The 202,528-nt window shown below is 54.1% G+C and overlaps 67 protein-coding genes and 2 non-coding genes across 69 annotated transcripts; 35 read left to right on the top strand and 34 right to left on the bottom strand.

The window, feature by feature from the left end:
• Window positions 1-3,869: 3,869 nt before the first annotated feature.
• BDP55DRAFT_757730 (uncharacterized protein) lies at window positions 3,870-5,783 on the top strand (the record flags this gene model as incomplete). The annotated part of the gene is made up of 2 exons (XM_060580789.1): window positions 3,870-4,031; window positions 4,117-5,783. 2 exons carry the CDS (start codon window positions 3,870-3,872, stop codon window positions 5,389-5,391), a joined length of 1,437 nt encoding a protein of 478 aa, XP_060433464.1. The 3' UTR covers window positions 5,392-5,783.
• Window positions 5,784-5,816: 33 nt separating this feature from the next.
• Window positions 5,817-8,503, bottom strand: BDP55DRAFT_651541 (anthranilate synthase component I). The gene is made up of 4 exons (XM_060574060.1): window positions 8,080-8,503; window positions 6,567-7,983; window positions 6,444-6,471; window positions 5,817-6,380 (listed from the first exon to the last, which is right to left on the bottom strand). Exons 1-4 carry the CDS (start codon window positions 8,089-8,091, stop codon window positions 6,269-6,271), a joined length of 1,569 nt encoding a protein of 522 aa, XP_060433465.1. The 5' UTR covers window positions 8,092-8,503; the 3' UTR covers window positions 5,817-6,268.
• BDP55DRAFT_651544 (uncharacterized protein) lies at window positions 8,504-9,912 on the bottom strand. The gene is made up of 2 exons (XM_060574061.1): window positions 9,054-9,912; window positions 8,504-8,951 (listed from the first exon to the last, which is right to left on the bottom strand). The coding sequence occupies exons 1-2, from the start codon at window positions 9,592-9,594 to the stop codon at window positions 8,695-8,697; spliced, it is 798 nt and encodes a 265-aa protein (XP_060433466.1). The 5' UTR covers window positions 9,595-9,912; the 3' UTR covers window positions 8,504-8,694.
• BDP55DRAFT_651546 (ribosomal protein L3) lies at window positions 9,836-11,527 on the bottom strand. The gene is made up of 5 exons (XM_060574062.1): window positions 11,379-11,527; window positions 11,273-11,328; window positions 11,024-11,180; window positions 10,297-10,970; window positions 9,836-10,241 (listed from the first exon to the last, which is right to left on the bottom strand). Exons 1-5 carry the CDS (start codon window positions 11,412-11,414, stop codon window positions 9,989-9,991), a joined length of 1,176 nt encoding a protein of 391 aa, XP_060433467.1. The 5' UTR covers window positions 11,415-11,527; the 3' UTR covers window positions 9,836-9,988.
• A 106-nt stretch (window positions 11,528-11,633) lies between these two features.
• Window positions 11,634-15,481, bottom strand: BDP55DRAFT_575638 (uncharacterized protein). The gene is made up of 6 exons (XM_060570775.1): window positions 14,842-15,481; window positions 14,585-14,788; window positions 14,443-14,525; window positions 14,119-14,391; window positions 13,664-14,065; window positions 11,634-13,601 (listed from the first exon to the last, which is right to left on the bottom strand). The coding sequence occupies exons 1-6, from the start codon at window positions 14,996-14,998 to the stop codon at window positions 12,033-12,035; spliced, it is 2,688 nt and encodes an 895-aa protein (XP_060433468.1). The 5' UTR covers window positions 14,999-15,481; the 3' UTR covers window positions 11,634-12,032.
• A 3,064-nt stretch (window positions 15,482-18,545) lies between these two features.
• Window positions 18,546-19,508, bottom strand: BDP55DRAFT_378316 (uncharacterized protein). Its single transcript, XM_060567141.1, has 2 exons — window positions 18,761-19,508; window positions 18,546-18,581 (listed from the first exon to the last, which is right to left on the bottom strand). Exon 1 carries the CDS (start codon window positions 19,456-19,458, stop codon window positions 18,811-18,813), a length of 648 nt encoding a protein of 215 aa, XP_060433469.1. The 5' UTR covers window positions 19,459-19,508; the 3' UTR covers window positions 18,546-18,581; window positions 18,761-18,810.
• A 6,383-nt stretch (window positions 19,509-25,891) lies between these two features.
• BDP55DRAFT_575641 (eukaryotic integral membrane protein) lies at window positions 25,892-27,574 on the bottom strand. Its single transcript, XM_060570776.1, has 2 exons — window positions 27,099-27,574; window positions 25,892-27,042 (listed from the first exon to the last, which is right to left on the bottom strand). Exons 1-2 carry the CDS (start codon window positions 27,473-27,475, stop codon window positions 26,319-26,321), a joined length of 1,101 nt encoding a protein of 366 aa, XP_060433470.1. The 5' UTR covers window positions 27,476-27,574; the 3' UTR covers window positions 25,892-26,318.
• An 801-nt stretch (window positions 27,575-28,375) lies between these two features.
• Window positions 28,376-29,572, bottom strand: BDP55DRAFT_378368 (uncharacterized protein). The gene has a single exon (XM_060567142.1). It carries the CDS (start codon window positions 29,374-29,376, stop codon window positions 28,774-28,776), a length of 603 nt encoding a protein of 200 aa, XP_060433471.1. The 5' UTR covers window positions 29,377-29,572; the 3' UTR covers window positions 28,376-28,773.
• Window positions 29,573-30,750: 1,178 nt separating this feature from the next.
• On the top strand, window positions 30,751-31,700 carry BDP55DRAFT_378381 (uncharacterized protein). The gene has a single exon (XM_060567143.1). The coding sequence runs from the start codon at window positions 31,040-31,042 to the stop codon at window positions 31,664-31,666; it is 627 nt and encodes a 208-aa protein (XP_060433472.1). The 5' UTR covers window positions 30,751-31,039; the 3' UTR covers window positions 31,667-31,700.
• Window positions 31,701-33,249: 1,549 nt separating this feature from the next.
• Window positions 33,250-35,507, top strand: BDP55DRAFT_378386 (WD40-repeat-containing domain protein). Its single transcript, XM_060567144.1, has 3 exons — window positions 33,250-34,812; window positions 34,867-35,310; window positions 35,363-35,507. The coding sequence occupies exons 1-3, from the start codon at window positions 33,676-33,678 to the stop codon at window positions 35,387-35,389; spliced, it is 1,608 nt and encodes a 535-aa protein (XP_060433473.1). The 5' UTR covers window positions 33,250-33,675; the 3' UTR covers window positions 35,390-35,507.
• Window positions 35,508-37,145: 1,638 nt separating this feature from the next.
• BDP55DRAFT_651570 (uncharacterized protein) lies at window positions 37,146-37,754 on the top strand. The gene is made up of 2 exons (XM_060574063.1): window positions 37,146-37,357; window positions 37,476-37,754. Exons 1-2 carry the CDS (start codon window positions 37,238-37,240, stop codon window positions 37,647-37,649), a joined length of 294 nt encoding a protein of 97 aa, XP_060433474.1. The 5' UTR covers window positions 37,146-37,237; the 3' UTR covers window positions 37,650-37,754.
• Window positions 37,755-38,489: 735 nt separating this feature from the next.
• Window positions 38,490-41,016, bottom strand: BDP55DRAFT_628330 (disintegrin; the record flags this gene model as incomplete). The annotated part of the gene is made up of 2 exons (XM_060571886.1): window positions 38,490-40,894; window positions 40,950-41,016. 2 exons carry the CDS (start codon window positions 41,014-41,016, stop codon window positions 38,490-38,492), a joined length of 2,472 nt encoding a protein of 823 aa, XP_060433475.1.
• A 266-nt stretch (window positions 41,017-41,282) lies between these two features.
• On the top strand, window positions 41,283-42,230 carry BDP55DRAFT_628331 (uncharacterized protein; the record flags this gene model as incomplete). The annotated part of the gene is made up of 5 exons (XM_060571887.1): window positions 41,283-41,414; window positions 41,446-41,729; window positions 41,795-41,821; window positions 41,917-42,012; window positions 42,053-42,230. The coding sequence occupies 5 exons, from the start codon at window positions 41,283-41,285 to the stop codon at window positions 42,228-42,230; spliced, it is 717 nt and encodes a 238-aa protein (XP_060433476.1).
• A 4,654-nt stretch (window positions 42,231-46,884) lies between these two features.
• Window positions 46,885-49,733, bottom strand: BDP55DRAFT_651600 (acetate-CoA ligase). Its single transcript, XM_060574064.1, has 6 exons — window positions 49,471-49,733; window positions 49,176-49,202; window positions 47,930-49,092; window positions 47,616-47,876; window positions 47,159-47,563; window positions 46,885-47,102 (listed from the first exon to the last, which is right to left on the bottom strand). Exons 1-6 carry the CDS (start codon window positions 49,478-49,480, stop codon window positions 47,037-47,039), a joined length of 1,932 nt encoding a protein of 643 aa, XP_060433477.1. The 5' UTR covers window positions 49,481-49,733; the 3' UTR covers window positions 46,885-47,036.
• Window positions 49,734-54,581: 4,848 nt separating this feature from the next.
• BDP55DRAFT_544928 (replication factor C subunit 5) lies at window positions 54,582-55,747 on the bottom strand (the record flags this gene model as incomplete). The annotated part of the gene is made up of 3 exons (XM_060568529.1): window positions 54,582-54,930; window positions 54,985-55,607; window positions 55,661-55,747. The coding sequence occupies 3 exons, from the start codon at window positions 55,745-55,747 to the stop codon at window positions 54,582-54,584; spliced, it is 1,059 nt and encodes a 352-aa protein (XP_060433478.1).
• Window positions 55,748-56,198: 451 nt separating this feature from the next.
• Window positions 56,199-57,068, bottom strand: BDP55DRAFT_691249 (ribosomal protein L16p/L10e; the record flags this gene model as incomplete). The annotated part of the gene is made up of 3 exons (XM_060576946.1): window positions 56,199-56,383; window positions 56,436-56,577; window positions 56,634-57,068. The coding sequence occupies 3 exons, from the start codon at window positions 57,066-57,068 to the stop codon at window positions 56,199-56,201; spliced, it is 762 nt and encodes a 253-aa protein (XP_060433479.1).
• Window positions 57,069-57,274: 206 nt separating this feature from the next.
• BDP55DRAFT_651614 (replication factor RFC1 C terminal domain-containing protein) lies at window positions 57,275-61,029 on the top strand. Its single transcript, XM_060574065.1, has 4 exons — window positions 57,275-57,586; window positions 57,638-57,676; window positions 57,728-60,328; window positions 60,380-61,029. The coding sequence occupies exons 1-4, from the start codon at window positions 57,441-57,443 to the stop codon at window positions 60,708-60,710; spliced, it is 3,117 nt and encodes a 1,038-aa protein (XP_060433480.1). The 5' UTR covers window positions 57,275-57,440; the 3' UTR covers window positions 60,711-61,029.
• Window positions 61,030-61,337: 308 nt separating this feature from the next.
• BDP55DRAFT_725210 (uncharacterized protein) lies at window positions 61,338-64,817 on the top strand (the record flags this gene model as incomplete). The annotated part of the gene is made up of 10 exons (XM_060578984.1): window positions 61,338-61,509; window positions 61,785-61,901; window positions 61,984-62,274; window positions 62,328-62,432; window positions 62,578-63,031; window positions 63,094-63,183; window positions 63,239-63,459; window positions 63,508-63,638; window positions 63,692-63,860; window positions 63,916-64,817. The coding sequence occupies 10 exons, from the start codon at window positions 61,338-61,340 to the stop codon at window positions 64,815-64,817; spliced, it is 2,652 nt and encodes an 883-aa protein (XP_060433481.1).
• A 1,149-nt stretch (window positions 64,818-65,966) lies between these two features.
• Window positions 65,967-66,750, bottom strand: BDP55DRAFT_545376 (GrpE protein; the record flags this gene model as incomplete). Its single annotated transcript, XM_060568565.1, has 2 exons — window positions 65,967-66,410; window positions 66,487-66,750. The coding sequence occupies 2 exons, from the start codon at window positions 66,748-66,750 to the stop codon at window positions 65,967-65,969; spliced, it is 708 nt and encodes a 235-aa protein (XP_060433482.1).
• Window positions 66,751-67,336: 586 nt separating this feature from the next.
• On the top strand, window positions 67,337-68,476 carry BDP55DRAFT_691253 (RNA polymerase Rpb3/RpoA insert domain-containing protein; the record flags this gene model as incomplete). Its single annotated transcript, XM_060576947.1, has 3 exons — window positions 67,337-67,399; window positions 67,462-68,027; window positions 68,086-68,476. The coding sequence occupies 3 exons, from the start codon at window positions 67,337-67,339 to the stop codon at window positions 68,474-68,476; spliced, it is 1,020 nt and encodes a 339-aa protein (XP_060433483.1).
• A 643-nt stretch (window positions 68,477-69,119) lies between these two features.
• BDP55DRAFT_544714 (mitochondrial carrier domain-containing protein) lies at window positions 69,120-70,530 on the bottom strand (the record flags this gene model as incomplete). The annotated part of the gene is made up of 4 exons (XM_060568509.1): window positions 69,120-69,219; window positions 69,286-69,992; window positions 70,160-70,169; window positions 70,478-70,530. 4 exons carry the CDS (start codon window positions 70,528-70,530, stop codon window positions 69,120-69,122), a joined length of 870 nt encoding a protein of 289 aa, XP_060433484.1.
• A 305-nt stretch (window positions 70,531-70,835) lies between these two features.
• Window positions 70,836-71,336, bottom strand: BDP55DRAFT_651635 (uncharacterized protein). Its single transcript, XM_060574066.1, has one exon. The coding sequence runs from the start codon at window positions 71,136-71,138 to the stop codon at window positions 70,971-70,973; it is 168 nt and encodes a 55-aa protein (XP_060433485.1). The 5' UTR covers window positions 71,139-71,336; the 3' UTR covers window positions 70,836-70,970.
• On the top strand, window positions 71,337-73,028 carry BDP55DRAFT_701722 (phenylalanyl-tRNA synthetase; the record flags this gene model as incomplete). The annotated part of the gene is made up of 2 exons (XM_060577929.1): window positions 71,337-71,581; window positions 71,698-73,028. The coding sequence occupies exons 1-2, from the start codon at window positions 71,470-71,472 to the stop codon at window positions 73,026-73,028; spliced, it is 1,443 nt and encodes a 480-aa protein (XP_060433486.1). The 5' UTR covers window positions 71,337-71,469.
• Window positions 73,029-77,939: 4,911 nt separating this feature from the next.
• Window positions 77,940-79,181, top strand: BDP55DRAFT_651640 (calcipressin). Its single transcript, XM_060574067.1, has one exon. It carries the CDS (start codon window positions 78,135-78,137, stop codon window positions 78,888-78,890), a length of 756 nt encoding a protein of 251 aa, XP_060433487.1. The 5' UTR covers window positions 77,940-78,134; the 3' UTR covers window positions 78,891-79,181.
• Window positions 79,182-79,650: 469 nt separating this feature from the next.
• On the bottom strand, window positions 79,651-81,356 carry BDP55DRAFT_691257 (tat pathway signal sequence; the record flags this gene model as incomplete). The annotated part of the gene is made up of 3 exons (XM_060576948.1): window positions 79,651-80,010; window positions 80,140-80,895; window positions 80,970-81,356. The coding sequence occupies 3 exons, from the start codon at window positions 81,354-81,356 to the stop codon at window positions 79,651-79,653; spliced, it is 1,503 nt and encodes a 500-aa protein (XP_060433488.1).
• A 1,509-nt stretch (window positions 81,357-82,865) lies between these two features.
• On the top strand, window positions 82,866-83,582 carry BDP55DRAFT_725217 (mitochondrion organization and biogenesis protein; the record flags this gene model as incomplete). The annotated part of the gene is made up of 1 exon (XM_060578985.1): window positions 82,866-83,582. One exon carries the CDS (start codon window positions 82,866-82,868, stop codon window positions 83,580-83,582), a length of 717 nt encoding a protein of 238 aa, XP_060433489.1.
• A 101-nt stretch (window positions 83,583-83,683) lies between these two features.
• Window positions 83,684-84,808, top strand: BDP55DRAFT_757784 (uncharacterized protein; the record flags this gene model as incomplete). Its single annotated transcript, XM_060580790.1, has 3 exons — window positions 83,684-84,257; window positions 84,300-84,724; window positions 84,778-84,808. Exons 1-3 carry the CDS (start codon window positions 83,937-83,939, stop codon window positions 84,806-84,808), a joined length of 777 nt encoding a protein of 258 aa, XP_060433490.1. The 5' UTR covers window positions 83,684-83,936.
• A 370-nt stretch (window positions 84,809-85,178) lies between these two features.
• BDP55DRAFT_379378 (uncharacterized protein) lies at window positions 85,179-86,736 on the top strand. Its single transcript, XM_060567145.1, has 3 exons — window positions 85,179-85,430; window positions 85,489-85,944; window positions 86,088-86,736. The coding sequence occupies exons 1-3, from the start codon at window positions 85,302-85,304 to the stop codon at window positions 86,526-86,528; spliced, it is 1,026 nt and encodes a 341-aa protein (XP_060433491.1). The 5' UTR covers window positions 85,179-85,301; the 3' UTR covers window positions 86,529-86,736.
• Window positions 86,737-87,049: 313 nt separating this feature from the next.
• BDP55DRAFT_t84 lies at window positions 87,050-87,137 on the bottom strand. Its single transcript has one exon. It is a non-coding gene; the product is annotated as a tRNA-Cys (tRNA).
• Window positions 87,138-87,613: 476 nt separating this feature from the next.
• On the bottom strand, window positions 87,614-89,154 carry BDP55DRAFT_628345 (succinate-CoA ligase; the record flags this gene model as incomplete). Its single annotated transcript, XM_060571888.1, has 3 exons — window positions 87,614-87,657; window positions 87,719-88,868; window positions 89,011-89,154. 3 exons carry the CDS (start codon window positions 89,152-89,154, stop codon window positions 87,614-87,616), a joined length of 1,338 nt encoding a protein of 445 aa, XP_060433492.1.
• A 1,239-nt stretch (window positions 89,155-90,393) lies between these two features.
• BDP55DRAFT_628346 (uncharacterized protein) lies at window positions 90,394-91,056 on the bottom strand (the record flags this gene model as incomplete). The annotated part of the gene is made up of 1 exon (XM_060571889.1): window positions 90,394-91,056. One exon carries the CDS (start codon window positions 91,054-91,056, stop codon window positions 90,394-90,396), a length of 663 nt encoding a protein of 220 aa, XP_060433493.1.
• A 2,289-nt stretch (window positions 91,057-93,345) lies between these two features.
• BDP55DRAFT_725220 (uncharacterized protein) lies at window positions 93,346-93,708 on the top strand (the record flags this gene model as incomplete). The annotated part of the gene is made up of 1 exon (XM_060578986.1): window positions 93,346-93,708. One exon carries the CDS (start codon window positions 93,346-93,348, stop codon window positions 93,706-93,708), a length of 363 nt encoding a protein of 120 aa, XP_060433494.1.
• Window positions 93,709-94,982: 1,274 nt separating this feature from the next.
• BDP55DRAFT_t83 lies at window positions 94,983-95,067 on the bottom strand. Its single transcript has one exon. It is a non-coding gene; the product is annotated as a tRNA-Cys (tRNA).
• Window positions 95,068-95,225: 158 nt separating this feature from the next.
• BDP55DRAFT_651652 (fructosamine kinase) lies at window positions 95,226-97,002 on the top strand. Its single transcript, XM_060574068.1, has 3 exons — window positions 95,226-95,547; window positions 95,655-96,342; window positions 96,423-97,002. Exons 1-3 carry the CDS (start codon window positions 95,361-95,363, stop codon window positions 96,514-96,516), a joined length of 969 nt encoding a protein of 322 aa, XP_060433495.1. The 5' UTR covers window positions 95,226-95,360; the 3' UTR covers window positions 96,517-97,002.
• Window positions 97,003-97,004: 2 nt separating this feature from the next.
• Window positions 97,005-100,370, top strand: BDP55DRAFT_651654 (RHD3/Sey1). The gene is made up of 4 exons (XM_060574069.1): window positions 97,005-97,370; window positions 97,448-97,879; window positions 97,934-99,669; window positions 99,720-100,370. The coding sequence occupies exons 1-4, from the start codon at window positions 97,279-97,281 to the stop codon at window positions 100,001-100,003; spliced, it is 2,544 nt and encodes an 847-aa protein (XP_060433496.1). The 5' UTR covers window positions 97,005-97,278; the 3' UTR covers window positions 100,004-100,370.
• Window positions 100,371-100,380: 10 nt separating this feature from the next.
• On the bottom strand, window positions 100,381-103,126 carry BDP55DRAFT_575693 (Mif2/CENP-C like-domain-containing protein). The gene is made up of 4 exons (XM_060570777.1): window positions 102,822-103,126; window positions 102,597-102,736; window positions 100,925-102,538; window positions 100,381-100,865 (listed from the first exon to the last, which is right to left on the bottom strand). Exons 1-4 carry the CDS (start codon window positions 102,899-102,901, stop codon window positions 100,753-100,755), a joined length of 1,947 nt encoding a protein of 648 aa, XP_060433497.1. The 5' UTR covers window positions 102,902-103,126; the 3' UTR covers window positions 100,381-100,752.
• Window positions 103,127-103,281: 155 nt separating this feature from the next.
• BDP55DRAFT_651656 (ribonuclease HII) lies at window positions 103,282-104,793 on the top strand. The gene has a single exon (XM_060574070.1). The coding sequence runs from the start codon at window positions 103,509-103,511 to the stop codon at window positions 104,559-104,561; it is 1,053 nt and encodes a 350-aa protein (XP_060433498.1). The 5' UTR covers window positions 103,282-103,508; the 3' UTR covers window positions 104,562-104,793.
• A 1,167-nt stretch (window positions 104,794-105,960) lies between these two features.
• On the top strand, window positions 105,961-106,776 carry BDP55DRAFT_651657 (uncharacterized protein). The gene has a single exon (XM_060574071.1). The coding sequence runs from the start codon at window positions 106,140-106,142 to the stop codon at window positions 106,638-106,640; it is 501 nt and encodes a 166-aa protein (XP_060433499.1). The 5' UTR covers window positions 105,961-106,139; the 3' UTR covers window positions 106,641-106,776.
• A 3,269-nt stretch (window positions 106,777-110,045) lies between these two features.
• BDP55DRAFT_725226 (hsp70-like protein) lies at window positions 110,046-112,253 on the top strand (the record flags this gene model as incomplete). Its single annotated transcript, XM_060578987.1, has 4 exons — window positions 110,046-110,095; window positions 110,205-110,285; window positions 110,377-110,675; window positions 110,725-112,253. The coding sequence occupies 4 exons, from the start codon at window positions 110,046-110,048 to the stop codon at window positions 112,251-112,253; spliced, it is 1,959 nt and encodes a 652-aa protein (XP_060433500.1).
• A 335-nt stretch (window positions 112,254-112,588) lies between these two features.
• On the bottom strand, window positions 112,589-113,320 carry BDP55DRAFT_628354 (uncharacterized protein; the record flags this gene model as incomplete). Its single annotated transcript, XM_060571890.1, has 1 exon — window positions 112,589-113,320. One exon carries the CDS (start codon window positions 113,318-113,320, stop codon window positions 112,589-112,591), a length of 732 nt encoding a protein of 243 aa, XP_060433501.1.
• Window positions 113,321-113,573: 253 nt separating this feature from the next.
• Window positions 113,574-117,043, top strand: BDP55DRAFT_379990 (RNA12 protein-domain-containing protein). The gene is made up of 3 exons (XM_060567147.1): window positions 113,574-114,265; window positions 114,319-114,567; window positions 114,666-117,043. Exons 1-3 carry the CDS (start codon window positions 113,827-113,829, stop codon window positions 116,774-116,776), a joined length of 2,799 nt encoding a protein of 932 aa, XP_060433502.1. The 5' UTR covers window positions 113,574-113,826; the 3' UTR covers window positions 116,777-117,043.
• Window positions 117,044-120,506: 3,463 nt separating this feature from the next.
• BDP55DRAFT_725229 (uncharacterized protein) lies at window positions 120,507-122,906 on the top strand (the record flags this gene model as incomplete). The annotated part of the gene is made up of 8 exons (XM_060578988.1): window positions 120,507-120,541; window positions 120,593-120,673; window positions 120,732-121,095; window positions 121,186-121,468; window positions 121,540-121,882; window positions 121,953-121,999; window positions 122,060-122,338; window positions 122,401-122,906. The coding sequence occupies 8 exons, from the start codon at window positions 120,507-120,509 to the stop codon at window positions 122,904-122,906; spliced, it is 1,938 nt and encodes a 645-aa protein (XP_060433503.1).
• Window positions 122,907-123,433: 527 nt separating this feature from the next.
• On the top strand, window positions 123,434-124,127 carry BDP55DRAFT_628357 (uncharacterized protein; the record flags this gene model as incomplete). The annotated part of the gene is made up of 3 exons (XM_060571891.1): window positions 123,434-123,471; window positions 123,561-123,990; window positions 124,041-124,127. 3 exons carry the CDS (start codon window positions 123,434-123,436, stop codon window positions 124,125-124,127), a joined length of 555 nt encoding a protein of 184 aa, XP_060433504.1.
• Window positions 124,128-128,179: 4,052 nt separating this feature from the next.
• Window positions 128,180-130,885, top strand: BDP55DRAFT_725230 (mechanosensitive ion channel; the record flags this gene model as incomplete). The annotated part of the gene is made up of 2 exons (XM_060578989.1): window positions 128,180-129,589; window positions 129,644-130,885. The coding sequence occupies 2 exons, from the start codon at window positions 128,180-128,182 to the stop codon at window positions 130,883-130,885; spliced, it is 2,652 nt and encodes an 883-aa protein (XP_060433505.1).
• A 242-nt stretch (window positions 130,886-131,127) lies between these two features.
• On the bottom strand, window positions 131,128-132,767 carry BDP55DRAFT_651676 (dienelactone hydrolase). The gene is made up of 6 exons (XM_060574072.1): window positions 132,621-132,767; window positions 132,524-132,566; window positions 132,422-132,462; window positions 131,988-132,139; window positions 131,755-131,880; window positions 131,128-131,649 (listed from the first exon to the last, which is right to left on the bottom strand). The coding sequence occupies exons 1-6, from the start codon at window positions 132,682-132,684 to the stop codon at window positions 131,221-131,223; spliced, it is 855 nt and encodes a 284-aa protein (XP_060433506.1). The 5' UTR covers window positions 132,685-132,767; the 3' UTR covers window positions 131,128-131,220.
• Window positions 132,768-133,217: 450 nt separating this feature from the next.
• On the bottom strand, window positions 133,218-135,411 carry BDP55DRAFT_725232 (ARS binding protein 2-domain-containing protein; the record flags this gene model as incomplete). Its single annotated transcript, XM_060578990.1, has 2 exons — window positions 133,218-134,882; window positions 134,935-135,411. 2 exons carry the CDS (start codon window positions 135,409-135,411, stop codon window positions 133,218-133,220), a joined length of 2,142 nt encoding a protein of 713 aa, XP_060433507.1.
• A 1,772-nt stretch (window positions 135,412-137,183) lies between these two features.
• BDP55DRAFT_545076 (methyltransferase) lies at window positions 137,184-138,029 on the top strand (the record flags this gene model as incomplete). Its single annotated transcript, XM_060568547.1, has 1 exon — window positions 137,184-138,029. One exon carries the CDS (start codon window positions 137,184-137,186, stop codon window positions 138,027-138,029), a length of 846 nt encoding a protein of 281 aa, XP_060433508.1.
• A 55-nt stretch (window positions 138,030-138,084) lies between these two features.
• BDP55DRAFT_712218 (Sds3-like-domain-containing protein) lies at window positions 138,085-140,513 on the bottom strand. The gene is made up of 2 exons (XM_060578200.1): window positions 139,687-140,513; window positions 138,085-139,625 (listed from the first exon to the last, which is right to left on the bottom strand). Exons 1-2 carry the CDS (start codon window positions 140,098-140,100, stop codon window positions 138,426-138,428), a joined length of 1,614 nt encoding a protein of 537 aa, XP_060433509.1. The 5' UTR covers window positions 140,101-140,513; the 3' UTR covers window positions 138,085-138,425.
• A 265-nt stretch (window positions 140,514-140,778) lies between these two features.
• BDP55DRAFT_651683 (uncharacterized protein) lies at window positions 140,779-142,290 on the bottom strand. Its single transcript, XM_060574073.1, has one exon. The coding sequence runs from the start codon at window positions 142,165-142,167 to the stop codon at window positions 141,019-141,021; it is 1,149 nt and encodes a 382-aa protein (XP_060433510.1). The 5' UTR covers window positions 142,168-142,290; the 3' UTR covers window positions 140,779-141,018.
• Window positions 142,274-143,966, bottom strand: BDP55DRAFT_651685 (voltage-dependent anion channel). The gene is made up of 6 exons (XM_060574074.1): window positions 143,809-143,966; window positions 143,582-143,759; window positions 143,384-143,533; window positions 143,068-143,329; window positions 142,973-143,015; window positions 142,274-142,924 (listed from the first exon to the last, which is right to left on the bottom strand). The coding sequence occupies exons 1-6, from the start codon at window positions 143,828-143,830 to the stop codon at window positions 142,530-142,532; spliced, it is 1,050 nt and encodes a 349-aa protein (XP_060433511.1). The 5' UTR covers window positions 143,831-143,966; the 3' UTR covers window positions 142,274-142,529.
• Window positions 143,887-144,282, bottom strand: BDP55DRAFT_628365 (uncharacterized protein; the record flags this gene model as incomplete). Its single annotated transcript, XM_060571892.1, has 1 exon — window positions 143,887-144,282. The coding sequence occupies one exon, from the start codon at window positions 144,280-144,282 to the stop codon at window positions 143,887-143,889; it is 396 nt and encodes a 131-aa protein (XP_060433512.1).
• Window positions 144,283-145,966: 1,684 nt separating this feature from the next.
• Window positions 145,967-147,988, top strand: BDP55DRAFT_628366 (uncharacterized protein; the record flags this gene model as incomplete). The annotated part of the gene is made up of 4 exons (XM_060571893.1): window positions 145,967-146,203; window positions 146,298-146,498; window positions 146,595-146,858; window positions 146,915-147,988. The coding sequence occupies 4 exons, from the start codon at window positions 145,967-145,969 to the stop codon at window positions 147,986-147,988; spliced, it is 1,776 nt and encodes a 591-aa protein (XP_060433513.1).
• A 113-nt stretch (window positions 147,989-148,101) lies between these two features.
• Window positions 148,102-148,582, top strand: BDP55DRAFT_380192 (uncharacterized protein). The gene has a single exon (XM_060567148.1). It carries the CDS (start codon window positions 148,215-148,217, stop codon window positions 148,497-148,499), a length of 285 nt encoding a protein of 94 aa, XP_060433514.1. The 5' UTR covers window positions 148,102-148,214; the 3' UTR covers window positions 148,500-148,582.
• A 1,130-nt stretch (window positions 148,583-149,712) lies between these two features.
• On the top strand, window positions 149,713-151,493 carry BDP55DRAFT_603724 (uncharacterized protein; the record flags this gene model as incomplete). The annotated part of the gene is made up of 2 exons (XM_060571076.1): window positions 149,713-151,201; window positions 151,273-151,493. Exons 1-2 carry the CDS (start codon window positions 149,953-149,955, stop codon window positions 151,491-151,493), a joined length of 1,470 nt encoding a protein of 489 aa, XP_060433515.1. The 5' UTR covers window positions 149,713-149,952.
• Window positions 151,494-151,794: 301 nt separating this feature from the next.
• On the bottom strand, window positions 151,795-152,197 carry BDP55DRAFT_725239 (DASH complex subunit Dad3; the record flags this gene model as incomplete). The annotated part of the gene is made up of 2 exons (XM_060578991.1): window positions 151,795-151,974; window positions 152,090-152,197. The coding sequence occupies 2 exons, from the start codon at window positions 152,195-152,197 to the stop codon at window positions 151,795-151,797; spliced, it is 288 nt and encodes a 95-aa protein (XP_060433516.1).
• Window positions 152,198-153,378: 1,181 nt separating this feature from the next.
• Window positions 153,379-155,200, top strand: BDP55DRAFT_545088 (cysteine protease; the record flags this gene model as incomplete). Its single annotated transcript, XM_060568548.1, has 2 exons — window positions 153,379-153,946; window positions 154,002-155,200. 2 exons carry the CDS (start codon window positions 153,379-153,381, stop codon window positions 155,198-155,200), a joined length of 1,767 nt encoding a protein of 588 aa, XP_060433517.1.
• Window positions 155,201-155,789: 589 nt separating this feature from the next.
• On the top strand, window positions 155,790-156,243 carry BDP55DRAFT_651701 (uncharacterized protein). Its single transcript, XM_060574075.1, has one exon. The coding sequence runs from the start codon at window positions 155,862-155,864 to the stop codon at window positions 156,138-156,140; it is 279 nt and encodes a 92-aa protein (XP_060433518.1). The 5' UTR covers window positions 155,790-155,861; the 3' UTR covers window positions 156,141-156,243.
• Window positions 156,244-156,300: 57 nt separating this feature from the next.
• On the top strand, window positions 156,301-160,378 carry BDP55DRAFT_380243 (polymerase). The gene is made up of 2 exons (XM_060567149.1): window positions 156,301-156,332; window positions 156,626-160,378. The coding sequence occupies exon 2, from the start codon at window positions 156,723-156,725 to the stop codon at window positions 160,326-160,328; it is 3,606 nt and encodes a 1,201-aa protein (XP_060433519.1). The 5' UTR covers window positions 156,301-156,332; window positions 156,626-156,722; the 3' UTR covers window positions 160,329-160,378.
• A 1,316-nt stretch (window positions 160,379-161,694) lies between these two features.
• On the top strand, window positions 161,695-163,605 carry BDP55DRAFT_545057 (protein phosphatase 2C; the record flags this gene model as incomplete). The annotated part of the gene is made up of 3 exons (XM_060568544.1): window positions 161,695-162,365; window positions 162,419-163,423; window positions 163,488-163,605. The coding sequence occupies 3 exons, from the start codon at window positions 161,695-161,697 to the stop codon at window positions 163,603-163,605; spliced, it is 1,794 nt and encodes a 597-aa protein (XP_060433520.1).
• A 1,037-nt stretch (window positions 163,606-164,642) lies between these two features.
• BDP55DRAFT_380265 (serine/threonine-protein kinase nrc-2) lies at window positions 164,643-167,192 on the bottom strand. The gene is made up of 4 exons (XM_060567150.1): window positions 166,085-167,192; window positions 165,725-166,024; window positions 165,288-165,666; window positions 164,643-165,235 (listed from the first exon to the last, which is right to left on the bottom strand). The coding sequence occupies exons 1-4, from the start codon at window positions 166,905-166,907 to the stop codon at window positions 164,851-164,853; spliced, it is 1,887 nt and encodes a 628-aa protein (XP_060433521.1). The 5' UTR covers window positions 166,908-167,192; the 3' UTR covers window positions 164,643-164,850.
• Window positions 167,193-170,314: 3,122 nt separating this feature from the next.
• BDP55DRAFT_628372 (uncharacterized protein) lies at window positions 170,315-171,430 on the bottom strand (the record flags this gene model as incomplete). Its single annotated transcript, XM_060571894.1, has 1 exon — window positions 170,315-171,430. One exon carries the CDS (start codon window positions 171,428-171,430, stop codon window positions 170,315-170,317), a length of 1,116 nt encoding a protein of 371 aa, XP_060433522.1.
• A 1,111-nt stretch (window positions 171,431-172,541) lies between these two features.
• On the top strand, window positions 172,542-173,501 carry BDP55DRAFT_725245 (short-chain dehydrogenase; the record flags this gene model as incomplete). The annotated part of the gene is made up of 5 exons (XM_060578992.1): window positions 172,542-172,593; window positions 172,649-172,943; window positions 173,002-173,114; window positions 173,167-173,360; window positions 173,412-173,501. 5 exons carry the CDS (start codon window positions 172,542-172,544, stop codon window positions 173,499-173,501), a joined length of 744 nt encoding a protein of 247 aa, XP_060433523.1.
• Window positions 173,502-173,852: 351 nt separating this feature from the next.
• BDP55DRAFT_628374 (uncharacterized protein) lies at window positions 173,853-174,963 on the bottom strand (the record flags this gene model as incomplete). The annotated part of the gene is made up of 2 exons (XM_060571895.1): window positions 173,853-174,294; window positions 174,344-174,963. 2 exons carry the CDS (start codon window positions 174,961-174,963, stop codon window positions 173,853-173,855), a joined length of 1,062 nt encoding a protein of 353 aa, XP_060433524.1.
• A 1,606-nt stretch (window positions 174,964-176,569) lies between these two features.
• Window positions 176,570-178,921, top strand: BDP55DRAFT_380417 (uncharacterized protein). The gene is made up of 5 exons (XM_060567151.1): window positions 176,570-177,305; window positions 177,359-177,388; window positions 178,226-178,390; window positions 178,440-178,516; window positions 178,567-178,921. The coding sequence occupies exons 1-5, from the start codon at window positions 177,069-177,071 to the stop codon at window positions 178,838-178,840; spliced, it is 783 nt and encodes a 260-aa protein (XP_060433525.1). The 5' UTR covers window positions 176,570-177,068; the 3' UTR covers window positions 178,841-178,921.
• A 600-nt stretch (window positions 178,922-179,521) lies between these two features.
• BDP55DRAFT_380504 (HSP20-like chaperone) lies at window positions 179,522-180,952 on the bottom strand. The gene is made up of 4 exons (XM_060567152.1): window positions 180,571-180,952; window positions 180,027-180,419; window positions 179,906-179,923; window positions 179,522-179,839 (listed from the first exon to the last, which is right to left on the bottom strand). The coding sequence occupies exons 1-4, from the start codon at window positions 180,596-180,598 to the stop codon at window positions 179,709-179,711; spliced, it is 570 nt and encodes a 189-aa protein (XP_060433526.1). The 5' UTR covers window positions 180,599-180,952; the 3' UTR covers window positions 179,522-179,708.
• Window positions 180,953-182,349: 1,397 nt separating this feature from the next.
• Window positions 182,350-183,100, top strand: BDP55DRAFT_691284 (Snf7 family protein; the record flags this gene model as incomplete). The annotated part of the gene is made up of 2 exons (XM_060576949.1): window positions 182,350-182,397; window positions 182,462-183,100. 2 exons carry the CDS (start codon window positions 182,350-182,352, stop codon window positions 183,098-183,100), a joined length of 687 nt encoding a protein of 228 aa, XP_060433527.1.
• A 765-nt stretch (window positions 183,101-183,865) lies between these two features.
• BDP55DRAFT_380549 (uncharacterized protein) lies at window positions 183,866-184,504 on the bottom strand. The gene is made up of 3 exons (XM_060567153.1): window positions 184,225-184,504; window positions 184,030-184,166; window positions 183,866-183,972 (listed from the first exon to the last, which is right to left on the bottom strand). Exons 1-3 carry the CDS (start codon window positions 184,397-184,399, stop codon window positions 183,961-183,963), a joined length of 324 nt encoding a protein of 107 aa, XP_060433528.1. The 5' UTR covers window positions 184,400-184,504; the 3' UTR covers window positions 183,866-183,960.
• Window positions 184,505-185,680: 1,176 nt separating this feature from the next.
• BDP55DRAFT_691285 (isochorismatase) lies at window positions 185,681-186,531 on the top strand (the record flags this gene model as incomplete). The annotated part of the gene is made up of 3 exons (XM_060576950.1): window positions 185,681-185,741; window positions 185,813-185,995; window positions 186,053-186,531. The coding sequence occupies 3 exons, from the start codon at window positions 185,681-185,683 to the stop codon at window positions 186,529-186,531; spliced, it is 723 nt and encodes a 240-aa protein (XP_060433529.1).
• Window positions 186,532-198,723: 12,192 nt separating this feature from the next.
• On the bottom strand, window positions 198,724-199,622 carry BDP55DRAFT_380646 (uncharacterized protein). Its single transcript, XM_060567154.1, has one exon. It carries the CDS (start codon window positions 199,329-199,331, stop codon window positions 198,870-198,872), a length of 462 nt encoding a protein of 153 aa, XP_060433530.1. The 5' UTR covers window positions 199,332-199,622; the 3' UTR covers window positions 198,724-198,869.
• Window positions 199,623-202,528: the final 2,906 nt, after the last annotated feature.

The raw sequence follows: 202,528 nt of genomic DNA on the forward strand, positions 1-202,528 counted from the left end.
GCTGGTTGGTTTTGGCAATGTAGTTGTTTTACTTAAAAAAGTAGTGTACGATGAAAGTGAAGTCTAGAGGAAATTTTCGAGCACTTACACCAACGACGGGTGACAAACCAGACTATTTTCGACAGGAGTCTATGATGACGTATGTACAAATTCAAAGTCCCAGCTTGACGGCCCCCTTCGTGTTCTTTGGTACAGATTCCATTTCTACTATTGAGACTTGGACGTGACGTTATTGGGCGATATGTGAGGTTCGGTATCGCGGGCTGGGTGGGATGGCCGGGGACGTTTCACGTTTGGGGATACTGGGGATCGTTGTCGGCGTTCGGTGGGAAGAAGCCTTGGTCGGGGCCAGAGGTTTCTGCCAAGAGAAGGAAAAAAGGGATGGAATGGAAAGCAAAAGGCCTCTGTGCCTTGTGTGCCGTGTGTGTGTGCGCCTTACATTGGCGTGTTACTGGAAGGGGAGGAGTAGGAGGAGAGAGTTTTGATGATGAGGCGACCCGGTTTTTTCGTCCCTGTTTTGGGACACCATTTCGACAAACCGGGGGCAGTCGAGGAGTCCACGACGAACTGGAGAAGCATTAGAAGCACCTGCATGAGGTTTTTCTTTTCCCTTGACTGACTTGCTGACTTGTGCTTGACTGAAGCTTGTTGTCCACTTTCATCCCCTCGTCGGGACGGTGACGTGACGAGAGTGTGGCTGTGGGTTTTGAAGGAAAACGAAAAGATCAGACTGAAGTTTTCACAAACTCTTGCCTTTCTAGGTAAGAGGATGCAAAGAATTGCAGAGTCTTTACACGTACCACGGTACGGAGTAAGGTACAGCTGAATAGCCGTGGATCCGAGCGGTTGATGGGAGTAGGTGAGTAGGTATGGGGCGTTGCTCAATGTCCGAGCACCCAAGAATGATCTGCAAATCTTTACTATTTCTCTTTCTTTTTCTCTCTCCAGATTTTCCTTCCACAATTGCTTGGATCACTGTAGGCCACGCATGCTGGGCGATCTGATCACCGGTTCTGCGACTGCAACCCACATAGTCATGGAACCTACCCATCTGCCTGCCTCCTTGGCCGGTTAAAATAGTGTATAGAGAAGACACAAAACAAAAACATACAACACCAGGTATTCGCTGATCGTCACCGACTCAACTACTGATCTGGCCCTCATCGGCTTGTCTATGGGAGAGCGGACGGGATCCCGAATTTTCCGATGGGTGTGGTCGTATGTGCTTGAGGGAGGAAGGAATGTCCGCTATGTCGGGTGAGGGTGAGGGCAACTTCTTGGTGATGGTGGTGGTGATGGTGACAGCAGCATCTGCCACTGTTTCTTCGACCTTTTTTTTTTTTTTTTTTTTTTCGGTTTCTTCCTCTCTTGGCTTTGTTGGATGATGCGGCACATGGACGTCTGGTTCGTCCTTCGTTGCTAAAAATACCCATAGTGGAAACTGGAGTGGGATATCCCGAGCCAGAGAGTCGCGGGAACATGACTTGTTGGACTTGGCATGATGATGGAAAAGAGCGTAACGAGGGAAGAGAACGAGAACGAGAGCGCCTTCTTCCTGGAAGCGATGTTCTGTCTTCCCTACTAAAGCTCTTGTTTTCGAGATTCCATGTGATTAATCTTGTTCTCTTGTCATATAGCGGCAGGTCGAGGTTTATGCCAGCATTGCGCGCATGTCAGTCGGTCGATCAATCCTGCACAACGGCATCATCTGCCATGCGCTTTTGTCGCGGGGATGCGTAACTTACGGAATTCACTCTGCACAGGAATAGTGGCATAAATCTGCAGATATCAGGCAACCCGTCTGCCGAGCATACTTACACATGTAATATGCCGTCCTTTTACGGCTGTTGTGATGATAACATCAGCCGCAACACCAGCAGACGATCTCACCGACCCGGGACCGGCCAACAAAAGTGTGCGGCTCATCCAATGAATGATCAGACTGGCCCAGCTTATTTCTCGGCAAGTGCCCGGCTCTGCCGTGGAGATGACGGGGGACCGGAGCTCTCAGGAACCTTCGTCTCACGCCCCGGGGAGTGGGGGAGAGAGGCAGACGGGACAGGATGAACATTCTGAAACATAGCTTGATGCCACGCCGTGGAGCCAATCGGGGCATCCTTTTTTGCCCTTGCTTGCACCCGTTATTCCTTACGTCCCGACTCCAAGTCTGCCGTCCGACTCCATCTCTTTCGTCTCCCAGTCCCGCCTCCTCCTCCGCCGTGCCAGTGATTCAACCTCACCATCTTTCCGCACGTTCCCTTGAAACAAGGCCAGCAGCCCCCTTCATGTCATGTGGACTGCGGCTCTCTTTTTTGACGAGGGACCGCGACGCTCTGGCCTCACCTTCTCGACGGTGCTATTGTTACCCACGTCGGGTTCTGCCGGTCTCTGTCCTCTTACACAGTACATCCTCACCGGTAGTCAGAATCAGCCAAAACAGATGGGCAGACGCAGGTGCCAGTTGGATACAACACACCACACGACAATCCGTGGAACCGCTGTCAGGGGTCTCTGACCAGGGACATCCCAAGCTGACGCAGTAAACGCAGGACATGCCACTTCAAGTGACAGTGCGGGAGGGAGGGCTGCCAATACCGTCGTTCCTTCCCATGCCTATTCAGGTTGGTTCGTTTCGTTCCTCCAACTGAGCTTACACGAGGGACGAATCGAACGCTACAGTACAGGAGCAAGTTGTCTACATCAAAATCAGATCGAGTCAGAGAGTACGCTGGCTGGTCGTTCACTTTGCAACTTTTTTACACTCCTCCGCTGGTTTGGTTGCTGTATCATTCGTTCCCTCCAACTTGCAAGTGGGAATCGTACCCTATATTTGCTATATCACGTTTCACTCGTTCCCTCTCCCCCGGCACGCAAACCTCCCGGGCTGAGCCTGGATCGCGCTCGCGACCTCTTACCCTCTTTCTTTCACCGTCCCGTCTCTTCTCATGTCAGTCTTGCGGACACGCGACCCCTCCCGAGTCCCCAGAGCCCCGATACGCGAGGAGGATCATGAGGGAGAAGCGAAAGCAAGCAGGACAGAGGCATGCCCCACCTTGCCGGCATCCGCCGAAGCTGATGCCTGTCCCCTCTGCCACCTTTCTCACTTCCGCGGCTCTTGTTATGGCTGCCAGCCGTATAAGCCGCGAAAAGATATCACAAGCCGTGATGCGGAAAACATGACCACCAAGAAACCCAGCCCGTCCACCTGCAGCACTTCCCGGCCGGGGAGCAAGACGGGTCACAGACATGTTCAACCCGGGCACCCCCCTCCCTTACCGCGCAAGATGTCTACGCCGCGTGGTTCTGTTGCATCGGTGGGCCGGTATTTAGGTCCCTCTGTCACACACACACGCATGCTCTTTCTCTGCATTCCATGTCATTATCTGGGGGCCGAGCCAAGTTCTCTCTCCCGTGTCGGACGAAGCTGAGGCAGAGCGCGGCTGGGAAGGAGAGGGGGGCAAAAGACGCGGGCTGCGGATGCGGCATGCAGGAACAGGCGGTCTGCTCTTTTCTTCGTCCCGCTGCAGGCCTTGCGCACGGCGCGCACCAAACGCAACATCTCGAAGCTAGTGTTTTGTTCTGTTGGATCCCTGGTTTCTCGTTTCCTTTCGTATTATACAAAGGTGTGGCCAGCCCACCCGCCCTTCCGCACCGCACATAGTCACACACACACCCCCATACCGGATCCCCGAGAGGTCTGAGTGTCAGACTGGACAGAGACTCTATTTGGCAGCCCTTTTTTTCTTTCTCGAATCTCGAGTCTGTGGCTCATCCACCTCGTATTTCCCACGTCTGCATGTTCCGTACTTACACACGAGCTGTAAGACCGCGAGCAACAGAGTAAAGCGGCGTTAGAAGGGTGGAACGACATGTCGCTCAGATTCTATCAGACTCCCGGCCCGGAGCGGCCATGGCGCCCGCCGGTGATGGACGAGGACTGCCGGCGCTACCGGCGCCGCGCGAAGCGAACAGACAAGTGGATTCCGCCCCAGCTTGCCTTTGAAGAAGTGATCAGGAACAACACGGAATCGGTGAGCGATATCCACTTGGCGCACTCGATCTCGAGGCGACGGGTAGTCAAGAGGAAAAGTTTACTAACAGCCGTATGATCTGCAGCCATGCTCACTAAACGACTTTGTGGACTATCTAGTCTACGTCGAGCAGGACGCGGAACCGCTGCAATTCTTCCTCTGGTACTGCGGCTACGTCCACTCGTGGACGACTCTTGCGCCTGAGCAGCGTGCTCTTGCGCCGCGCTGGGATCCGGACCGCGGCAGGAAGCTCACTTCCAAGGAGAGGAGGGCAAAGAACTCGAGTAAAGTGAGCAATATCCTCGAGATGCTCGACGAGGATAGCAGTTTCGTCCAGGCCAAGGCGGGAGGGAACCATACGCGCGACACATCTTCGGCAACGAATTTCTCTCATCCCAGGGCAACCGTTCTCAAAGATGGTGAAAAGCAAGAGGAGGAAGGGGCCACAGTTCCACAAGGTAAGATTGTCAGTCGGATACTCCATGGCCCATCATGCATGACCGGATCTTTAACAAAACTCACTAACACCCTATTTCCAGCACCAGCATCATCACAACCCTTCCGCGCAGACATCGACGCCATAACAAAACACTACATCCACGCTACCGCTCCACGCCGTCTAAACCTCACAAAAGATGACCGCACCGCCGTCCTCAAAGCAACATCCTCCACAACGCACCCCTCAGCCCTCCTGCCGGCCTTTGAAAAAGCAGAGGCCCTGCTCCGCGGCAAACTCCACCCAGACTTCATCCGCCACAGCATGGCCAACGCCAACCGCGCCGCGACGAACCTCCTCCGTCTCCTCGGGGTCGCACTGCTCTCCCTAGGTCTCGGCCTCGACGTCGCGCTGATCCTGTCCTCGTTTTCGCGGTACTACCGCCTCCTCTCCACGCCTTTCCTCTTCTCCGGTCTAGCGATCCTCGTCGCTGCGCTCGATGGCGTCTCGTTATCGCTTCACATTGCGCGCAGACGCCACGTTCGGCCGTGGGAGGTTCCGGATCTGGAGGCAGGCAGGTGGCACGGCAGCACCGGTGGTGTGAACCAGAAGAAGGAGAGGGTCCCCCACCGCCGCGCAGCGACGAGCGAGAGCGTCGCGGGCGCCGTCGATCCCCTCCGCAAACCCGCGCTCTCGACGCTCGGCGCGGAGAATTACCTCTCTTTCCGGGGTGAGGAGTGGGTTTCGGCGTACGAGCGCCGGTGGCTGTGGCGGCGCGTGTTTGAGCGGAGCCGGGCGAGCCGGAACAAGCACCTCCGGATTCTGCAGGACGGCGTCGTTGCCGGGGCGGTGTTGTGGGCTTCGTTGGCGACGATTGGGGTTGGTGTTGGATCGGTTTTTATACCCTCGTATCATTTGTTTTGAAAGGGTTGTGTGGTTGGGAATTAATCCCCGGGGGGCGGGTTTGAGGTTTACAGTTTCACTTACACTTATACCATGGGTCCATGACAGTCTTTTCTGGAGTTTGTGTAGAAACACAATGGTTGACTGGCGATCCAGGCATTGGATATGCGGATCTGCGGGCATCATATAATGAGTAAATATCAAGATTTTAATACCAGAATTCTATGGCATATACTCCCATGTATCACTATTACCTACCATGGTGTCTCATCCCTTGTATCTACCTGAAGCAGAAAAAGCAGGAGCAGAAGTGTTGTTGGATCCATATATATTGAGCTTCACCAGCCCACTTGAACCTACCCCTTTTCTGTCTACACTTTAATCACAGTATGACAGCTAAAGTGAAGAAAAGAGGGAGACAACAAAGCAAAACAGAAAGAGAGAGAGAGAGAGAGAGAGAGAGAGAGAGAGAGAGAGAGAGAGAGAGGCGAAAGCTCAGGTGCGTAGTCCGTGAATCGAACTGTGCCCCTACGAAATTCTCCATCCGACGACTTCTCGAGATTCCATACCAACTTCTATACTAACGGACCAGGGCGTTATACCGCTCGACCATGGGGATCGATTGGGCTTGGTTGACGAAGGAGCGACATCGATATGAATAAAGGCAAGAACACTCGGTCAGCCTGGGGCCTGGGTTGGGGTGGTCCTGTGTATATTCCACCTTGCGTTTTCCATCTACTTGTTTCGGTTCTGTATCTAGTACCGACCTAGGTAGGGCCTCACAAGTCTAGAAAGAGAGAGGGTAAGTGTGACCGAGTGATTCGGAAAAGGTATCGAATTTATTGTCAACATGGCTAAATGGGGGGAGGACTTTTTCTTGCTTTTTACAACCAACTACTTACGACTTGCCCGCCGCTTGTTGCTGCTGGTCGTAATAGAGTTCCTCTGCCGTCGTTACGCACTGCATATTCGCGCCGAGCTTGTTCATTGTCTCCAACCACTCGTCGTACCTAGAAAGTTGAGTCAGTATGGAAATCTTGGGATGTTGGGAGGAGACGGAAGAGATCACTTACTCGTCAGAGTCGAATACGATACCGCCACCTAAGACATCACAAGTCAGCATACTAAACATCTCACCGCCAAAGAAACCCCATGACAGCAAAAGGAGTCGAAAGGATCAGGGGGCAGCAACTCACCGGCTTGCAAATACGCCACACCATCCTTGACAAGCATCGTCCGCAGCGCAATACACGTATCCATAGCGCCCTCCACCTCCTCGCCCTTCTCATCAACACCCCCGTACCCGAAATACCCAACCGCACCAGCATAAATCCCCCTCTTCTCCTTCTCCAACTCGGCAATCAACTCCATAGCGCGCACCTTTGGAGCACCCGACACCGTGCCCGCAGGGAAAATGCTCCGAAAGGCATCGAAGCGCGTCTGCCCCTGCCTCAACACGCCCGAGACCTGCGAGACGAGGTGCTGAACGTGGCTAAACTTCTCGACGACCATGAGGTGGTCTACGCGCACGGTATAGGGATCGCCGACGCGGTTGACGTCGTTGCGCGCCAGGTCGACGAGCATGACGTGCTCGGCGCGGTCTTTCAGGGAACTGCGCAGCTCGTCGGCGAGGCGCTGGTCCTCCTCGGGCGTCTTGCCGCGCTTGACGGTGCCGGCGATGGGGTGCGTGATGACGCGCCCGGCTTCGGATTTGACGAGGAGTTCGGGGGAGGCGCCGACGATTTGGAAGTCTTTGCAGTTTACGTAGAAGAGGTAAGGGGACGGGTTCACCGTCCGGAGGTGGCGGTAGATGTTGAAGGGGTGGAGGGTCGTCGGGCGGGCGAAGCGCTGCGAGGGGACGGCCTGGATGATGTCGCCTTTGACAATGTGCTTCTTGAGTTCCGTGACGTGGGCCTCGTAGCCCTGTTGGCCGACGTTGGAGGTGTACTCCTGGCCGAGTTTGATGGGCTGCTGTTCCGGGATGGGGATGTCGGGGGAGTTGAGGACGGCGACGAGCTCGTCAATGGTCTGCGTCGCCTTTTGGTACTCTGCCTCGAGCTGGGCGGTGTCTTTGGGGACGTGGAGGTAGGTGATGACCTTGATGACGCCGTAGAAGCGGTCAAAGGCGACAATGGTGTCGAAGAGCATGAACAAGGACTCGGGGATCTGCAGGACGTCCTTCATGGGCCGTGCCGTCTTGGGCTCAAAGTAGCGCACGCAGTCGTAGCCCACGTAGCCGACGGCACCGCCGGCCATGGGCGGGAGCTGTAGCCCGGGAACGTGGGCGACTACGTGCTGGGCGAGCTCGGCCTCGAGGGCCGGCAGGGGGTCGCACTCGGGGCCATGGCCGGGACCTGTGGCGAGGACTTTGCGGGGCCCTGCGCCGACGAAGCTGTAGCGGCCGACTTGTTCTGTGGCGGCGCTCTCGAAGAGGAAGGAGAAGTCCGAGTCCTTGTGGTGTGCCGAGACCTTGAGGTAGGCGGCGGACGGGGTGATGAGGTCGGAGGAGATTTGGCGGTAGACGGGGACGAGGGTGGGCTTCTTTGCGGCGTTGGTCGTGGCCGGGGAGGTGAGGATGGACCTGACCGTCTCGAGGGACGGTACGACGGCGCGCTGTGAGAATGGCGGGCGGTATGTTAGCTTTTGCCGAGTCTTTTGCTTCGTGGAGCGGGCCGGCGGGAGGTCAATTGGAGAGAGAGCAAGACTTACCGGTCCCGACATTCTGATCCGGTCCTTTGACGAAGCTGGGAATTATCGGTGAGGCGCTGCGTGGAGAGGAAGTTGTGTATTTAGTTTGTTGATCTGAGTCACCCGTACCTAAAAGGTTGGACTTGTATTGAATTATTTAGCCTCCGATGCGTGGAGGGGTCACACATAGTCAGGTAGGGGTGGTAGGGTCCGATAAAGCGGAATTTGGCTGCCGTTGCGCTTCGATAAGGTGAAAGACAAGGCGTTGCCATTAGTGGCACCTCCGCTGCGTGTGCGTCAAGGATCAGTGACACAACGGGACCCCACCACCAGCCCATTGTTCCGCCAATCTGGTCTAGATCGATGACCTGAATGAGTAAGAGTCAAGACAGCTCACATCCTCGATGTTGCAAGTGAAATCGGCCAGAAAGAAGACGCCTTTTCAGAGGGGGAATTCTGCTATAATTGGTAATATTGCTGTACAAACATGAGCTGCGTTTGTGCTACGTATAAATCAGCCACTGCTCATAGAACCGTTAGAGGACCACGCTGACCGGCTGGCTGCCCCATGTCTCTCCGTCCCGCCTCACATTTACTCGGGTTTTCCATCCTTGCTGCGAGTCGGAGGAGGGACACTCAGCTCTCGACAGACAGCGCCTTCACGCCCACGAGCTTCGCCTCCTTTCCCTTCCCATCCGTCGTGACGAGCCAGTACTCCGTCCGGACACCGCCCTTTGGCACCTTGTAAACTCTAACGTCGTTGCCCTTGCCCGCCTTGCGGACCGCCTCGATGACGTCCTTGTAATCGCCGTTCGAGTCCCAGTCCACGGGGTCGAGGAGCTCCACGTCCGCGTTCTCGGCATCGGGGTGGCCAATCAGTTGCGCGAATTCAACTACACACAACATTCATTAGTCACCTTGTATTACATATACCGCATGCCTCTTTCCCCTGGCGTAGAAAAGGGCGGAGGCAGAGCATCAGGGGCACAACTCACCTTCGTCGGGCAGACCCTTGCCAGCCTCATCCCACTGCAACGCAACGCCGACAAACGGCTCGTCCGCGTCCGAGATGTACACCTTGTCTTGCTTCAACACATCCTGAATGGCCTTGGGCACCTCGACGCCCTTGTCCTTTGCCTTGAACTCCTTGCTCTTGCTGCTGGTCGTAGTGGCGTGTCCCTCGTTGGGGTCCTGGTTCGCCTTGTCCAAGAACGCCGCGTAGTCTGCGTCGGACATCTTCAAGTGTGTAAAAGTCGAGAACGTGCTGGCAGCGACCTGACGAGGGTGAAGGAGCTTGCTGGTGGTGGTTGTGATGGTGCTGCTGCTGCTTGGAGCGAGGATCGATCGTCGTAGTGTGAATGCGTTGCGCGAAACGGAAGATGTCGTAGATGAAGGGAGGGTCTGATGGCAGAGATTTCGGTACAGCGTTCGCGGGGTAGAGATCTTTACTCGCTTCTTATGGGTTGCAGGATAGCTGGCAAGCGTACAGAGGGGTGTTGCGGTCGCGAGCTTGGTTCGCGGGAAGCTGCACGCCATGGTTGGGTACAGATAGAATGACGCAACGGGGGGCCGGCTAGCTACGCCTCAAATCGTTCGCTCGCTGGCCAGACCTCGCCGCCCCACCATCTCGGCATTGGCTGGACGTCGATGCTAAGCACCCACAAATTCTGGACGAATTTTGCACTGGATTTGACGCCCATCTAAGCCTTTTTAACATCTTCTCTGAAGTCGTTTGCAATTGCATTCACATTTCACAAGCCACACGAGGGATTACAAGTGGGTTGGTCATCTAGGTATCATTGGTTTGACTTTTGAATTCTCGGCACTCATTTTAACCTCAAAGGTGTCCCAAACCATCCGAAAAGTAACGTGAACCCTCTACACCGATGCCATGACCATGATACAATGAAATTTGAGAAGAAGAAGCGATTTACTGAGCAGCAAGGTCCTTCTTGAGGGTACCCTGGTACTGCTTCTTCTCCGCCGGCGTCTGGAAGGCACCGTGTCCGAACTCGGACGAGGTATCGATCCACTTGAGGTCGATCTTCTCGAGGGCCTTTCTCGAGGTGTGGGTGAACATGGACTTGCGGAGAGTCATGACACGCTTCTTGGTACCGGGGATGGAGCCCTTGACCATGACGAAGTCGTTGTTGATCTCACCGTAGCGGACGAAGCCACCGAGGCTGCAAATGTGTCAGTAAATTGCTGGACCAGAAACACGGGAAAGCAGAAACATACGGAGTGATGGTCTTCTTGGTGACATCAATCTCAGTGGAGGCGCTGTTGTCGGAACCGGCCTTGCCAATACGGTAGACCTTGTGGTTGACAGAGGTACGGTGGTGGTATCCGTTCTGACCGGCACGGGCGACAGTCCACTGGACGTGGGAAGGATGCCAGGCACCGATACAGGCGACCTTACGCAGACCCTTGTGAGTCTTGCGGGGAAGCTTCTTGGTACCCCAACGGGCGGTGACACCCTCGTATCCGTGACCCTTGGTGACGGCGATGACATCGATCATCTCGTCCTGCTCGAAGATGGAGCTGACCTCGACGGGCTTCTCGAACAGACCGTAGCCGAAGTCGACCTTGTCGGTAACGGAGCCACCGTTGATCTGGATCTCCATGAGGTGGGCCTTCTTCTGCTTGATGGGGGTCTTGCGGGGCTGGGTGTGGGCGAGGACGCGGACGACGGTGCAGTACTTCTTGATGCGCTCGATCTCGCGGGTGATGGAGGCGCCGGAGTTCTCGGAGTGCTGCTTGGCGTACTTGGTGAAGGCCTTCTTCTTGGACTTGTACCAGTTCTTGTAGAAGCGGCGGCGGATCTCGTCGCTCAAGTGCTCAGCCCAGACGGTGGTGAGCGAGCGCAGGCCGCGGGGGGTCTCGATGTAGCCCACAAGACCAACAACGATCAACTATAGAGTTGTTAGCCATAGGCACAGAGCCAAGCGGGCTGCGTTGGTAGTACAGGTGGGGTATCAATGATGGAGACGGCCTCGACGACCTCCTTCTTGTTGGCCTTGGCGCCGGGACGGTCGAGGTCGCGAACGATCGTGGTCATACCGGCCTTGTAGCCCATGGTGGCCGTGAGGTGGACAGGCTTCTTGGCGTCATCCTTGGGGAAGCTGTGGAAGAGAGATTGCCATTGTCAGCCTCTGTCTTCCCTTGGCCGAAGCCTCGAAAAAAAATATTGCGAAATGTGGATGGTAGAACTTACGACTTGACCTTACCGCGGTGACGGGCAGCACGCTTGCGCGGCAGGTAGGCCAAAGACTGAGCAATGTTAGTCGTAATTACGATGATTGTCGAAAGGTATAACTGACGCCGTGTCTGGGTGCCTCGTACTTGCGGTGCGACATCTTGATGATTGACCTGGAGGTTAGTTGACTGGTTCAATCGAGAGGAGTGACGATTGGGAAATTTCTCAAAGTCGGGATAGCTGAGGCTGCAAAAATGTCGTGTGGGCGGATTTCCTCCTGCCGGGAGGCACCACCCTAATCACGTGAGCGCAATGGCGATGGAAAAAAAAAACACTTTCCACACTTTTTCTTCCCGCCTGGTCCAAGCGCTTTTCCCAAGGCCCATACTTAGCAAGGAACGGTACGTACTCGAGAACAGCTTCCCACCGGCGGGCATAGGTCAGGTACTTGAGGTTCCCCGGCATTTACAACCTAAGAAGCAGAACTTTTCTGAGAGTACTCGTTCATTCGCCTCCTTTGACAGTCAATTGGTTGCGACAGATGGAGCCAGATATGGTTTGATATTTATTGTTTAGTCATTCAAGCAGTCTAGATTCACCACTACTTTTTCTCTTCATAAGCTACCGTAGTGCCTCACGTAGACACACCAGTTTCCCGTCAAAAGAGGATTCTGGAGACAGAACGAGGACGAGGAAGGAAATGGTATACACGATAAGAGAACACAGCATCCCTCAGACAAATAAAAACAAAGCAAAGCACGCCAAAGCCGTTGATCCATTAAGTCGACTCAACCTTGGGAGTAGGCCCCATCAGGCCGTTGATGCTTGCGCTCGTAGGCGTCTTAGTCTCCCCCGATGCCGGAGCCGGACCCGAACCGTTGGTAGTGGCCACGGCGCCCTTCTTTTCATCCTCGCCGCTATCATCGTAATCCTCATCGACGTCCATTTTTCTCGCTGCGCGCTCGGGCTCGCTGGGCTGCGGAGGCCGGGGAGCGGGAGTGTGCTCAATAGGTGGGCGCTCCTCAGCGGGATACTCCTTAACGCCGGGAGCGGGTCCGGAAGCAGATCCGGGTCCGTTCTGCGGTCCATCGTGGAGGATGTTCTGCATCGGCGCAGCGGCAGACTGCATCGGCGGGAGATGGTTGGTGGGCATCGGGTGGTTGGGCTGGTGGTGCGCCGCCTCTGACGGGTGATACCCGTCATTGGCATGACGCTGCTCCTCGCCCCTACGAATGTCCTCTGCCCTTCTCTGATCGTCCGCTCTCCGCTGGTCTTCGGCGCGGCGTTGGTCTTCGAAACGGCGAGCCTCTGACGAGTTGCGGCGGTACTGGTCCCGGGTTCCCGGAGGAGTCGACGGGCGGCGAGGGCGGACGTCGTCGAGCCTGGCTCGGTTCTCATCGTTGGCTGGTCGCTTGTGAGAAGACTCCTCCTCCCACTCACGCATGCGCTTGGGTCCCACAGAAGGGGGGCGGTCATGCTCATTGCGCTGCGATGCAGGGTCTCCGGTGATCGAGCCCGGAGGAGGTGGAGGCGGGGCATTGGCTTCCATGGGTCCGGGAGTGGGGCCGTCAGGGTGATGGCTGTACGGCGGCGGCGGAGGGGGCTGGTGTTGAGGGTACGCCGACTTGGGCGAGGGCATGCGGTTGTCATGCATGGGCCTCTCACCAGGTCGGGGACTGTTAGTGCCACGGAAGTGAGGCGGCTGGCTGGGAGGGCCATTGGGACCGACGTTCATAGGGGGCATTTGAGCAGAAGACGGCTGAGTGTAGTTAGGGTTGATGGTGCGCGGCGCAGACGTAGGAGGACCCTGAGGCTGCTGAGGCGGCGGTCCTGCGTAGTGAGATGGAGGACTAGCCATCCGACGAAGCGGCTCGGGATACGGCGGGCGGCCACCGTGCTGTTGTTGTTGCTGCTGTTGTTGTTGCTGCTGCTGCTGCTGCTGTTGCTCCTGTCTCGGGCTAGGCTGTCGCGGCATGGGGGGAGCCGGGCCGCGGAACTCGCCACGCTGCTCATACGGGTTGGGTGGCTGAGGAGGGGGGTTGATGTCTGCAAGCCGGCCCCAGCCGTTGCTTCCAGGGCCACCGGGTCCGGGGGGCGGAGGAGGCTGCTGTCCTTGCTGCTGCGACTGAGGAGCAGAGCTTCCCCATTGGGGAGCTGGGGGGCCGACCTGGTAAGCCTGAGGATGAACATCGGCAGGCTGAGGAGCGCTGGGGGGCTGGCCTCCGTTGGCGCCGCCATTTCTCAGCAACTGCAGACGGGCCTTGATGTGAGGGTTCTGAGGGTCGAGCTCTGCAGCGCGTTGGTATGCGTCAAGCGCATCGCTGATCTGGTTGTTACAAGATTCGTACTAGGTCGGTTAGTAACGATGCTTTTTTCTGGCTGTTCGATCTTTGCGGGTCTTGCACTTACCAATGTGCCCAAGTCATACCAGACCTCGGAGATGAAGGGGTTGAGCCGGATGGCACGAGAGTAGGCGTCGAGAGCATCGCGGTACTGGTTTATCTGGTAGTACAGCACTCCGATAGAGCACCAGAAAGTCGGGTTCCTTCCATCGCGGTAGACGGCCTGTTGGTACGCTTCATAGGCCTTGGGATACTTTTGTTGCGACATGTAGCAGCGACCAAGGAGGTACCAACTTTGCGCGTCACCTTGATCGGCGGCAACGGACTTCTCCAAGAACTCGATAGCTCGCTCTTGGCTCTGGAAGCTGCTGCTTTGCTGGTGATGAAGCCAGCCCAGCTGCTGCAGGACCTTTGCGTGACTAGGATCGCGTTCCAAAACTCTCTGGTACGCAGCCTTGGCACTATCGTACTGTTGCGTGCGTTAGTTAGAATGTTGGGAATCGCCGAGAAGTGGTTACTTACATCCTTCTGCTGCTCGTGAACGTGACCGATTTGGAACCAAATATCCTCCTCGGTGAGCGGAGGGGGAGGGGAGTTGACGATGTACTTGAAGCACTCCAGACTCTGACCGTACTTCTGCTGCTGCTTGTATATTATTCCGAGACGGAAGTAAATTTCGTTGGCCTTTTCGAAGTCCGGCTGCATCTGCATGACCTGGGAGAAGGCCTCTTCGGCATGCTCAAGAGAGCCGTATCTGTCGTAAAGGATACCAATGCCATACCAAAGCTTGGGCTCCTGTGCTGTATTAGTATTTGAAGAACCCAGAGAGCCGGAGGCAGCACTAACCCTAGGGCTCCTCAAGTTGACCAAGGCAGACTGGTAGGCGGCGTAGGCTTGCTGCAGATCGTCCATCATAAGGTAGCAGTGGCCTGTGAGCAGTTAGCATGAGTCGCGTTGGTTGAACATAGAACGGGGACTTGTTACGCACCCAGGCTGCCCCAGGCCTCGCCATTGGTGTTGTCGATTTTGAGTATGGCTTGCAGGTAGTCAACTGCCTTGTGGAACTCTTCGCGCGTTCGCAGGATCAAGCTGATGGCATTCATCGCCGCGACCGACTGCGGGTTTGCTTGGAGGGCGCGATCGTAGGCCTTCATGGCCTCCTCGAGGTTTCCAAGGAGTTCAGCAAAGCTGCCTGTATCAATGGTTAGAATACGTAGCGCGTATGAATGACCGCGATGCACTTACCAATTTGCATCCAGACAGCTTCGTTCATCAAGAGGATTTGTCGCGAAGGTGCATAGTTCTGCCCTTGCTGCATACCCGGCGGCGGAGGGGGTCCAGGGGGGCCGCCGTGCTGCTGCCCCTGCATGGCCATGGTCGGCGAAGGGTGATGGTTGGCCATTGTGTTGGGAGTTGAAGCGTACTAGGTGTGCGCGTGCTCCGGTGAATGCGTCGACGGATTGTCTGAGGATCGCGCAAAGAGGCGCTGGATGCCAACAGCAACGACGTCGCAATTATAAAAGGTAAAGTTTACTTGTAGAGAAATGAAGACTTAGAGGCGCGAGGCCATAAAGTCTTTGATCTAGTCTGGCGTGGTTGGAATACAGGGCGTGGCTTCCAAGGGCGCGGGCGCTATTGTTGCGACGAATCGAACGGATTGAGGTTCGACGTGCAACCGGTCAACGGGAGGCTGGGCTCGAAAGTCTGAAGCGACGACAGGCCAAAAGCTGCAGAAAAGTCAAACAAGAAGACGAGATTGATGTGGTGATGCAGAAGGGCGCAGAAAGCCCCCGAGGCAACACAATGATGATGTTTTGAGTAAGGAAGGGATGCGAGACCCGACAGCAATGGATCGAAGCGCCCCCGTTGTAGCTCAGGGCGAAGTTGGGGAATTGGAAAAGAAGGTGAGAGGGAAGTTGGGAGGCTGCGAGAATAGGTTCCATCACTCTCCCCAAACTCACCTTACCCTCGAAAGGTACGTACTCTTTTACCCTTCCGTTCCTTTTCTTTTACTTTGGCGACGGCATGGGGTTGGCAGAGCAGATCCATAGCGAGCGAAACGAGACGATGGGGACCAGGGGGTGTGGCGGGGGGTGTCTTATTAGGGTGCATGCTGCTGCCGGGGTGAAAGACGGGGCACGGATGGAGAACAAGCCAGCCCATCTCATCTGAAAAAGCAACTTGGCTAGCGTCCCTTTAGCTGGAGCCGATACCCACGGTGCCACACCCACGCTTCTCACGCTTCATCCGTGGACGCTCACGCCCATCCGCCCAGCCCATGCCCATGTTCCCCCCCGTCGTCCACAACCACAACCACCACCACGGCCACGTCCACGTCCACATCCACATCCACGCCGTCTGCCAGGCCCAGGTACGGAGTACGAAGTACTTCGTACATTACATACAGATTTCATGGAGGCGGGCGGCGGGCACTCCCACTGAACGCCATGTCGCCCCTCCTCCCTGTCTCTCTCTCTCTCTCTCTCTCTATCCCCCTCCTCTATTCGTACGGATACCTAGGGGCCCATAGACTTGAGGCATCCATCGCCCTCTTGGTTGTTTAGTGCTTGGCTCCTGCAGCTCCGAAATGGGGAGCAAAGAGGTGGATAACGTACCTTGGCATATGGAGACGTCGACCTCACTGCGGAAATCTGTGGTAAAGATGTGGGTGCGGATGATAGTCTAGCGAAACACATCTTGCAGACAGACCCGACCCCTCTCCTTTTTTTTTCTCATTACTCCTGCAAAGTACGAGTCGGCAGCTCGGCGCGCTTTGCTTCGTTTGTCATTAGATGCACCAAGACGTGAGATGGCCCCAAGAGCCGCCAGAGCCAGAGCCATGTGCCATGAGGTCAGGTAGTCCAGCGGCCCAGCCCCAAGGAGCCTGACATCTCTGAGGTTAATTGCACCGGTGAACTGCCGCCAACAAGGCATCGATCGCGTCGTCAACTGTTATTCAGACTCTCTTGCAAACTTGGCAGTGCGGCGGCTTTCAGTGGAACCCTATTCGCGCGTCAACAAGAGTCCAGGCCTGTCGTGATGCCAAGGCATCGTCAAACCTTGCTTCTCAACGGTGCTGCAAGCTCATCGACAATCCTACAAAATCCGAGGTAAGCTTCCAACAAGCCTACCAAGCCCCCTCGAAATCGACCGTGACTGTCAACCATCAGATAAACGCACTCAGATGCGTGCATCGCATGCTGTTGCGTAACGTGATGCAGCTTCGGACAAAGCTTCGCGACGGTTGAAGCCTTTCCCACACTATCATGTTTCTGCACTCTGTGCCAGCAAAGAGACACGGTGCAATCCGGCGGCAGCGCATGTCATGGTAGGTCAGAGACCGAGGAAGCAACCGGAAGAAGTGTGCGAGTATCCCCCCGTTTGGACTGCAATGCTCTATGGCTCTGCATCGTAAGAGTCAACTACCTATTGTTGGCAGTATCTGCACACTGAGGCATGACACATCGAGGGATCTACGGACAAGGAATGTCAGCGACCGCCCAGTTGGACATGCCATTCGCAGCCAGTTTGAAACAAGAGACAGCCATGTCGCATCGCATCGCGGCGCCATCCTCTCTGATCTCTCCCAGTCAGTGTGGCGGAAGAACACCGAGGGTATGGGTCTTGATTGGGTTGCCTGAGGCAAATTTCTAAGCCAGCAAGCACCAAGGTCATGGACAACAGCTATCCAGTGCTCCTGTTCGGACCTTATAGAGTCGTGACCAACAAGCTTCTCGTAAATGCGATCAAGGTGTGTGAAGACTGAATTCGACGGGTGAGCAGGAGATCAACCGAAACGCCTGTCAGAGAAGGGAACGAATCATCAGAAACAAAACAATAAAAAAGAGGGAACACCAAAATAATAAAGATAATGGAATAACCCCCCAGAAAAGGGGGAAACGCTGCGATTGAGGGCCGCCGCCGCTAAACTGCATTACGGCACAACCCACGTGTCTGAAGTTCCAGGTGGCCACCTCATCGTTCACCTCAGGTCAGGCCCAGGGAGGTTAATATTCACCGAAGGGTACGGATAGGTAGGCAGCCCTTCCCAGCCCTTCCCCGGGGAAGCGCCCCTTGAGAAGACGGGAGGTACCATCCATCCACCCATCCATCAACTCCCAGTCTGAGTCCGGCTCTGTGGTGCCACTGGTGTGTCTGGCTGGCTGACTGAGCTGGGTTGGGCTAGGCTGTGCCCAGGGCAGGTGAGTGCATGGCTGGTGACCCCCTCCCTCCTCTCCAAGCTCCAAGATCCTGATCGGGGGAGTGGATCGCACCGTCGAAGAAATGCCAGAAGCCAAAACCAACGCAAGAAAAGACGAACTTTGAGTTTGGTTCATGTCATCGCTGCAACTGCTGCACCCATCCACTCAGGGCGCCGATGTGACTTCATCCGTGCCGCAACTGCTCGCTAGTCAGTTGTAAATTACCTTACCTTTCCCGAGAGTTTCCCACCCTTCTCTCGTGCGCGCTGGTGTTCCTGTCGCTGGCGTTCTGGCTGGCATGCTGTCCTCTCCCGTCACCTTTCAGGCACCACACTTGCATTCCTTATTCCTCGGCACCCTCCCCTACCCCCGGTTGAGATCTTCGGTTTCAGCGCCTGATGATCGGGATGGGATGGGCTTGGTGGTTCGTCGGCTTCACCGCATCGAACGGGCCTGTGAGCGAGCTATTTGGTCTGCTGTCTTTGGTTGTGTGTCGCACCAGGCTTTTCCGTCGTTGAACAAGCTCATACCCGCAATCTGCAAATATCGTGGTGGATCGGTGGTTGAGTCCAGCAGGAAAAGCTTCTCGATACGAAGCTATCGTCAGTTGGCTGCGCAGTGGCTGGGCCCCTCCCTTCTTCATTTGGACCGGTTTGAGTAGGTGGTGCACGCTGTTTTCTCCCCTGCGGCGCGGTACACGCTACGCTAGCCAGCGGACAAAAATGACGGGTTCTTCGTAGACGTATCCGTAGTCGTACACTATTGTGTAGTGCTCTCGTGCGCCTGTACAGTAGACTAAGCCGCAGATACAGGACACACATGACGCGGGTGCACCTGTGGGCTCTGCTTGGGACCTGCAAATAGCTCGATGGGATCCGGTCGCCGCCGCCGCCATCGCCGCCAGGCTGGAGGGGGATCATGGCTAGATTAGGCAGAGTGGGGAGGGAAGGCCGGAGGCTTACCTGAGGTGTCCTCGGAGAGGAGAGGAGAGGAGGGGGGGTTCCGTCAGGGGTCAAGGTGTGAGAGGAGAATTGCGACAGCAACCAAGTGAAGGGGGGGGGTCTGCGTCTGTCTCAATGCCTGTAGCAGGGGGGTGTGGATGGGGTTGTCTGCCGTTCCCCCAACCCTTGGCTTGGACCAGGCAGAGAGAGATTGTGTGCGTAGCCAGGCTGTACCGCAATATGTACGTGCAAGGTAGGCGGAGGAAGGATGCAGCCATCTCTCGCATATGCAGGCCGTTTGGAGCAGTGCGAGGGTACCCGACTGACGGCGGCGTCAAGCGAAAGGGATGGGGAAGAGAGATAGGTACTGTACTGCGTAATGTGTGGGCGTACATGCTGTGCCGGTGTGTGTGTGCGTGTGTGCGTCGGATGTGTGTGTCTGGATGTGTGTGTATGTGCGCTTGTGCGGGAGTGAGTGTGTGTTGTGTGGAAGAGACGGTGGCGGTATCACGGTGGTAGGCAGGAGGGTAAAGTGAGAATTGATTTGGGCGAGAGACGCGGTAATCTGGTATTGTGGTGGGCGAGAGAGAGAGAGGTAGGTAGGTATTAGACCCCTTGCGGCAAATAAGGCTGGGAAGGATACGGTATAGTATCCATGGACCGTACGTGATTATGAGGATGGATAAGGTATGGATAAGGTACCGGGGACGGGCTGCCATAGTCCGTCCCGAGCAGTTATATTGGTGCTTGCGGTTACCTTGTCGTCCATACAGTAAAACGTAGGAAGACAAAAGTCGGGGAGGGGAGGGAGATGCTGAGAAGATCGGAGAGACAGGGCACAGGTCTCTCAAGGTGTTCTGTCAATCGTGATCTATCTGCCTCGAAGGCTTTCATGGAAGGTACGAAGTACGGAGTACGGAGCACACATACGCAGTGGATCACAGATGGAAGGAGAGACAGGTATCCGTAGTGAGAGAGTCGTGAGGTAAGGTGCTCTAGCCTCTGTAGACTCAAGACTGTGCCTCTGCGGCGGCAGGAGGCAAGGTACGTATCGAGGCTACGTGCATATTTGGTACCTCCCGCCCAACCTGTCGAACTTGACGTGCCACCGCGGAGACTGATCTGACTCCTTGGCGTTAGCCATGGTGTGCTACGAATACGTACCGGCAAAGTCTGTGGGCCAAAGAGCCTTTTTCGGGGTCGAGTGGCACGGCACACGGCCGCTGGGCCCATCCATGTTCCTTCTGTCCTCCATTCTTCTCTCACTCTTCCCAATTCGTACAAGCGTCATGCCCCCGGTAGCCCGGGTGTTTTTCTGCCTTTCTCTTGGTCTCTGTGCTCGTCCCTCTGTATCCGTACGGATACCGTCCGCCCGTCTCGAACCCTTCGGCCCCCCTTTTTCAACTCTCTCGCTGGGCTGGAAATGAACAAGACCTTGAGCCTAGAGGCGCGGGAGACGGTTGAGCGGTACGTATCTTCTTACTGCGTACACACAAGCCAGCAAATTCCCTCTCCTTTTACGGGCACTGCTAACATCGCATCCCAAGCAACCACAGGCCTACACAGGTTGGTGCCATTTTGATCGAGTATCCGTACCTAGTCCGACGCTGCTACAATCCACCGGCCATCACGATCTCGATTACTACGGCATGTTACGATCAATGCTGGCAAGAAATACAGAACACTCTTGGGAGGCTGACAAGATTCGGGCTTTCGCGGTGAAATGGGTCCAGAGGTGCTTTGCGGGCCGCCGGCACAAGCTCATATTAAGCACGCAGAGCAGATATTGCTTGCTTCGCTGCTATGCTGATCTCTACGACAGATTGGTTTACATTTAGGCTTGGCTGACATCTCTCATACTTTCATGGCCCACCCAAGCAGTCGTTTTCGCTCGACCCAAGCGGATAATAAAATCGAGCAAATTCTCCAGCCTACCCTACCCTGGTCGCTGGCGCTGACGAGCTTGCATATTCAACCTTTACCCTAACTTCTAAGGTTACGCGCTGCGTCGCTCGGAAACGCCAGGACCTTGTCTCCTTTTCATTTTCCCCTCGGGCTTCTAGACGCAGTCAAGACTCAAAAGACGACAGGCGCAACCAATCCCACCGTTCAAGGAATGGCTTGGCTGGTGCCGCACCCCGACGACGAAGGCCCTCCCTGAGGCTCCCCCCATCATGTACGTAAGTCGCAACGCTCCTCAGGCCCCATCATGCGGTGAAGGTAAACGGCGGAGACTGGGTCGGGACTCGGTCCTGTCGGCAACCACTTCACGTGAGCTTGTCTCTAAGATGACGAGCCTATCCCCGACAGTCAGGGCCCCGCAAACCGTCCCATCTCTCGCCATGGTCAGACTGGCACACTGGCTTGGTCTTCCCAGTCACGGCGCACTACGAAAATACGTACACACTTACCTGTTTGACGCGATGACAAGACCTATTCTCCATCGCCCTTTTCAAAACCATTGTTGTCAACTCGCCTTGTTGAAATCGCAGCAGTTATTCTGCGCAGAGTATGGTCCGGCAAGGCTAACCGCGGGTCGAATCGCTGGCCGCGAAGCGCGGACATCTCAAACACCCGCATCCCGCATCCCACTACAGCATCAATCCACAACACGACACCGATGCCACGATACGCTTGTCTTGGCAACATAGGTACGGTCCACAAGTCCAAAGAGATGCGAGAGTCATCGTCAATGCAGGGCAATTTGCCAGATGCACTCGACACCGCCTCAGCAGCAGCAGCAGCAGCACTGCGGGAGGCTCAGTTGGTTGCCTCTAGTCGTGCTTCTACTTGCCGATGACTTTCAACGGGGGTGACCACCCACGGCTACGCGGGCGCACATTCCTGCGAGGGTTGTGGAACATGGGAATCAATTAAAAGCTGAGACAGATGATGCATCCCAGCCCAAGCCAGCCGGCGGCCCAGACAGACTTCTCCGAACGGGATGCCACACCTCCAGACTCCTAGGGAAACCCACTACATGAGCCACAGGCATCCAGGGCTGCACGCGCCACGGGGAAGCCGATTCAGCCAATGCCAAGTCATAGCCTCCCGCCGTGAAGAGTTTCCAGCGGGCCTCAGAAGCCAAGCCGTAGGCCGAGCCAAGCTGTCTGTGGTCGAACGGCGCGTTTCCTCGATTTACCCTTCTCAGACAAGGACGTGCCGACGTCTCTAACTGAGCTAGATCTTCATGGCCTCATTCCACGAATAAACTTGGGCTGAAATCGTCGTCGCTCCATATCACTTCCTTGGGCGGCTGCGGCTCAGCTCACCTCTACACTCCCGTACAGAGTATACGTACCCCTGCCTCAGGTCATTCACCAGCCTCGAGCCCACCAGCCTATCGCCGAATCATCGGCCCAGAACTCCAAGCACCGTAAGAAGCACCTGCTCAATAAGGCTTGCTAAAAGTGGGGGCCACGATACATAGGTACTCTCTTCGTCATCCCCCTCTCCGCCCCAAATGCGTGAGGGACCCCCAGCATCGTTACGTTTTCCGCCGTGATTGGCCCGGCCAGCTGACGCTACATCGGCAGAAACCTTTCTTCTAATTTTCCTTCTTTGCTGCCCCTTCACCCCTTCCACCTCGAGGCAAACAAAGCAAGCACCACGGCAAGTCTTCCCCACTCTCGCCTAAGGCATGCGCTAAATACGTACCCTTAGATCGGCGCATGCCGTTGTCGTCAATTACTAGCCGTTCCAGACTATTGGCCCGGGACTACAGGCGCCCAATGTCAAGGCGGCTTTGACGCGTCCGAATTCCTTTTCCCAACATCACCAAGCTCATCGAGTCCATCATAGAAGTGTCGCGTACTGAGATGATGTTCAAGTCATTGGATGGCGCTGTCGGGCAATTGAGTATTGCATCGAATACCAGAACCAGATGCCTGAGCTGGCTGGCGCTGGCTGGCCCTGCCAAGACGCATTTGTTGCATCGTTGTTCTCGCAGAGAACAATCTTCAGGCTCTTTTATTCCGTCCAGTCACCGCCAAGAGGCGGTGGTGACTCGCGGAGGACCGAACCCCAAACCTACGTAAGATGTAGCCTCTAGGTGTTGGTGGTGTTGGTGGTGGTGATGAAGCCTCTGCTCTGTGCATACCATCCATCTTTGCCATGCATTGATCAAACACACGCACACATCGGTTCGCTTTCTATTACAGAGAAGAGACGTAAGACGTTGGGATTGCAGGAACCATAAAAGAAGGGAGCGAGGGAAGAGACCGGACGATCAAGGATTCCCTGACCAGTCCCCGTCTCCCCCGTCCCTCCCGCGGTTGTGTCATGCACAACCGACCTGCTTCGAGGTTCATGTGTCATGTCCAGAGTTTCTTAACCTTTTTTTTCTCGCTCTCTGTTGTCTGTACGGAGCAGTGCTCACTGCTCACCGGACGTTGCGGCTCACTATCCATCCATGTCCGCCACACCCGACAAACCGTCCCCGTCAATCTTCACCCCCGATGCATTAACCGTCCGGCAAGCAATCCATTACGGTGCCGTGCTAAGGTGGTTGAGCAGACATATTTTTCTAGGCTTTGCTCGACTTGCTGCCCGTTCTACAGTGTACCATGTCACCAAAATGACAAGCTCCAAAAAAAGGTTTGGCGCCCAATCCATCAATCCCGTAGATGGAAGCTTCGATAAAAGACAAGATGAGACATGTCCGGCAAAGTGCGAGAGCGATTGGGATTAATTAGGAGGGACGACAAGTTTTTTTTTTGCCTGGCTCGGAGTAAGTGGGTGGCCACCTTGTTTCTTCGTTTTTGAAACATGACAACTCGTTATCCGTACTCAAAGATCTTATCGATGATGCGTTTTCCCTTATTGCTCCGTTTTTTCCTCCCCCGTGCTTCGCTCACTTTTTCTTCCTATCTCGGACTCGTCTCGTTTTGACCCTTTCGGACCGGGATACCCGTGCGCGCGTTCAATTCAAACGCGTTAAAAAGAACTAGAACGCCCAAGAACAACCCATTCCAAGCTACCCCCAAGGTTTCTAAAACTCACTATTGTTCTATTCTACTCGACATACGAGGTAAGCCAATGGCCGCGTCGATTTTTTCTAAGAGTGTCCAAGGTATCTATTTTCACCTACGCGTGGTATCCGTGCAGATACAGATATGCTGTGATTTGACGTGCATGGGGTTAGTGGGTGGTGGGTGTGCCGGAGATCGACGGTTCCAACATTCCTCGGTTCTTGTGTCCCGCAACTCTAAATCACCCGCTGGTAGGTACTAAAGGAAACCCGCGGGAACGCGTGTTTGACGGAAGTGCTGAAGGAAGAAGAGGAGGAATGTGGGTTAATCAAGGAACCGCGACAATTCCTCACGGGAAACCCAAAACCGCGTTCTCTTCCCGGGCTTTCCTTCATTTCTCTTCGAGCTGTATAGGTATTCGACAACATGCTTTTGAATAAGGGGGATTCTGGGCCTTTTCTTTTGCTTTGCTTGATCTCAACATCCTAAGGTCGAAGCATCGCAGCCGGCTTGGATCAAACCACGGAATGTGGAGTTATTACACTACGCAGGCTTGACAAGGCAAGGCAATTCAAGAAACCCCACTGGAGAAAGACGAGAAGACGTGCTCTCTGTTTATCAATTGTCAGCAGAGAGAAGGGGGGGGATAGCAGCTCGCCATGTCGCCTGTGCGATATCTCATGTTCGGAGTCGAACGCCGCAAAGACCTCTTCCCGCCCAAACACCAATCCCCTAAATGCCGCCGATGACTGGAGATGAGGAGAGACGGAAAGGTTTCAGGGTTGAGCGGTATAAACGCAACGCAATTTTTTGACAAGACCCATTATCCGAAAAGTGATTTTTCTGATCCAGATCGAAGTTCCCCCCGTCTCAAGATTCCCCCCAAGCCAAAAAGCCTGGGTGTTGATTCGACGGTGATGTCATGACGGAAAGGGTGAATTGAACCCCCCGCTATCAATTGATCGCAGGTGCATATTATTATTCCATATGCCTCAATTCTAGACTGACCGTTGTAGATGGGTGTTTCTGCCTCTTCGAAAATGATGCATGATCAAACTTCCGTCGGTCATGAAGTTGCAATGTTTCTATACAACAATCATCTACTGCGGATGTCACAACTACAATTGCATCAGCCCCTCAATGGCTGAAGTAGAAGAGCTGAAGAAAACTGCCACGACATCACGCGCACGAGTACATCAAACCAAACTCAAGAAAGACAGTCCGAGATCATCACACTCTGTACCAAAACACATGAACTCCCGTTCCGTCATCTGGTTATACAAAAGCCCCCTCCACCAACCGTGAGCATGTATCGTGCAAAGTAGGAGCCGGACGTGTCAAGCTTCCACGGTCCCCTATACGCCCTCACCCAAGATTGGCGTACGAATAAGTTTCCTCTTCCCGATATATCACCTACGATCCTGTCCTTGATACCTCATGATTATCACAGATGCTGCCTTGATCTATGCAAGTGTGTACGGAGTAGCACCGTACGGATACCTGGCAAGGCAAGGTACCTTGGCAGGGGTGGGGCCCGTGAGTAAGGTGGATAGGGTCCCGTCCGCGCCCCGGCACGAATGTTCCCCCCCTCCGCCCACGGACCGGCGATCGCGTGTGTCAGTCGCAAAGGGGGGAAAAAAAGAAGGGAAACGGGAAGGGAAAGAGATCCGAACGCGGGTACCTGAAGGCTCGATGGGAAGGAACGCTACGGACTGCCGGTCCGAGGATGAAAAGAATAGATGGGATTTGAGAAACAGAAGTAGATAGACGAGAAGTCCGTCAAAGAAACATTCCTCCAAAAGAAAGCCCCAGAGTTGGGACTAATATACACCAAAAAAGAAGCACAAAACGAACGCTGTCCGAGGGTGCATACGGAACGGGTACGGGTACCATGACTCCCAATTAGGTCCGAGGGTTAGATTTTCTCACACGAGGTCCAGGTCCCGTCTCACTCTGTGTCTTCTTCGGTCCTTCGGCGCCGAAGAATCGGATCCTAGTGGATGAGGGCCCCCTGCCCCCATCGGAGATCTTTGTTTCTCCTCTCGGTTGGTATCTGTCGGTGGAGTATATCGTCTTTCATACCTACGGATAGACCAGCCAGCATCATGACGCAGCACGTGGCAAGATCGAATGTCATGGATCTCGCGCGCGCGGACATACGTCCGAAGTAAGAACACTTTCTGATGATAGAAGGGAAAGAAGACTCTGCAGCAGTCTACACATACATCATTTCGAATTTACGCCCATTGGGTGTAGGTTAAAAGTCTACATACTACCTAGGGCCAGACCGTCGCTGTCATAATCCTGGATCGCCGCTCATACCGCTTTACACACGCACGCGCGCACTGAAGGTATCCGTCTTTAGACGCCGATGCCAAACAAAAGAAAAAACCCGAATTAGAAAGAGAAAAAAAATGTTCCCCCAAGGACCAACACGGATCGACACATAAGAGTACACTGTTGACCGCAGCCATAAACCGGCGCCGTTGCCGTCTTAGTCCAATCGCCCAAAATCGGCTCGTGACCCGGCCAGAAAGAAAGGAAAGTAAACCGATTTTCTAGTCGAAGCGAAGTGTGATGTATCTCTCTCCCCTTTCTCTCTACTTCTCTCACGATGCAGATTTATCGCTCGAGTCCTGCTCGGGGTGGTAGTTGGTCTCCCCCAGCATCGCAGTCGGCTGCGTAGTCATAGCCGTCTGCGTGTTGGGCTGCGGTTGCGTCTGTACCGTGGGACCCGTGGGCTGTTGCGCCGGAGGTTGCGACGAAGATCGTGCCGCTGTGCCCGCGGTGGCGGCGTGGAGCCTCTGGTCCAACGTCTTCAGTGCCAGCGCTCTTCTCCGCTCCGCCTCGGCTCTCGCGCCGCCGGGTGCGCCCCTCTGTATGAAGTTGTTGCCTCGTCCGGATGGGACGTTGTCCGCGGAGAAGGGACTACATATCCGCATCGCTACCAACACCTCAAAGATCTGGGTTGAAAGCGTGGCGACGAAGGGCTTCACCGGCGCCGGGAAGAACTCGGCAAATGCAAACGTCTCGCTAGCGTCTCCACGGAGAGAATTCGGCTGGGAAGAGTCGAGGTCGGGGAAGACGGTCTTGTAAAAGCGGAGGTATGTCCAGCTCGTGAGCAGGCCGCTCACAGCAAGGGAGAAAGAGGCCGCCGTCAGAAGCGGTGTCAGAGAGAGGACAAAGACGATGCCGAGATATAACAGAGGGAATCGCGGAACTCGAAGGGAGAGGATGCCGCGGAACAGAGTAACAGTGTGCGCCGGGACGAGCTGACTGAATGCGACGAGGAAAGAAATCTGCATCGGGATCGTGCCGCCAATGACGGTCAGTCTGTCAGAAGCTTGATTAGTGTTGCTGGCGGAAAAAATAGGGGGGAGGTCACTCACGTCCAGCGCTCGTTTCTTGTCAGGGTAAAGAAGATGATCATGAGCGCAAAAGTCAGGACGTTGGGGATCAGCGCCGTGACGGCGACGAACTTGGCCAGCTCCGCCGAAGACCAAGCTCTCTCGAGGTATCTACCGCCTTGATAAATAGTGACCCCGGCGATTCCGAGCGTAAAGATGTTATTCTCGACCAGTGTTGAGGTCAAGAAGGTCCACGGATAAATAAGGGAGAGCTGAGGGATGAGCGTCAGGTACGGTATCACGATCTCGGATGTCGCGCTCCATTGACGATAGCGGATCGCGGCGCTCAGGAACGACTGCACGACAAGCACGGCGAGCAGAACCCGGGTGACCGGCGGTATGTTGATTCGGGGCGGCATTTTGGACAGCTTCCGTTCGGGGAGGACGTCGTCAACAGCTCATCTAGGTTGGGATCGTGAGTTGGGCAAGCTCGCTTTTTTGCCCTTTAGATATCTGGTTCCTGGAGCCTCACACAAGGGGACACTTGGACGTGAGTGGTAAGGCGTCCCGGGGTCGTTTCAGTGGGTCCCAGAGACGGATTAATAGTTATACCGAGATCAGAGATGAGCTAGTCCCGGCAGGGGGAAGAGCTGGAAGCTTGGCGCACGGGCCTTACAGACGGGACTGATTGGATCCCGTGGTCCATTTTGGCGGGTTCCCAGCAAAATTGACACGGGCAGCTTCTCTCCCCGGTTGCGATACGTACCTGAGAACCACGTTTCCCCGAGACTCCCTCTCGTGCCTCAAGTTCTCTCAACGATGTGTCTCTAACTGCCAATAACAACGTTAGGGATTGTCCTACATTGATGGGAAATCCTACGATGAATGCCAACTTGCGGCGGATCAGCAGATGAAAGGCCATACGAAATACCTAGGCGTGCTGGGTACACGAGAGGCAAATAGCGGCGCACAAGCAATAGCACAACAGGCCCCCGAGTTTTTCATCTGCAAGGCGATGAACGGGCTGGGAGGGGGGCGTGGGAGTGTTCCACTGGTGGATACAACGAGTCGTCGATGCGGTCGAAACGGGGAGATCTCGTGGTTCCATCCCTGCAGGGCTCCCAAGTGCACTTGGTTCGGTTGAACGCCAGCCCAGCCCGGCCGTGCCAGTCAGAAGCCGTCGTCCGCCCTTTCCCACAGGTGCCACCGTCCCGTCCGGCCTCTCGGCAGGAGAAAGCCTTGTTGTTGTTTATTGTCCTAGGCATGGCCATGAGCAAAGGGCCATTTCAACGACTCGTTGGGGGAATGTTGCGACAGATGGCAGACATGCCTTTCCCCAGCGCAAGCTGTGGCTAGCTTTGGGGAGAGCGCCACAGTGCCCAGGCGGCCAAGACTGACTCGAGAAAAGGGCCCCCTGGACGCCTTCGGACGGTGCCGCAAACCTCGGACGGGCTGCCCTAAGACAACCAAGAAAAGTGCCAGATCGCTCGTTTGCTTGACTAGGCTTTCTCGGCTAGGAGAGAGACGCCGTTGCGTTCGCTATGGCATCACTGAATGTCAGAGAGGAAACGAACTGTCAATCTGCGGTAATCGTCGCCACCCAACTTCCAACGAATCGATCGCTTGTCATCGTTGCAACGAATGTCAGCTTCCCCGAAGCCCAGTCCGCGGCTGGCGGCTCAAGTCCGACATACCCCTTCTCTCGTCATCTCAATACCTACCCCAGACGCTGCGGCGGCATTGCGCTGGGACACATGTCGCCATTGAAGCATAAAATCCGAAAACCAAGCAAATGACAACGGGCGATAAACAGCACAAGCGCCAGTACGGATATACTACGAATAGGCATCGTTTGAGTCTGTGCCAGGGTGCCAGGGTGATCTCTGTGAGAGCGTGCTGCCATTCCCAGGGGTGTTTCCGAACAACAAAACGTCGGCCAACGTTGACGGGATGGGGTTTGACCACAAAATGAGGTCCCATTCGGCTTGGCCTGATGTGCCGGTGTGACTGGCCAGCAGTGAGTGGTCACAGACAGGCGGTGGCAGGGGGGCCTGAAGAAGTCCCCGGAGCTATTAAAGATCGAAGGCCATGCAGCCATCACATCCTTGTCCACACCCACCCATGGCGCCTCGCAACCAGCGGTTCCCGCCAGGGAAGGCCCCTTGATGGGCAATGCCACGTACACACAAGAGATGACCTTTGCGGACAGACAGACGAGAGCTTGGTACAAAGTAGAGGGGAGAAGGAGCAGGATGGGAGGAGTTCTGAGAAAGACGATGGACGCCCGAATCGTTGACGACAGTGGCATTTCGTCCACCATACGACATTGACACACCCAAGTGCGGTAACAAGCCTCAAGACAAGAGAGGCTTGTTCCGGCTGTCTCGTCCGACTTCGACCTTGAGCGCGCCCCCAGCTGCTGTCATGATTGGTATCCCCCACTCGGCACCGTACCTTGCCTTGCTCATTCAAGGTTTGGCGGTACGTACATGACGGGTAAGAATTGGAAACAGACGACAAACCGCTGCCCATCTGCGCGGGCTGCAGCCCCAAGAGGCGCGGCCCTCTCTCGGCATTAGCCTCTAGGGCGGTGGCCGCATGGGGCAAAAAGAGAGAAAGAAAGCCATGTACGTATCGATTTGTGCATACAAGCTAAGCTGTGCCGCAATCAAGACGACGTTGGGCGGAGACGTCAGAACACACACAAGCACCAGTGGTCCAGTGCGCCAGACAAGCATAGTCCGGCGCTGGGAACTGATCCCGTTGCTCGTCTCGTCTTCCCTTCTTAGCCTGGCAAGCCTGTTTCTAAGGCGTGCTTCCGCGCGTGTCTGGCCCTGCTTTACCTAGTTGTGCACCCTTTGGTCGTGGAACAATGCTGGGGGCCAGGAACAGAACCAGGTTCACAAGACTGGGAATGTTCCTGGGTCTGGGGTGTGCACCTGCCGCCTGCGTGTCTCTTCTGATCTCCGACCGGTGAGGTGGAGATGGGTATCCGTAGCGGGATCAAGACGAAAGGGGGGGATGGATGGGGGATGCCGGAGCACGGAGGCAAGACAGTGGTCACTACCAGTGGTGATACAAAAACTGCATTCGATTGGCGCAGATGCGCTAGAAGCGACGTGCGGCGGCGCCCGCAATGGGCAGACATGACGGACGGCAGAGTCAGAAGTTTGAGCGAGCAGATCTGGTCTGGCTTTGCCTGGCGTGCGGCGTGCCTTGATCGAAGACATTGGAGGTTTTCGGGTTTTCCCATTGCTCCTAGAAACTGGGGAGTAGTCGCCTTACGTAAGGTGGGTTTTGGAGGGGGGGCTCAGATGTACAATAACTCCAGCCAATCCCGTGCATCGCTCTCCCGTCTTTGTACCTTGAAATGTATCTTTGGACTCTACGGATACAGATACGTACTCCGCTCTCCCTACCTGTGTCGCTGTCGGTACGGATCTGAGGACACTACGGAGCACCTTGAAAGTTCAACGTCTCTAGCCCTCTGTCCGTCCACGATCCAGCTGCCTGTATCCTTGATTCCTTACGTCTGTCAGTCAGGAAGAGCCCAGCATCCACTGTGCCTTGCTTGTTCTGGACCCCTGGAACCATCGAGGTTTTTTTCTTCTTTTCTTCTGATGCGGTCACGGGTGAACACTCGTCGATACGTACACCAGAACCCTACCCATCTGTGTACACCTTGGAAGCCATTCGCTTGCCCCGTGGTCAGTCAGCCAAACGACCAGAGATCGACACACACTGAGCAAGAGATTGAGCGCAATCGCGCACTTTGGATACCGAGTGCTATTTCGGATGCAAGTGAGCTAGGCAGAGGGATCCTTCCCCGATGCTCACATTGCACGACAGCATGGAGAAGCCTAGTGAGAAGCGAGCGACGCATTACTCCCGTTACTCCGTATCTACCTCGAAGATCGAGAAAGGCACGCACAGCCGGGCCCAGGCAAAGCACGAGGCAAAGGAGGGCAAGAGAAGAGAGGTAAATGTACTGTTACGCATGCGCGAGTATGAGACGGTACTTGGGACAAAGCGCAAGGGGCGGCTTTGTGACTGGGTGTCAGGACCACCTTCAAAGTGCCCCAAAATGTGGCTCTCCCGGGAACCCTGTCTTGAGTAGCAGCCCCAAACACCACACCCCGAGTTCGACGGACCACAACAACAAATTGATGGACGGGGACCACGGGATTAGCAGAGAATTATCGTTTTCTCGAAGGCTGCCCGCCCCTTCTGCCTCCTCCCCTCCCCAGACAACAATTTTCTCTGGGTCCTCCCCTGACCTTTATGGTGAAAGACTTCCATCGCCTTCGAGTCGGTCGTTTCCTTCTGCCCGACACCCCAACAGCTTTGTTTTCTCTCTTGTCGAGACAGCCGCGGTTCGAAACATGGCAAAGTATTGGGAACAACGGGGCAAGTCAAAGGAAGTGCCTGCCGTCTCGTCATTGTCGTTACCGTCGCGGCTGGCTCAGATTTCCAATGGGATCGCTGACTGGCTAGTGATTTCGAGGAACGGTCCAAGAGGCACGCTGAAGGTTAAGTACCTTGGATCATGCACTTTGGGGCCTTGGAGCCGGCTCCACACCCGCCCGACATGTGCGGTACGTACCTCGTAGGTAGGTAAAGGTATGCTTGTTCCTCCAGCTCCCGTCCCAGTTGATGGGAGAAAGTGTGGGAGTCTCCCTAGATTTCGTGTCTTGGTTGATGCTGGCTTTGCGCTCGTTCGTTCATCAGTCTTTTGCCTGGGACTTGCAAAGCCTCGACCAGGGTCCAGGGCCTCAGGCTGGTCCCTTTCCCTTTCCTCCCCCCTACCCCCCGTCTGGCGAGTTCCCTGCTGCTCCTGATCCGACTGCGACAGGTGTGTGTGCGCATGTGTGCGTGTGTGCGCCGCCTGCAACTGCATCGTCGTGCCGCTGCACCGATGGGGACGGAGGCATTCATCGGGTCGTTGGCGGTCGCGGTAGTGTCGAGGGCACCACCGTACCGTCCGGCACCTTGAGCAGAGAAAAGAAAGCTGCTGGTGATCGACGGGACGGCGGTAGGCAGGTAAGTTTATGGGGTGAGTGCATCAGCTACTACCATCTTAGTAACCTAGGTAAGGTATTGGTAGTGTATCCGTACTGCGGTGTATTGCAAGGTACGGGCAGCAGTAGCGAAAATGCCACTGCCAGTTCCATGCGCACTTCGGCTTCCATCCGTCGTCAAATGCTGCGCGGGTGGCAGCTAAAAACAGTGAGTGCAAGCAATGCGGAGGCGACGCCGCGACGCCGCGACGCAGAGAGCGAGAAAAAGCGTATTGTGCTCATCCCGTCATGCCCCGGTCCCAAGTCCCAGTTGTACCTTAGTCGCAGTCGCAAGTGTCAGCCCAGCCAGGTCTCTGTCTCTTTCTCTCTCTTGAGTTCTGAATCTTGACCAGGTGTCTCTCCTCTTCCTCGTCCTCCATTCCATCCATCCATCCATCCATCCATCCATCCTCCTCCTCCTCTTGCTGCACTGCTAGCCCCCCCCCCCAGTCAGTCATAGGCAGTCCCCTACCTTAGTCGCTAGTCCAGTCAGTGCCCGCCATTGAATCCAACTGGGCTGCTGGCGCTAGCGCCACGCCTCACGCCTGGTCTCGCCTAAACAAGGTACGTAGGCTACGTACCGCCAGATTCAGATTCGCCCATCCTTCCATTTCATCCACTCTTGCGGGCTTCCTCAATCTTCAATCTTTCCTCATCTTGAATCGACGACTGCAAAAAACCGCTTCCCCCTCGACCAACGACGCCAGCAAAACGCGCCCACGAAGGCTCTCACCGAGTCCCCCATCGAAACGTCTTACAGAAATCTCCTTCAATCACGCCGCCCACAGCGGCGCCGAGCGGCATGGTCACCAAGGAGTACCTCGACTCGGACAGAGTCAACTTTCTCGTCTGGAGGTGAGTTCACCCTTTTTGCGTCTCACCCACTCCCGCCCGCCGCACCTCCACGCACAATCGCGCCTCACTCATCTCACGCCCTCTGGCTTCAACCTCTCATGAATTGGCTCTCGACCGACGGCCTCGCGCCCTCATGCTATCGCTGACATGCTGACTTTGACTCTCCTCTCAGGTATCTCTTGGAAGGCAGTACGTGACAACCGTCTGGGTACAGCCAGCGACAGCTGGTGGTGGTGGGCCACGGGCTTTTTTTTTCTGACGATTGCAGACTACCGAGAAACCGCAGCCAAATTCCAGAAAGAATGGCACATTCAGCAACCTCATCGCCATTTTGATTTCGCAAATCACGTCAAGAGTCACGCTTTGGTGTCCGTCATCAACAAAGGCCTCTGCTACCATGCCCTCGAGAGAGAGCATGCGAAGAAATTGGTAAGGCATTGTGCTCCACTCGGCCTTCCCTCCCCCCCTTCCCTTCCGCGTCATGAGCAACCGGTGCACCCCGAGTCGGCGGCGAGACGGACGGGTGGGTGTGTGGGAAATGTGCGAACTCTGGCAAACTAACATTTTCTCTGCGCGTGCAGGTGCCTCCAGATGCTGCGGCTGCGGCCGAAGCACTGCAGGTGGGGTTGTTTGGGCCATTGATCGTTCAACCGCCTCAAAAGATTGAGGAGGATGAGGACGCAGATGGAGAGGTGGACGACACAGAGATGGAGGTCGAAAACACTCGGAAACGCCAATTTGACAGCCGGCCACAACAGCAGCACATGGTGAATGGCGGCTCACCCAGCAAGCGGCCCAGGCTTAGCAATGGGTATGAGAGCACGAACGGGGCGGATGCAGCCACGGACCCCATGGAGCTAGACAGCCACGGCGACAACAACCACGCCTATCCGTCACCTCTGGAAGGCGAGCAAGCTCCGACGCCCACCCCGAGAACAGATGGCCCGGAGCAGGGCACGCAGGTCGACAAAGTCGAGGAGTTGGCTACGGAGACGACATTTCTTCGATTAATGCCCGATGACAGCAGCAACAGCGCCGGTGCCACCAATAACGCTCGCGACGGCGGCGCCCCAACGACTTTGACTACCACTGCTGCAAGCGCAGGCGGCCCCGGAGCTTCGCCCTCGCCAGCCAACGGTGAAAACGCACCCATCCTGTTGCGCTGCGAGTGGAACCCAAAGGACCCATCAATCTTGGCGGCTGCTGGAACCGATGCGCTAGCCCGTATTTGGACACTCTCACGTTCAAGCACAATGACGCCCACTCCAGCTCCCGAACCCGACGGTCACGTGCATGGTGTACATCGCCCGTTCCATAGTCTCATCGACGACGAGACTCCCAGGACAGCCACAGTAGGTCAACTTGCTTGGAATAGTGGGGGAACGGCCATTGCCATTGCCATCGAACATGGCGACAAGGCGTCTGTCCACATCTGGGCAAAGGACGGTTCTCACGTCGACAAGTTCGACGTCTCGGACCCTCCCGTGATCAAGCTCCGTTGGAGCCCGAGCGATGCAGCCCTTCTCGCCATTGCGCCCGATAACAGCAACGCAAACGGACCTGGCGGCGCTCTGGTCACTGTCTATCACTCCCTAACGTCCAACACATTGTCCTATTTCCTGCCAAATCACGACTTGCTCAGCTGGCCACTGGATGCTGCGTGGACTAGCGAAACAGAGTTCCTCCTCACTGGCGGAGACGTCATGTTGTCACTGAAGTGCACGGAGACGGCCATCGTGCCGAACAAGAAGTTGGAGAGCCGGGAGGACGACACATTTACTCAGGTTGTCTATGACCGGCGATCAAAACTTTCCGCTACGGCGAGCGACAAGGGCATCCTGGACGTAAGTGTCCCGAAACGCCTGTGCCATGAGAGTTCAGCTGACTCAACCTTTTAGCTTTGGGACGAAGATGGTCACCGCCGGTCAATAACGGCCCACTCTGGGGCGATCACGGCGGTACAGTGGCAGCCCCTTCCGGACGATGCCAACGTGCCGGAAGACGAGCGATTGATCGCATCTGGAGGCGATGATTGCGCCATCATTATTTCCAACGCCAAGGACTCTGAGCCAGGAAAACCAAGGTCCATTCTGACCATGGAATCGCCCATTGTCTCGATTGCATTCACACCAGATGGCGCCTTCATCGCCGGAGCCACGGCTGGTCGGATTCTGATCTGGAAGGTTGGTGAACAGCACACGATGCCAAGGGCGAGTTGGAGCAGATCGCCGCATCCCGGATGGCTCAGCCCCAAGGCGAGCTCGGAGCCAGAGGACGAGGATGAGCACTGTTTGTGCTGGGACGCTGACGGACAACGGCTCGCATATGGAGCCAACAGCAGAGTAAGTCATACCTTGAGGTCTCGTAGTGCGACCTGGTGCTAACTCTGCGCAGCTGGCTGTTATCAACTTCCGTCGGTAGACGAAAAACGAGATTCTGTGCCCTTTGGTACACGTGAAAAGTCGTTCAAAGCATTCCAACGGAGTGTTAGACGTTATAGAGACTCGGTACTCCAACCACCAAGCAGCCGAGACCCTCCGAGGGAGAGGAACCAATGCCCAACCTCCGAGGGTATCCTTACCAGACGATCCTGTATCGTGCATTTACCACTTTCGAATTTTGGCAGTAATCCGGCGTCGCGGCGGTGTTGTTGATCGATGATTTCAGACAGGCCCCCAACAAACGGCGGGGTTAGGGCGGGGAACTGGCTGCCTTCTTGCATACGCATACCTTATCTCACATTACAACTGAAGCTTCTGGAAAGGACGACTGGCGTCTGCGTTGGTTTAGATGTCACCGTGGTAGATGATTTCGGTCTCTTGTTCCTCTGGTTGACTGACTGTCACCCAAACGGACTCGTGTCCTTGCAGCGGAGGAGGAATACTTACTTGACACCTGAGGGGTCAGCACGTTGTACACTATGCCTGTATATACCAAACGATATGGAAAAGGGAAATTATGACTCTTTACTGGTTCATGCTGGTCTGATTTGTGTGTGATTTCACCTTGTCCTAGTGAAGGGCTCTGTGGAATGACTCTGCGGTGCAAATTTGGAGGTATCGTGAGATAATCAGGATTGACAGCCTCTGATAAGATGCAGTTGTCGTATAGGTCCATGCGTGAAGAACTCTCTATCGATGAGTTACTTATTTTCATCGCGGTTTTATGCACACAGACGGCATGCGGCTCCAAAAATTTTTGCTCTTCAGGGTAAGATACGTTGTCGAATCACCGGCAGCTTGGTTAGACGTGACACAAAAATGGCAACTCGCGGCTTTCCTTTGGCTCGACCGCCCGCCGCCCCCGCATCGGATCCGGACGGGGGAGAGGCGGAGGGGGAGGGGGAGGGGGAGGGGGAGGTGAATGGAAGGGAAAGGGGAGACCCAGCCACACCTGCTGGCTAGGTTGCGAGCCAGCCCGGCAGCGCCTCCTCATCCGTGCCCCGCACGTGTGAGTGAGTGCGTACTTTGTCCATTACCAACGACGTCCCGTCATATTTCATCCGTGCGCGTCCGTCGTTCCCCCTCTGATTGCAAAGAGGGTTATCTATCAATCCTATTGTGCCAATCTAAACCCGCCCTCGACTACGAAGAAGAACGCATTGTTTCTTTTTTTTCTTTTTCTTTTTCTTCCCTTACTCGTCGTGGACTCGAAGATTACAACTGATCGAGGTATTTGTGTCTCACTTAGATCCGGCATATTGATCTCGCGAGATCTCGACGGTGCTTGACGAATCTTTCTTTTTGACCAACAGGTTCAAGTGAGCGAGGCGACTGACTGAGTGCGAGTTGGGAGGAATTTGAGGTGAACTGCAAAGGCAGGAACGACCGACCTCACGACGCCTGACGTGCCTAATCGACCTCGAAATCCAAGAGCTCTCACCACCACTTTACAACTTTCTCTCATCTCTCACTCATCCCACATACAACACCCACCCAAACCACCCTCTCATACGAAAAAATGTCAGCACCATACTACACCCCCCAACGACCGTACTTCCCCCCTTCAAACCACCCCTCGGCATCCTCTTCCACCTCAACCTCTCGTCCCGGCGGTACCACATCAGGAGCAACGCCCTCCTTCACACCAGCCATGCGCGACCGCCAAGCCCGCGGAAAGGACCCGTACTCTCCGCACGACAGCCCATCAGACTCTGATCTCGAGTTTGATGGCCCCGGCGGGGGCTCGCCTTCGAGGAGCGGGGTGGGGAGGTTGGGACACCTTGGTCCGGGAGGCGGACATCACGGTGGTGGTGGTGGTGGTGGTGGGATGTTGACAGGAGGTGTTGGAGATGGCGATTCCCACGAGGTCAGGAGACGGAAGCTCTGGGCTGTTGCTGTGCTTGAGGATCCGGAGAAGTTGGCCATGTATGCGTGTAGTCGCGGAGACGTGAGTATTTTGATTATTCCCTTCCCTTCCTTTCTTTCTCATATGTCAACGCCCCAGCCTTCACGTACTCTTCATACTAAACGAATATCTCTGTGCTGATCCAACACCCCTTTCGCAGAGCATCCCAGGCACCCGCCTTCACTTCACCCGCATGCTCTGCGGTTTCGACGAGGAGCCGACGCTGCTGCAGCAGCATCAGCAGCAGTCGGACCACCGCAAGGCATCGTCGTCTTCGGCGCGGCGGGATCCGAGACGGCGGAGCGCTGGAGGGGACCGGATGGGTCGTCATTGATCGGGGAAGGACATTTCTACCTTTTTACTCTTTTAACGGCCTTTCTTCACTTGCGACTTGGGGAGTGTGTGTGTGTGTGGGCGATGGGCGGGGCATGGCGTCGGGACTTTTGAATTTTGAATTTTGGGGGGGGGGGGGGGGGGGGGTTCTTTTTTGAAGGATTGCTGTTCTTCACGACGGCCTGCTCTGCCTTGGGTGTCAACTCGTGGACGATCCTTGCCCATGGCTGAGAGGGTGTGGTAGAGAGACTCCCCTTCAAACACTTCTCTCAGAGAGCTTGCTTCGGGTTCTGGAAATGAGGAAATAGGGGAATGTCACGGAGTAATGGAGTTACTACGCCTCGCATCGTTAAACCCACATTCTCAATTCATACAAACTACAACGAACTCACGACAAGGCACAGATCCAGGTCGGATATCTCAACATGTGGAAAAAAAGGGATTGTATGTCGGTCTTCCCGCTGGTATCCGCACCGGATCAGCCAGCTGACCTAAAAGAAGCTATGTAATTCTTTCTCTCTCCCCTCCGACCATTCTCCAAGGTCCTTCTCAATAAGGATACAATCCGGAACCTTTTGGTTCATCATAATTACACGAATGGGCATTCCCGTATCGATACAGGTTTGCCGTGGTTCAATGTGCAATCGTTTTAGACCCCTGGTTTGAATCCAAAAAGGGGGGTGTGTGTGGGCAGTAGTAATAATAGTGAGAAGGAAAAAAAAGGGAAAAGCACCGCCAACTCCGAATAATGCAATGATCTAGAATATCCAATGAACCTCTCCTACTTGTTCACGTCCTGTATTTCCCTCCTCGAGCTGTTCCAGGTTACCTTTTTTTTTTTTTAAGCATACCTGGCGCTCTGAGTCCTGTTCATCTCCCACCCCCCGTTCTGATAGGGGTCACCGCCATGATAAGGCGGCGGCGCACCAGGACGCGTAGCAGCCGGCGGCGGCGGAGGGATGTTGGGATTACTCCACGCACCCCCTCCGTAGCCGTTCCCGTAGCCGTTCCCGTTCCACCCGCCATTGTGCGCCATCGCCGGCACAGGCACGGGCTTGAGGCGCTTCGCCCTCTGCCGGCTCCTGCTCCGCCGGCACGCGCCGCAGATGCAGCTAAACAAGACAATGAGGATCAAGAGGCCGACGACGACGACGACGGGGATGAAGATGCCCTTGTTGTTCTGGATCCAGTCCATGATCTCGGTGCCGGCGTTGGCGCCCTGGCAGGCGCCGTTGGAGCACTTGCCGCCGCCGGTGCACGACGTGCCGTCGAGGAAGTTTTGGTTCATCGTCACGCAGGCGCCGTTGCCGATGCTGGGGACGTTGCAGGAGATCATGCAGTCTGAGCTGCCGCTGTTGCACGAGGTCACTGAGGTGGAGTTGGTACGCGAGCCCCAGGCTGTCTTGCATTGTTGGTCGCGGGAGGTGCACTGTCCAGAGGCGCAGGTGAGGCCCTCGCCAGAGTTGCCGCAGGTATCGCCGTCAGCCTTGTGCTCGTCGCTGGGGCAGGTTGATGATGAGCCGCTGCAGGTCTCTTGGGGGTCGCAGGAACCGGTGCTCGTTCTGCATACGGTACCGTTGGAGGCAAACTGGCACTGGCCGTTGCAGCAGTCCTCGTTGGCGGGGTCGCAGACTGATCCGGTGGTGAACTTGCACGTCGTGGGGTTGCAGCATCTGTTGCTGCCGCAGCCGGATGTGCCACCGCAATCGCAGTCTTCGCCAGACTCAACAATGCCGTTTCCACACTGGCTTCCGGTGATGGTGTTGACGTTACGGTTGTTGGTCAGGCAAGACGACTTGACCTGGTTGCGGAGGAGACCGGAGCAAATGTTGCCGATACTGCAAGGGGAGAATGCCGTGATGCCGGTGCCGGTCGACGGGTTCATAATATAGGTGCCACCCGCAGGGCAGGTGCTGGAGCTCAGGGGGCAGCACCGCTGCATATCGGAATCGCCATTGCTGCAAGTGTCGGAAGTGCAGTCGTGTACGGCACCAAAGGTGTGGCCGACCTCGTGAGCGATAACCTGCCACTCACTGGGCGTCTGAATCACTACGTTGGCCGATGCAACCGTCTCGTTGTTACTGCCGCTGCCGGAGGTTTGGGCTCCATCGGTACAGGCCTGTCCCAACCACGCCAGACCGACAGCGGAATCAGTGCCGCAGGTGCTCAGAAGCGTCCAGAAGGCGTTGTCGTCGTTGGACTTACCACGCCACGCCGAGAAGAGGTTCAGACGATCGGTAATCGTGACGCTGCTGCTGCAGGCGACGTTCCATGGGGCGGTCGAGCTGGCCTGTCCAGGGCAGTTGGCATCGCTAATTGTGAGATTCTGGATTCCGAGTGAGATGTTGAATGTGCTCTCGTACACCTCGGAAGCGGCGTTGATCACGTCGATGATGTTCTGCCTGACGGCCTGCGTTGAGTTGAAAGCGGCGGTGTAAGTACAGTCGGTAGCGACGCCGAGGAGGGCGATCTTGCGCGTCGTCGGGCATCCGTTGGTTTGTCCAATGGTGGAGACGAGGTTGACACCTGCACCGTTGTTACCGGTGCTGCCGTCAATCTGTCTGCCGAAGATGTTGCGTCCGAAGAGAGAGTTTGATGGCACGGACTGCAGGGGTTCGGCATCCCGCGCGTCAAAGATCTTGTAGTCGGTGTTGAAGTCCAAGCTGTCCGAGTTGCATGAAGACCGGCCGAAAATTTCCCGCTTCTTTTTCAGATCCTCACGGTCGGTCCAGTATTCGATGATATCCGAGTCCCTCCAGACCACCATGTACTCGTCGGGGTTCCGGCCCTTGCCCGGAGCGTCGGGGTCCTCTCGGTGCTTGCGCGCATGGTAGTTGGTTCCGGTCTGAATTCGGTGGTGGTCGTCGTCGATCCGGAAAGCGCCCTCGAAAATGGGTTCTGCGCCGTCTCGGTGTACCGTGATTCGAGCCCATCCAGCGTGCCTCCAGTCGTCGGGGCTTCCCTCATGGCGAACGAATGCCTTTCCCCTGAATACCCGGTGCTCTAACCTGTCGACAGTTTCTGTGGTATGGATCTTGCCGTCGTGGCCCATGTAATTCACTTGCAGATTGTTGTGGAGAATGTCATCGTTCGGTTCCAGCGCAAGGCGTATTTTCTGCTGCTTGTCGTGTATGGAGAAGGTGAGATCGAAGTGCGAAAGGGCGTGGCAGTGTTGTGAAGGGGAGTGGAAGACGGCATCTTCAAGGATGGTGACATAACTCAGCGGATTGCGCTGTGTCGAGTGTGCTGTCCGCCGTCGTCAGTATGCATCGTCGTACAAACGTCACTTGCCCATACATACCAAAAACACTCTGTGGAAGAGCCGCGAGGCCGGCAAAGGCGGCAGCTATGGTTCTCAAGGAAACCATGGTATGTGGTGGTGTCCCCGCAAACGGGGTGAGGCTCAGAGAGGCCTCTCACTTGTGGTGTTGCGTAAGCCTCTCGAATAGGGGAGATTGAGCGTAAGAGAGAAAGAGGGTCTGGTCGGTTTGCGATCGTCCTTAAACCACTGTTGTGCCCGCGTCGCACCGCGTTGTTCCGGGTGTCTTCCAAAAGAGAACAAATACACACACGAAGACGAAGGGATGACGAACAAAAAAGGCAACTAGACAGACGGCAAAGTAATAAAACAAGAATGAACGAATGGAGAGTGGTGGACGGGGAAAAGAAGGTGGAAAGTCCGGGTGCTGGCGGCCGTTCGACGGGTGACGGAAGAGGAGAAGCGCCAGTGCTCAGGAACTTGCGGATGTGGGATTCCTCGGGGGGCGTGTGGTAGTGGCACACACGCCGTACTGCAGAGTGAGAGTCCACTGCAAAAGAGTGAGGTGTGCGAGTGTGAGATGAACGGTGGATTGCGCAACACGATCTCTTGGTACGGGGGCGTGGACCAACTGTATTGGAGCTCGAGAGGTGCTGTGGATTCCAGAGGCGGGCTGGGCGACGTCTTGGTAGCTCTTGGCTTAGTGCTACTCGGCGACGCGGCAGTGGCAACGCCAATGTCCAAGTATCCTCGTGGGGGCTGGGACAATGCACCCGGTAGCGTCCCTAGCAACCAACCCGGTTTTTGTGTCTGTATCTCTCGGTATGTCGTGTTGAGTACGGAGTACGGTGCAAGAGAGAGAGAAATAGTTACTGCGTAAACGACAGTCCCGAAAGGGGGTTGGGTTGGGTCGGGTGAGTGAATCAAGGTTGCGGGATGAGTTCTATTGTGGCTCTGCACACTCTTTTCTCTCCTCTCTAGACTCCTGACTGGCTGGTGATGTACGGAGTACAGAGTACTCTTATCCAGGACCAGGGGAGGAGAAAGAAGCCTGGGAGGATGTCAGGATGGGAGAATGGTTCGGATTCTGTGTCCCTGTTTCACTGTTAGTTGCTGACAACCTTTTGGCAACGGAAAGCCGCCAGATGCCAATTAATTCTGCGACCCGGTCGATCGCACCCCTCTCTCATCGACCCCGAGCCCATGGACGCCAACACGGGCGCTACGCTGAACGCTGCGCTTGCTTTGCTCGCTCGCTCTCGTGATCCCTCCCATCCACCCGGGCTGGCTGTCACTGACACCAACGTTCCCAAAAAGGAATAACGAGAAGGACTGGGGCCACCAAGAGAAGAAGAAAAAAGAAATGGCCGAAGAACCCGCCGTCCGTAAGCCTGATTCCGGTCCGACCAAGACCGCTGACGCAGAAGCCGGCATCGGGCTCTGTTTACTTTGCAATGTTTGCGCTATAGTTCGTCTAATGGCGCTGACCGACATATGCACGCAATGATTCAGGCTCATGCAAGAATAGGAAGACACACAGAGAGAGGGAGAGGAAAAACCTTCGTTCCAACATACCTCTTTGATGCCGGCACCAGCAAGTGGGATGCGGGTGCGTGCGTGCGTGCGTTCGTAGCGAGAGGGGGGGAATCCCGGCGTCGAAAGCCAAGATGCTCCTTTCCCAGGGATCTGACACTGTCCTCGTCTGAGCTGAGGCACGAGGAGAAGGAGGACCGTTGGAGTTCCAAGTCCCGCGAATACCTGCTCCAATTCCCGTGAATGTAGAGGGGGCACTGGCCTAGCAAGGCAATGGAGCCGATGAATGGAGGGGCGAGGGATGTGATGGGATGGGATGGCAGCCCTGGGAAAGATGTAGGTATCGGGCTGAGCAATTGGCAGCGTGTCAGCGTTTTCTCTGAGGATTCTCTGTCACACTGAGTGGTGGTGTCACTCGTCAGTGGTGTATGTATGTGTGTTGGGTTTCCCTTGACAGAGGGGGATCCCTACACCACCTAAGGTACCTAGTGTGTAATCGTGAGGTGTGAAGTGTGAGGTGAGGTGGGCTATTCTTAGCTTGTGCTGTTATAGACAGAATACGTACCTTTGTTCTGGAGGTGAGTTGAAATGGTCTTTTTTTTTTTCCCCTTTCCCCCAAGTCCAAACCCTTGGCTCCAAGTTGCGACCTTCTTCCCGTTGTGTGTTTCAGAGCCCCGATGGAATGGCACGCTGGACCAGGTAGTCTGCGAAATAGGGCGCTTTCTCGGCCAATGGCAACTACCTCACGCTTGGAAAGGGTTTCTGTCGAGAAATGATGCTGCGATAGCAAATCCGAGTGAGGGGTTCTCGTGCCTTGATCAATTTGGCGAGAGTAGGTATGGAGTAGTAGAAATGTCGAGATCTCTATTGCGTTTCTGTAAAGCCTCAAAAGACAAAAGTACAATCTGATCTGAATATTCGTCCTTCTGGTAATGCATGCACCCACGATAGTTTAAGTATTTTCCTCTCTTCCTTCCGGGAATCTTGGAATGTTGCCCGATTTTCTTTGACACCGTGGAACGAACGAAATTTGTGGATCATTCGATTGCGCCGATACTGCCATCTTCCTTGGCTTCCTTCTTCTCTGCCACCTTTTTCCCATGCCAAACACTCTCGTCTGCACTGTATCAACAGTATCTAGCCGGTCCTTTCCCTTTACCCCCCCGCCCGCGCGCGTCGGACGGGACGGCCTTGGTGCTTGGATAGTATCCAGTCTGCTCAGGTTGTTCTGCCACTCCCATGGGCCATTCATTCACCACCGAAAAAAATCAAGTAAGCTTATTGAAGCTTACGTCTCCCTCCCCCCTCTCTATACACTGGGTCCCTGACTTTTCGGGAGGCTGAGCAGGGCTTGGCTTAGAGTTCTCTGACGGAGCCAACTCTGTCTTGGAGATGGGTGGTTCGGGACCGCTAAACCTAATTTGGTTTCTTGTCTTTTCGATGTCACTCATCTTTGTTTTGCCAGGCTCGCTCAACTTGCATGGGTTTTCAATTCCGCTGTTTTTCATCCCATCTAGTTAAGTTTACCAGTAAGAGAAGACTGCTACACCTAGGCACGCACCCGAGACAGCTTGGTCCGGTACGAATTGCCTATACCTAGCTCTCAGGGTCTCAAGCGAAGTGGTATTCAAAGTTGCAACCAGAAGAACCCCCAGAGCATGATTAAACCTCCCGCGTACAGGGCATGGGAATGGATGACAGAGTCCCAAAACTCAATATCATCGCCCCCCCGCCACCGACCGAACCAATCATCCAACCTCACCTCACCCCTTGGCTTTTCACTAGAGCAAAAAAAAACATCAGACGGCCTAGATTTCTAGAGCAACCATTGGCATCAACACCGCTTTTCCCTGGGTACTGGTGTCAGTCTTGTCTACACAGCCCACGCTGGTCGGTATCAAGTCAGTCGAGAGGGTCGGATTTAAGACCGGTTCTCCCCCGATGCCGTGCAGTATGTACCATACACTATTACCTACCGCGGTGTGAAAAAACAAGCACATCCAACTAGCACAACTTACACCTCGGCGCCCCCCTCATGAGGATTGCGCGTCAGACCCCATCCCGCGGTGGCTTTGCTCGCCGCATGCACAAGAAAGACCAAACGAAACTAAACAAGTTCCCTTCAACCAATGATTTCGTTTGTGAACCCTTTGTCTGCTGAATAATCGATACACAGTACCCAAATCGATGGAGAGAATGGGACGCAACCGCTGCAGAGGTAGTCCAAAGTCCATAGTCGCCTTACAGTGTACCAACACAGGTATGACAGGTAATTACCTTACCTTATCCAAGGAGGCCTCCTCCTCCTCCTCCTCCTCCTCCTCCTCCTCCTACTCCATGGCCCTTGTCTTCCAAGAGATGCCAAACCCTTTTTTTCCCCCACACGCAATCAGGGTATCAAATTACCTCCGAACATTTCACGGCACCCTGAGGCTGCCGCATCTTTGGACGCCAAGTTTACGGGGGGGGCATCTCACCCTCTATTGTGTGTGAGAGTCTAGCCTTGGTTCTTGGCAAGAACAGGTCGATCGTGGTTATTGGGGTTTCCGTCTTCGTCTGATCGTCATCTGATGCTTCTCTTGGACAGTATGTAGAACCAGGACGATGGGAAGTGACGGAAGCTGCCTTCATCCGAAGGGCTCCACAACTGACTGCCGATGGTTTGTGATCTATGCGGCAGAGTTGATATCGGAGCCGGGGAGTATATGATTTCATCACTACTACCTACCCAGCTACTCATGTGCCTCTTGTTCAGGTGAGCTCCATTCGTCCTAATGAACCATGGTGAATGATACTTACTTGCAGTAACATACCAATTGTGTAAAGGCTGTGGTCGAGAGCACGTATACTCGGATCGGTCATCAGTAACACTAGTAACTGCTGTATATGGTCAAACAACCACGTCCTAACAAGATCCGATCCGTACAACACACCGGCATAGCCTCAGAAAGGGCCCCGTCAGTAGTCACATCCATCGCCTTCCCCAATGTCCTAGGGACTCCCTTGATGTAAAGTGTAAGCGTACAGATACACTGCCTTCTTCGAACACTTATCCCATCAACCACGTGTCCTGTCAAAACCAATGCCTAGTGGCAGAAGACTAATCGGAAAAAGATTCTCGTACAGAAGTACCGGCAGTGAACAGTCCTGTTCTCTACATCCTCGGATTTAAGAGACCTTTGATGACATGCCAAGTCCAACCATGGAGAACTCGCCAACTCGGCCAAGAAGCTACGGAATGGGGGGAGGATGGATCCAGCAAGGCGATGTTCGGTCCTTGAGAACTGTGATGACGACGACACATTGACTTTGCCCCCCCCCCCAAATACCTCCAAGATGATCCGTCTATACCAACCCCTCCGAATGGAAAGGAAGAAAAGGTAGGTAGTCATGCAACGCGGTGAGGCTATGCTTCCATGGCAGACTCCAGACATTCCGGGGAAGCGCCGGTAACAGTCCCACTAGGTAGACGGCCAGGCCTTCTCCTCCTCATCCTCCTTCATAGTCGTAGAAGGAAATAGTACTCCCTCTGCAAGATGTCTCTCGGTCCGGATCTGCACAGAACGGCACGACACAGAGGCGCACCCCACTCGAACCAAGAGCATACTCGCTCCCCAACCGCATACCTAACACAATTCCCAACGTACAGACAGCCGCATAGCAAAAGCTGTAGAACCACGTCATCCGTCCCGCGAAGCCGTGAATGGTGCCGTTCTAGCGTCACGCATCTCCCGCTGAAACCGTGCGCTCTCTCTCTCTCTCTCTCTCTCTCTTCCCTCCTCTACATATCTTTCGGCCTCGAAAAGCAACTGCATGCCGACTAGCGCACATACCGGGCCTTGAACATATAGAAGAAAAGAATAGACCTCACACTCTCGACCGACGGAGCAGTGCCTGCGCTAGCGGCCCCGTACACAGCCCGGGCTTTGCCCTCCGAAGGGGGCGCGGACGGAGCGCCGAGCATGAGAGTGGGGGTCGGGGGGACGGGGGGATCCGAGTGTCAGCAAGCTGCAGATATAACGGACGGACCTCTCTTCTCTTCTCTCCGATTTCCCGTCACTGCTCCACCGTCGATCGGCTGCCGTTCTGGCTGATGTTTCGGTATTCGAGATGGCAGCTGAGCCTTAGTGGCAAAGGTATGCGTAAATTCGTCTACTATGAGGAACCTATGAGTCGACACAGCCCTCCTCGACTTTGATAACGATGTCGAAGCCGACTTGTTGCTCGGTAGAAAACATGTCTCAAATTCTTGAATGAACTACCCACCCGTCATCAGGATATCGAGTAGGTCGGAGGGACAGGTACTAAATCCGATATCGAGCCGGGCGCGAAAGACATGGCACGTGGTAGACAGGCTGTGTAAGTTTCCATGTTTTTTTCATTGGCATTTGACGCAAAATATTTCAGTATACGGTTCGCTATTTGGCAAAAGCAAGAAGTAGTAACCCTAAAAATCCTTTCGTGGGGTTTCCAAGGCGGACGGTGCATCAACCGATCGGTTCGTACCTTGCTTGTCCTATCCTCCTCTGTTCCTGTGGTATCACTCACGTCTCTCTTGTCTCTCACTCTCACTTCACCAACATCGGCATCATGCATTTACTTCTTCCTCTTCTCCTCGTGGACAATGTTGATAATTTTTTCAACAATGGAGGGATCCGAAAGCTGTCTTTTGCGTTAGCAAACACGACTTCCTCATACAAAGGGTGGCTAAAACTTACAGTCGTAACATCACCAAGCTGATCCTCCTCGCCAGCCAAGATCTTGCGGAGAATTCTGCGCATAATCTTGCCGGAGCGGGTCTTGGGCAGATCAGGAACAATGTGAACGGCCTTTGGCGCGGCAAACGGCCCGATGCTCTTGCGCACCTGCATGATGAACTCCTTGCGCAGCGCGTCCGAGGCCTCGTTGCCGTCCTTGAGGGCGACAAAGGCGTTGACGGCCTGGCCGGTGAGCTCGTCCGCGACGCCGACGACGGCGGCCTCGGCGATGGAGTGGTGCTCGATGAGCGCGGCCTCGATCTCGGCCGTCGACAGGCGGTGGCCCGAGACGTTGACCACGTCGTCGACGCGGCCGCGGATCCAGTAGAAGCCTTCGTGGTCACGACCGGCTCCGTCACCGGTGAACTGTGTTTTGTGTCAGCAAATGTCTCGAAACGATGAGGAGACGACAACGTACGTAGTAGCCAGGGTAGACGTTCAGGTACGTGTCCATGTAGCGCTTGTGAGCGCCCCAAACGGTGCGGGCCATACTGGGCCATGCCTGCTTGAAGGCCAGCACGCCCTCGACATCGTTGCCGTGAATCTCCTCACCGGAAACGGGATCGATGATGGAGGGCTCGATGCCGAAGAAGGGCAACGAGGCACTACCCGGCTTGGTCGGTGTGACACCGGCCAGGGGAGTGATGACGTTGGAGCCGGTCTCGGTCTGCCAGTATGTCTGCAAGTCTGTTAGTCCGGTTGTGCCGTCACATCAACGCCAGCTTCACTTACGTCTACAATGTGGGCCTCCTCCTTGCCGACAACCTCAAAGTACCACTTCCAGACCTCGGCGGCGATGGGCTCACCGACGGAGCCGAGGACTCTGAGGTGCTTCATGTCACCCTTGACATGCTGGTCACCGGCTCTCTTCAGTAACCGCAGGGCGGTAGGAGCGACGTAGAACTGGGTGACTTTGTGGTTCGCGATGATGTCCCAGTATCTTGAGAAGTTGGGGTAGGCGGGCGTGCCCTCGAAGACGACGGTGCTCACACCGAGCAGCAGAGGGGCGTAAACGACGTAGGTGTGTCCAGTAATCCAGCCGACGTCACCACCACAGAAGTAACGGTCGCCATCGTGGATGTCAAAGACGTACTTGCCCGTGGCGGCGGCACCGACCAGGTAGCCACCGGTGGTGTGCATAACGCCCTTGGGCTTACCGGTGGAACCGGAGGTGTAGAGGAGGAAAAGGGGGTCCTCGGAGTTGACCCGCTCAGGGGGGAAGTAGGAGGGCCACTTCTCGACCTCTTCGTGCCACCACCAGTCGCGTCCCTTTGTCATGGGCACGTCGGCGCCGGTGCGCTTGTAGACGAGAACGTGGGACACATCGGGGCACTGCTTCAGAGCGTCGTCGACAATCTTCTTGGTGCCGATCAACTTGCCGCCGCGCTTACCCTCGTCGGTGGTGATGACGACCTTGGAGTTGCCGTCAATGACACGGTCACGGAGCGAATCGGCGGAGAAACCGGCAAAGACGACGGAGTGGACGGCGCCGATACGGACGCAAGCGAGGAGGGCAATGATGGCCTCGGGAATCATGGGCAGGTAAATAGCAACAGTATCTCCCTTGCGCACGCCCATCTGCTTCAGGACCCAGGCAGTGCGGGAAACCTCGCGGAGGAGCTCGCCGTAGGTGACATTGCGGCCTTCACCGGGCTCGTCGGCCTCGTAGATGATGGCAACGCGGTTGGGGTCCTTGAAAGCGTGACGGTCGACACAGTTGTAGCAGGCGTTGAGCTGGCCCTCAACAAACCAAGCACTATCGCCACCGGCCAGGGAACCGGAGTAGACGGTCTGGAAATCGCTGAACCAAGATAGGAGCTCGCGGGCTTTGGTGCCCCAGAAGGCCTTTGGGTCGGTGATGGATTCCTTGTACAGCTTCTGGTAATCCTCGAGACCTGCAGCAATGAGGAGGAAGGGGGAGCTCCGGTCAGCCAATGAAGAGAGGTGGAATTGGGGTAAAGAGGGGAAAATGGCTTACTGCTCAAGTGGGGCTTGCTGGGGTGCTCTGCGGGAAGAAGACAGGAATTGTTAGCCAAAATGTCCAATCAAATGAGCCCAATAGCTCCGAATTGCGCTGCCCCTCCTTCTTTCTCCCATACTCCGTAGACCACCAGTACAGTAACCACAACCCCTGCATAGCGACCATGGCAATCTCCAGTGCCCCTCACGCGACTTTCGGACGGCAACAGGCCATGGAACTGGGTCTGACTCTTTTGGGTGTCTGGGTCTGGGTGGTCTGGATTCTGGCTTCTGCAAATCGGCGGCGCACTTACTGTCAAGCATCTTTTGGGGGGGATCTGTTGGGATTCAAATTAGCCATGGTCGTTCTCCCAACAAGCAATGCATAAAAATGTCCATTTGGTTGAAGCAAGAGCATTCAGAATTGCGTTGCGCCCAGGGAACCGTGTAAATGCGGTTGAAAGGACGCGGACGCTCGCTCGGTGCTGTTTGGCGCGAAGGACCAAAAGTAGAGCAGAAATGGAGCTAGGGAATTGGGGTTCGTTCGGGCTTACGGAAGGTATCAACGAGGTGGGCCTCGGCGACCACGGGGGCCTTTTGTGGCTCTGCGGCTTCGCTCATTGTGGCGGGGTTGTTTAATGTGTGTGTGTGTGTGCTGCGTGCGTTTATGTGTAGGTATTGTGTCCGTTTATGAAGCGATGCGGGGTACTTTGTGCAAGCTTCTAGAGGTCGAGTTGAGATTCGCGAGAGAGAGAGGTTCCGCTGGCGCTGCAAAGATTGGGAGAAATCGTGCGACGGTGGTCTGTCTCTGCCGTCCTCGTCGTAAGAGAAGCGGTCCTGCTCGTGCAGTTATGATGACAGGTCGCGCGCAAGCTGGGATTGGAACTGGCGCAACTCTCCACAACTCAAGTGTCGAGTCGCGTGGTGTCCTTGATAAGCGTTGCTGCAAAGCGGGTAGCGGCAGCAGTGAATAAGAGTCGACGTCCCAATAGGTGGTCCCTTGAATCCGGTTCTCGTTTTGTTTGCTTTTAAGCGTCTGCAGCTGAGAGAGGAGATGCCCTAGAAGTACAGGAGCAGTCGGAGTTGGGTTGTGGAAGTGAAGTGAAGAGGAGAGGAGTGGGAGGAATTGGAAAAGATGAAGAGGATGTGAGTCGTAATTAAGAAGATCAGCTCCCCAGGTGGCCGAGCCGTGAGTTGGACGGGGGATGGGATTGCTTTTAATGGACGAATGGGGAACTTGGGACTTGTACTGGGAACGTCAGGTCAACGTGTACAGAGAGAGAGTACGGAGTATGGGACTCGACAACTTGAGCCGGAGCCGCTGTTCGGGACCTGGGACAGTGCACCGCGTCAAGCTGGGGAGCTAAAAGGAAGCTTCCTGGTAACGACACCAGCCACTACTCGGTACATACTCCGTACAGATACCTACATCCACAGCTTCAATCGACAGTCACTACTCAAGTTGAGTCTAACAGTACTTAGTCACTCTCAAACAGCCATCTCCGCCAGCACAGAGTCCCAGATTTGGGCATTGTTCGGCGTGCCAGTGAATTGAGCCACGTCTCCATTGCAAGGAGCACCATCCACGTTACGAGATCACGGTACAGCGCAGGCCGATGATGTTATGGAGAAAAGGGACAAGCCATGCGGAAAGGGAAACTCCTTCAACCCATCCCTTCACCTCCATTGGTCATCATTTGCCATGGCACCCCGCAATCCCATCCGCGTCCTCTACGAAGTATGTACGGATACGCAGTAGGCGGGCTGTGGCTGGTCCATCTCCGTAAGGTACTCCGTACTCCCTACCGCTGTACCGTTACCGCTTGGCCGGGGGTTGAGATGCGTCTTTCCTTTCCTTTGCCCCGAACCACCTGCGAACCCTGCCCTTCCCTGCAACCCCTCGCATCCAACCCAGCTCCCAACACCGCGCAGACCTGCATCGTCCAGTCAAAGACGAGACGAAGGTACCTTTTGGCCTTTCTCCCCCAAAGACGCCAAGCTACCCGTCTCCAACCTCGCCTAAGCAGTCCGCCTGCCGTCCGCGCCTGGATGCTCCTGGGCCCGTCGGTTGGTCTTGGTCTGGGGGAGGGGAAGAGTTTCTGCGCTAGGGAGAGACAGAAAGAAATAATTCGATTTAGCAGCTGTAACTTGTACTGTATCCATAGCTCGTCTGAATGCGACGAACTTTGTTCGCCCACCGATGGGGTTCTCCCGTCGACCGGTCGAGCAAACTGAACGACCAATGGCCCTTCTCGTGATCCACGATAGCCTGTTGTTTGGCTAGCGGTGACGACGTCCAAGAGCATTCTCAGAGGCTTGCGCGCATGTATATAGGTGATATTCCTACGCTTTCACACCATCGGCACCAGGGAGCCTGTCTTAAAACGGGGGCATCGCGTGTCAATCAGTGCCGAGACTGAGGTTGTCTCCTGCCTGTGCTCGTAAATAGCCTGTATGGATACACTGACCGCCTAAATTCGGCCCTATGATATATATTCATCGGTTGACCATCGACCATGTCATTTTAACAAAGCAGATGATAGTGTGAGCTACTGTCTTGGTGGAGCTTTCTTCTTGCACTGCGGCTGTGACTGTCGACATCTCTCCTGGTCTACTGTCTCGGGCTGTGGTCTGTCTTTTCACGTCCTGGCTTGAAATCGCCGAGAATGCGCCAGTGGTATAAGTGGCGCCCATCACCCGACTTCTTCGTCCATCATCACCATGGTTGCTCGAGTGGCCGAAATAGACCGAGGACAACCGGAAGCTCCAAGAATTTGTCAATGCGGCAGACTTGTTCCCCGACGCTTTGCTGTCAAATCATTTTGGCGTCGAGCGAGCGAGGTCACCAAAGCTTGCCCCTCACCTACCCAGAGTTCCCCGCACCCATCTTGCCCAGCGGCGTCGAGCTTGCGCCTCATGTGTCTCCTAGGCTGACCGCATTGCGCCGCTATTCAGGAAGCTATGCGGCTGTCGCCCAGTGAAGTGTACGCCAGCCGAGGACGATGGATGCTGATCACGGCGCGCGACCCTTGAGTGCCGTGGTGTTCCGGCCTCCGTGATTGGTCACGACCCCAACGATGACATATTGATGATTGTGAGCTTTGGCTTGGCTCCCGCGACTTCCTAACGACCTGGTAACGACCTTGTCAACATAGGTTTTCTCGACGACGATGATGTTGTGCTTCAGAAGGACGCATGTCCGGTCGTATCGGCGCATCCCACGAAACTTCAACAAAGTCGAGAATAGAGAGGTCCCAGGGCTCCGCAGGCCCCGCTGTTCGTCGTAGGCATTTCGGGGTCTGGCATTGGGTCGGGATTCAACAAAGTCTCGCAGATTCCGGGGTCGTAATCCACCACACCTGCAGTCGCAATTTGCAACTGTCTTCTGTCTCCTTGCAGATTGTGGGTATTTTCTCAGGCTGCGCACTCGCGCACTCGCGCTCGTTGCCGATTATCTTTCGGAAGAGAAAAAATGCCCCCGAACCCACTATGATGACTATCGATGACTGCAGTCCTAACATGCGGCATCTCCGACGTCGGCTGCCGGTCCACAGAATAACCTACGTGGGCTGTCGAAGTACATAGGTACGGAGTACGGAGTATGGTAGTAGCACCCACTTGGGTGGTCTGTCTTCCATGATACTAGAGTCGTATCGTATTTGTCGTGGCCGCTGTCGAGATCATCTCCAGTTTGGGAGCATCCATCAGTAGTTGCAGACAGCATAAGGTAGGGAGATTGGCTGTCGTATTGCTGATGCATGTCGTGGGCCTGTAGACAAATGGAGGGGCACATCTGTACGAAGTACCATCGTCATGCAGGCGGAAGAAAGCCATAGAAATTGCTGGTGTAGCGAGTGTTGGTGTGCATGTGTGGCTGGAGGGGCCGAACGGAAGTCCCGCTCGTCCTTGCACAGGTCAAAGAGAGGAAGAGAGGGATCCATGGATTGCTTGTAAGTGGATTCCATCCTCGGGTATGACTGATGTAACGCACTGCAGGCAGGTGCTGCGTTCTATTCGTACCTACCTACCTTACCTAAGGTGCCTGCCTCTTGTTTTCGTGTACCTGACGCCTGGCGTCGTCTTTGGGAAAGTGGCTTGCCTCATATCAAGAGCCCCTTCCTCCAACGATGACACAAAAGTGTCACTTTCTGTCGAACATGTGAACACGAACAGGTTGAACAGCTTCACAATCCAACCAGTGCAGGCTAGTTAACATCAATGTGGCATGACGGTCTCCCGCGATTAACCACTCGCCTCCGCGTTTTCCCCTCAGAACCCTTCACCCAACCCTGGACTCCCCAGACAGCTCCCGCATTTTACCCCGTGGGCACCCGGATTTTCCATGTCCGCCTGCGGAAGTAGGTAGTGAAGTACCTTTCGATACAGTAGGGCAAGCGTGCGCGCGCCCGTGCTTGTGATGCGCTGTTTTAGTCGTGCTGCTTGCTGCCATTCCAGAAGGCCGGGTCCCTTGCCCTTCCTCATACACCCCTGCGCTATTGTCCTTGCTACGTGTGTGTGAGACTGGTTCCAACCTAACCCTTTCCCTGCTGATCCGGGTCAGTCCACCTGCCGTCGTCTCATAGGATGGACGAATGGAAGTCGTCTTGGCATACCCGACACTCGCGGGGGAAGGCTTGGGAAAACGCCATCCCGCCGTCGCCGCCGCATCTGTAATTTGGGGACCGGGGTGGAGGGGTCGTCCTTCTTTACGGGAAACCCGGGCGAAGCATCCTCTTCTGTTTATGTGGAGAAAACAGCATATCCCAAAGGGCCACGATACACGAGCAAAAAAGTATTGTTTTCGGCCGGGGTTGTTCTGGAAATCGGAGTTTCTCTCAAACGGTCCATTTGGGATAAATCACCGTGAGTCCTCCGAGCCTCGTGCGGCAGGATGGATCTCTGAGCTCTGGCAACCCCATATAAGCATGTGGGAATTTACGCCCTTTCTGTTGGGGACTCCTAGCGACATATTGTTGAGCGCAGACGGAAAAAAAAAAAAGAAGAAGAGGAGCCGTCTTAGCCGCTTCTCTGTGACCTATCAGATCCGGATTCACTTGCATCCTGTGAGGCAGAATCGTCGCTTAGCAGACATGGGCCGCATGGGCGTAACTGACGTTCTGCATCCTCGGTGCCCTTGTCGGGTATCCTGACCGGAACTATGGGTCTCGCCGTAAGGCTTTGCCGATCGATCACAAGTCACCCATATGCTGCACTTCCGAGTGTCTTCGAGCCATTGGACGCTCGACTTACGAACGTGAACGTCCAATCGGACTGACGGCGAAATACACAAGAGATCCAGCTGGCTGGGAACCGCTAGGTGGACTTGTTTGCATTTTGGCACTGGCCTGGTAGTAGAAGAAGTATTTGCCCCCGACATATGCCGCCTGAAACCCCTAAACGCCTCCTTTTGTATTATCCATTTTACTCACAACTCCATGCTCATCAAGTACATCTCCATGATCCTCATGAACTTGGCCACGAACGCCTCCAGGTGGAATATGACCTTCGTGCCCATCCTGATTCGGTGCTCGTAGAACGCCGACCACTTGATCACCTCCGCCTTCAGAGCGTCGTCGATCAACACAATAAGCTTGAATGTGAGCGTCTTGAGAATCGTCGTGGGCGGGATGCAATGCGTGAGAAGATCGTACAGCTTCGCCCGCACCTGGAGAATCCGTGCGGGCGTGTGCTCGTCGACAATCTCCCTCGCTATCTGGCTGATGAGTGCCTCCCAGTCTGGCGGCGGGATTGGCGTGCTATCCGTGACTTTCTCGCTGTGGGCTTGTTAGCTTGCTAATCCTGCAAAAAGCTGTGCGAAGATGCCCTACTTTTGTGCGTGGACAGCCTCGTACATGAGCAGAGCTCGTCTCAGGTTCCTGCCACTCTCCTGCGCTATCCTCATATGTAGACCCTTCACCATAGGCCAATTTTCCTTCTTCGCTGACACTGCCAGGACCTCGCAAATTTGCTCGTGTGTTGGTGCAGCTACTCGGACTAGTAGTGTTCTCGATCGGATGGGGGCGATGATGTTTGCCGTCGAATTGGCTAGGAGGATCAATCGTAGATTGGGAGAGTACTTCTCCATCGTTCGGCGGAGCGCGGCCTGTGCATCTCTGGTGAGGTGGTCTGCCTCATTGATGACCACAACCTTAAATCTCTGCTTTGCCGACTGGTCAACCTGTTGTGTCTGTGCTACCTCCTTCAGCAGGTCCTGGACGACAACTCTGTCGTAGTTTCCAACGTCCGAAGGGGTGATTTCGAGGTGATAGTTCGACGCGACAATGTTGAACTCGAGCTTGCGGTTGCTCGATGTCTGGAAGACACGCGCATCAATCTTGATCTTCTCTACGCCGGGTCCGTACAGCTCCTTGAGTGTGGCGACGATGCGTGTCTTCTTTCCAGCGCCGGACGGTCCGTATACCAGCAAATGGGGGAAATCTCCGCTTTGGGCCTGTGGATTATGTGAGTAGCTGCCTGGGAGAGTGCATAATTATAGCTTCCTACCAGAGAGCCGAGTCGATCTGAAAGCTCTTGATGATATGTCAGAGCATCCAGTGACTTTGGTCTATGTTTGTCGACAATAAGCGCCATTTTGATTGCTATGGTGTGTGATGAAAGACGCCGTGTAAAAGATTTGAAGTTGGCTGGCGGAGCGGGCTGCAGAGCGTGGGACTTTCTGGTGATGCGCTCTCCAAGAAGACGCGTTCGCGTTAAGTGGGAAATATCTAGGTATGGCTGGCGAGCTTGGTCCGTGCCCTCAAGCCACATCATAGTAGCTTTGGGGTATACATCACTACTTGGCGCACGACAATGCCTCTCACTCACTTAAAACTACCCGTACAAAAGCAAGTTGACAACAATAATGCCACAGTAGGTTTGTGACGTATCTAAAAGGTACTTTTCCTTTTTTTGTACAGCTGCAATGACACCTCGCCATCTAGTATGGTCATTTATAGTACAGCCACTCCATGAACTCGAGATTGCGCCTAGTCCATCTCAAGGTGAAGAGCGGTAAATGTTACAATCAGTCTCGTCCAAAAATCTAGGGCTTTGCAGACGGCGGTGTGGTAGATGCCGCGCTGGTGGGCTTGCTCGTTGCCTCGGCAAGCAAGTCCTCAGGCGCGATCACCTTTCTTGGTCTTTTCAGATCCTCCAACGTAACACCGTTCTCAAGCTTCGTAATACCAACAACAGGAGCCGCTCCCTTGTGTACAAACTCCCATTGACCTTGCATTGTGTAAGTATTGGTTATGCTTCACGCACTTGGGGATGTACTCACCGGGCAACTTGTTACCCGCCAGACGGAATGCGTCCTTTGCAACAGCCTCGTGAAGCATTCCTCTGATTTCGAAAACGATCTGGTTGACAGCAACACGAGCCGCCCAATGATCGAAAGAACCCTTTCCCTTACCCATACGCATCTGGTCCGAGAATCAGCACCTCACTATCGCCTATAATTCCCGATCATCCGCCTTACCTCGTTACCCGACACATAGACACCGACGTTGCAGCACACTCTCTTGTACATCCGGTACTTTTGGCCACGTAGTCTCATCTTAATCGTATCTTCGGCGTTCTTGAGCTGCTTCGCGCTGATTCTTCGGTGATGGTCCTTCATCCTGAGGCCGTAGTCGCCCCAGATGACAGTTGTGCCCTTGGTCGATCCTCCCGTAGCCACACGAGGGCGTCCTTTCATCATCTTCTTTGTTCGGTCGATCGAGGGTTCGAGCCAATTGCCCTGCGCTGCAGGTGTTGTGGAAAATGGGCGAGCATCGCGGAGGATCTGGGATGCGACCAGCGGCTTCGTCAATTGAGGTCGGATCGCGGCCCTGAGGGGGCTAGCTGACGGCGTCGCAGATATTTTAAGGCCTTGAAAGGCGCTGAAAAGCGCCGTGGGAGCGGTGGGCCTCATTCTTGCGACTTGCCGATGAACGTCGTTGATGATGGGATCTCCAAGAAAATATCCCTAGCTTCACGAGAGCTTGGGTGTGGCTCATATGGCCTGAGATATTGGGCGATAATTTTGCTGAGGCTGCCTTGAGCTGCTGCGCCACAGGCACTCTAAAGTGCTGACCGGGGTCACAGACCTCGCGTCACTTTCGCGTAGCAACTGGAAATCCATTACGTGCACGCTTCTAGACGCCAGGCACGGCGACCTCGATTGGCTTCTTCGTCTGTCAACCTCCAACCTTCCCTCCAGGCAACAGCAGCCCAACTTTCGATTTAACCTTCCGTTGCTCTCTGCGACTGCTCAACGGAAGATAAATCACTGCACAAAAACACAATGCCTGATATTAGGTCATTCTTTGGGCCTAAGGGAGGCGGTCCCCCGAGGCCACCGCCGAAGAAGGTCGAGGAGCCCCCGAAGACCCGGAGGAACAGGAAGGTCATCGAGGACAGCGACGACGATGCCGAGCCTGCCCCTGCGCCGTTAGTCTATTTCACAGACTTGCAGTTGAAAAAATAGCTAACTTTTCCTAGAAAGCCGGCTGCGAAAGCTGCTGTCAAGCAGAAAGCCAAGTACGCGAATCGAATTCCCCTCTCCATCGATCGCTTCTAATTCCACAGCAGAGACGAAGCTCCGAAGGGAACTGAGACCACGGCCAGTGATTACTTCGCGTCATCCAAATCTTCGAAGGCGGCTAAGCCTACACCCGCCGCCAAGCCAGACCAAGCAACCAAAGTGAAGACCGAAGTAGAGATCAGGACCAGCCCACGCACCAAGAAGACTACTGCCAAACCTGTACAAGAATCGCCCAAGAGACGGGCCGCTAGGACATACACGAAAATCGAGTCCGACGACGATGCCGATGCATACAAGGACGAAGATGACAAGGATGACGATGATATTTTTGCTGCTGATGTAAAGGGTCGCAACAAGCGAAAGACTGACGACTATGCGGAGGACGATAGCGACGAGGACATCAAACCGAAAGCGAAGCGTGTAGCCTCTCGAAGTGCTCCTAATGGTACTCCAAACAAGACTACGAAGGCAGCAGCTGGTACAAAGAGGCGCAAAACTCCTGACGAAGACGAGGGGGAAGAGGAGGAAGAGCAGCCGCCAAAGAAGAAGGCCCCCGCTAAGCCACGCGCTCCCAGGGCTAAGAAGGCCGACGAACCCGAAGACTCGGCTTACCAGTCGATCCTTGACAATATTCCCACCGTCCGCCCTCCGACGCCTCCTGCCCAGGACCCGAATGCACCCAAGTTTGACTGGAGGAAGAATGCTGGTGGTGGAGGAAACAGCGCGGCTGTACCTGCCAATGCAGGTGCTGCGGAACTGCCTGAAGGCGAGGATGAATGTCTTTCTGGACTGACATTTGTCTTCACTGGTGTTCTTCAGACAATTGGCCGCGAGGAAGGCCAGGCGTTGGTCAAAAAGTACGGAGGAAAAATCACTGGAGCACCAAGCAGCAAGACGAGCTATGTTGTTCTGGGAGACGACGCGGGACCCAGCAAGCTGAAGAAAATCAGAGACATGAACATCAAAACCATCAACGAGGAGGGTCTCTTCGAACTCATCAGGAAACTGCCTGCTTATGGCGGCTCCGGCAAGGGTGCGGAGAAGGCGCGCGAAAAGAAGAAGAAGGACGAAGAGGCTATCAAGATCCAGGCATTGGAGATGGAGAGGGAGGAGAAGGCCCGGAAGGCTACAGCAGAAAAAGCAGCCAAGCAAGCAGCAACCGCTCGCGGGACCACAGCCGCCCCTACTCCGACAGCAGCCCCCGTGCAGCTGTGGACATCAAAGTATGCCCCGACGGCACTCAATCACATCTGCGGCAACAAGGCACAGGTCGAAAAGATCCAGGCTTGGTTGAGGAACTGGCAAAAGGCACGCAAGTACGACTTTCAGAGACGTGGTGCAGACGGTATGGGTGGCACGCGAGCTATCATTATCTCTGGCCCGCCAGGCATCGGCAAGACGACTGCGGCGCACTTGGCTGCCAAACTCGAGGGCTTCGATGTCATCGAGAGCAACGCTAGTGACACACGCAGCAAGAAATTGGTCGAGAATGGTGTCGCTGATATCATGAACAACACATCGCTACTCGGCTTCTTTGCCGGAGACGGCAAGAAGGTCGACGGAGAAAAGAAGAACATTGTCTTGATTATGGACGAAGTTGACGGAATGTCCGCAGGTGACCGCGGTGGTGTCGGAGCTCTGGCCAAGTTCTGCAAGAAGACTGAGATTCCCCTCATTCTCATTTGCAACGAGCGGAAACTACCAAAGATGAAGCCGTTCGACTTCGTCGCTATGGATGTTCCCTTCAGGCGCCCGACGGTTGAGCAGGTCCGGTCACGTATTATGACAATCTGCCATCGCGAAGGGCTCAAACTTCCTGTGCCTGTCGTCGATGCCCTCATCGAAGGCAGCAACAAGGATATTCGGCAAATCATCAACATGATCTCCACCGCCAAACTCGATCAAGCATCAATGAGCTACGACAAGGGCAAGGCAATGACCAAGGCATGGGAGAAACACGTCGTTCTCAAACCTTGGGATATTTGCCAGAAGATGCTCGCTGGTGGGCTGTTCGCTCCTGCCAGTAAAACCACTTTGAACGAAAAGATCGAGCTCTACTTCAATGACCACGAATTCAGCTACCTGATGATCCAGGAGAACTACCTGCGCTCAAAGCCCATGTCACTCAACAACAGAGGTTACAACAAGAGGGAGGAGAACCTGAAGTACCTCGAATTGGTGGACCAGGCGGCGGAAAGCATCAGCGATGGTGACTTGGTTGATCGAATGATTCACGGACCTCAACAGCAATGGAGTCTTATGCCTACTCATGCAGTGTTCAGCACAGTTAGGCCATCGAGCTTTGTTGCTGGCCAGCTCATGGGCTCCAACTTCACCTCTTGGCTTGGCAATAACAGCAAGACTGGCAAACTCGGTCGTTTTGTCCGCGAGCTGCACTCGCACATGCGGCTGAGGTCCTCTGGCGACGCTAATGAGGTTCGCCAGCAATATCTGCCTGTCTTGTGGGATCAGATGATCCGTCGTTTGTCCGTCGAAGGCAAGGAATCTGTCGACGAGATTATCGAGCTGATGGACAGCTACTACTTGACACGAGACGATTTTGATGCCATTCAGGAGCTCGGTGTTGGTCCACAAGCTGAAGGCCGGGTTGATATCGAATCCAAGACAAAGGCAGCATTCACGCGAACGTAAGTACTCATTCTTCTCGATGTCCATACTTAGTGCTAATAACATTCCAGCTACAACGCAATGTCTCATCCTATCCCCTTCTTGAAGGCCAGCAACATCATGGAGCCCAAGAAGGTTGCGAAGGAGGCTCCGGACCTTGAGGAAGCTATCGAAGAGGACGATGATGCCGATGTTGCGGAACCTGCTGATGCGGGTGAGGAGGACGAGGACAAAATTGACTTGAAGAAGGACAAGTTGATCAAAGCGCCCAAACGGAAGGCTAAGACAGCGACGAAGAAGGCTAAAGCAGCCGATGAGGATGACGACGAAGAGGCAAATGCCAAGCCGAAGGGTAGGCCCAAGGCCAAGGCAACGACTGCCAAGGGGAAGAGCAAGAAGTAATGGTTAAATGGTCAATAGACTATGCTAGGAGGGACGTCTTTCTTGGGGAGGGCACGCCAATGTTCACTGGGTTTGAGTGAAGCAATCCCGACTTCGGCATAGCATGGCTAGGATTATGAGATTTGAAACAGGAATTCCTGCTTTTCTTTGAACACCTCTTCTCGATGGTTAGAAATCGTATGAAGCTGTATAACAATCAAAACATGATTTGAGAGGTGTAAAATACTGCGAGCGACAATGCATGTGAAAGTTCATGTGTGAAGAAGCAAGTTTGAGAATGATAGCCATAGCTTGACTTCTCCCAGATAGGTAACTGCCAGTACTTTGATGGACGAAGTTTTTGTGCACGCCCATCATTGCCAGTGAATCCCGAAGGAAAGCTTCCTGCCAAAATAGGTTGTTCTTGGGCTTTTGCCAGAAATCTCAAACACAAACATCACCATCTGCACAAAGGGTAGTGTCAACTACACACAAGACTTGAAAGGCACCCAAACAAGCTCGAAAATCCTTCATTATTCAACCACCCGAGTTCAAAGTAAGTTAATCTTGGTGGCCCCGAGTTCTTACTTCGCCTTCCAATTGTACAAAGTTAATCCAAGTCGTTCGTCGCGCAGTCCACCATATCCAATGATCCCGATCACTTACAACGCTTACATTCCACCGACCGCCCATGAAGCCACACACTCGGAAACCCGCTTAGTCGTCAACACGGCTTCAATCTCCGTGATGATGGACGAGAAAGACCAAGGAGAGCTTCGCTCGAAGAAGACGTTTCAAGCTGCCGCAAAGGCTTGGAAGGGTGAGTATTTCCCATAGCCCTAGACGATTCCCCTTCTCGATCTCACGATCTCTCACCTAAATCACCTTTACCTCATCCATTTTCTGATCCTTCCTCTTCATTATTCCCATCGATTCCTACCGAGTTTCATCCATCTTTCAAGCTCGAGTTTGAGACGTGTGTTTCTTCGGAAATACTCGAAAACACTTGCTTACCCTTCCTTTCTACCCTCGATTCGGATCCTTGTTGCCATCAATCATTTCATCGCTTGACAGCTGCTCATTTTTTCATCACAGGTCTGGTGTTGAAGGCATCCTCTTCACTCAAAAGATCCAAGAGTCTCAGTACTCTCAAGCGTCTGTCGAGCATGTCTTCTCGACGTGACCGTGGCAAGCACTCGCGCTCCAAGTCTGGTAAGTCATCCAACTGTTCGTGATTTTTTTTGGGATACTTTCATCGTAAGCAAGAACGGTATTTCTGACGAAAAGTAAATAGCGAACAACATCGACACAGCGGGTGATCTCAACGACCACAATCCCCATCGCCTTTCGATCATCGAAGAGGCGTCTCGCGAGTCGTCCCGCGAAGTTCACCTTGCCAACATGTACGACGAGCAGGGCTTCCTCAGCGAGGACCACGAGGACGTCTACAATCTCAACGAGTTTGGGATGATGAACTCCAACGTCGGACCCCATGGCCAGGAGAATGTAGCCTTTACCCATGACACGCTCTTATACGGCAATTGGGAGCAAGACAATAACTTGCGCGAGTTCAACCGTTCTTCGAGTAAGTTGTCGAATCGCTGCCTTCTCATTTCTGCCTCTGATCTCTTGAAACAGGCCCGGATACCGTCGTTTTTGACCATGCCCGATATGCTGGTGTCAACCTCTGGGAGGTGAGCATCAGCACCGATTCGGAGTCGTACTCGCGTTCGGTCCATGAAGGTATCAAGTGCTCCGCGTCGTTTTGCTGCTTCCACTCGGTCCTTAGACAGCACATTCTGGTTTCAATGAATACCTTTCTGTTCCACTGACTCCACCTGCTCCCTGCCGGGGCTGCGTAGAGTCGTAGCTAACCGACTTATCTTAGTGCCGGATCCCAGCATCCAGATCGAGGGATTCCCCACGACCAAGGACTGGTCCATCTTCCAGAGCAACCTGGTCGATTACGGTTTCGATGGGCCTGGCCCTCAGATCCCTGGCTGCTCCGCCGGCCACCCTTACGCGAAAGAGTGGAAGATGACAGACTCCATGATGAAGGCCTACGATGCTGTCCGCGGCTCCATGAGGGATGCGAGCGACCCGCTGCGATCTTGGATGGAGGTGAAGGCTTTCGAGTCTGCTCTTAGAGCTAAGAGAGACGGTGCCAAAGTTGCGGTTGACGGCCCGTCTTGCCAGCATGATGAGAAGCCCGACGTCAAGGGAAAAGGAAAAGCTGTTGATGGTGGTGCTTTTACTCACAGCCAGCCTTGTGAGATGCCCGAGCGTAAGGGAAAGGAAAGGGCTGTCGACGGTGGCGGCTTTGCGCGCGGCGAGTCCCAGACGTGAGTCACTATCCGAGGAAGGACCTTCTTACTTGTCACCCTCCTAAACACAGTTCTTCTAGAGCTTCCAAGACGCAGTCATCTCTTGTCAAGGGAACCGAGACTCCAGGCTTGAACACTGAGCTGGAGCGAGAGACGGATGACTATGTCAAGTGAGTTTTCATGTGGCGGGTTGTTCAATTCGTGCGCATGACTGACTGTATCTAGGATGCTCGACGACACTCATTTGCTATCTCAAGAGTACGCCCCGGATACGGCGGACAGGAAGGCAGCCTACAATGTCCCTCGCCCCAACTATCTCCACGTCGTGCCCGATTTTGAGGGCTTCAGATTCGAGGATTACCTCCCTCCGATTGCCGAGGTCTCTGGGCCCTCTTTCAAGGGGCTGCTCCCCTACAAGCTGCCCTACGATCCGGCCCGCAACTTTGGTAAGTCAGGCCCAGGTCCTTCTTTGCGCCGATACTGACCCATAGTAGTCAAGGACTACGGTATCTCGGACGACGAGGGTGATCCCGCGTCTGGAAGAATTTCTCCTTGTACTTTCCGCCTTCTTGCCGAGGGCTGTGCCGAGCAGAACACTGACGGCAAAATATTCCCGGCGGAGGATGTAAGTTGTACAACATCGCCTTTCCGAGCAACCCCATGCTGAACAAATCCTAGGCTCGGCGTATGCGTCCCGCGACTGCCATGGACGATGGCCCTCCTAAAGTGAAAGTCCCTGACCGTCTCAGAATGGAGTTCGAGACCCAGAGAGACATCAACGACAATGGCTATCTCACGCCCTGCTACTCTCTTGATTCCGAGCCTTCCATCCTCTACCTGCCTGCTGGTAAGTACCACTACAAAGATCCCCTCAAAGTCCAAAACCATTAAATCTGGCATAGGTGTGACCTTGCAGCACAAGATGCGCAACTGGTGGTTCGGCCTCTTCGACCGCATGAACCCCGAAGTCGGACGTAACTTCCGCAAGATCGAGTATCACGAACAGGGCGACCCTCCAATTGCGCCCCCCGCGCCCGTCACTGATGATTCTACGACCAATACTGAGCCCGGCACCATCTATGCCGAGCACTACACCCACTCCGAGGTCGAAGAGATCCTCAAGACTCCCGGTGCCCGCAAGGTCGCCGGCGTCGAGGCGGCGAGCGCGGCTAACCTCATCACGCAGCGCCAGAAGACCATCCTCCGCTGGAAAACCCGGGACGAGGAAGTCACTCGCGAGAACGCCGTCCTGCGCGACGACGTCGGCCGGGCCCAGAAGGAGCTTCGCGAGATGCGCCTGTCTGTCGACCACGTGTTGGCGCAGAGGGCCGCCAAGGAGCGCGCCGACCGGGAGCGTGCCGCGCGGGAGCTCAGAGAAGCTTGGGAGCGCAAGGCCGCCTGGGAGAAGGCTGAAAAAGAGAGAAAAGCCGCGCGGGAGCTCGCCGAGAAGGAGCGCAAGGCTGCCGAAGAGCGTGCGGAGCGAGAGCGCAAAGCTGCCGAGGAGCGCGCAGAGCAGGAGAGAAAGGCTGCCGAGGAGCTCGCCAAGCGCCTGAAGCACGAGAAGCGTGTGCTGCGCCGTGTGTCTGCGCACTTGCACGACTTGCGGTACGAGGTTCAGGCCAAGTTCCACTCCCTCAAGGACGCCGAGGAGGAGAATGAGAAGATGAAGAGTGAGCTGGTTCGGGTCAAGACCCGTATCAAGGACGAGTGCTCGAGAGCCAACTTGGCGAATCCCGAGGAGGTTCGCCGGGCTGTCTCGCAGAACTTCCGGGACAAGATGGCGGCTTTGGACCTTACTGGTTGATCTTGAGGTAACCGTCTAGTGAGGAATGTTCTCCAGCACAGTCAGCTGTGCTCGTGGCATTCTCGCTTTTATCCTGCTGCGTTTGGTATGGTTCTTCGGTGAACTGTTGCTGATAGGTAAGTTCTGGGATTTGAATCATGATCAGTTCGTCTGGCTTACGACAACACTAGGACAAACCCCGAGAAGGGAAGACGATCGACAGGGCAGAACATCACGCATCTCATTTAGTCGACTTCGAATTGCTACGTTGCTGTTGGGGACTATCAAGGTCCAATGTGTGGTTGGCTCCTCTCCCTATACGGCTGTTGCAACCGGTGGTGAGCAGACTATTATCGACGACTATGATTGCTTTGAAATACTGGGGTCGACTTCTCGGCTCTCTCGTAAGTTTCCTGGATGAGCAAACAATTAGGTACTGCCAAGCTACTATTATCAGTGTCGAGTGGGACTATTGACTAACACTACGGTGCAGATCGGAGAAGCCAACAATCCTTGACGAGAGCTTCTCGATTTTGTTCTTTCTTTTCAGATTGCTTTCCACGAACGATGCTTTGGGTCATGACGTGGCCAATGTTTGAGTACGAGACTCTATGATGAGATAATTGGAAGATGTTGGATTTGCCGAAGAGCCGAGGGCGGCCTCACGACATTGTCAATGTAAAAAGGATGTGTCAAAGTATTACGTTCAATCTTGACCGAGTGTAAATGCAAAGACCGGGATGGGATTATGTGTGTGTGATTAAGACACAGGGAGATTGAAATCTCCTAGACGGTATGATTAAATTGTACCAGAGCTTTGAGAAGAATCATCAGACCCCGAAACCCCTATCCGGGGTCTATTGTATACACAAACGTATCCAGATTCTATCCGTTTCTTCTTTTCATCCAGCAAAAAGGCCTTCCCTTTTGCGGTCCCCTTACATTTTTTCCGCCATGCTATTGTCACATCATGAGAGGAGCATTATACACCGACCGGAACGCCCAATTCGCTGTTCCGGGAATCGAGAGAATATCGTAGAACATAATGGTACAAGGGGGGCTTGAAAGCCGCCGACACCTCCAGCGGTCAGCCGACTAGCCCCATGCTTTTAGAACAAGATCTCCGTAGAGATCGGAAATTGTGATGAAAGATGTCGAGGCATCAATCTTTTAAGCGTTCTTGACGACGCCGACCTTGGCAGCGCGCATCACGCGACCGTTGAGCTTGAAGCCCTTCTGCTGGACGTGGAAGACGGTGTTGTCCTCCTTGTCGGGCTGGGGTGCCATGAAGGTGGCGTCGTGCTCGTTGGGGTTGAACTTCTCGCCCTCGGGGTCGAATCGCTCGATGCCGTGCTTCTTCAGCGTCGACATGAGGATGTCGTCGGTCATCTTGAGACCCTCGTACAGGTTGGCGAGGTCCTTGAGGTCGCCAGACTTCTCCTCGACCTGGAGCTTCTCCTGGGGCACCATGGAGAGGGCGCGGTCGAGGTTGTCGATGCTGTCAATGAGGTCCTTTGAGAACTTCTGCAGGGCGAAGTCGCGCGCCTGCTTGACCTCGCGTTGTGTGCGGTCCTGGAGGTTACGGAAGTCGGCGATGGTGCGAAGGCACTTGTCCTGGAAGAGCTGCATGTTAGAATTGGGTCTCGAAACTCGGCCGCCGAGATCGGGGGGAGACAGAATGCGAACGAACCTTCCAGTCGGCAGCCTCCTTCTCCTTGGTCTCCAGCTGCTTCTTCAGGGCAGACTCGGCATCATCAGCGGGCTTCTCGCCCTCCTTGGTGGCCTCGGTGTTCTCCTTGGCGTCGCTGTACCATCTCGCAACGGCGGGTTGCGCGGCTCGTATCCTGAAGGCAGGGGAGCTCTGGAACTGATTTTGGAAGACAGACTTGGGGGTCTGGGTGCGCATGCGGGTGCGCACTGCGCGAGAAGAGGTAGCAATAGCTTGTCTGAACATTGTGGCGATTGTGGTGTTTGTGAGAAAGACTCGGGAGGGCGAAAGCGTGGTTGGATTCTAGGAGGCGATGTAGGGATTGGTCGCGTGTACGGAGAAGCTTTTAGAAGAAAATGAAATTTTATCGGAATGGCCCCAAGTGACGAATTGCCGTCCCTTGAACCCCCGGCCATGCGGGAAAGTTCGCGCCCAATCATAAGATTCCAGAGAGCTCCATCCGGGGGCGGATGAATCGAGGGACCGCTCAGAGCTTTATCGATAACACTAGCGCCAAGGCAAGGCCAACGCGATTCCAGCAGGCGCCAGGCACGGTCGCTGCACCTTCCAATTGGTAACTGAGTGGCACCTGAGGCGGCGGCTTGTGTTCACTTTGCCTCTGGTCGCAAAAATATCCTTTCAGCCTCCCCTCCACCGGAACGCGATCGCCAACTTCCACCCATTCAACCCAGCTGCGACCCACGATAATTACGATTGCCAAGGCGCTCTTGCTTCTCATACACATCGAATCGAAAACTTTTGCCGCAGAACAATCCGAATTGCTTCTCAGAAACTTCGACCGGGCTACTACTGAAAGGAGAAAGGCGGCGCGATGGATTACGAGCCGATGCTGCTGGATGGCGAGTCTGGAGGACCATCGATCAAGATCTCAGGGGTACTACTTCCTCAAAAGACTTTGCTTGTGGCTTTAAAACTGATCGCCCGGCGTCTCGTTAGGCTGATAATATCCACGTCAACTTTGATCTCTCGAACTGCGACCTCTCCTTCGCCAACTCGCTGCGTCGCGTCATCCAAGCCGAAGTCCCGGTGATCGCTATCGATCTGGTCGAAATCGAGGCCAACACATCTGTCCTTGCCGACGAGTTCATTGCCCATCGCCTGGGTCTGATTCCCCTCCAGTCCAAGGACGTCAACAGCTTGCTTTACACCCGAGACTGTGACTGCGAGCAGTACTGCGACAACTGCAGCGTAAAGCTCACGCTGCACGCGCGATGCTCTTCAGACGAGACTATGAAAGTTTACGCCAGCGACCTCATCGTCGACAGCTTTAGGCAAAACGGCACCGTGGGCAACCCTGTCATCCTCGACCCTGAAGGACAAGGCTCTTTGATTTGCAAGCTGCGCAAAGGGCAGGAACTCAAGATATCATGCATCGCGAAGAAGGGCATCGCAAAGGAGCACGCAAAATGGATGCCGACGTCTGCCGTTGGGTTTGAATACGACCCTCACAACAAGCTGCACCACTTGGATATGTGGTTTGAAGAAGATGCCAAGGCTGAATGGTGAGTAATGCGACTGACATGCTCCTTGAAGGTGAGAGGTGGCTAAACTGTAGTAAAGGCCCGAGAACAAGTACGCCAAGATGGAGGACCCCCCACAAGAAGGCGAAGCCTTCGACTACGACGCGCTGCCCGGCAAGTTCTACTTCGAGGTCGAAGGTGTAGGCAGTCTGGAGCCGGATCAGATTATCCAGGAGGGAATCAAGATTTTGCAAGAGAAGCTGGCCCTCACGCTCCACATCCTCACAGGCGAGGCAGACGATGATGGCATGGGCGACTTTGATGGACCTCGCAGCCCTAACCTGGACATGGACGGTGGCAACCCCTGGCAAGACCAGGGCTACACCACTCCTTTCAATGGCGGCAACCAGACCTCATGGGGAGGCAACGCAACGACACCCTATACCACCACTACCCCTTACGGCGCCTCCGGACAATCTGGATGGAACTGAGAGAGAACGACAAGCACAAAATCATAAAAAAGGCGTTTATGTATGAAAACCACACATGGGGGCGGTAATGGAGTTTGCGAGATTTTGCAACGAACCTAGCTTGGCCATCAGCTGGCTAAATCGGCCCAACTGAAGGGAGATGGAGGTTGCCTTGCGACGCGCGAAACGATCAAGCACGCACGATAAGATGCACTCCGCAGCGGCAAGAGGGGGTAGGCTTTTCAGCGTCCTGTCGTTGATTTAGACCTGGGCCCAGACTGGCTTGGCTTATAGACACCCGTGATAGGGGATGACGACGGTAGAGCAATCGCGAAAGCAGAAAAAAGGCCTGTCAAATACAAGGGCGAAGTGAGGTAGGCGGGATTCTGATTTCGGCCGAGAAGGTGCGCCTTTTCCCGGATATCTATAATACAACTCACACAGAAACCTCACATGAAGCGTGCATTGGATAGCTGCAAAGAAAACCAATCATTTCTTTCTTTCCTGTATGTGCCCTCCGTTACTCCTGTCAAATGCAGCAGAGTTGCCTCTTTTCCAACGCCTCCAAACATGCCAAGATGGTACTAGTGATGATGATGCAGCGCCAGTCTATGTATCTAAACGCTCATTCTATAACACAACACAAGCCTTTTTTGTGTATTTATTACCCCTTGATGGACGCATCTTCACCGTAGCCGGTGTCGGCGACCTTTCTATAGACATTGCGGTGCATTTCTAGGAAGACAAATGTACAGATGGTTTGTCTGGACGGGGGTTAGTAAAGCGTACAAGATATCCATCATACGAGCAAGCGGGGGACGAGAACGTACGGTCCGAGGCGGAGGAAACTGGGCACCCAGCCCTTGAACATCCACCCAAGGCCCTCGGCCTTGTAAATCTTGGCCAGGGTATGCACCAGCCCCTCCTGGGTGCTCGCCGACATAACCCGCGTCTTGATGACATCAATGGGGCTCGTCACCGTAGCGGCCACGGCACCAGCGAGGAACGAGGCCGTAAAGTGCGTCGTCAGGTTATCTCCCATGGGCGTGTGGCGGATGAGCATACCCTTGAAGGTATCATACGATGCGAGCTGCGAGGCCGTCATGGCCGCGGCGCGCATACTATTGGGCAGGACGCCCCTGAACCAACTCATGATGCCTTCCTCGCGCGCCATGCGGAGCATGCCCTCGAGGGCGTGGCTGTAGTTGCGACGCTCGGCGGCGGGGAGGGCGGCGTCCTGCTGCATGCGGACGTTGAGGACGTCGGCGGCGTTTCCCGAGATGCCGCCGACGAAGCCCGCGGCCGAGGCCATGGCGACGAGGACGGGGAAGGAAGGGGGTTTGCCGTCGTTTGCGCGGGTGGCGCGGATCTTCATCTCCTCGTAGGCGCCGAAGCGGACGGTGGAGTAGGTCATTTGGCGGAGGAGGGAGGCCGAGAGGCCGTTGTAGAGGCCTGTCATGCCGTGGTTGCGGATGATGTGGGTAAAGGTGCCGACCATGTTCTTTGGCGCATCGGGGCGGCGAACCTGGAGGCGGACCTAGAGGGGATGGTGGCATCGTGTAAGTAAGTCTTGCTATTGGAGCTACGTAGAACTGTTGATGTGTGCTACGACTCTTGGGAGAGCTTGGGCTTGCTATCATGGATCGAGGGGTTCGTTTCCCGGTGTATTCTTGAAGTGGGAGCGCATTACCTTTACTGTGAGACATTGTCAGCTCTTGGCTCGCTCAAACATGTGCGATATCGCTGGCTCTCACGCCCATATCGCGAGATCATTGTTGGCAGAACTTACCCAAATCCAGGGGATGGGTCACGCAAGCGGCCATACTACTGGCGCTGCCTCCGAACCAGAAGGGATACCGCAGCGACGGTTCCACCGTCTTCTTTTGCTTCTGAGGCGCCGGCGTCGTCGTTGTCGCCGTCGTCGTAGCCGTCGGTTGCGCTTGCGACTGCGGCTTCTCCTGAACCCCCTCGAGCTGCCCCATCTTCAGCGGCGACGGCTGCGACGACGGCGACGACCCTGACGGCTCGTTGGCCGGTTTACTGGCGACCACGTTGGCGGCGGCGGCGGACTGCATCGTTGCAGAGTGTTGCGCACTATCCTATAATAAGCTCATCCCGCTGCGGCGCAATTGAAGACTGCGTCGCGAAAATGGCAGAGAATCCGTAGTGAAGAAGCACAAACGGACGACCTTTCTCGGATGTAACGTGAGTTATGTCCAAGATTGCCAGTTCCCCCTCTCTCGCGTGTCGGCGATTATCAGCTGGGTAGGTAGCGTGTGTTGCTGGGACGTCACTTTTCGGTCGTTGCGGTTGAGTGACGTCTTTTTTTGTTATAAAGCCGACTTCGGGGGAGAGGGTGGTGTGGTCGTGTGCAGGAGGCTTTTTTTTTTTTTTTTTTTGGTCGCTATCGAGGTATGCAGGTGGTGGAAGGAAGAAGCCGAGGAATTGGAGATCGGCTCGGTTTATCGCGACCTTTTTTTTTTTCCTTTCTCCGTTATCTTTCTTTCTGGTCTAATTAACACCGATTTGGCTGGACGAGGGACGCGCTTCGAGTCGGCTCAAGGGAAGGGAAAAAAAACCGAGATTTGCTGATTGAGCAAGTCCTCCATCCCCTTTCAGAGGGAGCCACCGGCACCAACAAAAAACAACCGAACCTGCTGCTTCGATTTTTTTGGTGCGTCATTGGGCCTGCAACGAAGCAAGGGTGCCATGCGCTAAGGTATTGGAAGGCGTCTCCGGACCCTTGCTCCGGGGGAGTCGGCAGAGCCTGGCGCCGTGTGCCCGCTCCGGTCGCAAACCCCCAATTGGCCTGGCCCGTGCGTCCCGTAGACTTCTGGTGATCGACACTTTTTTGACCGAACTCCTGGACTTCTGAGCAAGCTCCCTTTTTTCTCCATCTTTCGCAACGGCTGCTTCAAACATTGTCGGAACAACCGACTTAGAAGCTCTACGCCTGTAATGAGCACATAGTACAACAGCCTTTGTATCTGGACAAAGGCGTATACGTCTTCGAGATGCTCGTCCCAAGATTAGCCGGGAGGCAATTGCATAGTTGCTTCCGTGGCGCCACCTGCGCCGCTAGAGCTCCTCGACAATGGCAAACTCTCGCTTCGTTGTCGATGAGCGGTAGCCGGCGCAGCTACTCCTCAGGTTAGGATCACAGTCAATTGAGTTCCTTGGGCCGAATACAGCTCTAACATCAAACAACATCACAGAACCCTCGACGATTTCAAAAACTCTAGACCAGGAAAAAACCGTCGAGGTCAACGGCCAAACGATACCAACAGACACCTGGTTCAACGTCCCTTCAAACGTCCTCGACGCCGCCTCGCGCAAGCTTCACCTCCAAAAAGACCACCCCGTCTACATCACCCGTCAAATCATCGAGTCGCAGTTCCCCGCGCCCACCTACAAGTACCACAACACCTTTGACCCCGTCGTCACGACGCACCAAAACTTTGACTCGCTCGGGTTCCCTCTAGACCACCCCGGCCGCGCGAAATCAGACACCTACTACTTCAACAAGGACACCCTCCTCCGCACACACACGAGCGCCCACCAGGCGCAGACCTTTCAAAAGAACCTGAGCGAGGGCTACCTCATCAGCGCCGACGTCTACCGTCGTGACGCCATCGACAGGAGCCACTACCCCGTCTTCCACCAGATGGAGGGCGCCCGCATGTGGGACAGGACAAAGGTGCCCAACGGCGACATCGCCGCCGCCGTGTGGGAGGACCTCAACAAGCTACCGAAGCACAACGTCAAGGTCGAGGACCCCCACCCGGCCTACGACGCGGAACGGAATCCCCTACAGGAAGGCCACCACTCCCCCGCCGAGGCCGAGGCCATCGGCGCCCACCTGAAGCGCTCGCTCGAGAACATGGTGGTCGAGATCTTCACAAGGGCAAAAGCCGCCGCCGCGAAAGCGGACCCGGACTACAAGGACGAACCCCTCCGCGTCCGCTGGGTCGAGGCCTACTTCCCCTTCACGAGCCCCTCGTGGGAACTCGAGGTCTACTACGCCGGCGACTGGCTCGAGGTGCTAGGCTGCGGCGTTGTGAAGCAAGACATCGCCATCAACGCGGGCGTGCCGCAGCAGGTCGGCTGGGCTTTCGGCATCGGCCTCGAGCGCATCGCCATGCTCCTCTTCCAGATCCCCGACATCCGCCTCTTCTGGTCCAAAGACGAGCGGTTCCTGAGCCAGTTCCGCGGCGTCTCGGATCAGCTCGACGCCATGCGGCGCTTCGTGCCCTTTTCAAAGCACCCGGCCTGCCCCAAGGACGTCTCCTTTTGGCTCAAGAGCACCTCCTCGGCGGGCGGCAACACGAAAGCCAACGCGCAGGACTTCCACGAAAACGACTTCATGGAGCTGGTGCGCGACATCGCCGGCGAGCGGGCCGAGGACGTCCGGCTGGTGGACGAGTTTACACACCCCAAGACGGGGAGGCGCAGCATGTGCTACCGCATCAACTACCGAAGTCTGGAGCGGACCCTGACCAACGAGGAGACCAATGAGATGCACAGCGAGGTGACCCGGAAATTGGTCGAAAAGCTAGGCGTCGAGATCCGGTAAAAAAGGGAAAGCGGAAAAAAAGGCAATACACTGTGTACGGATAGCCGATACGTTGCCAGCGTTTGTTTAACGTTGGCATTAGTTGAGGGGTAAGAAGGGGGCTGTGCTGCCAACACCTTTTTTATTTCCCTCATCTTCAGATGATGGGATGGGCTCCCGATGGCGGTGAGTAAGTCCACTCCTGCATGGCATCATTCTAGTGTGCTAGGACCCAGGTGTAAGTTATACGTCTTGCTTGGGGCGGTCGTCGCGAGAAGAGTGCTGCTAAGTTTTGGCTTGCCGCCCCCGGCTATGTACCGGTGGAGGGGAGGAGGGAAGACGAGATTTCTTGTCGTCGTGACGCCGTCACGCCCGTTGTATTATATCAACAACTTTGTACTATGAAGCAACCCCCAATACGGATGAACCGAGTTCGGGCTTAGTCTTGCAAAGGCTGAGCTATGAAGCAGAAACTAGAAGTTCAGGATGAGAAATTTACGGGGACTCGGGATTTCCTTTGATCCCGTTGTCTTGCAGATGTGCTATGCTGTGTTTCTCGGAAACCATTGTTCTGAAGCAGCCGTGTAATGTAGGTATACAAAACATCAGACCAAAGGAAAGCCGGTGGCAGAGCCCGTTGGAAACATTCCTTTCTCGTCGCCCTGTCAGCGTCCGAGCATCTCGGAAGAGGACAGGGGAAGATCTTGCTGCTTGCTGGCTGTATCGAGTCTATCCATCCCCTCTCCCGAGATATCCTCAGACGAATGTAATCATGCTGGGCCGTGAAAGCGGGAGTGCGGTTCCGCCAGGTACAACATAATAAGAAGCAATCTGAAGCAGTGACGCCGGGGTTGCAGATCGGTTGTATCATGCGCAAAACCTACACACCATGCTCGCGCGCAGCAAGTGCGCATTAGTCTTCGGGAAGATGGAGCAGAACTTCGACCCGTCGTCCCATCAAAAAGACTTGGGACGGTACGTGCAAAGTCCAGTTTCAAGGCTTTCTTCTTTCTCTTCACATAAGATTTCAGCCAATCCTGGTGCTCGCATTGTAACAAGAAAGATGAGACTTGAGCCTCTGCACACAGTATGATGGAGGGGAGAGGGTTTGCCGGATTGTTAGTCGGTCAAACTACACAGCCCACGCACCCTTGTCGAGCTTTCGTCGTTCATTGCATCAGACCAAGCTCTGATTGTTGCAAAAAATTTCTCAATGCTGAATATCCCACCCTCGCAAGCGAGTTCCTTGTAATGTTGTCCAAACGGATGAGATGAGCTTGCCATCGCTTCAGGTCCGACTCGGCAACAAAGTTTATCAGGCGATAATCTTTCTGGGCAGGCAGTGTCTTTGGTGCAAGGAAGCCCCCGTACTTGCGGGAGATAAGGTGCAAGGCGTATCAAGCTTTTGAGTTCTCTATACATCCTGATGTCACGGAATCGCAGCAAACGGGAGATTACGGTTGGAACCATGAACTCGAGATCCTGCAGTCAGCATTCACAAAAGTACTCTTTTGGAGACGAAGAAGCATGCTTCGGTGGTCGGTCGTTAATTGTCGCGCAAGCGAGTTGAGAGACGAAGGCTCTTTGCCATAGGCACAACTTGCCCAACTAGGCAATTGGTAGCCGGTAGTATTATCTGAATGGCGCCAGTGAAAAGAAAGAGCGTCGGAGGTGCAGCGAAATGCAGGAAAAAGAGCATGCATGTCTTGGCCTAGAACGGTGTCTGGGGAAGCCGATTGCAGCACGAAACATCAATCTGGCAGGTGGAAAGTCTTGGTATTTTGCACAGCCTCGTTTCCGGATCGCCAGAGGGGTATTTGCTGACCGTACAGCAAAACCGTAATCTTCCGTGGCAATCGGAGAGAGGGGAGCGTTTCTGCGGCGTATCGGGGCGATCGGGTTGAAACATTGGCGAACAGCGTCACAGAATGGTTGCTGGTGCTGCAACGATCAGCGGCTGGGCCGTGTTGATTGTTGAAGGCAAATTTCATCTTGTTCGTCTGCTGTCCTCTTGGGCTCTGCGGATACTCGATACTCATCGTGGCTGATTGTCCTTCTGCTCGAGATCAGACGAGCGTGTGCATTGGTGAATGTCTCTGACCGGCGGCGTAGGGAAGGGGCTGAGGCTCGGTGCAATTTGGCGCAGAGCTGGCTGAGCGAAGACAAAATTCGTAGGCCGACTCGTGTGCCGGCGCGGGCTGAGCCGGCATAGCGAATTTCAAACTTCAAAGGCGAGCCGCGACTGAGGCTTTTCGGGACCCCGTCCCGCGATAAATCTCGTACGGGGTGACGGAATGCCTTGCCCCTATTCACTCGGCCGGTATGTCATAGCATGAACTCCTAGATCAAGGCAGGTTTTCTGCTGAGTTGGCGCCGCCATCGCTGCGGTTCATTGAGAGGGGCGGCGGGCTCGCATCATGGGTGAGCTCCCCTCCAAAGCCAAGCCCCAGCCCCAGATGATATGACACCGGGGGCTGGAGGCGTTGCTCAGCCAAGACCAGGAACACAAGCCTCGGTCATTGAGATTATACTGCAACCTGCCGACATCATGGTCAGAAGAAATTTCGGATAGAAGAGCGAATCTTGGTTTGATAGTATCGCAAGTGGTCCCTGAGGCGCCGCCCCCAAACCTATTATCGAACCGTAAACTCCAAGTGTTGTAGATACAGTGAGTGAGTGGTCAAGACCAAACTTGTCTTGTGAACACAACAATTACTGCACAGCCCCCGTCACTCCATGGACCCTTGGCCAGGGACTGGAAGCTGTGGGGGGTTGACTCGGTATCCCTGGATGCTTTTTTAGCTTAACCGCGATAGCGCAAGAGCGGGGAGATTTGCTGTCGAGGTGTTGGTTGTCGAATCACTATTGTGACAGTCGACAGGTCTGGTATCTGCATCTTTAGGTAACGTTGACATTCGGAGTATGCCCGAGTCAAGACTGGGCATCTCGAAGATCCGAGATGCAGGTGTCTCTGAAAACGGGTGGCTGCATAGGTACTCGGAATGGACGCACCGGAGGCATCCCAAGACTCAAGAGGCGACGGGAGACCCAAGCCCTCGGTGGCTGTCTGCTGTGCCTGTTTCTCGCGTGTCCAGGGACGTACGGGAAGGGAAAATAAGAGAGACCCGAGTGTGAGGTCACAGGACAAGGTGGACGGATACGGTGGACAGGGTGGGAAGATGGCGATGCGCCGCTACCGAACGAAGTGCTGCCGTCGGCTGCCGTAGCTGCGGTCGAGTAGCGGGTCGAGGCACTGTTTCTCAGCACTTTGGAGGCCAGGTCTCGCTCCAGAGTGCGCCGTCATTGACATTCTTGACCACCTCACCGCAGGTCGGGCGGGGAGTGCGCTGGGCGTGTGGGGGAACAGCAGTGGAAGAGGCTCGTGGATTCGTTGCACGGGGGAGGCCTGCGGGAGGCGAAGAGGTTTGCAGCCGACAACGACAACGAGACTGGGTGACTGGCCCTGTCGCTGCTGTGACCTGAGGACGGCAAGCAGCCGTGGCACCGTGCCAGCCAGTTTGGGTTCAAACTTCAATGGAAGGCAAGCACCGCCCTCATGGCGCACCGTAAAAGTCGTCACTGAGGAAATTACCGATTGAGGCGGAGATAAAAACGGGGCCGCTACCGTAACGGTACGTACTGGGGTCTAGTGCAAGATGGGCTCTTTCAAGTGTCTTAGCTCATCCGTTAAGGAAGAGACCAGGAAGAGACTTGGGAGACCAGAACACGGAAACTGCGCGTAAAGAATGGCTGGGGTGGCGAATGGCATTCTCGACAATTCGATTTCCAGCGGGGCCGACGAACCAAGACCTGTTCGATTCGTCAGTAATTTGCCGTGTAAAGCGGTCCATCTCCACGTCTGCGAGGGACGATAGAGGTCTAGGTCTTTCGCGGATCATTTCCTATGAGCCACCAGGCGCAACCGCAGCACGGCGCGAAACAAGGGCAAGGTCAGTCATGTTGAGGTATGGCATAGCAGATATTGCAAAGCAGTCTGGCAGTGTTGCGGAAAGCATCCCGTGGACACTTCAGACTTGGAGAATGCCAAGCCTTCTGTAGTGGGAGAAGAAAACTTTTGCCGTATCATTTCTCTCTATCCGTATTGCCTCTTGCTCTTGCACAGCCCCAATTCATGTCAGCCGTGTTAGTCCTGACCCTGGGCTGCTGGATGCTCAATGCTCGCCTCTTACGCCTCTATTAGTCAATCTTTCTATAGAGTACCAAAGGTAGGTATAGAGAAAGTGTACGGTAAGATGGTGAGATGATGAACCGAATGAGCGACTTACCTTATAGTCTGTTTTTCTCTCTCATCCTGCGCATAATAGTATAAGCTGGTGCCTTGCCGCTGTTTTCCATGCGTCGTCTGATCCCGACGTGCTCCTTCTCGCGCCAATGCACCTTGGCAAACGCCCTGCCTTGCTGTGAACCTTTTCCCACCATGAAGCCTGGAGTAAGCTTGCCCTGTAGTGGTCTGCGCTCGCAGCAACTGGGCTGTAAGTGTCCGTGGGAACGGATAAGGAAGGGGACCGTAGGGAGAGTCCCCGTCTGCCCGTCTGCCGTCTCCACCACTGTGACGGCTCTCCAAAATGGAGGCGAAACTTCAAACGGGCCCGTGAGTCCGTGTGGCCTTCCCGTTTCATCCACACAGACACACCCAGTGCCCCACTCAACGTCCAGAGCCTACGGTCCACCGAGTACGTAGACTCAGAGGCACGCCGCACGCCGCACGGCACCCCTCCCCTCCCAACTCAGCCATCCACCAGGGCATCCACCTGGCACCGTCCACCACCCAACCATCCCACACTCCGCCCGACCCCAGTAAGGTAGTCTCCTCAGTAGCGCCAGGCCAAGCCACTCTCTCAATGGCACGCTCAAACATATAACCAAGACCGCCTTCCGCCAACCACCACCATCATTTCTCGTTCCAACTCCAGCAACAAAACAAAACACTACACAAACAACTACACTGCAAACCTCTCTTCCGCAGATGAATAAGATCACTACACAATCGTCGTAGAACAAACAGCACAAGAGCTAGAAACGACTTCCTCGCCACACACCGCAAAAACCATCGCATCCGCCTCCTCACACCTCAACCACATACACACACATACACAACCAGCCAAAATGGAATCACCTCAGTTGGATACCCGCCCCATCTTCTCAAGACGCTCAACCGGCTCCAACAAGTCGCTTTCCCTCGACCTCTCCTCCCTGCCGCCTCTGGTCCAGCCGACGCCGCCCACAAACACCCTCCTCTTCACAAACCTCAACGACACCTCCATCTTCCGTCCCGACAACCTCCAGACCATCCGCGACCTCATTCTCAAGACGGCATCAGTCCACTCATGGGCACCCCTCAAGTCCTTCCGCCGCATCGTCGTCTCCTTCTTCTCAGAGGACGACGCCATCGCCGTCCGCCGTGTTTGGGACGGTGAAGCCGTCATGGGAGAGCGCGTCCGCGTCTACTTTGGCCAGCCTACTCCTGTCGAGGTCACCGATCGCCACCTTGCCCTCCCCGATGCCGGAAAGCTCTTCTTCATCTCTCCCCCTCCCTCGCCACCCCACGGCTGGGAGATGAAGCTGGAGGACGCCCCCAACAAGATGGTGCACGCAGAGGACCTTGCCGATGCGCTGGCCAAGCTGCACCACCGCCCGACGGGCATCGAGACCCCCATCAGCCCTGTCGACGGCTCAAGACAAACGCGCAGCAGGAGCTCTACCCTACTTTACCAGCCTGACGTCAACGGCACCAGCCCCGATCTACCCGCCATCTGCCTGGAAGACATGACCGACGAGCCTATGGAGTTCAGTCCTATCGAGGCGAAGCCCATCATGGCGCATACCTCCCGCCCGCCCGTGGAGCTGATGAACCACGCATAATTCTTGATATCAACTATTTGTTTTTGAAAGAGCGATCTTGATCAGGCGTTGGATGGTACGATATTTGGGACTTTGGCGGTTCGGAAACCCTTGGGCACGCATCTAGCATCATCGACACGGGCTTGCGGCGGCGTTTTATGGAAAGACCACGGCTCGCACATTGCGGCGGTACATTATTGGGGAGGAATACTATTCGAAGGGATCGGCACTTATCACACTGTCGTTCCCGATGGCCAACGAGCCAGTTTTTTAGTTTTTTTTTTTTTGCAAAAAAAAGTTTCTACCGTGTTGCTCAGAAGCACACAAGGTCTTTTCCTGTACACTAGATTCCCCTTTCGCGCACTCAGTATTGAAAGGCAGCGAAACAAGCAAACTTGATTACCAACAAGAACAAAAGTGGTGTGGACCCCTATATTTGTCTCAGTACTGTGATAGTAGCTCTATCTTACCACTTGTGCTGTCCGAAACCTGTGGCAGAGACGTTTATGCCATGGCGCAGATTCGTGGACAGGTGTACGTAAACCCACAAAAAGACGCGCCAGACCAAACGGTTTGATCTTCAGATACAGTGATCTACACTACGACTTTGAACCCCAATCAAGGGCCAGAACCAACCACGGGCAGAAGAAATCCGGCTCTCACAGCCGATCGGGATCAGCTCGTCGGGTTTCGAGTCTCATCTACGATTGTTTCTGACTTATGACGCACACTTTTTGTTCCTTGCGGAACCACCTAAGAACGTTGACCGGCAACCATATACTCAAAGAACCCTCCCAACCAGCGCCGACGCCCCGCGTATCCCAAGCCAGGCGAGCAGACCGCCCACGGTGACGGCCACGCTTAGAGTCATGAGGCTCCGGCGTTCGTTGCTGCGCACGCGGCGGGCGCTTGCTCCTGCTCGTGCTCGTGGCCCCGCGCCTCCCGTCTTTGCATCTGCGGGGGTGGAGCCGTGTTCGTGGGCCAGTGAGCCCGGGTGTTGTTGCTGCTGGGTCCGGGCCACTGCCTCGGTGGACATGACGTCCAGGGTTGGAATGTACTTGAATTCAAAGGTTGTTTCTTTGCCTAGGGCGCCGAGCTCGGGTTTGTGGACCGTCAGGTTGAAGAGGGCTTTTTGGAGGTTCTGAAAGGACGTTAGAGGTTACTGTAGTTTCAGTTGCAACATAGGAGTCATATTCTCTCTTATGAACATGCTGCGGTCTGGGAACAAACGACAAAAAGGGGTCCCCCAAGAACTAGTTGATGAACTGACCTTATTCCTAGATTCTTCCCAGCCGGGAAATAAACGCCGAGAATAACACATAAACATGAAGAAGAGACACTGTCCCAGTATAAGCAACGAGTAATAAAATGGTGGCCTCTCGACCGCCAACGCGCGCGCGAGCTTGGCGCCGTTGAGCCAGTACGTCTCCGCGGCGAGGAATTCCCTTGACACGTGCGAGGGCGGCTGGTCCGCGAGGCCTGTGAGGACGTTGTTGGCGAGGGCGCGCGATGTATCGGAGGGCTGTATTTCGGAGGCGAGGAGGGATTCCATTGTCGCCTTGGCCTTTGTGAGGGTGGAGAAGGACGAGCTGGGTGTGCCCATGATGTAGGCTACGTAGCGCCATAAGGCGAGGTAATCCCTCTTTTCGCTATCCTTGAGATAGATCCCTTGCCGCGGGAGGCCGATCCAGAGGAGGGTGGAGGAGAAGGTTGAGATTGTGCCGATGGAGTCTAGGTCGTTTACAGGGACGCCGTATGCTGCTACGTCGTAGTAGGAGGGCTTCTGGCTTGCGAGGAGGAGGATGCGGCGGCGTACGGCGGCGTGGAGGAGGCGGACTTTGACGGAGGAAGCGTGGCCTTCGCCTCCCGGTTGGATGGAGGGGAGGTCGCGGGTGACTTGGAGGATGTGCTGGAAGGTCTCGAGGAGGCGGCGGCGGGTGACGTTGACGCCGAAGCCGCCTGTTCGGGAGAGGGTTTCTACAACGCGGCGGCCGCCCATTCCGCCTACGAGGGATTGGAATGTGAGCTGGGTATTGGTGTTAGTGAGGTTGAGATGAGGGTGTATTGAGAGGTGAGTGGACGTTATATCGTCGATCTTACAGCAAATATGGCTGGGCCGGCGTATCGAAGGAAGACTTGCTGTCCGCGTTCGATCTGGGCCCAGTCGACCCATGGCGGAACGGTATTGATTTCAGTCCATAACTTCCCCAAGACCTCGTCTGCGTCTGCGTTGTCTCTCAAGAGAGCATACAAGTCTCGATGTGGTTTCGCGTCCCGAGGAGTGTCAACCTTCTCACTGGGAGTGGTTGGAGGTTTCACCGGAGGTGATATCTCATCCAGTCTGTCCAGTGCTTTGGCGCCGAGCTCATCGTAGGTATATATCATCGGGCGAAGGTCGTCGGATGTGAGGTGTTCGTCGGTCCACTTGAACCAGTAGTCCCAGACTTCTCGCCACTCTTCACCTCGGTACCAGAGGAGACCTGCCATTGCTGGTGCTTGAGATGTGAATCTCTTGACACAAAATAATCTAGAACAAGGAAAGATGAGAGAAATGTATGAGGCCTCAGCTGTCTATATAAAGTTGAGGAGAGAAGAGTTGAAAAAGACCCGGAAGTCTTAATGTTTAGTTCGCCTCGGCGAAACAGGGGGGCAAAGCTCAAGCTCAAGCTGAGGGCGTAATGACTTCATAGAACTCAAAAGAACTATCTTATAAGAAAGTAGATGTTTATGAACATCAATTGGGCTACTTTTTCAATTTGAGCTCGATGAATCGTATGAAGATGAAACAAACAAGAGATTCAATACCAGGAAGTGAACGCAGAGCCAGAGAAAGGCATCTTCAACCTGGAAGCTGGAGACAACCGAATTGGTGGCCCTTTTCGGATGAGGGGGGTTTGACACCTGACTTGGCGAATCACCGGACCACACTGGTCGACCGGAAAGCCCAACTGGGAGAATGAGGGCAATGGGTAGATTGGACGGAGATGCAGGTATGTGCACTGAGAAGGTTGGCCCCGCGGCCTCAAAGACTGCCGAGAACATGGATGATGCCATGATGTTTGCACGTGCTTGGTCTTCTTCCTAGTTGACAGGGAGGGCGGTATCTGGAGTGGATCAAGAGTGGAGGCAGACTCGATTGGATGGAGGAGCAATGTTCAGAAACTCGACTCGACTGATCCCCAAAATGTTCAGCAAATAAGTTCGTGATCTGTAGTTGATTGATACGATGTGTAAGTGGAAGTCGCACTTCGCTTTGATCACTTCTACAAAGCAATCTTGGTGTGGATGCAAATGGCATTAGTGACACAGGCAAGCAACCCTTGAGGATCAACAAGTATGTATACCACTATGTAAGCATTATCAGATCCGAATAACGAAAAAAAAAAAATCACCTCGGTAGGCTACATCTCTTGGTGCTCACCTTGGATTCGAACTCAGGTACTCGCTAAGCCTGTCGTCGAGTAGGCTGGTTGGCGTATATATGATTGTTGACCTTTGACCACTCCACCACCCAGCCATTTTGACCCGACCCGTCGACCTAGACGGGCGCCTTCTGGCTGGTGACAGGACTGGGATTGAAGGGGGGTATATAGGCTTCCTGTGTATATTCGAGTTAAGGTATTCCGGTGATGGAAATGGATAGGTGGGATGAAGCTGAGGTTTGTTCAGGTAGGCACAGTCAGTGGGGAACCGCTCTCAACCGCTGACCTCCCACGGCCACTGCAAGCACTTCAGCACCCCCTGCAGTTAGCCAACGGTGGCACCCGGCGCAGCGGCGCTTTTCCGCCGGGCGCCCCTGCGGAGGGTTCTCCTGTCTGCGCGTCCCGTCCCGTCCAGTCGCGCAACCAAATTAATTAGACTTGAGATCGACTTTTTTTTTTTCCACACCCCAGCCAGCAAACGCCTCCTGTCTAACCTCACCACAACCTGTAATGCCATAATCCAGAGCTCAACGTCCTCCCACGTACACCGAATCAAAAACCTTACGATCACACGATGCTCTGCTCTTGTCGCCTGAGCCCCCTGCGGCTCTTCGTCCAAGGCATGTCGCAATTGCACATCTCTGAACCCGTCGCCGCAACGAGACTCCCGCAACACCTCAAGAACACCCATACCCTACAGATCAGTCAAACCTCGACGTTCGCAACTTCGGCCGTCCACAACAAAAAGCATGACTTTGTGCCATTCCAAAAAGGAGGGAAACAGGCCACATCAAAACGACTACTGGAAGAACAAGACCCAGACGCAGAGGAGGCGAAACCGAAGCGAGAAAACTGGCAGCTCCAAAAAGAGGCCCTCAAAAAGAAGTTCCCCGACGGCTGGAACCCGCGCAAGCGCTTGTCTCCGGACGCCATCGCCGGCATCAAGGCGCTGCACGCCCAATTCCCCGAGGAGTACGACCTTAAGACGCTCGCCGACAAGTTTCAAATGTCGCCCGAGGCGATCCGCCGCATCCTGAGGAGCAAGTGGCAGGCGACGCCCGAGGAGGAGGAGGACAGGCAGGAGAGATGGTTTCGGCGCGGCGTCAACGTGTGGTCGCGGTACGCGGAGCTGGGCCTGAAACCGCCTAGCAAATGGCGCCGTGAGGGCGTCACGCGAGACCCGTCGTACCATCACAACCGCAAGGAGGCGATACAGAGGAGGAAAGAGGAGGAGGCCAAGGAAAACGTCGGGGAAAGGCTGCAGCGGAAGCTGTCTGATACCATTATGTGAGTGCTGGAAAACGGCGCCTGCATTTCTTTTCGACGAGCAGCTCGAATACCATCTCAGCTCTTACATTATAACGGCCGGCACACGGTCTAACAGTATAATAATGAACATCATATCAAAACACATCTCAGGCGCAGCGATTACCAGGTGCAAGTGGTCGATTATGCCCATTGTAACGGAGCCAATCGCTCACCCCCAGCGGCTGCATGAACCCCATACTTCTCATTGGATGCGGTTGCCTGTTAGCCTTCTTTACAGCTGCAAAGCCTCAGTACGCGCGCAAGTCGGAGATCTTATCACCGGGAAACATATCAACTGGTTGTTGCAGAGGAATCCACGAGTCGCTAGGGACTAATCATGAGACTTCTATCGACGAAGACGACGAAACTCGAGGTTTTTGATCTCGAAAATGCCCCACCTTACGCCGCTTTATCCCACCTCTGGGAGCATGATGAGGTTCGATTCCAAGATATGGGAGACTTGGCCGCGGCGGCTCAGAGAAGTGGCTTTCGCAAGATAGAGTCCGCTTGTGTTGTTGCCGCAGAAGAAGGACTCGGGTATATCTGGATTGATACTTGTTGCGTGGACAAGGAAAATGAAGCCAAACGAAGCGAAGCTGTCGAGTCTAGCTTCCGCACTTTCATATCAGCAACAATATGTATAGCATACCTGTCTGACGTTTCCTTGGATAGAGTCTCCCACTACTCTAAATTCCCTTAGGACGACGAGCTAAAGCCCAAGTTCCGAAATTCTCTCAGGCGCAGTACATGGTTTACACGGTCATGGACACTGCCGGAACTTATTGCTCCACCCGAGCTTGTATTCTATTCCTGTGGATGGAAAGTCATGGGCACACGGTCGGAGCTCCAGAACGATCTGTTCAATATTACCGCGGTTGGCCCTTTCATTCTCCAGGGCGGTGATCTCGCAAAGGTATCTGTGGCCCGGAAGATGTTCTGGGCCACGAACCGCAACACGCATCGACATGAGGAAGTTGCATATACCCTGTCTGGCTTATTCGGGATCGAGATGATGCCAATATATGGAAAGGGCAACGCGAACGCATTCTTACGTCTGCAAGAACACATTGCGAAGACCGTCCCAGATCCAACCCTTTTCGCCTGGAGAGACGATTGGTCCCAGAAGTACACGACGTGGGATGACTGCCAAGATCTTATCGACTCAAGTCACCTCCGAGACTTTTTGGCAAACAGTCCAAGTGCTTTTAGTCACCGTGGAAGAATGTTTCCCGCCATGGGAACCGCTGATGACAGCGAGTCAAACTACAGAGACTTGGATAATGATAACGACTTGGCGTGGGAAACTAGCTCTGTTACGTCCTTTCAATCGTCAGCGACCACGTTGATTGAAGGGTCGGCTTCGACCCCCATTACATCAGGCTTGGGCAATGCTGTATCGTTTCTGTCTGAAAATAGCACGTTATGTCCACTCCTTGAGTCGGCTGTGCGAATATGAGTTTGACTTTGAGTCTATCCGGGCCTGCGTTCTCTCCAGCGGGGCATTCGAAAACATGACGAGAAGGCTGTCCGATTTCGCCAACCCTTCTTTCCTTACCCAGGCCCAGAAGCTCGTTGCAAAAGTCCTTGAAGGCAAGAACACTTTCGATGACCAGTATTGGATCGACATGAAGGAAAGGATGCAAGTCATCCTGACGGAGCTGGAAGAGTCATGTCCTGAAGGCGTTATGCTGGATATCAAACCATGCCCAAGAGACTCGATAACTTCCAAACTTGGGTGGAGACTTTGACAAAGGAGGATTGGGATTGGTGGCCCTTTCCGTCTCCCAAGCATGTTCTGAGCTCCACTGAGGCGCGACTTGGATGGCGCTGTGTGAGTTCGATGTGTCGGTCACTTACAGAGACTCATCTTGCTAACGTCACATATTCAGAGGTGCGACATATTAAGATGGCAAGCCGTACCAGCTTCATTTGCAGGTAAAATTGCAATGTTGCTGCGAAAATATCCTCTCGGAAGCCGGAATCATACAGCCTCAGCAAACAACCCGACATCAGACGCTCTACCAACCTCGGCGAAGGCAGATGAGACGTCGTCGTTGGGAACGAGATCAATCAAGACTCTCAGCGCCAACGAATCATCAAAGTTGCCCGACTCAACTTCATCGCCTGGCCAGGAGACTCAAACCGGCCAGAAGCGCGACTATCCCCGGCCGAGATACATCTTCTTGCTCTCAACGACGGGCCGGCATCGGCTCAGGCAACTACCTTCGCTTTATCTAGACACCACAGATTTTGGCCAAGAGTTGCGAAAGGCATATCGCGAGCTCAAAGGCTTCTGGAGGTGGTGGCTCTCGCCTTATAACTTCTCTCATTGCGATTTTGTGCGTGTAAGTGACCCCCCCCCCCCCCCCCCCCCTTTTTCAGTCCTCAAACGAGGCAAATGCCACGCACAATTCCTCCCATCCTCTTCCTTCAAGACGGGAAGCACATCATCCTGCGAGTCTGAAGAGCGATACTGAGCTCTCACCAGTTTGAAAAGTTCTGCCGCAACGGCTTCGCCCACCGCGGCCTTGAAGTCCCGAACACATCCCAAAAGGACTACTACTACAACCCGCGACCCGCCCTCCGCGAACCCCCCGTCTCCCCCGAAGAATTCAGCCACGTCTTCCACTACACGGCAAAGACCGAGGCCGTCATCTGGTCATCGCTTGGTCTGCCGTCCTACGATATCGTCGAGGCGCTGAGCGACGACACGGTTGGGTGTATACCGCAGCGGTACCACTACCTCGACGAGCGGAGTAATCGCAAAGAGGACCTTTGGGGCCTGTATGTCCGGGAGCGGAGGTCTGCGCTGATGACGTCGGTGTATATCCTGCTGTGTCTCTCGCCGTTTTTTGCGTTTTGCTTTTTGTATTTGGGGTTATTTCGGGGGATATTCAGAATGCGACTACGCCACTTGCGTTGGCGTTGACTGCTCTGGGCTTGTTTTTGGGGTCTATGATTAAGTCTTAGGAGGGAGGTGAGCAATGGTTTATGTTTGTTGACCTTGCCAGTGGTCTTTTACCGGAGTTCATGTAATTCTGAGTGAGTTCATATTTGACGTTGGAGTCTCATACCAAAAACTCGCATTGGTCATGTCATAGCCGTTGTGAGATTGGAGGGCAAACAGAACAGTCCTCTTTCACCATATGCATCCATTTTTACAGCGTTGCTTCAAGGTTCACTGTGAATGTGTAGCTAATGGATAAGACAATGAACCTCGAAACAAGCTCAAATTTTACAGTTCTGCGAGAGCATAATCATGTCAGAACCAGCTATAGATGAGTATAGAGTTGAGCAAAGGACCATTCTTTGAAATGTTCCTATGCTACTTACCACACTACACACATGCACTCACACTTGGCCAATATCGTCCAAACTGTTGGAATACTAATCAAACTATTACTAAAAAGTAAAAGGAATCGTTCCTGGATGAGGAATGATAATGGTTCAAGGACCGACCGCGATTCGAACGCGGGGCCTAGAGATAGGTTGCTGCGGGAAGCTGCAATCTCTCGCTCTACCACTGAGCTATCGATCCAAGATTAAGCGGATGATCGCTTAGTCATCTCGTTGCTGGGAGAATGGCGTTTCCATCATCTCATGGAGACTTGCAAATGCAGCAAGGGGACACATAAGCGAAAGGCAGAGAAGCGAAGTTGGGAAGTGGGAACGTTTGATGTGGATGATGTGGTTACATGACACGCTTCGCCTGCAGACGTGGGAGTGGGGGCTTTTTTTTTTCCTGCTTAGCAAATTGTGCATATGTAACCGTCTGGACATGCTCATTCCATGCAGGAGAGTGGGATAGATAGAACATGTGGGAAAACAGGTGAGGCTTGGGATATTTCACAATCACAACAGTGCGGCCATTGTGGTGACGGCGCTTGTGGGAAACTTGCAAGTGACATTTGAACACAAGTTTGATATTTCGGCTCCCAGTGCTAGCTCCTTCAACCTAGGGCTATGTTAATTAATGTACAGGGCGAGGCCAGTCTAAAACACAACGCTAGAGCTTTAGATACCCAAGGAGAACTCGACGCCGACATCAATGTCACGGGCTGTAAGTATTATAGTTAGCATAAGCTCAAAAGAATGAGAGTGTAGGATTTCATGACTTACCCATCTTGACAACCTTGGACAGTTGCACAGCCTTCTCGGCAGCGGTCTGGAGGTCGTCGATGGAGAAGATCTTCATGCCAGAGTTGTTGATGATGTCGTGGGCAGCCTCAACGTTGGTACCCTGGAGACGGGCAATGATGGGAATCTTGAGGTTAAGCTCCTTGGAGGCGTTGATGAGACCCTTGGCGATGAGATCGCAGCGGACGATACCACCAAAGATGTTGACAAAGATGGCAGAGACCTTGGGGTCGCTCGTGATGAGCTCAAAGGCCTCCTTGATGGCGGCGGGGGTGGCACCACCACCGACGTCGAGGAAGTTGGCGGGGGTACCCTTGTTGAGCTTGATGATGTCCATGGTGGCCATGGCCAGACCGGCACCGTTGACGAGGCAGCCAATGTCACCGTCAAGCTTGATGAAGTTGAGGCCGGACTCGGCGGCGCGGACCTCGTCGGCATCCTCCTGAGTGGTGTCGCGCAGGGCGAAGACCTCCTTCTGGCGGTAGTCGGCGTTGTCGTCGAAGCCGAACTTGGCGTCCATGCAGAGAACCTTGTGGTCAGAGGTCTCGGAGAGGGGGTTGATCTCGATCTGGGTGGCGTCCTTCTCAAGGAAGATCTTGTAGAGCTTCTGGATGGTATCCTTGGCGTCCTCGATGCACTGCTCGCTGAAGCCGAGCTTGACGGCGATGTCGCGGGCAATCTCGTCGGTAACACCCTTGTTGATGTCGATGTTGGTGGTGATGATGGCCTCGGGGTTCTCCTTGGCAACGGTCTCAATGTCCATGCCGCCCTGGGAGGAGGAGACGATGACGGGGGCCTGGGAGGCGCGGTCCATCAGGATGGCGAGGTAGAACTCGCGGCGGGCGAACTTGCGCTCGCAAATGTAGACGGAGCTGCAGAGCTTGCCGCCAGCGCCGGTCTGCTTGGTGATGAGCTTGTGGCCAATCATCTGCTCGGCGAACATCTCGGCCTCGGTGGGGGAGTAGATGACGCGAACACCGCCCTTGAGGCCGTTGTCGAAGGTGCCCTTTCCACGTCCACCGGCGAGGACCTGGGCCTTGATGACCATGTCCTCACCACCAATCTCCTTTGCGATGGCCTTGGCCTCGGCGGCGGTCTTCGCGTTGGATCCCTTGGGGACACCGACTCCATACTAAAACAAACAAGCGACCCGTACGTTAGCTATTGTCTGGTTCATTTATCGCGCTGAGCTGGCTGAGAAGTTCCTGAAAAACTGGCCCCCTCGAAAAGGAGTGGGGCTCCCATGTATCGTGGATTCTCTGGTGGGTGTTTACCTGGCGCAGAAGGTCGGCGGAGAGGTACTCGTGAATGCTGAGGTTTCTCCTTTGTTGCTGGGCAAGACCCGGGTATCTGGGAGCGGCGACCTTCGAGGAAGTTTGGATGGCAGAAGCCAACCGGCTGCGTCCGAGCTTGAACATGATTGTGAAGGGGGTTTATGTGTTCGTGTCGCGAAGGACGGGGGTGGATTTTCGAAGATCGGAGGAAGAGGGAAAAAACGTAAAGCGCGCCTGTCAATTAAATGACTGACTAGAAGATCCCGACGGGTGGGATGAAGAGGCGCGTAGTCGTGAGAAGGAAAAAGGAGGAGGACTGACGAGGAGTCCTTCGAGTGTGCTGTGATGCAATTGGTTTTGCAGGAAAGCGCTATCTCCAAGCAATCTCAAACGGGAAAACCAGAGGTTTCTGGGCCGCGGGAATTCCCGGTCCTCTGGTTGGTTTTCGCTCGGAACAAAGCTTCAGCCGAGCTACAGGGTTCCACCGCCGCTTTTAGCCTCTAACGGAGCTTGCTTCCTCCGCCAAAACCGCCCTTATGTCTTTTATTGTCCTACATATCTGACTCTTGACAAATTGCTCATCATGACCTGCTGTATATTGATGTGTCAGCTCATATTCTTATGTTCATCTGAATTATTCACAATACTCACTACCATTATTCCATCGTTAGCCGAAGCACGGGATAGCTCCGTCTCGAGGTCAAGGTCGGACTCGGGGACCATCCGGTAAAGCGGCTGAAAGTGGCCCGAGCTCCGAACCCGTGCACCTGTCAAGACACAACGCCAACCACGTGTTTGCACTGCTGCAGGAAGCTGCATCTGCAGGCTCATCATGTGGCGTCATTTCTTCACCTCAACTTCAGACATTGCTGGGATCCAGCTTTGTGCACGCTGCTATGCGACTCCAGAGACAGCATGTCCATTTGTACTAGTATTTCGTGAAAAACTCACAGATACACCAAACCAGATCTTGTCTCACTCAGCTCAACTCCAACCTGCCCTTTCTTGAGCTCCATTGCCCATAATCATTTTTACGGCATAGTAGCGACCGAGATGAACCGTACCTATTCAATCGCCGCGTCTCATTCGGTAACGACACTTTCTTGACGATATCATATGCATTTTCGAAATCAAGAGGTCGAATTGAGGATGTTGAGGCTCGCTCGATCGCAGTGTTCTCACCTGCCACGAAGTCAGCGATCATTGTTGAAGTTGTCACAGGCTGCAGCTTGCAAAGCTAGCCTCCGTATAGCTTTGCCAGGGCTCCAGAGCTCTTTTCGACGGCATTTCACCGCTTGTATTCCATTCACTCCACCATTTGCGTGACCGCTCATTCGGTGGACGTAGGACTATTATGCCATGCTGAAGGTCAAGCGGAGAGCCTTAGATATGGCCACTTTCGATGCGAGCTAACGGCTCTGATACAGAACTGGCCACGACTGACCAGGATTGGCATACGTGGACCAGCACGTAAACGGGCCGGTTTCGCCCCAAAACGTGAAAAGCCAGGAGTTTGCTCGTCGAGATAGTGACCAAGGCAATCATCAGTCGTCCCAACCACAGCCGAACTCTTCGGCTAGCCAACCACCATGTGCTGATATCTACACGAGCCTCGTCCAGGATCCTCGCGGTAGTCGTTGCCACAGTTCGAAGAGTCCCCTTAGCACTGGAAAGGAGGCTGCTGGCGGGCTGCAATGTTCTGCGCAGCCAAAGGTGTGAGGGCGATTTACCTTCCTGATGGGAAGCCGCGGTTGACGCACTCTTGTCGTCGTTATCCGGGGGTGTCATTGCCGAGGCCTGGACGTAGCAGGAGAGCTGATATGACTGGTATTCTCCGACACACTGCACGTCGGCCGCGTCGTTCTCGAAATTAATTAGCCGGCAGAAGGGATTCTGTGGTAGCGTTTCTGAAGAACCGTCGGTAGAGATTCGCGTACCGGCGTGGCTCCGATTCCTCCATACCGGGCAATGCGAAGGCCGCCGGTACACATCCATCTGAGTCGAGCTTCGTCCTTTCCAGCATGGGTTTTCGGTTGAATTGGCCATCGGGATTCAGGTTGTTCAGCCGGCTTAATGATCGGCTGTGATGTGGAGGTCAATCCATCTTAAGCTGAGACGGCTCAATAGCGTAGGACAAGGCAGAACTTTTAGGAACCCAGCTTCTGAGACGAAGAATTTCTGGGCAGCCAGGTATGACAGCAACTGTGACTGGTAGAAGCTTCAACAACTCTAGGCTGCTCTTGGTTCAGCATAGGTCCTCAGGCAGGTGCTAGCAAAGGCTCACTCTTCAAGGTGTAATCTTGTTGCTCCAACTAGAAGAGGCGAGAGCCTCAAGGAGCCAGAATCATACCCAACGACTTTGCTGCATGTTAGGGAATAGGATGAAAGAAGCGATGTAGGAGCTGTTCAAGCAAGCCTAGTTGCGGATTCGGGAAGACCCCTGTCTTTGATCTGATATGACCGTCATTTCGTCTCAGCAACACTTATTGCTTTGAAGCCACTGAGTAACTCCTTCACCTTTCATCTCTTCAAAGGAATGAGCAGAAAAGAAGAACAGAAGATGAAAGACATCATCAATCAAAAGGACCGGCGCGGAATAACCTATATCATCAAATTGGCTCCAATGCGACGCCGGACGTAGTGATCAGGCCATTTCACTCCGCAATCCCAGGACCCATCTCCGAGATCCCTCCAGCCACAGCATCTGTCGGCACAGAATGGATCCCCTTCGGCTATTGCGATTCTCGGATGAAGGGGCGTCCACACCAACCGTCAAACGGAAGGGAAGGATCCACCGTGAGGCTCAACAGGCATGTCGTTTCCCGGCCCGCGGTTAACTCTCTTAAATTCCTCTTTGAGATCCCAGTCGCCGTGACCGTTGTTGACCTTACATGACCCTTGCTACGGGAATAAGCGTTCCCATGGCATCTCTCCCGTTTCTTGAATTTTCTTAGCTTGCATGCTAGCGAAAAAGCTCCTCCCGGCGGACACTTCCCGAACCTTGCCCATATCTATTACCACTGACCAGGGTCGATGACGCGAAATTTTGCTTTTCTTCGGGATGATGTTTGGGTCTCTTTGACGGGGTCTGGACTTTGGTGTTGCGGTTAATGGAGATAACCGTCAATTCTTCTCGCCACTTATTCCCGGGTTTTCTCCTTCACGAAGACACCTTCAAAACCTTCCACGGGAGACTACAGATTCTTCTCTTACTTTCGGTTTCCGAGCAGAGACACCAGGCTGAATGTGTCCGCTAGCTTCCGTTTGTCGATCGCCCGGACGATCGGCGCCTTACACAAGTCGCAGTCGCAGTCGCGAAAAACGTCGACAACGTCGCAGCCGCTACCACAACCTCGCAACGACGAAGCCCGCGAAACAGTTTCATCTAGGACATCATTCAGGTCTTATCGCATGCCCGGTGATAGAAAGACAGAAAAAAAACTGTTGGTTCCATGATGGAAAAGGCTCCACATCGTATGTTGGCCGTAGGAACAACAAGGAAAAGCGGGCTCTAACATTGCGAAGACTCTCCGAACCAGTCCCGAGCCAACTTCAAGGTGAGGTGAGGAGGACGTGGGAGGCGATTGGCGAAGCCGCGAATGTGACTAACCCAACCAGTACGTACCCTCCTTCAAACCTCCAAATCTCGCGACTAACTTGTACCTAGACCATTTTTTCCTTCCTTTCCTCAAAGCTTTTCCTAACGCCATTTGCTTCGAGGTTTTGCTAGTCTTTCCTGGACTCGAGTGAGCCTTGGAGGCTACACCTGCAGTCTTTCTGAAGGTGTCACCAAGGAGGTGAGACGCACATGGCATCGCACTTTGGAGGTGCGCCGGCGGCGGCAGCCAGCCCGGGGCTAGCTACCTAGGCAAGCGCCCAGTCGAGATTGTTCTTCGTACACCTCAGCCGGGGCGTCGAGCTTTTGCAAGTGCGCAAGCCGTCCACTCAGCTTCACATGCAGGCAGGTCATGGGTAATACATCCAGGGGTCCCACAAGACCGTCTTTGACCTGGGCTCGGCCGGCCGTGGTCTCGGAGGTCATTCATCGTGGGTATATAATCTCACTGGGGCCACCCTTTCCCGAGAAGTCTCCCTTCCCCGTCCCGGTTTTCTTGTCTCCATCTCCAGTTCTCCTTTCCTCGCCTTCGTGTCCAGAGCCTTTCCGCTTTCTTATCAAGGGGTCACCGTTTGACCTTTTACCAAGTCCAGTCGATCTCTACCTATACCCCAATACACACAAGCATACACATAGACCCTCTGGACTTGGTTCCCTGGTCCTTTGATCCCTTCCTTCTACTTCATCTCACAAGAGCTGCAACAAACACAAACATCACAATGTCTACCGAACAAAAGCCTCTCAGCTGGTGGAAGCGCCACTGTACCCCGCCGCCAGCCATCAACCGAACTCCCCAGTGCCCATGCTCCGCCTGCTGGAACGGCAACGGCGAGCACTGGAAGACGACCGTCCCGCAGACCACGGCGCCGAGCTACACGTCCATCCCGAGCCAAGTAATGACAAAAGAGACACGAACGGCGGCCCTGCGACGAGAGACAGAATCAGACCTGACGCCGCTCCGCCGTGAAGAGACTTCCTCGACAACAAACCTCAGCGTCTATTCCCAAGATAGCAACGCCAGCTCAGACCGCGCCTCTGTCACCGACATTCACCGCCTCGCTCTGGGAAAAGAAATCGTCTAAGAGTCAGAGCAAGGAGGATGGAGAGGGAGGGGAGGGGGATAGGTGGGAAATGCGAATGACAACGACGTGGGCAAAGCTGACTACATCTGGGCCACATTTACCCCGGGAAGTGGCATCTTGGCGTTGGGGAAGTCTGGACCATTCTTTCCGACAGTCTCTCTCTACGAAGTACTTGTCGTTCAAGCAAAGGCCGGGGCCTCCCTTCATCCAGACAGGTTGGATTGGAAACCCCTCAATCCTGCCCCGGACGCCAAGAGGCTTACTATCGTCAAGAAAGGTCGTTTGTTCCCTGGGCGCATGCCTGCGCTGCTGCACAAAGCGTCAAGCGACGGTCCAGAGCACCAGATTTAGGGTTTGAGATGCCAGATAAGGGGTCCTTGGGTCGCAGTCGTTGGACGAACTGGGAGCATCGCCGGCGGGCGTCCACCCCCTAGCTTGTGTTAGCGGGGGTAGTGGACTGGTCCCGTTGGGCTGGTGAGATCTCAATCCTGGGGAAGTGATAGGATGGGGTAAAAAGAAACATGCTCTTGTGTGTCTTGGCCCTTTGGTGTGGTGCCGTGCCGCTGGTGGCTGGCGTGGTTGGCGTGCTAGTTATCTCGGTTTCTAGCTTGGGGGAGTTGGGGTAATGACAGGCCTGGCCAGGTATGGTATGCCGGGGGTTTTTTGGCTCCCGCTTGTCAGCCAGTCAGGCGGGACGGAAAATCGGCCAAACGAGGTTACCTTAGTTGGTCCGGTGGTCTCTCGGGAAGCGGTGACTTGGATGTTGTGTCAAGACGATAGAGACCACGAGATAGAGGAGGGTGCTTTGGTGTTGGTACATTGCGGAGGGCGTTACTTTTTGACACGAAGGCACTGGAGAAAACTGTTAATTTCATTTTGCAGGCTAATAAACAACATATCAGACACTGACTGACCCTGGATGCTCCAGCATAAAACATTATTCCTGTATTAAATCACCTAAACGTTTGGCAGTCTTCGTTTTACTTTACCACTCACCTCAAAGAATCACCTCAAACCTACCTTATGAACGGAGCATCAACGGCCCCATCACGGCCCCGTTATTCTTGTCGGTCGGGACCATGACCCCACCATTGCACCCGGGGCCGAATCAGGCAATTTTGGAGCACCAAACTTTGAAAAGAGCACGCAATAGCTCTAAACAGTGACAACAGCAGCCAAAGGGCCATTTCCAACAAAGGTAATCAACACAGCAAAAGTATACACTCTTTATGGGTGACGAGCACGACACCGATAGCGAAGTCGACAAAAGAACAAGGACCGACCGCGATTCGAACGCGGGGCCTAGAGATAAACTGCGTTTAACTGCAATCTCTCGCTCTACCACTGAGCTATCGATCCAAGTGGTTGTTGGTTGTGGCAAAGGGGTGAACAACAGCATACAAGTTGGGCAAGAAAACACGGTGGCTGTAAATGACAGACAGAGTGGGACGTTGTGGGGCTAAAACGCATGGTGAGATGCTGAGGCGGGTCAAGCAAGTCACAGAGTGGAGGCCGTTGCTTCTACGTCACTCAGAGCTCACCTGACGGTCTGAGCTGGTGGCATGTAATTGAGCTTGAGAGCTTACTTACGAATCGCACAAACCATCCTCCTGCCTACCTAGACTTTACCAGACCAATGTTCTATATCTAATATGACACCAAATGTAGATCCAGCCATCCTCGATGCCCTCCAACTTGATCCTGAACAAACCAAAATCGCGTCCCATGGCGGCTCCGGCTTTGCATCATCTTTCAAACTCGCGACCGTCATCGATGGTCAGCCCACCAACTTCTTCGTCAAGACAGGCTCTGGGAAAGATGCCGAAGTCATGTTCAGAGGTCAGTGAAGCCTGACTGGAATGAGAGAAGGTCTGATGAAGAAACACATCTGGACTTCGACTTAGCATCCAAGCTACCTTGAAGCATAAGCATTGACACTTCCACAGGCGAACATGAATCGCTAAACGCAATCCACAACGCCGTGCCGAATTTCTGCCCAAAGTCGCACGCCCACGGGCGGTACCAGTCGTCACCGGGCAAATACTTTCTAGTCACAGATTTCTTGGACCTGGGATCCTCGGCCTCTGGCGGCTCCGGCCTGTCACTAGCCGCGAAGCTCGCCAAGATGCACACAACCCCGGCGCCTGTCCCAGAGGGGTTTGATAGGCCCATGTACGGCTTTCCCGTGAGCACTTGCTGCGGCTCTACGCCGCAGGAGAACGCGTGGAAGGAGACGTGGGCCGAGTTTTATGCCGAGAATAGGCTGCGCGGCGTCTTGCGCGCGGGGATCAGGAATAACGGTGCGGATGGGGAGTTGTCTGAGGCTGTGGAGGCCGTTGCGAGCCGGGTCGTTCCGCGGTTGATTGGCGATGACCGCGTTAAGGGGATCAAGCCGGTGGTGATCCACGGGGATCTATGGAGCGGGAACCACGGCCGGGGCCAGATTGCCGGTCAGGGCGGCGCGGAGGAGGTTGTCTACGATTCATCGGCCGTGTATGGGCATGCTGAGTATGAGCTGGGCATCATGAAGATGTTTGGTGGCTTCGGAAGCGGTTTTTGGAACGAGTATAACAAGCTTGTGCCAAAGGCGGAACCGTTAGAGGAATGGGATGACCGAGTTGCACTCTACGAGTTGTAAGTCCATTTGCTCGCTTTCGCCCACTTGCTTGGGGGTTGCCATGGTGATTTGCCCCGCTGACATGGAGGTGCCGCAGATATCACCACCTCAACCACTATGCAATATTTGGTGGAGGGTACCGCGGAGGCGCAATGGGCATCATGAAGAAGTTGATTTCAAAGTATGGCTGAATCAATTGAACTTTACCGAGTAGTACCATGGCGTTGGGAAGATTGGTTTGAGCTGGGAGGAATTCCACATTTAAAGCCGGCCCGCGCCGGTGGGAACCATGAACTTTGTATTAGCGGCCAACCGAAATGACTGACAGCTCTTAGTTTCAGGGACGGGAGCGCTGGATGGATACGGCCGCCTCATTGTAATTCTAAAACCTCGTGACAGAGTTCCCAATTTGATTTCTAGTTATCATTCATCATAACTAGTCCGCTATTCAACGGAGATACCTCACATGGTCGTGGTCACGCCGTCTGATGTTTTTTTTTTCTTTTTTGACGGGATTCTGGAGAGGTGCCAGTGGAGGATTCACATGCCAGGGGTTGCCCTGAGACCGAGCCTGTTCTGGCCACACGTTGGGAAGTTGGGGGGGGAAGCAGCAGCACGGACCAACCATTCATCCGGCGCAATTGCACTCTGGGCACACAGCAAAGCCACGGGGGGCAGGTGGGAAAGGCAAGATTAACGGCCCATGACAGGGGAATTTGATCACAAGGGTCGATGTGGTCACTTCCTTTCCCAGCTGCCAACTCCCATTACCTTAGCACTCACTGCACTTTCGCCCCTGTTGCTACATTGCACTCCGAACTACCTACGTTTGGCTTGCTTTCCCATTCCTTTTCTTCCTCTCCTTCTTACCTTTCTCTGGAAAAACGACAATGACCAAATAAACATACGAGACTTGCCCCTCCACATTATTTGCTTCACCCGTCGCTGCAACCATGAACGGCCACTTTGCTGCTGTCGGCGAAGAGCCGGATGCCCAGAACTATGAGCATGGCATCCAGGTCATTGACGATCAGAAGGACTTCAAGTACGATATACCTTCCCCCGCCAACAGGAACCGACAATGGCCAAAGGCTAACTGACTAACCCCTCTCTCCTTTACAGCTCCCATGTCGCAACATACTTGCAAAAAGTGCGCGTCGCCGAGGCGGGGTTCAACTACCACCTCATCTCCGTCTTCGGCTCCCAATCCACCGGCAAGTCGACGCTGTTAAACAACCTCTTTGGTACCGACTTCTCCGTCATGTCCGAGACGATGCGCCAGCAGACCACCAAGGGAATATGGATGTCAAAGAACAAGAAGGAAGCCGGCATGGCCGAGAACATCATCGTTATGGATGTTGAGGGAACTGATGGTCGTGAGCGTGGCGAGGACCAGGATTTCGAGAGGAAGAGCGCCCTTTTCGCCCTGGCAACCAGTGAGGTCCTGATCGTCAACCTCTGGGAGACACAGGTCGGTCTGTACAATGGTGCCAACATGGGTCTGCTCAAGACCGTTTTCGAGGTCAACCTGCAGCTCTTCCTCAAGGACAAGCAGTAAGTCGCCTTCGCATTGGCAGACCCCCCGCCGCTGTTTAACACCCCCCACAGATCGAGCTTGAGATCGCTACTCTTCTTCGTTATCCGAGACCACCTTGGCACGACGCCCCTTGCGAACCTGCGCAACACCCTAGTCCAGGACCTGACCAAGATCTGGTCCTCCATCTCCAAGCCGCAGGGCCTCGAAAACTCGCGCATTGAGGACTACTTCGACTTCGCCTTTGCTGCCCTCCCCCACAAGATCCTGCAGGCCGATAAGTTCACTACCGAGATCCAGAACCTGGGGAGGAGGTTCACTGCGGGGCACCGCACGAGTGGGGCCAGTACTCAGGAGTTCGATGGCGGTGTGTTCCTCCCCGAGTACCACCGACGCATTCCCGCCGACGGTTTTTCGCTCTATGCCGAGGGCATTTGGGATCAGATTGTCAACAACAAGGATCTGGATTTGCCGACACAGCAGGAGCTGCTTGCGCAATTCCGTTGCGACGAGATTTCGAGGGAGGTCCTGATCGGATTCGATAATGCCGTCGTACCGCTCGAGGAGAAGCAGTCCGAGTCTGCCAGAGCCGGCAAGCCCGCGGTACTGGCCGATCTGGGTGTGACGGGACGTGAGTCTCGTGAGAAGTGTCTCAAGGCATTCGAGATTCAAGCCAGCAGATATCACAAGGGTGTCTACACGCGCAAGCGCCAAGACTTGGAAGCTAAAATCGACGGTCGCCTTAAGACGCTCTATAACGCGCAACTGTCTGCTGCTCACAAGGCTGCCATTGCCTCGTTTAGTGAGCACGTTTCGGGTGCTGTCAAGGCTGGCCAGAAGTCCGGCGCGGCTTACGAGTTTGCTGAGATTGTTACCGAAGAAAAGAAGAAGACGCTCGAGTTCTTCAAGACTGAGGCTGAGAGCCTCGCCATCCCTGGCATTGCTTGGTCAAACTTCAAGTCACAGTATGTGCTGTTTGAGAAAGAGCTGGACGATGTGAGCGGTAAGCTGCGCAAGGAAGAGATGCGCCGGTTGGCCACGAGGGTGGAGCGATGGGTCAAGTCCCGTTTGGGCGATGCGATTGGCCTCGAATTCAACAAGCTCGGCTCAGGTAGAGCTGGGTCCGGTGCCCCCGAGACTGGCGAGAAGCCTGCGGAGAAGGATCTCTGGGACCGCATCTGGACCGTATTTGTCGATATCGTCAAAGACGCACAGGGCAGGTTCACCGACCGTGCCAAGAGCTTTGAAGCCACCCAGGATGAGGTTGAGGTTGGCCTCTGGCGCCTCAGGCGCAAGAGTTGGGTTGCTCTGCGCGAGAAGATCGAGGAAGAGGTCATGGAGGGCAACATTTTGTTGAAGCTGAGAGAAAACTTTGAGGATAAGTTCAGATATGACGAGGCCGGCGTGCCGAGAATCTGGAGACCTACCGACGACATTGAGGGCATCTACACCAAGGCCAGAGAGTCGACGCTGACGCTCATCCCCTTGTTGTCGAAATTCAAGCTTTCGGAGAGCTACGGGCCTCCCGAGTTGCCTGCCTGGATCGGAAACCAACCCCGTGGAGTTGAGCCTAGCGATGAGGAGGACTTGACGCCGATTGGTGGTGTCGATGAGGAGGATGGCAAGAGCCTCGAGGAGGAGATGACTGTTCTCAGCGAGAGCAAACGTCAAGACCTCGTTATCCGGTTCAAGAAGACTGCGGATGGTGTCTACGTCGAGGCTAAGCGCAGTGCCATTGGCGGTGTCGCACAGGTACCCCTGTACTTCTACGCCCTCCTGGTGGCTCTGGGATGGAATGAGATTGTTGCTGGTGGGTCTTGCTGCTTTCTGACGTGTGAATCATATGCTAACTTACAACAGTCCTGCGCAACCCGTTCCTCTTTGTCTTCCTCATCTTACTCGCCGGAGGTACCTACGTCGCCTACACGCTCAACATGCTCGGTCCCATGTACCAGATGGCCAACGCGGCCGCCAACCAGGGCGTCGAGATTGGCAAGGCGAAGCTGCGCGAGTTCATTGAGAACTCGGACACGGCGCGAAACGCGCTGGCCATGCCCGCTCGTGATAGCGACTCCATCAGCATGGACACGCTCGATAGCCGGGGCAAGAAGAAGAGCGCCGAGGATGATATTGATGACATTTAGACTTTGTCTTTCTCGCGCGCGAGCGCGGTTTTGTGTGTTTAGGTTAAGGTAGTCCGTGACAGCTAAAAAATGATGCTGCGTTCCAGACGCCCGATAGAGCGAGGGAAGATGGGGTTTTATGAATAGGGAGGCAAAGGATATAATGTCTATAAGATACGTTTTTGAGTTATGATGTATTGAGTGACCCGTGAGACTATGTCACCATGGACTTGCTCGTAAGACGTAGTCAATCTTCAGTAAGACTTTCACATGAGAGGATTTGAGGCAATGTGATGGCACGAAGTAAGTTGCGCGTCCACAGCTTTTGCTTTCACCATGTACGTTCCCAAAATGCACTTTTTGCAATGGCAAGTTATCACGAAGATGGACTGCAATATCAAGAACGCGATTTCGTGGATATTGATGCAATTATAACCCCCAAACATAAAAAACAGCCGCTACTCCTCATGATAGTCCTCAACTCGCTCATCTCACAACACAACGCAGCCCGACACATCGAGAGACTCAACTCTCATCGCCAGCTCTTCCATCTAGCGGGATCTCATTCCCGGACTCAGAAGAAACTCCTCCCTCCAACAAACTCAAGACCGAATCCGATAGAGCTACAAAGCTCCCTTTCTGGGGGGGTTACGGGGAGCAGGAAATGGGATATCTCGCAAAACACACCGCCGACAACCAAACAATCAACAAGAAAATCCAACAGACGAGGGCGCTGAAAGCCGCCGTCTCTAACCATCCATATATCGACTTCAGCCTATGGTCGTATCCTGAGAGAACTCATTCCCTGCGCTCATCTCGCACCCCTGCGCAAAGAAGATACGAGCTGGACTTTCATAGTCATTATGAATACTGTAGTAGTTTCCTGTGCCATGGTCAGTAAGTCATTCATCCTCAAGTCATCCATAAATGAAGGCGACTCACCTCTCGGCACGAACCACATTCCACCGGCGCTGATCCTGAACTGCGACTCATGCACCGTAACCAGGACCTTGCCCTGGAACACAAAAAACACCATTTGCATCTTGCGCGAGTTCTTGGGCCGCTTCTCCGCGCCCGGCGGGAGATCGACGACGCCCGAGCCAAAGAACGGCAAGCTCAGCGTCTTTGCGAAACGGAACGTTGCGTCGCGAATGTCCCTCGTCTGGATGGCGCTCGCAGCGACAGCGATGCGCTCCTCGTCGATCTCGACCTGCTCGTTGATAGCGGGCGGGTTGAACTCGTGCTCCGGCTGCCAAACCACAATCTCGCCGTCGACGCTGCCGGGGTCCTGCTCCCACGGTTCCGCCGGCTCCTCATCTTCGGATTCGACCTGCTGACGCCGCCTGCCTGCCTTGGCGGTAGGTCTGCGGCCTCTCGACTTGCCCTTCCGCGCCGCCTCCCGCTCCTCTTCCTCGACGCGGACGACCTCCTTGACGCTCGGCAGGAGGAACCTGTTGCCCTTCTTGCCGTCTTCAAAAGCCTCGTCTTCGTCGTAGGTGACGTGCTCGTTCTTCCAGAACGCCAGCGGCCTGTAGGACTGGCGTCCTGATCTCGTGTGGGTGATGGAATGAGGGTCCTGCTTCTGCTTCTGCGAGACTAGTCCGCGCGCCTTGGGCATGGGCGGTCCCTTTTGCACCACGCCCAGGATCGAGTCCTCGCCCGTCGCGGCCTGCGGCTTGCGTCCTGGCTTGCCCTTGGGCCCGGCTTTGGCTTTTGAGGCGGCCTTGGCCGTCTGCTTCGATGATTCGCCCTCCTCCTCCTCCTGGGGCACAGCTTTCGGGCGTCCCCGTGCTCCGCCCGTCGCCTTCTTTGGTTCTTTCCGCTGTCGTTTGGATGCGCGATCGTCTTCCTCCTCTTGCTCGGCTTTGTCTGCGTCGGAGTTACGCGAACGTCTTCGTTTGGGTGCGCTGACCTCTTCCGCTTCAGGCTCCGGTTCGTCTGATTGGGTCTTGCCCTTGCCCTTTGCCGGCCTGCCTCTCCTCTTGACTGGTGCTGGTTCTGGTTCGGGATCATTGCTTGACTGTTCCTCTGCCTCTTCCTGGACAGCTGGCTTCGCCTTGGCCGGACGGCCTTTGCGCTTCACTGGCTGCTTCGGGGCCTCGACCTCTGAGATTTCCTCTGGTTCCGGTAATTCTGGCTCAGATTCGGGCTCTGGCACTTCTCCGTCATCCATGCTGACCATTTGCATCGACTCCTCGTCCCCGTTCTCGACAGTGCCGTTTTGCGCCTGTAACACGGCCTCCTCGTCTTCCTCGTCCTCGGAAGAGACTGCGCGTCCACTCTTGAATCCGTTGGGACGTTTACCGTTCAACCCGGGTCCGTTCTTCTCCAGCGCGCCGTAGTCGAGTTTGCGTGATACAGGAGCTCCACGAGCTGGCTGGGTTTCTATCGGCGAAGATGATCTCCGCTGGGGTGACAGTCGTGTCGGTGATGAGGAAGGGCCGAAGCTTGGGTGACGCATCGCAGGTGATCCGAGGTTCGTCTTTCGCGGGGAGGTTCCTCGGGGAACGAGCCGAGGGTGGTTCTTCATAATGGTGGAAGGCCCGGGACCCGATTCTAATACGGAAGCTTTGTCAGAAATCGAGCGACGTTGCACGATGTTAGTAGATCTTACCCGAATCCAGCTCCATGTCCTGTTCTCCACCGTCGCTGGCGGATCCGTTTTCCTTCTCTGGCGAGGAGAAGAGGCCATCGATGGGCTGCATGCCATGTTCGTCGCGTACGCCCGTGTCGGGCAATTCAATGCCAGTCTTTCTGTTGGGATGTCAGTCCAACAAGTCCATATGCAAGCTCGAGCTTGCGATCCGCGCCAGCTCGAGACGGGAAGTGCGCGACGCACCGTCCTTTCACACCAAGCTCGTGAAAGTCGCCTGTTGACGTCTCGCGACGGCGGACATTGCTCTGTCGCGGTGGTGCCATTGGGAATGCGCAGTTGTCAAATGGTCCGGTTCGAGAAATTTGATTAAAATTCGAGATGGAGCATCCCGATCTGGGGTCTTCAGCACGAGTGACTTGGGTGAGAATGAAGGGACGTCGTGGACCGAATCGTGGCCGTGTTGATCTTGGGGTGATGTGGTGTTGGGAGGTAGACCGCGCGCAACTTTTTGGTCGACAAGTAAATTGGCGACGCGCGCTGAGCACAACTATGTCGACGGACTTTCAGTGGCCGGGGACCTGCTGCAAATGGGGGTTAACAGGGGCCTGTACGTGTGGACTTGGCGCCACTACTGAACGCGTCCCCATTAATCTAGACGCGTCGAGGGGCTAGCCAACAAGAATTCCCAGTCCCCCCAAGTCCCCCCAAGTCCAAGTCAACTTGTAAACTATCAATTTTGATTTTGACAGTCTCAACTATTTTGGTTTTCCAGCTCGGAGTTTGGAAATAGACGGATTGCAATTGATTCTCACAAGATACCCAAACGACGACATACCCCTATACGCCGTTGCTCCTCTACCTTATAACTCGATACTGAGAACCAAGACAAATCCAGTTTACTCTCAACCCATCTCCAGCTCACCAGTCATAATGGAAGACTCTCCAATGGTCGAGGACGTTGCCCTCGAGACTCCAGTCCCGGGTGCCTTTGTTCCCCCTTCTATCAACGAAGAGGCCATTCTCTCAGGCGACTCATACACATACTTCTCCCCAGTTCCCTCAACACTTCTCCCGCCAACCTCAGCAACAAAACCTAGCACATCTGACGATTCAGTTTCACTAGCAGCGCCCGGCACTCCAGTCTGCCTGGGTGTCGATGAGGCCGGCCGCGGGCCGGTCTTGGGACCTATGGTGTATGGTGTCTTCTACCTACCTATTCCTCTCTCGGACCCCTTACTCCGTGAGACCCACCACTTTGACGACTCCAAAGTGCTCACACCAGCCGTCCGCTCACAACTCATGACGGCTCTATGTACGCCAGGCTCCGACCTGGCCGAGACTTGCGGCTTCGCCATCTCAGCTCTTAGCGCCCGCGATATCTCATCAGGCATGATGCGCCCAGTGGCCAACTACAACCTCAACGCTCAGGCTATGGACGCCACCGTCGACTTGATCAAGGGTGTCTTTGCCCAGGGCGTCAACATTCAGGAGATTTACGTAGATACTGTCGGTCAGCCCGCCGCCTACCAAGCCAAGCTCCAGCGGTTCTTTCCCGCAACAAAGATTACAGTCGCGAAGAAGGCAGATAGTCTCTACCCTTGTGTATCGGCCGCATCTGTAGGCGCAAAGGTCACTCGTGACGTTGCACTCGAGGTTCTTTACAAGGGGCGAGCCCCTGACGCTGCGGCAGAGGGAGAGGAGGGCATGGCTTGGGGTTCGGGATACCCATCAGATGGACGATGTGTGTCATGGATGAGGTCTAATATGCACCCAGTGTTTGGATGGGGGCCTGAATGCCGGTTCAGCTGGGGCACGGCCAAGGACATGCTCGATGCCAAGGGAAACCCCAAGGTGGACTGGCCAGTCGAAGAAGATGGCGATACCGCGCGGATGACAGACTACTTCGCGTCGGGGAACAGGGATGAAGACGGTGATGAGTTGGGAACTTGGTTTGGGAAGCCGGCTGGCTTGGAGGCGTTTTAGTTCGGTGGTTTAGACTGGGATTGTACAATATGTGTTCCACTATTGAAAACCGCTCTGGAGGTGTAAAGACGTACCGTTGCCTACCTTGGGCTGTCCATGGGTATGAGCGGCGATGTCTGAATAGGCATCAGGGACCAACGATGGTTTGCTCGCGTGTAAACCTCATCAATATTGTCAATAGGCAATACTTTACCCTTGTGATACTTCCTTATGTCTTTGAAGTAGAAGTCGGCAACTGTTCTGTCACATTACTTCAAGGAGGTGATCGGGAGATGTCGTACAGTCCCCGGCCGTGTCTGGTGAGCATCATGAACAACCCCATTGTCCACCTGGTATGGCATCTCCATGATTCCGGAGTCGGTAAACGGCTACGAGCCAGTACTTTGCATTCACCCACCTTTTCTGAAGTGTCTTTGCCGGTCATGTTACACGGTTCCTCCCATTCAGTGACATATCGGTGTAACACCTTGCCATATTGTCAACTTCACTTGCAGTCGATACAATGTTCTTGTACTCTGCTCATCTACTCGTTTTGACGATGGACATACGTAATCTTTGAACAATACCTATGATCAGTGTCGTTCTGAAGGATAACAAGATCCGTGACACGGGTTTCTTCGTGCCACATGGTCGCAGCTTCCTTCGGCTACTTTCAATTATGCAGTAAACAGATTTGTCTGGGATTTCCATCACCAGTATTGCTCATCCATGAAAGCACACAGTGCCTACTGTATTCATCATCAATCACATTTGAGTTCGTCAGAAATATGGCAAAGCTTCTGGTCAGCTGGGAAAAAAACCTATCATTTGACCAGAAGCTTTTTGTTGATACGGCCGTTGTTAGGTACATGTACCTTCAGTTGAATGTTAGCATTTTCTGTGCTTGTTTGATGAACTCCATACGTTTGACACATGTGACAAGTGATGTTCGCCCCAGCTCCTGAAATGTCTATTTACGGCCTTCACCGTAGAAGCATACAGTCCACTAGGTGAGATTAAACCCTTCTCTCTAAATCGGTCATTTAACTACGACAGGTTTACAGGAGGTCTTTAACTCAGTCATTAGAAAATGAGGCCACACAAGCCATGGAGTCAGGATTGCGATGGCTTTCGAGTGTTCCCCTGCCCACAAAAGGGACATTTGAAGGTGGCGGTAAACTAGCATAACGTGACGTCCGTTACTTCAAGTGTTGTGGCCCACGTTAAATATTTATGTGACACACATTCATTTGATAAAGATGGGAAGTACGGAGTCTGAATAGACCTACGTGAGACGAAGTCATCGAGCTGGAAAGGCACTGTTCATGCACAAAGAGCTTCACAGGCAGGGGGGGGGGGGGTGAAGAAACGCAGGTTCGAACCCACACGAGACTTTGACGGAGTCAAGCTGAAGTGAATACTCAAGCTATTTAATTACATGTAATCTGTCCAGATTTAATTCTAGCAGACGTGTTCACCCTCCACTTACTAACGTTTTTGATATTGCCAATACGCTCCTCTCAAAAATATACCTAAACAAGGTTATACGTTGCCTCACTTCCGCGCTTAACTCAGAAATACTGCCTTACCGCAAGCTTCATGATGTCTTTTCCTGATACCACTGTCAGAGCCAGAATCAGCAAAGACTGGATCCCATTCGAAGATCCGCAAACTAGGGGCATCGAAGATTATCCCTGGGACAAGCTGGCGCAGGGCACTGACGGAATCATTCGGGATCCTGCCGAAAAGATATACGACCGCTATCTGTGGTTCGAGGTTTACGGCCGCGAGGACTTTGCCTGGGGTCTTCATTGCAACCCCCAAAAGTTCAAGGATCGTCTCATCGTTCCCGAAAGGTACCTTGAGATAGGCCCTCGCTTGGCGTCATGTTCCTGCAAGGAACTTGATAAGTCGGCCCCTGTTTTAAATGCCGACAAAACCATCGAGAAACCGTTTGAACGCCTTCTCGTCACGTTCTTCAAGTCGTGCGAATCTCAGAACCATGCGTTAGGTCTTGCCGGGGTTAGTCTTCGACAGCTTGACATGTTGAAGAAACCGGGGGAAATTGCGAGCATTGCGAAGAAAATGGTTCAAGGTTAGTGAACAAAGTCCTTTATTACGAGAACATGAAATGTCGAGAGTAACCCTAGGCTTCGAGAATATGGGAACTCTTGATTTGTTTCGCGACAGCATGCCCAGCCTCAAGGACATCAAATCGAAGGTTACCGAGTACAATAAACTCTCTGCTGAAGAGAGAGATGACCTAGACACCAAATGTATGCTTTATATCACTGTCTATCACGGAGAGGACGAAGTTTTTCCGTACAATTTCACAGCCCATTGCTATTGGAAGATGAGCAAGGAGGGATCGAAATACGTGGAAAGTCAACGACAGAAAATCGAATCCACGTTGCCATCTAGATATTCAGTCAACCACTACGAGTATATGAAGAACTTCCTCAAGGAACCCAACAGAAAGTGGGCGATTTACCCCATCGCCAAGATGGAGAAGCCTAATCTCTCTGAGGGCCCGGCATGGCATACCTGGGCGGAACAGGCAATCATTGCCCTATACGATGCCTATCATCCAGGTATGCGAGACATGTCTTGGGAAGGCTTGAATAACCCCGCCACTTGTTTGCCCGGTCACGTCGCTAGTATCCTTACAAGAATCGCCGGCTCAATAACGGCATCTAGGGCATTTGCTTCATTCGCGAGACCCAATTTCGCTATTCTCTTCGACTCGGAGAGTGGTCTCAATTGGAACAGTCCAGTCTTGGAGTTGTATCGTACCAGAAACGGTCTCTGGACTGGACCCGAAAAAATTCGTCATGTTTTGACTGGGCCCCAAAGAGACCGTCTTGGGCCTCAAGTTGATTGCTGGCTCTACAAGGGACCGCCGTGCAGAGTGGAAGACAACGGCGACCCCAGAGATCCCAACAGGCTTGCCGTCACTTTTTTCACACGTAAAACGCCACAAGGCGTTTACACGGAAGACGCCACTCAGGCGCTCCGCCTTCCTCTGAGTGGAAATGCTGGGGGATCTGACTGGGGGGTCAGAGAGGGCGACTACGTAATTCCCGCAGTCGAGATCGCTATGTCGAGTACGCGCCATCCTTATTCATACGAGGACTTTCTCCGCGTCGGTCCATACGACACCTTCTTGGAAATGCTCAAAGTCGCCTATCGCATCGAGTATACGAATTCAGACGGGAATCTCGAGACCAGGTACTTGACACAGGAAACAACAGCGCACTTACCAAATGGAAATTGGGCCCAGGCGATGTCCGTCCTCGCGACATTTGTCAATGACTGGCGGGGTGTCCCCAAAGGTGTCCCGAGTCCCCTCATAGACAAATGGCAGATCAGGCTCCGCAAAGTTGAACCAGTCTTCTTTACAGAGAGCCATAATGCTGAGATCCCCAAGAAGATAGACCAGGACCGGCCCGAATTGCTCCCCGATGCGGAAATGAAGAAATATCGTGACGGGACTTATAATTTCAATGAAGCTGATTGGTATTCCACGGACAAGGCAAACTGGCAGAAGCCGGTCGTCATCAAGAGCAACAACATTGACGATGTTGCTTCTCAAGCTGCAGAGGCTGCTGGTCACAAGGAGAAAGTTGGCAACGGAAATGTCAAGTGCAAGGAGATGGGCCGTTTCCTTTACGATTCAACAACGGCCCTTGATCCCGAGGAGGGGCTCTAGGGCGGACTAGGGGACCTGGGAGATGGACAACGTCTTTCTCCCGATACCTAGCCACCTTGGAATTTTCTATGGATGATTTCCGTACTTCGCTCGCAGGGGGTTTCGCGATGTCCTAGTTCTCAGTCACTTTCAATTTACCATGCTGAGATATACGCTTAACACGAATGTTTCGTCAAGTCTTGTGGCATAGGAGATCCAGTATTTTTGAGCGCCTTGATTTTCAAGTGAAATGGATTCAAAAGACCATATTTAATCAACCGATATCGCTGCCGCCGCTGCCTTCCTCAATGTCGTCGACACCGATCCTGACACCATTTTGTCTTGGAGTTCCGATCCGGATCCGAGGCCCACTTATTGCGGGCTTCTTGTATAGCTAAGGCCGACCGGCCGGGGCCGAGCATGTGGAGTCACTTCCGATTGTCGCAGAATTTAAGTAAGGTACCTACCTACCTGCCTATCTTGCAATTCCCGCCAGTATCGGAGGGATTTCTATCTTTGTCTCCATCCTTGGTTGCTTAGTCGTTGTTGGGAACTACTGTCCGTGGAAGCATCGGGTACGAATACGCACCGAGAGATTGCGAGGCAGAATGACAGAGGGGACAATAGTAAGAAGAGGGATAGGAGGAATGGGAGGAACAGAAGTAGAAAAACCCGCAATGGTGGGTTTCATTGGGCTGCCATGGCAACAAAGGCTGCCCTTTGCGCACCTGCATGCAATGCTCACCACCTCACACCCACCAATCCTAAGAATAGTTGCCTAGTTGCGATAGCAGCCTGATTTCCAACGTCAATTCGCTTTGCCTAGCTGTGGCAGTTTGCCTGAACGTTCATCTCAATGCTGTACCTAGTCCCTTGTGTCCCCTCCTCACCTTTGCCGCCGCATTTCTTGGTGCTCCCAACCCAACTGACATTGATTCCGGTTGCTTAAGGTGTCTGACTAAGGTCCAGACTGGAGAATCGAGATGGTTGTGGTGGATAATAGATGCTTCATGAAGGGTCTCTGGAGCCTGGGTCCTGTCGCTGGGCCACATAGCTGGGCCACGCAGTGGCCCAGTCTGGATGATATCACCTCACCAGCGATGGAAATTCTTTTTTCTGGAGCGGTGTGGATTCTTGGACGAGAGGGGAAAAGTAGAGGGTACCTACACAGACCAGTTTTAAGGCGTGCATGGGAGCCAAGCTAGGGTACTGCAACAAGGGGCGCAAACGGACTGCCCCTCCATAGACTTCATGGAAGGTTATGATGTCAGCGAATCGCCTTTCGCAGAATCTTTCGAAAGTCGTTGAAATCGCCTTGGGGAATTGCCTCGAATCCAGGAAAATTGGAAACCTTGCCTCCTGGAGAGGCTGAAAAGGCCCTAGTCTCGAATTAATCCTTGTATGGGTTGGTAGAAAATTTCAGGCGTGTTCGAGAGGTTCCTGGAAGCGTCTCCAGCTGGGCCGCAGCGATGGTGGTACCCCACCAATTGAGGGCGGGTGGAAGAGGAAAGAACCATTTCGAATTTTTGCGGGGCACTGAGTCGCTCCTGTCTCCTACCTGCCTCGTACCTTTTAAGAATCCAAACACCAACCTTTCGCATCTCCTGTCTTTTCGTTCTTCACGAAAACCAATTTCCTTCTTAATACCCATCAACAATCAGAAGTGTCCAGCGCATTTCTTTTTTCACCGAATTCTTGATCGCTGATATCAACTCTACCGGAATACACCTTCTCCCGGTTACGCGCAGAAGATACCCCTCCTTCAACACGCAAACTCACAAAACACCACAACTCTTCCACACATCACAACCGTCACAATGGCTTCCGGAGGCAAGGCTGTCGGTATCGACTTGGGTACTACCTACTCGTACGTTGCTCCTTCTTTCCTGTCCTCTTCCCCCTCCCTGGTGCGCCTTCTCGCCGCCCAATTCTCACCAACACACAACACGATCACAACATATACTAACAACATCTAGATGTGTCGCATACTACTCCAACGACAAGATTGAAATCATTGCAAACGACCAGGGAAACCGCACCACACCTAGTTTTGTTGGGTACGTGAAAACTTCCACGTCGATTTCGACTTTTCACGTCGTTTTCGGCGTTTCCAGTGTTTGAAAACCATTTTTGCTAACTTGTGAATAGTTTCACCGACACTGAGCGTCTGATCGGAGATGCGGCCAAGAACCAGGTCGCAATGAACCCCCACAACACGGTCTTCGATGCCAAGCGTCTCATTGGCCGCAAGTTCCAGGACTCCGAGGTCCAGGCTGATATGAAGCACTTCCCCTTCAAGGTCATTGAGAAGGGTGGCAAGCCCAACATCGAGGTGGAGTTCAAGGGCGAGACCAAGACCTTCACTCCCGAGGAGATCTCCGCCATGGTCCTGACCAAGATGCGCGAGACTGCCGAGTCTTTCCTCGGTGGCCAGGTCAACAACGCTGGTAAGTACTCATACATCCCGAATCTCTCAAGACATACTAACAAACACAGTCGTCACTGTCCCTGCCTACTTCAACGACTCCCAGCGTCAAGCTACCAAGGACGCAGGTCTCATTGCCGGCCTCAACGTCCTTCGTATCATCAACGAGCCTACCGCCGCTGCCATTGCCTACGGTCTTGACAAGAAGGCCGAGGGCGAGCGCAACGTTCTCATCTTCGATCTTGGTGGTGGTACTTTCGATGTGTCTCTTCTGACCATTGAGGAGGGCATTTTCGAGGTCAAGTCCACCGCTGGTGACACTCACTTGGGTGGTGAGGACTTTGACAACCGTCTCGTCAACCACTTCGTCAACGAGTTCAAGCGCAAGCACAAGAAGGACCTGTCCTCCAACGCCCGCGCCCTGCGCCGTCTTCGCACCGCTTGCGAGCGTGCCAAGCGCACTCTGTCCTCGTCTGCCCAGACCTCCATCGAAATCGACTCCCTGTTCGAGGGTATCGACTTCTACACCTCCATCACCCGTGCTCGCTTCGAGGAGCTTTGCCAGGACCTGTTCCGCTCTACCATCCAGCCCGTCGACCGTGTCCTTACCGACGCCAAGGTCGACAAGTCCCAGGTCCACGAGATCGTCCTGGTCGGAGGTTCCACCCGTATCCCCCGTGTCCAGAAGCTCATCTCCGACTACTTCAACGGCAAGGAGCCCAACAAGTCCATCAACCCCGATGAGGCTGTTGCCTACGGTGCCGCTGTCCAGGCCGCCATTCTGTCCGGTGATACCTCCTCCAAGAGCACCAATGAGATCCTTCTTCTCGACGTCGCTCCTCTGTCCCTCGGTATTGAGACTGCTGGTGGCATGATGACCAAGCTCATTCCCCGCAACACCACCATCCCTACCAAGAAGTCCGAGGTCTTCTCCACCTTCTCTGACAACCAGCCCGGTGTCCTCATCCAGGTCTACGAGGGTGAGCGCCAGCGCACCAAGGACAACAACCTTCTCGGCAAGTTCGAGCTTACCGGCATTCCCCCCGCCCCCCGCGGTGTTCCCCAGATTGAGGTCACCTTCGACCTTGACGCCAACGGAATCATGAACGTCTCCGCCGTCGAGAAGGGTACCGGCAAGTCCAACAAGATTGTCATCACCAACGACAAGGGCCGCCTTTCTAAGGAGGACATTGAGCGCATGCTTGCTGAGGCCGAGAAGTTCAAGGATGAGGATGAGGCCGAGGCCCAGCGTGTCTCTGCCAAGAACGGCCTCGAGTCTTACGCCTACTCCCTCCGCAACACCCTCAGCGACTCCAAGGTCGATGAGAAGCTTGAGGCTGACGACAAGGAGAAGCTCAAGACTGAGATCGACACCATTGTCACCTGGCTCGACGAGAACCAGCAGGCCACTCGCGAAGAGTACGAGGAGCGCCAGAAGGAGCTTGAGGGCATTGCCAACCCCATCATGATGAAGTTCTACGGCTCTGCTGGCGGTCCCCCCGGTGCTGGTGGCGCCCCTGGCGGCTTCCCCGGTGCTCCCGGCGGCGGTGCTCCCCCCGGCAACCACGACGACGGCCCTACCGTCGAGGAGGTTGACTAAATTGATACCCTTGATGAATTCTTTCCTTAGAGTCCGAGTCATGGGTGTGGCGCCGCATCGGCTGCTACTGGGTTTCACGACTAGACTTTTGCTTTCTTTGCATTTATGAAATCACGACGGGAAAAGCACGGTTATGGGTCAGAGATGTATTCTAGCTAGACTCCGCGGTTTAGGAAGTCTAATACAAAACAGTCAAAAATAACTTGTTCGCACAATCATTGTGATGTGATATGATGTACTCTCATAATTGTGCTCATGGAAAAGTTTGCAGTAGGGTCAAGAACCTCACTTTGCCTGACGTCCAAAAGGAGAGACGAGTTCTATTTGTACAATAATCATGCCACTGCTTCGATGCCAAGTCCCTGCCTAATCTGTTTGCGCCTCTCAATCTCCATCCTCTGCCAGTCCTCGTCATTAATTGTGGGTTCTTCCAGACTCTCCGTAAATGCCGTGCCTGGTGGGACCTTCGTGGTCCTTGCTTGCCAGACGTCCTCGCTGCTCGGCTTGCCATCTCCATACTTCTCAAACTCTTTCTGGCGATAGTGATCTCTTATGGCATCCTCCTTCATCTTCCCCGTGTAACTCTTGATTCTCATACAGAACCAAAAGTCCTCCCAGTGTTCGCTGCAAGAGCGCATCGTTCCGTATCGGTAAATGCTATTCCACTGGCCGCCAACGGACTGGCAGTGAAAGGCCATGTCAAAAGCCTGGCGGCAAGACATATTTGTCGGTAGGGTAGACTCGGCCACAGGGTTATCAGAAGGTGGCGTGATCGCTCGGTTGCTCGTTTGAGAGGGTGAATCGGGTGATGATTTGAGGGAGAACCATGACGAAGAAGACGATGATGGTTTGGATGGTGTAGAGGATGCTTGTGCTGGCGCAGGCGCCTTCTCTTCTGGCTGACTACCCGATTCGTTCTGGAAGAGGGCGAGGAACTTTGCAATCTCGGGATCGATCTCGGAATCGGTCGATTTATTCGAGGGTGGCGGGGTAGACGCGGGAGCCTGTGAAGCTTGTCCCGGAGCGGGAGTCTTGGGGGGAGATGGTGAAGCCCAGAGCCAGCCCATTTTGAAGAGTTTCCGATACTAAACAACAGACAGAGTAATGATTCGAGTAACGTCCCAAGGTGATATCGTCTTGGGTATGTCGGGCGCAGTCGAAAATGAGGGGAAGTCGGCAACCATTACCATCAATGACCTCCAAGACACCGCGTCTTAGCCAATGAGTGGTTGCATGATTTTTGCCGTAGCTGCGCGTGCTCTGGTGGGGCGTCGTCGGTTCGGATAAGATATCGTCCGTTTCGAAACTTAAGGTTACGGGGCGCTCTGGACCGAGCGGGCCTTCCAAGTGGGGCCGCAGAGCGTGACATCATCCCACGCGAACATCGGGGTTTTCTCGTGAAGAAGGAGCTAAGCAGCTCTGGTAAGGTGAGGTGAGGCAGGAAGGGCTAAGGTAGCTTGCCTTGATTCTCTTCCATTGCCTTCCATCCAGCTGTTCCCAACGTCCCGTCTACAAACTCAATCCCACCGTCGCTTGCCAAAGCAACATGTGAGTCTGCAACCACATCCATCCAATGTTACCTACCAGAGCGCTGCTTCGCTCCGGCACGAGGCCTGCGCCTCGGCTGCAGATGAGATGGGGCCCGCCCCGGCCATTTACTCAACCCCAGCGACATGGAGCTATCGTGCGCGCCGCGTCCAAAGTATGGGAGAGCACCGTCACCGGCGAAGAGAAATCTGGGCACATCGCTACTTCGGAGAGCGAATCAATTCTCTTCTTTGACAGTAAGATACCTGATCACCCCTTCCCTCGGCAGGGTTGTTCCTGCGTCTTACCCAGGACCTCACGTCCTGGGTTTGGTCCATATCCTCTCCTCATTTATCCTCCAGGCATCGAGTATCATATCGATGCCCTTTACTGTCTCCATTTTCCTCGTCAACCACTTCCCCTGCCCTATTCGCACTCACGATCTTGTCCACAACATCCCACCACCCTTGTGCTCCTTATCCAATGTCCATCTCAGCCAACGCTCGCTCGAGAAAGTAACACTGACAACAGCTGGTAGACCTCTTTCCTCTCAAGCTCACCTACCTACTCCGGCGATCATGGCAGTCAGACCGTGACCTGACCGACCTTCTTAAGCGCTTCGATAGCTCTGGCGGAGGCCTTGGCACCGACCCAATCAACCTGGTCAAACGAGCGATCCCCAGCGACCTCCCAATCAAAGTCACAGAGATCCTACCACGACTCAAGGACGGAGGAGCTTTTGTAAAATTCAGCCATGGCTCCGACGTTGTACCGAGAGATATCGAGAGTGAGTCTGCACCTCGTTCTAGTCTGCAGTGACTTTTTCGTCGCTGTCTAAACTGGGTCTCCTCATCTCTTGTAAATGCGCGGCTAACAACTCCTAAGCATCCCTCGCACGCTCGCTCGAAAAGCATCCCCTTAGACCATGGTTTAACCCTTTTCGTGGGGTTCAGGCAGGACTCGTCAAGGGAGTTCCATGGCTAGAAGACCTCTATCGGTTTCCTAAAAGCCGCGTCAAGGTCGAATTCACAGGAAAAGATGCTGGCGGCGAGGCCGTCGAACTCTCACAGGAGACTCTCTACAGTCTGTTCCGCAGATACGGAAAAATTGCCGAGATAACATCACAACCCTCCGACTCGAAGATCCTCCCAAAGTACGCATACATCGACTTTGCGCGCGTTCGCGATGCCATCATGGCGAGAAATTGTCTCCATGGATTCCTTGTCGACGAGGGTCTCGGTGGCGGAAAGATCGGTACAAGGCTTCGCCTTTCTTATGAGCAAAAGGTCAAACCGCACAACATCTGGAACTGGCTCACTAGCCATCCCAGGGTGGTAATTCCTGTCGTTGCCGCCCTTCTCGCTGCCATCACAGTGGCTATCTTCGACCCCATACGTGAATTCTTCGTCAAGGCACACATCCAACACTCTTTCCGGTTGACCAACAACAAATTCTACCGATGGATCAAGAGCCAGACTTCCGACATTTTCTCCTCATTTGGACACAAGAAGGCCGACAAGGCCGGGTTCAGTGCAGTTTGGCAGCATCGCCGAGACCTCATTGAACAGATTCAGACCTGGCTCCTCGAGAGCTCCGACACCTTTATCGTTGTTCAAGGTCCCCGAGGTTCCGGCAAAAAGGAGCTCGTTCTGGACCAGTCACTCAAGGGTAGGAAAAATGTTTTGGTCATCGATTGCAAGCCAGTTATCGAGGCAAGGGGCGAAAGTGGGACTATCAAACACCTGGCCGCCGCTGTGGGCTACAAACCGATCTTCGCTTTCTTGAACAGCATGAGCAGCATGATCGACTTGGCAGTTCAGAGCACAACTGGAGTCAAGGCTGGCTTTTCCGAGACACTGGAGTCGCAGGTAGTCAAAATCCTTCACACAACGGCCGAGGCCCTGAAGGAGGTCTCACTCGCCGGACGCGACAAGGATGGTAAGGACGGGGACCTTTCAGATGACGCCTACCTGGAGGCTCGTCCGGATAAGCGGGCCGTTGTGGTCATTGACAATTTCTTGCACAAGAACGAAGGCTCGGCCCTAGTCTACGACAAGGTTGCGGAATGGGCTGCGGCCATGGTTCAGAACAACGTCGCCCACGTTATCTTCTTGACGGACGACACCTCTTACTCAAAGTCACTGTCAAAGGCAATGCCGGACCGCGTTTTCCGACAAGCTGCTTTGGGTGATCTCTCCCTCGATGTTGCCAAGAAATTCATCATCAGCCGTCTGGAAGAGGACGAAATCGAAAAGGTCCGAGAGCAGTCCAAGGATGCAGAGGAGAAGAAGGACAAAACTGAGCAACACCAAAAACCCGATCTATCAGAGCTGGACTCGGCAATTGGAATCCTTGGCGGCCGTCTCACAGATCTCGAATACCTTGCAAGACGCTTGAAGGGCGGCCAGAGCCCACAGCGGGCCATTGAGGATATCATCAACCAGAGCGCCACTGAAATCGTCAAGATGTATCTTTTGGGCGGTAGGGATACTGTGGAGGGAAAGAAATGGTCCACCGAGCAGGCATGGTACTTAATCAAGGCTCTTGCCTCTCACGATGCTCTTCGATATAACGAGGTTCTTCTGTCCGATACATTCGCCTCTTCCACCACCCCCGGCGCTGCGAACGGCGAGTCGGCCTTGGAAGGGCTCACCAACGCGGAGCTCGTTACGGTGGAGACCTACAACGGCCGGCCGCAAACGATTCGCCCCGGAAAGCCGATGTATCAAGCAGCATTCAGTCTTTTGCTCGACGACCGTGTTCTTAGGGCCAAGATGGACCTGGCTCTTCTGAAAGAGCTGACCAAAGTTGAGGCCAAGGTCATCGAGAAGGCCGAAGGGGAGCTGGCTCTGCTGGGTAGCCTGCCAAAGCAGCCTGCTCAGACAGGGTCTCGAGTGTCGTACCTGCTCGAAAAGCTCGAGGGAAGCCAAGTCAAGATCACAAAGTATGAGAAGGAAATCGCAGCGCTCAAGACAGTTCTCAAGCACAACTACTGAGGCCTTTCTTGTTTGGGAGCTCATGCTCTGTATCAAAACTTGGCAGAGAATGACCGAAGGCGATATACGGTGGTCGATACCCTTCTCAATATTATAATTATAACAAGTCACCCAACATCAATCAAGCCCAAGCCTGTCAAAACCTCACCCGTCCTTATTGATAACGCCGTTCTGGCATCGTCGTCAGCATACCTACCATACCACCCGAGTCTAGCTACCCAAGGTAGGCGGGAGACGTTGTGGGCGAATGTGTCATAAGTATGAAAACACAAGTCAGGGGCCTTCAAAGCTCGCCGCAAAACGAGGCGCACCAAGTTCCTTTTCGAGTTATGACTTGAAAAATGTTGAGGATGCTTATGTGCATGCGCTAGCGCATCGCCTGTACCCTATGACAGGTACTCCGATGCTGCATCTTTCCATATTCTGTTAACTGCCTCTTCCAATGACAACCTAAATGTTTAGTGAAGAAACCCATGCCGACCACTTTGACTTGCAATGCCGAGGTGGTAATCAATGACACTTGTCGTCGTGGTTTTAGTGGGCCTCGGAGTCCTGGAACTTGCGGCCAATGAGACGCTTGGCATCGAAGACCATGGTGTTGTGGGGGTTCATCGCGACCCGGTCTTTGGTGGCATCTCCAATTAGACAGGTGCTCGTGATGCTCAGTGTCGGTGAAACCAGCTGCAAAAAAGTTAGTAAAATTGTTCTAGAGAATGACGGGGAAATCGTGCAAGATACCAAAGCTCGGAGTTGGCAAAAAGCCCCAAAAAAATCGCCTGGCCGGAGGCCATGGCTACTCGAGCAACTTCGAAGAGAGTGAGAAGCATTTGATTGGCGTGAGCTACTGATCAAGGTAGAACCCGACTTGCGACAAAATCGAGAACCCTCTGGCGGAACCATTTACCAGTGGTTCGAATATACAGCACTGCAGGGCCAGTCAAGACTCCTCAAAGTAGACCATGCGATACCTTACCACTACAACATCTGACTGTCTAAGGATTGAAGACAGGATATTAGACTCCGCATCGTCTCCGCCTGCTGAAGGTTCCACCGCGAAGGTGGAGGTGGACAAACGCCTCCACGGTCTTTTGGAGAAGCGCATAGAAAAACGCCTGCCCCGCTGGGTTCGTTGGGGGTCCCTTGGAAAATGAGCATCTTACTGGTTGACAGTCCTCCGTACAGTAGGTAACCGTATCATCTCTTCCTCACTTTATCCAGGACGACACGACTCAGACCTTACCTATTGACCGGGAAGTTGGCCGAAGGACACAAAGGTGCAAACCCTGATGACAAGGTCATGTGCTTGCGGTGCCATCAGTCAGTCATCAAGCAATCAAGTATACTCCTCTGGAAAGCTGCATTCCCTCCTCCAACCAGGATGCAGCAGCGATCATCGGCCGATACCCCAATGCGACAACCCAAGCTTTTGCGGGCGACGATACAAGCATTTTTAGAGGGCTGGGCATTTTCTCGGCAATTCTGGGCATTGCGGGCGGCTCTTCAGCACGATTTCTTGGCTACGACTCTGCCCGACGACACCTCATCAATTTTCGATTCATAATTCAACAACACCTCAGTAATTTTCGCATGTCCAAAATGCACTGCTGCTTCGCATAGCAGATGTGCGGCCTTTTTTCCAACTTGTCGGTATTATGAAGCTCCGGAGACGGATGTCCTATCCATGCATCGCCCACACCATTTTATACGAGCCGTAGCCGACTTGGCCCGACCTTTTCCTCTGTGCCTTCGTACCATGGCACCATGTCTGAGTACCTAAAAAGCCGTTCAGTTGGTTTCCAAGTGGAGATGCCGTTGACTGGTCTGCCATAAAGACCAATGGCAAGCATACCGCCTCCGGACAATGACGTCTTCATGCGGGCGTCGAAATGAGGAGTTGATTTATCCTGGTCAAGCTTGCTCGCTCTTGTGCACTCTTCTTTTCCAACCAGCTCTGGGTACGGGGAACGCATTTTCGGCGCTCCAAACCCCGCAAACCTGGAGTCAAGGTAGCGTACCCGGTATTTTTCCTGTCACTTCTAGGTTCTCGGAGCGCAAGCAGAAAAATGCAATGGCGGCTTCACATCACGGTTGCAGAAGTTACGAGCACTGTGAAATCGATTGCGACGTCAATCCCGCCGTTCTTGGCGCACTCAAGGCGATGTCTTGTTCTGTCTTGGCCTTTCCCAAATTCCCCGAGATAAGTGGCGGCGTCTCCAAGCCTCCAACGTCAAAAACCACAAACGATCCCGCCCTCGAAGCGTTTCCCCCCGGTCGATAGCCTACCACAGAAACGGCGCTACTCTCCAAACATAGTGGGATCGGCAGCTGGGTGGCATCTCATCTGACGACGCCATTCCCGTCTTGCGCCGCAAAGTAGCTCGCCCGCTCGTTTGCCTTGCATGTATACGCCAGGGGCAAATCAGACGGTCGAGCTTCCTCGGGTAGGCTTTGAGTCTTGCACTCAAATGTACTTCTGACGGTATCTGTCTGACGGGGTCCCCCGTTTTGATTACGTCCTGTCTCGAGTGGCCAGGGTTCCTGTCCTTATCTCTTGCAACACGGACGTTCCCACACAACGTGTGTTGCGTGTGCCAGCGCTCAACGGCTGGGACGTGCTTTTCCTGGGGGAGAACGTGAAGAGAAAGGTCAATCTGGGGAAAACCCATAGGTTTGGACTGAAGATACGACTAAATAGCAACGGACCGTCAGAACCATGAATCCGTTCCGTCAAAAAAACGGGACCGTTAACAGCCAAGGCTGATCCGAAGGGACTTAATTAGCTTTTGCTTTCAACTTTGCTGCCTGCGGCGTTCAGCAGCCGGTATCATTCTGTGCCGATCTCTGCCCAATTCCTACAAAACAGAGGAGCGCTACCAAGGCGCCGGGCTTTGGTCCGCAGAACTCAACCTGAATGACAGCCACTGCCAGTGGAGATCTCAAAATGTCGCGCAACCCAGATGCGCCCCTGCGGAGCATCGTTACATCTCCTTTGACCGGCAGTCCAATGAGACTCGGGGATCTAGATGATGGGCCATGCAAGGCCGAACTCGCGAACCATGTAGTCTGGTCTGCTCTCCGCTGCCATGGCCAGATGAAGAGAGAGCCGCCACTGTTACGGTACCCAGCCGTGCCATTACTCTACCACACTACCTACCCGTGCCATACCATACACCACGCGCGCGTGAGGGGGAGTTATCTGCTCCATGGTCCATCTGAACAATGGCGACCATCTCCCTGCCCCCCAAACCCCAGCGAATCCACTTTGAAAGGCTTGGGCTTTCCCCATGGGTCGCCCCATTGTGGATCTATCTCTGTATGCTCGCACGCCGTGGTCCAGTCCATTGACATGAGAGGAGAGAGGGAGAGGGGAACAAAGGTGGTCTACCTAGTCGCGTTGACAGACCGTTCTTACCTTGCGGGGGAAGGTGGTTGCGCCGGTCTGGTCTCCTTGAACCTTACGTAGAGGTTGGGATGAGGTTTCGTCTGTGGGTGAGATACAAATACCAGGCAATGCCCATCCCATGCTTTCTCGGTTTCCCCTCCTCTCGTCCGAGCCTTGTCTTTGGTGTTGGACGATCACTCTCAGATCCAAAGCGCATTCCTTCGTAGAGACTTGACTGTCATCTCGCGATAGATCAAGAGGATAAAGCTAGAAGCATTGGACACTCTCACATCAGCTAAGAGACTATTCAAGCATTGAGTCGCCGATAGCACTCAGCGCGCCGCAACAATGGCGGACGACAAACACAATGACGGAGCCGCGGTGTAAGCATCACGCTTCAACATCAATCTTCAATCTCGGACTAACACTCTCAGCTCGGGCGACTTTTCGAACATGGAAAAAGCCCGTCGCGGATCCCAAGCAACAGTAGACCTCAACGACAACGTCGACGCAAAGTCCGTTCTTCTCCTCCTCCAATCCCTCACTAGGACGCCAACTAACACCGCCAAACAGAATCAGGAACCCCCTCCTCGGCATAACCCGCGCCGAGCTCCTCCGCGACGTCGAAGCCTTCGCCCAAGACAAGGGTCTGCAAGAGTACATTCCCGTACTGAAAAAGGGCGCCCTCGTCGCCCAGGACCCGACGGGCTACGAGGAAATTGACGGCCCCGAGGCCCTCGACGCTACCGAGATTCAAGTCCTCCGCGACGAGGTCGAGCACAAGTGGCGCATCCCCAAGATTCTCTACCTCACCATCATCACCTGCTCTATTGGTGCTGCCGTCCAGGGATGGGATCAGACGGGTAGCAACGGCGCGAATCTGTCCTTTCCTACGGTGTTTGGGATTGGGGGTACTTCGCATCATGATACTCTTCTCGTACGTTCTCACTTATACACTCACTCTCACTCACGGTTCATCCCCGACATGTGACGAGCTTCATTTTCTCCGAATACTGACACTTATCAGGTCGGCCTCGTCAACGCGGCACCTTACATCGGCAGCGCCCTCATCGGCTGCTGGCTCTCGGACCCGCTCAACAACTTCTTTGGCCGCCGCGGCGCAATCTTCTTCGCCGCCAACTTTTGCCTCTGGCCCGTCATCGGGAGCGCCTTCTCCCAGACCTGGCCGCAGCTGCTCGGCTGCCGTGTCCTCCTCGGCATCGGCATGGGAGCGAAAGCCAGCACGGTGCCCATCTTTGCCGCTGAGAACTCGCCCGCGCCGATCCGCGGTGCTCTTGTCATGACATGGCGTGAGTAGAACCCCCCCCATTGAAGTTGATTTTCACTCAGATCTCACATGTACTGACCGTTCCGTCAACAGAACTCTGGACAGCCTTCGGAATCGCAGCCGGAACGGCAGCTAACCTCGCCGTCGCCAAGACCGGCGCCATCGCATGGCGACTCCAGCTCGGGTCCGCCTTCATCCCCGCGCTTCCCCTTGTGCTGCTCATCTACATCTGCCCGGAATCCCCGCGCTGGTACATCAAGAAGAACCGGTTCCCCGAGGCCATGAAGTCGCTCCTGCGGCTGCGCAACCACCCGATCCAGGCGGCGCGCGACATCTACTACATCCACACGCAGCTCCAGGTCGAGGCCGAGATTGTCGGGCGGTCCAACTATGCGAAGCGCTTTGTGGAGTTGTTTACTATCCCCCGTATTCGACGGTGAGTGACTTCCCTCATTTGAGACGAAGAGGTGGTGAGATGAGTATCACGACTGACTTTTGTAATGTAGTGCCACATTGGCTTCCTTCACAGTCATGATTGCCCAGCAGATGTGTGGTACGTCAACCCCTTCTTCCTCTCCCTCATATATCTAGCCAATGCTCACAAAAACGACAGGAATCAACATCATTGCATTCTACTCGAGCACAATCTTCAAGGAGGCCGGCACATCAGAGTACAACGCCCTCCTAGCCTCCTTCGGCTTCGGCATGGTCAACTTCATCTTCGCCTGGCCCGCCATCTGGACAATCGATACCTTTGGCCGCCGCTCCCTCCTGCTCTTCACCTTCCCCCAGATGGCGTGGACGCTCCTCGCCGCCGGCCTCTGCACGCTCATCCCAGGTACCGGAGGCGCTCACCTGGGACTTGTAGCTTTGTTTGTCTACCTCTTTGCCGGTATGTCATTCTCACTCTGCATGTGAAGTTATCAAGACGAGAGAAATACTAACGCCCCACAGCTTTCTACTCCCCCGGCGAAGGTCCCGTCCCCTTCACCTACTCCGCCGAAGTCTTCCCCCTCTCCCACCGCGAAGTAGGCATGTCCTGGGCCGTAGCAACCTGCCTCTTCTGGGCCGCCGTCCTCTCCATCAGCTTCCCCATCATGTTGGCAGACCTCGGCGTCGTCGGTTCCTTCAGCTTCTACGCGGGTCTCAACGTCGTCGCCCTCGTCATGATCTTCTTCTGGCTTCCGGAAACCAAACAGCGCACCCTCGAGGAGCTCGACTACGTCTTCGCCGTGCCCACGCGCGTCTTCATGCGCTACCAGTTTACGCAGGCGCTTCCGTACTGGTTCAAGCGATGGGTTCTTTTCCAGAAGAATGCCACGCTGGAGCCGTTGTACAAGTTTGACCTCACGCACGAGGATCACCACGGGAGCAGCGAGACGTACGAGAAGACGCAGGTTGAGCAGCGGGATCAGAAGAGGAGTGGCTCTGCTACTGGCGTAGACGTCACTGCCTCGTAAAGATGCCGAGGTAGATCTGTAGACGAAGGCTTAGACTAACGCGGGGGGGGGCTGCACTGACTGGGCCTGGGAGCCGTTGGACCGTGGACGTTGAGAATGGGGACTTTGATACCAAATGAGGCTGAGCTAAAAGGGAGGAAGAGCATGGGAAGTTGACGGCGTGTAATACACACGCGCGCCTACGTAATCACCGTCGTCGAGTTTGCTCCGTTGACTCGGAGAATTTTGTTCTGTAGACAAGGGGAGGGGGGCGGCTGAATGGGCTGCCCGCCCACAACCCGTAATCGAAACACATCACGAAAGCACCGGAACACATCCCGATGATGCCACTTTGAGTGCTCCCCTCCCTCTGTAGCGTAGTCTGTAGAGAATGACTGCCGATTGTGTAAAGAGCCCCTCCAATTTTCACGATTCATGACAAACAACATTCTTTACCACAAAAGATTTTCCAACCACCTGTCCACGTATCCCGCCACCAGCCCGGCCCGCTTGACGCAGGAAGGTCGGAGGGGGTGGTTGAGAAAAAAATGTCTCTTGACGAATCTGGCTCAGGGGCGGCAAGGCGGTAAGAGTTCTTCGGAGGTCTCAGTGATCTTCTCAGACGGCGCGAGAGACGGCGGCTTTTCTAAATGGGTCCTCGGATCCCCCTGGTAGCGGGGGGCGCGTTCAATTGACGTATGCACCCCGACTCTCCGAGTCCTTCTCCCGGGACGACGACACCAAGTGCGGAAGAACGCGTGGGAAGGGATTATTTTCTTGGGAATTGTCGTACACGGAAAAGCGCTCTCAGCCCTTGGCACGAGGGCAACGGCAGCTAGGCGTGCTAAGCCATCCAAGGGCTCGTGAAGACTTTCCCGAACTGTCCGCCGCGAGCAGTGATCCGAATCGAGATTCTTCTCCCGCCGCTCTCGTGTTGAGTCTAGCGTCAAACCTAACAATGCAGACTGAGGCGATCGATTATGAAAGATTTTCGCAACACACGGGCTGTAGATCCGATCCAACCTCCGACACGCAGATTCAAGTCGTCGAGAATGTGAGACGCGGCACCGCTTGTGCTACAGGAATTCAGAAAGGGGATAGAACCGTAAGAGGCATATTGCAGTGTTGAAAGTCACATGAAACACATACTTGAAGAGCAAAAAGAAAGAATGCGCAAACAGGCCACCTCGTAATCTCGTGTGGAATAGAGTTCCTCGTCCGCGGACCGTGCCTCTTGCCTGAGAACGTGACGAGAGATCGTGTTACACCGCCGCAACCTCAGAACCTTTAGCACTTGCTTTTTCAGGTACCCGCGTTTTCGAGGGCCTGAGGTGTGCGAGGTGTGTCTCTGACGATCACCTCGGGCTGAAAACCGTTCTTGGGAAAACAAGAGGAACCGTGAGGGAGTCGGTTGTGTCATTGGTCGCCACTGGCGCGAATCGCAATGAAGCCAACGTCGGACTAGGCTGGCGCCGTTGAGGACGCCGGCTGCTGGGCTGCCGCGAGCCGCGGACGGGGCGGCTGGTTGGTCGGGCTTCGAAAAGGGCTAGTGAAGAAGAGCTGGCAACAGGGAGGGCGACTGACAGGCCACCGAGTGGGCACATCCCGTACATGGTAGATGAGTGGCCGACCATGTGGCCTTTGACATTGCGAGAAAAAACCTTGAAGCTCGCCTACGAGTCGAGGCCTGTGGTGATTGTTAAAACCAGAGCGGAAATTGAATTGACTTCCTGATCAATGGGTGCAAGATTGAGTGGCCTGTCGAAGCAGGGACCCATGGGCAGGCCCAGACCGAAGAGACTTGAACGCGCGGTGCAAGCCAGCTTCTGTCACAGTTTGTCTCTCTCTTGTCCTTGTAGGGCTCCGCTAGAACGCAGGGGGCGGGGATGGGGGGGAGGAGAGCTGGGAGACTGGAGACTGGGACTCGAAAAGGAGGAGACTGGAGACAAGATGCGGCGGACGACGAATGAATGGGTGGGCGGGTGGCCTTTGGTGCTAGCGAGAATTGTGTAAAGGTAGAAACGAAACAGAGACGACGTCGGCTTGTGGGAAGGCTGAAAAAAGGACGAAAGTGGTCTGGTGTTTTGGTGTGATTCTGTAACTATGAACGGCATTGATGGCCTGGTGTGACGGGCTGGTCCGGCGGGGGTTCGTCGTTGTCTTTTTGGGCCCTTGGGGAATCTTGGAGGGTTGCAACATGGGAAGGGGGACCATGCCAAGAGGGGTGAGTCTCCAGATGGGTCGGAAGGGACGTGAGGGAGACGACACCCACAGTCTAGAGAGGAGAAATCGGTTCCAAGAGGTTGGATGATGGGCGAAGAGCTAAAGATGGATCAATTAATGGGTGAGTGGGTTTGACAATCGTCAAGCGGCGGATGGATGATGCTTCCAGCGACTGTCAAACGCAAACATGTGCCGGCGCGGACGGTGGGGGATAGTTGGATGAATGAATGGGTGAATGGAAGGGTGATGCCTCTCTCGATCCCGAAAGAGGAAAAAAAAAAAAAAAAACTCCTTGCTCGTATTACACCAAAGACCGTGATGGGGTGGAGACGAATAATTGGGGTGATTTTTGAATGTTATTCCTGGATCGCGATACGGCAGTGGCAGTGACAGTACCTAAGGTACGGATGCAGAGTACATGGAGAGAGTGCCACTGGCGCAATGGAAGACGGCAACCTGGCGCGGCGGCTGGCGGCTGACCGGCGAGATCTGCGGAATTTACTGAGTGCTGACAGAACGTGGAAGGCACGCCGCACAAGGAAAGCACCGCAGCGAAGTGTTCTCAAAAGGGTCAGCACCTCTGTGATCCACGCAAGGAGATGTAAAAGGTTAAGCTTCTAACACTCCACTGATGTGGGAACACAATGGAGTGATAGTCGGCCATCTCTCGCAAATCGAGCAACTAACAACAGGCGACTCGTCAGCTGGGTGGACCTGGGTCAATTGATACCACAGATCTTGCCATTGGACGCGTGAACCGGGCAGCTTCCCTGATTACTCCGTGGGAACTGCAACGCCAACCAGGGCAGGGACCAACAATGCTCCAGTATGAGGTGGAAGGCGCAGACCTTGACCCCAGAGAGCAGCGCTGGGAACTGCTTGGAGGATGGAACCCGAGGACCCCAGAATGGCATACACTACTTGTACTCCGTAGCGACTCTGAGGTGGGAGGGACCCTTTCCACCTGGCAGTGGGCACCAAGGTCGACCCTTTCCCACGCACACTGGCTCAGCCCACCCCAAGGTCTCAAATGACTCCAAAACAGTCACCGGGGCCTTCAGACTGCCGGTACTGACGCTGCCCTAGAAGGATATGTGACGATATTAAGGAACAAGAAACCGAATGAAGGGTGCTCGCATGGCAACATGGGGTTACAACTTACACATTGTAATCTCACCAAAATGTGCAATCTCACTCTCGTGCAGCAACACATGCAAATACACCGAGGCAGTAGCCAATCGAGTGGCGACGAAGGAACATCGAGCTTCACTCACTCGTAAGCGGTTCTGCGGCACGTCTGATGTGCGGCACTCGGACAATCAACTCGAGGAACCTTGAATTGCACTAGGGAACTCTCAGTGCAACCTTTTGATAGCACTTGATTATCCGTACACAGCACACACTTGTGTTCTATGTAAGCAAGACAACCTCTGTGCGAGTGTCAAAACTTCGGACATGTCATGATATGCAACCCAGACGGAAAGGAGCAATACCGACGCGTCCCTCGACCTTGCCGGGCAGCTTCTTCCTGCAGGCTGCAAGGCACGTTCACTATTCACGGTTCGTTACTAACGTCAACGACAACAACAACAACAACAACAACAACACTCATATGTCGTAATGTCCCTGTAACTTGCAAGTGCCGCGTCCAGTAACCCAATCCGCACGGCATTCCATAGCGGAAGTAAAATAGATATGCAGAAAAACCAAGAAGTCCACCGGCGAGCACGGCATCACCAAGGCCCACCTGAGAAGAGGCACCTCCACCCAGCTGAGGTACGTATCTCTGCGGACCCTGTGAGGTACCTTACCTTACGAAGTGACAAAGTACCTGGGAGGTGGACACCACAGACCATCCACCAACCAAGAATCGGGAACCGCCAGTCCTGGGTACCGGCCAGTCCCAGCAATCGACCCGAGAACTTCTGAAACTCGTCTATCAGTGGCTTGTCCCCTGCATCAAAGCTGCCAGCCCGTCCTGCAGCAAAAAAAGCCTGCCACTTTGAGATTTCTGGCCCGTTTTCTGCTTGATCTGGCCGTCTGGCTGTTGTCTGGCTGTCCAGGCTCTCGTTCACTGTCCAGGTGCCGGGACCCTAGAATACGTACCTTACTCGAAGTCCTATGCGGCCTGCCAGAGACACATTGACCCAGGACCAGGAAAAAAAAACCAGATGCACCAGAAGGGGGGGGGGGGGGGGGGGGGTGTCCCGGCTTAGCACAGAAGGAAGGGAAAAAAACCGTTCAGGGGTCCCGCCAAGATGCACGCTCCAAGACAGCCGTCCCTCCCACTAACGCGCCTAGCGGCGGCGGCACCCCTTTCGTCCTGTCTTCAGGTTTACGGCTTTCCGCTTGCCTTGCTTGCCTTGCACTTTGATGATCGTCAACCTGCTAACCGCACCTTACCATCCCACGTCTCCATCCTGTTTCCCTAACTAGAACAGAACCTTGCCGTCATTCTCTCTGCCTATGCCTTTTTTCTGGCTCGTCTTTCGCTTAAACCCTGAGCTTCTTCCCCTCCTCGCCTTCTTTTTCATCTAGACTCCCGCTCGTTTCGACCTCTGGCTTTTCTCCCGACCTCTCTCTCTCTCTCTCTCTCTTCCTCTCCTCCTCCCCGCCCTCTTCCCCTACCTGTCCTATCCCGTCCTACCCTCCTCCTCTAAAGATACCCTTTTCCTTGTAATTACCTTCGCTTTTGGGAATTGGGTTGTCGTCACACGAGGATAACACAGAACATACACGCGCGCTCACCTTTTGTAGAACCAAACCCAGTCGTTACTTTGGTTCTCGACCTTTTTTCCCTTTTTCCTCTCGAGTATCACACGACACCTCGATTGGTTTCCTACAAGAGCAGGATTCGACATCCGCTCCGTCTGCGCATTAATAGACTGCAACTATACAGCAAGTGGTCTGTACAACAATCACCAATTACCGTTTTACACCAACATTCCTCCTCCCCCTCCCTCGACTAGATACAACACACTTGAGAGCTCCCTCGCAATTTCGGCATGCCGGGACCTCTCTCGCCGCGGCACTCGGGATTTCTGCCTATAAACAACACACAGTCAAACGACATGCCTGACGGCGATATTCCTCTGACCCAGGTCAGGAGCGCTGCCTCCACTGGCGCAAGAAAGCCCACGATGAACGCTTCCAATAACGAGGACTCTGGCTCCTCCGGCACAAACGAGAAGCATGGTCTCTTCCACCGCCCCAATGGCAAGGGTGGACGTCGCAAGAAGAAGGCAGAGCTTGGCCGTCACGGAACTGCTGGCTCGGATGATGTCAAGGTGAACGCCATGGGTCGCTTCTACACCAAGATCACCAGCGCGTCCGTTGTCACCCGCTACCTGGTTTACATCATTCCCATCGGCATTCTTCTCGCGATACCACTCATCGTTCTCCCCATCACTGGCCACAAAAACGATGTCATGATTGGCAACAAAAGCGAGAAATCGCTATTCTTTTTATTCTTGTGGATTGAGATTGCCTGGCTGACCCTCTGGGCTGGCAAGGTTGTCGCCTGGCTCATGCCTCACGCCTTCATGTTCTTCTGCGGAGTTGTCAGTTCCGGTACGCGCAAGTACGCCACTGTCCTCCAGAACTTGCAGATTGCCCTCTCACTTTTCTTTTGGGCTCTTGCATCATGGCAGTCATTCCAGGCCCTCTTCAAGTCCGACAAGTCCGACAACCAATCTACCTGGATCACGACCATGATTCGTCTGCTTGGTGCCACCTTTGTGTCTTCAGCCGTCTACCTAGGCGAGAAGGCCATTGTTCAGCTCATCGGTATCTCATACCACCAGAGATCCTTCGCCCTCCGCATCAAGGAGTCCAAGCGCGAGGTTCGCTTGCTCGGTCTCCTTTACGACGCTTCCCGCACTCTTTTCCCTATGTACTGTCCCGAGTTTGAGGACGAGGACTATGTCATCAACGATAGTCTCGATTTGATCTTAGCCAAGGCTGCAAAGGGTGGCAAGGGTGGCAATGGTAGCGCTACGCCCCTCCGCCTTGTTGGCGACATCGGCCGTGTAGGAGACAAGATCACCGGTGTTTTCGGTAACATTGCCTCGGAAATCACTGGAAAGCAGGTCTTCAACCCCAACTCGGCTCACTCCATTGTCATCGAAGCTCTTGAGAAGCATAAGCCTTCTGAGGCGCTCGCCCGCCGTATCTGGATGTCTTTCGTGGTCGAAGGAAAGGACTCGCTGTACCCCGAAGACTTCCTGGAAGTGCTTGGACCTGCCTACTCTGAAGAGGCTGATGAGGCTTTCGGTATGATCGATAACGACATGAACGGCGATATCAGCTTGGAAGAGATGACTCGCAAGGTTGTCGAGATTGGCAAGGAACGCAAGGCTATTACCGAGGGAATGAAGGACATTGGTCAGGCGCTTCGCGTGTTTGATAAGGTTCTCATGTTCGTTGTCGTCTTGATCGTCGTCTTCATCTTCCTCGCGTGGTTCCAGTCCAGCTTCTTGACCGTAAGCTTCGACCCACCCTTTATACTCTGGTTTCAACGCCGCTAACCAATCTAGACCGTTGCCACTGCTGGTACTGCGCTTCTTTCCCTGTCATTCGTTTTCGCCGTTACTACTCAGGAATTCCTTGGCTCCTGCATCTTCCTTTTCGTCAAGCACCCCTACGACGTCGGTGACAGAGTCGACATTGTCGGTTCCGAGAAGCAGCAACTCATCGTGGACAAGATTTCGCTTCTGTACACCGTCTTCACTCGTATCGACAAGATGCAGGTTGTCCAGGTTCCCAACATTGCGCTCAACAACCTTTGGATCGAGAACGTTTCTCGTAGCAAGGCCATGAAGGAAGTCATCGACTTGAACGTCTCCTATGACACCAGCTTTGAGGACCTGGAGCTGCTCCGCGTTGAAATGGAGAACTTTGTGCGCAACTCCGACAACTCCCGCGACTTCATGCCTGATATCACCATTGGCGTTGCCGGCGTCGGTGACTTGGACAAGCTTCAGCTTAAGGTCGCGATCAAGCACAAGTCCAACTGGCACAACGACGGCGTTCGCGCCACTCGCCGCTCCAAGTTCATGTGCGCCCTGGCCATGGCTCTGAAGAAGATCCCCATTTACGCCCCTGGCGGTGGCAGCGAGGCTCTAGGTGCTCCTGGCAACCCATCCTATTCCGTTGCCGTCACCGACTCTTTTGCTTCGACGGCTCGCGACAAGGCTGCCAAGGACAAGGAGGCCGCGCGTTTGGTGCCCTCCCCCGCCGCCGAGGGAACTGACGGCAACCCTGACTCTAACACCGAGAAGGCTGCCGCAGCTGAGCTCAATCTGCGTGACCCGATGGCCGAGGAGGAATGGGGCTACCGGGTAGGTGACGAGGATACCCTGTCGTCTAGGGAAGATCGCCGCCGCTCCAACGACATCGACCGCGTCCGCAGTCAGCTGATGAAGCGCGCCAGCACCAAGGGCGGCGGTGGCCGTCGCAAGCCCGGTGAAGGCATTCCCATGTCCCCCGTCGGTGACGGACCTGGTCTCGGTTTGACCCAGACAACGTCTCGCAACCGCATTTACGACGAGGAGGCTGAGACGGGCGTCCAGGGATCATACAACTCCCCTTACTACGGAGCCCAGTCAACGGGGTACTCCGGTTACGGACAGTCTCTGTCTCCCACCATTTCCCCTCCCCACGCTACCAACCTCACCCCCCATCCACTCCAGAGCGCCCCGTCGGGCCAGCGTCCACGCGGACGCAGTGTATCCAACACCCAACAGGAGGCTCAGCAGAGCACTTCAAAGAAGCAGTAAAGGGGAAAGTCATGGATCACACATGAAAAGTAACAAGTAAAAAAGGAGAAGAAGCACAAAAAATTGGAGAAAGATTAATACCAGCCGGTCAATTGTCTGAAACAAAACCCGGGCGTTTTCTTTTACGTGGGCATTTGAGACTGGCTCCCCATGCCTAATGAATTTCCTTACACAAACTTCACATGGGGGGAACAGATAGATTACGAATAGAGTATGATGACATGTCGTCCGCAGATAAATACTATTCCTCTTAACAATGCTTGGTCTTTTCTTCTATCTACGTGATGCGCGTGATAAGCTTACCCTGGGCTGGAGAGACGTGTGTGTTCTGATACTTAGCACACGTGCTCGACCTCGCCAACGCCCTCCAACGGACCCAAATCCAACTTCAACGTCCTCCCAAACAACTCCAATAAAATCTCAAAGCACACCTTTGTAATAGCCGGATCATACCGCCCTTTACTCAACTCATCGCGGATAAACGCGTGCTGGGCCCACGCGAACTCATAAAAGCTCGTCGTGACTCCCGCGTCACGGAGTTTGGAGCGGATGAGGTCGCGGCCCTCGGGGGGGACGTGGGTGTCCTTTACGCCAAAGATCATGGCTACCTCTGCGTGGGTGAGGTTGGTGGCGAAGAGGTCTAGGGTATGGGTGCTGTTTTCGGGGGCCGTGGGGGAGGAGTTTGCGGATGTGTAGGGGCCTAGGGTACGGGTGTGGATGTCTGTTGCGAAGTAGGCTACGCAGGAGGTTATGCGGGGGTCGAGCTGGTGGTTTGGTTAGTAGGGGAGGGTTGTGAGGAGGTGGGGAGTTGGAAGAAGGTTGAGCTGGTGCCGAGGGATGAGAAGGGAAAAGGGATTGTGAAAATGTACAGAGGCTCGGACGGCGAGGTGGCCGCCTAGACACATTCCCGTGCTACCGATTTTGCCGGTGCAGGTTTGGAGGGTGAGGAGATGGTCTACGGTGCGGCGGGAGTCTTCGTCGTAGGACTCGAGAGTCTGATATCAGTATTGAAAAGGGTTAGCGTTTGTACTTCTTGGTGAGGTCTGCTGGTTTCGAGACCGGGAGGGAGGGGTAGGGGGATAGCGAGGATGAGAATTCAGACCTTTTCAACCTTCCAGGCGTTGCCCTTGTCGGTGCCGGGGACATCGTAGGCCAAGGCCTCTGGGCCGGTGAAGTCGTGGTAGGACGAGGGCGCGGCGACGATGTAGCCTTGTCCGGCGATCTGGCGGGCGAAGCGGGCGACGGGGCCGGTTACTTTAGTCTCATTAGTGTGTGGTCACTGGATAACGAAGTTTATGTATCGTCTGGAGTGAAGAGATTGTGAATAGGGTTCTTGAAGTATGGCCTAATACGCCAATAACACTTGAAGACATAGAGTGACATGAAGTCGAAATCCTCGGTCAAGGAACCGGTGAGCTCGGTATCGGCCTCGGTGAGGGTGGGGTGTTTGCATGGAGGGGTCGAGAAGCCGCCCCAGTGCGGGGGAAAGGGCAGCTTTTTGGACCCCGCCATGGTGAAGAGCATGATCTGACTGACCTTGGTAAATCTCGGAAAAGAGGCAGACGCCGGGGAATTTGCTGCAGTTTATGTCAATTGAAATATTCAATAGACTTGCAAGTCTGGAAAAAGAGATCTTACGCTTGGGGATAGCCTGGAATCGAAGGGTGGAAGAGGAAGATTCCTGTCACCATCGTTAGCTTTCGGGTACGATAATTGCAGTTCGATTAGCACGAACTCATTGAACCATCCTTGCCGTCTGCCTTGGTTGGCACGTCGACGTGAGACTCCTTGATAAGCATTTTGAAGGATTTAGATCAGTACGGATTGATGGAGAAGATGGTAGAGAGAGACGATACTCAGAGTGAGGTTTGTTGTAGTTGAGTGATTTGCATCTCATTGGCTAGTAGGACTGGACCTCTAATCTGGAGGACCTTAGTAAGCCCCCATGTTATTCCTCCACTCTTCCTTCCCAGACCACTTTGGTTTGATTGTGAACAGCAGCTAATATCGTCAATAACCTTAGGTAGTAATAGACTTGAGTTTATAGTAACTGCTTGACGAACATCCTTTAAGATGACTGTAGCATTGCTTTTGACCTGGTATTTCTGCCCTCCACCAAAACACCCTGTCCAATCCCTGATATGCGCTCTCTCATGACCCTGCGCCGGCACTATGCTTTCGATTATTACGCCATTCGCATGGTTCCATCCCCTTGCCTGTCCTTCAGGCGAGAGCCCCCTAAAACCCTGGATATTCCAAGGCCCCGTCTTGGCGACCTATGTACGCCGTTTGCTTCCCCCAGCCTCTTATGATTACAAGCCAAGTACCCCCCTCACTTGTTATCAAGATCCTTGGCATCCTGAAACGTCTCGTTCAGCTTCGCCGTAAGCCCGGCCCGCATAGCCTGAATCTCCTTATCCCTCTTCTCCGACAAGGCCAGCAGGTCCCGGTACTTCCTCTCCCACTCCGACTCGGCGCCGCCTGTGCCCTTCATATTGGGCTTCTCCAGCTTCTCCTCGGGCCGCCGCCACCGGTTATACATGACTGTCTGCACCATGTTATAGTTGCCCCGTATCGTCCCCAGCCGGAACTCCCAGCTGCAGCTGTACGTCGCGCGATCCTCGTACTCCTCCTCCCGCTTCACCCGCAGCTTGCTCGTCGTCATGAGCGCTCGCCCGCCGGCCAGCGCGGCAAGATTAATAAGGAAGGCGTCCTGGTTCGGCGCCGTTTGCCACATCCTCTCTACCGTCGTATGTACGAGCGCGTACGCCTCGGCGATGCTGCAATTCTCGATGGTGTTGTTATTTGCGTCGACCCAGTCGCCGTTGGCTGTCTCGTGCGCAAAGTAACCCAGAACGGCGTCAATGTTGGTCCGGTCCTTCATATTTTCGAACATGCCGATGGGTATGTCGTTTGGTTGCGGCGGAATGCCGCTGCCTTTGGCGGCGGGGGGCGGGTCAACCGGCAGGACAGTCTGCGCTTTTAGGTCTACTGGTGGTATAGCACCAGGGGGAAGGCCCGCGCTGTGACTGGGCGGGAATTCTAATGGTGGTGCCGTGGCTGTCATGTTTGGTACGTCGGGTGCTTCTCCCGGGGGGTCCCCGTTGACCATTACGATTGGTGGGGGCGGCGTCGCGAGACGAACAGATCCTCCTTGACGCTCCGGAACTTGTAGTGAGATACTCGGCTTAGCCGGCCGCGGCATGTGCGGCGGTTGGGGTAAATCTGGGACCGCAACTGGCGGTGTTGCGATCTGAGGTATTGGCGCTGGGGGTGTAATCGGGCCCGGCTCAATCTTGCTCTCAGGACTTGGTCGCTTGTACGCCGGCCCTTCGGCGGGGAACGCCACAAATGGCCCATCGACGTTCGTTTTGTTCATAGGCGGTCTCCCTCGAGTCTTGCCGCTGCCTCCCGGCCCGCCACTCCTCCACGCCGAAGACACAACTTTGGCACCGTGCCGCCGGTGAGATGCTTTCGGTCGTGAGGGAGTTATAGCTGACCTCGGTTCTGCGTCACCCCAGAACCCATCATTGCGAGTTGATGGCGTGAGTGCAGACATCGGCCCCTGTGGGTATGCCGTGAGCGGTGTCTGCGCCGTATCAGGGGCCGGAGGCCACCCCGTCACCGATCCCGTGTTGGCGCTCAACTTCAAAGGATCAGAGCAGCCGAATGTAGCCCGCCCATCGGGATGAGCGGACCATGGACCTAAAGCTTCTGCTCGGGCTGATGTGTAAGCCGTTCCCGTCGGCGGCGAGTCCAACCTCGCTCGTTGTGAAGGAGACTTGGCCAAGTCGTCGTCTTCCGGCCTTTTCCTCCCCCTCCTAGGCCGAATCTGTGGTAAAAGAGCTCGAAGAGCCATGTCGTCCTCTGCCAGCACACCATCCCTTCCAGCTTCACACACTGGCGTTGGGTCGTTTGGGATCTCTATCCAGTACGGGTGAGGGTGATCCATCAGATACTCGAAGAAAGCATCCACATGCATAGAATGCATCCAACGCTGTGAAAGTCAGTCGATTGTGCAACCCATTGAACTATGCGTAGGAATATACCTTGAGCCGGACGGCATACTGCTGAATCTTTTGAGAACTCTGGCCCTTATCCTGATCAGGGGGTTCAACGCCCAACTTGAGCGCCAACTCGGCCCACGTCTTGATCTCCTTGGTCTCCAACTGCTTAATGAGCTCGAATAGAGTAAACGTGCTGAAGCTCTTCCCACCGCTCTTGGGCGGGACCCGGAATGCCTCCCGCAGCGCCGCCGTGTCCGTGTCGGGCGGGACCGCCGGGTTGCAGGACATGACGAAGTGGGTGTAGGCATCCTCAATGGTGTCCGCCGTCACGTTCCTGTCCGGGAGGGTGAACCTGCTGCTCGAGATTGATGAAGTCGACGACCGTGGGGCGGCCATGTGCTGCTGTCTCATTGAGGGCGACGGGGATTGCCCATGCATGCCGTTGGGCACCGCCGGCGGCGGTGGGAGCGGCGGTGGGAGCGACTGTGGGTGTTGGTGCTGCTGCTGGTGCTGCTGCATCGTCGGCGGCTGCGGGGATATCATCGCGCATGAGTCGGTGTTGAGTGATCTGGGATACTGGACATCATCACCGACGAGGCGTGAGTTGAACCGCGCATTGATAGCATGCGCGATACGAGTGGACTGCGTTAAAGCTAACGACGACGCGACGAAGGGTATGGGTATCGTGTACGCAGCATCACTCACCCAACCAGCTCAAACACGGGTTGGGCAGAGAATCCTAAGTGCGTCTTTCTGTCTGTTCTTGAGACAAGGGCGGGCAGGTAATAGAGGCTGAATGACCCGGAGGATAACGGGGGGTAAAACCGATGCAATCCGTCCTGTAACTCACGGTCTCATCTACTTAGGTGACGGACAGCAGATCCAAACGGTTCTTTTCGAGATGAGAGGAAAGCTTGGGTCAATCTAAACATTGAATCAAACCGAGCTGGTAAAGTCGGGGTTAACTTAGGGCCCTAGCGAGAGAGCGATGGACGGGCAAAGGAGAGAGCGAGGGACGTGCTAAAATTAGCCTTTGTCACCACCACCACCATAGCAGTTTCTATGCCAGTCAAAGGGGGCACCACTAGCTATGGCACTGGGGGCCAGAGACTAAGAGTCCAGGTAGGATTAGGAAGGGAGGCCCTGGGTGGTAAAGATGAGGTCTTGCTGCAGCCAGGGTCGCTGCAAGCAGATGCGCCATTGCGCTTAGGCCTTAGGGCCATCCGGATGCTGGGAAGGAATCCCCCGAGAGGGATAGAGCTGGAGATGGAGCTTGGCCACTGGTGGTGGTAACTGTGGCAAGTGTGTGTGTGTGGTTAGGGGGAACGGCAATTGCGGCCGTGTCGAATACTCCCAAAACACGGCGTTTCGGGCACTGTGAAATGTCATCATCGACCGGCTTCCCCAGATCGCCTCTCGCTTACTAACTGGCCCCCAAACTTCCAAACTGCAGGAAATGCCTTTACACTTTCCCCCGGCTGCTCTCGGCATTCCGATCTGATCTTGCCGTTTGAAAGCGAAGGCTGTCAAAGACCGAACTCTAATACCTCTTTACGAACCACTCCTGTCGGATTCTGTACGGGTAGCACTAATGTATATTCCAGCTCGGGTATTCTCCACGTTGTGATGTACCTATGGATATGCTCTCGTGATCAATGGCCAGAGACAAGAAAAACTTGTGGCTGCTCAGGCAGACTATCACCTTCGCAAAAGAAATATATCCTTCACACCCTTCAATGCCTTTGTCCACGGTATCCCACATTGGCCCGTCGATCACATTCAATCAAGTGCGGCGTAATTACAAGCCCTTTTCTGACCTACGCCCTTGACTAATGCCCCCATGCTCCTTGTCCTCCTCTACAAACCCCGGAAACCGGAAACCAAGACTTAAAAACCCAAAAACCTCCAAAATGTCACGCATGGTCTCCAACCTGACTAATCCTGCACCTACTCCGTAGACCAATCACCTCCGCACCGAGGCTCTTCAGACCAATCGACTCCAAATGACGTGATTGCTCTCTCACAAGCATAGGCCCATTTTCAACGGTTTGGATGGCTTCATTTATCATCATGCTTTGAAATACAGGATCCAAGTGTAAGAGTATATAACAAGAGAAGAAGCTCTCTCTCTTAGAAGAAGGAAGATTCTGAAGTTATCCCTGATCTCACAAAGACCATCTCATCATCATCCTCGAAGTGAAATCAACTGGGACCAAACTCATTTACAACTCCAGCATAAATCTCTAAATATCATTGTATAGCACACTACAACTACAGCCAAAACTTCACAAATGGCCATCGACAGAGTCCCCCGCGGCCAAGTCCGCGCAACCCTGAACTTCTTCGCCGCGCCCCCCGACTCCTCCTCCCCCTACAACCTCATCAACCCAGACGGCCCTCCCACCAGGAACTACGGCGATGCCCCAACAGAGACCCTCCTAAACGACATCCGCGGCCGTGAATCAGACTTCACCCTAGACCGCGACGCCTTCGCCGTAATCCGCAACCTCCCGCCCTCCGCAGAAGAGAACTTTACCGACGACGAATCCGTCAAGGAGAAATACTACCCGGAACTCGAGAAGCTGCTCCTGGAGCACGTTCCGGGAAGCAACCGCGTTTTATTCTTCGACCACACCATCCGCCGCGCAGACCCCAAAGCTCTCCGGAACCCAGTCACCCGCGTCCACATAGACCAAACCCCGGCCTCGGTCATCCAGCGCGTAAAAAAGCACCTGCCCCAGGAAGAAGCGGATAAGCTCCTTGCGGGCCGATACCGCATCATCAACGTCTGGCGACCGCTCAATAAGACGCCCGTCGAGTCGTTCCCGCTAGGCTTCGCTTCGTCGTCGACGCTGGCAGACGAGGATATCGTGCCCATCGAGCACCGGTATACCACGGGCTACACTGGTGAGACGGCAGGTATCAAGTTCAACCCGGAGCAGAAGTGGTATTACCTGAGCGGCATGACGGGAGACGAGCGGCTGCTGCTCGAGTGCTTTGACAGCGAAGGCCTGCGGGACGGCACTGGTGTTGAGGGAGGTCGCGTGGCTCACACTGCATTCGAAGATCCGAGAACTAGGGCTGATGCCGTGGGCCGTGAGAGCATCGAAGTACGGGCATTGGTGTTTGGTCCTTAGATACACGCATCTGGAGCTGATATGAGTTATACTTATGAGTCAATGATAATATGAATATTTTGAACTATGAGCATCGGGGCACCAATGCCGTGTTACCCCTCAAATCCGGACAAGACTATTGTCTATCCGTTGTAGCACCACCTCTCTGTCATATCAGACATGCCAACCTTTGCTGTGGATTCGTTGTATTGTCCACTAGATGCACCCCTCAATCATGAAAAGGAAAAAAGAAAAGAGATATAAGCTTGCTCGATGCTGTGGAGTTTGACCGCAGTCAACGGGGTTGGTTTGTGCCCCCAAAAGTCGTTCGAATACACTCCTGCCAATGATCCTTGCCTGGATCACGACCATTTTGATTCCCAAACGCCGAAACACCATTCAACTGCTCGTACGTCATCACTGGTTCTGGTTCTTACGACCCTTGCCGCGGGCACTTCCTTGTCGACTCATCGCTGCGCCGCCAGTTGCGCTGCTGGTACGGCTCATAGGGACGGCGGCAATGGCCGCGAGGGACGGTGGAGGAGCCTCATCTCTAATGCTGCTCTCAATCGGCATCAAATCCTCACGAAGTTTTGTCGGATCCGGTCGGGGGCCTGGCTTGAAACCCGTGTATGGCGTCATGGTGTAAGGCGTGATGGAAGCCTCCAAGATCCTCCTGCTGCCATTGGGATGGTCGATCGAGTCGCCAGGCTTGTGGTTGTAGTCGTACTTCTTGAACATGTCCATGACCATTATATCGGAGTTGATCTCCTCGTGCGACAGCGGTTGCGGCAGGTTGCCGTCAGTATTGCCTCTGACCGGCTTGAAGTAGTTGGTCACAGAAACCGACGGCAGTTTGGCAGGCTCATGTGGCTGCATGATTTCGAGGTACTTGGGCAATTCCAAGCCATTGGCTCCCTCGACGGCGTCGATCAGGTTCTGGTTGATGCCGGCCCTTGTGCTTCTAGTGGCGTGGGAGCTGGTGCGCTCCATTGTTGGTGCAGACAGAGCCTCGCTATCATGTTCACCGTTTTCGTCGCCGTTGCCGGAGTCGCTGCCCGGAGAGGAGCCCCCGTTCGCGTAGGGCTTGTGTCTGAGGATGTGCTTGTGGGAAGCAACAGCTGCAGCGTTGTATGCCATGCTGAGCTCCTTCTCGGTGAAGAGCTTATCGATGCTGTAGGCTGGGCCATTTTGTTTCGCAGCGACTCGAAGCTTCTCGTTCTGCCATAGAGGCGTTGTGTTGTTGGGGTCGAGCGCTCGTCGGGACGGAACGGGGGAGCCGTCATCTTCGCCAGGGTGCCTCTTGCGCTTCTTGCTGTCCGCATAGCTGGCAAGCTCTTCAGCGTCCTTGCGTAATCTCGTCGCGCGCTTCCCGTGTGTGCCACCGGGGCTCGCCGGATTGGTGATGCTGAACTGGTTGGGGTGGAGCAGCAACGCCGAAGAATCTGAAATCTCTAAGGCTTCCTTCTCTTTATTCAGGCGGTACTTTCTCGACAGCAGGGTATTAACGAGCCTATCGCGAAGTGTTGACGAAAGGGCCTGGTGCTCGCGCTTGGCAGTCTCGACCTTGTAGAGATATTCGTTCTTGTACTGGTGGAGGCGACGCTCATGCTCGTGCTGTTGTTGGGTTTGTTAGCTTTGCAGACATGACGACAAGGAAAACTCGACCACGACTTACCATGTGTTGAAGCAAGTGAAAGTCCCTGTACTCGACAAGATCCTCGATTCCCTGGACAAAATCCTCGAAATTGGGGCCGGCCATCTGCAGCAGGGTGCGGTTGCTGTCGGACAGCGCCTCCTGTCCCTGCGTCTCCTCATGTTCCTGTCGCAGGCTGGCAATGACATTCAGGACATCGTCGGCGTAGGGGTCGATGCGCTGGACGAGGTTGGTGTCAACCTGGACCTTTTGGAGCTGATCGCGGTAACCAAGGTCACGATCCCGACTGAATTTCTCTTGCAGGTTGGCGATCTTGTCGACAAGTGCCTGGCGCTTGCGGTCGCGCTTCGATTGGGGCGCCGGAGAGGCTCGGCCGGCCTTTGGTTGAGCGGGAGCACTCCCCAAATTGGGGATGGCTGCTTCGTTGGCTGCCATTGTAAGATGGACGGATAGCTTCGTGTATAGGTCGTTTGACGGTGTAATCAGTTCGCTTGGTCGAGGTGAGGAGCGCTGTTGAAGTTGAGGAGAATGATCCGGTCTGGGTGTGTAGAGGGTAACCGTCGCAAGCCGGAGCTCAAGCAAAACCAAGTTCGCTAGAAGGGGAGTTTGAAGAGAAAAGCTTCGGGAGTTGATTCGATAGAGAATATACCTCTCATTCAGGACTCTCGAATAGGGAGGATACCGTTCAACCGCCCATTCGTAGCGGTAGCTCTGGCTTGGGTGTTTGTGTGGGAGATCGTAGAATCGGAGAAAGGTGAGAGGACGCTGCGGAACGAGATGGTCCTGTGCAGTGTGTGCTTGCCTTGTCAGCCTTTCCGCTAAGTGACCGCATGCGCCTCCAAGTTCTGTACCTGACCGCTGGAGGGGTGAATTTTTCTTATTGGACGGGGGGTCACCCGATGACTTCCGCAGGGGCCAGGGCAGTTAGTGTGCGCTATGCGGAAGGGATGAAAAAAAAAACAGCAGAGGTGGCCTGCAACTCAGCGCATGCCGATTTTAGACCGAACCCCCCTAGGCTTTCAGATTGCGGTCTCCAGCAAGGTACAACCTCAACTGGAAGGCTCATGAGACGAACACTCTATGAGCGATGGTGACGGTAATACCAAGGAGTGCACTTGCAGTCAACAATTGTGAGATAATGTGAGATATTACATAACAACAGACCTCTACCTCTCACTAGTAACCTTGTCTTCCTCTATCTTCATGCTATTGAGTTTATGTGTATTCGTACGGATACTTGCCGCTCTATCTTACGAGGACTCACACTCACTGCCACCCAGAAGCCCAGACTCCAGTGAATCACCGCTTGCATGTAAAGCTCCTTGATTTGCTTGGTCTGATCGATCATAATGTTTATAAACCATTCCTGAGCTTCTGAAGCTGGCTCATCAAGCCGTATCCTCCAAGATACGTCTTGGTCTCCGCGGCATCAGCATGAACGCTTCCCTTCCTCGCCCGCCCCTCGTTCCCATCTCTCCTGCTCGCCTGATCAACCTCCCTCATGAGATCCCGATGCCGGTCCTCCACCATTTTAGCCAGGCTCTCAATGAACTTTGTCCTGCCCTTCTCCTCCGCCGTGCCCTTCCACACCTTGTTGAGCTCCTTTAGCTCCTCGATCCGCTGCGCCGCCTTCTCGATGCCCTTGACGGGATCCTCTGACTTGGTCAGCAGCTGCGAGATCTCGTCTCGCAGACCCTGCAGCACCTGCTGGCCCTTCTCCTCCGTGCTGTGTTGCTCCGCGCCGGGATCAGGCGCCGAGACGGAGAGGAAGGACGAGCTGACTGAGAGCTCCGAAGGTGGGAAGACGAATTCCATGGCGTCGCCAAAGGTCTTGATGACGGTGTCGAGGCGGGAGCGGACCACCGTCAGCGTCCGCAATTGATTGATGTACGGCGGTTCTGAGGTTTCCGCTTTGCCATCCGTGCCTATGGCCTCATCGTCGCCAGTCTTGCTGGCGCCCACGGATTCTCTCCTTTCTTGATCATCCGTGGCCTTGGGTGACGCTTCCTTCGCCTCCTGATCCACACCACTCGGTGCGAACTTCTTGATATCCTCCTGCAGCGTCTCATTCATCGTCTCAGCAAGACTCAGAGTCTCACCTCGGAGAAGCTCGACTTCATAGGCGAGTCGGCTACCGCTCCGGAGGATGTCGTCCGTCAACTGGGTCAACGTGCCGGAAAGCCTCGTCGTGTGGATGTTGAGCTGGGACAGCAGCGCTTGCGCCTCATTGGACAACTCGGCCAGCAGGACGGCCTGGCCGTTGCCGTTGCTTCTTGATGAATGGTGGCTACCATGTTGAAGCGGTGGTAAGGTAGCATTCAGGTACGCTGCTGGGTCAAACGAAGGGTCCAAGAAGCTCTGTAGAAAGTCGTCTGCCACATGGCTTGATTTGGGCTGGATTGTTGCTTCCGACTGTTCGCGAGTGTGGATAGGGAGCGTTTTGGGGGCGCCGGCATTGCTGCTCTGTCGGCGATGTAACGCCGATTTAGAATCCCATGACATATTTTCAGTGGAAGCCTGATGTTGAGAGTCAAAGAGGTGAGATATTGGGGGTATTACTTCGCGATTTCGACTCGCTAAGGACAGGTCTCATCTGAATGGATGAATCCATGGACTGAGTTTAGTGGTGAGAGGTTGGGGGCGGCCAGCCCCACTTTCACCCGCTGCCGCTCTCCCTTGGCCGAGAATAGGCGGTATCCTCCAACTTCAGCCCACGGTGTTGTCTGGCTCCGATTTACAACAGAATTTCACGTGTTAGGATGCCTCAGCAATTGAAACGGATGGTATCACGAGAAATCATGGTTTATCAAGGTTTCTTGTACTTTTTGAGCTCCGTTGCAGAAGTAAACCTCTAAAATTGTCCACTATTGGGTATCTTTGGGCCATAAGAGCTCCCGCTTGTACAAACATCGAATCATCGTTACAAATACAATAAACCAGATGACTATTAGACACGCGGCGAAGACGCATCCGAATATTTGCAATCCGTTATTCTGCAAGGCTTTGCCAAGCGCGGTCGTGGCTGTGACAAGTGCAGTATTCGGGAAGACAAATGACCACCATGTCATTTGGAAAGGCATCTTACTCTCTGGCCGCACATACTTCCAAAGCGATCCTACAGAAACGATGAAGAACCACATGCTCAACCCCCAAAGCCATAGCCCAATCAAGACAGACATGACTTTGATGATGGGAACGGCCAGATCGGTGCCCAGGAAATTGCCGGGCAGTATTTTGTCTGCGGAATTACCGAGTTGAACTGTAACGATTAGTCGGGCCTTCAACTGTATCAGAGGGGAGACGCTACCTAATCCTCCAACCGTGAAAGCAAATGGTCCGATAGAGATGAACTGATTTGGTCAGCATCACTCTTCCAAAGTTGTATCATTAAGGACAACGCACCACACCAGGGCGTTGGAAATCCCGCGGTAATTTCTGCGTCATCAACCGATAGATAAACGCAGCAGAGATCATGAAGGCAATCAAGCAGCCCGCACCTTGCGTAGCGACTGCACAGAGTGCAATGGCAGTCCTGTTGAGAGTAACGACCTGCTGATTTGTTTGCACAGCGGCTTGGATAAGGTTGCTTGCGAAAGGTGCCGTGAGAAGCAGAGGATAGGCCGGAAAGACCCAGGTGGGAGTCATGGTATGAATGGGAAAGATCCTAATAAGAGTTAATCAGACCGAAACTACTCTCCTAGGCTGAGAAGAAGCTCACAATGTCGACCAAAGAATCAGGTAAATAGTGGCACTCGCAACCACACTCAAGGCTATGTAGAACCAGAACAGAATCTGCATGATTCTAAGGAGCCAAGGCCCTACATGCGGCACACCGAACTGGCATATGTTGATCGATATGATAGCGAAGCTATAGCTGTTCAGTTGATGCCCAAGTAGGACCGGTCAGGGAGCTTACGAGACAACAGCTGAAGGAATGAAGAGCGATTCCGTCTGGTCTGTAAATGAATGGGTGAGAGCCCCTGGTCTAGATTTGAATCGAATACTGGCAAGGGCACAGTTCATAATGAAGAGGATGACGTTGAGCAGGAAGAAGGCTACGGCTATGCCGTTGAGCCATGTAGCTTGGTAGGGAACTGTCCCAAGTTAGCATATGCGCCGAAAGGTAGTATTGATGTTACTGACGAGAGTGTATCACATTCGCCATTCCTCCGGTAGCCTACTACGATCAGTATCTTTTAACTATGGTTTGTTACATATTACCTACCATTGTCTATCAATCGTTAGCACCAATATTGTTTGGATGAGCGGGTGTATTACCATGGTGAACCAAGTCCAGGTATGACAGGCGATCCGATCTCGAATTCCTACTTTGTCCAAGCCAGAATGCTTCTCTAACGTAGCTTTTGCGTTGTTTGGACTAGACTCATTCGACTCTGGCTGTCGCTCGGCCCGTGGCATCGCCATGCCATCCTCCGTTTCTAAGGCCGGTCCATAGGAGGAATGAGGAACAAAGGGGGGGCGTCTCAAAGGAGACCTAGGTAAGGGCAATGATGCCAAAGGAGATTCGTTCGGAGTAGCAAAGTACGAGGGGCGGTTGCTGTGCTCATCCGGGGTCTGGTAGCCGCAGTTGGCTACCATTTCATGGGTGGGGGCCATTTTGCGGTGGGAGAATCCCAATCTTCAGGTCCTCGAGCCAGTAGCTTCGACACAACGTAAAGAGGGAAGAGTAGGCTGGGCTCAGCATTAGAGAGGGCGATGTTCATGTAGACGAGGTTCGTGATGAAAACAACGTGGTCGAGGAACAGAGAGCCGAGATCGAAAAGAGGCATGCTCAAAAGCGGGCGGGCGTCCAAGAACGCAGTTCCGCGCAGTGCGGGTTGAGTAAAGGTGTGTCGTTGGAGAGGCGTGAGGGGAGAATTAGCCCCGGGCGTGGACGAGACGTGTGGGTGGATATAGTCAGATGCCGTCCTGGTTGTGTCGTGGTGCAGGGCCACAAACGCAGATCCTAGCTCCTTCCTTGCGCCAGGGTGAGCAACGAGTCGTCCTGTGGGCTGCGGCCAAGGCAATCTGAGGTGGTGTCGTTAGTTTTTTTCCTGGGCTTGTCCGTCGTGAATGGACGGAGTTGTTATGGTGTTTGTGGCGGCAGTCGCGTGGGAGATGTACACCGACAATGACGCGCTCAACAGTTGGAATCACGATAGGATGGAAGCTGGCTGGGAATTCGGTATTCGCAATGAGGTTTCACAGTCAATGTTGTCAGTGACTTTTCTTGGTGTTACGGAAGGTGGCCCGGCTTGGTTGAGTAAGGCAAATCCTAGTGAGAGGTTGTGAAGTGTAAAGTGGTGCCTGCGTCATACAGAGAGTTGGCGGTAGCAACGGCGTGCTAGAACTTGCCCAGAGAACCGGATATGACCCTGCCGCGGATGACACAGCACGACTGGGGTCTCAGCACATCATGTGGGGTCAACCAACACCTGAAGGCTGTCACTGCCTTACACAAGTGTAGCGGAGGTGCAGAGTTGTAAACTAGTTGCTAAATTTTTTCATTTTTTTGTCTTGTTCAGCTCGCTCACAAGTAGTACAGTGTACAACAAATCAACCGCCGGCCTAGAGAGTAGCCACCGCCAGTGATTGGCCATCTTGATAAGACCTGGACAGCGAGTGTCGAGTTCCATGCTGATAGCTATGTAATAATCCGCATCTGTGTCCAGCGCAGCGCTTTTCAACTACACGCGAGGGTCGGTAGCTTATCGTCGACATCGCTGATAGGCTGCATGATACCATCCGGACAACGCTAGGCATGGGGGACCAGCATAGGGTAGCGGCAACCCAACGGTTCGCACCTCGAGCTCTCCTAAAGTTGTGTCCTTCAACAACCGTTCGGGCCGGTACTTCCGGCCAAGCATCTAGCCCAAGATTTCGGCCTCAACCATGTGAGATATCTAGACTTCAACTTACGTTTCGAGAACGGTGACATCTCCGGTTGGCTTCACTGCCATGAATTCATACATGTACACCGTACCCGCAGTGCAGCAATGATGACGCCAGGATTGTGGATTTGACTGCCCCCACTCAAGTCGTGTCGTTGTTGCCATGTGAAATGTGAGGCACCTGCCGGTCTTCCTCAGAGGTATCATCCCTAAGAGATTCGCCGGCGTGTACCTCGTGCCTTCCCAGGCGGGATGAACAACCTTTCTTTCTTCAGAAAATGCTCCAAGGTACCCTTGTAGCACCTTGGAGTTCAACGACACTCTTTCCTCGACAGAACCCATCTTTTTGTTTAAAATTATCGGAACGCAGGGCTCCTGTCTGACGATGAGGTTCAATCTCACCGCAAATCATGAACACAGTCGCATTGTCGCTTGACCCAGTTGTTCTGCTTGACCCCACGACTAATTCCTTCCTTGACATCGCGAGCACCATTTCCTTCCGCTCATCAACAGACCAAGTTTTATTCTCGACTGCCGATGAGCTGCTCAATGGCATTCAGGCAGGGGAGTTGTTTGTCCTCAAAGCCCAGACTTGTCGATTTCTAGTCTCGGTTGCCCAAGAGGAAGACAGTGCAAATGACCAAACAGTTTTTACAGACACTATTGCCGCGAACATAATCAGCTACCCGGCAAGCATTATCATCGACGATATCACATCCGGCACTTGCTAACGAATCACAGATTTGGGCCCAACTAGGAATCGAAATAGTATATGATGTGGAGAGTCCGTTCAGCCATGGGCATTTATCCTTTAAGATTGAGCACGCCGGATCTGTGTTATACCCAACGCTACCTTCCAACACTACGGTCATCACTATGCAAAATCTAACCTGTTCGTTCTCCTTCCGTCGGAAACCATCCACCCCCGAAGGCTCCATGATAGTGAATCCTCAAAGGAGGTTGTCAATGACTGGTAGCCATGGTCCTCTCTCTGGCCCAGAAAGTGACTTGGGCTTAAGTATCTCGTCTGCTGAATAGGGTCCACAAGACGACATCGACGACCCTTTTGACAGCCAAGACTCAGGCGTCTGTCTTATAACTTGCGATACTGCAACCGCATTCAACAAGCAGACCGCTCAGGATGGAGATGTCACTTATTCCGTAGGTCGACTTGTGGAAGCCGGCCTTAACGCATTGTTCGTTGGTCACAAGGCCGTTGGCAGTATCAGGATGTTAACAACAATGGGAACACCAACACTTATCTGCCTCGCACCCGAGGTTTTCAACATAGGCTATCTTTCGGTAGGTTGTCTTCTTGGCCACTTTTTCCACTAATGCAAAAATTAAACAAGACACAGTCCTTGACTACTCGGTCTCGCCTTCTACCAGCATTGTCCTCTGTGTTCCAAGACCTTGGTCACATTGAGTCTCGTCGACTCCGAGACCATGATTCTGTCTCAGAGAGCATCCTTTTATACGATCAGAATAGCGCGGTCGAAGGCTATAGGCATCGGATTTGGAGGCTCATGCGTGGCCAAATCCCCCCCTACGAAGAAGCCAAATCCGCACAGCAACAACCCCGAGAATTAGCGACACATCCAGACGAGGCCTTGAGAGACCTGAGCTTTGATTCCATGACTTCTTATGGAGCTAGATCAGAGGACGAAGCCTTACTTCGTGACGAACTTGACCTTGCGACCAATGTTGAGCTTCAAGCAAACCAACATCGCAACATTCGGGAGACGTTATCAGATATCGATTTAGAGTTTGGCCAGAACACAGCTCCTTCATGGACAGTTGACGACAATCCGTTTTTGTCTTCTTCACCCCTGACCATGAAGTTTCCTGCGGACCGGAGCGAGCCTGAAGACGAGCAAGAGGAATGCGACGACGAGGGCTGCTACCCAGAAGACAATTCGAACCACGATGTCAATCAAGAAGCTTTTGGCTCGCTATGGTCGCCGCTACCACTCTCAAATTTCGGAGGGCCTTCTGACCCAGATAACGAGGCAGACCCAGAGGCAAATAGGCCGGGTTGGGCTTTCGACTTGGCAGACGCGTCGCTACCACCTCTTCATTTAACGCGAGAAATAGTCAGGGGCACTCCTGGAAGTTACAGCGACTCGTCAAATTCCGGTCTTAGTATGGAGGACGAGATCGACTTCAGAGCGGGTTATGGTGCCGATGACCCCCAAAGGCTAGGGTCGACATCCTTCGTATCCTACAGTGATTGGCGAAGTGACGAGGACAAGGGGCCGCTCTCGGAGCTATCATTCCAAACAACCAGCAATGACCGCCAAACGGATGGTGATGAGATATTCGGAGGACTTGACTTCGGCCGTTGTGAAACTATACCCCAGGATTACATGTCGCCAAGTGAGGTCTTTTCCGGAAGCGAGATTGACCTTGACGAAGACGACCAAATCGAGTAAATCAACCTTCAGAAGCTTACTGGTAGTCTGTGGGATGATATTTCGCCAATGTCTACACCGAGGTCATAGAAACGGAGTTTCAAGAGATATATTGCAAGAAATTGATGTCGAACGCAGCCTGTGACATTCGAGCATCACAAACTGTGGTATCTGCCGTTCAGGCGCGGCCATAAAACCGACTCAGTTCTCGAGCCCTAATACAATTCATTATCCAACCTCTCGCCCCATGATTGCAGCTGAGAAGAGTCCGACTCAGCGATGCCTCCTATGGCGCCCGGGCATGCATTTTGTCTCCTCCAGCGACGTAACTGCACTGGTAGTCCACCACTTCACACAGGTCCCAGTTCCCGTCTTCGCAACGAATCTTCCGAAAAAAGTGCGTAACCTCCAGGCCGCAATCCATCTTATTTCTTTCCTCCCTTGCCTCCCTTCTTCGGCTCCTTCTTCTTCTTCTGCTCGGGCTTCAATGTCGCAAAGTGTATGTACCAAAGAAGCACTCCCTGGAGGATGACGGCGACGAGGACGATCAGAAGGATAGTAAAGAGAATGGGCTGGTCGTTCAGAACTGCGACGGCCTCGGGGGTCGCGCCAATGGATCGGAACCAGTCAAATTGACCCATTATTGCGGTTTCGAGTTCCTCGATGTTGATCGGTAGTCGGGTACGAAGTCCGCGCGATGGTTCCCAGAATCGTGGACTGGCTTACGCTTTATCAGTCGATGAACTTCGACGGCGGGTTGAAGAGATGTGAGGTATGCTCGGACACCTGCGACGGGCGGTATGGACTGTGGTGGTCGGAATTAAAGGTGTGTACAGGAAAGTCAAAAAATGAAGGTCTGAGTCTCAAGTGCGCCAGTCACAAGGGAACGAAAAAAATGTACGTATTGTTGGGGGACCGGATTAGAAGGTTGTTTTGTTCGACAGCAGGAAACACGAGATGCGAAAGCAGACGAAAGAAGAGAGGAAAGGATAGGAAGGTTAGTAGGGGCCAAGATGTAAGGAAAATTGATCCGCTCGGCTTCTCGAAACGGGAGACGTCACATTTGGGAGCGCTTCAAGGGCGAGGAGGTGGCCCTACAGTGGCCATGCCACCATGGTATGGTGCCCTTTTCGCAGACTAGACCGCCTTGGGGGGTGAGACCAGGACGCGACATGGCCACATCGTGGTGGTTGAATTGTGTGAGGGAGGGCGCTGCCAGGGGAGGGGCGGCATCGATGCGCGTTTCAGGCCTGCGGCAGAAAGTCGACTGATGTCTGCTGCGGGTGATTGGCTGCGCAGGGACGAGCTGCAGCGGTTACTTCGGCACTAAAAAGGGGTCCTGGGCTTCTTCACGGGAAAGACATTCTGTTGCAGGCAAGTAGGCAGTGGATTGGCCATATGGTTGTTGAGTCTGCAACGACATCAAAGAAGGCCATTGCGTCCTTTCTGGTCGGAAAAGGGTTGGGTTTGGCTTCGTGATATTCTTCGAATGACGCTCACTACAATAACACGAGCCTTCTCTCGTCCAAATAAGACAGGCACTCAGTATCATAAGCTTGATAGAGGCGATGAAGAGCTAAGATAGGACCATGCATTCTGGGATTAAGTAAGCCACCCCCTGGACTTTAGGCAAGTCTCGGTGAGCTGAGAGCTTTCGGTGTGATGCCAACCACAAATCGTTAACCTCGATTGAGTCATGTGACTAGAGGAACATCTCCGCTCCGTCATACCCGTAGTCGCACGGGCCAAGGGCGGGAGAAGACCAGGCTTCTTGGCCAATGATGTGGCCTGGATCCGTCCCAGGCAATTGACCGCAAGCCGATCCAATTGAGCTTTCCAAAAAAATTGTCGACCAGCTGGCGCGACCCTGAGCTCAAGACCAAAAGAGCCCATCACGCGACTTGCACCCACTCCTCGACGACCTCATTCTACCCCTTTGCTGCCGGCAACGAACTGGCGCAGAGACGTCGCCCCTCTCTGCTGCGATGAAATCGGTACGCCCGGCGCGGAGCGTCTTGTCGAGATGCGTCTCCTCCGCCTCGAGCGCACCGGCCGCCCTTCCCTATCGTCTATTCCACAGCTCCGTTAGCCGGTCAGGTCGGAGGCGATCACGATTCAACAATATCACCGCCGAGAAGATGGGTCTGACGACCCCCGATGCCATCGAAAAGTATGCGAAACAAAATTTCCCCGAGTACACGGAACAGCAAAAGGAGTTTCTGAAGGAGAAGTACACTCCCGAGCAATGGGAGGCTCTCCAGGCCGCCGAGGAGGCCATTGACCCGAAAGACTTGGTGATCCAGGGTCGGTTACGGACGGATCCCTACACGCAGCCCTACATTGAAGATTTTTCGACGGTCCAGCCCATCATCGATATGAAACCCCAACCGCCCGCAAAGCCCGTGGAGCATAAGTGGCTCCCGAGGAGAGCGTGGATCGACGACTACATTGAGAAGATGGCCGACAGAGTCGGCGGCCAGATGCAGGATACCATGGGCAAGGCTTTTGCCAGGGCGCTGCGCAAGATCTCGCAGACAAACTCGGCGAAGCTCGACTTCACCGAAGAGGAGCTGCACGAGCTTGAGACCAACCCCGAGTTGCGTCGCAAGTTCTTGGTCGACAACGACGCCGATGTGCTTGGGAAGAAGAAAGAGAAAAAGACTGGGGCGGTTTCCATCGCAACCGACGACTGGCTGAAGGAGCTTGACAAGGAGTTCTTCAACGAGATGGAGGCTTCCCTCAGCACCGAGGAGAACCCTTTCCGCTCCCGCGTAGCCTTGTGGAAGGAAGCCGACGGCAAAAGCACCTCGGCGCTTGCCCCTGAGCTTGGCAAGGTCGAGGGTGTCAAGGGACTCTACCAGCCCCCGGAAGATGTCGAGGACGACGGCCTCGACCCCACGGGTCGCTTCATCAAGCTCAAGCAGGCCACTGGTATGAAGATTAGCGACATTCTCTCCATTCTCACCAAGAGAGTCGTCGTTCGATCCGTTTCCAACCAGACTCGTCTGGGTAAGATCCGGAGTGCTTCCGTCATCGTCGTAGCCGGTAACGGAGACGGCAGACTGGGATTGGGAGAGGCCAAGTCGACGGACCCCGGTATCGCGACGGCGACGGCCACACTTCTGGCTATTCGCAACATGAAGCCCATCCGCAGATATGAGAACCGCACCATTTACGGCAACGTTGAGACCAAGATCTCGGGAACTGTTGTGCAGCTCTTTGCCCGTCCTCCAGGTATGTTCTACCCCTGCTAGTGCCTCAACCCCTATTATTTCTTTGACGGAGTCATACTAACACACACTCAGGTTTCGGACTCCGTGTCTCTCACAGGATATTCGAAATGGCCCGTCTCGCCGGTATCCACGATCTGGCGGCTAAGATTCCCCGCTCCAAGAACCCCTACAACACCGTCAACGCCGTCTACAAGGCCCTCATGAACCAACCCGATCCGGAGGAGATCGCCATTGGTCGCGGAAAGAAGATGGTCGATGTGAGAAAGGTCTACTACGGCGGATCTGTGTATTAATCTGTATACCACTTCTGTATACCACTGTATATGTTCAAACAAAAAAGCGCAAATCTCTAGAGAACTCCCTCCAAATGGTTCACTCACGCCCGCGAATAGTGAATGCAAATCTCAATGTCGTAACGTGATTGGCGTCACATGTTTTTTTTTGGGGGGGGTATCTGTTCTAATCGTAGTCTCGTCATGCATCTGTACACACTTCCTCTCGCGTTACAATCCAGACAGAAACGCCACGAATATCAAAATGCCCTCTCTTGATCTGGATGTTGCACCCCTCGTGATTCTCGTTTCCGCATTCCTTTTACTCCTCCTCCTGGCTCCCAGCCTGGTCACCCCAATCGATCTCCTGCTGCAGCACTATGCTGTACACGCTCGCCTTGAGGAGCGTAAATACCAGGCTCGTCTTGCGCTCCAGTTCCCGCAGGCCGTCGAGAATCTCGGTGCTCGGCGAGCCGCTCAGCTCTTCCAGCGTTGAAGCAAGCTGCGATTCCCAAAAGTGGACAAATTAGCTTCGCAGGTCTTCAGATAGGGTAGAGGGGAGAGAGAAGAATGTCCAGTCCCAGGTGTAAAGGGGGAAGCTATGCGACGAGACGAACCTTCTTCATGTTATCCGCCAACTTTTCGTACTCTTCCAGCACCTCGGCCTCCAACGGCGACAACTCCGGCTGCGAGTGCAGCAGCGTGGAGTCCCGCCCCTGCTCCATTGTGTGGCAGCTGTCTCTTGTTCTCTGTTTCGTTTCGTAGAACGGGCCGGGGTAAGTCTGGCGCCGCTAACTTGGTACAGAGACTCTTCGTTCTTGTCGATTATCGGTGGGAAGTTGTTTCGGTGAGTCGCGGTGGGACGCGTTGTGGCTTGAACCCCGCCAATCTACTTTGCCCAGGAACCTACCCCGAAAAAAAGCAGGCCCCAGTCCCATGTCGGTGAGGTGATGTGCATCCTCGGTGAGCACCTTACCTAATGGAGAGGGACTTGTAAGCGGCTCGTGCGCCATCACCCACCCACACCAATGTTGCGCGCGGACTTCCCGTCATCTTCCTACAACATCCGTCCACACCTCCATCTTTCAAGACATTTTGGAGCGGTAAAGGAGGCCATTGTTAGAGCGGCTTACATGACGTCTGAGCATTCTCCTTCTGATGTCTCTCTAGCAGGGGGAAACCTGGGTAAGAGACTGTATGGTAGGCACTGAACTGTAGCATTCGATCTGTCTACTACCTTTCATCGAGAGGTTCTCTATGAACTGGAAGTGAGAGACGATTATGGCAGGGTAGTTCACCACATCCGCCCAGTCCGCCGTACATGCAATCAAAGTCAGTTTGCGTTCCCTTTTGGAATTCTGATGTGCAAATATCGTAGGAGTCGATTCTACCACGCGTGCTGGGTGCCGAACTTGATCATGAGCGCGTTCCAAAGCCCCATTGTTCGTATTCTCCAAGTAAAAGGGATGGCTTGACGTGGCAAGCCTACTCATCGATATCTCCCCCGGATGGTTTCAGGACTAAACTAGACCACGCGAATCTCAACCCCGTCATTTCGCGACAGTCAGCCACAGAGCTGCCATGGCCGGCCGACACCACCAAACCACATCTCACTTTTGGGCCCAAAGTCGGACTAAGATGGGACTAGAGCACAGGTGAGAGAAGCTTAGGGGGTGGGTTAGAAAAGCTCTAAATCCAGATGCTCTAGCTCAGGTCACTTGACAGACCAAATCTAGGAGAGGTTTGCGGTCATGGTTCAATCTCACCTGTTATAACTTGAGGGTGATCTTCTTTTTCTGGCGTCGTTCGAGAGGGTTCTCGTCGAAAGGGGAGATTGATCCAATACCAAGCCAAACACGATTCGGAAAAAAGTGGCTTACATCAACCCGAAATTGAATAGGGAGCAATGGCTGGATCAAAGACATTCGAGCAATCGCCGCCTCTCACGGCCAGCGACTCGGCTGAACTACACACAAAACGCTCCAACACGCCCGCCCTCCTCGTCCGGCGGTCTTCCTTGATGAGCAAGTTCCCCGAGTCGAGCTCCTCCGCCTACGTCCTCGACTGGGAGACCGACAAGTGCAAGCAGCGGCTCCTCAACCACGCCGAAGATCTCTTGCGGGAAGCTGTCGGCCGGAGGCGGCTCACCATCGTCCAGGGCCTGCCGCTGGATCTGGTTCAGGTGTTGCGGGATTCCCTGGGCGTGAACTCTGGGTTTCTCGAAGCGCATGCAGGGAGGCGGCGGCATCGCCCGTCTGGGAACGACGAGGGCTCGAGTTTTATTTCGTTTGCGTATCCGGAGCTGGTTAAGACTACGAGAGGGAACTATGGCCCGGATCCTGGGTATAAGCCGTCGGCGAGGCAATCTGACTTGGTGGATGTGATGGATGAGGCGCCTTTTCACATGATGTCGAGAGATGGGCAGGCAGTCATGTTCTGTCATGCTTCCTTGTGGATGAGCAGCAAAGCTGATGGTATGTCTTCACAAGTTCCCATGGACATATCTCGTATACTGACTTGCGCATTCAGTCCTCTTCCTAGACCGACCCATATGGAACGACCCCTCATCACAAGTCCAAAAGGCGCGGAGACCACTCTCCGTAACCCGCTCATGGCAAAGCAAAATAGACGAGTCCCAAATGGACGGTACCTCAGTCTGGAACGTCCTCATAGCCGAAGGCGACGAACTCCCAGGCCTCGAAGACAGCCTCCTCCGCACCTTTCGTCACTCCGACGTTACAAGGCAAACACTCCCAGACATCCTCTGCGAGGCCGTCCACGACAAGTGGCTCGACTTCTTCGAGACCCTCCCCTCATGCGCCCAGCCTGGGTCCCTACAGGACGGGGGGCTCTACTGGCAGGCGACGGAATCCCTCGAGCAGAACCTCGATCTTGCGCAGGACCAAGCGCGCCAGCCGCTCCTGGGCGGTGGCGGCGGCATGCGGCACCCAGACTGGCGGTCCCTCCTCGAGCGTCTCCAGCGCCGCGTCGCCATCTCGAGGCTCGGATCGACGCCGAGGCCGCAGACTTCGTGGCCCCGGACGCAACCCACAACGGCGGCGCTGCAGACGCGGGACGTCAATATGCCGATGCAAGGAACAAACAACCAGCCTTACCCTGACGCCATGGCCGCAGACAGCGGTAAAGAAGCGAACCAGCGCGCTCTCGACCGCGTAACATACCTCGGAGGCATCCTCCTCCCGTTCACAGTAGTCTCCGCCATTCTCTCTATGAACGAGGAATACTCCCCCAACGCGCCGCGGTTCTGGGTCTTCTGGGTCTCCTCCATCGGCGCTGCCATCCTCTGCCTTCTCATCATCTACCTAGATCAGCTACGCTGTCTCGAAGTGTACTTTGAAGTAGCCGCAGCGGGGACAGTCGAGTCTCTATTCCCATCCAGCAAAACGCATACTGCCACCGCCGGCAATGGAATATCTCTCATGTCGATGCCTCCGCAGTCGAGATGGCGCCGGCCGGCGACGGAGATGTACATGGACATGGCAGAGCCCGGCGGAGGGGACGTTGAAGTCATGGCCGACTCGGCGGTCAACCCTACCATGGTCGTGCAACAGGGCAGAGACGGGTCGAACCCGAAAGCGTGGCGGAGGAGACAGCTCGGCTGGGGCGGCGCGGTGAAGAAGGTTGTCGGGTATTATAGCTGGACGGGCGGCAAGCCGGTACAGATTAGTCCGTACGGGTCGGAGAGGCTCCAGATGAAGACGATCTGATAATGTGTGGTGTAGTGTTCACGATAATGATAATCTGGTCTGGTCAAGAAAAAAATGCGACTTTTGTGTGGTCGTACAACGGGCCTTGGTTGTGTTTAGTATGACTTATTTGCGTTGTGATCTTCTCATAGTACTTTTTGCCTGTTGAAATGTCCCGAATCCTGCCAGGCGAGGCCGGCGTGGGGCCGTGTCCGGATGCAACGTCCGTCCGATACGAAAGCCTTTGTTGCTCCGGAAGAATCACGTCTTTACCAGATGCCCATGGATAGCTCTCAACATCTCAACCCCGGATAGCTTGGAACATACAGCAGAAAGCCAGAGAGAGATTGAATCTGCTGAAAATGTCCAATCAATTTTCTGGAACAGGAATACGGCGGTTGGTACGGCCTTGCAGACTGTTGATTGGTAGCAGGGGGCAGGCAGCAGGCGACAGCCTGCAAGGCACTACTCGTGGACCCCAACGGTCTCAACCAACAAGTTGGGACACAACGGCGCTTTGTGTCCGACCTTAGGCCGCCACATTTGACGATTTGCGGCCCAGGTACCCTTAGAATGACCAAGCATGGGGGCCGCACCGTGATCTGCCTTGGTCCACTTCTCTATGCCACCCATGGATGTCACTGCGGGTAAATCGTAGGTTCGTTCAATCCCAGGCTGACGGATGCCTCTGCCAACAGTCCGTCTACTACAACGCCCGTTTTCATTATTACTACGCCCCATTTGCCTTACTTTCATGAGCGGTATCGGATTGTGCCAGGTTCCTACCGTACCTCTATTCCGATCTCCACGATTCATCACCCTCTGCTCCTCCATAAAGGCATCAGCTTCAAACTGGCGTAGCTGCCATTTCATTGATTTGCTTCGTCATCTCTGTCACCCGAGACAGGTAAATAGGGAAGCAGGTAACAAAATAGTATACCGCCAGCCACTACAAAAGTGACACTATTCACATTACATCTACATCTATCACTGTCCCCCCTTAAACTTCTTTGAATGTATTATCAAAGGAATACATGAAGAATAAGAATAATCGGAATACTAATGATCGTTCTAGTAATATGAACAAAACCCAAGGGTGTATGAGCGGTAACCCATATTTTTACCTACTTGGCAGACACTGAGTGAACGAGAGGTCAGTCACCACCCGCCATCTTCCTTCTCATTTACACCTGCCTGCCGACCTTACCTTGGTTTCTCTCCACCTTTCTCACATCCACGTTCTACCTTTCCCTCCTGTCAACCTTCCTTCTCACCACTTCTCACCCTGCCCAGGTCTGTCTGGACCAAGCGATCCGCCGTAAGTTTTTTTTTAAGTTGACACTTCCATCACATTATGTGAAGGACTGCACTCCACTGACTTCCATACTACTGGTTATACTCTACAACGTATGCCCATTACTTAGCTGACCTTCTTCTCCGAGAAAGCCGTCGCTGCTGTGCACTTTATTTTATTGAAGCGGCATATTTCGACTACCAAACATCACTTTCGCTTACTCATGTTGCTTCATCGCCGCGCTTCAACATGACGCGCCGCAAGTTCAATGGCGATTTGGCTCAGGCCTCCAATGAGCAAGTTGAGCATATTTCGGGTCTTCGGAAGGGAGATGACGATGGTGAACTCACCTTCGTCCTTTCCCATGATGCTCTGCCGTCTCCCCTCAATATTTGCCTCACTGCCCTGAACGTGGACGATTACCCACATGGCTCTGGCTTTGTGGCATACACCAAGGAGGAATCTGTCCCGATTGTGGTTTCCAAGGTCCTTGACAACATTTCCAACTTGACTCAGGGCAAACCCATACTCAACACACTGGTGATGATATCAAAGAAGCTGAGCGCAAGTCTTGACTCGGCGAACGACGACGAAGACGAAGACATCGAAATGACGGATATTGAAGACGACGAAAAGTACGACGAGGACGAAGACGAGAATGAGGATTACGAATATGACGACACTGACTTTGGTCTTGATTTCGGAGGTGCTCCTGCTCCGCAAGCATCCAACACTCCCAGCCATTCAGCCAAATATCCTCGCCGCCTGATCGACGATCTTCAGAAAGCCAAAGACGCTGGCTTCAAGATCTCCCTACTGAGCGACGCTGCCACGCACGAGAAAAGCTGCATCTTCGCTCTTTCCCTCCTTGTCGAACATCTAGGAATCAGCGAGGACACGCTAGAGGCCTGGGAGATCAGCGCTTCAGACTACATCGTGTTACTATACAAGTACGATGTAAGCTATCCTTGCATGGAATCGTTCCTGAGGCTTCCGCCAGGTCACTCAGAATCAATGCAGTTCCGATTGGGAAAGTGCGCTTCCTTCAAGCCTACTCTTAACTCGGCTCTCATTCCATTCCAAAAGAATCTCGACACTGCCAAGAAGCGCTCAGAGGAAAACGGTGTGCCGAGCAAGAACTCTCTCGATGCGCCGTTTTGCTCAATGCCCATCTCGGAATCGCTGGATATCTTCCTGAGCAAGGAGTTTACCAAGCTGCTGAAGACTCGATTGGATTTCGGCGTCTCTTGGGATCGCGCAAAGGAGATGATGGAGGAGATGACAAAAGAAGGACACTACCGCGTCGTCAACTCTACACAAAACAGTTCCTATCAGAACCAAGTCCCCGCTTCCGACAGCCTGACTGACAACGAAGCCCAAGTCTCGACGGCAGCTCGCAAGCCACTCAACAAGGACTTCGTACGACACAACCCCGAAGATTTCGGACCATCGCCGCGCGAAGAACTCAGCATGCCTCTCATTGCAATGCAGTTCGCTCTGCGTTACTTTGTCAGAAGCACGCAGTACTGCCTGGTTTGCCACCGCAAGACTGAACCTGGATTTACTGCTCTCAAGCCGTATGTCTGTAACGATCCTCTCTGTCTCTTCCAGTACATGGCCTTAGGTATGGGTCCCAGTATCGAGCACGACATCATCAACCGTCCCTATGTCGTTGATCTATTGGTCAGCTTCTGCGCTGCTGCTTTGACAAGCGGCCGTATTCGAGAATGGCCGCGGGGCCTGTCTATCAAAGTTCCTGTCCCAAGCCAAGTGATCACGCCAGGGCGTTACGCACCAGGAAATACCATGTCAACGATGAACGCACTCCAACCAGCGATTGCGCAAACCCCGATCCAGCCCCCGATCCAGTCCCAGATGGTTGGCTCCGCAATCCTAGTCTGGGCCCAAATTTCAGCCGGAAACTTCAACGTGCGCTCCTCACAGAGACTGGAGGGAGTGCGACCGGGAGATATGGTCATCTTGGTCAAACATGTTCGGGGCCGCGATGGGAAAGATACAAACATGCACCATTGCCGCATTAAGTCGGCCAACGCCATCTGTGACGATGACGGCAACGACTGTGGCAAATCGTTCAAGTTTGATCGTCTCATCTCAACCGACAAACCAACGCAAAATGCAGGCATTCAACAGACCTTTGAGTCACAGTTCAACTCCGAATACATCATCGATGATGAGGTGGGCGATGCTGAGCTGTATCTCTACGATCATGATCTCGACGATCTGGACGAAGCGTATCAGAGGGAGGCATTGTTGATTCTCGTGCAGACAATCCCCCCCATAAGATACCTGCGAGAATTTCTTCTTGACCACCGAGGTTGGTCTCTGGCGAAATACGAAATAATGTCTAAGTCGTCTCTGGCTTTACTCCGATGGATTGTGGCTTCCAACCGCTCGCTCATTGTACAGATCGACCAGCCGGTAGACCTCGACATTGGCGGAATCAAAGCGACCGAGGAACGGCAGAAGGAACGCTTCGTCGGACTTGGTGACGATTGGATGCAGTTCCGCTTTGCCCAAGGATCACCCGAGAAGGAGAATCGCTTCAAACAGGAGCTTGAAAAGGAGGCGAGTCGAAAATACCCGACGATGTTTGCGTGGCACGGTAGCCCTCTCGGAAATTGGCATAGCATCATCAGGACAGGCTTGAACTTCAAAGAAATGCTCCATGGACGCGCTTTTGGACATGGAGTGTACTTCGCCCGCGACTTTCCAACAAGCTTGAGCTACTGCTCGAGACAGGCCAACCGGACGTCATGGGTGGGCTCGGAACTCAAGCTGTACGCCGCTATGAGTCTCTGCGAAATCATCAACCGTCCGGAAAGGTTCAGATCGATCAACCCGTACTATGTGGTCGATGAAGTCGATTGGATCCAATGTCGCTATCTTATCATCCAACGGAACCAATCAGTCAAGAAGGAAGACAAACCCGAGACCGAGCCGGAATACATCCCACAAGATCCCATGTGGCGGCCTGTGGGACTTGGCAACATTCGGTTGGAGATTCCAGCTGCAGCACTGCCAAAGTGGCGCCAGAAATCCACTGTTCCAGGGTCCTCGCGGTCTCAGCCGATTATCCTCGTAGATGATTCAGGTGAAGACCAGCCAGATGACTTTGACAAGATCTTGAACCTTACAAAGGGCAAAGAGGACGATGGCGAGGAAACTGCTGAGCCAGAGAACGATCCAAACAAGACGCCCTTCACGCCGGGTACACTTGACATGAACACACTGCCTCAGCTCCCAGCCCCGAGCTGGGCTTCGGACGCAGGACGAAAGGTCCTCGGCAAAGAGCTCAGCAAGTTGCAGAAGGTGCAGGTTACAACACCTCTTCATCAGCTTGGCTGGCACATCGATTTCGACAACATTACGAACATGTTCCAGTGGATTGTTGAGCTGCACAGCTTTGAAAAGTCCCTGCCTCTGGCGCAAGACATGGAGCGCGCAGGCGTCAGCAGCATCGTCCTCGAGATTCGATTTGGTCGCCAGTTCCCTCACTCACCTCCGTTCGTCCGCGTCATTCGCCCTCGATTCTTGTCATTCTCGCAAAGAGGCGGCGGTCACGTCACGGCTGGCGGTGCCATGTGCATGCAGCTTCTGACCAACAGCGGTTGGAGTGTTGCCAGCAGTATGGAAGGTGTTCTGCTCCAGGTTCGCATGGCCATATGCAATCTCGAGCCCTTTCCGGCAAGACTTGAGCGCCAGGGTACAGGCCAACTTACTGGAGGAGAAGGTGACTATGGTGTTTCGGAGGCCATTGAGGCGTACAAGCGTTCTGCCTATGCCCATGGTTGGCAGGTGCCTCCCGATCTGCATTCGACAGCCAATGCGGTCTAAAAGGACAGGAACAGGAAGGATGATGTGTAGGATAGTTTCCCTTCAGCAAGACGAACGTGCTTGCTCATGACACGGCGTTCATTTGGAGAGGTTATGGGCATCAAAAGCAACTAGGCAGAGGAGTCATGGGGGACGGGAATGATATCACGGTCCATAGCGGTGTAGTTGAATAACCTCTTTCACTTGAAGACTCCAAGAGATTGATTGTCCCAGTGAAAACGTTATTTTTTGTTACAATTGTGCACCTTGCATGTCTTTTGACTTATCAGCTGGCACGAAATGTGGTGGTCTTTGGGTACAACTTCGTCCAAAGTTGACCACAACCTTAGTGCGCAAGGCGAGGAGTAGACTTAACCTGGACTCATGCGGCAAGCTGGGTGCCATCTAGTATACCGAACCCTGTTTTGTGAGACCATGATACAAATCTCAATAGTTGCCCATCTGTTTGGTAAAGTAAAATGCGAAAAGATGAGAGCTATCCCGAATACTTCGTTGAGGATGGTGGGGCAGATTGGAGCGACCCCGAGCCTGCTAGCAATACAAACCCGTTGTGCCGTCCTGCCTACCTTGAGATATGGGGTACTGGGGCAGATGGGTAACACGATCGTGTGTCACTCAACACCTGAGCTCATTTCTATCTTTTTCTTAGAGAATACGATTTTGTAAGAAGATAGTGCGAATAATGGGATAGGTCATGGAAAGGGGACTGTTCTTGTGGTAAGCAGCATCCTACCTCGTCGCGGACAACCTGGAACGAGCATCCAAGTAGCTAGAGCGGGGCCCACCTCACCGATAAGATAAGAATGGGGGAAGCTCCCACCATACCTACCGAGTACCTCAACCGAAGATAGTCGAGTATTCATCCATCCATCCATCCATCCATCCGCCCTTGGTTTACTTTGCCCGTCACAGGCAACGCTGAGGAGGTTGTATGTCCGCAGACAATTGGCAAACGAATCCCTGAAACATCCGACGACACATCTCACGTCTTTGATCCCGTGGTAGGCGCCATTTCACCTGTCTGCCGGTATTCGTCTCGATTTACTTGTTCCTCTGATGTTGCTATAGTTAGAAACCACCACCACTATTTGCGGACCAAGGACAGGCGGCATCCATATCTCCACTACCGACACGCGACGGGGCACCAAGGTCCACAGCGCTGCACTCGACTGCTCTGCACCTGCAGCTTCCCCAGACTCTCACTCAACTACGCCCGCCCGCAGCCTGAGGCACGACACGACGTCTTGGCAACCCACCGGTAGCTTTCCCTCCTCAAACCCTCCCACGACGCTCTCTCTACACTCCCTCATTGGACTCGGATCGCTTTCCAGTCCAACCGCCATTCATCCTCATCTCGCTGCCCCAAATGCATCGCGCAGCAGTGAGGGCCTTACGGACAACTTACCGATGTACGGCTCGTAGTTTCGCACGCAACAGCCGACGGGGTCTTTTGGACCACAACCTCTCCTCGTCCTACGCTACCCGCCACGGCCTGCGATCCTCCTCCTCCTATCAACACCACCCCGAGCATGCCGTTCAGCCGCTAAAGTCCTCCATGTACATCCGCCGCTTCTCCGTCGCCCTTGTGTCCACCCTCGTCGGCTACGGTGCCTGGTACTCCTACAACGGAAACGGTCTCGATAAGGCATCGAGCTTGACGAGGAGCTTCACCAGCGCATCCAACGCCGGCGGCGATGTTGCCCCGACCCGTTCTGTTCTCGTCGTAGGTGCTGATCAGCTGCACACCGGTACATTTGTGGGAGAGGGGCCTATATCGAAGACAACTAGCGACGACGGCCGTAAGGTTATTGAGATGTTGACCCCCGAACAAGCTACTGAGAAGCTGCGCAAGACGGAGCAGTCCTTCCTCGTCAATAGGGGACAGGGCGTACTGCGTTACGACTTGGTTCAGCTTCCCAGCAATGACCCGATTGAAGACGATCATGCCGAGAAGATTGTCGAGGTGCCAAACCAGGCCGCAGGCGCTGCCGGCAAGAGCAACGACTGGATGTTCTGGGGCGTCTTCGACGGCCATGCGTATGTTACAGCTATGATGGTATTTCCTTTGATGCGTGCTAATTACTGAACAGTGGCTGGACAACCTCGGCAAAGCTGCGCCAGACTTTGATTGCCTCTGTTGCCAACGAGCTCAACCATACCTACCAGTCGTCCGCTGACCTGTCTCCTGCGGCTGATGCTATTGATACCGCCATCAAGATCGGTTTCACTCGTCTGGATGACGAGATCGTCAACCAGAGCGTCGAGAGGGTCCTCAAAGCCGGCTCCAAGACCATGGCTGCAGAGCTCCTGGCACCCGCTCTGTCCGGCTCCTGCGCTCTCTTGTCTTTCTACGACAGCAGATCCAAGCTTTTGCGAGTTGCCTGCACCGGCGACTCCCGAGCGGTTCTCGGACGTCGATCCTCGTCCGGCAAGTGGACAGCTACCGCTCTTTCGGTCGACCAAACAGGAGGCAACCCCGACGAGGCAGCCCGTCTGCGCAAGCTCCACCCTGGCGAGGACCGAGTCGTTCACAACGGCCGAGTCCTTGGCGGTTTGGAGCCGACCCGCGCATTCGGCGATGCTAGCTACAAGTGGAGCCGTGAGATCACCAACAGACTACGTGAATCCTTCTTTGCCCGATCCGCTTCTCCTCTTCTCAAGACGCCCCCGTACGTCACTGCCGAGCCTGTCGTCACAACTACAAAGATTGAGCCTGAGAACGGTGACTTTGTCGTAATGGCTACCGATGGCTTGTGGGAGATGCTTACCAACGAGGAGGTCGTTGGCCTTGTCGGCAAGTGGATCGAGACCCAGGCCAGCGGCTCTGGGTCGTCGTTTGATTCCACCTGGTCTAAGCTCTTCGGATCCAAGAAGACTAGCCTGCCTGTCGAGCAGGCGAGCGACAAGAGCGTCGATGGCCAGAAGACGCCCATCCGCCTGCAGCAGTGGGGAATTTCTCCCGACGCCCCCGAACGGTTCGTTGTCAAGGATAAGAACGTGGCTACGCACCTGGTCCGTAATGCCCTTGGTGGCAAGAACGAAGAGCAGGTCTCCGCTCTGCTGACTCTGCCCTCCCCCTTCTCGAGACGCTACAGGTGAGTCAGGTCGCAAGTTCGAGGTAGAATACATGATTCAGGAAGACTGACCAGTTTGAAATAGGGACGACTTGACGGTGCAAGTCATTTTCTTCGGAAACGGTGAGAAGACGGGCTCTGTCAACCTTAATGAGGAGGCAACGGCCCCGTCAAAGCAGCAAGCCGTCAAGGCGAAGCTTTAGAATGCGTCTTGGTTGAATGTATCTCGGCCACACTGGCTGCCACAACGACCATGTCCCGAGAAGACAACATCAGCGCACCTGTTTGTATCTTGTCTGTATGAATTAGCTCTTTCACACTCCATTGGCTGCGTAAAAAGAAGAGACTTTATGGAGGTTGGGTGGGTGCGATGAGGCGATGCCATCCGCGTCCTGGTACAGGAAGAAGTGTGTTGTTTCTGGGAAGCGAAAGACGGTTCACGATGTCCACCCGAACGAGGCATCTCTATATTAAAAGAAACCAGTGTTTGTTTAGCGATAGAGTCAAGCTTACTGTTTTTAAACGAGATTCGTTTGAGGACTATCCGTGAACGCAACGACTGCACTGACCCATGTTTACGTAGGGGCAAGTCTCATGACCTCGTCAAAGTTTGGTTCTCAATGACAGTCTCAGTGCCTAGTCCATGCCCCCTGCTCGTCTGCTCGTCTGCCTTGATGCAAATCACGTTCATGGCGCGGGAAGGTGTCTGATTTCTCAAGCTTTTTTACGTTTCATTCGTGGTTAATGATGGCAAGGGTTTACAGAAAACCAAGAAGTAAAAAAAAGATTTCCCTCCCCCAAGGAAGTTTTCTCTTTCTTTTTTTTTCAACTCAACAACCTCCACGCACACGCTTCCAGCACTTCGCTTCCTTCTTCTCAATCCTCACTCGCTGCCTTATCTGTCCGTTTCTCTTCTCTCGCTTCTGTTCTCTCGTCTCTTTCAAAAAACAACAACAACAACCAGTTTCCCCAAACTCGATAAACGCCAGTGGAGGACTTTTCTCCCAAACGGGGAAAATGGACAATGAATAACAGGAAACTCCTAATGATGAAGGCACAGAGACCCTATGCTGCAGGCTGAAATATTTTCGTGAGAAATCCGTGGATAGCCCTCGAGAGAAGGGGGAACCGTGAGGGCCTTTGTAGTGTGGTTTCGTAGTTTCGTAACCATGATGGTTGATTCCCTCGACTCAAAAGGCTCGGGACGTTTTTCTCTTTCCTCCGCTCGCCTCTCGTCAGTTCTCGTCTCTCTTCAATCTCGTCGCTTGTAAATGATAGTCCGTGGCTGTAGGGACTGTCGGTCGAAAAGCCACTAGCTCTTACACTCTCTCGGGAGTGATCCGGTCTCTCTCCTTCTCCCACGGATGAGCGTGACTAAATCAATTGGCCTAAACAAAGCCCTCTAGCGGCTCTCGATGTCCCGCGTTTGGATGTAGTGACGAAGCGGACTAGTGATTTTGTCCACTCTGTTGTGAATGATGATCGTCGTCTCCGTCATGGTGCAGCGTGACACTGTTGAACTCTTCGAAAGGATCAACAACTTCACCGCCAGGGGTCGTCATGCCACTATCCAGAGGGACCCCCTTGAGGTTTGCTTGTAGCGGGTTGGATCCGCTCAGGTCGATGCTCTCACTCTCCTTGACGTTGCGGAAGTTGACAGTATCAATACCACGTCCAGTGACGGGTACGATGGGAGGCTTCATGTGTCGAATCAACGCCCACTGAGTCGTCTTGAAGAACGGATGCGCCTTGATGTCTGAAGCACCAGCCTTGGCACCTAATCTCCGGTTCTCGTCCTTGATCAAAAGTTTACGAATCAGGGATTTGCAAAGACTACACTTTTGTCAGTTCACATTGCGGGTTCACATTGTCATTCTAGACTTACTTGGATAGCTGAGGTGCGCCGGCATGGTCGGGGAAGGGAATGTCTTCCCTCAGAATATTCGCAAAAGTCGCGTTTCGGTTCTTACCCTTGAAGGGGGTGGTTCCGTAGAGCATCTCGTAGATCAAGATGCCGAGGGTCCACCAGTCCACGGCACTAGTGTGGCCGCTACCCTTAATGACCTCTGGTGCAATGTACTCTTCCGTTCCGACGAACGAGTTGGTGCGGAAATTGGCAATGCACGACCGAGTATCAATGTGCAATGAGGTGGTGCTGGTACCTGTCTTGCCAATGACCATTGTGGGCTTTCCACCGAGATCGGACTGCTTCGACAAGTCAAAGTCCGAAAGCATGATGTGGCCCGACTGGTGGAGCAAGATATCTGTGCAGTATGTCAGCAGCCGATTGGTAAGCTCAAAAATAGTTCTTGTCGGACTCACTCTCTGGCTTCAAGTCGCGATAGATGAATCCCATCAAATGCAGATATTCTAAGGCCGCGGTGACCTCTGCGGCGTAGAATCTCGCGTCTTCTTCGGGGATACACTTGCCAGGGCGCGTCTGCAGCGCCCTGAAGAACTCTCCACCACTGCAGTATTCCATACAGAGATACAAATAGTCCTCCGATTGGAATGAGTGATACAGCGTAACAATGAAGGGGTGATTACTCGTAGCTAGAATTTCTTGTTCGGCGAGGGCGCGCTTAATCTTGTTCCGCTTGATCATCTCCTTCTTGCTCAATACTGCAGCGAGTCAGCAACACGTCGGCGCTTGGCTCCAGAATATCTTGACTTGAATCTTACCTTTCATGGCATAGAGACGACTGCTCTTCTTCTCGCGGACTAGATAGACCTTGCCTACATCTCCCTTGCCAATCAACTTGATCTTGTCGAAGCTTTGCGGGCCGACCTCGACATCGCGAACCTTGATGGAGTTGGAGCTGTAGGTCCTCCGGAAAGCGAGACTCGTACGATTCGGGGGTGGGAGGTTGCCGAGGACGTCCTTGTCGGGGACGCCCAGACTAGGGGCGGACGCCTTGGACGGGTCAACCATCTCGAGGGTGCCCGAATCCTTGTCGAGAACCAACGGGTCCTTGCTCAGCTCGGCGGTGGCGGGACGCTCGGCGCTGCCTTTGCCTTTGGAGAACAAGCCCTGGGCATTGGGGGCACTGGCGACTCTCCTAAGTTTCCTTGCCAATTCCTCTCGTCCGGCGCTCGTCGTCTGCTGCTCGGGGCCGCCGTCAGGACCTTGGATCTTGAAGTTTGGGGTATCGGGAGGGCTAGGAGGTACTGATTCGTGGTTATGATGGCGAAGGCCCGGTTGGCCTTGGTGGGCAAAGTAAGGGTTCGCGTGCGCGGTCGGGCTGAGGGCCTCGTCGAGGGGGTTGCCTTCGCTGGCGGTGGTGTTTGTCCTCAATCGACCGACGGTGCCCTTGAAAAAGCTGCTGCCAAACTTGCTCCGGATTTCTGGGCGGGCGGCGGTGGCGTCTTGTGAAGAGTGGACGTGAGCGGCGGAGGACTTTTCTCTGTCACGGTCGGCGCCGCTGTTGAGGTTGATGCGGAAGAGGTTCTTCAGCTTCTGGTTGAACTGGGCAGCGCCATTCTGATGGGTTCGGCTGGCAGGCATATCGGAATCTCGGGGGTGCGCAATCAAGCGACCGATGCCATGGCTGACGGGACAGTTACAGGAGAGAAGCGAAGGGGACCGACGATGTTCGGAAGTGCGGAGAGGAGATGGAGCGGAAGAGGAGCGGCAGCGGTGGTATGCAGGTAGGTAAGGTAGGTAGGTAGGTCGGAGGTGAGTAGGTCAAGGTGAGGGTGAAGATGAGGTAGGTGGGAGGAACGTGGGACTGGATGCGGAGTGTAAGTAGCGTCCAAATGGTAGGGTCGGGTGGTGGAGGAGGAGGAGGTGCCGCAAGCAAGGCCGGGAGAGAAAGATAGGTAGGTGTAGGTAGGCTGGCAGGCAGGTAGGTAGGTGACAGAACAGAGGTATGGAACGGGATGGTTGGTGGTAGGTGGTACTTAGGTGAGGTGGTAGACATGCGGTAGGCGAGCGATGGACGGGGGGGAGGTGAGAGTCAAAAGTGAGTTAGTAATGTGGGCTTAGGCGTCTTTCCGGACGGGCTTCACGCTTCGGCTTCCACACCTCACCTTCCCATGGACCAAGGACCATCCATTCCTCCCCCGCTCGTTGGTCGATGACCGTGGCCGTGGTCGAGGTCGAGGTCCTGGTCGTAGTCCTGGTCTTGGCTCGTCACCCGAGAACTAGGTATGGCTTTCTGTTCGCTCCTCTCGCAGTTCACAGCACTCTCAATGCGAAAATGCACCGCCGCGGTCGTGGTCCGTCTATTGTCTAGGCCCCATTTGGGGAGCCCACTGGGGTCTCGCTCTTTCTGTCGCCGTCGTGGCCGCTGCCCACCTGGGACGCTCTCTCTCCTCTCTACGGATACATTCGGGCCTGTCCTGTGCCCAGTGTTCAGTGGCTCTCGGGCAGTGCATCGCAAGGCACAGGGGGTCCCCAGCCCCAGTGGCAGCCGCCCACGCGAGAGAGCGGCAGCACAGCAGGAAACGCGAGCCTTCGGGGGGTAAGAGGGAGTCTACTAGGTGACTTTCATCGCCTTGCCTTACTCTGTGGCATGGCCAGGGGAGGGGGGAGGGGGAGGATGATGGAACCAATGATACAAGACATCCACCAACGGATCAGAATGGGACGGCTTTTTGGCAGGGATGTTCCGCTTCAGGCGGGCCCGGCCTGGGCCTAGGTTCCTGTAGGTTCCAGCGTTGGTCAATGGTAAGTGCCCTGGTCTCGATTTCCCTCTGTTCTTCTCTGTTCAGTCCACCGTGCCACCTCAGGTCCAAGCAGGCTGCGTGGGCCGTGGCGGCTTGCAAAAAATGGGAATTGGGATGGCTTTGCTTACAAAAGGGATTTGCTCCGGCGATTGGTGCTCTTTTTGCCGACGATTTTCCACGCCTCGCAAATTCCCCCATTTCCCATCCCATTCGCTCTGCAAGTCACTGCAAGTACCTTCCATTACCTCCCGTCACTCTTTATACCTTACTTACAGGCATCCTGTTCGTCTGTCCACACCACCACCAACGCAGAGAGGGACTATTACTCGTCAACTCTATCTCTAGTGCCCTTCTCCAAACTGTTGATACCTTTACTTTCCTGTGCCTGTTCCTTTTTTTCTTCTGGCTTCAGAGCGTTCTGGTCCTTACTCATGCATTCACACTTCGACGATAGAGGCAGACAAGGACGAGGATAAACAAAACGCACAACCTCTGGGGGGCTTTGGTAAGGTACTGAGCGCAAGCCCATGCACTGGCGAGCCAAGATAACACCAGCGCCAGCTCGACATACGAAAGCCTCACCGGCAATTACATGCCAGAGCCCCAGCACTCATAACAATACCTCCCACGACAACAACTACCTCAATCCTCAATCGTGCCCCCCGGTCTCTGTTTCTTCGTCCTCCCAGAATCTCCATGTCCCTACGAGAATTCCCGCTGCTGACATGTTTTGTCTTTTTCCCCCCCTTTCCTTCGAGGGCTCGTGCAAAACACAGGCATCAGACGAATATGCAGAAATGGGCACAGATGTCGGGGCAAAAAAGCCTCATTGCGTTTGACCTCGCAGGCCATTCCACGTCTGCCGCCTAACTTTTGGACAGAGGACAGAAAGAACCCCAACAAAAAACCTTACACGAGCTTGTTTCTGAAATGCCTAATAAGACACTGTCACACTGTCAATACTTTTGCAAGACACGCTCCATCAACCACACCCGTCGTGTAATCCCGCGCTAGCACCGACTCCCCCTCAATCGGTCCATTTCAGCCCTCCACACCACCACAAGACCGCGCGGGTTCATGGCCGGCGATCCAGTCGTCTGGGGCACTAAAGGGTTTCCCGCCTGCTTGTTAATCAACCTTGGACTACAGAGGCACGAGAGGAGACCTCGACCAAGCAGAGAGAGTCGCGAGCATCCACGGCGGCGGCGCCATCCCATCGCCACCTTCCGTACCTAGCTGGTGTGGTTGGGTTGTCACATCGTGTCGTGCTGCTTCCCGACGAATCATTTTACCCACTCTCTCACTTTTTCCTGCATTGGCACTTGAGTCCGTCGGCCGCCCGTCGACTTACTAGCTGTGTATGCTGCATGGGAAGTATTCTAGAACCGATCTTCAGGTTCTATTTCGTGCAGGTGGTCCTCTCGACTCTACCTACGGATATCGTGCTATCCTATCTCGTCTGTTCCATTTGATCCAGATGCATGCCTGCCTGCTGGTTCTGTTCGTTTCGCCTACCCGAAACCTCTGCAAAGAAGAAACTCGACTCAACTAATATCCGGTACGCCGGCCTGCGTCCCGCTGACCTGCTGAATGCCTTAAATGCGAGAGAGAGGGCTGGGACATGTTTCTTCCTGAACAGCGGCCCTCCCTGGATGCCGAGGTGTCACTCCACCATCGCCTCCTCATGCGACGTTGAGCAATCTCCCCCACAAAACACCGCACATCCCCGCCGATGATGTAAGATGGAATGCGACCAGACTCGTCCCTGGCGCTTTTTTTTTTCCCTTCCCTTCCTGCATCAGCCTGAACTGTCAAATTTAGCAAGAGCCGCAATGCCAAGTCCTCCCTTTCGAATGAATAGCCATGCTCAGACACACGACGACGACTCTCCGGCTCATCCGCTACCCGTCAAGTGAGGCCTCGACAAATCATCCATGCTCGTCTGGGGAAGTGGAAACCGCTCAACGGCCTTTCCAGTTGGCCGAATGAATCCGTCGCACGACTTTCAGGGGCCTTCTAAGCAGCGGATACCCCCGTTGTCCTGAAGTCTCCGTCATCCCTAGGGAGGCGCAGTCGGTCAACCCTCATCCGAAACCATGCCATGAAGCTTGGTCCTCACAAGCATTGTCAGCTCGCCTCGCCGTCCAGTATTTCTCGATGGTGTTGTCGTCGCCGCCAGTGACCGCCAGGACTCAGCCCGCGATTCACGTCAACTGATTACTTGCGCCACAGCCATCAGCCACCTCATACTCCTTCGACCACATCCTCCATTGCGTCGTCCTCCTCCTCCTCGCTCGGCATGTTCTGATCCCTAAGAAGCAGAAGATCCCTGAGTTTCCGCCTGTTGTGGCGCCACGTGTACAAGTCCTCCTCCTTCTGATCCTTGATTGACGGTGTGACTTGGTTGCCGGCCTTGTCAAAAAGGTAGTCAGGGAGCTTGGTCCCATCATCGGGGTCGTATCGCTTGAACGACACTTGCGGCCCGTCCCCTACCTGCCAGGCGATTGGAAGCATGTGTAGATCCTCCACGTGAGATTTGAGGTCCGCTAGTGTGGAGAATTCGCGAGGCGGCCGCTGTTGGGCGCACTTGGCCCATCGACATCCAGCTGCCACCGTTCTGGTATGAACAATCGACACATGCCTCTGCAGAGTCTCAAAATTGTGAAGCTCAGCCCGACAACCCTCCCACTCACAGATGTACGTGTTGAAATGCGGGTTAAGACTCTTATAGATGTCTCGCGGCTTGGGTGAAGCTGCCTTTGGCGGTCGACCTCGCCGCTTTCCCGCATACAGGGCGCCTGTCTTGGGCCTATCCGGCCGCAGCTTTCTCGGCCCTACCTCGCCAGCCTCTTGTGATGCTTTCTTGCCCGTCAGACTTGGTCGAAAGCCCTTTGGTCGGCCGCGCTTGCGAGGCTGCGGTGGAGGAGTCGCTGCTCCTAGTGAAGTCACCTCTGGCTCCTCTGTCTCTTCTGGCTCATCTGGTTCATCTGTGACGGCTCTCGGTAAGACTGGCTTGGCGAGGCTCACGCCAACTTTTGCCTGAGCTGCTAGTCTTCTGAATTGGGGTGATAGATCCGATATCACCAGGTCGTCCGCATCGTCCTCGACTGTTCTCATCGGTGTCGTTCCTGTACGCTTGCTAGGACTCGATGGAAGAACTACGGCAAACGAGGACCGCGGCGCTGGCTGAGCTTTTGATGTCCTCGGCTTTGACTGAGCGACTGAAGTAGAAGAAGTCGGTGGTATGCTGCTACCCGTTCGGCTGAAAAACTTATCTAGGGTACGCTGTCGTGGGATAGACGGAGCCTGTGAGGCGGACTCATCCTTGGTGCCCGAGTTCGTGGAAAATAGCGGTGGCATGGTGAATATGGCCAAATCTGACGAGTTCTAAGCTGAACAGTTGTCTTTGAGCATGTTGGTGAGCAAGGTGTAGTCTGTCTTGATAGGTTTGCCGTGTGTGTGTGTGTGTAGATATGTCGAGTTGCGATGACCTGTCGTGAGGTTTGCTGTGTATGATCTGTGCAAGCCTAACCCAGTGTCGTATTGTTGCGTATGAACAGTTCGAGGTACTCGTGAGACCGACCGGGTATGTTGTAAAGGTCGATCTTTGAGGTCGAAAAGATGACCTAGCGACGCGTTGATAGGTTGCAGGCGCGACTCCTGGTCGAGGGAACTTAGGGAAGGAACTGGCAATAAGCGGGGCCTGCCCGTTTAGGGCGGTTCGCACTGCGGGCAAGGATGGATGCCGACACTTGCCCACCTAAATGGTAAGGTACTCGATGTCACTTATTCCTAGGTATTCACTTTCTTTGCTTCACAATGATAAGGTACAGACGCATCACATTGCTTTTTATTTGCCTTCTTCTCGCCGTACATATGACCCTTTTTCTTATGACAGAGAAGTCGCAGGCAGATCATGATGCTAACGATGCAGTGTCTCCCACCGGCCTAGCAGGTTTGATAATAAATGTACCATTTCTTGGACATTGAAGGAGAAGCAGTCATCCAGTGTTAGAAACGAGTGCTTTAGAGAGCGTTAGAGAGAATGACGATAAGATCAGCTCACTAACTATCAAGTGCATGGCATCTAGCTCAAAAGTAGTTGATTAATGATCTCATTTTACCATTTATAAGGCCTTTTGCTAATCGATTCCTTGGTGTTCGTTCCCTCGCGACTCGCACCGGGTCGGAGGCCGTAATTGGAGCTTTCCGGAGAGGGGACATTAATAATCGGGCATCCCGTTCGGCCCTCCGCAAATGCCGTCATGGATCCGAGCAATGGTCTAATCTTACAATGCCCGGCCGACCACATGCAAGCCTCAATAAGACATAAAGCCACTGAACCCCTCATCTGCTCGCCGTATATCAATCGCATCTCACAGCATCTCATTTCAATTGATAAGTCCTAATTGATAATCATCTTGAAAACAACACTCCAAACCCAACGATATAGCAGATCGTCTGAACAATCATGGCATCCAAGTCATTCTACGCAATCATCTCCGGAGCGGGTTCCGGCACTGGTCAAGACTCATTTCGACCATAGCGTATGCACAGTTGAAGCTAATGCAACTACAGGCCGCGCAGCAGCCGTCCGTTTCGCACAGGCGTACCCCGTCGTGCTTCTCGCCCGCAAACCAGAGAGCTACAACGCCATCGTGGACGAGATCAAGCAGGCCGGTGGCCAAGCCTTCGGCATCACGGCCGATGCCACAGATGAGGCAGCCGTTAACGCCGCCTTTGAGACGATCAAGAAGGAGCTGCCCGGAAGCAAGCTCGCTGCCGCCATCTACAACGTCAACGGTGGTTTTGCCCGCAAACCGTTCCTTGAGCTCAAGCGAGAGGAGCTCGACGCCAGTCTTGATGCCGCGCCGTACGTGAGACCTCGTCACTGATTCTGTGAAAAGGCGACTAACACGCGCGGCGCAAAGAAAGGGTTTCTTTACATTCGCGCAGAAGACGCTTCCTCTGTTGCTTGATTCAGTCTCAGACTCACCTCACCCGCCGTCATTGATCATCACTGGAGCAACAGCATCCATTAAAGGTCCGTTTCGAGAGAGTAGATGCCCTGAATGATGACTGACTTTCTACCGCAGGCAGCGCACTCTTCGGAAGTTTTGCGGCGGGCAAGTTCGCCCTCCGAGCCCTGGGCCAGTCCTTGGCGCGCGAGTTCGGCCCGAAGGGTGTCCACGTATCGCACGCTATTATCGACGGAGGCATCGATACCCCTTGGGGTAAGTCCTTTGTTGCCAATGGCGGCGTAGAAGACGGCAAGATTTCACCAGATGCTGTAAGTGAATTGCAACAATACTTGACTGGACGTATTGCTAACAACATCAAGATTGCTGAAACTTACTGGCATTTGCACACGCAACACCGCTCCGCGTTTACTCAGGAGATTGACATCAGACCGTACGTGGAAAAGTTCTGAGCAAGTGAGCGACACTGGAACTGAAAACGTAGACAATATAGATCCACGTCATGATTTGAATATAGCCACGGGCAGTCTCTGGCCTCTCTCTAAGTAGCCAAAGATCCTCAATATATCCCATTGGTAGTCTCACGAGTACTCAACGTTGGAAGTTGATGTGCACGCTGCGTACGTAGTCATACTTCATTGATTTTAGGTGTGAGAGTAGACGGATCTGCCACCGTGGCTTGGCGTAGCATTGACACGGCCGCCGGATGAACCTGGTCTTCCAGGTGCTCGGAATCGGCCTGTTTCGTGGTGATGCTCGCAGCCTCAGGCGCATACAAGAAGGCTTTTCCTCTTTTAGCAAGCTCAAGACCCGGACGCCTCGGCAGCCACCGGTTCTGGTACCACTGGCGGAACAGGGCCACCATTGATAGCAGCCAGACGTTCCTCTTCCCTCTTCTCACGGAGAGCATTGGTCTCGGCACGTAGCTTCTCCAAGTTCCACACTCCATCATCGTCGTCATCAGAGTCCTCCTCGTCGTCGTCCTCGGTTGTTCGCCAGTTGCCACTTTCGAACAGGGCACGACCAGTTGCTTCCTTGGCCTTCTTGGCCTGCTCCTCAGCCGCCTTCTTGTCCAATCGTTCCTTCTTCCACTTGGCGAATGACTCCGGCGTGACCGGTGTGAGGGTGCCGGTAAGTTTGTGTCGCTCCGACTCGAGGAAGTCTTCCAAGGTAAGGGTCTTGAGAGGTGACTTGTCCATGAGGGCCTTTTCAGCCGCTCTCTGCTCCTTGGTCTTCAAGATGAATCTGTGATAGCGTTAGCATTGGAATTGACCGCTGGACTGATGTAACTTACCCTGGTGGCAAAGCATGCTTGTATTTGCACTTGTCGCCGCCGTTTGGACAGATCCAGAACCATCCGTATTTGCCATCTTCGATGGCCTCGACGAAGAACTTGCACACTTTGTCGGTAGTGGTCTGCTGATTGCCCTTCTTGGAAAGAACGACAGAGCGAAGCTTCTCCTCGTCCCAGTCGGCGGAGGTCTCGACCTTCTTCTTCTCCTCCTCTTCCTTGCGGGTATCCGTGTACAGGTTCTTCTTTGACGTTTTGCGTTCGTCTTCGAGGTTGTGAGAGAACTTGCACTTCTTGCCCTTCTCACAGTTGCCCTTCTTGTAAAAGTTGCAGACAACTGTCTTTGGGTCGACACCGAATGGGACTTTTTGAATCTGAGCGGGCTTGTTCAGAAGCATTTCGGTCTCCCTCTTGGCCTCTTCCGCCGCCTTCTTCTCTCGCTCTCTCGCCTCTTTCTCCGCCTGTTTGCGCTTCTCTTCAGCACTGCCACCGTTCTTCATTGACGACGCCATCTGAGCGATCTGCTTCTGGGCCGCGCCACCCTTCTTGTTCTTCATGCCGAAGGTCTTGTCCTCGACCTTCACGGCCTTCTTGGCCGGCTTGTCCACTTTCTTAGGAGGCATCTTGGCGGGGTATTCGGTTTCTGGTGACTAGAAAAGATTGGTGGGCAGAAGCAAAAGTCTTCTGCTACGACTTAGAGACCGCTTCTGGCGGGTTTAATTTCGGTCGTGGTATTTTGGGATGTCGACAAACAGGTCGGTAGGGTCCGCTCAGATCGACGTAACGCAAAAAGTCATCACTGCAAATCCGAGAAGAGTGGGAGCGCCGTGGATGAAGTCAGAAGTCCAAGGCACGGTGGGCGGGTCACGTGAAGGGCTCACATTGGTGGGGGCGGAGCGTCACAGCAGAACTCGACCGGGGGGATGCAGTACTAAAGTGGAGGACCGACTCAAGCACCAAGTCACTCTTAGCGTGGCCGGTCTAAGCGTGGACAGCAGCTCCAGTGGTCTAGTTGTCCGTTTGGTTGCCCATCGACATCCTCATCTCAAGCTCCATGTGCGCCGCGCCAGCAAGTCCCAATAACCCACCTTGACGAACAACCTCAACTTTTTCCATTGTTCTTCGGAAGAAAGACGCTCACTGTACGCTCAAGTCATTCTTTTCTTTCATGGCAGTATTAACAAGAAAATTGACAGCCAAACACAGAGATCCTCCCCCAAAGATCCTCCTCGAACGTCACCCAAAAGCACCATCGCGCAAACGATCCCAAGCCCATCATGATTTCCGACAACGATCTCTACCGCCTTGCGATCTTCCTTGGCTCTGCCGCCATGGTTCTTATTATCTTCTACCACTATGTAGAAGTCAACACGGAAGAGGAAAAGCCCGAGAAGGCAGTACGACCCGCGAAGTCCGCCAAAGCAGTGTCCTAGAAGACCACAAAACGGCGCAAGTGAGGTAGTCGGGTGCCATGGCAAATTCGCTGTAAGATACACATGGCGATAGTGATTTGGGATCCTGCGGTCTCCCTGGAACAGTCGAGAAGCGAGGCTTGAGGCGACATATCGAGCGACGAGAGGGGACATCCATAACAAAGGGCACAGGTGATGTCGAACGCGGTCTTTTAGGGGGTTGACAATCGGATGTCCCTCCCTCAACAGAAGACAGAGCTTTGCAATTTACTGCAGTCAAAGATGCAAACACCAGGAGCGTCTGCAGGCTCTTAACCTCCAAAATCGAAACATTAGAGCATCACCATTGAGAGGCCATCTAATCTGGCTCTGCGTTGCAATCTCGTGATGAACATTGACATTGTCCAAGATCCCACGGTATTATGTCCATCTTGTGATCTAGCAATGCCATGAAAAGACACCGAAATGTATGATATGAGCTCCCAACCTTCGCTCTCTTTGAGTAGATGCCGTGTATGCATCACATTTGTAGACCATGCTACACCTGCTCCAGTCACTGACTGTAGCGCTAATCAAATATGTGGGATCAATGGTGTTTTGAGTGACACCAGAGCATGTTGGTTGTAGTTGTCTGCCTCAATCGCTCCAATCCTTGCTTCAGCTTCTCTTCTCTTCTGGCAAGGCGCATTCGAACACAGCGCAAAAGAGAAAGGAGCTGTGAACAGTTCCAAGCGACCTGATCAGCTGCTTCCCGAAATGGAACAATTGGAAGGCGCAAACAGGGGATGTGTGGCTGAGGATGCAGCAGCTCTGGCGGATCCTTTATGTCCTAGAACGGACTAGCGCGGCCAATCAAAACTTCCCGCTGTCAACGGGGTCCTCAGGCCCCCCTTGTTTTGGTCAGGCGCGCCGCAGCCTGCCGCTCCGCTGGCACCAAGCCCCGTCTCCTTTCCCATCTCGCCTTCACCCGCCCATTCCATCCATCCCGCAACTTCTCTCCTTCCAAAAGACAAACCTCTTCGCCCAACACCAAAAAGACCCCTCGACCTTCAACCCAAACTTCATTTCTTCAGCTGCATCGTCAAAGAAACTTGCGCAGCTCCTGTATTCTGTACCTCTTTCTTCAGACCGACCACTCCTCGCGCGCAAGCTTCTACGCGTCAAAGTTTGATTCTTCATCACATCAGCACTTCGTTTCGCATCACGCTCTTCACGACCTAATAATAGTTGAAGAGATTCATCGACCAGCTGCTACTCAATCGCAGCACTATCTCGAGCAAATCATCCCACCAAACAAATCCACCTCCACAATCATCATGTCTGGAAAGCTTGACCAGTCTCTCGACGAGATTCTCTCGACCCAACGTCGCTCTGCCGGCGGACCCGGCCGTCGCTCTCAGCGTCGATCCACTGGTGGTCGCCCTGCGGCCGCTGCCCCAGTCGGCGGTGTTCAGAAGACATCGCGACCTGCGCGCGGCGCCGCCGCCAACAAGCCTAATGCCGCCAAGCCCGCGCAAGGCTCTGGTGACAGCAAGGTCATCGTGAGCAACCTGGTAAGCCACTCCCCTTCCCCCGTCAATTCTGGTGCAAGCTAACGCATACAAAGCCCAAGGATGTCAACGAGCAACAGATCAAGGTATGTTGCCGATAAGGCTCTTCAGCCCTCGGACTTTGTTCGACATGTTTTTTCTCGCCTGCTCTCCTTCCCAACCGGCATCGTAGCGAGATCAAATCCACTGTGGCCATTGCCACATCCCAAACGGAATCTGTCAAGACACCGCCAAGACTCCTTCCTCGGTCTCTGCGATCCTGAGATACGGCGCAGAGCTCATTAGAAGTTGAGCACGTCCCTGTCGCGCGAATACAGTACAAACTTGAGGTAGCCTGGTCAGCACCTAAGCAATTGGTACAGCCGACTGAAAAGATGGGACGTTGGCTGTTTTCGACGGATATCCACATGACCAGCTTGGTCTGGTACCGCTCATCAGCATGACAATGCGATATGAAGCCCTTTTTAGCGAGCAAAGCAGTGAGCAACGTCGCAGCACAGGCCAGGACGGCTTCGATATATAGCTTCACTGCTATTGATTCGCCAACCTACAACAACGGATGGCCTTTTAGCGAGGGGTTGGAGCTTAGTGCACATGGCTATTTGGGTCTGAAACGCCCCTCATGGTGTTACGGCCATGTGCTACGATGTTCCCCTACAGCAGCTGTTACGACTTGGGGTGATACCCTCCGACTTGATGGCAACTGAGCATGAGGCAACCATGGCTCATAATGGGGCTTTTTTGGGGATGGACATTGACGCGCGTACTAACGCTCACTGCTCTGCTCGCTGCCAATCTCTTGTGCTCCGGTCGACTTTTGGATTTCTACCGATGTCTTGCCCCTTGTGCGGCTCGGGTTCGGACGACGCTCGTGATTGAAACCATCAACGCTTACGGATAACTAACATCGAATTTCCCATCAGGAGTACTTTCTCACATCAGTTGGACCCATCAAGAGAGTCGATATCTCTTACGGACCCAACTCTGTCAGCCGTGGCATTGCCAACATCACTTTCCGCGAGGCGGATGGCGCTAGCAAGGCCTTCCAGAAGCTGAACGGTCTTCTTGTCGACAACCGCCCGATCAAGGTATGGCCCCCGCAATGTGCCCTTCCATGTACTCTCTAACGGGTATTAGATTGAGATTGTCGTTGGTGCTTCTCAAGCAGCGAACGTCATCCCCCCTGCTAAGAAGACTCTTGCTGAGCGCACCACGTAAGTAACCAGCTCCACAATCGCATGAGTGCATGCTAACAAGGAAACAGGCAACCCAAGGCTCAGCCCAAGTCCGCTGCTAACAACAAGCGCAACAACGCGAACGCTGGTAAGGGTGGCCCTGCCGCCGCTGGTGCTGGTGGCAAGAAGCAGCCTCGTCCCAAGCGTACCGGCCGTCCTGCAAAGAAGACGGCAGAGGAGCTTGACTCTGAGATGGCCGATTACTTCGAGTCTGGCGCCAACCCCAATGAGAACGCGGCTGCCGCCGCTCCGGCTCCCGCTGCCACCAACGGCGACGCTGCTATGGAGGATGAGATCATGTAAACGGTACATGGCTACTACAGACTCATTCACAGAACGCCGGGCACTGAGGAAGTCAAAGTGGCACATCGCGTGGGGGGCTCCCTTCAACTTTCCTTAGGTGCGCGTCTCCGAAACTCTCGAACAGATTGCTGGAAGGAGAGAAGACATGGAGGTTACGGGATTATGGCTTTGGTTTCGACATGTTTTGGTTTTTTTCAAGCTCTCAGACTGCCTCTCTCGGCCTTCCGGCAACTACCCCCAAACATTACAAAAAACACAGATCACGGCTTCATTGAGCCGGAACACCACATTACCCATCTGCTTCGCCCAGGTTATAGCAGGGCATGTATTATAGCGATCCCCAAGTCGGACAGACTAATACACAAAGCGCCGAGCCCCCAACTTGGACTTTAATGATGCTACGTGAGGTCCTTTGTGAGGCGGCTGTGGTGAGACTAATGACGCGAAGTCATGTAGCTTGCGGTCAGAGCATGGAGAAGAATTCGTGTCTGTAGATAAAGGAACAAGGCTAGTCTCAGATCGATTCGCCGTCTCCTAACTATGCGTATCTCTTTGTAAACCGGAGGGCTATAGACAGAGACCACGAATCGCCTCTGCGGAGGAATTACTCCCGCAGTGAGGCTCGAAAGAATACCAAGAGAACCACGAGATCCATTCGCTAAATGCCCGCTACACCTTGAGTTCTCGTTGGAGATAAATAGAAACCAGTCCCAAAGATCACGTATCGTCTTTTCTTTTTGTCTTTTGATTCGAAAGAGTACATTCAGAGTCGTTAGTCTAGAGCGGTATCCACGGGCGTTGCAGCCAAGTATGTTGGCCTAGGTGCCGGGAAAGTCGTCTTGGGGTGCGTGATAAAGGAAGAAACTGCTTATTTCGCAGCAGCCTTGTCAGCGGCAGGGGCGGCCTTGCCGTCGTCCTCCTCGCCCTCCAAGGCAGGCATGTCATCGTCATCCTCCTCATCCTCCTCATCCTCCATGTCTCCCAGACCTTCCATACCCGGTGCGCCGCCGCCGCCAAGCTTGGAGAAGTCGATGCCTCCGAAGTCGCCGCCGCCGCCGGGGCCACCCATGCCAGGCATGCCACCTAGTAACCCAACGTGTTAGTCTTTGAACTTCAAAGGGCTCTGTTACACCGTACTCTGCCACCGCGGGGCGTTGGTTCAGAGGGGAATTTGCAAAACACGTACCCATACCGCCGAACTGAGAGAAGTCCTCCTCGGCAGCCTCATCCTGCTCGTCCTCGTCGACCCACTTGTCAAAGTCGGTCTTCAGGAAGTGGACCTTCTTGGCCTCCTTGAGCAGGCGGGGCCAGTACTCCTCCTTGAGTTCCTTCTTTTGAAGTTTGAATTCGACATTCTTGCCAGTGTGGTTGACCTTGCTCTCAGCGGGGTCGATCTCAGCGTACAGCTCGAGGTCAACGGCATACGAGCGCTTCAGAGAGTCGGAGGTACCGCTGAAGGACAGACCGGTAGGCTTCAGGTCGACCTTGAGGCTGGACTTGGGAACATCGGGAACAGTGATCGTCAGGTAGACGAAGTTCTTGGAGGCGTCTGATGAGCTGGAGCGCTGAGCCCAGAGAACTGTGGGGGCAAACCGGGTTAGCTTCGGCGCAGGTTCCGACTTGGAGCAAGGCTGTGTCTTTGAATGAACACATCAAGAATTGCAGGCGGATGTGGGAGTCGGCGATTGAATTCCTAGAATGCGCCAAAGGAGAGATGAGCTTATACGTACCCTCAGGAGTTTGTGTGGTGGCAGACATTTTGTTGGTGGGAATTTGTCGAGCAGGGAGCTATGACGGGGGATGAGGGGTAGGTTGATTCACGCGAAGCGCAAATGTGTCGCAGGTAGGCAATCGCGTTTAGCAAATTGGCCTAGTAAGAAGGGGTATTATGTGTAGAAGTTGTGCAGATATTGACAACGACTGTTGGAGTTGAAGAGGTTGAGAGTGTGTGGAAGAGAGAAGCTGGAGGGGGCTGTGAGGCTACAGGTTTGAAAAGGCTGGGCCCTTGGTTGGGGTGAGGCCGGGTGGGTTCCAGTTACCGCCTGGAGATCACGGGCAATTGTAGAAGGCGCTCGAATCCGAAAGATTTGGTAGCAACCCACACAACTAGGCAGGCGGCAGGAAGCACAGAGCACCTACCTCGGAGCACTAGTAGCACTACCTTAACAGCTCCAGGCTGGCACTGGCACTGGGGGCCAACTGGTGCTGCCACCACTGGGCCGCTGCGGACCGGACCCTGGCAGGGCTGAACGCACTGTACACTTAGAAATCCCGTCTCCTTTTCCCCCTCCAAGTTCCCCTCCTCCCTCCCGTCCAGGGCTGTTCACTTTTTCCTATTCCTCTTTTTGGCTGTGCCAGGTACCTGGCCGAGCCTCTTCTTGCCTTTCCAGTTGCTGCCAGGTACTTCATTTTGTGTGGGACTCTTGCTCCAGATGCAAGTACCTGTTTCCCTGTCTTCCCCTCTTTGCTGACGTTGGCTTCACAGCCGAAAGAGCTTTCCAGCCCCCCTGCAACCCCACGAATTAGGCGTAAGAAGCATTCTGAGTGGATAGATGTCGCCTGCCTGCAGCTCTTAGTGAGGCGCATCATGGCAGACGCATGCACAAAACAAAATCTACCCCGAGCAGTCTGTTCCTTTGTGTCAACTAATGTAAGGCGATCTGAAATCTTTGATCTCCCGGCGAGACGAAAGTCTGTTCTTCGTCATGTTTCCCAATCCCTCAGCGTCGGAGCCGTCACCCATCCGGGCCCGAGCATCCAGCTGCTTGATATCCATGTATAGGTAGCCAGCATGCCAGCGTAACTTCGTCTTGTCTTCCAACGCGGGTCACCTAAGGCAGGCAGTGAGATCATCGTGGGCCCTTGCCGATTTCCTTATCCACCAGGGGTCTCATTTGCTGCAATACGGGCCGCCCGGAACGTGCGATTCGCCTGCCTACGTGATACTGACTGCCCGCACTCGGATTCCCAAACCATCCGCTGAATGACACAGGGGTGAGCATCTTTCCACTCGACTGGGAGACTTCTAATTCTGCCAATGGTTACCGATTGAATGGCATTTAGATTTCAGGATGAACTTAGAGCTGCAGTCATTGACTCAAAATGCGTTTCCTGTTGTTGCCAAGATACCAGTTCAGCCAGCCGAACGAAGCTCTCCTAGCCACCGTTCGGCGTCAAGCACCCGGATCGCTTAGTGCGATACTCGGTATATTCATGTCGCCCTATACGCGCACTCATTCGAATACATACATATCGGCTCTACTTTCCCCACGTGACGACTATCCCCCACTACGAGCCGTATCAGTCGATGCGGCAAGCAGGGAATGACGACACATCGCTTCCCAACCCAAGGCAGCGCTGATTGAACCTAGCAACCGACGAGGCTGGCGACAGCCTAACACAACGCGCTACGAAGAACCATCCACTAAATATCATCGCGACGCCTCGGATTCCAGGGCTCCCCGTATTGAAGGTCTTCTCAGGCCCTTTTGTTTGTCGGTTTGCACAACATGGAGACACTCAGAGCCATATTCGTAAAGCCTGATCCGCAGCAACAGGTAGGTCACGCCCGTTTTGAATCATGGATCTAGAAAGGCTTCTAACGAGCTTGTGCCTGAACAGCTGCGGAAATGCAACGCTCTTATCCGCTCGAATATCCGTAAACTCGACCGCGACATCAACCAGGTTAGGCAAGTCGAGGCTAAGACGAAGAACCTCATCCTCCAAGCCGACAAGCGAGCCCAACGAGACCCCACGAGACAGAAGCAAGCACAGAAGGAGGCCCGCGACTTTGCGCGGGAGCTTATCCGCGCGCGAAAGACGAGTAATCGCCTAGTCACGTCTAAGGCGCAACTCAACAGCGTGCAGATGCAGGTCAATGAGGCATTTGCCGTTAGGAAGATTGAGGGCAGCATCCGCGCAAGCGTCGGCGTGATGAAGGACGTCAACCGTTTGATTCGGCTACCCGAGCTGGCCGGTACGATGCAGGAATTGAGCGCGGAGCTGATGAAGGCCGGTATCATCGAGGAGATGGTTGGCGAGAGTCTGCCCGAGGACTTGGACGAGTTCGAAGAGGAGGAGGCCGAGGGCGAGGTCGATAAGGTCCTCGGCGAGATTCTGAAGGACCGCATGTCCAAGGAGAAGCTGCCCGCTGCGCCGGTCACGCAAGAGCCCAAGCCGGTCGAAGTCGAGGAGGAGGAGGAGGATGCCGAGGCTATGATGAATCAGATGCGCAACAGACTGGAGGCATTGCGGAGCTAAAGCCTTGCATATCGATAAATACGGCGTACGGTGTTTTATTTTGCGGGCCGGGTCAGTCAGTTTGGCTTTCTTGCAGGCAACATGTTGCATTGGTCTGGAGACAGTGACGAAGACATGTCCAGACTTGGAGGAGCCTCTGACAGCGATCTATCGGGTTGTTTCACAACCCCACGGTTGCTATGGCTCATGTCGTGCTCTCGGGTCATCTTCATCTTTCGTCTGGCGTTTGGAGTAGCCATGATTCAGAAGTAAACATTCTCTTCACGTTTTGAAAGACCAGATGACCATTGATCGAAGGGCATCCTATGAATTCTCTCGCCTGGCTATTTGAGTGAAGTCAGAGATCTGGGAAGAGAGTCTTTAAATGAGAACAATGAACTATATTCTCCCAACACAATGGTTTCCGCCAGACTCCTAGTGACAAGGGAAGTAGTGAATAGCTGATGATAGCAGATACAACGAGCTGGGCCAACAGAGGACATACTCTTTGATCCGCCATGCCTGATCACTTTGCGGTAGCTATTTTGATCCAGCCTGCCTCCCCCGGACTACCTGATGCCAGGTTGTCTGGAAGCCCAGCCCTGCATATCATATCCTCACCACGTCGGCGGCCCTCGCTGTAGGATGTCCGCCGAGTCATACATGGCCACTTTCCTGCTAGAAACAACATCGATGCCGTCGGAATCTCGCAAAAGCGTCTGAGCACTCTTCCTTGCTTTATTTCCGCCTCGTTTTGACCTTGAACTTGACTGATTTCCTGCCTGATCCTTCGTGGCTATCTTCCGTGTCTCCCCGTTGAATACAGCTTTCACCAAGGCGATGGTTCAGTCATGGACGGGTCTTGCTAGCCATCTTCTCAGTCACAAACAAGCCTTACGACTCCTCTCATTAGCGATACATCATAGAAACCGTCGAAACCCATGGTTTACCATGTTTACCCGCTTGGAAGTTGTCCCCCTAGCCTGAGCCTCCATTCCCACATTCTCAAAGAGTGTCAAGTTTCCACACTCAACCGACAGCCTGCCTTTGCTTCTCCCAACTTCATGATCTAGAGAACCCCAAGACACTCCACCAGGAGTTCATTAGTCTGAAGCTGAGATCATTTTGGTTCCTAGTATCCGTACCTCTCCACGGCCTGCTTTCTAAAGAGCTGACAAGCACTTCCGCCCGCCGCGGGGATCTCCTTTGAGGGATCTTTGTATAGAGATAACAGTTTGACCTAGTAAATGGGCAAGATACTAGTCCAACAAGCAGGACTGAGATGGGAACGGCTTCAAATACCAAGAGGAGATGGGACATGAGCTGGAGAGACGGAGAGCGGGAAAGAAGGAAGATGAGAAAGGGAGGGTACCTGTTGCAACCTGGCTGACAATGCTGAGAAAATTTCTGTTCACGATGCTCTCATACTTCACCGCGACTGAGCCCGAAGAACAAACAATCCCACGTGCAGAAATAATAGGTGCTGACACACGCACAATCAAATCTTAGGAATCGGCGCCTCCACTCTAACATGGCGGCATCGGTCCCGATAGTCTCCGCAACGGAGCGGGACGCATCTCACCAAGCAAAGCCACCGCCTTATCAAATACCGACATGGTTCTTAGCTAAGCCGTCAACGTCTGCCCCGTCTTCCCATCGCCAAGTAGGCAAGACGTCATGTTCTGCATCGTTGCGTTGGCGGGGCTGGGGGAAATGAGATGCTGCAGCTCGACCATCTTACACAATGCTTTGCTAACCCAGCCTGCTGGCTCGAATTGCGTAGGGTCCACTCGGTCACATCAGTTCTGTCAAGCTTAGTCAAGCCCACGCATCGACTCCCTCCCAGGTAACAAGATCTCGGAAGAAATCCCAATTCCATGATGGAGACCGGATTTACAGAGAAGAACGACAAAGCTGACCTGTTTTCTCCGCAATCTCAATATGCTGGTGTGGGTCGCACCGAGCGGAGTTCCACCTCAAAGCAACCCATGGCCGCTCGGTAAGCGTGAACCACCCAATGACAAACCTCACAAACTACCGAAGAGGCTTGATGTCTTCGCTGCCGACATTGGATGAACCGGGGGAGCTTACTAACGTACAACGTTTTTGGTTACCGCATGCTTGTCAAGCTTCGAAAGCCATGCGGCTTTTCCCATCGTCGACTTCAGCATGTTTCCTAATGGGGAAATTTCCTGTCAAGGAGGGACGGGCAAGGCTTCGACGATGCCCTGCATCTTGCATACCATCTATTTGGAAGTGCTTCCTATGCCGATGGGATTTGGGGCTATTGGAAACCCCACAGCTTGATAACGCGTTCGGCTTGGTCATGGACAGCCAGACGTCCGTCCGCGATGCTGGCTGGCTTGACGGAGTCTGCTCCGATGTGAGGGACTTTGGTCACGAATGCTCCTCTGAGTTGGGGTTGTTTCTGCTTCTACTGTGTATCGTCAGATTTCTGTATAAGAAGAGAGAAGGGCCTTGCCTCTAGTTGCCGTTTTTCCTTCCATTCTCATCCAGCAGACAATTCAAGAACAGTCTCCTTCATCTCAAAGACTTAACCGGCTCTCCAAAAGACCAGACCTCAAGACATCCTCTTTCAAGATGAAGTTCTCCATGACTGTCGCCGTCTCGGTGCTCTTCTCCGCCGTTGCCAACGCTGATGGTGAGCTCCCCATCTAATGACTCCATCTCAAGCCTCGGAGATAGCACAGCTTTACTAACACAAGAGCCAAGCCGTCCCTTGGGAGAGGCTCAACAAGAACGACTCGATGCTGCTCGTCGTCGACATGCAGGAGGGTCTCTTCAACCTCGCCCGCGATTTCGATCCCACCCTTTACCGCAACTCGATGCTCGCTCACACCTCCCTGGCCAAGGTCTTTGACCTGCCCGTCGTCCTGACCACCTCCGCCGAGACCGGTATGAATCCCTTCAAGCTCTGCCATTACTTCATTAACGCTGACAACCAAAACACAGGTCCCAACGGCCCCCTCCCCCAGGAGATCCTCGACATGCACCCCACCGCACCCCTGATCAAGCGCAACGGCGAGGTCGACGCCTGGGACAACGCCGACTTCCGCGACGCCGTCCGCGCCGCCAACAAGTCGCAAATCATCCTCGCCGGAATCACCACGGACGTCTGCACCACCTTCCTCGCCCTCTCCCTCCGCGCCGAGGGCTACTCCGTCTGGGCCAACGTCGAGGCCTCGGGCACCACCACCGAGCTCATCCGCGACGTCTCCAACGACCGCATGGCCGCCGCCGGCGTCCAGGTCGTCTCCCTCTTCTCCATCTCCCTCGACCTCATGCGCGACTGGCGCAACACCCCCGGCGCCCTCGAGCTCTTCTCCTGGCTCGACACCTACTATCCCGCCTACGGATACATTGCCCGCGGCCACCGTGCTGCCGTCAACAACGGTTCCGTCTCTGCGGCGCAGGAGACTCTGCCTCTGTGAGGGACTAGATGCAACACTTGATTGCTGTCTTCGTTGAGAATGGGGAGGATGGTATGATTCCCGAAAATAGTGACTGTGGAATATAAATGGTGGGCTTAGAACGCTCGACATGGTTCCATGAACTTCATCTTCTTGTCTCTCATTAATGAGCCTCCGCGGCTATTATAGAGATCTGGCATCTTCCCGGTGTCTTTGTTTCGCAACATTTCAAAAAAAGGATATAATAGAGAACTTTTTGACAACCATCCCTCGTGTGTGCTTTGAGAGAGAGTGAATGGCTTTGCAGCCTCTGTAATGAACAAACTGCCGGGTACTTTCAGAACAGCCAGACGTACGAAAAACGCCAAGAATCTCCTGTTGTACGCAATGAATCAACTTTAACTGAGTCAGTATCGTGCCGACGGACCGTTTGCAGATCATCCAGAGTACCCCAGTCCCCCGACTTCTCATATCCCGAATAGGCAAGTCACGGACCACCCGGCGCCGGACACACGGACCAGCACGGGGCCGACGGAGTGGGGCTCTCGCGCCGGGACCAAATGCAGAGCGCAACGTCTTCTTCCGGGGGGTGATAAGTGGGAACATTGACGCGGCCCGATGAAGCGGGCTCACAGGCAAGGGCTTTATCAGAGATCGGCGGTGAGCTGCGTGCGGTTCATGTAGGTTTGACAACCGCCGCGGATGCCGGAGGAGAGTTCCCACGCGAGAGAGAAGCCAGGGTTCGGGACCGTCCGTATGCGGATGGAGCAGCACCGTTAGATTGCGCAGTATGCGTGTTGTTGCTTTTGACGGATACGGAGCGGTACGGACGGAAAGATCTCGATGGTTGGTATGTATGCCTCATCTAAGCTGTTCACAGGAGCTTATAGATCCTGGCTTCACTCTCAGCTCAGGGGGAATGGCGTTTGCGGACATTGTGCCAGACCGCCATGCATGCCTCAGAGCGCCATCTGTATCAAACTTACGGTAGGTTCAGGTACAGACTGGGAGTAACATCTCAAAAGGTACTATTGATCGCGAGAAACATCAGACGCCCGAGGCTAATAATCACCAACATGAGGTTTTCTTCCTAGACGGTGGACAGAAGAAAAGGCGGTGGAACGACGATCACAATGACCAACACTCGTCCAAAAGCAAACGACTTTGAGTGTGGTCGATGCGTAACGCCCTCAACGGCGCCCCATATCCCCCCATAGACAACACGTCACTCATCGTAGCACAAAGAGCGGGGAGTCACGGTGAACAGAAAAGAGAAGCAAAGACAAAGCAAGCAGCCTGACGAAGGGGTTTCGTTCCCCTGAGGATCTGGCGTACTCGATCGGAGACAACGCAGTGGTGCATCTGCCAGTTGGCGGCCGTGACAGGGGGGTTCTTCTCGCAAACAGGACCCCAAAGTGTCCGGACTTTGACATCGTTGGAATGGAGCTGTCTTGGAACTCGCCTTGCTTTTGCTGTCTAGGTCAGGTTTGTCTTGGGTGATTATTCTGCCCTGGCGGATGTGTGTAATGAGACACCTGGGTGGAGAGCCCGAGAGACAAGTTCATTCTTACATCTGCCCGGTGCCAAGGATTCTCAGACAAGAGACGCAGAATTGGATACATCGGTCATTTTGGGCGTATGCATCCGTAATATTGTCATTTCTTCTCAGAAAGGTATTTTGCAATTTGTGATTATATCGATAGCGGTGAACACGGGTGCCGTATGCAGCTGAGTTGAAGAGGTAAGTATCGATGGATAGAGGGGTGGCAGAACCCAAGCTTGAGCTCGACAGGGGGGATTAGTTTCTTTCCAAAGGGATGCGGTTTCAGCTTGCGATGCTTCTGGCGTTTGCTTTTCTGGTGCTTCTCCTTGCCTCTTTCTTTTTTCTCTTCGGGATGCGAGCTGCACGATCGCGGGCGAATCGGGGAGGCACCCAAGCAACCCCCCCGCCCCAACCTTCAGCTTGGGTTGGCACGTCTGTCACCCGTGTCACGGCGGTACGGGTTACGCACCGCATGGCAGAGACACACCGCATACCTTATTTCGGATCCCCCATACCTGCGTAGCGGGTAGCGCACGTAAGGCGAGGTACATGTATTTGGGGATATCCTTCCTGCAACCCTAACGCGGAAGAGCGGGATGGGTGAGGAATGGGGGGCAGCTGTGGGTTGTGGTGTGTGCATTACGGCGCTCATGGCGGCCCGCTATCGGATTTGATGCAGCGGGAATGGGAAGCAGGAGACCGGGGGGTAGTAAAGAGAGGTGAAGGCCCTGAGGGTGCCGGCGCATGCAGCGATAATCAAGAAATCTGCGTTTGGCTTGCATGAGGTGCATGAGAGGGAAATCGCGGTGTGCAAAATGCAGAGTAAAGTCTGCGACCGACCGCTTTGCAAAAACAAAAAAACCTTCTTCTTTTGCATCCACATCACCGATAATTTCCATGGGTGAGTCACAGACTGATGAAGAGAGAGAAATGTGATTGCGACGCGCACGCAACAAACGGACGAGACGAGTAGGTAGACGGTTTTGGCATTCAAACGGTGATAGTAAACTGGATTGGCCATCACATTTACACAAATCGCCCAAACAGACGGCGAGCAACACGAACTTTGAGGGATGCGCCGAACCGTGATTGGAGCGCGGCCCTCGCACGCGCCCGACCAGTCAGGTCCCGAGCGCCGGCCATGGGGACATGGGACGCGGTCACCCAGACACTTTTCTTGTGTTGCACTCAGTCTTTCTGACCTTTGCGAGTGTTATTGGCATCCGCCAACTGTGATGAACAGTGTGATGTGATGGGGAGGCGCCCAACTGATTTCACGTCGCGTTCCAGAGATGGGGATTAGCAACTTGTAATGTCATTTGCACTTTGATTGTGTGGGGGGTTTTACTGGTGGGCATAAGTGATGGTGGGATGAGTATCGCGAATCGCGGCGAAGCCATTTTGAATGATCTCTTGATTAGGTTGCCGTATTCTTATGGGTGGATGCGAAATTCGGAGCAAAGGCCGTTTGGTCATGATGCGGTATCTCAACGTGACGCCGAGGGGTGTACACTGGAGTCTGTACGATGCCCACGTTGCTTAGATTGGGCTCCAAAGTGATTGGTATCTTGATTGTGAGCTGACCAAAATGACTGTCGTATAAGGCGACTGTAGGTAGTGTTGGAGGGGGGAGGGGTAGAGAGGAAGCGTTGGTGTGTTCGTCACTCCGGAGCCCGGCTCCGGAGGGGCACGCAAGGCCTGGAATGCACGATATCTGAGGATCGCCCATCTCCCGACGGCGGGCCAAACGTCTGGATTACGGTAATACCGCTACAGACACCGCTCAGTGCTCAGTGACCGCTGCCACCTGAAGCACACAACTGCGTGGCAGCGTGGCAGCGTGGCAGGCAGGCAAAGGCAGAGGCAGGCTGGGCAGCTGCGAGATGCGGTCGACGGTCGTGGCCGGCACCCAGGCCCAGGCCCGTGGGGTTTCGTCCTGTGGGTGTTTCTGTACGTAGTACTCTGTGATTTCTGTAATCTCGCAAGCGTTGGGATCGACGAGACACTGCGGTCGCGCTGAGATTCCCCGAGTTGCCCCGGGTGGCCCAGGACTCCCAAGAGCGTTCCAGCCCCTGCTCACTTGTCACTTGTCATATTCTGCAGATACTGCAGGTCTTTCTTTCTTGTCTCTTGTTCACAATTCCTGCCCGATCATTTCCCCCCTTTGCGTTGCCCTGCAGCACACGCCACACCCCTCAAAAGAGTCCCAAGTCATGCAATGTTCGACCCTGATGGGTGTTTGGCATATGGCGGTGACGATGATGTAACTTGTAGGTGGGAAAAGGGCCTAGGCTTTGGAAGGGGGGGCCCCGCAAGCCGCAGCCGCCGTTGGGAGAAGAAAGAAGGAAACATGAATAGCAAGAAAACAGGTGTATGCAGCCACAAAGCAAGCTCTGACGAACGACTCCGATCCGGAATTTTCGTGAAAGCATTGCCAATATTCGATTGCTCGGGTGTGGTCGATACGAGGGGGCTTTACCGCCTCCGGGCTTCGGCGGCAGAATACATACCTACGTTAGGCAGGTTGGCGGTGTGAGTGAGGGGAGGGGTGGTCAACAAACGCATCACATCACCCAACAATACACACACACACACACACACACACACACACACACACAACCACCAACCCCCACGCGTACCTCTCCCGCCGTGAGGTCGGTGAAGGAAACAGTCAGTGACAACGAAAACCCCCACCGCTACAGCCAGCACTCGCTCAAAGACGTCGCGAGCGAATGGGGGCTTAGTTGGTAGCCAGTGGTCCAACGAGTGGTTCCAAAGCCCGGAACCCCTCGCCCGGACGGACCTTTGCTTGGGGCGCCGGGGCTTACGGGGGATTCGCAAAAGAACAGACGTTTGCTGCTCAATCCTCTGTGCGTGTATTCTTCTTTCCACCCCTCAGATATCAAAAATAAACGTGATGGCGTTTTTGCGCTTGCGGACGGAAAGGCACGGATCCTCGAGCACAGATTCCGTGCAGAGGATCTTCAGCTCAGCCCAGCCCAGCTCACCCCTCTCTTCCCCTCCAGATAGCGGAGGGGAAGAAGGAAGAGGCGTCGCTGGCTGTTCGTTTCGTTTGTTTGAAGTGTAGGCGTGGTGGTGGTGGTGGTAGTGCCACCACCATCCATCAATCCATTCCGTCGACAAAGGTTTGAAAATAGCAATGCCAGCAGGATGACAGCATACGAGAATATTCGTTCGTAATGGGAGTGTCACCGTACACTTACAGATACGAAGCTGCGCGCAGTGAGATAAGCCCGGTCCGTATCGGCGCCGGACGCCGGTAAACCTACTTCAACCTCACGCGCACCACTCACCGTAAGTGTCTTGCTCGTGGACGTGGTATCTCGTATCTTATCTCGGAAAGGCCCGAGAGCTGCGATAAGAAGTGCGGTAACGGCGGATAAGCGACATTGACGTTTTGCGCCGCCGTCGATCCGTTTAGACTGGAGTGAACCTGCCGTTTCGGGCAAATTTACTACGACTCTACGGCTCTGCAACCCCAACGGCCACGTTTTGTCCGGGAACTCGACGACGCGGTTTACCAGGGGGGGTCATCCGTCAATCGTGCATGTGCTTCATGCTGGTGCTTGCGCCTGCGGAGAAAGGAAACGGCGTAGAACGGATACTCTTTTTGAGTTTCCCACCTGTATCCGTAAAGTCTTGGCAACTGAAGAATGCGGATGAACCGTTCCGTCCAATGCTCTTTGGAGGGGGGGAGTTTTTACGGATACGGGTGTTAGACTTGGGTCTGAAGAGTTGTAGACAGACACCGCGGTCCAGTTCTTTTTTCCCTCGCTTGTTGCTTGTGCTTGTAGCAGATCACTGGGCTCCTCCAAAACGGCAAACGGAACCCGTCCCGAAACCTGATCGGACGGCAGACGGGTCTCCGAAAGCGAAACGAGGAGCCCAAACGATGATGTGCAAACCTCGAACTGTTGGTTGGAGGAAACACATAATGTTTGCTCTGTCGGCTTGTCTTGCATCTTTCGTCTCTGGTTGTTATTCTTTGTTCCACTCATCGTTGGCTGAGATATAGGTACACCGAGAAACACCGGGTATCAGTAGGCAAAGAAAGGGAAAAAAACAACATAGATGAACCCAGTTCGTCCTTTGATCTGTAGCCGTAGGCGGGGTTGATGTCACACAGCAGCAGTTGCAGACGGCGTCAGAGTTGGCCGCCGGGTTTACGTTCAGCCAACCAACAGGAAATAGAGATGGAATACCGATTGGGGAATCCTGCCCGGTGTACGGATACGGAGTATGGAGTAACGGAACGTATCCAACTGTGTGGCTTGAACGCCTCGAGTTTCAGACCGCGGGCAACCAACAACCAACAGCCAACAGGCCACCACCAACCAATCCGTCGTCACGGTTTTCCCCAGGTTTTGCCATCCTTTGAGATCAAAATCCAGGATTTTGCGCGGTCTGCACTAGTCAGTCGCCCAAAAAAGAACGTCAGTTCCCTTGAGGCCAGTGCTTCAGGATGACGGCGGAACGACGATGGAAGCGTGGTTCAAAGGCAAAAAAAAAAAAAAAAACTTCTGTGCGGGTGGCCAATTCGCGTGGCATGCCTTGTGGGATTACACACCCCCGCAAGCTAGAATCTTGGTCCTATGGAGTAGTGTAATATCTTGCCATAGATTGGCAACTTGTGAATACCCACGTTTGCCGGCCGGGAAAAGAGACAAAATTGAGGGTCGTTTGATGTCGTGACAAAAGAAGGAGGGGGCGTGTTGAAAAATTTTGAACAGAGATTGTATGAAGAATCCCGGATGATGGACGGGAAAAGGACGATCAAATTGTTCATCATGTCAAAAGACTGAAGTCATAGTTGACGTCGAACCTGCATGGTGAGCGATTCGGGGAATAACTGAATCAGTATGCACGTTGCACACGTTGCGTCCCTGAAAATTCACAAGCTTTTTTGGTGACGATTGCCAGTTCTTTTGCGCTTGAGGATGCCCTTTCGGACGACTCGCCCGCCTCTTCCAAGGTTCTTCTGGAAAAGAACAGTAAAGGAAAAAGGTTGTGGTTGGGTTGCGCCACACGCGATTCATGAGCCACCCGAACTCGACAAGAGCCCCGGAGGAAAGACCGAGATGTGAGAGAACAACTGAGAAAGACTGAGAGAGAGGTGTGTGCGTCGGAGATTCTCCGACTACCACTTTGACTTTGGGGTTTACGTGTCTCCACGACTCGAGTTTACCGAAACGACACCGAGACGAGGATTACGCGGTACCGTGGTTACGGATACAAACACCGCGGTCTCGACGCGCAAAGTGCCATGCTGCCAACCAGACGGCTGGGCTGGGCTTGGGTGAATAAGGAAGTGGAGCAATCCCGGCATCTCTCGACCAGTTTTTTCCAAGGCGGAGAAACTCTGACAGCACTTTAGAAGCCACATGGAAGAATTTTCCCTGAAAGGAATTTTCTTTTCGGACCGGGGGTGGTTGCGGAGAGAGAGAGAGCGAGAGGTTAGAGCTTCCCCCCTCTGCACCGTCCATTTGTCACCAATCAAACTCGTCATAATGCCGAAGAAGAGCCTCGGAAAAGCGGAGCTTTCCAGACAAGAAGGGCCTTTTCTCATGCTTGACGAGTTTGAAAGCTCAAGCATCTACTCCGTAGAGACTAGAGAGCTTCGAGAAGGCGGGTGAAGCTTGTGACGGGGAATGATTCGGCGGGAATAGAAGCACCGAGACCAAAAGGGTGCCGGACGGGTGAATGGATACCGCTTGTCAGAATTTGCATTTTGATGTTGAGAACTCGAGAGGCAGGTTGAGACAGGGTCTTTTTGCTAAACACTTTCGAATGCGCCAAAAGGACCATTGGGTAAAAGTTACCTACCTAGTTCTATTCGCTCTCCTTCTTCGAACGAGACTTCACCCGTTTGGTTAATGAGACTCCCTTTTACTTCGGTACACTAGCAAGCAGCCTGGCAGAAAAAGCTTCCAGAGCTTCCTCAAGTGCTCCATATCCCTCTTCCCCCCCTCCTCTTAGTGCTCTTCCTATCCGCAAAGGACCCAGACCAAACAGTAATCCCGCCGCTGATAACCCGCGAGACCCTCTTTTCCCATGTGGACTCGTTCATCTGGCAGAATTTTGCACCGAAGAGGAGCTCCCTGTCGTGGCTGTCCTTTGGGCTAGAGCTCCTCACAACTCCCCCCCAGTATCCATGATTGCACCACGAAGAAGCTCCACCGGCCATGACAAAACAGGAAAGTGTGCAAAGACCGGAAAAGGTCTAGAGCCTCTCCAAACCCCGGGAGCGATCGTCCCGTCGTCGGTGTCGGTGGGGACTGAGGGGAGAGGAGAGATATGACACGTTGGGATTCGCCGGGGCATCCCGTTTGGCTCCCCCCAAAGTTGCCAATCACCTTTTTCCGTTATGAGATCCACAACGTACTCCAAGACTCCGCTCAAGACCTCTCCAAGAGCTCCACGGCTCCAAGGGGGGGAGTGGTGTTTGGATAAATGGTGAGCCCCCCGTCCGTCAAGAACGAGGTCCAGGCGCCGGGAGTCCATCCCGGTGCAGGGACCCTTCCATCAGACTCCACCGTTCCCAAGTTTTGCTGATTGCCAATGCCAATGCCATGCTCCTCTGGCAACTCTGCCACGCTTCCTGACTGGAGTCGCTTGGGTCCAGGAACCCAAAGGGCGGGGACTTGGAGAGAGGAGGAGCCGAGAAAAAAAAGACCAAGAGGAGCCAAATCCACCGTCCAGGCTCTGGATGTTGAAGCCGTTGGATTCGTTGCAGACTCTTTCGCTGGAACCCGAGCCGACGGTTAAAGGGGGGCGTCTACGGATGTTGTCCGCGCCTTTCAACTCTTTCTTTCTCCTTGCTGCTTTAAGATAATCGGAATGGAGACGAGAGAGAGCCGCGCCGCCACCTCTCATTGTGGGACCGCGTCTTGCACAATTCCGCAATCGCGGCAAGGACTTTTTCAGGGTCCAGTCCTTCGCGGCCGTAAAAACGTAGATCTAGAGTTCTAAACGGAATGCAAGTCCCCAGTTTAGTACTGAGAATGGAAGTGCGGTTTGCCTATCTCGACCCAGCTGAACTCGATTATCCCAGCCAATCGTAACGTCTCCATTGCAAGGGATTGGGGACAAGAGTTACCCCGCGACTAACGGAGCCCGCTCGACTTATCTTGCATTGCAGCGAGCGTAATCGCACGCAACGCGGGGATGGTCCTGTCCAAAGGAGCTCCTTTGGGCGCTTTTTCCCTCCCGACCTCACCCGCATTATAAGCAGCCCTATCACTTATGTCGGGAATAGCTTTCACAATAACCGGTTTGGCTTGGGGTTGACTCTTCGACGAGCAATCCGCGGAGAGCGGAGCCGCGAAGAGGGCACTCTCATGTCCGGTTTCGCAAAGGAGCTCTTCAGTCTAAGATAACCGGCGACGCAGCCACCACTGACTCCCTTCAAGATGGTCGGCGTCCTTACCTCCGCGGGTTATCACTGAGGGGGTGTCGAGACATCAGTCTTTCCGTCATGGTCAGATCATGAAGCAAATTCAAGTGTCGATTCTTTCTGGCTTTGTCCGTCGACGACACCGTATGTAGATTGTCTTTCGATGGGAAAATCCCAAAGGGTGTGGCTGAAACCGTTAAGAAAACGCAGTAAAGATCTCTCAAGATCTCCCCCAAAAGGACTCAGAGATCTCCCCCTCACGTCACAACCTGCATTCCCCATCTTGCCCATCTCAGGTGTCAGATAAATCTCAAAATCAACACTCGTGATGCCGACAACACAGGTAACTCACTAAATGTTCCCAAAGTCATCAACATGACAATTACGACAACTATCTTGCATCCTGTCTACACCCCCCCTCCCCCTCCCCAAACTCCTCCGCACTCCGGGGCCGAGTCCGAAAGATTCCGTCCCCCGGTGGAAGGAAGTGGGCCATTTGCGTCTACCCGACTCTCCGCATCTCACCCGTAGGCCGCAGGACTATCTGTAATATCGTCATCGAGCCAAGGCATTGCAATCTATACAGCTTGAACTCAAACCCCAGACTTTGCTGCTGCTGCTCCTCCCCCTTCCAAGTTTCCCCGGAGCCTCGGTATACCGCGTCTACAATGCGTCACAGTCTTTACTTGGCTTCCCGAGCATGAGCGAAAAGGAACCGAACTGCACTGAACTCTACCCGTCGAAAACATCCCGCGGCATAGCAATATCCAGCATTCAAAGGAAACCGGGAACCCGTTCCTCGGCCTCCCTCAGGACCCAGGTAAAACCTCCCGAGAAGCGGTAGTAAGGCAGGTAGTTCAACTCTTCACCCCCGCTGATCCAAACCCCCGGATCTCCGATCCATCCCGATTCCTTCGTCCAACTCCTTCATCAAATATCCGTAGTCAAAGAAAAACCAGCCTGTGCCTGTTCGTATCTTAGCGCATCCGGTATCCTCCAAGCAACTCCGTACAGTGAATGCAAACAGACACCATGGGTCAAAGCCAAGCGCCTCTTTTCCCCGGGTCTTCAAGGGTCCTTGTCAACCTTTTGTCGCGGTCGGTGTCGGTGGTTGAAAGGCCTTGTCCGCCTGCGAAAGACTGCCGAGGCTTGTGGCTTCTTGGCCCGCCGCCCAAGGGATACGCAGTTTAGGGACGCCACAATCGAGGCCGCCTACTGCTAAGCCACACGACCCCAGGAAAACCTTACCTAAGCCATGAACATAGACGCGCACGCCACATTACACATCGCCCGCCCCCGTATCCAAACACAGCTCCCCCAAAACGGTCCAAAGATCCGAAGATTGCAATGGAGACACGCAATCCAGACATCGATCTCGGTAGAATTATTACAGCCTTCCTCTGCCCCCATAGTAAAACACCCAAGAATAGAGATGACTTTTGGGTCCCCTCCCTCTGGGTACCCTCTGGCCCGGGTCCTTGGGAAATTCGTAATGCGCCGAAGGCCTGGAATCACAATCTGGGGGGAGGAGAACAAAGTGAGGCTGTGTCTTTCGGACGGAGCAAACGGCATGACGGGGTCTGTTCTTCTTGCCCAACTGGATCCTCTAAGCAACAACGCATATCCCAGGGCTTGCAAGAGCCATACCCGCAAATTCAAGCGAACAGTGCCGCCGGGAATTCTCGACGGGAATTACTTGAAAGCTCGGGACCTTGAATGATTACCTAAGTCATACTAACAGGGGTGAATCTCCCGACGGTTCCCGACCGTTTTTGTGAGGGCTCCTGCTATTATCCAGATTATACTCCAGTCACAAGCCGCAACAGCCATAGGCCATCGGCTCTGCCTCCGTCTCTCCCCCAACCAGGCCGAAAACCCCCCAACACACTTTGGCTGGCACAATACCCGTAACCGCTCGCATAGTCCCGAACAGCCCAGCGAGATAAGCTACGAATAATTAATGACGACATGATTTTGTGTGGCTAGAACAACCACAACAAACTCAAAGAGCCCAGAAAAAAACAGGGTAAACCTTCAGCCCCGACCGGCTGAGCCTGGCGCATCCAGTCTCCAGTTGCAGCTACCACAACAAATCTCAATAGTGCTGATTCCAGAAATCCACAGACCCGAGCTGGACTTTGGGTCACTTTGGGTCACTTTGTCAGCAACCGAAAGCAAGTGAGGCGAGCAGCAACCCTCAACAGCCACACACACAGTCCGACCAGCGCCTGGTAAACACATCAGCAACCGCTGAATCCAGGCAGTCGGCTGCCACATGCTTACGTTTGCCGCTCGTAAAAGTATGACTCTATACTTGTAATTCTGCATGCCGGAACGGAACTACGGAATGACGGTGACATTTTCCTGATTTCAAATGCTTGACACCTTCGATGCACGAATGCAAATGTCAGAACCAAGTGCATCCTATAGTAGAAGGGAGGCGATGCTTGCCCGAGTCACTGGTTTACGAATCACTAGGAAGCGAATAGATGGATGCAGATATCTTGTGATGTAGAATAGAATCAAATATTGATGTCGCGCGTGGCGAAGGGTATCTCGTACTAAATACTAACTAACTAACTAATGCGAAGCCTCGTGTGGGCAAAAAGATGTCCCCGATAATGCGGATGCAAAGTCCTGTGGAAATGTGCTGTGATGCCATGCTGCCCCCAATAACCCAAAAGTCGATCCGTTGATCGACATGAAAAAACAAACTCCATGCGACAAATAATAGCTGGGCCACTTTGGTGGACCACAGCAAAGGGGGGTATCAACATGAAAAGACAATAGAGGAAAAACAGTAAACAGGGTGATGCAAGGCATGTGAAATGCCAGTGCCCAAATGATGAGTCCACGAGGACCAGGTATTGATTGCAACGTAACGAGGCAGCCGACCTGTAAGTCCTCTCACCTGCCACACCAGCCATTGCCGGGTGACTCTTGTTCGGTGGGTGGCCGATACCGCCGGGCGTGTGCGAGTGTGGCTGAGACACACTGCTACGGGCTCCCTCCCCACGATCGGCTTTGCTTGTGCTCCCCCACACGGCGTTCCGAGTCGCCCCGTGCAGTGATGAGCAAGCCAGAATTTGGATGATCGGTTGCAAGCCTGTGATGTGGAAGCAGGCCGCGTCGCACACGAGGCCGAGGCCACGGCGTGTTTGTGTTTGGAGACCAGAGACCTAGACCGTCGGAGCATATTGGATGTTCCGGGTCGAAGGCGTTCCTGATTTGGAGTGGTCTTTGCCGGCGCCATGCTGAAGAGGCTGCCGATATTATGGATTAGGGTTTGTCGAGACGAGGAGGCGTGTTGGCGAGCTAAAGTATGCTCGTCCGAACAATAGATGGTTGCGCAGTGCCACATGCCAGATAGTAGAGAGCTTGCAGCTTTATCGTGGGAAGCTCTCACTCGGCGATAGGAGTCATGGAGGCGAGCTTGTTCTTGGGGCTCTTCTTGGAGCTGCCGCAGCGTTGCGACTTCTTTTGCTGAAGGGCTGCTTGGCGGCGACGTTCCTTCTCGGCCATGACGCAGCGGAGGGCCTCGCGCTGCATGGCCATGCGTTCGCGTTCCATCTCGAGGAGCTCGACCTCGGAGATCTGGGGAGAGCGGGAGTTGGGAGAAGAGAAGCTGCCGTGGCTGGAGACGCTGTGAGAGTCGTCCTCGAAGTCATGGGGGAAGAGGTCCTCGTCGGAAAGGTAAGAGGTGGCTCTGGGCTCGCCGTCAAAGTCGGCGAGAGTATCGCGGCGTGGCCATGAAGGGAAGGCGCACGACCGGTCGTGGGCGAGCATGTTGCTGGGAGAGATATCGATGGGGGCGGTCATGGAGACGGAGCCCATGGAGCTGTATGAACCGTATGAGCCGTACATGGCTGTGATGTGTAGAGTGATGTTGAGTGTTGAAGGGTCTTGTTCGTGTAAGACTTCAGAGTTGTGGATATTGTTGTTGATTATCACGAACTGGAAGAGTGTGGGAGAAGGTGGACACGGGAGACTTATAAGTCCCAAGGGGCGCGTCTGCCTTCCTCTGGTTTTTGGGGGGGGTGTCGGGGGGGCGTGTTGCGGGTGTTGGGGGTGTGAGAGAAAAGGGGGTGAGAGTCAACAGCCAGGAGTAGGAGGTGCAAGGTTGGGCAGAGCAACGTTCCGAGGAATTTCGGAGAGTGGGCCTAGGTCTTTTTGGCGAGCCTAAAAATTGGGGGTAACTGCGTTCCCGGTATCCCGAGGGGGTGGGAAAACAAGGCAAGGGAGGCGGTGACGGAGATGGAAAGTCGGAAGGAAAGGGGGGTGTGAGAATGTGAGTGCTGACAGCGCAGGGGGTGCGGTTCCGGTAAGGAAAGAGCTGAGGTGTTGGGCTTGGGCGGAAAGCGGTTGCAGTTGTCGGCAAGGGGAGGGGGGGGTGAGAGGGGTGTTTCTAGGGACCGTATGGTGAAAAGGGAAAGAAGAAAGGACAAATGTCGGCGACAGGGCTGGCGGTCGCGCGGGAGGAACACCGTATTCTCAATCCTTGGTACCCTTCAGGCTCAGGCTGGCTGGTTAATTACCTGCTTCTGGCAATACAGAGTTGGACCGCGGGCCTGGGCTTGGTGACTATTCTCGACGTGGCGTTGCTCGAGGAGCTGCTGAGAGTAGGTACTGTCCGAACTATGGAGCTCGTACCGGTATTTCGTAGTCGTCGTCGGCACCGCGGTACAGTCAGTACAGCGGAATTGTATAGGTTCGGATAGAGCGTGGACCAAGACGGAATATTGGAAATCCTGCCTTTTGGCCTCTTCCTCGGTGATGAATTGTGTCCGTACTTGCACCTGAGTAAGTCGGATGGGCTGGATTGACTCTTGCCTGCAGCTGCGTGTGTCTATCTCTGTATACGAATGAGAGTGTGAGGGTGGTGTCTTTCGGCGTGGGCGGGATGTTGCTGATGGTGTTGTTCGTTATGATGACGCTGGCGCTGTCTTGCGATGATGCTTGTTATTGCTGATTGCTGATGGTTGTTTGGTGTACTTGGTGTTGCTTTTACCGCCGCTGTGTGGTCGAAACACCGAGATGACTCGAACATGGGCAGAAAGAGTCATGATATATACAAAATACCAGAGTACGGTGTTACATGAGGTATAGAGTATCAGTTTTGCTTCAATAGCACCTTTTCTGGCATTGTGTCAACTATCAAAAGTGAGAAACATCATGGCGCAAACAAAGCTGAATCGCAATCGCCGCTTGAATGCCCCGGGGAATGTTCCCATGGGGCAACGGGAATGGAGTTGCGAACGGACGGGCCTGGATCCGTAGGCGCAAGCGGTCTCCAAGACTCTGACTGGCCCCCAGCCCAGCTGTATCTAGGACTCTCGCAGTGACTCTAGGTTGGTGAAGGTCTGCGATCGATACGCAAGGGAGCCGGAGACAGAGCCGGCGATTCCATTCCAGCTCCCCTCCCCCATTGAGATAACCAAATTCAGAGTTTCTGACTCTGCATCGGGTCTATCCAGAGTTCTTTCCGTCTCTTGGTGTCTTGGTGTCTCGCATCCTTCAATGGTGATTGTCGAAGCCCCCCTGTCGGTGCGATTGTGTCGCTTGCCCACCCCCACGATGCAGCAGTGACAAACACGAGGCCGGCCCCCTATTGTGATACTAAGGCCGACCTAGAACGGGAGGGAGAGACAGACGGCGGTAATGGCGATGATATTGTGTGATGAGAGGCAGGGGCTTGGAGGGGAGACTGGACGCCGAGCGACGATACGGAAGAGGCCCGCAGACCGCCGACGGGGAAGCGGCGGGAGCTGTCTGTCTGTCTCACAGCGCGCATCTTAGTAGGGAAATCGATTTGGCGATATCGACAGGCCCAACAGCGGCAGAGCGGCAGCCAACCAGCCAAAAAGCAAAGAAAACGGAAAAAGAATGAGCGGTGTTTGACCGCCTTGTCGGAAGGGGTGACGGTGTGAGTCTGTGTCGGGATTCATTGGTCGCGATGGGAGGGCACATAACAGGGGAAGAGTCATGATCCAGAAGTAACTCTGCACCCACATTGGGCTGCAAAGATACTTGCAAGGGACCAAGAGAGTTTGGCCAAAAGCTGGTAATCCGCGGGGGAGGGGCCAGAACAGATGGGTAAAATGCAGGGCCTGTTGAGCGTTGAAGTTTGACTCTCAGGCCCTTTAGGCGGTTCGCTAGGGACTTGTCCCCGGTGCCATTAGCAGCAATCACTGCTAATCGCTGCCCCATTCGAGGCCCGACAGCGGCATGAGGCGGGGGCCTAGGGGGGGCCTGTGGCCTGGAGGGGGCCAGCCGTTTGAACACCCCTCGCGGGCAGGCGTGCTGGGCCGCTGGTTGGTGATCGCCCTTTCCTTCTGTCTGGCCCTGGGCCGACCGTTCAAAAAGTGTTCTGGCCGGGGGCCTTTTTCTGCCTGCCCTGCCCCGCGCTCTTTCTGCCCCCCCCCGCCGTCTTTCCTTCCTCTTACGTGCCCCTGCCCCCCGCGGAAGGCAGTCTGGGCTGCCCCGGGCCTCGGGCGAGCCCAAAGAACTGGCAGGCACGAGCAGGAATCAAGAAAGTACGGAGTACCTTCCTTCCCTTTCTCACCATCTGTCTGCTTGGAGATAGGAAGGAAGGTACTTTCCTCCTGGCTCCTGCCCAGACCGGTGAGAGACGCGGGAAAGAGACCTCGGTGCGCTCGGTGCTTCTCCGTCCAGACTTTTTGCGCCGTCTCAAACGGCGGGGGCAGAAGGCATTTCTCTCGCTGCATCGAATTTATCCGTCACCCATCTGGTGTCTACTCCGTACGGTTTTTTGGTTTTCAACTCAACACGCGCTACCGCTTCAACCTCTCATTGGACAAACCCCTCCAAATCGTCAATCCCTCGCTGAATCTCTGCAACTTTGACCGAGAATTCGAGTCACATAGGCGGCCTATCGCATCCGTTTGATTTTGATATTGACATTTTCACTCGCCATCGATCACTGACAATCAGTCACACCCAGCATACACCCCCTTGGCTTCTTTTTTCTGCTTCATTATCCGACTCATCACATCAAGCAGAACGTCTCACCCCCTCATTCTTGTTAGATTGTCAGGTCCCAG

Source organism: Colletotrichum godetiae (assembly GCF_030913485.1).
Source record: "Colletotrichum godetiae strain CBS 193.32 chromosome Unknown BDP55scaffold_7, whole genome shotgun sequence".
NCBI lineage: Eukaryota > Fungi > Ascomycota > Sordariomycetes > Glomerellales > Glomerellaceae > Colletotrichum > Colletotrichum godetiae.

Bases quoted from the DNA above. Each gene is read 5' to 3' on its own strand.
- BDP55DRAFT_378368 (XM_060567142.1), bottom strand. From the start codon at position 29,376: ATGGTGGACGAAATGCCACTGTCGTCAACGATTCGGGCGTCCATCGTC.
- BDP55DRAFT_651635 (XM_060574066.1), bottom strand. From the start codon at position 71,138: ATGACGCACCAAAAAAATCGAAGCAGCAGGTTCGGTTGTTTTTTGTTG.
- BDP55DRAFT_651654 (XM_060574069.1), top strand. From the start codon at position 97,279: ATGAACGGCCACTTTGCTGCTGTCGGCGAAGAGCCGGATGCCCAGAAC. The intron at 97,371-97,447 runs GTACGATATACC...TCTCCTTTACAG, and splicing joins GACGATCAGAAGGACTTCAA to CTCCCATGTCGCAACATACT. The intron at 97,880-97,933 runs GTAAGTCGCCTT...CACCCCCCACAG, and splicing joins CTCTTCCTCAAGGACAAGCA to ATCGAGCTTGAGATCGCTAC.
- BDP55DRAFT_651683 (XM_060574073.1), bottom strand. From the start codon at position 142,167: ATGTCATGGGATTCTAAATCGGCGTTACATCGCCGACAGAGCAGCAAT.
- BDP55DRAFT_575693 (XM_060570777.1), bottom strand. From the start codon at position 102,901: ATGGCACCACCGCGACAGAGCAATGTCCGCCGTCGCGAGACGTCAACA. The intron at 102,737-102,821 runs GTGCGTCGCGCA...ACATCCCAACAG, and splicing joins GAGCTTGGTGTGAAAGGACG to AAAGACTGGCATTGAATTGC. The intron at 100,866-100,924 runs GTGAGTCGCCTT...ACCATGGCACAG, and splicing joins AATGTGGTTCGTGCCGAGAG to GAAACTACTACAGTATTCAT.
- BDP55DRAFT_378381 (XM_060567143.1), top strand. From the start codon at position 31,040: ATGTACTGTTACGCATGCGCGAGTATGAGACGGTACTTGGGACAAAGC.
- BDP55DRAFT_651614 (XM_060574065.1), top strand. From the start codon at position 57,441: ATGCCTGATATTAGGTCATTCTTTGGGCCTAAGGGAGGCGGTCCCCCG. The intron at 57,677-57,727 runs GTACGCGAATCG...ATTCCACAGCAG, and splicing joins GCTGTCAAGCAGAAAGCCAA to AGACGAAGCTCCGAAGGGAA. The intron at 60,329-60,379 runs GTAAGTACTCAT...ATAACATTCCAG, and splicing joins AAGGCAGCATTCACGCGAAC to CTACAACGCAATGTCTCATC.
- BDP55DRAFT_575638 (XM_060570775.1), bottom strand. From the start codon at position 14,998: ATGGCCAACCATCACCCTTCGCCGACCATGGCCATGCAGGGGCAGCAG. The intron at 14,392-14,442 runs GTTAGTGCTGCC...AATACAGCACAG, and splicing joins TCAACTTGAGGAGCCCTAGG to GAGCCCAAGCTTTGGTATGG. The intron at 14,066-14,118 runs GTAAGTAACCAC...CGCACGCAACAG, and splicing joins TTCACGAGCAGCAGAAGGAT to TACGATAGTGCCAAGGCTGC.
- BDP55DRAFT_380549 (XM_060567153.1), bottom strand. From the start codon at position 184,399: ATGTCCCATCTCCTCTTGGTATTTGAAGCCGTTCCCATCTCAGTCCTG. The intron at 184,167-184,224 runs GTACGGATACTA...CTCCTGGTGGAG, and splicing joins AGAAAGCAGGCCGTGGAGAG to TGTCTTGGGGTTCTCTAGAT.
- BDP55DRAFT_651570 (XM_060574063.1), top strand. From the start codon at position 37,238: ATGTTGACAGGAGGTGTTGGAGATGGCGATTCCCACGAGGTCAGGAGA. The intron at 37,358-37,475 runs GTGAGTATTTTG...CCCCTTTCGCAG, and splicing joins ATGCGTGTAGTCGCGGAGAC to AGCATCCCAGGCACCCGCCT.
- BDP55DRAFT_712218 (XM_060578200.1), bottom strand. From the start codon at position 140,100: ATGGCAGCCAACGAAGCAGCCATCCCCAATTTGGGGAGTGCTCCCGCT. The intron at 139,626-139,686 runs GTAAGTCGTGGT...ACCCAACAACAG, and splicing joins TTCACTTGCTTCAACACATG to CACGAGCATGAGCGTCGCCT.
- BDP55DRAFT_380417 (XM_060567151.1), top strand. From the start codon at position 177,069: ATGTCTGGAAAGCTTGACCAGTCTCTCGACGAGATTCTCTCGACCCAA. The intron at 177,306-177,358 runs GTAAGCCACTCC...ACGCATACAAAG, and splicing joins AGGTCATCGTGAGCAACCTG to CCCAAGGATGTCAACGAGCA. The intron at 178,517-178,566 runs GTAAGTAACCAG...ACAAGGAAACAG, and splicing joins ACTCTTGCTGAGCGCACCAC to GCAACCCAAGGCTCAGCCCA.
- BDP55DRAFT_651685 (XM_060574074.1), bottom strand. From the start codon at position 143,830: ATGGCGAATGTGATACACTCTC. The intron at 143,330-143,383 runs GTGAGCTTCTTC...AACTCTTATTAG, and splicing joins CTGATTCTTTGGTCGACATT to GATCTTTCCCATTCATACCA. The intron at 143,016-143,067 runs GTGCGTTGTCCT...TGACCAAATCAG, and splicing joins ATTTCCAACGCCCTGGTGTG to TTCATCTCTATCGGACCATT.
- BDP55DRAFT_378386 (XM_060567144.1), top strand. From the start codon at position 33,676: ATGGAGGTCGAAAACACTCGGAAACGCCAATTTGACAGCCGGCCACAA. The intron at 34,813-34,866 runs GTAAGTGTCCCG...TCAACCTTTTAG, and splicing joins GCGACAAGGGCATCCTGGAC to CTTTGGGACGAAGATGGTCA. The intron at 35,311-35,362 runs GTAAGTCATACC...AACTCTGCGCAG, and splicing joins CATATGGAGCCAACAGCAGA to CTGGCTGTTATCAACTTCCG.
- BDP55DRAFT_651676 (XM_060574072.1), bottom strand. From the start codon at position 132,684: ATGCTTATCAAGGAGTCTCACGTCGACGTGCCAACCAAGGCAGACGGC. The intron at 132,567-132,620 runs GTTCGTGCTAAT...CGATGGTGACAG, and splicing joins CGGCAAGGATGGTTCAATGA to GAATCTTCCTCTTCCACCCT. The intron at 132,463-132,523 runs GTAAGATCTCTT...CATAAACTGCAG, and splicing joins ATTCCAGGCTATCCCCAAGC to CAAATTCCCCGGCGTCTGCC.
- BDP55DRAFT_651652 (XM_060574068.1), top strand. From the start codon at position 95,361: ATGACACCAAATGTAGATCCAGCCATCCTCGATGCCCTCCAACTTGAT. The intron at 95,548-95,654 runs GTCAGTGAAGCC...ACACTTCCACAG, and splicing joins TGCCGAAGTCATGTTCAGAG to GCGAACATGAATCGCTAAAC. The intron at 96,343-96,422 runs GTAAGTCCATTT...GAGGTGCCGCAG, and splicing joins CGAGTTGCACTCTACGAGTT to ATATCACCACCTCAACCACT.
- BDP55DRAFT_651546 (XM_060574062.1), bottom strand. From the start codon at position 11,414: ATGTCGCACCGCAAGTACGAGGCACCCAGACACGGC. The intron at 11,329-11,378 runs GTCAGTTATACC...AACATTGCTCAG, and splicing joins ACGAGGCACCCAGACACGGC to TCTTTGGCCTACCTGCCGCG. The intron at 11,181-11,272 runs GTAAGTTCTACC...TCTCTTCCACAG, and splicing joins CACCGCGGTAAGGTCAAGTC to CTTCCCCAAGGATGACGCCA.
- BDP55DRAFT_651541 (XM_060574060.1), bottom strand. The intron at 6,472-6,566 runs GTGAGTTGCTGC...GTGATGTCTTAG, and splicing joins TGTGGCGTATTTGCAAGCCG to GTGGCGGTATCGTATTCGAC. The intron at 6,381-6,443 runs GTAAGTGATCTC...TCAACTTTCTAG, and splicing joins ATCGTATTCGACTCTGACGA to GTACGACGAGTGGTTGGAGA.
- BDP55DRAFT_651701 (XM_060574075.1), top strand. From the start codon at position 155,862: ATGCCTCTGCCAACAGTCCGTCTACTACAACGCCCGTTTTCATTATTA.
- BDP55DRAFT_380646 (XM_060567154.1), bottom strand. From the start codon at position 199,331: ATGTACGGCTCATACGGTTCATACAGCTCCATGGGCTCCGTCTCCATG.
- BDP55DRAFT_380504 (XM_060567152.1), bottom strand. From the start codon at position 180,598: ATGTCTGCCACCACACAAACTCCTGAGG. The intron at 180,420-180,570 runs GTACGTATAAGC...TTGCCCCCACAG, and splicing joins CACCACACAAACTCCTGAGG to TTCTCTGGGCTCAGCGCTCC.
- BDP55DRAFT_380192 (XM_060567148.1), top strand. From the start codon at position 148,215: ATGATTGCAGCTGAGAAGAGTCCGACTCAGCGATGCCTCCTATGGCGC.
- BDP55DRAFT_651544 (XM_060574061.1), bottom strand. From the start codon at position 9,594: ATGGCGTGCAGCTTCCCGCGAACCAAGCTCGCGACCGCAACACCCCTC. The intron at 8,952-9,053 runs GTGAGTTGTGCC...TGTTGTGTGTAG, and splicing joins CAAGGGTCTGCCCGACGAAG to TTGAATTCGCGCAACTGATT.
- BDP55DRAFT_380265 (XM_060567150.1), bottom strand. From the start codon at position 166,907: ATGCCTGCCAGCCGAACCCATCAGAATGGCGCTGCCCAGTTCAACCAG. The intron at 165,667-165,724 runs GTGAGTCCGACA...CATACTGCACAG, and splicing joins TCGCGACTTGAAGCCAGAGA to ATATCTTGCTCCACCAGTCG. The intron at 165,236-165,287 runs GTAAGTCTAGAA...ACAAAAGTGTAG, and splicing joins GGCGCACCTCAGCTATCCAA to TCTTTGCAAATCCCTGATTC.
- BDP55DRAFT_378316 (XM_060567141.1), bottom strand. From the start codon at position 19,458: ATGGCAGCCCGTCCCCGGTACCTTATCCATACCTTATCCATCCTCATA.
- BDP55DRAFT_379378 (XM_060567145.1), top strand. From the start codon at position 85,302: ATGCCCAAGAGACTCGATAACTTCCAAACTTGGGTGGAGACTTTGACA. The intron at 85,431-85,488 runs GTGAGTTCGATG...TCACATATTCAG, and splicing joins CGCGACTTGGATGGCGCTGT to AGGTGCGACATATTAAGATG. The intron at 85,945-86,087 runs GTAAGTGACCCC...AGCTCTCACCAG, and splicing joins CTCATTGCGATTTTGTGCGT to TTTGAAAAGTTCTGCCGCAA.
- BDP55DRAFT_651656 (XM_060574070.1), top strand. From the start codon at position 103,509: ATGGAAGACTCTCCAATGGTCGAGGACGTTGCCCTCGAGACTCCAGTC.
- BDP55DRAFT_575641 (XM_060570776.1), bottom strand. From the start codon at position 27,475: ATGCCGCCCCGAATCAACATACCGCCGGTCACCCGGGTTCTGCTCGCC. The intron at 27,043-27,098 runs GTGAGTGACCTC...AGCTTCTGACAG, and splicing joins ACAAGAAACGAGCGCTGGAC to ACTGACCGTCATTGGCGGCA.
- BDP55DRAFT_651600 (XM_060574064.1), bottom strand. The intron at 49,093-49,175 runs GTAAGCCATTTT...TCATTGCTGCAG, and splicing joins CAGCAAGCCCCACTTGAGCA to GTCTCGAGGATTACCAGAAG. The intron at 47,103-47,158 runs GTAAGTTTTAGC...CGCAAAAGACAG, and splicing joins AGCTTGGTGATGTTACGACT to CTTTCGGATCCCTCCATTGT.
- BDP55DRAFT_651657 (XM_060574071.1), top strand. From the start codon at position 106,140: ATGATGTCTTTTCCTGATACCACTGTCAGAGCCAGAATCAGCAAAGAC.
- BDP55DRAFT_380243 (XM_060567149.1), top strand. From the start codon at position 156,723: ATGACGCGCCGCAAGTTCAATGGCGATTTGGCTCAGGCCTCCAATGAG.
- BDP55DRAFT_379990 (XM_060567147.1), top strand. From the start codon at position 113,827: ATGTTACCTACCAGAGCGCTGCTTCGCTCCGGCACGAGGCCTGCGCCT. The intron at 114,266-114,318 runs GTCCATCTCAGC...AACAGCTGGTAG, and splicing joins CCTTGTGCTCCTTATCCAAT to ACCTCTTTCCTCTCAAGCTC. The intron at 114,568-114,665 runs GTGAGTCTGCAC...ACAACTCCTAAG, and splicing joins TGTACCGAGAGATATCGAGA to CATCCCTCGCACGCTCGCTC.
- BDP55DRAFT_651640 (XM_060574067.1), top strand. From the start codon at position 78,135: ATGGAATCACCTCAGTTGGATACCCGCCCCATCTTCTCAAGACGCTCA.